General features: G+C 42.6%; 2 protein-coding genes across 11 annotated transcripts; both read right to left on the minus strand.

Annotated features, from left to right (window-relative positions):
- Positions 7,148–19,768, minus strand: LEPROT (leptin receptor overlapping transcript). The gene is given in 4 exon segments (NM_001145388.1): positions 7,148–8,916; positions 12,577–12,763; positions 14,360–14,435; positions 19,710–19,768. Coding segments are annotated over 4 exon segments (396 nt in total). The 5' UTR covers positions 19,726–19,768; the 3' UTR covers positions 7,148–8,799.
- DNAJC6 (DnaJ heat shock protein family (Hsp40) member C6) lies at positions 22,622–193,517 on the minus strand. Of its 10 annotated transcripts, none has more exons than XM_021093584.1 (20): positions 193,398–193,412; positions 136,725–136,802; positions 79,568–79,718; positions 77,811–77,860; positions 77,556–77,704; positions 66,416–66,538; positions 60,890–61,023; positions 59,890–60,084; positions 58,849–58,966; positions 55,179–55,258; positions 54,082–54,275; positions 53,895–53,975; positions 50,665–51,099; positions 46,097–46,231; positions 40,875–40,943; positions 39,749–39,868; positions 32,449–32,712; positions 28,968–29,110; positions 26,917–27,093; positions 22,622–25,075 (listed from the first exon to the last, which is right to left on the minus strand). In XM_021093584.1, exons 3-20 carry the CDS (start codon positions 79,699–79,701, stop codon positions 24,974–24,976), a joined length of 2,703 nt encoding a protein of 900 aa, XP_020949243.1. In that variant the 5' UTR covers positions 79,702–79,718; positions 136,725–136,802; positions 193,398–193,412; the 3' UTR covers positions 22,622–24,973.

Raw genomic sequence — 203,629 nt, forward strand, 5'->3', positions numbered from 1 at the left:
GCCTCTGTGATCTACTCACTTGCCTGTGCATGTGTCTCCTGTTATGGAGGTTTTCCGTCACTCTGAGACCATCTAGGCACAGGCTCTGAAACAGAGTCCCCACCAAACAATGGCATCAACACTTATCTCCTCTTTTTCTGTAGCTGAACAATAAGGGGAAGTTGAAGGTTGTGGAGGAGATACACTGGCTGTCTGAAGGTGGGACTTTTTTGACCTGTCTTTGAGGGATAAGTGCAAGGTGTCACATAAAACATATTTATGAGGGCTAATTAATGGCATAAGTAGCTATAGGATTAATATACTTACCATAAATTCAAAGTTTAGTTAACGGAAAATTATTTTAAATATGTATACATATATAAATTTATGTGTGTATATGTGTTGTATGTATATATGTATGTAAATAAAACATACATCAAAGAGTAAACTTTATTATTCAGCAAAATAAATGAATTTTCCTGTCCTGTGTCTACACTCACCTACTTGGTGATCTCATGCTGTCTCATGGTTTAATTACCTTTCGTAGGTAGCTGACTCACAAGTGTTAATCTCTAGCCTAGATTTCTCTAAATCCTGTCATCACCTCTCCACTTGGATGCCTAATAGGCATCTCAAACTTTGCATGTCCAAAGTCAAAGCCTCTGACGCTCCCTATTGTTCTCCGTTTCCCGGAACAAAAGACCTGGAGCATTTCAGAACTTCACATTACTGCACATCCCACAGGCGCTTCATCAGGGAATCCTGTTGCTTCTAGTTTCAGATTATATCCAGAATCAAAACACTACTCATACCTTTGCTGCACCAGTGGTTTAAGACATTATGGTCTTACTTGGGTCATTGCTCTAGCCTCCTAACTGGTCTCCCTGCTTTTGCCCATTTCCCCCTTCAGGCTAATTTCACCACAGCAGTAAGAGTAAGAGCCTGTAAAATATAAGTCAGATTATGTCACCTTGCTGCTCCATTGACTTCTCATCTCACGTCAATAGTAAAATGACAACCCACTTGAAAAATGTACGAAGGATATGAATAGGCATTTCTCCAAAGGTATACACGTGGCCAATAACATGCTCAACATCATTAGACATCAGGGAAGCACAAATCCAAACCAGTACAAACTGTCACTTCACATCCACTGGAAGGGCTCTACTCAAAAGGACAGACAAAAGAAGTGTGGGCAAGGATAGGAAAAAGTCAGAGCCCTGCAAAATTGCTTGTGGAAATATAAAATGGTGTAGCCAGCATTAGAAAATTTTGGGAGTTCCTCAAAACGTTAAATATTGAACTACCATATGACCCAACAAATCCATACCTAGGCATATACCCGAGAGAGATGAAAACATAGAACCACACAATAACTTGCATACAAATTTCATATCAGCACTATCCATAATAGCCCCAATGTGGAAACAATACAAATGTCTGTCAACTGATGAATGGATAATGTGGCCTATCCATACAATGGAATATTTTTCAGCCATAGAAAGAGATGAAATATCGATAAAGGCTACAACATGGATGGATGAACCTTGAAAACACCATGTCAAGTGGGAAAAAAAATCACAAAAGGCCATATATTGTAAAATTCTATTTATAGAAAATGTCCAGAATAAACAAATCTATAGAAATAGAGTGTAGATATGTAGTTGCCAGGGCCTGAGGGAAGGGGAAATGAGGAATGACTGCTCCTGAGTATGGGTTTCTTTTTGGGGTGATGAAAACAGCTCTGAAATTAATGGTGGTAGTTGGTGGTGATAGTTGCCCAGCTTTCGAATATACTACAAGCCATTGGACTGTACATTTTATTTATTTATTTTGGGCCACATCTATGGCATACGGAAGTTTCTGGGCCAGAAATCAAACACCCACCTCAGCTGCAGCAACCCTGGATCCTTATCCTGCTGCACTACATGGGAACTTCCTGGACTGTACATTTTCAAGGGGTGAATTGTGGAGAGGGGGAGGGGGTGAATTGTGGAGAGGGGGAGGAGGTGAATTGTGCAATAGGTAAATTTCATTTCACTAAAAACACAAAAAAAGAAACCAACTTGAAGTGGAAATAATCTGATTTTTTTTTTTTTTTCTGTGTAGGGCCACACCCCCGGCATATGGAGGTTCCCAGGCTAGGGGTCCAATTGGTGCTGTAACCTCCAGCCTGGGCCACAGCCACAGCAACTCAGGATCTGAGCCGCCTCTGCAACCTACACCACAGCTCACAGCAATGCCAGATACTTAAGGGATCAATCCTGCATCCTCATGGATGCTACTCAGATTTGTTTCCAGTGAGCCATGACGGGAACTGCACAACTTTTTGATTATGCTGAAAACTACTGACCTGCACATTATAAAGGGGTGAATATTATGGTATGTGAATTGTATTTCAATAAATCTGCAAATCATAATGAATGAATAAATTCTTTGACTACAAAAAAAGTTAAAAGTGTATCAGTTATTCCCAGGCTTATCTTTTGGAATACCTTGGGAATCCAGCCAATAACAAAATAATTTAAATTTTAGGGTTTAATTTACCAGCATTGTCATTTTTCTAGATGTTATTAATTATTTTAAAAGTTATTTTCTGATATTTTATTTATTAGATTTTTTTAAGTTTGAAATTTGGGGGGAGGAGTCCCCAGGGTGGCTCTAGTTGAGAACCTGACTAGTACCCATGAAGATGTCAGTTCGATCCCTGGTCTTGCTCAGTGGGCTAAGGATCTGGCATTGTGGTGAGCTGTAGTGTAGGTCACAGAAGTGGCTCAGATCTGGCATTGCTGTGGCTGGCAGCTGCAGCTCTGATTCGATCCCTAGCCTGGGAGCTTCCATATGGTGCAGGTACTGCCATAAAAAAATAAAATAATAAAAAAAAGAAATTGGAGGAGTTCCCGTTGTGGTACAGTGGAAACAAATCTGACTAGGATCCATGAGGTTGCAAGTTTGATCCCTGCCCTGGCTCAGTAGATTAAGCATCTGGGCGTTGCCGTGAGCTGTGGTGTAGGTTGCAGACAAGGCTCGGATCCTGCATTGCTCTGGCTGTGGCTTAGGCCAGTAGCTGTAGCCCCGAACCTGGGAACCTCCCAATGTCTCAGATGTGGCCCTAAAAAACAAAACAAAACAAAAAAAAAAAACAGGAGGGAAAACACTTCTTTTTTTAAGAACTCCTACATTGTGTGTAGAGACCCATAAAATGTAGAACTGTCCCTGATTACAGCAGTGATCAAAACATATAAAATACTTGCCACACAGAACATGTTTTGGGGTGAAAAGAAAAATTAAAACTAGACAAAAATAAACTACACGATCTATGACAGGTGCCACGGGGGGAAATACAAAAGGGAGGAGGAATAAGCAGGATGTGGTTCCTTTCGATTTTAGATTGTGTGGCATAGGCTTGGCTGTGAGAGAGATGTTTGCATTCTGACCAAAGAGAAATGAGAAGGAGAGCTGTGTGGATGTGAGGTATGAGTCAATCTCTCTGCACATCCTTAATTAGCTCTTTAAGATGTTTTCTAGAGGCGTAAATTTGGGTGGAAGAGGATGCAGCTTTTTCATGGTGCTAAAGCATCTTTCTGCTCACAGTAATGTATAGAATAGATGATTAACAAGAACCTCCTGTCTAGCTCAGGGAAGTCTACTCAATAGGGTGTAAAAACCTAAATAAGCTAGATGGGAAAAAAAGAGTGGAGATATAAATGTGCAGCTATATAGACAGCTGCTCTCATTGCTGTACATCTGACACTAAAACACCAAGTCAACTATATGCCAATAAAACTTTAAAAAAATTATTGAGACTGCTCTTTCCCCTTGAAAATATGTTTTCATCTTCTTTAAAATTGCTAATTTATTCAGAAAAAAAACACCCCAATCTCATTATTATTTTTAATCGAATGTATGTTTAAAAACTGATGATACTGGGCATTCCCATTGTGACTCAGTGGGTTATTTATATATTTTTTAAAACCGAATTTGTTTTCGCTTTTTTTTTCTTTTTTTGGTCACCCTTGGGGCATGCGAAAGTTCCCATGTCAGAGATCGAACCCACGCCACAGCTGTGACCAGAGCCACAGCAGTAACAAGGCCAGATCCTTAACCCACTGAGCCACCAGGGAACTCCTGACAAGGTTTATTTTAAAAGGAATCATTCTCTGGAAGCCTGGCTGGAGGAAGAAAATAAATAAATAAGAGAAATAGTTCCCATCATGGCTCAGTGGAAATGAATGACTTGTATCCATGAGGACGCATGTTCGATCCCTGGCCTCGCTCTGTGGGTTAAGGATCTGGCCTTGCCGTGAGCTATGATGCAGGTCGCAGATGTGGCTGGGATCTGGCATCGCTATGGCTGTGGTGTAGGATGGCAGCTACAGCTCCAATTGGACCCCTTGTCTGGGAACCTCCACATGCCATGGGTGTGGCCCTGACAAAAAAAAAAAAGGAAAAGAAATAAACTCATCCTCGTCATATACATATGACTGCATTCTAAAGCAGTCTGGGGCTCTTTCACACCATGCTTGGTGTGTGTCACTGCTCTACTGCAGGAGCATGACCACCTGAAAGCAGATTGTAACTCATGAGTTACACTGGAATTCTTGCAAATAAGGTACTTCATGAGGCAGAATGGCAAAAAGAAAATTTAAATGCACCACTTATATTCAACTACGGAAATAATATTCCCCAGTTGTGAACTAATTACTCTACTTCAAAATTACTAGCGGAGGTCCCACCATGGCTCAGTGGTTAGCAAACCCGACTAGCATCCATGAGGACTCGGGTTCGAGTTAAGGATCAGTGAGTTAAGGATCTGGTGTTGCCGTGAGCTGTGGTGTAGGTTGCAGACACAGCTCAGATTCTGAGTTGCTGTGGCTCTGGTGTAAGCTGGCGGCTGGCTACAGCTCTAGTTAGACCCCTAGCCTGGGAACCTCCATCATATGCTGCTGGTGTAGCCCTAAAAAAGACAAAAAAAGAAAAGAAAATGACTTAGCATGCTTATAAATATTTTGGTTAAATTATGGTGCAAAATCCGAATTTGTCCAACTTTGAAAAGGCAGATTTTTTGTGGTATCTCGTAAGTATTTCTCTGAGAGGCTAAGAATGCTATTAAGGTCATGAAACATTTCAGCCTCTAGAAGAGTCGTCATCCAGGGGATACTTCCGAGGCAAAGATTTCTTGAGGACTGTACGGAAAACTTGTGGGTTCTAAGTGAAGGGAAAGAAACAACTATGAAATGCGGGACCAGCCAAGAACACATCCTGCGTAAGAGGTGAGATGGGATGGGGTCGCCACTGGCCCAAAATATTACCATCCTTCTACAAAAGGCTGGAAGGCTTTTTTCGCTTTACTTTGAAACACTGCCTTTTGCCCTTGTAAAAATGCAGCTCTGCACGGTAACTGCTCCAGGCAGGCGCGGCTGTGCTCCAGACGTAGAGAAGACGTCATGGTCATTCATTCTTTCTGGGAGAGAGTACGATCAGCCTGCTTTCTCCTTAAACACCACAGATCAGCTGTAGTAAGACACGTGTAGTAGGGGGAGGAAAAAGGGTGAGCTGGGAATACGAAGAGCCTCGGGAGGAGGGTAAGGCTAGGAGGAGGCTTCCAAGTCAGGAGAGGAGGCCAGAAAGGAAACCTGGGCGCCAGGAGCAGTAGGGGATGGAAAGGGGTGCAAAAATTGGAGTAAGAAAGACCTTGGGGGAGTTGCCGTTGTGGCTCAGTGGAAACGAATCTGACTAGCATCCATGAGGGCGCAGGTTCGATCCCTGGCCTTGCTCAGTGGGTTAAGGATCCAGGGTTGTCATGAGCTGTGATGTAGGTCACAGATGCAGCTCAGATCTGGCATGGCTGTGGCTGTGGTGTAGGCCGGTGGCTGGAGCTCCAATTCAACCCCTAGCCTGGAAACGTCCATATGCCACAGGTGCAGCCCTAAAAAGACCAAAAAGAAAAAAAAGAAAGACCTTGATCTTAGGAAAGGAGGCAGACATTCACACTTTCCTTTCTTCAAACTGGGGTCACCCTACCCTGTGGCCAAGACCCAAAACTCAGGCAGGTACCTTGGGTGTTAAAGATCAGCTATGATAGGTTTAGCCTTCCTCGGAGGGCTTGGCCTGGTCATCCACTCGCCAATTCATGATAGTGTTTCTGCGGGAAAAAGTGTTTCAACGTGTAAGCCAGTCGTGTGGAATGTGAGAGAGAATCCTTTCATAGGATTACATGCTTGTGGGCAACTCTTTATGGGCGTTCTCAGTTTTAGAATGTAATCAATGTCCTTGGAATCGCCACAATACCTTCTGTGGTGCATAGGAAAAAAACAAACCCAACTTTTTTAAGGAAGAAAAATGCTATTTGTGTCACCAAGATGGACCTTCTGTATTGCTCACTCACATACAGCCATCATTCCTACTGACCTTGATTACACGTCAAGGATACTTAGGTGCTGCAGAATGAATGCCCCTTTCAGACACAGAGCAAATCCAATAGTCCATGGCTTCAATAAACCACTTCATGAGGAGGGAATATCTATGAATATCCTACATGCAAGTACTTTGTATCATTCTGGAAATTTTTTTTTTTTTTTTTTTTTGTCTTTTTGCCATTTTCTTGGGCTGCTCCCGTGGCACATGGAGGTTCCCAGGCTTGGGGTCCAATCGGAGCTACAGCTGCCGGCCTACGCCAGAGTCACAGTAATGCCAGATCTGAGCTGCATCTGCGACCTACACCACAGCTCACGGCAATGCTGGATCCTTAACCCACTGAGCAAGGCCAGGGATCGAACCGGCAAACTCATGGTTCCTAGTCGGACTCGTTAACCACTGAGCCACGACGGGAACTCCATCATTCTGGAAATCTAATCAAGAGACAGAGCTTTAAGACTACACATTAAGGTTACCGTGGTTATTTAAAATGTGTATAAGCAAAAAAAAACAGTTTTTGTAAAAGAGAGTATACATGAAAAAGTATTTCCATCTTAGGAAAAGAAAAGCTATCACAAGCCAACTACACATCCAAATGGGATCTTACAACTAACTTATTGCTATTATTCTAATGCAGGACAGATTATTGCTCAAAATGGCATGTTTCAGAACACGAAGACATTTTCGTTTTTTTGTTACCTTAAAGCAAGGCAACATCAGAAGAAAGACTTCTAAAATGAAACTTTTGTGTTAAAAGTGAAATTTATTACAATACAGCAAGTGCAAGTGTTGTTAAAAATGCTGGTTAAAATTATAAAGTGTCCATAGGATTTTTCTAATATAAATACCGGAAATGACAATGTCAACAATTTTACACATACATGGAATAGAGAAAAGATAAAATCATGCACAAGGCTAAAATACCACTTTGCACATTCTCCTTTCAGGTATCTCATCTATCGTCTCATCCCAGCATCATTCCAGAAAAGGAAGGGGTTACAAACGTCAAGGTTTCAGTGTTTTGAATGAATGTCAGTTTATACATTAACAACGGTTTGAAATCATTGCTATATTCTAATCAAGTGATGGTTCTATTTCCCACATTTCCCTTTCTCCATAGGTCTTAGACAAAAAGCTGAGCTAGAAAGACTGATTACAGGACTCAGCATGCCATGAATTCTCAATGATTCACTTAAAAGTGGCATCGAGTGTTGTATTTTTTAAAGCCACAGGACACAAAAGACAGTAAGTACATCAACATGTAAATAAAATTAAGCAGCTCACCCTCCGCTTGCTTACCTGGCTTCATGTCTGTAGAAAGGAGAAGCCAGAGCCACGAAGAAGTGAGGGCAGATCAAAACTGCTGGGAGAGTGTGTTTGGGTAGGGAGGGAGTTGGTGGGGTTGGTGGGTGAGTGGGGACCAGCATAGCCAACTGGGGAGAAATGTCAGATTATAAAGGGAAACTAAACAGTATCACTAATCCACTCTTCCCTGGCCTGCTAAAAAAGGGGGCTGGTTCCAGCCCAGTCTCCCTACCGTCTCCCAGTGGGGGCTCTGGGCCCCCAGCCACGTGAAGACAGCCACGGCCTTTCAGACAATGAGAAGCCACCGCTGCTCCCTCCCGAGAACACTTCACAAATTGAGGAACAGCGTATAGGTTATAGTTTGGACATTTCGTCACTGCCAAGGAGCCTGAATGAGGCCTCAGCCTAAGGGGCCGGGGGAAAACAGTTCTAACAGGCAGCTAACGACCAGAAAGGTTACGTGTTTAAGCCAAGGGGAAGGCCGTGCTTATTCCACCAAGACAGCGCTTCTCCAACTTCAACATGCATGTGATTCACTTGGGACTCATAGCAAAAGTGCAGTGGGTTGGGGGTGGGGCCTCAGATGCTACATTTGTACTAAGCTCCCAGGGACCACACTTCGAGATGCTGATGATCTTGGCCTATGGACCACACTCTGAGAAGCAAGAGCCTACGACACAAAGAGGGAGCCACCTCTGCCTCTGTGGGCCACAGGTATGTCTTGGGAGTCCCGAGCAGAGCTGAGAGGGCCCCAGTGTTACGTGCCTACTCAAGCACAACCCTGGGCAAAAGGCAAACAGGCATCACAGGACGTGAGCAGCTGTCTTTGAAACTGTGTTAACATATTCTCCGAGAGCACCTGTGGCTATGTGACTCGCTTAACAAAGAACATAATTCGACTTGAGTAAATGGAGAAGTCTATTGGCTAGGACTCAAAGTAACCTTTTCCCCTGGGAGTCCTTCTTCATGTGAACATGATTACAAAGGTATAAAAAACCCAGCATATTAAATTTCATAGTAAAAGGCCACATGTGCACACATATACATATAGTATAAATTCTAAGAAATTAAACGCATTTTATCAGAATAAAGCACGTGCTACCACTGCTCCCAGCTAAAATCATCTCCTCTTCCAAATACAAGGAAAAAACCTTGAATTGTAAGGAAAATGACTGCATTGCCCGCCAGCACAAGACCACAGGCTCCCCATTTGATCTGAAACACAAGAAAAGAGGATTAAGTCTTCACTTGCTTTATACTGTATTCTTTGCAAACCTGTTATTTACCGCATTAGAAACAGCCAATGAAATATTACATAAAACTGCTAAAAGGCTTAATAACATAATAGGCAGGCGACAGTGAACGGTTCGGTCATTAGTGAAATTATTTTGTGATGCTTGTTAATTAAGTCTGGAATCATCCTTAACATTTGCCCCATTAGATGTATTTCTTTACTTGTTTTCAGTAGACAATGACCGCCTTAAGTAAAATACACGAAGCAAGATTATAAAGAGTCCAATTATAATACTGGACACCGAAAGTTCTGCAGACATTGCCTTCTTTCATGAAAATAGGAATTGGAGAGTCATGGACTGACTTGTTGTTTTCTAGGCAAGGAAAGATTTTTAAATAACACTGTGGGCAAAGAAAGAGAGCCTTCCAGCCTGGCAGATGGTTTTTCCACAGGCACGGGAGGATGAGAGCACCCTCTAGCGGGCAATTTTTTAATTTAACCAATAGAAAACATCAATGAAAGTTTCTTCCTAAAAACCCTCTTTGGAAGGTAAAAATAGAAATCTTTAGAGCACAAATTAAGTACTAGTCTAAGGCACAAGGAGAATAAGATCACGACAGTCCTACATTCAAACACCTTCCATGCTTCCCTGCTATCTAGACAGTCCAAACCGGCCTGGCATTCCAGACCCTTCCCGACCAGGCTTTCCCAGCCTTTCCAACCTCAATCTCAACCACTCCCTTTTGGATCCATCATATTGGACTGCCCTTTATTCCATATATTGCATTCTCACAAACTGCACTTTCACACTTGGGTGCCATTCCATATAACAGGCCTCCCGACTTTAACCAAAACCCTAAGTATCCTCAGAGGCCACGTCAAATGACTGTTGTAATTTCTCTCTTCGTGGTGCTCCTATGGCTTTCTGATCACTTCCATTTCTTTTCTGGTCATGTTTTAATAACCACACATTACATATATCGTATACTTACCCATTGGGCTAGTTTCTGTGCTCTTTGAGAACAGAGAGAGTATCCGGTTCTTATGCCTAGTCGCCTAAAAATAGCATGTGTTCCAAAGATGTTGACTGTATGAGTAAATAACCCCAAATAAGAGTTTCATGAAAGTGAAAGAGCATGTAATTGGGGGAAATAAAAGCAAATAGTATGGAAGACAGTGAATGTCGAAGAACTGAATAAATTATACCCCTAATGTGTATTTTGGAGACAAACAGAACAATTTTATATTGGATATGGATGAAATAAAATGCTTATTTTAAGGCAAGACAAGAAAAAGTTAAACATAAAAACACATACCCCTAATGTGTATTTTGGAGACAAACAGAACAATTTTACATTGGATATGGATGAAATAAAATGCTTATTTTAAGGCAAGACGAGAAAAAACTAAACATAAGATTTTACTCCCCTTTAGAGTGTATGGTGCACTAATCATACCTTAGGCGATGACCTTCCTTCTTAATCTCTAAAGGGTCCCAAGTGCTTAGGAGATAACCTTCCTTCTTAATCCTGTAAGGGGCCACGAGGACCCATGACCCACTACTCCCTTTATACCTGCCAATCTGGAGTGTGTAAACTGTCAATAATACATCATTGGACATGTAATCCTTTGTCTCAAAAGTTTATGTAACTGTGCTCTGACCACTAACAGACTAGTCCTCAGAGCTTAATGCAAGACTGTCTCCCAGGTTGTAATCCTCAGGTCAGCTCAAATAAAATTTTCCATTTTCTTTCCTAGGCTAACTATTGCTCAATTTTTTTGGTCAACATTATGAAGATGTCATCTTTTTCTGGCTAAAACCTCTGGCCCACCAAAGTTCCCGGGCCAAGGATCAAACCCATGCCACAGAAGCAACCCGAGCTGCTGCAGGGACGACATCAGATACTTAATTCGCTGAACCACAAGAGAACTCCTAAAGATGTCACCTTATTCACTGTATCTTCTAAGAGCTATACAGTTGTTCCTCAATACATGCTTACTGCGTCAAGTTGGCCCCTGTGTCCAGGATCCTATTTGCAGAAGAATCTGGTATTATGCAGTGTGATGCTGTGATTTATAATAAGAAATATATATTTGGGGAGTTCCCTTCGTGTAGCAGTGGAAACGAATCCCACTAGCATCCATGAGGATGCAGGTTCACTCCCTGGCCTCACTCGTTGAGTTAAAGATCCAGCACTGCTGTGAGCTGTGGTGTAGGTCGCAGACACGGCTTGGATCCCGCAGTGCTGTGGCTGTGCTATAGGCTGGCAGCTGTAGCTCCAATTAGACCCCTAGTCCAGGAACTTCCATATACCATGGGTGCAGCCCTAGAAAAGAAAAATACATTTAGTCTTCATCTTCATTTCTTGCACAGAGCTTCTAAAACTCCTGGAATTTCCTAAGTGATGAGACTAATAAATAAAGGTGACTTTTTTTTAATCTGAACGAGGTGACTTTTGGAAAGCATCTAAGAATGGGAGTTCCCATTGTGGCTCAGTGGAAATGAATCTGACCAGTATCCATGAGGACGTAGGTTCGATCCCTGCCCTCGCTCAGTGGGTTAAGGATCCAGCATTGCTGTGAGCTGTGGTGTACGTCACAGATCCAGCTCGGATCCCACATTGCTGTGGCTGTGGTGTAAGCCAGCAGCTGCCCCTCTGATTCGACCCCTAGCCTGGGAACCTTTGTATGCTACAGTTGTGGCCCTAAAAAGACAAAAAAGAAAAGAAAGCACCTAAGAATGGAAACCAGTTTCATGAGGAACTTTCAGTCCCGCCCCCGCTAACTTCCAAGGGAGGGGAGGAGGGAGGAGGGAGGAGGGGGGAGGGGCAGCGGCTGGAAGGGGACCTAATCTCCACTGGCCAATGGTTTGATCCATCATACCTATGTAATGAAGCCTCTAGGTTGCTGATTTGGGGATTGGTGATTTCATGATCGTACACTTGGAGAGGACATGGAAACTCCACGGCCTTCCCCCCACACCTTGACCTCTGCATCACACTTCCTGGCTGGTTCGGAGTTATATCCCTTTATAATGAACTGGTAAGCTAGTGGGTAAATGGGTTTCCTGAGTTCTAGCAAATTTATTGAGCCCAAGGAGGGGGTCATGGGAACCTCTGCTGTGGAGCCAGGCAGTCAGAAGTATAGGTAACAACCTGGGCTTGCAACTGGCGTCTGAAGAGGCAGGCAGTCTTGTGGGACGGAGCTCTGACCGGTGGAATCTGCTGCTACCTCCAAGTAGTCAGAATTAAATGCAGTTGCAGGACACCCAGCCGGTAGAGAATTGCTCCTTTTGGTGTGGGGAATACCCTCGCCACACACACACACACACACACACACACACACACACCCACCCACACCCACACAGGCATTAGGTGATCAGGACAACGGCAGAACTATTGCAGCAAACAGCTTGAAGGAGAAAAAGCAAGAAATCACTTGGTCTGGCTAAAAATTGCACGAGGAAAAAAGAAAGCCTTCTGAAAACCTGGCCCAGATACTGACAGGTAGATGTAGAAAGGGAGAATAAAGAAACTAAAAATATGTCTGGCTCTGAGCATTAAGTCGAATAAGCAATGGAAATGAAACCGTGGTTCCAGACACAGGCAACAAGCGGGGCAAAAGCAATAAACAAAACTTACCACAGCCACACGAGCAAGAATAACGGGAAATCCAAAGGCAGACACAACAATTCCAGTAGTGAAAAAATAAGCCAGTTCCCGACAGGCACTACTTGTTGCATCGGAGTCATACGTTGCTCTTTTGGCAATGAAATGGGGGATGGGAGAGAGTGCGTGGAATACCAGGACAAACAAGGGCCAGTACACACTGTTGGTTGGACCCAGAAGAAACCCAAAAAGAAAAGTTACAGTTACATCATAATTAAAGATACACGACTGTTTCAAAGTTAAGATGGTTTTAAATGTCTAGGTCAAAAATTACGTCTTCAGGAGTTCCCGTCGTGGCACAGTGGTTAACGAATCCGACTAGGAACCATGAGGTTGCGGGTTCGGTCCCTGCCCTTGCTCAGTGGGTTAAGGATCCGGCGTTGATGTGAGCTGTGGTATAGGTTGCAGACGCGGCTCAGATCCTGCGTTGCTGTGGCTCTGGCATAGGCCGGTGGCTACAGCTCCGATTGGACCCCTAGCCTGGGAACCTCCATATGCCGAGGGAGTGGCCCAAGAAATGGCAAAAAGACAAAAAAGAAAAAAAAATTTCGTCTTCGGTTGTCAATATCAGTCAATGAAATGATTTCTACCAGGAACAGATAAGGCGTAGCGATAAATAAAAATGACTAGCCTATGAATACACGGATACTTTATGTTATGTTAAGAAAGCACTACATTATGTAAAATCGAGACTCTTTATCGTTTTCTGTATTACTGAGCTGTAATTTCTTTGGGGACAGAATCTTAACTTGGTCCTCTCTGCTGTCCCTGCTGAATATAAGCACAGTGCCTTGCACATGCTAAGCCCCCAGACACCTTCTGAGTGTGTGTAGGTTGAAAATCTTTCAAGTGCTTGGAATAACCCCTAGATTCCTTGCCCCCAGCGACAAAGTCTCACCGGATCTGCCCAACTTCTTCCATTCACTCTGCACCACCTTCTCTTCATTGAGTGAATCTGTAGCCACACCAGCCTTTCTGTTCCTTCTGCCTGCAATGCCCTCCCTCCCCTCATCAGCCTGAGAAACTTACTTATCCACTAAATCTCAGCTTAAAGACAACCTCTTCTATGCAACCCTCCCTGGCTCTCCTAGGAGAGCTCAGTTTCACTTTCTCCAAGCTTTCACTGTACTTTGCACATATCTCTACTAGAGCTGTCATTCTACGGAATGGACTGTCTGCCTGTCTCTGGCTCATAACTAGAACTGAAAGCCGCTTGACGACAGGACTGTGTCTCCCCATTCCTGTATCCCCCACTGGTCCAGAGGAGGTTTTCAATGAATGCCCATAGCAGTTTTAGTTTTATTTTTTTATTTTTTTGTCTTTTTGCCTGTTCCAGGGCTGCACCTGTGGCATATGGAAGTTCCCAGGCTAGGGGTCGAATTGGAGCTGTAGCCGCCAGTCTATGCCAGAGCCACAGCAACGCGGGATCCGAGCTGCGTCTGCCACCCACACCACAGCTCATGGCAACGCCAGATCCTTAACCCAGTGATCAAGGCCAGGGATCGAACCCGCAACCTCATGGTTCCTAGTTGGATTCGTTAACCACTAAGCCACAACGGGAACTCCTCATATCAGTTTTAAAAAGAGCTTTTCTCTGCACAAACACAACTGACCCAGGAAGGGACTGGGTTCAGAATGTGGGCTTCATTAATTCCTTGGTTAGAGCTGGTAGATAAACTGACCAAACTCTCTTAACATCCATACGAACAGTGACAAAGACACAGAAAGAATAGTTCTCTTTGAAATGATAACTTACCCATAATCCTCTAAGGCACATCCCAGCATAAGAAAAGTCAGCCCAATAGCCCCACTGAAGGATAAAGCCACAAGAGCTGTGAAAAACAAAACCAAGAGTTGTAGGTCCCAGGAGTTGTGAGGGGCTGGGGGGAGGGAGAGAGGAATTGGGAGTGATTCTTTTGGGGATGATGAAATATTCTGGAATTAGGAAGTAGTAATGGTTGCCCAATTTTGTGAATATGCTAAAAACCACAGAATTTTTCACTTCAAAAAGGTTACTGTTCTGGTATGTGAATTATATTGCAACTTTAAAAATGTTGATTAAAAAAATAAAAGAATGCCATGATTTCCTTATTTCATTAGGTGATGCTACATTTGCTTAGGAAATGACTGCCTATGTCCATCACTTTTAAACCATCAGGTGGAGGAAAAGCTCAAGCATCTCCCCTACTCAACCCCTAATGGATGAACCCCCTCAATATTTGTCCCAAGAGGCCAGCTAGCCAATGGATACAATTCCAAGGAAGGGAAAGTTACTATTACCTGAGGCAAATCATTTTATTTGGATAGTTTTTATTTTTTTAATTTATTTTTAATTAAAAATTTTTTTTTTTCTTTTTTAGGGCCAGACCTGCAGCATATGAAAGTTCTTGGGCTGGGGTTTAAATGGAGCTGCATCTTCGACCTATGCCACAACTTGTGGCCACAACGGATCCTTAACCCACTGAGCGAGGCCAGGGATCAAACCCGTATCCTCGTGGACGCTAAGTCGGGTTCTTAATCTGCTGAGCCACAACAGGAACTCCCAGACAGTTCTGAAATGCTGAAAACGCTTTCCTTCCATTGTAAACCAAACTGCCTCCCCAAACACAGTGCTGCAAGAATTTGAAGACTGCTTTCATGTCTTCACAGAAAATGCTTCCCAACTGGGATCCACTGGATATTTATTCCCTGCATCTACCGGACACTTTGAGGAGGTAGGGACGTGTTTGTTTTGTCATGGGGCTGAGTGGGAGATGGCATATCAGAATTGTTACATAATCTTGGGCTCTGAGTCACCAACATGGGTTCACATCTTAACTCTGCCACTGACCGGCTGTGTGACCTTAGGTAGAGGCCGAAGCGCTTTCAATCTAATTTTCCACCTGTAAAATGAGAATGATGGTGTCACTGTATTAGGGGGTTATAGGAATTAAATGAGATAATCTATGTAAAGTGCTTGACAAAAGGAAATGCTCAGAAAGCAAAGCTGATTGATGTAGGTATCTGCTTTTTTTTTTTTTTTTTTTTTTTTACTGTTAGGGCCACATCTGCAGCATACGGAAGTTCCCAGGCTAGGGGGCCAATCGAAGCTGCAGCTGGCGGCCTATACCACAGCCCCAGCAATACTGTGGGATCCAAGGTGCGTCTGTGACCTACACCACATCTCACGGCAACTGAGCGAGGCCAGGGATTGAACCTGCGTCCTCACGGATACTAGTCAGGTTCGTTATCACTAAGTCATGACAGGAACTCCTCTGCTCACTTTCACAACGCTCTTTGCTAAAGGTAGCAATCAAAAGCACAATACAATCTATTATCCAAATATCCTTCTGAAAAAAAAAATCCTTAATATTCAAAATTGATGAATTTTGATTGCTTCCTTTCACTTTAAGAGGCCATTTGGGGAGACTTCCTTTTTTTTTTTGGTGGTACTTATGGCATGTGGAAATTCCCGGGCCAGGGATCAAACCCATGCCACAGCAGTGACCCAAGTCGCTGCAATAACAACACTGGATCTTTGACTTCCTGTGCCACAAGAGAACTCCCTGGGGAGACTTTTATAGGACAACACCAGGGTGATTTTAAAAACATCTGGAAATATACAGACATCAGGGGAAAAGCAAGATTGTTATATTTTATATCTGTTTTCCATTTAGTACATGACATTTTCAGGGGAAAAATGTACAAAAGTAACTTTTCCCATAATATGTCACTACAGATGATCTCGTCCTCATTGGCTTTGTCACCTCCCTGTGCCTGACAACCTGTGCTGGTACCTCTTCTGGGAGACCATTCAAAGCTAGCAACCCTGGACCTCTTCCCTCTGTTTAAGGTCCCCAATCTCTCCAGGTCCACGATCGAATCTCCAGTTGAGCTATCTACCCCCTTTTTCTTTTCCAGGACTTGCATCCTTTGCCGTCCCTTAAACTTGTAGCTAGCCAGGAATCCAACTTCATCTCTTCTGTCACTCCACACTCTTTCTGGAACACCGCATTAAAACCAAAGCTCCCCAGTACCACGAGCGCCCAGCGACACTGATGCTGCAGCCCAGAGTAGGTCCTAAGAACTAGGGCTCTCCCTCCAACTCCAATCTGGACTTCTCTGTCTGGGTAGCCAACCAGGACCTCAACTTCAACATGTGCAACACTGAAACCTTCCCACCTTCTTCTCCCCACACATGCCTTTTCCTTGAAGGTTCTATCTTGAAAGACCAACATCAACCCTATACTCTATTTCCTAGAAAATCAGTAAGTCAAGGGCACTCAACCTCCGAGCCTCACTCAAACCCACTGCTAAACACTGAGTGATTGCGTCCCCTCCCCAACCCCACAAATTCATATATTAAATCCCAAGGCCCAGTGAGATGGTATCAGGAGGTGATGAGGTCAAGAGTGGGATTAGAACCCTTATAAGAGACTCTATAGAGTTTCCTTGCCCCTTCTGCCATGTGAGGACACAGCTAGTTCCTGTCTAGATAGTAGGAAGCCAGCCTTCACCAGACCACAAAGCTGCTGGTCCCATGATCTTGGAGATCCCAGCTTCTAGAACTAAGAAATACATGGGTGTTGGTTAAGGCACCCGGCTTATGGTATTTTTGTCATAGCAGCCCTAAAGCACTGAGACAACCACCTCTTCTTCTCTTAGACGCCCAGCTGCTGCCCCCGAGTAGACCTCTATCACCTCGTGCCTGCCTTCATCTCATGACTCTTCCAATCCACCCTCCACACGGCAGTGATCTCTCAAGTACATCAAGCTGGTGTCAACCCGCCACAGTTGCTTTCACAGCCCACGAGCTATTCTAGCACTCGAGGTGCACCTCGGCCCCATGTCACATGGGTTCTCCACTTAGAATAAACTCTGCCTTCCCTCCATCCTTTACCAGTTGAAGCCTCATTGGTCCTTTGAGATTCAGACCAAGGATGGCCTCTTTTGTGAAAGTGGTCCTCTTCCTCCCCGGAGCAGGGTTCAGGAATCCCATCTGTATTAGTTTCCTAGGGCTGCTATTAATAATGAACCACAAACTGGGTGGCTTTGAAGAACAGAAATTTATTCTCTTACAGTAATAGAGGCTTGATATCTGAAACCAAGGCGTTAGCAGGGCCATGCCCCCTCTGAAGACTCTAAGGGAAGTCTCCTTCCTTGCCTTATCCTAACTTCTGGTAGCTGTCTGCCTTCTTTGGTCCTCCCTGGCTTGTAGATGCATCATTCCAGTTTCTGCCTCTGTCTTCATATGGTGTTCTCCCCATATGTCTCCATGTTTAATTTTCCCTTTTCTTATAAGGATACTAGTCATTGAGTTAGAGCCCATCTAACCCAATGTCATCCTAAATTAATTACATTTGTAAAGACCCTATTTCCAAATAAGGTCAAGTTCACAGATCCAAGGCAATTAGAACTTGAACACATTTATGTAGGAGCATCGATCCACAGCTATTTGTGTTCTCATTGTACCCTAGCACACCTTAGCCATTTAAACAGGAGCACAATTACTTCCAGCTCTGTCACCCAACAATAATTTCTCATTTAACTCTTTATCCCAAGCCTCAGGCATAAAGGCATACAGTAGTCCTTCTTTAAAAGATGAACTGAATTACCTGCAAATGCTTCCTTTTCGCAGTCCTTTTTCATTTCATAGCCTATCTTCCTTTGTACCACATCACAATTTCTAACACATTCATAATAAGTAGTATTATTTGATAGTTTCCACGCATGACTAAACACAGTGTAGTCCTGATACTTGTCACTTGTCATCTGTTTTCTGCACTGGCTTACTCTTTTTTTTTTTTCTTTTTTTTTTGGGGGGGGGCTTTTCAGGGCACATGCCATACTAGTGGCATATGGAAGTTCCCAAGCTAGGGGCTGAATCAGAGCTACAGCTGCCAGCCTACGCCGCAGCCACAGCAATGAGGGATCCTTAACCCACTGAGCCAGGCCAGGGATGGAGCCCACATCCTCATGGATACTAGTTGAATTCATCTCCGCTGAGCCACAATGGAAACTCCCTGCACTAGCTTCAAATGGTTATATTACACAGAGGACAGTGTCCAAGTAAATTATGTTTACTAATTAATGCCACATGTAAAAGTCAGCCAGAAAATGCGTCTGCTGCTAACAGTTTACACACACAGATAAATTTCATCATAAACTCATGCCTGGGTACAAATACACCCGGACGAATGTTTAGGCACATGCCGATTAACTGGAGAGGGAAGATCTTTGGGTATAAATTTCAAGGCTAGAACGCCAACGTAGAAACAAGTTATGCTACTCTATTCAAAAGATCAGAAATCAAAAGGCGTCTTACCAAACCAAAAGGATGACTTCCGACCTCTCCCAGTCACATCCCCAGTCCCTCTGAAGGCACGTAGATGAGGGAACTGGTGTTTTTGGTACCCTCTTTTTTAAAATCAAATGCCCCATCCAAAAGCAAGTACAGCGCAAACACTATCTTCTTGTCTGTCCATAAATGAATAAACACTGATAAAAGGGGCGATCAACGTGCACCCATTCTCCACAGTTACGAGAAACAGCATTTCAGGGTGCTTTCTGCTGACACCCGCTTGAAGCCAACTCTGCCCAACTGGAAAAATCATTAGGAACAACATATTTCAGTGTCCCAATTCCGGGAACACTGGAGACAATGGCTCCTCTGGAAGAAATGGGAAACTCAGCGAAGTTGCAGGAAAAGGGAAGAGAGGCGTTAGGATGGACATGTCAGGAAGTGAAAACCTAGTTTAAAACTCGGCATAGGAGCGGGTGGGACGACGCTCCAAGGAACTGGGACGGAGCAGGGAGGTGATGCCTCCACGGCTAGCCAGGATCTCCCAGCGAGGGCTCCGCGTGGAGCGTCCCGGAGACGCGGGAGAAAGCACTCAGACTAGCAGTCTTGCAGAAAAAAGGGTGAGGTTGCCCGAAACACGCCTCCACCCGCACCCCAAGGGGCCAAGGGAGCAGGAGAGCTCCTTCCCACCCAGAGAGGCGAGCAGGGTGACGGGTCTGGGGGAAGCCGTTCCCCGCCCACGCGCTGAAGGCGCAGCTCCAGGCTTAGCCCGGAGCCGAGGCACAACCCCACCAAAGGACCAGCGAGCCGGGGACCTCCGGTGTACCTTTAACGCCAGCCATGTCTCCCGAGTTGGGGCCGCGGCTGCTTCCGGTTTCCTGCCGCGGCCGTGGCCCCCGCCCAGACCCGGCCCAGGGCCGTACCTTGGGTCCCAAGCCCGCCCCGCCACGCATAGCTCCACCCCTGCTGATCCTCCCTCGGCCCAACCACTCAGAGCCCCGCCCTTGATGGGCTCCACCCCCAGCCACTCAGAGGCCCTTCACTGCTGGTCCCGATCTCCTCCCGCCCGCCACTCAGGGCCTGCCCCTGCTGGTCCCTATCTCCTCCGGCCGCACTATTCAGAGCCCCGCCCTTAATGGTCTCCACCCCTCCGCCTCGCAAAGCCCCGCCCCCGCTGGACCTCGCTCCGTCCAATCAGAGCCCCACCCCTGCAGGTCCGGCTCTCCTCCCGCCCAGTCACTCAGAGCCCCGCCCCTGACAGTCCAGCTCTCCAACCTAGCCGCACAGAATCCGCCCCTGCTGGTACCTATCTCCTCCAGCCGTGCCACCCAGAGCCCCGTCCTGCTCTCTTAGGGTTACCCCGACCTTGATCCCCGAGCTCTCCCTCTAGGTCCTGAGCTTCTGCATAATTCCCGCCCTGGTTCATCCTTTTCAGAAGGAGGCTCAGAAAGGATAGGACTTGCCTGCTTCACACAACTCTTTGCAGGAGGTTGGATTATGGGCCACTTACCCCTCTTTCTAGCTGAGAACCCCTCCATTTTACGGTGCTGCTCCTCTTCGATTACTTTTTCTTAATTTTACACAGGATTGAAAGATCGAGGGGTTCGTGGAGAATCCGGCTCCCCTTGCTACATAAGTACAAATTTTCACCACCACCACCTTTCAGGCTCACTACTCTGCTTCCTTTCTCAAAACTGTACATTGAGCACATTATTGTCAACTTCTCTTTCCCTATGTTGAGTTAAAGCATTCAGGGAAAACTCTCCACGGCCCCAAACTGGAAGCCTGGATTTCTAGCTACCTTACTGAAACACAAAGCTGCCCTCAGGAGGAAGCCTCTTTCCCCTGATTGGTGAGAATTTCCTATGGGGTCAAATCTCCTGTTTCCCTTTTCATCCCCAAGCACCCAGCCGTGTCTAGGAAAACTATGTAAGGGTTTCTTGGGACCTTCCACGTCAGCCTGAGGCTAGTCTCAAGAAGGAGAAATGATTTTGAAGAAAAATGACCTTACTTCAGAGGCACAGCTTGGTCTGAATGCCTCAGGCTTAGAAGAAACTGAAAGATGGTGAGATGCAAAAAGATAAGGTGTTTGCTCCAGGGTAATGACGAGAATCAGAAAAATGCAGAGACAGTATTTGTCTCCAACTTTCCTTTTCAGTTTATGAAGCTCTTTAGAGAGAAAACCATCTTGCCAGAGGTTTTAGCCATCTCCTGAGAAAATCTGTTTTCCTCTCGCCAGATGATGTTCACTGAAAAATTGTTCTTCCACTTACCCATTTTATGTTTCCCCGAGAATGAGTCACCAAAAACAGAAAGTAAAGCCTTAGAAGCTGAGTCCTATCCCTTAACTTGCTGTTAGTACGTTACTTGGAAGAATAAGATCCATGTCCTCTGTCACACTGCCTAGGACTACAGAGGACTTTATGGGTAATTTTTTATTTATTTATTTAATTTAATTTTTTTAATTTTTAGGGCTGCACCCGTGGCATATGTAAGTTCCCAGGCTAGGGGTCTGATCAGAGCTACAGCTGACGGCCTATACCACAGCCACAGCAATGCAGGATCCGAGCCGCCTCTGCGACCTATACCACAGCTCACGGCAACGCTAGATCCTAACCCACTGAGCGAGGCCAGGGATCAAACCTGCGTCCTCATGGATACTAGTTGGATTCGTTTCCTCTACGCCACAACGGGAACTCCTGGATCAATTTTTATATTCCCTCCTTCCATCCAATTCTCTCACACTAGGAACCAGGTTTTACTATCTCCACTTTACAGATGGGAAAACTACAGCTCAAATAGTATCTCATCGGTAGGGAAGCTGAGCTCAAGCCTCCACATGTTAAATCTGAAGTCAGACAGGCCAGCACTTGAACGGTTCCCCATAGTAGATCTTAGGCACCAAGAAGCCAGGAACTGCCATAGTGATTAGAAATAATAGTCCTTAATGTTTAACAGGACAGTCAAATCCATTCAATCATTTATTTTCCCTTACATATCTATCAGTGTTTTGCATGCAGTATGTACAAAATGCTGGTCAAATTCACAAATACAGTTCACCTATGTCGTATAATCTTTCCTTAACCTTCAGAAAAGATCTAACTTCAAACCTTAGCTCTGGGTAAATCTCTCCAGGTTTCCATTTCCTGAGTGAGGATTTGTAAAACCTGCCTCTCAGAACGTTTTGAAAATTAAATGAGAAAAATTTATATAGGTAAGAGCACCTAGGGCAGTGCATGCAAGATAGAGGCAGTGGCTCCCAAGTCACTGCTTAAGTTAAATGCAAGTATGATGCGGCACTATCGAAATCAGTCAGTGTTGGTTTTCCTCCCTCTCAACCACCATTTCTTTACACACAGCCAACCACTCCCCTTACAGAACTTACAGTGGAAGTCTGCTGTTTTATGTATGCAGCTCTCTATCAGCCCAGGGAGAAGAAAAAAGGACCAAAGCTGGAGTTCCCGTTGTGGCTCAGCGGTAACAAACCCAACTAATATCCATGAGGACACAGGTTCGATCCCTGGCCTCACTCAGTGGGTTAAGGATCTGGCGTTGCCGTGAGCTGTGGTGTAGACCGCAGACACAGCTCAGACCCCGTGTTGCTGTGGCCGAGGCGTACACCAGCAGTCACAGCTCTGATTGGACCCCCTAGCCTGGGAACTTCCATAGGCCGCGGGTGTGGCCCTAAAAAGACAGAAAGAAAAAAAAAAAAAGCATAAACCAAGAAATCCTGTCAGATTATGTTTTGGTGCAAATGTATTATAGGTTTTTCATATTCTTTCCTCATAATTTTTCGTAAAAGTGAATCATGTCAGAAAGTATAATTCAAGCTTGTCATCATATTCCTGGGTGCAAAAATAACTTACATTTCTACAAATATTTTCGAGCCTTTTAATATACATTACAAATATTTTAGACCGATCACATTTTGAGTGTAACATATTTACAAAACAAAAAATATATTACAATAAATATGAATGAAACAGTGAATCTGATCAACAACAAGCTCTGTCACAACCAAGATATTTAAAAGGAATGCAAAAACCTGTTGGTCTGCACATGTTAAGAGTTTTGAGATAAATAGAGGTCCAGAATTATAATGTATCTGGAGAAGAGACAGGGAACATCCCAAATTTAAGTTAGGTAAGATTCTTTCTCATTGCTAATTATATAATGTTTAATGATGTTTTAAACTGTGAACATTGATGAATTATCCAAACATGATACAAAGCTAATATAGTTCTATCATTTCAAAATGTACGTGACATTCACATAGCCTTTTAATTATTATCATTATATACTGTAGTTCACACAATATCTACAAATGTGAATGAGAAAAAAAAGTCACAGCAACGTGTCTCACATTCCAGTTTTACATAAGACAAGCACATACTGCATCAAACATTATTTTATAATATGTTAATAAATAACACCTAGGGTTTTTTTTTATGGTTCCTTTGAACAGTTTGCAGCTGTATATTTAAAAAGAGAACATTTTCTGTGAGTTTCACATTGTCAGCAAACCATAACATAAATAATGAATCTTTTAATCAAAAAAAAAAAAGAATTAGAAGAAGAAAGGGACAAAGAAGAGAAAAAAAGCAGAGTTGTGTAGAGAACATAAAATATTTTTGACATGCTGCTTTTCCAGTAGAGTTTGCAATAAGAAAAATAGAAACAAAAATGATTGTCTTTGAAAAACAACCTTTGAAAGCTTTACACAATATTGAGCATGAACCTTTTCAGATTAGCATGGAAATCTTTTTGCCCACCTGCTTTGCATACATACCCCCTGCACCCCTGCATATACACACACCCAAAACGATCTACTAACGTCACGGGGAACAACTGCTTACCCCTCAAAATGAGAAACAGTCAGAGCACTGAACTGAAATCCAACCCGTGTGAAGTCTACAAAGGTTTCATTCTTGCTTTGCTTTCTGTGGATGTCCCTGTGTCAGCGATGTTCCAGTAGACCCCCAACAACTTTTAAATAAACGCCACTGTCATGACTTCAGGGGTCGAATTTCATCGGGTGAGAAGAGGAACCTGGCCCCTCAAAAAGGCCAATCCTGACAAGCCATCAGACATAAGATCAGCTCTCTGACTGCAACTGCCGAGTCTGGTGACCAATAGTCAGTGTTGTCATCTGTTCTCTTCCCACAACCGCTCACAAACCTGGAGGACCATGGGTTCCTATGAGACACCCCCCCACCCCGATCCATTGTGAACGTGCGGAACTGCTTTAAAACCTGCTCCCAGCGAAGAGCGTTTTCTCTGCTGAGCCAAAGGAAGAACGGAAGCCTTATGGCAAAATTAGAAGTAGAGTTGTTAGGGGATTAAAGACTTTTTCTTCAAGCGACCATGAGTTTTCTAAAGGGAAAAGAAGGCAGCAGTCCAACTTTCTGACCAGGAATACAGATTCCTACATCCTCAGGGTCCAGGTTTTCTTTAGTCAGCATTTTCACTACCTTTCAGCATATCCAAGAAGTGTGGGTAGGAATCCCTGGGTTGTAGGATAATCACGTCTCCCCATGCATGTTCTTTTACACCTGTCAGCCCTCATCTTGACCAAAACAAGCATACGATATTATGCTATAGGCCATGGGCAATTTCCACTAAAAAAAAATACTTAGTGGTAATGCTCCTGGAGTTATTTAAATTACATCTTTCCAAGAAAATCTAAAAACCATTAGTTAAAAATCCATCCCATAATCCTATCATTGCAACTTTTGCTCATTAATCCTATCCCAGACCACGAGATGGGTGTTATGCCTTTGGGGGCCTCTATTTTCCATCCCCCACCCCCCAATACTGATACTGAGCAGGCTCCTCGAAGGGCAGGCTGGAATGTGGCAAAACTCTGCAAGGTCATCTAACTAAAAGTTCTTCCCTGCTTTGGTCCTTTTATGTTGGGGACTTGAGAAAACAAACCTCCTTACCAATGAGGAATTAATTCGCAAGGAACTTAACAGTTTAGTATTACCTACACGTTGCTGGAGTTTTTGGTTCACCTGTGAAAAACCTCAGAACTGTGACACACACTAGGCATTAGCACAGATCTGCAGCAAAGATGGAAAAGCTCATAAACTAATACAAGGGCTTTTGGCCTTGATTTTCAAATTCGGACCAGGCATCATTGAGCTCCATGAAAATCATCTTCGCATATTGTTCATAGGGTTGCCCGGTAGCCTGTAGAAGAAAAACAAACACATGCAGTAGATACCAGACCAAAGGTTTGTTTATATTAAAATTTTCACTGCTAATACGTGGGCTCTATATAATTGAAATGTCTTTTTCTATTAGGCTATTTCTCTCTTTTTAAAAAAAAATGATTTTTATTTTTTTCATTAGAGCTGGTTTACAGTATTTTTTATTTTTCCATTACAGCTGGTTTACAATTTTCTACTGTACAGCAAAGAGACCCAGTCACGCATACATGTACACATTCTTTTTCTCACCGTATCTTCCATCATGCTCCATCATAAGTGACTAGATATAATTCCCAGTGCCATACAGCAGGATTTCATTGCTTATCCATACCAATGACAACAGTTTACAACTTTTTTTTTTTTTTTTTTTGTCTTTTGCCATTTCTTGAGCCGCTTCCCAAGGCATATGGAGGTTCCCAGGCTAGGGGTCGAATTGGAGCTGTAGCCACTGGCCTACACCAGAGCCACAGCAATGCAGGATCGGAGACTCGTCTGCAACCTACACCACAGCTCACAGCAACGCCGGATCCTTCACCCACTGAGCAAGGGCAGGGATCAAACCCGCAACCTCTTGGTTCCTAGTCAGATTCGTTAACCACTGCGCCATGACAGGAATTCCCAGTTTACAACTATTAACCCCAGATTCCCAGTCCATCCCACTCCCTTCCCCTTCCCCTCCCCCTGGGCAACCTCAGGACTCTCCTTCAAGTCCATTAGTGTCCTTTCTGTGGAAAGGTTCATTTGTGCTGTATATTAGATTCTGGATATAAGTGATACCATAGAGGCTCTTTCCCTTGTTATGGTCCAATCCACATGACCTTAATTACTACGGCCCCCCCAGAAAGCCCTCCCCCTAAAAATGCACAGATGGTAGGAGTAACCAGTCACCGAGTAGGTAACAAAGAACTTACTGGGCAGCCTAAGATGCATCTCCTTTCTCCAGAATTATCCCCCACATGACAGCCTATCTCCAAGTGATTAGCTGTATTCTAAAAAACCCATTTTCTCATTTCTAAAAAAAAGGTTTTGGTGACCCATCACAAAGGCATACAGTTTCTAGATTTTTCTGGGCTGTTTCTCTTGCTCTTTGATTCACCAAAACACATGGTCTCTTTAATTCTCTTCAGATTAGTCACACAAAAAGTGTGGAGAGATGAAAATCAAATACATCAAATTCAAGCATGTGTTCCCAAGTCACAGCCTCACACCATGGGACTGGTTATCATCCATAATGACAGCAAGTGACCCAATTCTGTCCAGGAGGTTTCTGGGTATCATGGTGACCTCACCTGGGCCGCCCGGTAGTTGAAATTTCTGATGATGTAGAGCCTGTGTATGTGTACATACTTCAATGAAAACATAAACTGGCCCTATCAACATGGTGATGAATTTAGTTCCATTCTGAGTATTCTGTTGCTTCTCGCCAATTTTCCCAACGACATTCTAAAGCTTTTTCACTGTCATCCTAGCTAACTACACTGCTGCATCTCTGCAGGAGGAAATTTTCCTCTGTCCAGCCCTTAGCTCATCCTTAAGTCAGGATACACTTCGTATCTGATCCTTAAAAATTAGTCCGTGGTGAATCTTATACCTAAGGAAATCCCCCACACCATTACGTGCAATACATAGTTTGATTTCTTTTCTTCTGCTTCATAAAGTTTAACTATCTGTTTAAATACCTGATTTGAGCCCACGGAATTTAATTTATATAAATGGCCTAAGAAGCGGTAAGTGTGATGGAAGTGTGATGTTTTGAGACGTGCTTATAACCTCACGACAGGAGCGCCAGACGAGCGATGTGGGGGGGCAGGTTCTACTCACTTTATCTGGGTGCACCACCAGCACAGCCCTCCTGTACACCTTCTTCACCTGCTCTGGCGTGACCAGGTCTGCCATGCCAACTGGTTTCCACTTCGTCTCCCCAGCCCACAGCACGGTGTGCATCGTGGACAGAAGGGCTCTGATATTTCTCTCTTTGCCTTCAATCCATTCCAAGATCTGTAAACAAGAAGAATAAAGAAATTCAAATGCTGGCATTCCCTTCGTGGCTCAGTGGTTAACGAACCCAAGGTTCAATCCCTGGCCATGCTCAGTGTTAAGGATCCAGCGTTGCCGTGAGCTATGGTATAGGTCACAGATGTGCCTTGGATCCCACGTTGCTGTGGCTGAGTGTAGGCTGGCAGCTGTAGCTGGGATTTGACCCATAGTCTGGGAACTTCCATATGCTGCAGGCACAGCCCTAAAAAGCAAAAGGAAAAAAAAATAGAAATTCAAATGGTTTTGAATCCAGAGGGTCTCCTCTCTGACTCTGAAAACCCCTCCTGCTGCAGCAAAATCTAGTACTTACATACTCCAACCTTCCCGCTACATGGAAGGCTTTTCCTCCTCTACCTCCATCCTGCCTCATCTTGCTGGTTAACTCCTCATTATCCTTCAAAATCCTACTCAGGAATTTCATATTCTCCAATCTTTCAGGGTTTGAATTCCTTCCTCTCTGGCCCCCGAGTTAATGACTCACTCCTAAAATATAAGCTCCATGAAGGCACATACCATGTCTGTTTGGGCCACTGCTATCTGCTCTGTCTAGCACAGTGTCTGACACTCTAAAAAAAAAAAATTCCTTGAGGAGTTCCCATTGTGGCTCAGTGGGCTAAGAACCTGACTAGTATCTATGAAGATGTGGGTTCAATCCCTGGCCTGGCTCAATGGGTTAAGGATCCAGCGTTGTCGCAAGCTGCAGTGTAGGTTACAGATGTGGCTCAGATCTGGAGTGGCTGTGGCTGTGGCATCGCCTGGCAGCTGCAGCTCTGATTTGACCCCTAGCCTGGGAACCTCCATACGCTGCAGGTATGGCCCTAATAAAAAGCAAACAAACAAACAAACAAAAACAGAAGCACAGGTAAATAGTAGCTAACTTGAAAACAATTAACTATCCCATACCAACTAAACAATTAAGCATGATTTAAAAGACATACCTGACTTTCTTCTATAGAAAACTATCAGAGTTCACCTAATGAACAAAGGTTCTTGAAATGGAGCACAATCTTTTAGAAGGAATATAAAACCTCTGTGATGCAATAAGAAGTAAAAAGCAAATGCAAACAAAGGATCCTATATTATATTCCACACAGTATCTGTTCATCTTCAACAAATGTTCAGATCTGCAGGAAAATTCTGGAGAAGCACAGTGGCATATTTTTTTCAAATGTGTAACACTGAGTGGATACGCCACTCCTGGTTTTGCAGAACAGATTCAACCCTCATCTTCCAGGCTGTTATAGTGTCAGCATATTTCAAAACATGGGAATTCAAGCCCTCTGACTGTGCAGCGCCCTCCAGTTCTCCTGCCCTTCACACACCCTTTCACCACCTCACGCCATTCAGAACCACCGCTCGGTTCCCAAATTAACCATCATCCACAGGCACATCCTCTTCTAAGAAGTAACGTCTCTATTTTCTCATCTGTGAAATAAGGGAGTCTCTGGTTTGCAAATTTTAATGGGGAAACATTCTTTTTCTCCCAATCAAATCTTAACCTAGACTCCTAGCATCAAAAACAGATAAAAGTATAAAAGCTGTGGTTGAAAGTAGAAGGAGTCAGTGGGGGAAGCCAGGAACCTCACCTCTCTCAGCCCTCCTCTCCTCTGCCTTCCCAAACCTCCAGGTCTAGCAGGAGCGAGTAATTCCCAGGCACATTAATATTTCTCTATCAGCAAAGAAAAGATCCTGGGGGCTTCAGCTCATCTGGTCTAAGCAGGGACCCAGTGAAATACTGTGGATGCTGGAAACCTCACACGGCCCCTTCTACAGGTTCATCCCACAGTGACAGCTCCGCACGCATAATAATCGCCCTGGGTCAGGGGCACACCCACCTTTAGTTTCTCAGGATCCATCTCCTTAGCCATTTCCTCCTTTCTCATCTCAGCTATTGTTCGAGGCCCCTTTTTGTCTTTGTGGGCATTAAAACCTTGACCAGAGAGTAGGTCTTCAAAGTCAGCTGCTTTTTGTTTCCCTTCTGCAACATAATAATTGAAAAAGTATTATAGCTTTTACATTTAAACATGATCTATCATTATGTTACCAGACACGGTGTCTTCAAGATGCTTTCACATCCATTAAGCACCTGAATCTTCTCACTGACCATGTGAGTAGGGCATGAGATTGTCATGTCCACTTTACAGATGAGGAAAGTGAAGTCTAGGGAACTTGAGATCTGTTCACAATCAATACCATGGTCATGGCAAAGCCAGGCCTCAAGGCTGGATTGTTAGTAGACTCGATCTCACTCCATAATGTCATGTCCACTGTTCCACGTTTTTATAGATGAGGACACTCTACCCCCGTCCCCACCCCCTGCCAGCACCAGTCATACAGCTAGTTAGTATCAGTGATGGGACCGAGACCTGCGTTTGGGTACCTAACATCCATGCATGCCACTGCTTTCCTGCCCACACTCAGATGACACTTTTAGTCTAACACGGTGCTGGGTTTTGCTAAGTCTAGTTTTGGCTTCACGATCTTTCTCAGTCTGTTAGGAAAAGAGGCCTAGGTGGCAGCAAAGAGCAAAGCCTCTGGAGACAGACGCCCCAGGTTTGAATTCCAGCTCTGCCACGTATTAGGGATGCGACTTTGGGGCAAGTTCCTTACCATCTCCGTATATACCTCGGTTTCCTCATCTGTAAACCAGGCATGGTGTTACTACTGCTACTACTTACCTCATGAGGTTGTTGTGAGAACTGATATGTTAATATTTTTAAAATTAATTTTTTTTTATTCAAGTATAGTTGACTTTCACTGTTGTGTCATATGAAATTTCTGCTGAAGAGCAAAGTGGGAGTTCCCGTCGTGGCGCAGTGGTTAACGAATCCGACTAGGAACCATGAGGTTGCGGGTTCAGTCCCTGCCCTTGCTCAGTGGGTTGACGATCCGGCGTTGCCGTGAGCTGTGGTGTAGGTTGCAGACGCGGCTCGGATCCTGCATTGCTGTGGCTCTGGCATAGGCTGGCAGCTACAGCTCCGATTAGACCCCTAGCCTGGGAACCTCCATATGCCGCGGCAGCGGCCCAAGAAATAACAAAAAAAGACAAAAAAAAAAAAAAGAGCAAAGTGACCCAGTCATACCTATACGTACGTTCCTTTTCTTATATTATCTTCCATGGTGGTCTATCCCAAGAGATTGGATATAGTTCCCTTTGTTATACAGTAGGACCTCATTGCTTATCCATGCTAAATGGAACAGTTTGCACCTACTCATCCCAGATTCCCCATCCATCCCACTCCCTTCCTCCTGCCCCCAGCAACCACAGGTCTGTTCTATATGTTTGTGATATATAGATAGATTTGTAGATAGATTCATTTGTGCCATATTTTAAATTCCACGTATAAGTGTTATCATATGGTATTTGTCATTCTTGTTCTCAGATAAGTTAATATTTTAAAGTGCTCAGAACAGTGCCTGGATATTTAAATGTTAAACAAAACCAAACTGAGGCAAAACACAGGAGTCCATGCAGTCCATACCCATCAGCCAAAGCTGTTCTCTGAATTGAAACCCACCTGCCATCTCTATACTATGAGGCATTCTGAACATAATTCTCACACACACACACTATAAGCTGAGTGCTCTGACTAGGGGTTTTGTCTGTCTTGTTCACTGCTATATCCCCAGTGTTCTCTACACTGTAGATGCTCCATAAATTTCTGCTGGTTGCAGATGCTCACCCCACATCTACTCAAAATAAAAATGGAGGGGAAGCCACATGACTCTATGGAGTTGTCCAGTAATATCCATTGCTAACCAAAAAACAATCATGATGTTACCTTGGAGTTCCCATCATGGCTCAGTGGTTAGTGAACCCAACTAGTATCCATGAGGACGAGGGTTCGGTCCCTGGCCTTGCTCAGTGGGTTAAGGATCTCGTGTTGCCATGAGCTGTGGTGTAGGTCGCAGACATGACTTGGATCCCGTGTGGCTGTGGCTGTGGCTGTGGCGTAGGCCAGAAGCTACAGCTCCAATTCGACCCCTAGCCTGGGAACCTCCACATGCCACAGGTTTGGCCTTAAAAAGTCAAAAAAAACCAAAAACAAACAAACAAACATGATGTCACCAAAAGGAATCCCAGTCATGTTAGTGTTGTGAGAAGCTGCCTGTGGCACATCCAGTAGAGTGTGGTGGTGAAGGGCAGGGGTTTGAGAGCCACAGTGCCCAGGTTCTGACCTTGGCTCTGTCACTGACCAGCTGTATGGACTTAAGAAATGACTTTGTTGGTCTCTGTCACAGATGCTTCAACCACAACGTGTTGGTTTTGAAGATCACATGGAATAATACATGACAATTGCCTAGAATAGTACCTAACTCAATAAATGTCAGCTACAGCTACTAGAAAAAGAAGTAGAATTTCCCTTTTCATGTCCCATGGAAAGGCCTGTTTCCTCTTGGGTCCCTAAACATTTCATTCCTGGGTATGATCAAACTAACTGAAAGCTAAACTATATCATAAATAGGGCTTTTAACAAACTCAAATTCAACCATCCCTGCTATGCAATGTATATTCTTTTTCACTCATTATCAAGAATCACATTTGAAAAAAAAAAAAAAAATCCCATCCAGAGTAGCCTCTAGCCTTGGATGTTGGGCCATTTTCGGTTCTTTTAACTTTCTTCTCAGAAGAGAGGGAAAAAAACCATCACAGGAAACCCAGTGATCTCAGGCACATCCCCCAACTACTGAATAATCAAGATCAAGTGTCTAAGACATGGCCACTCCTTTAATTGGGGTCCAAGGGCAAAGGTGAATTTTGTGCTTGAAGGGGTCCCAAACTTTTCCGTCTATGCCCTCCTCCAAAGGAGTGACAGCTTCAAGATTCATCCCTCCCTCCCTCTCATCCATTCAATTTTCATTCGGTGCCTACTCCACGCCAAGTACTATGCTAGGCACTAATGGGAACAAAGCAAAAAAAGACCCAGCGTCTGCCCACCATTTGCTCTCAGCCTGGAGAGAGACACGTGGACCAGCAGCACAAACCCAGGAGCTCCAGGCACAGCTGGTGGAGAGATCATGCTGTGTCTCTATGATGAAAAGACTGCCTTGGTGCCTGATTGCTGGTCCAGCACAGGTTCAACCCCTGGCCTGGGACCGTTTACATGTTACAGGCACGGACAAAATAATTATGTAAATAAATAAATAGAGTTAACATTTTAAATATACCTAGCAAATATTTATATTATAATAAATTTCCCATATTAAAAAAAAAAAAAAAAAAAAAAGACTGCCTTGGAATTGTTTTCAATCTCCTTCTTCAGACACACATACATCCGGGTACCCTACAGTCAGGCTCCCTGCTGTCATCCTTACCCACATTAGCTGATCCTTTCCCACGTTCGTTCTGGCCCCCAGGCATGGATGAGAAGCTCACGTTGTAGTTGGGCCGGTGCTGGGGAGAAGCGTGGGGCATGCTGGGCTGAGGCTTAGACTGTGTCTGCTGCCAGTTGTAGCCACCTCCCTGCTGCCACCCTCCACCCATAGGCTGGGGAGATGCTTTCTGTGGGGAGCTGAGGGGTGGAAAGCCTCCACCCAATCCAGTTGGTGTGGAGGGCTTGCTGGCAAATGAAGAACCACCTACAGAGAGGAGAGAGAGAGAGAGAGAAAGTCATGCTCTTTTGAGTCGCCTCTAACTCCTGTGTCCCGAGTTACTGTGTGCAACGACTTCAGTGGAACATCCCTTGACTGGTAGCACAATTAGCCTTCCTCTTTTTTCCTTCTGTCTTTTTAGGGCCACACCCACGGCACGTGGAAGTTCCCAGGCTCAGGGTCAAATCAGAACTGCAGCTGCCGGCCTACACCACAGCCCCAGCAATGCGGGATCCAAGCCACATCTGTGACCCACACCACAGCTCACAGCAATGCTGTATCCTTAACCCACTGAGTGAGACCAGGGATCAGACCCATGTCCTCATGGATCCTGGTCGGGTTCTTAATCCACTGAGCCACAACGGGCACTCCTAGCCTTCCTCTTAGTTAAAGAAATTGCAGGCATATATTTTCTTCATCCTCACAAAGACATTTTTAGGTATTAATAACCCCATTTTTTCTTCAGAGGAACAAACTGCAGCTCAGACCAGGTAAGTGATTTTCGCAACGTCACACAGCCAGAAAGTGGCAGGACTGGAACTTGAGTCTAAGTCTCTGACTGCCGAGCTGGAAGAGTCCTTCCCCTATGCCACTCCAACCCTCCCTCCCCCTCCCAGATTTTACTTCTTCACTGGAGTAAAGCTACCAAATGACAAGAACTAGGAGTAAAACAAAATACATTCACTCATGAAGGTGCGACTTAAACCGTCAATGATCAGGATTATTCACTGTCTGCTACAAACACAGACATGGTTAGTGCCCAAGAGTAAACAAAGATGTTTTGAAATGTCATCAATAGGTTTCAATTTCACACGACCTGCATTTCATTGCAGGAGAGTAAACACAGCCTACACTCTGACACCTTTGAACAAGGCAAAGAATCTTTAAAAAATGATACTACTTTGTGCTGGGAATTTAAGTAGAATCATGAGCCTGTAATGCCTAACCTTTAAGTACTCACTGAATATAGGCTGAGCTGTTTCCAAAATATGAAGACCAGTTTGGGCTCATGTTTAAGGAGATAAAATAAGAAACCGAAATGTGGTGACCTCTAGGAACCCTTTCAGGCACCAAGCCCAAAGGAACAGTGATAATAAAATAACATGCATGTAGCTCTTTAGAATTTAAAAAATATGTTTATGAATATTACTGCCTACAATCTACACAACACCGTAGGGAAGTAGGTAGTATTACTGGCCTCACTTTAGTTATGTATTTTTCTTTTTTTGTCAAAATTACCTTTTTTTTTTTTTTTTTTTTTTTGGCTGTGCACGTGGCACACAGAAGTTTCTGGACTAGAGATTGAGCCTGAGCCACAGCAGTGACACCGAATCCTTAATTGCTAGGACACCAGGGAACTCCTGAAATTACTGTTTTTTAAAAAAAAATATTTTAAAAAAGTTTATACAATTTTAAAGGTTACTTTCCATTTAGTTATTACTGGTTGTAATTACAAAATATTGGCTGTATTCCCCACATTATACATCACAAAGCCAATCTTACACCCAATAGTTTGTACCTCACTTCCCCCACTCCCCACTGGTGACCACCAATTTGTTCTCTATGAGTCTGCTTCCTTTGTAGTTATAGTCACTGGTTTGTTATATTTTTTAGATTCCACATAAAAGTGATATAATACAGTATTTATCTTTCTCTGTCTGACTTATTTCACCCAGCCTTTCAAGTCCATCCATGCTTCTACAAATGGCAAAAATCCATTCTTTTTTATGGCTGAGTAGTATTCCATTGCATACACCACATCTTCTTTATCCATTTATCTGTTGATAAACATTTAGCTTGCTCCCATATCTTGGCAACTGTAAATAATGCTGTTATGAACACTGGGTGCATGTATCTTTTCAAAGTAGTGTTTTTGTTTTTTTTCAGATATATACCCAGGAATGGAACTGCAAGGTCATATGGTATTTCTATTTTTGGTTGTTTGAGAAACCGCAATACTGTTTTCCATGTCTGGCCCCACTTTATTTTATTTATTTTGTATTCTTCTGTCTTTTGTCTTTTTAGGGCCACACCGGTGGCATATGGAGATTCCCAGGCTAGAGGAACTCTAATCAGAACTCTCTAATTGGAGCTACAGCTGCCGGCCACAGCCACAGCCACAGCCACGCCAGATCTGAGCCACGTCTATGACCTACACCACAGCCCACGGCAATGCTGGATCCTTAACCCACGGAGCAAAGTCAGGGATCGAACCTGCAACCTCATGGTTCCTAGTTGGATTTGCTTCCACTGTGCCACGATGGGAACTTCTGGCCCCACTTTAAAGATGAGAAAAATCAAGGCTCAGAGAGATATGCTGACATACTCATGATCACACAGCAAGTTTATGGTGATGGGACTGACTACAGGCTTCTTATTTCCAAATGTCATGTTTCATTTGCTGCGTCCATAATCTCTGACTCCTCCCCAAATCTCTGAGTCTTTCACTATAATTTATCCCTTCCTTACTGTGTCTTCTTTCTATAGGCACTGTTCTTCTGTTCTGATCTGGGTTCTTCTTTCCTTCCCCACTGGGAATGTGTGTTACAACCACAAGACTTGGAGCCAATGTGAGGTTGAGTCTCTGCTCTAACACTTACTCGTGCATTCTTGCACACATTAATTCATTCATTCGAATATTCATTCATCAGTATCTGTTGAGCATTACTCAGTACCAGATACTGTGCACTGGGATGATAGCTGAAAAAAGTCTATAAAGAACCTTCGCTCTTCTGAAGTTCAGTGAAAAATTTATCTCCTTGACCTCGGTTTTCTCACCTGTGAAATCAGAACTATGTCTGCATCACAGGTACACCATAAAGGTACACCATGGCTCTGTGAAAGTTCTTCCAATCCCTGAACTAGGAGAAGAAGAGGCATTAGTTTAAAGTAATGTAATTTCATATGCCCAGAATGCACCACTATACCATAAAGGATCTACAAATACTTAATAACAGAAAAGGATAATGACAGAGTTGTACTTCGGTTTTGCCTCCCATCAGTCTCTAACTTAGATCATGAAGCCCTTCTTTCTTGGCCCCCGGGCTCTTCTGCCAACAACCCATCAACCTATACCTTAGGCTGGGAACGCATTCTGCGTTGGGATTTCATGTTATATTTTAAGGTTGCTTATGATCTTCTTTCCAAATATATATATGTTTCTTATGTTAAGATTTAATAGTATAGCACTGGGAGATCTACTTAATAGTCTGTAATAACCTATATGGGAAAAGAATCTAAAAACAATGGATATATGTGTAACTGATTCACTTTGCTGTATGCCTGAAAACAACATACCATTGTAAGTCAGCTGCACACCAATAAATTTTAAAAATAAATAAATAAATAAAATTCAATATAAAAAAGACCCTAAGAACTTAAAAAATACTTCCATATTCCAACGACACTGTCATTTATTTGTTCATTTATGAACGACTACTGAGCATCTTCTACATGGCAGGCTGCAGATGAAAAGGCAGATGCTGACTCTGACCTCAAGCTGCTCATCAACACTGAGCCCTTCCAGGGAGTTCCCGCTGTGCCTGGAACGAATATGACTAATATCCATGAGGATGCAGATTCGATCCCTGGCCTCGCTCAGTGGGTCAGGTTTCCGGTGTTGCCACGAGCTATGGTGTAGGTTGCAGACATGGCTTGGATTTCTCATTCTATGGCTGTGGTGTAGGCCAGCAAGCTGTAGCTCCGATTCGGCCCCGAGCCTGGGAACTTCCATATGCCATGGGTGAGGCCCTGAAAAAAAGAAAAGAAAAAAGAAAACAAACAAAAATGTGCCCTTCCAGAAGAATATTTCCTACCCATGTCTAGAAATGCCAATTTTTAATGCCACTGAAACAGAGAACTGACAGAAGTACAAAACAGCAGCTAAACCCACAGGTCCCTGTTATTCTCATTAAAAGCAAAAGCAGGAGTTCCCGTCGTGGCGCAGTGGTTAACGAATCCGACTAGGAACCAGGAGGTTGCGGGTTCAATCCCTGCCCTTGCTCAGTGGGTTAATGATCCGGCGTTGCCGTGAGCTGTGGTGTAGGTTGCAGACGCGGCTCGGATCCCGCGTTGCTGTGGCTCTGGCGTAGGCCGGTAGCTACAGCTCCAATTGGACCCCTAGCCTGGGAACCTCCATATGCCGAGAGAGCGGCCCAAGAAATAGCAAAAAGACAAAAAAAAAAAAAAAAAATTAAATTAAAAAAAAAAAAAAAAGCAAAAGCAGCGGTGGTCAAATTTGGCTGTGCATTAGACTCACTGGGAATCTATAAAAACTCTCTACACCCAAGTCACAGCCAAACCAATTAAATCAGAATATCTATGAAAGAACTAAGCTGTCTGTATCAGAATTGTTCCTTGTGAAAATACCTTAAGGACAAGGATACTATCTTTTTGAATTGCAGCTAAGTTGGAAGTTTAATTTTTATTCTAAAGCAATTTCCCTGGGGTCAAAAATTCTAGCCTGCAGCCTTGCTTATATACCTATATTCTGTATGACTTGAGGAAAGTCACTTCTCTTTCCTAAACTGTGTGACTTGAAAAATGGGGAAAGTTAAGAAACTATTTTCGGAGTTCCCATCCTGGCTCAGCAGACAACCTGATGTTGTCTCTATGAGGATGCGGGTTTGATTCCCAGCCTTGCTCAGCAGCTTAAGGATCAAGAGTTGCTGCAAGCTTCGGCATAGGTCCCAGATGTGGCTCAGATCCGCTGTGGCTCTGGCTGTGCCTGAGGCATAGGCCTGCAGCTGCAGCTCCAATTCAACCCCTAGCCCAGGAACTTTCATATGCCATAGGTGCAGCCATAAAAAGAAAGGAAAAAAGTGGAAAAAAAAAGGGAACTAGTTTTCTCCAGTAGTTTTTAAGTTATTACATTTCAAAAACAACAAAGAACTCTTGAACTCCTCCTAGCAGGTTTGTTGTTGCAGTGATATGGATGCAGTTATTCTGAAACTATTTTTATTATCTCTTAATGCTGAGATCCAAGGAAATGGAAAATACACATATGGAACAGGGGAAAGCAAGAAAGAGCCCTGTGAAAGTGGATTTAATTCTCTTTTTTTGGTCTTTTTGCCTTTGCTAGGGCCGTTCCCGCAGCATATGGAGGTTCCCAGGCTAGGGGTCTAATCAGAGGTGTAGCTACCAGCCTATACCAGAGCCACAGCAATGAAGGATCCGAGCCATGTCTGCAACCTACACCACAGCTCATGGCAACGCCAGATCCTTAACCCACTGAGCAAGGCCAAGGATTGAACCTGCAACCTCATGGTTCCTAGTCAGATTTGTTAACCACTGTGCCATGACAGGAACTGCTGGATTGAATTCTATATATGTGTTTCTATCCACTCATCACCTACCTCCATTTCCTGAAAGGCAGAGGAATGGTACCCACCTCAGTACCAAGGAGTATACATTCTGGCTTCTAAATACCCACAAAAAGGGATGAGGATGCTTGGAAACGCCTGATTCTAGGACTGGTGTGTGAAAGTTCAAAACCAGCCTAGAACATCTTAGTGAACCATAAAGAAAGTTCTTAAAATGATAGAATCGACTATAAGCTTTCGGAAGGCAGGAATTTTGTTTTGGTTTGGTTAGTGTGGCGAATTGGTTTTTTCTCAAACAGTGTTCGTCCACAGAAGGCAGTTAATAAATAGCTATGGAATGTAGAAATGGGTAAAAAAATGAAGCATGAATGAGACTTTATTTGAAGGAGAACTTCATCTATTACATATGATGCTATTTTAAAATTTGAAATTTATATTACTATATTAAAAAGTGAAAATAATTCTGAGCGTTCTTAAAATAAAAAAAGATCTAAAGAGTATAAAAAGGACGGGTCATGACTCTGACACGATTCTGGCAAAAAATAAAATGGTAGCCACGTTCTCATTCCCTGCAGCTAAACTGGCTCTAAATGCCTCCAGAGGGCTGAGAAACTAAACCATTGACATGGCTAACTTAAACCTTTGTGTCAAAGCGATCCCATCCTTATTTAGCAACTCTGCACTGCCCAGAGCAGGAAAAGGAAGAAGGAAAGGTTTAGAACACGCTCGTTCTGGTTCCGTGAACTACTCCTTGGTGAAGTAGTGGTGAAACAGTTTGAGAACCTACATACTGCACCACGAACACTGATACTCAGAAGCGTTTGCAGTGTCTGAAGCCCAGGGAACCCAGTGTCTCTAAAATTACTGCTCTTGAAACATGTACCCTAAAACAACAATTCACATAGGATGAAAAATAGTTTGGATACACTATACAGAGAGCCCATTTTCTGTACTGGAATTTTACAAACTGAGCAGAGCGCACTGTTGTCAATGGGGGGGGGGGGGATACAGTGTGGGGATCTCACGGCGACTTCACCGTCAGGCGGTGCACGGCTGGCCCCAAGTGGCACAAATCTACCTGACCAGCCTCGTCTCTCCGCTTTTCCTGACACATTCGTTACTTCTGCTGCAGCCAAACTCTATCACCAGAGGCTGCTGGAAGTTCTAACTTTATTTATGCTACTTCTCCAAAAGTAGGCATTGAAGAAACAGATTATTAGGGGTGGATTCCAACCCAATATTTGAGGCCTGTTTGCTTTTCTTAAAAGTCAATCTCAGGTTTTAGAGTAGAGCGTAAGAATACATATGATTTTAGATCCCAGGTAGCAATACCAGGTTATTTTAACATCAAAGATTTAGATTTGAAGCTTTGGAGCCAGAAGTAAATGTTCTTTGGAGTTTCCATCGTGGCTCAGCGGTAATGAACCTGACAAGTATCCGTGAGGACTCGGGTTCGATCCCTGACCTCACTCAGTGGGTTAAGGATCCAGTGTTGCCATGAGCTGCAGTGTAGGTCACAGATGCAGGTCGGATTCTGAGTTGCTGTGGCTGTGGCGTAGGCTGGCAGCTGCAGCTTTGATTCAACCCCTAGGCTGGGAATTTCCATATGCCATGGGTGTGGCCCTAAAAAGAAGGAAAAAAAAAAAGAAAGAAAGAAAATAAAAGTAAATGTTTTTTTATATCTTAACTTGCTATGTTTATACCTAATGTCCCAAGGTCGGCAAAAGGATCCAGAGTCTGGGGTTTGTTCTGATGGGTGGGAGTACCATGCGACGAGCCAGTTGGGCTGGTGGCAGCTGACTTGCTTCCCATTCCAAAACCTCCTGAAAAAAATAATACGATCATTGAAAATGAGTTTGTCGTCTGAGGCTGAATTCTGAAGGTCAGAAATCCAGAGCTCTCGCTCAGCTTGTCTCTAAGGGCAAATTTGGACAGGGTTTGCAAAGACGTTAGACTTTGCTTCCCTCACTTAAGTGAATACTGGCCTGGAATGGGGACAGGGAACAGAGAAGGCATGTCATTTCCTGGCCACCCCTGTAAACTATTATGCTTAGTGTTTACTTTACATGTAATCTGACTTCATTCTTTCCCATGGGATTTGGAATCAGGTCTGAACTCAAGTTCGGCCACTTCCTAGCTGAGTGACCTTTGCATGTTGCTTAACTGCTCTGAGCTTCAATATCTTCTCATTGGTTAACTAAGGAAAGAGCAATTGCTTTAGAAAGTTGCTGTGATAAACATATTGTGTGTGTGTGTGTGTGTGTGTGTGTGTAACTTACACTGTGTCAGGAACACAATCACACTAGATGACTCTCAAGAAATACACTACTAGCCACGAGAAATATAATTTCATATTACAGACAAATCCAGCCCTAAAAAAAAGTCCTTGATGAAGAAGGAAAACAATTTAATTTATGTAGCACCTACTCTAGGCCAGAAAATTTCATATAAGTCATTTCACTTAAACTTGTACACCTGTGTGGGATAAGAACTATGAACCCCATTTCACAGATAAGAAAACTGAGGTTCAGACTTGTGAAAAAAATCTAAGAGTTCCTAAGTGGTTGAGTTAGACATATACCTAGATTTGCCTAACTCTATTGTCAAGGCAGACATTTATCAAATGAGACTTAGAAAAGCTAAATAACCTATAACATGCAGCATTATCATGGCATCAAGGCCAATGTGAAAAGCCCTTCCAGAATGTAAGCCTCTAGGAAATTTCTTGGAGGGGCTATTCCACTCTGTAAGTACTCACTTCACCTTGGGTGAGGGACTCTGCTTTAGCAACTGGTTAAATGTACACAAAATTAATCTGCTGACCTTTACCTGGTTTAGTATGCCAATCCCAACCTCCTGCGACATCTGGCTGAATGTTCACAGCAGGTGTACTCGAAGCTGCAAATGGGGAGAAAAAAAAGGATCAGGACAAGATAGCTCAGAATCCACTTTTCTAGTTCATGCAGGAAAATGCTCCCTCTCTCACGAGGCCTCACGACCTGTCAAGGTCCCAAGCGCTTCATCTCTGCCTCTGAGCTCTCCCCACCTCCTGCAACATGGACAGTTTGTGCCTTCATCTATAGTTACAGGGAGACCACACACTCTTTGTCTCTGTTGCTTCTTTGGTTTACCTTTATTTTGGTTTACCTTTATTTTGGTTTACCTTTATTTTGGTTTACCTTTATTTTACCTCCGTATCCACACTTTGAATTATAACAGTGCATATATCTGTCTCTAATACATTGTGAGTTTCTTTCTTTCTTTCTTTCTTTTTTTTTTTTTTTTTTTTGTCTTTTTGCCTTTTCTAGTGCTACTCCTGCAGCATATGGAGGTTCCTAGGCTAGGGGTCTAATCGGAGCCACAGCCACTGGCCTACACCACAGTTCACGGCAATGCCGGATCCTTAATCCACTGAGCAAGGCCAGGGATGGAACCTGCAACCTCATGGTTCCTAGTCGGATTCGTTAACCACTGAGCCACGACGGGAACTCCCGATTGTGAGTTTCTTGAAGGCAAGAAATAATCTTATTCATCTTTGTGTGTCCCACCTTTACACTTAACACAAATCAGTGGGCAAGTAAAAAAAAAAAAAAAAAGTGAAAGGGAACTTAAACTCAGTCGGCCTTAAGGTGGCATTAATAAGTGTATGAGAGGTACAACAACTGAGAACGGAAAGTTCGTTTTCTCCTCTGCTGTGACAAGAATGGAGAATGAGGAGTCAATCAGAACATGTACTGGGGACTGACTAGATACCACCCACCATGCTGGTGTCAGGGACGTATCCACTGTCACTCAAAACAAGCTCACAGCGGCTTCAAAATAGATCATTTGGACCCCTCTGAAAGTTCCACGTGTAGAATTTATTTAATTTTTTTTATTTTTTTTATTTTTTTATTTATTTATTTTTTTTGCTATTTCTTGGGCCACTCCTGCGGCATATGGAGGTTCCCAGGCTAGGGGTCTAATCGGAGCCATAGCCACCAGCCTACGCCAGAGCCACAGCAACGCAGGATCCGAGCCGCATCTGCGACCTACACCACAGCTCACGGCAACGCCGGATCGTTAACCCACTGAGCAAGGGCAGGGACCGAACCCGCAACCTCATGGTTCCTAGTCGGATTCCTTAACCACTGCGCCACGACGGGAACTCCCCACGTGTAGAATTTAAAAGAAATGTTCAGCTAAAGAGAATTAGTTGTGTTAGAGGAGTATACACTGGTAGAGTAAATTTTTTCTGCATCTAAAAAATCCAAAGAAGAAATAGGATGCCATGAGAAATAACCTCTTTCTAAGGCTCTTCTAGGTTCAGTTCATAAAATCAATGAGTACAAGGCAAATACTAAACTGACATTGTGAGTAGGATTTAAGATCCAATACACAACCCACTACCACCACCCAAAGGGTCACCAAAGGACCAAGATTCGCATGACCAAGCCTTACATTTTCCTGTTTTTTTTGCTTAGTACCAAGACATCGTGCGCCTTCTCATTACTGAGTTAGAACATGCCGCTGGCAGAAATAACAGTTCTTTCCCTTCTGTTTCTCCCTTCTCTTTTTTTCCCTGGTAGCCCATGAAAACTGAGGTGTACATTAGACAATTTTGCTAACATTTGCTGTTGGATTTCCTTTACACTCTGCCCTCAGTCTCATACCCAACTAGGATGCAGAACGACGAATCAGTACTTCAATCTAATTACTAATCCAAACCATAAACCCTTATGACCTCCTACCACATGCAAGGCACCACACCAGGAAACAGAGAACTAGAGGCCACGGTGCCTATCCTTAAGAAACTTAAAATCTGTTGGAGAGAAAGGAGTAAACAAATACAAGGGTAATTACCCAATATTTTCAACCTCTATTCTGCCTTTTATTATGGTTACTTATTTAGCTTTCTTCTCATTTGATGCCCCACATGAGTATTCTGCTCAGAGTAGATGTCCAATAAATATTTGTAGTCAATAAATATTTGTAGAACTCAAAGGCAATATTCCTTGATTGTCAGAAGAGATTGCTGTTGCCTTGTAGAAACTGGAGGTAGCCCACGTGACCACCCAATCCGACATCTGAGTCTCCCTTGTACATGGAGATGATGCAAGGGACCCACTAACAGTGGAATAAGTCCCTTCTCAGCAAGTGGAAAATTCTTTCACTCACTAGCATTTTCACTCAGATCAAAATAAAAAGTATACCACAAGGTAGTAAGTCAACCATACTCTCAATAAAATTGGAGAAAAAAAAAAGAAATGTAGCAACAAGATAAAGGAGCGCTAACTGGCTGAAACTGGATGCAAAACATCTTCTAACCCACTCACAAGAAAGAACCTCGTCCAGCACTGCCATGCCAATGTATGAACACTTAAACCCATGGGACATAAAAGGCGGTACTCATATTAAATCAGTAAATTCAAAGAATTAATGTCAGGAAAATAGATAACCTTATTCACAGCATCATTATGCATCAAAGAGACCTGAATAGAAAAAAAGGAGTTAATTTATTTTATATTTACTCATTATATGGAAAGACAGACAGATAAAACCTACTGCGTGCTGATAATTCTTCTAGGCACTAGGGAAGCATTCAGCAACAAAACCAAAACCCTGCCTTTGTGAGCTCATGTTCCAGTGAGAAGAGATAGACAACAAAAGAATAAAAGACACACAAGAAAATGAAGGATACTGGGAGCTGACAAGGACAATGGAAAAGAAAATGCAAAGTAAGGGCACAGGGGATGGGTTTCCATGTGAATGGAGCAGTCAGAGAAGGTGACAGCTGAGCGAAGATCAAAGAAGTGAAGGAATAAGCCATGCTGATGCCTGGGAAAGGGGACAGCCAGTGCAAGAGCGGAGAGACCAGTGTGTCTAGAAATGGAGAGAGCAAGAGTGAGAGAACAGCAAAGGAGTTCAAAGCTCTGGTCACAAAGGGCATACCCAGGCCATTTTGAGGACACTGGTTTCCATGTTGCACAAAACAGAGTCACTGTGAGCACAGCAATGATGTAACCTACATTTTAAATACTTTGTGAACAAAAACATCAGCTTTAGGGAGTTCCCACTGTAGCTCAGTGGGTTAGGAATCTGACTTTTATCCATGAGGATGCAGGTTCGATCCCAGGCCTCACTCAGTGGGTTAAGAATCCAGCATTGCTGTGCGCTGTGGTGTAGGTCACAGACATGGCTTGGATCTGGTGCTGCTGTGGCTGTGGTGTAGGCTGTTGGCAGCTGCAGCTCCGAGTTGACTCCTAGTCTGGGAACTTCCATATGCCACAGGTGTGCCCATAAAAAGGAAAAAACAAACAAACAAACAAAAACAAATACATGGGTTTTAACCCATCTCTCTGCATCTTTCCTCGCAGGGTAGTCAATTTCCAATCAGGAGATTCTTTTCAGTGGGCACTAGTCAAGAATCAGAGGTGAATTTCTTATATGCTGTCCTGTGAACCACTCCAAATAGTTTGAGATTTAAGACCAACAGGAAGTCAACCATAAAGGTTGTTCCTGGACTGCTTTCTCATTTTCAATCACTGCAGTTTGACCAGTGTTGCACAATTCATCTTCCTTTTGCATGTGCATGGCTTCCATGAAGTCACACTTATGACTGGACTGCATTCTCCAGGGTGGCTCAGGGTGCCTTCCCTAGTAAGTACATTGTCCTCAACATTGAGTGGAGGCCAATGAGGTTCAATATCCTTCCATATCAGGAATGAGCTTCGGTTCTCTAGCCTAAAGCCATCTGTCCTTCACTGAAGAGCTTCAGATTTTGTTTGTTTTTCTTTTCTGCAACCTACACCGCAGTTTGCAGCAACACTGGATCCTTAACCCACGGAGCACAGCCAGGGATCAAACATGCATCCTCATGGATACCATGTCGGGTTCTTATCCACTGAGCCACAACAGGAACTCTAAGAGCTTTAGTTTAAATCAGTGTTACCTAAGTGATAGCTTTTTGCTCTTACAAATTTTCTTTTTTTCTTAGGGGGGCACCTGAAGCACATGGAGTTTCCCAGGCTTGGGGGTTGAATTCAAGCTGTAGCCGAGGGCCTATACCACAGCCAGATCCAAGCTGCATCTGTGACCTACACCACAGCTCACAGCAACGCTGGATCTTTAACCCACTGAGTGAGGCTAGGGAGCAAACCTGCAACCTCATGGATGCTAGTCAGTTTCATTTCCGCTGAGCCACGATGGGAACTCCTGCTCTTACTAATGGATGTGACTATGATTCTTTCTATAAAACCCAATTCTCTAACATAGAAATATAACGTGGGCCATGTATAACTTAAAATTTTTCTAGGATTCATGTTAAAGTAAAAAGACACTGGTAAAATTAATTTTAATAAAATATTTTATTTAACTCAATATACTCAAAATAGTATATTAAGTGACCAATATAACAAATATTAATGAGATATTTTACACTCTTTTTTTGTATGAAGTTTTGAAATCTGGCATGTACTTTATGCTTAGAGTGCATTTCCAGTCAGAATGGCCACATTTCAGGTGCTCAATAGCCACATGTGGCTAGTGGCTTCATATTAGATAGAACTAGCGTAATATATCAGGATATTGTATTCTAAACTGTTCTGTGGAATATCAATTTTGTAGAATGCTCATCATATCAGATTTTATTAATTTATTAAGGCTTTTTCACTTTTCAAAGACTTCAATGAGTATGTATCATTCAATCAACTAAAAGTGGCAAGTTTTGTCTTTTTTCACTGTATATAAAATAAGGTAATGTCCTACAATCGGTGGTGCCCTATAATTCTGTGCATGCAGCTCTGATGCAAGAAAAAAAAAAATTCCATAGTCAAGTTAAATTTTAGGAAAGCTGCGTAAAACAAAATTAAGCAGGCTTCTTTACTATAGAACATCCCAGAAGTTTTAATACGTTAATGTGAATTTCCAAAAGAGAGACACATCATGTGGCTTTTCCAAAAAACAAACAAAAAAACCCCAAACCACCTACAGGATGCTTACATAGCTGAGCACCTACTGATATCTTGTGGAAAACCATGTAGCACTGAACACAACATAAAATACTTCCTTACCATGCACTGTAGGTGAAGGACTTCTCGTGGGCTGAAGAAATGGGTCACTGGATGCACTGCCTGTGTTCAGAAAAGAACCCAGCAAATCTTGACCGGATGGCTTAGAAGGTCCTCCAAAGGGGTCAAACGCTGCCCCTAAACAACAGGAAACAGGTGTTTCTTTGTCTTATAAGTTTGTTCATTCAATAAATATTGACAAGCTGTCACCTTTACAAGGCCCAAGGCCAAATACTTGAAATGTCAGGATGATGTCTGCCTTGCGGGGCTGCTCCATGGGCCCATCCTATCCTTTGTTTTTAGGGCCACACCTGCAGCATGTGGATGTTCCCAGGCTAGGGGTTGAACTGGAACTGCTGCTGCCAGCCTACACCACAGCGACAGCAATGCAGGATCCAAGCCACGTCTTCGACGTACTCCATAGCTTACAGCAACACCGGATCCTTAATCCACTGAGCAAAGCCAGGGATCAAACATCCTCATGGATACCAGTTGGGTTCATAACCTGCTGAGCCACAATGGGAACTCTACCTATCCTATCCTTAATAATTCCTCCAGGGTTAAAAATGGAGCCCAAGGATAATCTCTTTGTGGACAAAGGAGAACTCTGATTTCCCTGTTGGCTGAACCATAAACATAGGCCTTTGGCTATCTTAATAAACATGAAATAAGTCAGGCAAGCTTACGGACTAATAGATGAATGATGAAACCATGCCTGCACCGTGGGAGATGCTCAATGAATGAATTGAGCTCATATTCAGCGAATTAGTGAACAAATACCAGGCAGGGGACTCTGTTGTTAAGGCTAACAATAGAAAACCTTGCTGTCCAGATTTTGTTTAGTTTTGATTGTGTTTTTAGTGGTCTCTGGCTCATTGAAGTTAAAAAGAGAAGAAAACGAGTGTGACAAAGCCTGAGCTCTCATTACACTTTATGTCCTATGAAACCAAAATGTTTCCAAAACATTGCCTGTCAACCACTTGCTAGAAACTAGATGCAGATGTAGTGAAATGAGAAGTGTGTGCACGAACCAGACTAGAACAAAGTAGGCAGAGCTGAGGATTCCAGCAACAATTGCATAACATGAATATTGTATCATTTCTCTAGGGTTCACAGTGCCTTGCTCAAAGAATCAGCCGATCTTTAATATCTCTAACATCTTGCTGTCAGAGCTGTATTATCTTCATTCTGTAGACAACGAAACTGAGATTCAGAGAGCAAAGTTTCTTGGCCAATATTAAGTAAATAATAAGGCTGGACTCATGCTCAAATTTTCTGACACCAAATTCCAGGAATTACCCAAAGGCATCTTCCAGGCGTGGAATGAATGTGATGAAAATCACTCAGAGCAGCATGTATTTAACTGGCCTTTAATTTCTCATTATTGGACAAGAGACAAAATTCCCCTTAGCTCCCTGTAGTAAGATGTCAAGCTAATGGGCTGACTGCTTCCTGGAGTGGGAGTGACCTATTTTAGGATGAGATAACTAGAATCAAACAAGTTCATGAATAAATCCCATTATCAAAACCCAGGTAGGATATACAATTTAATACGTGTTTGGCATAATGCTATCCCAACTTCTGCTGGGCAGCAGATTAGCCTTATGTAGCAGCAATGAGTCATCATCTGTCAGGGACTCTGTTACATGATTTATATCCCTTACCTCATTTAATATTCACAAAACTTTATCTCTTCTATAAGATGAAAATACTGAGATTTATAGAGTAACTGTAAGAAGACACTGGGTAAATCCCTCTTTACCTAAGGCTTTTGTTTCATTTTGTTTGTTTAGGGCTGCACCTGCAGAATATGGACGTTTCCAGTCCAGGGGTCAAATGAGAGCTACAGCTGCCAGCCTATATCACAGCCACAGCAACGCCAGATCCAAGCCGTGTCTGCGACCCATATCACAGTTCACAGCAACACCAGATCCTTAACCCACTGAGCGAGGCCAGGAATCGAACCCGCATCCTCATGGATACTAGTCGGGTTCATTACCACTAAGCCATGACGGGAACTCCCTTATCTATACCTAAGTTTGAGGTCAACAGTAGAGGATGCTAAAACCTTCTATTACTTGGTACACTTTTAATAGCAACATGTGTTAAATTAGCAGCATTCTCCAATAACTGAAAGCAAACTTCCCAACACGAGAGCTCAAAGTGGAGTCTTTACAACAATGCTGATAGATAAGTATTACCCCAATTTTACGACTAAGAAGGCTGAGATTTTCCAATAAGGCTACACAGATGGGTAAGAGTTGGTCCTGGCATTCAAATCCAAGCCTTTAACTCTGGACTCAGTGTTCTTTCTACTTCTTCTTGGAGAACAGAATACTTGAGTTCCAGCTCTCAGGGGGCACTAAGCAGTTGTGTATCCTCGGACAAGTCAATCAGTATATCTAGGTCTCAGTTTCATCGCCTATAACTTGAAGCACAGATTGAACCAATGTCTGAAAGGCCACCACGAGCTCTGGCACTGGAACACAACCACCTGCCTGGGACTATGATGAGGTCACTGAAAGTTACACAAGGTGCATAGTTTTAAAATGTGACCATCAGAGTTCCCATTGTGGCGCAGCAGAAATGAATCTGACTAGGAACCATGAGGTTGTGGATTCACTCCCCGGCCTTATTCAGTGGGTTAAGGATCCAGCATTGCCATGAGCTGTGGTGTAGGTCGCAGACACGGCTTGGATCTGGCGTTGCTGTGGCTGTGGTGTAGGCCAGCAGCTGTAGCTCCGATTAGACCCCTAGCCTGGGAACCTCCATATGCTGTGGGTACAGCCCTAAAAGGACAAAAAGACGAAAAGAAAAGAAAAGAAAAGAAAAGGTGACCGTCAAATACTACACTATCTTGATCTTGGGGACTTTTTTTCCTCACAGAGCTTCTGTTCACTTTGGTGAGTAAGAACTGCTGAAGTATAAAGGAAACAGCCTGGGATTCAGGGTGCCATCACTCTGGCTCCATCAATGATCAGGGTAGCAGCCTGAGCCTTAGCACCTACAGTCCAGGATTCTGAAATTCATTCATATAAAGAATGTAAGCAGTAAGGTCCCACCATATAGCACAGGAAACTACATCTAATCTCTTGGGATACAACATGATGGAAGACAGCATGAGGAAAAGACTGTGTGTGTGTGTGTGTGTGTGTGTGTGTGTATATACGTGTGTGTGTGAATGACTGGGTCACTATGCTGTACAGCAGAAATTGGCAAAACACTGTAAATCAATGACACTTTAACAAACTAAAAAATGCCTCCAGTTGAACAACCATAATTCAAGACCATCCCCAAGCCTTCTGAGAACACCAAGGATGAGTCTGGGAAAGCAAGTTTCTAAAGGTTATCACATGCCTGGAGAGTTGAGACATTCCTCTTTCCTCTTCCTAAGAGGATGCCATTTTGGTTACTGGCGACAGTAACGAGGGCAGCTGGTTCTTCAGAGGCTGTAAGGGACCTCTGCTTTACCCAACTCCACTGTCTTGTAAATGTCAAAAAAAAAAAAAAAAACCTGTGGATGACAAGTCACAGAAAGGGTGACTTGTCTGTGGCAATGAGCAGAGTGAAGTGGACTGAACCTCTTGGGCTGAAACTCTTTAGCTGGCACTAACTGTTCTGCTCCACCAGCTGTGCTGCTGGCAAGAGTCCCTTAAATATACCGAGAAGTAACCACGTACTTCTCTGTTCAAAGTGTACTTGGAAAACTACAATTCCAGGAAGGCGTTACAGGAAAACCAAGAGCAAGTGCTGGAGTCAAATGGTCTAGTTTTGGACCCTGGCCCCATCAATTTCTAGCTGTATAAAAACATGCTACTAATTTGACCCTAAGCTTCTATTTCCTCAGCTATCAAATGGAGATAATAACAACTCATATTTATTGTGTTTTTATAAAGATTAAATTCATGGCTCCAGTTAAATTCTAGGTTTGGCAAACAGTGAGTACCCTACAAATAGTAGCCACTTTTATTAATAATAACTCATCGACCTGAACCTCCAAGCAGAAATAACTGAAGCAGTGCAGGGATTAAAGCCCTGAAAAAAAAATTAAAATAAAGTAAGGGTGAGGCACTCCAGTATTCTCTCTCAGACTGGCCTATCAAAATGGACAATATTTCTATTTCCTCTTGGGGTCCCTATTTATTTATTTATTTATTTATTTTGTCTTTCTGCCATTTCTTGGGCCGCTCCCACGGCATATGGAGGTTCCCAGGCTAGGGGTCGAATCGGACCTGTAGCCGCCAGCCTACACCTGAGCCACAGCAACGCGGGATCCGAGCCACGTCTGCAACCTACACCACAGCTCACGGCAACGCCAGATCCTTAACCCACTGAGCAAGGGCAGGGACCGAACCTCCAACCTCATGGTTCCTAGTCGGATTCATTAACCACTGCACCACGACGGGAACTCCCCTTGGGGTCCCTATTTAAATGAAGATATAGACCTTTCGGGGACTTTCAGGGAGATCAGGACAAAATCCAGATTATTATTAGGAAAATTCGATTCCACCTGCTTGGCCCCAAAGCTATAACGCAACCCTGAGAGGTAAGCGCAACAGGGAAAAAATTACCTTCTCCGGCTCTTAGCGTTGGAGATGCGGAGGTGGAGGTGGCCGACCGGCGTGGGGTCGACTGGGTGGACGTCGGTCCGCTCGGATGAAACACGTCTTCCACCCCCGACTGGCCCGCCTGTGCGGGGCCGGCCGCGCCTCCACCCCCAAACAGGTCACTGAGAAGTTCGGAGTTGGTGGGCGGAGCCGCCGGCGAAGAGAAGTTCTTACTCACTGCAGACCCTTCCAGACCCAGAAGGTCCACATCCTCAGGGGGCGGAGGGGCTGCTGGCTCCTGCTGCTTTTTGCTGGGCTTTCTGGCTCCGTGAGCTTTGTCGCCGTTGGCATTGCCATGCGGACTGGACAGCGTCAGAAGTTCATCATCCGACTGCTCACTTTCCTGATTCACTAGGGCAGCATGGTCCTCCTCGCAGAAGGATTTCTCTGATTTCTGATCTAAGGAAGACCAATATGCCAGGACACAGTTAGTGAGAAGCCAAAAACATCTGCCTTTTGTTAGCATCTATGCACATAACTTCAGAAAGAGAGAAGGAGCAGCCTGAAAAAAAAAAAAAAAAATCAGTGCTTTTAGACCCTTAGCAATGAAACACGGGAGGTATTTCACCTCACACGGCCACTACCGTCTGTCAAGCATCTGAGAGGCAGTGTAGTGTGGGGTGAACAGCAAGACCTCTAGAAGCAGCCGGAGTTTGAATCCCTTCTCTGCTACTTACTGGCTCCGTCACACAGAGAAAGTTACTTTATTTCTCTGTGCCTTGGTTTTCTCCACAGCGAGATGGGAAAAAAAATCAACAGCACCTAGCTCACATGACTATTGCAAAAATTACATAAGATGATAGATGGAACGTGCTCATATCAACAGTAAGTAGACTTAAGTGGTTTTTCTTTTATTCTTTTTTCTTTCACAGCCGCCCCTGCGGCATTTAGAGGTTCCCAGGCTAGGGGTCAAATCAGAGCCGCATCTGCCAGCCTATGCCACAGCCACAGCAATGCCAGATCCGAGCTGTGTCTGTGACCTACACTGCACATTGAGGCAACACAGGATCCTCATGCCACTGATCGAGGCCAGGAATCGAACTTAAATTGTCACAGAGACAATGTCAGGTTCTTAACCCCCTGAGCTGCAAGGGAATTCTTTTTTTTTTTTTTTTTTTTTAATCTTCTTTTTCCCAGCACTACACGAGGTGCTTTGGGAAAAAAACCCATTATTTCCTAGTCCTTTGCTGCCTTCCTTCACTGTCTTTTTCTTCTCCATATGCCCTGCAGCCAAAAGCAAGGCCTTTCTCCCATAGTCTAGAGCAGCAGCAAACTCCACACCTAATAAGGGAATAGAGGAATGGCTCTGCTTAGCCTGGTCCTTACGCCAACCAGGGAGGAGATACTTTCTGCATAAAATGGGCAGCAAGAAAGAGGCCTCATCTGGTCCAGGAGTAGAGAGGCTGGTGAGTGAGTTTCCAGGCCCTCTCAGAGAGAGGTCTTAATATGGAACTTGGTTATTTACTGTCAAGGAGACCCACATTCCAAACCGAATGCAGATCCGCATCCTTCATCCCCAACTCCGAAAGGCAAAAAGCTACAAAGAGCAAAGGTTTCCCCAAGCGTGGCACAAACTCAGTGGGAAAAAAAAATCCGACTGGAAATGATGAGAAAGTATTTAGATTTCATTGATTTCACTCGAGGTTGTTTCACTGCAGACATTCTAACATGTTTGATTAGATGTTTCCGGGGGGGGGGGGGCTAAGTGATACGCAGTTTATGCACCAATTTGCCTTTCTAACGTGCAAAAAAAAAATCTGCACTCCTAAACCCATCTGGGTCCGTGTGGTTTATCTGAATAAAAAACTGTGCAGTTGTGCCAAAAACCTATTTCTTAGCCTAAAAAGAATGATTTCTAAATTATTCACTAAAACAGCAATGGAAAGTAAAAGTGAAGTTCGATTAAAAGTTATGTGAGGGACTTCCCATTGTGGCACAGAGGAAATGAATCCAACTGGGAACCATGAGGTTGTGGGTTTGATCCCTGGCCTCACTCAGTGGGTGAAGGATCTGGTGCTGCTGTGAGCTGTAGTGTAGGTAGCAGACGTGGCTCAGATCCTGTGTTGCTGTGGCTGTGGCGGAGGCTGGCAGCTGTAGCTCCGATTCAACCTCTAGCCTGGGAACCTCTATATGCCATGAGTACAGCCCTAAAAAGAAAAAAAAAAAAAAGTTACATAAGGAAGAAAGATAGATGAAGGGGAAGCCAAGAGGGGGCTGGGAAATCCAGAATTCACTGGGTTTTCCAATATTCTTAAATGTTTTTGATCCCATTTCTCAGTAGATGATTCTGAAAATAAGTCTATCAATTCAAAGGAATTCCATGAACAATTTTTCTACCAAACACGGAAAACGCCGAGTAGGCAATGGGAACACTGTCTTATGTTTATACAGCAAAGGAGGATCAAGCAAGAGGATTTTAAGCACACCATCACCCCAGCCAGTTTCCTACTCCCTTCTTAGAGGAAGTCCTTACTATGGAAGTCTACAATGAACCTTGCAGTTAACCTCAGCAAACTCTAAAGCAAGGATGGCAAATGGGTACCGATCAGGACACCAGTGCCAGCTACTGATGGGAGCAGTCTGAAGTGTCATGTGGGGAAAGATTCTAAACGCAGCTCCAGGTTTGGCAGAAAAGGATACTGTGTTTGAGCCCTATTGCTGCCACAGCAGTCAAAGCAAGTAGCAGATGTGGCGTAGGCTTGTAGCTACAGCTCCGATTCGACTCTTAGCCTGGGAACTTCCATATGCCATGAGTGCGGCCCTAAAAAGACAAAAAAAAAAAAAATTAAGTAGCAGAGATATGCAGACAAAGTGTTTGCCTTCCCTGCACCAGGGAGAGCTCAGCTCTTCCTTGCTAATGGTTAAAGCCCTGCTGAAGGAGGGGAATGCCAGGTTTTCTATTTTTAGAGTATTTAGTTAATGGCAGGAAATTGAGTCCTTTGTTAATTTCTTTGTGCACCAACAGTGTAAAGGGAGATCCTAGAAAATACCACAATTATTCATAAACCCAGGAAAGCTGTGATCCAAAACACTGCCTAGACAGGAAAGGTTGGGTTAACCTAAAGATGACTCAGTCTAAGAGCATCCATGAAGCTGAAAGTACTTCAGGTGGCGCCAAGGAATAATCATCTTTAGAAAAGAATCATGCAACTTAACCATCAACCATGCAACTTAAAAAAAATGCTTGGAAGTACCTTGCCAACACAGAGTGGAAAAGAAGCCACCCTGCCCAAAATGTCTGGGGTTGTCTGGAGGAATATCTATTGGAGCCTGTCCTGCAAAAGACAAAAGACATCAATGAAACACAGGAAAGAAACAAGTCAATGTTATAAATAACACAGAGGCTTCATCCTGGAAACAAAACCACCAGGTTACTCATACCTCCTAAGACCAGAGTATCTTGGTGCTCCTGGTGAGAAGAGAAGAGGATGCTGGGGTTGACATCTTTCGTGCAGTAATGTTCCCACGGTGGGGTTAAGTCTATCATTTTGTCGTGGGGCTGTAGTTCTACATCCAGAGTCACCTGAAATAGCTGAGGATATTTTTCTGGCACATCACACGCATCCAACTCAGGCCTAAACAGGGATTGAAAAGAATAAGATCAGTGAAAAACAGTGGAATGGGTCCAATGTTCAGCACGGAAATGGTTGTAGGCTGGTTTCTGGGTTAACTCTCAAACTCATTTCTATGGAAAAAGCAACCATTCGCCTGATATGAGACTTTACTTTTCTGAGCCTTGGTTTCCTTATCTAGAGAAAACAGAATAATGCCAACTCCCAGAATTTAGATACTACTGCATGTGAATGTGTTCTAGCCAGCAGGGAGGAGAGATTCAGCAGATGCACCAGCACAGCCAAGGCAGTTGTTAAAATAGTGAAATAGGTCCATAGCCACCACTGTGAGCTCTTGAACTTGCATCTCTCACCTGACCCCAGCAACTCCCACCTAGGACGCCAGCTTCAGCCACTCCCTTGAGTTCCCTAGACTGCAACATAGTGTAGTAGAGCTAATGTCTGGTACACGGGGTGCCCCAGGACCCCACTTCAGTGCTATGGCGGTCATTCTGATGGGTCACTGCTCATATCACATGGCTGACTTCCCTGCCTTCCCTACTGCAGAACACAAAGGGATGTGCAGACGCAAAGCATCTCAGCAGTGAAACTTTGTTCCCTCTTTGTTCACTCTTGTTCCCTCACATTGTGTTTCACATATTTTACACCTTTCCATAAGAAGTCTGATCCACTTTTGTTTAAGACAAACCACACCCAACTGAAAGTTATATAAAGCGCAACCAGCCTCTGTAAGTTGCTAAACCACTCTTCACAATCCTGGACCACAGGATTTGGGCAGGGGGTGGGGGGGGGTGGCAGTTGGCGGATAGGGAGCTGCAACACAGTACTAATGAGCCTTGGACACTTGACTCCCAATATTCATAGCTGTTTGGATTGAAAAGGGGTTTGGGCCCACGGAGAACTCACTTGGTGAACTTTAAAACTGTTGTGTCCAGTGGAATAAACCCAGTATGAAACTGAAGCTGGAATATCTGAGTGTTGGTCACCTAAAAATAGGAGAGAAGCTCATTACAATCAATCAGTGAAAAGGGAGTCAGACCAAAAGATTTTACTTTGGGGAGTCATACACCCTCAAGTGCTTCCACATCCAAATCTTTGTTTACTATGAATATTAAACAACCTCCTCATCTGGAACTGGTCCAGCTGCATTTCCAGCCTCTCCTCTCCATGAACTCTGCCTTGGCAAGACCTGTCCTCATCTGCTAGTGCCCTATGTTCCTGCACGTTGCCAAACCTGGACTCATTCCATTTCTTCTGTCCAGAATGCCCCTGCTCCAAGCTGATGAAGTCATCCTTAGAGGCCCACCTTGAACGGTCATAGCCTCTGAGGCCTTTCTGAGGCACTTGCTGGATGAAACGAACTGCTCCCATGATGGCAACTCCTCCTACCTCTACAATGGAAATGGATATTTTACATTTGTGAATTTCCTCTGCTACGCTAGGCTCCTTAAAGGCAGGGATGCAGTCTTATTCTCATCAATCCTCACTCCTAGACAGTGACTGGCACAGAGCATGCACTTTGCAAAAATTTGATAAATTAAAACACAGTGACTTGCTATTAACATAGGGGGCTTATATCTTTTCAAATTAGTGTTTTGATTTTATTCAGATAGATATCCAGGAGTGAAAGTGCAGGATCATAGGACAGTTCTACTTTTAATTCGGGTGGGGCACAGGGTGGGGGAGTGGGGGTGGGGGGTGGACACCATATCAGTGTAGCAATTTGCATTCCCACCGATAGTGTAGTAGGGTTGCCTTTTTTCCACATCCTTACCAACACCTGTTATTTCTTGTTTTTTTGACAAAAGCCATTCTGACAGGCGTGAGGTGATTTCTCATTGTGGGGGTTTTGTTTTTGTATCTTTAATTTTTTTGGCCGCACCCATGGCATGTGCAAGTTCCCAAGCCATGAATCAAATCCGAGCCACAGCTGCAACCTACACCACAGCTGCAGCAATGCTGGATCTTAACCCACTGTGCCAGGCTGGGGATGGAACCCCAGTGCCTCCATAGAGACAAGCCAGATGATTATCCCACTGCTCCACAGCAGGAACTCCCTCACTGTGGTTCTGATTTGCATTTCCTGATGATTAGTGATGTTGAGCATCTTTTCATGTGTCTGCTAACTATCTATATTTTCTTTGGAAAAAAAATGCCTCTTTAGGTCTTCTGCCCATTTTTAAATTGGGTTGTTTGGTTTTTTGATATTGAATTCATAGCAGCATCATTCACAACAGCCAAGATATGGAAGCAACTTAATTGCCCAGATGAATGGATAAGGAAGATATGATATATATGTGTGTGTGTGTGTGTGTATACACATATATATGAATATGAATATCATCCAGCAATAAAAAGAATGCAATCTTGCCATTTGCAACACCAAAGATGGACTTATGCTTAGTGAAATAAGTCAGATAAAGATAAATATTGTCTGTTTTCACTTACATGTGGAATATAAAAAACAAAACAAATGAACAAATATAACAAAACAGAAACAGACTCATAGGTACAGGGAACAAACTAGTTTCCACAGGTGAGAGGGGTGAAATAGGTGAATGGGAATTAAGAGGTAATTATATAAAATTACCTCTGCCAATTATAAAATAAGTTAACAAAGATATAAAGTACAGCACAGGGAATATAGCCAATATTTATAAACTGTGAAATGCTACATAATCTGTAAAAATAACAAATCGCTATTTTGTACATTCAAAACTAATATAACATCTTAAATCAACTGTACTTTGATAAACTTTTTTAATGCAAATACTTGTAGCATTATTTGTACTATCCGAACAGTGGCAATAACTCAAATGTCCGTCAACTGATGAAGAGATTAAGAAAAGATGTATAACCATACAATGGAATATTATCTAGTCATATAAAGAAGTACCGATATATGCTACCACATGTTTGAACCTCAACAAATTAAGCCAAGTGAAAGAAGCCAGTCACAAAAGACCACATATTATATGATTCCATTTATATGAAATGTCCAAAACAGGCAAATTCACACAGACAGAAAGGAGATTCCTAGTTGCCCAGGGGATGGAGGAGGAATGGAAAGCAGCTGCTAATAGGGTAGAGTTTCTTTAGTAGGTAATGAAAATGTTTGGGAATTAGGTGGCAGTGCTGTACCTAATTGAAAATACTGTAACTTTCTGAAAATATTAAAAACAACCACGTCGTACACTTCAAAAAGGTGAATTTTATGTTATGTGAATTTTATCTCAATTTAAAAATTAAAAAAATATAATTATCTCATCCCATATCCTTAATAGAAATATTTCCTCTCATATGGTAGTTCTATTTTTAGTTTTTTGAGGAATCTCCATACTGTTTTCCACAGTGGTTGCACCAGTTTACATTCCCACCAACAGTGTAAGAGGGTTCCCTTTTCTCCACACCCTTGCCAGCATTTACTGTTTGTAGACTTTTTGATAATGGCCATCCTGACTGGTATAAGGTGGTACCTCAGAGTAGTTTTGATCTCAAATAATTAGCAATTTTGAGCATCTTTGCATGGTTTTTTTTTTTTTTTTTTTTTTTTTGGCCATCTGTATGTCTTCTTTAGAGAAATGTCTATTTAGATAGTCTTTCCATTTTTTGATTGAGTTTTTTTTGATATGGAGCTGCAGGAGATGTTTGTATATTTTGGAAATTCATCCCTTGTACTCCTGGGCATCTATTCAAAGAAAACCGTAATTCAAAAAGATACAAGCACCCCATGTTCACTGCAGGACTATTTACAATAGCCAAGACATGGAAGCAACCTAAATGTTCATCAAGAGAGGAACAGATAAAGAAGATGTGGTACTTATATACAATGGAATATTAATCAACCATAAAAAGATGAAATCATGCCATTTGCAGCAACACGGATGGACCTAGAGATGCTCATGTTAAGTGCAGTTAGTCAGACAATGAAAGACAAACATCATATATCACTTATATGTGGAATCTTTAAAAAGGATACAAATGAACTTATTTGTAGAGCAGAAACTGATTCACAGACTTTGAAAACCTTAAGGTTGCCAAGTGGTTGGGGGAGGGATGGCTGGGAGGTTGGGATTGGCATGTGCACACGAGGTATATGGAATGACTGGCCAGTGGGAACCTGCTGTGTAGCACAGAGAACTCTACCCAGTATCCTGTGATCATCTATGTGGGACAAGAATCGGAAAGAGAATGCATGTGTGCACATGTATAACTGAATCACTTCGCTGTACAGCAGAAATGATCACAACACTCTAAGTCAACTCTACTTCAATGAAACTATAAAACTGAAAAAAAAAAATCTCTCTTCTCACACGGGTCCAAATGGCACACTATTAAAAAGGCACGGTTTTCTAAAGAGCAAGCTTTGTTCTTTAGTTGTATGGCTGCTAATCTTCTGGCAAAATCATCCGAGGAAGGCAAAGCCTCTGAGTCTTAGGTTCCTCCCCTATAAAATGCTTTTTCAGATTCTAAAACAGAAGTCACTCAAGCCCAAAGTGATGTAAAGAAAAGACTCTGAAATACTCCTATTAAAGGATCAGCTTCGCTTATGTCATGACTCTTTCTGAAACCGTACCTTAGCCTGCAGCCGGCTTCCAATGGTTGACCTCAAGTGATACATGGAAACGACCACATCTCCTTGCACAGTGATGCTCAAGGGAATAAAGATTTTCCCATCTTGGACACGGTATTCTCTTTAAACAGAGACAAAAACACATACTGAAAGTCTGATTTAGCACAATAACACAGGTAAACAGGTGCAGTCCTCTGTGGCTCTAGCCAAGGCACCTATCTGCCCAGGTCCGACCCAGGAACCATTTCCATCTTAAACAAAGTCACGAGCACAGCCAGTGCCGCTGGGTGCAAACTCATTCTGTCTCAGGATGCTCCTGGGCTTATTAGGCCAGCTCCTCCCTCTCCATCCTATCCCGAATTCCAGTTAAATCAACTGCCCATCTGCAGGAATCATTTTTCTTAAATACATGTAGTCCTGATGTACTTGCCTTTTCCAAACTTTTAATTTATAGTGAAATCAGCAAGAGAACAAAAAAATCCTGCCAAGATCAGTATAGAAATAGCAATGAAATGCTCTGTGAGGGTCTTAGCTACCAATCCTGAAATTCAATCTATTCCAAACTAATTTCATTTTCTGTTATTACCCACTCCCTTCTCTCCACACCCCCTACCACCCCACTGGCACCTGCTTTATTATAGATTCTATCACTTCTTTAATTAAATCACCATCTACCTAGCTGCTCACTTAGAAACCTCACTTATTTCTAATTCTCCCATTACCCTCACCAATTCTTATCAAGGGAGTCTCCTTCTTAAATGTCCAGTCTTCCACCCCACACCACTGTCTGAACCTTCAATATAGCTCATGTTAGTCCTTTAGTTGATCTCACCATTTGAAGTGGGGGCTATGGCATCCCTTCATTTAATTGTGCTTTTCTATGATTAACACCCATGTTGAGGGTTTTTTGTTTGTTTTGTTTTGCTTTGTTTTTTTATATCAGCCATTTCACAGGATGTAGTCCTCAAAGCAGAACAGGATCCAAGTTAAACAGGAACTGAACAGTTCACAAGAGTAAGTGAAAAAAAATGTATCATGACTTACTTCATTCGTTCAAAATCGGCACAGGTTGTATATATTTTGGTTTCTCCAATCAGTACATCACAGTAAGGGCGACATCCATTTCTCTGTTTGTTGAAGAAAGGAACTGGACTGACAGTGATCGACTTAATTGTGAGAGGCTTGAAGTGCGGACGGTAAGGTTTGTCCGCCAGAAGGTCACACATGTAGCCCAGGTACCTAAAACAGAAGACGGACATTCTCTTGGTGTTGACACACTAGAAGAAATAAGCCATCAATTTGATATCAAGTTTGTTCTCATATATTATTAACCTACCATGAAAAATTTACTGTGTTAACTTCTCTAGCATTAACTGGCAAAAGAGAAAGCTGCCAATAATTTAAGAAAGCTTTTATCTAGTGACACTGTTGCACTTACCACCCCCACCCCACCCCCCGCCAAGAGCTAATAAAGAGGTGTTTATTAAATGGAAAAGCTTATGGGAGGTTTATACTAGTTCAATATTTTAACATCTATTTCTATTTGATCTAGCAGATTAAATTTACGTTAACTGGCTTTGGAGAAAAAAAATCAGAATTTATCATCACAATCCTTTCTTAACCCAAAAGGAAATAAGGAGATGCAATTTAAATAAGAGAAAGAAGAAACCTGGACTAAAGAGAAGATATTACGCCAATTATCTTAAAAAGTTTATTTTTTCCTTTTTTAAGATACACGATGCCTAGTAGATGCAAACTATTGCATTTGAAGTGGATAAGCAATGAGGTCCTGCTGCGTAGCACAGGGAGCTATAGCCAATCACTTGTGATGGAATATGATGGAAAACATTATGAGAAAAAGAATGTATATATGTACGTGTGTGTGTGTGTGTGTGTGTGTGTGTGTGTGTGTAACTGGGTCATTTTGCTGTACAGCAGTAATTGACAGAACATTGTAAATCAACTATAATAAAAAATCATTTTTTAAAGATACATGATACCAATTAGACCACATCTGCACCTACCCTGAATCTAGGTACTTTACCTCCTGTGGGATGGCGAAAGTCCGATTCCTGGTCGCTTTGCGTAGAGCAGTCGAACAGCTGGGCCAGGAGTAGAGTACAGATTACAGAAAATGAACATAGCACCAACCAGAATTGATGATGCTGCCCGTCCATCCTATCAAAGAAAATGTATAAACGTGTCATAAACAAGGACCAGTCAGCCACTCGACACTGAGAAGGCTGTCCTTGCAATTAAAAAAGAAGATTAAGGGCAGGGAGTGGGGAGGCTGGTGTGAAGGAGAGACATCTTCATAACTGGAGGTGCTGTGAATTCAAAACTGTTCATTGGAAAACCATAATCTGTCCCAGCTATTCAAATCCCAAAGCAGCAAGGGAAGACTGACTCTCTACTAACTTAAGAAGCCCAGCAGTATAAATTTGATTTGTACATGTTTACTAAAAAACAATCTAGTAACTAACAGTTGAGATCTCGGGAATTCTGGTTGAGGTCTCCGAAATTCCATCATGGCTCGGCAGAAACGAATCTGACTAGTATCCATGAGGGCGCAGGTTCAATCCCTGGCCCTACTCAGTGGCTTAAGGATCCAGCATTGCTGTGAGCTGCGGTGTGGGTTGCAGACATAGCTCAGATCTGGCGTTGCTGTGGCTGTGGTATAGGCTGGCAGCTAAAGCTCCAATTCAACTCCTAGCCTGGGAATTTCCATAGGCCGCGGATACAGCCTGAAAAACAAAGAAAAAAAAATTTAAAGAAAACACAAACAGTTGAGAGCTCTAGGTTTAGGGCAAAGGTAAAGAGTTCAGGAGTTCCCAATGTGGCTCAGTGGGTTAAGAACCTGACATAGTGTCTGTGAGGATGCAGGTTCAATCCCTGGCCTCACTCAGTGGGTTAAGGATCTGGCATTGCCACAAGCTGTGGCGTAGGTTGCAGATGCGGCTCAGATCTGATGTTACTGTGGCTGTGGTAGAGCCCTGCAGCTGCAGCTCCAGCTCCTATTCAACCCCTGGCCCAGGAATTTTCACATACCACAGGTGTGGCCATAAAAAGAAAAAAAAAGGCAAAGAGTTCTCAAGTTAGGCAAAGAGTGAAATATGCTGTGTGTATATTTTACCCAAAGAATGCTCCTAGATTGATATAAAATAAAGAAGCCTCACCTGACTCAACCACATTCAATAAAGAAATACATGCAATACCATTCCTGGGAATTTGGGGTTAATAGATGCAAACTATTGCCTTTGGAATGGATAAGCAATGGGATCCTGCTGTATAGCACTGGGAACTACGTCTGGTCACTTGTGATGGAGCATGATAATGTGAGAAAAAAGAATGTATCCATTGTATGTGTGACTGGGTCACCTTGCTGTGCAGTAGAAAATTGACAGAACACTGTAAATCAGCTATGATGGAAAAAATAAAAATCATTATTAAAACAAAAAAACACACATACACAAAAACCATTCCTAACCAATGATGAGCCAACTTCTAAAATATTTTATTTTTGGCCATGCCTGTGGCATGCAGAGGTTCCAGGGCCAGGGATCAATCTTGCACCATAGGAGCGACCTGAGCTACAGCAGTGATGATGCTGGAGCCTTAACCCACTGAGCCACCAGGGAACTCCCTAGAATACTGTAAGTGACAGGGAGCTTCCTGCTACTTGAAGGAGCCCAGCCCCATTCACAAAGTTCTTTCTTATACCCATGTTGAGTGGCCGTCTATCCTACTCAACGATCCTCATTCTTCCGTCTATCGGCACAAAGAGTAAACCTAGTCCCTTCTCCCCGGGACAACCTGTCACATAGTTGAAATACTCTCCCCTTCCATCAACTTTGCTGTTTTTCAAATTGAAAACACATCTGATCTGTGCTGGTTAATTTTATGTGTCCACTTGATTGGGCTAAGAGATGCCCAGAAAACTGTAAACCATTATTTCTGGGAGGGTGTTTTTGGAAGAGATTAGCATTTGAATCAGCAGCCTGAGGAAAGAAAGCCAACCTGTTGAAGCCCAAACAGAACAAAAAGGCCAATAAGGGGCACATTCTCTTTGTCTTCTTAAGATGGGACCTCCATCCTCTCCTGTCTTTGGACGTCAGAGCTCTTGGCCTTGATGCCTACACCAGCAGCCTCTTGGTTCTCAGGCCTTCAGACATGGACAAAATATTACCACTGGCTTTCCTGGTTCTCCATCTTGCAGGAGGCAGAATGAGGGATTTCTAAGCCTCTGGAATCACTTGAGCCAATTCCTATAAGAAATCACCTCCTATATACATATGTCTCTACACCTACCCTATTTGCTCTGTTTCTCTAGAGAACCCTAAAACTCAATCTCTTCAATTATTCCTCATCTGATGTTTCATTTTCAGAGACATCATCATGTGGTGCACTTCCTCTGAACAGACTTGTTTTACGACAGTAGCTTAAATGTGCTGCCCAGATGGGACATGTAAGATATAAGATGTGTTCTGAAAAAAAACTAGAGGGGAAATATCATCGTCCTTAATGTGGTCAGAACACTATGCTTTTATTAACATATCTCCAGGCCAAACTAGTTTAAATGCAATCTAAACCACACCATCAGCTCTTATTGATCTTTCTATCCACTTAAACTGTTAGTTCTTTGTTTTGTTTTTGTTTTTGGGCTGCACGTGTGGCGTATGGAAGTTTCCAGGCCAGGGGTCCACTTGGAGCTGCAGCTGCCAGCCTACACCACAGCCACAGCAACGCCAGATCCAAGCCATGTCTGCAACCTACACAGAGCTCACAGCAATGCCAGGTACTTAACCCACTGAGAGAGGCCAGGGATAGAACCCACATCCTCATGGATACTAGTTGGGTTCATTACCGCTGAGCCCAATGAAACTCCTAAACTGTTAGTTCTTATTCAGATGATGTGTTAACAGACAAATATACTTCATCTTTTAGAAGCAGAATTCAGGACTCTACATTTATCTTGTATTCAATTTCATTGGTGGTTTCTAGGAAATGACCAACCCGCAAACATGTTTAAAATCAAGATTCACTATGTGACCCTCCCAGTCTGAGAAAGCTGCTAACTTTGATCTTCACATTTTCATCAAAGTTGTTAATTAAAGGGGCAACCAAAAGCAATCTTTTCCTGGGAGGATGCTGATCCATTAATCACTTATTTTTGGAAGCAATATTCAGCCAAAATTTGATTAAATATATTACAAACTGGCTCAAATTTCTCCATCTTAATTATCAGAAATTGGGAAATATCTGCCAGGAATCCAATAACTCTCTCTACTAATCTATTAGTCATGTTCTAAAAGTTCAGTTGGTTTGATCTAGGTGTTCATAATGAACTGATGTGGATTCCTTTTTTCTAAGAGTTTAAAATCATCTGTGCAAAAATTGTATTAGAATTTCCCTTTGAATTGCCATCAGCCTGTAACTTTCTGGGATAAATCTCCACCAGAAGAAATTCTCCTTCTTCTGGGGAAAATTCCTCTCCTTGCTTATCTGGCATCTTCTTCCTGTTTCCTTATATGACATAAGGAACCCATAATCACTTTTCCGTGCTTTTAGCATTCTGCCACATAATTTAAGCCTAGAGAGTGGATTATTTTTAAGTACTGTGACACTCTTTTACCATCTCACTACCTCTCAGCTTGGTCTTAATTTCATTGTCACTCCCTTTCTATTGACATTTGATCCCCCAGTGAAGGAGCAAAGTACAGGATTTAAGCCTCAAGCTTTGCTGTTGTCTTTATTCCAAAGACACTTTTTTAAAAAAGACATTTTTCTCAATCTTAATTCTTTTTTAGAATTTAGCCTTTCAACACTTTTTTTTTTCCCTTTTCTTTTCTTTTTTTTTTTTTTAAAGGGCAGCACCCAGAGCATATGGAACTTTCCAGGCTAGAGGTAGAATCGGAGCTACAGCTGCCAGCCTATACCACTTCCACAGCAATGCCACATCCAAGCCTCATCTGCAACCTATACCACAGCTCACGGCAACACCAGATCCTTAACCCACTGAGCAAGGCCAGGGATCAACCCAATGTCTTCATGGATACTAGTCAGGTTCATTACTGCTGAGCCACGATGGGAACTCCTCAACACTCTTAACAGGTTTCGTGGCTCTTGGATATGTATTCCTTACTTTTTTCTGTCATACAGCTCTTTTTTAAAGTTGCATTAGTTTTTTGAAATTAAAAGATGAATATATGCTGTATTTTTCATAAAGCAGCAGTATATATAGGATAAAAATAAAACCTCCTACCTCCAGCTACAATTCCATTTCCAAAGACTTGGTGCAAACTTCCAACTCATGCATGTTCTTTCTCAGCAAGCCCAGAGAGGAGGTTATAATGTCTTAACCCTTTGTCTGCCTCTCCTTTTTTCTTCTTCATTGAGTTTTTATTTGCTGTGATTGTAGCATTAGAAATGGGAGTCTCTGGTCTCTCTTAAGCCATCTTCCCTTACAAAGACTTTTAGGAAGTTCTTGCGTGAAGAGAAAAATCACCCAAGTGCCTAAAGGCTGCTTAGTCTCTAAAAATAATCCATCCTATTATACAGTCTGTCTGCCTCCGAAAGGAAAGCCTTTTGGCCTTTCATATTAAACTTCGACAAATACCAAGTGTTTTTCCTTTATTGCAAGAGTGTGGGGATGTGAAATGGAAAGAAGAAAAAAATGTTCCGCTTTCATCCCTCTTTTAGCCAACTGGCTCTCAAGAAAGCGGGGGGAAATCAGCAGCAAAGACTATAGCAAAAAATACACACTAACATTTACAGAAGTAATAAATAGCTCTAATATTTATGCTCCACTTCCATTCCTATATTTATTTGTTCATGTATTCAATCACTTATTTAAATCTTTCATATCTGGGATATAAAGGTAAAAAGGCATGGTTCTTGCCCCCAGGATACTCATAGTTTTTTGGGAAAATAGACACGTCCCCGGATTATGATGATGAGGTATATTAAATGCCACCAAAGACATTTAGCTAGACAGAGGGAATGATCATACTCTGAAAACACTTGAAAAAGTTAGAAAGATTTTTCCTAAAGTTGATTTTTAAATAACAGGCAAGAGGCCTCCAGAGGAAGGGTTGGGGAAAGGGACTCTAGGAAGTCAGTGGTCAGAAAAATCATCAGTCCCACCGCGCAATGCTGGAAAACACAGTCAATCTATGTGACTACTTATAAGGCATAGATGCCTTTTCATTTTTATTCAAACACAAAGGGAAGGAAAAAATATGCCCATGTGTTTACGTCAATTCTACTCATCCAAAGCTCAATGGCATTGTTGCCTGGGCACCCACAGCTCTTGTTTCTACCTCTTTTATGACAGCTAATACATTCCAGAGCCCTGTATTATGTGGGTTGTATAGAGTGCTGCCTCTCCCTTGTAGTCAAGCTTTAAGGCAAGAATAATTAAGTTTTCCCCTCATTTTTATATCTCTCACCTAATCCCTAAGTAAAGTCTTGATAAATGCTTATTCAACTTAAGCATTATGTGCCCACCAGTCTATGAAAGGTCATTTGTGACAAATGACAGCCACAACCGCTGCAACCAAAGGTTACTCACCAAGCAGTGGACAACACAGACGTTTTTGGGATTCTGTAGTAGCCAGTTATACATATTCCGACACACAGCAAAGAGGTTGTGCAGACTGGGGGCCTGCCTGATGGGCCAGCTGCATTCTGAGACCTAAAGGAACACAGCAGAAGGAAGTTAATTCCCCTTGTGACTTCCTCTGCACGAGCAGGTATCATACCAAACAACTTCTGTTACTGATACTACATTCCCCTCCAAGAGAGCCAGGAAGAGTTGGGAACAGGGTTCAAACACCAAGGAAGAAGTGTTTAATCCAGTACTTTTTAAAAACTCAATGAATTTTATTACATGTATAGTTGTACAATGATCATCACAACCCAGTTTTGTAGCATTTCCGTCCCAAACCCTCCAGCCCATCCTCCCCACCCCCCAATCAGTCTCCTTTGGAAGCCTTAAGTTTTTCAAACTCTGTCAGTCAGTATCTGTTTTTCAAAGTTCACTGTATCCTTTTTTTAGATTCCACATTTAAGTGATAGCATATGACGTTGGTGTCTCACTGTCTAATTTCACTTAGCATGATAATTTCTAGGCCCATCCATGTTGCTACAAATGCCATTATTTCTTTCCTTTCTATGGCTGAGTAACATTCCACTGTGTATATGGAATCCAGGTTTCTTTTCAATTAAAAATTATTTTTCACTAAATGTGTGAAAACACATTTTTGAAAGACGCTTTAAATTAAGCTAGATAATTAAACTACATACTTGGATTTTCAAAAATTCAGCCAGGTTACGCTGAGTTTAATTTCTACTTAGTATAAAATGTTATGACCTGCCCACTAGATGCTTCATTATAGGGTTATATTATAAACCCTGCACTATCCCTAATTTTATCCCAGCTGATAAAAGTGAAGACATGAAAAGTACTGCTGAGTGAGTCAAAGATATGCTTTTCCAGGAGTCTTTATTTCTTTCTCTTTTAATTAAGGAATACACAACTGCATGGGGGCAACCTTCAGCATTTTCATTCATCTAACATATGTGTTCATATTAATACATTATAGGACATCATCTATGTTCCCAGAATTTTGCTAGGATCTGAGCTGTACAACTATCATATAAGACAGGTACTAATACGATCCCCATTTTGCAGATGAGAAAACTGACTCTTTGAAGTTGTCTAAAATCACACTGCTGGTCAGTACCAGCATTGCAACCCCTGTCTTCTGAATATAAGTCTCTCTGCTCCAAGAGTATGCCAATTAAGATTATTATTTGTCCACAAATAACAAATGCTGGAGAGGGTGTGGAGAAAAGCGAACCCTCCTGCACTGTTGGTGAGAATGTCAATTGGTACAACCACTATGGAAAACAGTATGGAGGTACCTCAGAAAACTATACATAGAATTACCATATGACCCAGCTAGCCCACTCTTTGTCATATATCCAGACAAAACGTTCCTTGATAAAGACACACGCACCCACATGTTCATTGTAGCACTAGTCACAAGAGCCAAGATATGGAGACAACCTAAATGTCCATCAGCAGATGAATGGATTAAGAAGATGTGGTATATATATGCAATGGAATATGACAGCCATAAAAAAGAACAAAATAATGCCATTTGCAGCAACATGGATGGAACCAGAGACTCTCATACTAAATGAAGTAAGTCAGAAAGAGAAAGACAAATACCATATGATATCACTTACATCTGGACTCTAACATATGGCACAAATGAACCTTTCCAAAGAAGTGAAAATCATGGACTTGGAGAACAGATTTGTGGTTGCCAAGGGAGAGGGGGAAGGAGTGGGATGGACTAGGAATTTGGGGTTAACAGATGCAAACTATTGCCTTTGGAATGGACAAGCAATGAGATCCTGCTGTATAGCACTGGGAACTATATCTAGTCACTTATGATGGAGCATAATGTGAGAAAGAGAATGTATACATGTATGTGTGACTGGGTCACCTTGCTGTATAGTAGAAAATTGACAGAACACTGTAAACCAGCCATAACGGAAAAAATAAAAATTATTTTAAAAAGATTATCATTTGTCTCAAAATATCATTGAGGATGAGCCTCAATTAGATATTTCCTAATTTAACAATAAGGAGAAATTTAGATTTATGCAAACTTCATGACTTCTCTAAGCATTTCTCCATAAAATGTTGTGAATGAACCCACCTAGCTCACAGGGTTGTAGCCATTACATAAGAATGTATTTCAGGGAGTTCCCGTTACGGCGCAGCAGAAACAAATCCAACTAGTATCCATGAGAATGTGGGTTCGATCCCTGGCCTCGCTCAGTGGGTTGGGGATCCTGTGCTGCCATGTGCTGCCAGTGTAGGTCGCAGACTCAGCTCAGATCCCATTTTGCTGGGGTATAAGCCAGCAGCTATAGCTCTGATTGGACCCCTAGCCTGGGAACTTCCATATGCCACAGGTCCAGCCCTAAAGAGCAAAAAAAAACAAAAATGAAAACAAAAAAACCCAAGAATGTATTTTAGGGACTTAGCTGCTTAGCTTAGTATCTGACATACACAGAGTGATCAATCAATATTGGCTATCATTACTACTATTATTTTATCAGGTGACTGTTGAAAGCCTTAAGGTCAGATAGAAGTAGCTATGTTTGGAAAAATGAATGTAACTCTATATGGCAATGGTGTAGACGGAAGGGTCAGATCATACTAGGCCTTGTTAAGAACGGAGAGAAGTATTTAAGGAGAGTGACTGCCAGAGTGCATTTTCCAAAGACCTATCAGGTCCAGTATGGAGAATGGATGTGGATGATAGAAGATGAAGGTCAGAGAGAAGAGTCAGGTGGCTACTGAGGAATCTAGGTAAGAAAGGACCGTAGCTTAGGCTAGAGGAGTAGCGATGGGACTCATGAAGACTTGAGAGATTCAAGAAACAGAGAGGAAGTAGAAGACTTGAACACAAGACTCGGTGATCTCTGGGGGACAAGTGTAGGGGTATGCTTAAGAAAGAGATGGGAGGAGTTCCCACTGTGGCTCAGCAGTAACGAACCCAACTAGTATCCATGAGGATGCGGGCTGGATCCCTGGCCTTGCTCAGTGGGTTAAGGATCTGGCATTGCCATGAGCTGTGGTGTTGGTCACAGACACAACTCAGATCTGGCGTTGCTGTGGCTATGGTGTAGGCCCGAGGCTACAGCCCCGATTCGAACCCTAGCCTTGGAATTTCCATATGCTGTAGATGCAGCGCTAAAAAGACAAAAAAAACAAAAACAAAAAAGAGAGAGAGAGAAGAGGAGGAGTCAAGGATGACTCCCAAGTTTCAGGCTTGAATGGCTGGACAAAAGGATGGCAGGTCCCACTGACGGATGTAGGGAATTCTGGAGAAAAAAACAGGTTTTGTATGGATGGTGTCATCAGAAAATGCTCTAGAACACCAACACCACTGGCCTAAGAAAACCCAAAAGTCACAATGGTTTTTTTTCCATTTAATAGTGGGTAAAGAGAGGCACTGACAATCTGTATGGTTCACTCCTTTCTAGTAACCAGATAATAATTCATCAAAATATAAATGAGCTGTGGCTGTGGTGTAGGCTGGGAGCTGCAGCTCCAATTTGACCCCTAGCCTGGGAACTTCCACATGCCATGGTGCGGCCCCAAACACCCCCTGCCTCAACCAAAAAAAATATAAATGGGGAATTATCTGTGGTCTCTGTAGAGCTGACATCTGAAAGTAAACAAATGGAGTGTCTCTCTCTCTTTGTGGTTGCCAAATGGGAGAATGAGGCTCCCATTCTTTTTTGGTTAGTTGGTAACTTTTTTCCTACAAATCGATTGTGGGTAGTATCAGGGGACATTCCAGGTTACTAATTTTTCCAGACCTATGAGAATGACAAGGTATAGTTTGTTAAACAAAGTAGCTGAAATGCCTACCAAAGCCAGCAAACAATCCAGGGTGATCCAGTATTGGGCCTCTGTTGATTTAAACTCCAAAACTGTGCTCCTTTCATCCAACAGGATTTAGGGCTGTTTCTGACCCATTCTTTACCCTCAAGTAGATTCCCCCTTGATGTGTTCTCAAAGAATGGAAATAATCTATTGATTAAAAATAGAGTAACTACGAAGATACATTTTGCCAATCAGGAGAATTGCAAAACATACATTTATACAAGCTGTTTCCTGCCTTTGATGTTCTTTCTTCCCTTGGTAAATTTCTCCCATGCACCAAATCCCAAGTTCACGTGTTTCTTGTCTCTGACAGTTTCTCTAACACCCACAGGTAGAAATGCCTAGTCAACTTAGTCATCTTTGTCCATTTTCCTCTATTATAGCTTTTATCAGTAGAGCAGCATGGTTAAACCCACAGGTTGGATTTTCACCTCAGCTTTACCACTTACTACCTGATTAATTCTGGACAAGTTACTAACCTCTCCAAGCCTCAATTCCCTGTGAGTAAAGTATAGACAGCCATTACGAGGTAGGAAATAGGCGTTCCCGTCATGGCGCAGCGGAAACTAATCCGACTAGGAACCACGAGGTTGCAGGTTTGATCCCTGGCCTTGCTCCATGGGCTAAGGATCCGGCGTTGCCGTGAGCTGTGGTGTAGGTCACAGATGTGGCTTGGATCCCACGCTGCTGTGACTGTGGTGTAGACTGGCGGCTACAGCTGTGATTAAACCCCTAGCCTGGGAATTCCATACGCTGCGGGTGCGGCCCTAAAAAGACACAAAGGACAAAAAAAAAAAACCCAAAAACCAAAAAACAAGGTAGGAAATAAGGAGCACAATGGAAACACACTAAGTCCCAGCTTATTGTCAAGCTCCACTCAAATTAACTGTTTATGTCCCGTCTCCCCCTCCAGATGCTAAGCTCCAAGAGAAGAGAAGCCATTTTCCATTTTTGTAACCCAAGCCCAGTGTCTACGTGCCAGTCCAATGGCAAGCAGGTGTTTGCTGAGTGAATGAATGAGTGAGAGAATGAAGGAACGAACTCTAACTGGCAATTGCATAGGAAGATTTGCCTTTGTCTACATGTACAATATTTTGAGGAAGGAATATCTTGAGAATCAATGTTGTTTTTTTAGATTGCAGCCATGTAAAAGTGTAGGAAATTTGTTTCCCCAGGCAGCATTGTGCAACCTTTTAGAGACTGTGTGTCACCCATACAAGCACTAAATGTCAATATTTATCACGAGTCTCAGCTAAAAGCTGGCTAAATTGTTCTTAGTACAATAGGCTAATTGTTCAGAATCATTAAATCAATCAAGTAAATAATATTAATTTAAAGTACTCCATAATTACATATTTACTTGATATATAATTATACACCATTAAGCAAACATACAATTAGAATTTTTTTTTAAAGCATGCGCTCTGTCTAAAGGGGAAAAACATTAAAGCATAAATATCGGCAAAAAAAAATTTTTTAAGGAATTCAATCCCTGCAAGCTACTTTTGTAGCTCTGTGAGGTTCGTGGCTTTGTGAAATAAGCACAGTCCTTGGGCAGGTGACACTTATGATGCTGCCTCCAGTCTCTCTGAACCCCTCCTGGAGCTGCAGAGCATCAGAAACGCCATATGGATTACAAGCTGCCATGAAACCACCCAGTGGGAAAAGAGGCCAAAGCAGCACGAGGGCCGGCTGCCATTCGATTTTCATCTTTCTGTCTCCCAAGCAAGAGAGGAGAGGACTGAAGCATCCCATTGGCTGAGCAGAAGAAGAAAAGGTGCTGTGGAGAATCAAGCTGAAGAGTCACAGCCGGTGTTCTAAGAATCTGACACCTTTTCGGGAGGACAGGGGTACTTCAGACAATCATTTATTTGTCACTGTATTACTAAGAATGTCATCATAGCTTCCCTTTACTGAATGCTTACTCTAAGCCAGACACTGCTATCAGATGTATTTCTTACAGCAAACCCACAGAAAAATGCTCTAAGGATTTGTGAGATAGACATGAGGATTGTCACATCATACCGGAGGAAACTGAGTTTCCAAAGAGGTAAAGTGACTTACCCAGGAAGAGAAAGAGCTGAGGTGTGAATCTAGGGTCATATTTAAAATTCGAAATGTGTGCATATTATATGAATTTCACCTCGATAAAAAAAACAATAAAAATTTGTATACTGTTTGATGATGATTAATTACAATTCCACCTTACATTTGTGAGATGGTTATGGTATCAAGTGATGGCTTTTTTTTTTTTTAACCAAGGTTAAGATATTCAATTCACTGAAGCCTACAGAACTAGAATGGAGGTGATTTCTGAACCTCTGGCCCCCACGCCAGGGATTTTTTTTTTTCCTCCTCCATTATTTTCTGTCCTTATACTGCTGCAAAGTAGCAGAGGAGAGATGAATATAATCTATAAAATCACTCCTCTATGGCCGATTCCCTTCACCAACCAGTGACCCAAAGCAGAAACAACAGGGAGCTATGGTGACCTCTGAAAGAAAAAAGAAAAAAAAAAAAAGGTGACCTTCAATCAATCGTAACCCCTTTTAAGACACCCAAGTTGACCATATATTTTCCTAAAATTAAGTTGTTTGCAAAAGAGAAAAAAAAATCCCACAAGATTATACCATTTAGAGCTAGTCAAAAATGAAAGAAGATTCTAACAGAGCCAGCTGAATTCTCTTTTCTGTGCTATGAACAGGGCTCCCTCAGCATTCTTTCCTCCTGGTTGGGGAGAGGGAGAAGGAGGCTCCAAGTGGCACTGGAATAGCATTACTCAGAAAGGAAGAACTTTAGGGCAGGCTAGACTTGCTGGTCATTCCTCCACTTTCCATTTACTGCCAATAGCAAAACTAGGAAATGTGTAAAGAAATAGTTCCTGACATTCTAGGATGTCACTATTACAAGCCTTCTGTGCAGAAACAGAATTAGTGCTCGTGCACATACACACACTCGAATGAATGGGTACAGTGTTTATTTGGGGGATGATGAAAAAGATTTGGGTGTAGATACTGGTGATGATTATACAACACCATGAGGGTATTTAATGCTGCCGAAGTGTACACGTACAAATGCTTTAAATGATATGTTTATGTTATGTGTGTTTTATCATAATAAGGAAAAAAACGGGAGTAGAAGAAGAGGGCTAAACTCTCTGAAGCCCATGCATGGACCTAACTATACCGTGCTTCCATGGCTTTTGAACTCAGATTCAGAACATCTGGTTTAGATGATACATCTCCATTGGTCTCCAGGACTTGACTGTCAACATCAGGACTTTTATTTCCTCAGGGTGGCTACTGGCTAAGAAGAAGCAAAGCCCCCCTGATATTCTGTGCCTCCTGGGCAGTCCAGAATAGGTATGCTAGCCCTCTGAATGCAAGGCTACCTGCCAGGTTTTGTTTTGAGTCAAATCTTTTCCTAAAACTGAAAATAAACACAGAGTCCTATTTTAACATTCTGTTACATATGCAAATATTGAAAAAAACTGCTACTAAATTATTTCGTGAGTCCTGTCAACTCATGTGGCTTCTCAGCATAAAAACTAATCAAAATACAGAATGATGCCGCTCAGCAAAGTAGAATCTTCCTGGAAACAGCCTGTCTTCGTTACCACCACCCATGTCTCCAAACACACATAACATAATACAAAGGTAAAGTGAGGAGTTCCCATGGTGGCTCAGCAGAAAGGAATCTGGCTAGCATCCATAAGGATACAGGGTCAATCCCTGGCCTCGCTCAGTAGGTTAAGGATCTGGCATTGCCATGAGATGTGGTGTAGGTTGCAGGCCTGGCTCGGATCTCACATTACTCAGTGGCTGTGCCATAGGCCAGTGGATACAGCTCCAATTTGACCCCTAGCCTGGGAACCTCCATATGTCACAGGTACAGCCCTTAAAAAAAAAAAAAAAAAGACCAAAAAAAAAAATTAAAAAGGTAAAATGACTGAGTTCAGGATTTAAGGCAGAGAGATATATAGACAGAGCTGGACTCCTGCCAGTCTTGTGTTTGGTGTTTTCAACACTGGTATTTACAGAAGCCTTGGCCATCTATATTATTAAAATAAGATTTAACTACAGACCTAGCACTCCCGTGGTCTGGAAGGAAGAGAAAATGGTTTCAGTGCTTATACTCTGAAAGATGAGAATCAAGAAAACTTTTCTACATCATGCAACAAGAGGCAAATCAATTTGCAGTGTGAGTGCTGAGGAGAGAAAGGATTAGGTGCTTGAAAAGAGATGGAATCACCTCAAAAACAGAGCTAGATGAAAATACTAATACTAAGGCTGTGGGACTATCTTCCTGAGATGCAACTGAGGATTGAGGGTGCTAGTTCAGAGGGTCCAGTTCCATCCTGCAGAGTTCGAGGACTATCTGGCTAGAGGTGTGGTGCAATCCTGCATTTTGGAGGAAGAAACTGGAAAAGTCTATGGCACGTGGCAGTCCTCCCCTTAGCAAAGTTAGGCAAACAGAGAAGCGGTAGGAGGTGTGGCATGGGTGGCCTTTCAGGGAGTGGGCGCAGCTCATGCCAGGAGACTATGTGTCTCCTCTGGTGAGAACATGGGTTCTTGGGCAATGGAGAACAGTGAACGATGAAGCCAGAGAGGCTCAGAGGCCAGATCGTGAAGAGCCTGGTAAGACCAGGTCTACAACTCGCACGGAGAAGAAATAACCCTACTCCTTTCACCTAGACAAGACTTACTCGTGCTTCAAGGTCCAGCCCTCACTACTGTCTCCCTTCACTAAACTCCCTCAGTAGGTACTGTGAATATTATTTGCACCTGTCTCTAGAACATCCTGGCTTCTCTCTCCAACTAGGCTTAAATACCTTGAGAATAAGAACCAAATATTTATTTGATATCTATGTGCTCAACAAATTCTTGGCACATTCGTTCTTCTGAGAACCATTTCTTAGCCATGCCAGGCTCCATTCTAGATAGAAAAGAAAAGAAATGTGCTCCTGCTCATCTAGCGCAGGTGAGAACAGTCCAGGGCAGGTGTTCAATATGCAATTCCTCATCCCTTAGGTCTGGTCACAAAATATGTCGTTATACTAATAGATGGCTTTCTTCAAATGTCTTTATTGAGATTGCAATCTCTTTATAGAGATTGCTTTTATAAGCAATCTCATCTAAATAATATATGAGACATCTTTATATGCATGGATGCTTCTATCATGATATTAAGTTTTCTTTACTTTCAGAGGGAAAATTTTCCAGACTATCACAAATATCTCAAGATTAAATGAAATTTCTATGAAATATGGTGCAAGATGTTCCACAGCCCTTCAGTTATGAAAAATGATGGTGCTGAGTCTCCAAACAGGACAAAAAAAAAAAATCAATTCAAAAGATTTGCATCCGAGTTAGAAATAGAACATCTACCCACATCTTTGTTTGATGTTAATTCACTTGCTCTGAATTAGGTGCTAGATGGAAAGAGTGGGGAGGGCAGTTAATTACAGGGAATTTTAAAGAGCTGCATTTAAAATCTCCATTATAGAGTAGGAATTTAAACCAAACCACTTCAGAATGGTTTTACCAAAGCTTCTCAGAGAATGGCCCCCAGGGAACAGCAGGAGCGGCACTCAGGAAGTGGTTAGGAATGCAGCTTCTCTCCTCATCCTGGGCTGCTGAATCTTTCCCAAGTGCTGGGCCCCGGTGTTTCCAAGCCCTCCAGAGGATTCTGATGTACACTGACGCTTGAGAACCCCTGGCTTACCTCTTGCCTCTTCTGGGAAAACGCCGAGAAAAGAGAGTCCTTCACAAAACTCTCCCTTATCCATTGAACATGAGGGTAGGAAGCAGTCCTAGAGAACCTACAGACGAACCTCCTTATAGTTTTTACAGATCAGGAAACTGGGGCCCAGAGATGAGCAATGGCAACTGACGTTGGGGGCAAAATGTGTTCTGGCATCAAGGCTGAGATCCTAGATACACGGTATGTATGCAGAACCAGCTACCATTTTGCATATTTGAAGTCAGGCCCCACTTTTAAAGGTTCTAATGTGTAGAAAACCCTTTCTACTTATCAATAAATCCAGATGTAGCTGCAGAATCAGTCATATCTGAAAGCTAAGTCAAAATATTTGAGAATGTTCTTGAGAGAGAAAAAGCCTTCTTTTACAGAGTAAATCAACAATTCAATGGCCAGGAGTTCCCAATGTGGCTCAGCAGAAACGAATCAGACTAGTAACCATGAGGGCATGGGTTCGATCCCTGGCCTTGCTCAGTGAGTTAAGGTTGCCGTGAACTGTGGTATAGGTCACAGACGCAGCTCGGATCCCATAGGCCAGGGGCTGCAGCTCCAATTCAACCCCTAGGCTGAGAACCTCCATATGCCTTGGGTGCAGTCCTAAAAAAAAAAAAATAATAATAATAATAATAATTCAATGGCCAGAAATAATCAGGCTCGATGTCAAATTCTAATCAAAGCCAGCTCTCATAACTCCTTAACTAGCCTGGAACTAGAACTATGTCTCTGCTGTAGTTCCAAAAGCTCCTTCAGAGAATAACCCAGGTTTCCAGGTAATACTGTCAGCCCAGAATAATGGCTACGAATACAAGCCTGTGGTCTTGGGCAAGTCACATTACCTTTCTGTGTCTCGGATTCTTCATCTACTGCAGAGAGCTGTTGAGAGTTAAGGAGATGCGACGCTACGTGTAAAGTTCCTGGCATGGTGCAAATGTCTAAGAATGTTGCTGCTGCTCTCACCGCTATAAATATCAGCAATAGTATCACCAAACATACAGTGTGGACTGTGTATGTGCTAAGCCTCACTTACGAAAGATATACCTTTACCAAGTGGCAGGAAGCTGTGTCCACCAATACTGGGGTGTCTCTACTAGTCTAGCCCCACTGCCTCACTGTCATGCCTAATCAGCAGTAAAGAAAGGTTAAAGGCACTGTGCTCCAGAACAGATGCGGCCATCTGCCCTACAGAGCAGTTCAATCTCCATCTGAGCCTCGTGGCAACCAGCCCTAACGGAGCAACCAGCCACCACTGATTTGAGGCCCCCAAGAAGACAGTATCTCCTTGACAGAGAAAATATCCTTACAACCAAGGAAAAGCTTCAGAACACCTCATCGTAGACTAATAAAATGTTGTGGACAGAAAAGGGTCCAGCATTCACAGTGCTTCACTCCATGTGTCTAAGGACAGAGGCTCTGAGCTCTTAAGGGGGAAAAACACCTTGGTATGTCTTCAACCTGGTGATCAGGGCTGATTCCTTACCCTGCTGTGAAACTTGGCTGTTCGATAAGACTTGGGCGACAGGTTGTACACCGTGTAGTGGTCAAGATGTCTGGAATCCAAAAAGCTTCGAATGTCATCAACCTGATTCCTGAATCCTATGTCAACACTGTCCAGAGGAAAGGACATCACTGGGGAGGGTCACACAGAAAGAAATTGGTTAAATGAGTCTGCTGTCACCATGGGCAGCCACTGAACGCTGAGCTATGGAGCAGGTAATAGACATGAGAAACTTACCAATAATTCTGGAGGTAACATAAGTGAAGTCTAAATCTCCCTTCGTGTAGCTAAAAGCAAGACAGGAAAGGACACTGGTTAACATGATCCAAATGGGCCAAGATTTCTCTCTCAGTCACTTGCGCACCGTGACCTGGGACATTTCCATCCAGGAGGCGTATCCTGACTTCCCTCAAGGCCTCCTCTCTGATGAGGGGGCACTGTTGACAGAAGACAAACCACACTCCAAGCAAGGCAGCCCAAGACCCCTTGCAGATGCCACTTTACGAAGTAATCCTTCTTGGAACAGAAAACGCTGCTCATTTATTAACACGGATTGTACCGGCCACTTTGCCTACAGGAAAAGTTCCCATAAATGTCAGTAGCTACAGGGTGGGGGAACGTGATGGAAAAAGAACAAAAGGCCCTTTTGGGGTCTATTCAGCCCTAGATGGGGATGGACGGTAAGGGATAAAATTACCTTTGAATAAAGACTAAAATAGTGATTAATATATCAGACTTTCACATTTGAACTTAGGATTTAAAACCGCAAAGAATATCTATGACTTAAAAAATGAGTTCAGAGTTCCCATTGTGGCTCAGCGGGTTAAGGAACTAACACTGTCTCCATCAGGATGCAGGTTTAATCCCTGGCCTCTCTCAGTGGGTTAGATGCAGCCACGGCTACAGCTCCAATTCCACCCCTGGCCTGGGAACTTCCATACGCCAGAGATGGGGCTGTAAAAAGAAAAAATATTAATTCGTATGGTCTGCTTGTAAAGTTTTATACAGTAGAAGAGTAGAAAACCTCTTGCAATAAATAAATGTTAAAGGGCTATTAAGATACAAAAACAAAATTCTGTTTTGATTACAATCCTTAAGTCTTGCTTATTTGGATTGCACGTGCATGATTACCTCATTTAATTCTCAAACCACTTAAAGACATAAATCTGACTAGGGTTAAAAGGCAAGCTCAGGAGTTCCCATCATGGTGCAGCAGAAAAGAATCTGACTAGGGACCATGGGGTGGTAAGTTTGATCCCTGGCCTCGCTCAGTGGGTTAAGGATCTGGCGTTGCTATGGGTCTGGCGTAGGCTGGCAGTGGCAGCTCCGATTCGACCCCTCCCCTGGGAGCCTCCATATGCCAAGGGTTTGGCCCTACAAAGACAAAAGACAAAAAAAAGAAAAAGGCAAGCTCAGCGTTCCCATCGTGGCTCAACGGTGATGAACCCGACTAGTACCCATGAGGACTTGGGTTCAATCCCTGGCCTCGCTCAGTAACATGGTGATGCCATGAGCTGTGGTGTAGGTTGCAGACATGGTTCAGATCTGGCATTGCTGTGGCTGAGGTATAAGCAAACAGCTGTAGCTCTGATTCGACCCCTAGTCTGGGAACCTCCATATGCTACAAGTATGGCCCTAAAAGACAAACACACACACACACACACACACACACACACAGAGGCAAGCTCAGTGAGGGTAATTCATTTGCCTTAGGTCACATGGTTAATAATGGCAGATACTGCATAAGAATCCAGGTTGCTAGATTCAAAGGCCAGGGATGGACGACTGTCCTTTAATGTACCAATAAGCTGCGTCCTCCAACCTGTGCTTCTGAAGGACTCAACTTTTTGGCTTCAGTGGCGATCCTCAGTCAGTCAGATCCCATGCAATTACATCACAAAATTGACAGTCTGAGCCAGAAAAGCAGTGGGCAGGTAACCAGATCCTTTAGGGGCGGGGAGGTCCATTAACTTACCAGGGAAGGATGCACATACCTGGTAACAGACTGTATAACTCTGGAAGAGGTGTCTTTGAGGGTGTCTTTCAGGTTGTCCTTTAGGTTACTAAAGAGCCTCCCTGCTCCGCCCTTCACCATGTCAAAGAGACCTCCCCCATAGCTGGGCTCCATGTCTGGAGACGAGGCACCTGCAACAGAAATTGGAAAAAGAGGTAATGGCACAGACTACACAGGAGGCCAATCCCTCTTTGTTCCTAAAACACATGCAGACCGTCTTCGGGAGTCTGGGTCAGATCTTCCTGGAAGCTCTGTCATGCTCCCAGAACTGGTGGACTCTGGGTTACAGCAGTGTTGCTGGTCCTCAGAGGAGACCAAGGAGAGTCCCAGGCACAGAAACCTCCAGAGCTGCACGTACAATTGCCTATGTGCCAGCTGAGCACTGAAAATGTGGCTAGTTCGAATTGAGACATGCGGCGAGTATAAAATACATACCCAGTGCAAAGACAGTGCAAATGCAAAATATCTCATGACTATTTTAACAATGATTAGATGTTAAAATGATAATATTTTGGATAGGTGGAATTAAATTGATTCTACTATCACATTAATTTCACCTGTTCCTTTTTACTTTTTTCACATGGATACCAGAACATTTTAAATGGCATACGTGGTCTGCATTATGCTCCTTTCAGGCAGTGCTGATCCAGAGCTTCTGCAGACAAAAACCAGTGGTCAGCTGAAAAGTGAGTCCAGGGGCCTCCCCTGCCCCTTGACGATGTTAAGTGTGTTGGAAGACTCCTTCCACAGCTGTCCCGCAAAGTAATAATTCACTTCCATCCTGGGAAAATATCTTCTGAAAAGCCTTTACAACAGCTTTTAGGCTGGATGATGCATGGTGGTTACTGGTGTTATTTGTCAAGGATGTCAGGGTTGTCCTCCCTGAAAATTTCATAAAATTGCACTTTCTGGCTCTTTGTAATTGGCTCTAATCCAGAGTTTCTCAACCTCGGCACTATTGACAGTGAGGCCACATACTTCTTTGCTGTGTGTGTGTGTGTGTGTGTGTGTGTGTGTGTGTGTGTGTGTTGGGGGGTATGGGAGGGCAGCAGGGTGGGTCCTGTGCATTGTAGGATGTTTAGCAGCATCCCTGACCTCTAGTCACTAGACAGCTCCAATAGCATCCCCCATTCTCCCAGCTGTGATAGCCAAAAATGTCTCTAGACATTGGTAAGATGAGCCATTTGAAAACCAGCACTCTAGCCTGGGACATGAGTGCAAGTGTTGTGAGTCACTTTCAGGATGGAGCACTTACCTGTTAGTAAGAGATTCTCCACTGCTCATATCCTCTCTCTCTCCCCCCCTCCCTCTCTCCACAGCAACCAGCAAATCTTGAGATTGTGGCTGCTCTGTCCAGGACTCCTAGGTCCCAGAGTAAGGAGCCTGTGGCAGAGCTCTCAGCTGCTCTTTGATGAACAGGTTGCCTGAGTAAGGAATACCCCTTTACCATTAGAAGCTCCCCCGTTCCCATTTTGAGACTGTTACCATAGGATAACTTCGCTTGTCAAGACTGATACAAGAAGGGGAGGTCCCGTCATGGCTCAGTGGAAATGAATCCGACTAGGAATCATGAGGTTGCGGGTTCGATCCCTAGCCTCGCTCAGTGCGTTAAGGATCCGGCGTTGCCGTGAGCTGTGGTGTAGGTTGCAGACGCGGCTCAGATCCCGCGTTGCTGTGGCTCTAGTGTAGGCTGGCAGCTGCAGCTCTCCGATTAGACCCCTAGCCTAGGAAGCTCCACATGCTGTGGGTGCAGTCCTAAAAAAGACCAAAAAAAAAAAAAAAAAAAAAGGTTGATACAAGAAGGAAGCAGGAATCTGTGAGCAGAAGCAAATGTAAACAACAGCCAGGCAGGCTGCACAGACCAGTAGTCAAGGGCATGAGTTGCTCTGACTTGGGTTCTGGCCCAGTCTTGCTACTCCTAACTGTAAGGTCTTGGGAAGTCACAGTCTTTCTAAGCCTTTTGCTTCTTGTCTGTAAAATAGGGATAAAAATGGTGCCTACTCCACAGGGAAACATTAAAGGAGTTCATCTTAAGCTATTAGCATAGGATCTACCACATTTAGGGGTCACTAGATTGCTGCTATGCTATTACTCTGCCACAACCTGAAATTCCTATGTTGATGATATTTTTCATCTTTGTTCACTTTTCAACTCTATGACGACAAAGGGCAAGAGGACATCTCTTCTTAAAAAGTTGTGATGTTTGTAGTATATATACTTTGAAATATGCTCTGGGTCTCAGGTACGGTGGAACACAGGAAGTTACTGAGCTCCCAAGAGCACACCTCTATGACTTTGACCCTTGCTGAATGTGGTTCCCGTGGACAAGGAGGATGCGTAACTATCTTCAAAGGCGATCGGTTATTTTGAGCTCCAGCTAGATGCATGCATGTGGACACTGGTTAAATGCGTTTGTGAACAATCTAGAGAAAATTTAAAAACAAACACAAAAAGATGGATCTTGGAGTTCCCAATGTGGTGCAGTGGGTTAAGAATCCAACAGCAAACGCACCCTCACACAATACATAAAAATAAACTTAAAATGGCTTAAAGGCAAATGTAAGACAAAATACTATCAAACTCCTAGAAGAGAACATAGGCAAAACATTCTCTGACATCAACCATACAAATGTTTTCTTAGGTCAGTCTCCCAAGGCAACAGAAATAAAAGCAAAAATAAACCAATGGGACCTAATCAAACTGACAAATTTTGCACAACAAAGGAAACCATAAAAAAAAAAAAAGACAACCTATGGAATGGGAGAAAATAGCTTCAAATGATAAAACTGACAAGGGCTTAATCTCTAAAATATACCAACAACTTATACAACTCAACAGCAAAAAAACCAACAACCCAATTGAAAAATGGACAAAAGACCTGAATAGAAATTTCTCCAAAGAAGATATACAGATGGCCAACGAGCACACGAAAAAATGCTTAACATCACTAATTACTAGAGAAATGCAAATCAAAACTACTATGAGGTACCACCTCACACCTGTCAGAAGGGCCATCATTAACAAGTCAACAAATAACAAATGTTGGAGAGGGTTTGGAGAAAAGGTTACCCTCCTACACTATTGGTGGGAATGTAAATTGGCACAACCATTATGGAAAACAGTACAGAGGTACCTCAGAAAACTAAATAAAGAACTGTCATATGATCCAGAAATCCCACTCTTGGGCATATATCTGGACAACACTTTCCTTGAAAAAGACACAGGCACCCGTATGTTCATTAGAGCACTATGCACAAGAGCCAAGACATGGAAACAACCTAAATGTCCACACGGATGGATTAAGAAGATATGGTATTTATGCACAATGGAATACTACTCAGCCATAAAAAAGAACAAAATAACGCCACGTGCAACAACATGGTTCTCATACTAAGTGAGTCAGAAAGAGAAAGACAAATACCACATGATATCACTTATATCTGGAGTCTAATATACGGCACAAATGAACCTTTCCACAGAAAAGAAACTCATGGACTTAGAGAACAGACTTGTGGTTGCCAAAGGGGAGGGGGGAGTGGGATGGACTGAGAATCAGGGATTAATAGATACAAACTATTGCCTTTGGAGTGCATAAGCAATGAGATCTTGCTGCATAGCACACGGAACTATATCTAGTCACTTATGATGGAGCATGATGAAGGATAATGTGACAAAAAAGAATGTATATATGTGTGTGACTGGGTCACTTTGCTGTACAGTAGAAATTGACAGAACACTGTAAACCACTGTAATGGAAAAAATAAAAATCATTAAAAAAAAAAAAAAAGAAGAAGAAGAAGACTAACAGCAGCGGCTTGGGTCACTGCCGAGGCACAGGTTCAATCCCAGCCCAGCACAGGATCTGGCATGGGTTGCAGCTGTAGCTTGGATTCAATCCCTAGCTCAGGAACTTCCATATGCCACAAGTTCCACCAAAAGAAAGAAAGAAAGAAAAGAAAGAAGGAAAGAAAGAAAGAAAGAAAGAAAGAAAGAAAGAAAGAAAGAAAGAAAGAAAGAAAAGAAGGAAGGAAGAAAGAAAGAAAGGAAGAAAAGGAAAGATAGATCCAATGTTAAGTATTCTTACAAAACAAAAGAACACAAGAAAAATTTTGGAGGTTGTGGTGACAGCATCACAAGTATACATATGTCTAAACTCATCGGATATATACATTTCAGTATGCGATTTTTTAATATTAGTCGTACCTTAATAAAACTAAAAAATTAATTGCAAGAGAAGGGAAAGTTGGAGGAGGAATCTATAGGTTAAGATGTCTTGAAAGACAAATCAACCAAGGACAATGCATGGACCTTAATCCAAACAAACTATAAAAAGTTTGTAACATTTATGGGCAATCAGAATTTCAACAATTAACTGGGTATTCAATATTAGGGAGTTATTGTAAATTTTTAGGTGTAATAATGATATTGTAATCATCATATTGCTACATGTACCTTTTGTTCACTCAAAGTATGCATTCATTACCCCATGGGGTGGGTAGTGGCTACTAAGGTTGTTTTCTCTAACAAACAAGACGGTTCTGAACACATTGGCTTGATTCCATGTGAGAGATCTCCCTAGGTGACACCTAGGAGCGGAAATCTGCTAGTAGGTAGGATATGCACATTTTCAAACTTCTGGACATTAACCCATCATTTTCCAAGGTAGCTGTATCAGTTTATACCCCTGCTAGCGGTGCATAGGAGCTCCCCTCATTCTACGTTCTCTTAAAATATTCAGTATGTCGGACTTTAACATTTTTATCAGTCCGGTGAGTATGAAAATATCTTCTTTTGAGATTTCCCCAACTTCCAGTGAGGTAACTTTTATTGTGTTTACTGGCCAGGCAGCGCTTCTTTAAATCATACTTCAAATATCTACAAAACCCCTACAAGTCATTTAGAGGTTCAAACATATACCTATAAATATATGTTGACAGCTAGGTATTTACATCCTGATCACAAGTGCTTACGATGCCTAAGTCACCACGAGGCATCTATTTGAAAATGAGGCTGTATTAGAAATTGCAAAGAACAATCAATGCTGGTGAATAAACAAATGAACGATACATGGACAAACACTGATAATGTCTACACTTACAGAGCTCGCCCATGCTTGGAAGGAATGGAGGTTCGAAGAAGAAAAGCCACTCACCTAAGATCTCAGCTAATGAGCAGGAGAGCCAGGGATTCAAACTCGGGTCTGTACAATTCCAAAGCCTAAGCCGCTTCTACCACTGCACAGCCTTCCCCGGCTCCGTGTCAGCCTGCAATTCTCCCTGCTGGACTCAGGATGATCCTTACCTGCCTCACACGCAGCCACCCCTCTCCTATTCCTCACTCTCCTCCACCTCCCACATGTACGCCCTTCATCTGGCTGCTCCCAGCAGATGTCCTCTCAACAAGCTCTCTCATAAATCATTGCATCTGTCAGACCAACCAAAGCAACCTCATTACGCAGGCAGCCGAGCCTCGGTCACCCCAACCGCTTCACAGCCCTAACTAATTGCTAGGAGCTAGTTTGATGAGCAGCTCCACAGGCTTGGGCTAGAGCTACAGATCTGAGAATGTTCTCTGGTCTTCTGCTTTCCTATGACATAGGGCATATTATTTCTCTTTAAACACATCCATGTATAACAATGTGTATTGTCTTCATTTTAAATATCGCAAGGAAAGAGCAGCATCAATGCCTGTAATTCTTCACGTCCATCTCGTCACCCCTCAAGCCTGAACACCCTTCTTATATATTATTGTTCTCAGATATTACACCAAATTGATTGTCTAGACCGCTCCCTGACTCTCAACTTCATGCTGGAACAGAACTCCTAGGCCCTAACCTATTAAAAGATATAAATATCCTGATTATCTGAAAATCAGACTCTCACCATCACTCAGGCTGCATGCTCTGTTCATTAGAGCCTTGGAACCCTGCAGAAACCAGAATCATTTGCCAGAGTTACAAAGCCTGTAACCTCCATATACCCAAATTATATGTCAAACTAGTCAGGACCCAAAAAAAAAGAGAAGAGGGACGCAGTCTGATTTTGCCCTAACCGTTCTCTTAGGTGGGTATTCTGCCTCTCCCTAATGAGGTGCGTGCGTGTCGGAAGCACAGATTCTCAAAAGGATACTGGAGCTCAGCTAGTTGAGGGAAAGGACAGAAAGGCTTCCAAAAAAATGACACAACAAAGAAGGAAACAGAGGAGTCAGAGAGTGATATGCAGGAGAAAAATAATGAATAGTAGATCAGGAGTCGACAAACTAGGGCCCATGAGCTAAATCCAGTCCACTGCTTATTTTTATACAGTCTATGAAATAAGAAGGGCTTTTACATTTTTAAATCATTGAAGAAAGTCAAAAGAAGGGTAATATTTAATAAGGTGAAAAGTATATCAAGAGCAAATTTGAATGTCTATAATTAAAGCTTTAGTAGAATACAACTACATACATTTACATATTGTCTGTGGCTTCTTTCTTGCTATGATGGCTGAGCTGAGTAGCTGTGCAGAGACCTGATGGGCCACAAAATCTAAAGGACTTACTATCTGGCCCTTTACAGCAAAAGTTTTCTAGCCCTTGCACTAGATGGTTGAAAGATTTGCATTCTTAGGAATCCCAATCTTGTCACCTCTGACACTTTTCTAAATGCTCCAGCTAAAATGGCCTCTAATAGGAAGAAGACACGCTGCACATATAAAGGGTCTTTGGGGACTTGAAGGCCTAAGAGGGTGGGAGTTGAGAGGTCAGAGTTGAGAGAGCATGAGAATGCCACCCAAAGACTGAAAGTCCAGGTCTGTGCCTGTAAGGCTCCGGGTGTTCTTGTTCTGTGATGTCATTTAAAAATCGAAGCCCATCAAAGACAAGCACCACAAAACCACACTCTGCCCCATGTGTCTTTTCTACGGATGTGATACACAAAGTTTTTTGTTGGGATTCCTAATGTTTAGCACACTAGAAGCGACATCCCATGTCTTCCAAGTCATGGGAACTCACCTGCTAGGACCCAACCTGTTCTCACTCACAGAGTGACATGAAATTTCTGTCTCCTGGGAGAGAATCTGTTTCCCACTGAACTGTTAGTTAGTTGTTCGCTCATTTACTTATAAGCTTGATCCCCAAAAAAAGATCTGAGATGATTCCATGGTTATTTGGAATAAAAAAATAAATACGTATTTTAAGAAGACTAGCAAAATGTTAAGGCTGGTCTTACCTGCCTTAATGTAGCTAGAAATATAAGAAGAGTGCATCTGGCCACTTTTCATGAACATCTTACTGATTTGTTGGCTGTGGGCAAAACACCATGAGAAGGACTGTGAAAGAGGAAGAAAGATGTAGACAAAGTTCTTACCCTGGAAAAGTCCATGATGCCCAGTGCTCATTGCCCACACACACTCCCACTGCTCATGCCACATATATGCTTGTGACACCCTAGGCTGCGTATAATTTCCCTTGGGGACCCTACGAAACGATGCACCATCATGAGCTGCCATTAAGAGAAAAAGAAGGGATGCAACAATTTATCAAGAAAGATGTTCACTGGAGTTCCCGTAGTGGCTCAGTGGTGAACGAATCCGACTAGGAACCATGAGGTTGAAGGTTCGATCCCTGCCCTTGCTCAGTGGGTTAAGGATCCGGTGTTGCCGTGAGCGCTGGTGTAGGTTGCAGACGTGGTTCAGATCCTGCGTTGCTGTGGCTCTGGCATAGGCCGGCAGCTGCAGCTCCGATTAGACCCCTAGCTGGGGAATCTCCATATGCCACAGGAACAGACAAAAAAAAAAAGAAAAAGAAAAAAAGAAAGAAAGATGTTCATTGTTGCTTACAATGCAAGAGACATTTAAGGAAATACTCTCCCAAAGTAAGAGAATTAGTTAAGCATCTCTAACAATGCCATATAATTCGCTTTTAAAATCACTTTGTAGAAAAGTACAGATGCTCACGAGAAAAGGCAAAGTGAAAGGTAAATAGGTTACAAAACATGCAGAGTACAATCTAATTTTTGCAAAAGAAAAATATTTCAGTTTGGAGAAAGAATTCAGATGATTTGATACACATAAAATAAAAACAATAGCAATTCAAACTTACTGAATGCCTACTATGTGCCAGACACTAGTCTAAATTCTCTACAGGTAGTATTTAATCTTCACCGCCACCCTATGAAGGTGATACCATGGCTACTTCTAATTTCCACATGAGGAAACTGAAGCAAAGACACATCAGCGACGCACCCCGGGTCCAACAGGTAGAAGCCAGGATGTGTACCCAGGTCAGCTGCTCCAGAGACCAGGCTATCAGCTACTGCACTTTCAAAATGGTTACAGCAAGTATATCTAAGTGGGAGAATGATAGCGATTTTTGTTGCTGGATTTGTGATGCCCAGAGGCCTTGAGTAGCCCCAATGCAGATCTTTAACTCTAAGCAGGCTGCGAATTTGCCAGGAACACCTTTCCACTTGTGACTCTTTATCTAAGACCTGAGACCCTGCTTTGTCATGGTAGTAAGTGCCTCAGCTCTGGTGTAACTACTCAAGAGAATCCAGCACCTTAAGAGCAGGGAAAAGACGGCAAAGGACCCTTGGCAATGATTTCAGTTCTTGGGACCCTTGGCGGGGCCTCGGGGCCTCCACAAAGACAACTGCACAGAGCATCACCCTTCCCATTCCCAGGAAGTCTCTGTCATCTAGTTCTAGCAACTGTCAGTCATTACTCCATAGTGTTCAGGATCAGCCTGTACAGGGATAACTGACACTCTGAATTTTGGCACGATGGTCACACTCAAGCTCATTCACAACAAAGAGGCACGTTCCTCAGTAGTGATTTAAGTGTCATAAAGCTACACGCGTCCTTTCCTGGCTTCTCCAAAGTTGGCAATTACGGGATGGAAATTCCCAAAACTGGAGTTCCCATTGTGGCTCAGTGGGTTACAAACCCAACTAGTATCCATGACGATTCTGATTCGATCCCTGGCCCTGCTCAGTGGGTTAAGAATCTAGCACTGCCTTGAGCTGCGGTGTAGGTCGCAGCTGCAGCTCGGATTCCACGCTGCTGTGGCTGTGGCTGTGGCATAGGCCGCCAGCTGTACCTCCAATTTGACCCCTAGTCTGGGAACCTCCATATGCTGCAGGTGCGGCCCTAAAAACAAAACAAAAAATTCCCCAAACTAAAGAGGGACCTACAGAGATGCACCATTAGCCCCTTTGCTAGGAAAATACTATTTCTCCTCAACAGCACTTGGCAAGGGTCAAAGAACCAGTGTCGTCACCACAGAAGGCTTCTTCATCCCTGTTTAGAGCAGATTCTTCAGCTCGTGGCTTCCCACAATTCAAGAAATGGATCGCATGGGGATAATCACCAGATACATCACAGAAAAGCCCACTAACTTGGCTTATAAAATCCAAGACTGTTCAGGAGTTCCCATTGTGGCTCAGAGGAAATGAATCTGACTAGCATCCATGAGGATGCGGGTTCAGTCCCTGGCCTCACTTGGAGGGTCAAGGATCTGGTGTTGCCGTGAGCTGGGGTGTAGGTCGCAGACACAGTTTGGATCTTGCATTGCTGTGGCTGTGGCATAGGCTGGCAGCTGTAGCTCTGATTCAACCCCTAGCCTGGGAACCTCCATATGCCGAAGGTGTGGCTCTAAAAATAAAATAAAAATAAAACAGGGGAGTTCCTGTCATGGCTCAGTGGTTAATGAATCCGACTAAGAACCATGAGGTTGCAGGTTCAATCCCTGGCATCACTCAGTGGGTTGGGGATCTGGCATTGCCATGAGCTGTAGTGTAAGTGGAAGACACAGCTCGGATCCCGAATTGCTGTGGCTCTGGCGTGGGCTGGCAGCTACAGCTCCAATTGGACCCCTGGCCTGGGAACCTCCATGTGCCTAGGGTGTGACCCTAGAAAAGACAAATAAATAAATATCAAATCAAATCAAAGACTGTTTAAATCTCTAGATTCCACATATAAGTGATATAATATGATGTTTATCTTTTACCGTCTAACTTCACATAGTATGATCATCTCTAGGTCCACCCATGTTGCTGCAAATGGCCTTATTTCAATCTTTCTTTCTTCCTAGTTGAAGGAAGCTTAGAGAAAAGAGTATGGACTTTGGGGAGAGAGGTCTTTGATCAGAGACTTAGTTTTTCCACTTCAAATCTGTGGGAACTGAAGCATGAAATTTTACTCCTTTAAGGCTTCTTATCAATTTATAAATTGGAACAAATTAAGAAAAAAAAAACTTTTCCACATGTCTCATGGCATCAAAAGGACTAAATGAGATCATGTATGTCAACATGATTTTTAAGTAGTGAGATTTTCTAAAACAATCAGGAATTTTTATTTTAATTCTTAGAAATTCAGCTCTCATGTAAATGAGTCCTCGGACTGGATTAGAGATAATAATTTCACGGAAAAAAACTAAGTGAAAAAATCCAAATAACAAATGCTGGAGAGGGTGTGGAAAAAGGGGAACACTCCTACACTGTTGGTGGGAATGTAAATTGGTACAACCATTATGGAAAACAGTATGGAGGAACCCCAGAAAACTAGATATAGAACTGCCATATGATCCGGAAATCCCACTCTTGGGCATATATCTGGACAACACTTTCCTTGAAAAAGACACAGGCACCCACATGTTCATTGCAGCACTATTCACAAGAGCCAAGACATGGAAACAAACTAAATGTCCACTGACAGATGGATGGATTAAGAAGATGTGGTTTATATACACAATGGAATACTACTCAGCTATAAAAAAAGAACAAAATAATGCCATTTGCAGCAACATGGATAGAACTAGAGACTCTCATACTAAGTGAAGTAAGTCAGAAAGAGAAAGACAAATACCATAATATATCACTTATATCTGGAATCTAATATACGGCACAAACGAACCTTTCCATAGAAAAGAAACTCATGGACTTAGAGAACAGACTCGTGGTTGCCAAGGGAGAGGGGAGGAAGTGGGATGGACTGGGAATCTGGGGTTAATAAATGCAAACTACTGCCTTTGGAATGGATAAGCAATGAGATCCTGCTGTATGGCACTGGGAACTATATCTAGTCACTTATGATGGAGCATGATGGAGGATAATGTGAGAAAAAGAATATATATATGTATGTGTGACTGGGTCACTTTGCTGTACAGTAGAAAATTGACAGAACACTGTAAACTAGCTATAACAGAAGAAATAAAAATCATTAAAAAAAAAAACAGAACTCTAAAAAAAGAAAAAAAATTAAGTGAAAAAATAAACATTTGTGGTGCCAAACAAGAGGTCAGGCATAGGACAAAGCCACCACAGTCCAAATATGGGGTTCAACCCAAAATATGGGGTTTGGCTTCAACTTCTGCTACTCGCTGGATATCTAGAGCCCAGCAAAGTTAAGTAACTGATCAGGTCTTGATTTCCTTATCTGTAAACTGGAAGCTTTAATAGAATCTCACATAGGGTTTCAGCAAGGAATATATAAGACAAAGTTCTATGAACTCTTAGCACATTCATGGTATGCTGTGCACACTTTCAAAATGATAACTACAAGGTAGCTCAGGGGAATGAAAGAACAAAGCCATGAAAATGCTGTCTCCGGCAGTTAGGCAGCCTCGGGGGGGAAAAAAAAAAGCCATGCTGCTCAGTTTCAGGGTTGAAGAAGACAGACAATAGGAATGTGTGTGACAAGGACAGAATCTCTTTCTGGAGCTTCTGCTACAGCACAAGTAAATTCACTTTTAATAGTTCAGAATCATGAGTGTTTCACAGGGCTGAACCTCTTTATAGCTCTGGGGTTTCCTCTTCCCATCTTGAAGTGACTCGGTACTTAACACAGGGAATAATTATGTTCTGTTTGTATGACTAATATTCAGGTTTGCACGAATGCTGGGTTTTGAAATACTGAAATACCTCTACGTTATTTGGCACATAATATGACCTATGAAAACTACAAGTCACTTGATGACATTTTGCACAGCAGTGGCCTTAGACATGGAGCGGTCTCATAGCTGCTCAACAGACCATGGAGGCAGAGGCCTGGGTGTGTGAGATGTCCACCCAGAGGCTCCGGAGGAACTCAGCACAGGCCACAAAGCAAGTGGCATCAATGATTTGGCTTCGAGGGTCCAAACTACATAGGACCCTCAAAGTGCATCACAGTCCTGACAAGTCAACAGCATGCTCAGTACTCCTTGGGATGGAATAAGGTGCCAGGGCCTTTGTGACAGCCAATTTAACAGAGATACTGGAGTTCCTGTCGTGGCTCAGTGGTTAACAAATCTGACTAGGAACCATGAGGTTGTGAGTTCGATCCCTGGCCTCGCTCAGTGGGTTAAGGATCCAGCATTGCTGTGAGCTGTGGTGTAGGTCGCAGGCATGGCTTGGATCCAGCATTGCTGTGGCTGTGGTATAGGCCTGCAGCTGTAGCTCCATTTTAACCCCTAGCCAAGCCAGGGAACTTCCATATGACACAGGTGCAGCCCTAAAAAAAAAAAAAGAAAAAAAAAAAGGATATTGTTAGTTTGGTTCAACAAATATGAGGGACTCATGGCATGCCAGGGGAACAGATTTATCTTGAGAGAGCTTTACTCTCCAACACTTGGGACAAATAAAGAGGTTCATCCTTATGAAATCAAAATGATCAAATCTATTTACTGAGATTAGAATTCTTGATGGAATTCTGAAGAAATAGAAAAGGTTCTGCCCAGCACATGGCCTCTCAACTCCAGGAAGTGAGGGACCAGAAAAATTTTTCCCTTCTTTCTTTAACCAAAAGGTCAGGGCTTAAATTGCATTAGATGGACTATGACATTTCCCTCTAATGACTTAGTCTTGTTGCCTGGAACAGAGAAAATGTCCTCATTGTTATCTGACCCTGGCCGTGATGGAGGAGACGGAGACAGCCAAGGACTGATGGCCTACTTAACGAATACCCCAAAGAAAAAAACCAGGAATACCCCAAAATCTTCCTTTCACCATTATGGGTCCACTTAACAGGGAGAGGGGAGGCCATGGAGATCTCAAAGGGTGACGGAGACCTCTGACAGTCCTTCCAAATACCTCCGAGGTACGCAGAGCATCTTAGGAAAGTACTGCTTGTTGTACAAATGCAGTCCTAAGCGGAGTCTGTCAACCTGCCTCTTTCCAACAAGACTGCCCTATCTTAGTTCCTCCTTGGTGGAAACTCTAGAGCTGCCACTGGAAGTAGACTCCTGAGGCAAAGATCCCACCATTGCTCTCCAAAGAAGCAGCAGGTCTCACGGACGGATACTGTCTGTTGTTTACAAGGTGAGAGAAGATGTCTACATACTGCACACAACACACACACGTGCTGTGCATACGCCAGAGGAGCCTCACGACAGGCAGAGTGTTATGGCAGGAATGTACAGTATCCCACATAATAAAAATGAAAGATACTTTTACTCTTAATTTCAGATTAGGCAAATAGGTCTCAAAAAGGCAGATTCATTCAAAGTTTCTTAGCTGGGATATACAAATGCCTGTTTGATGCCAAGACCTGTGCTTTTTTCATTTCATTGGTTACAGTCAGGTTCATTCAACCACAGAGGTGGAAGTTCTACTTGAACCATGAGAGGAAGCAATCCAGATTCATAACATTTCAAAACTTGGTGGGATATGAGTAACCCATTCCCATGCCTCACAGGGACATACCAGGAGGATACAATTATTCTCCACAAAGCATACCTGTGATTCACTTTTTAAGAGAACAGCTTTATTGACACATACAAAATTCAGACATAATAAACTACACATATTGAAATTGTAAACATCCAGTATGTATTGATATACTATGTGTAGGGGTGGACAGGCACATGCTCACACTTGCACACACAGCACTACCTCCAAAGCCTGAACCCCTCTTGCCATGCCCATGAATAGAGGCCAGACTGGGAGAAGATAAGACATAATGCAGGATTCACTGCAAATTACCTTCCTTGGTCCCATGATGCTGGCCACCTTGGAGTTTCCGTGGTGGCACAGTGGTTAATGAATCCAACTAGGAACCATGAGGTGGTGGGTTCGATCCCTGGCCTTGCTCAGTGGGTTAAGGATCCAGTGTTGCCGTGAGCTGTGGTGTGGGTCAAAGACGTGGCTCAGATCCCAAGTTGCTGTGGCTGTGGCGTAGGCCAGCGGCTACAGCTCCGATTCGACCCCTAGCCTGGGAACCTCCATGTGCCGCAGGAGTGGCCCTAGAAAAGGCAAAAAAAAAAAAGGCTGGCCACCTTGCCATGGCCACTCTCTGCTAGAGCTCTGTGCTGTGCTAAGTAGGAGCCTCGCTCAGTTACTTGGGATATTTCAGAGAAAACACCATGCAAGCCACGCATCACAGAACTCAAGGGAGGGATCAACCAACAGATGCCATAAAGAACCCTGGAATTCTGGAGATGAAAGTACAACTGGTCAAGAAACCTTCCTGGTTTCTCCTTTCTAAAAAAGTTTCTGTTCAGATTAAAATAATGTCTGCATAAATGTGTATGTGTGTAATATACACTATTTTTATATCATATTTTACTACATAATATTGAAGACTATATGTTTTATTATGGAATAAAATATATGACAGAGGTCATTCATATTCAACATGGAAAATTTGGGCACATTTAAGGACATCTATCAAGTGCGTTAGGAAGAAAGCAAAGGTAAAGATGATAGGATGGGGGATGAAAGGAGGAAAAAACATCTAGATTAGAAGCAGGAGGGGCCTGCGCAGCATAAGCGACCACAGATTAGGATGATTAAGTCACTTCTCCGCACTTGGGGTCCCCTAAAACCAAAGCAAGTGGAATGAAAACAGAGACGAAAATAAAACAAGAAAACAAACAAAGGTGGCCACTGTTGACATCTTGGAGAAATCCTCACGTTTCTAGTTCTGTGTTTGGGGGACATGCACATGTATATATTATGCACACGTATATATTACGTGTTCTATGCACACGTACACAGAAGTAAGGTCATACTGTATACAGTCCGGACCCACCATTTTTTCTTAAAACCCTGAGAAGGAGTCTTCAAAGTCACGACTTTTTTCTCGAACATCTCTCACAGCGCTGCACTATGACTGTCAACTGCTTGTCTCTTGCTCAGACTTGCCGGGTATTAACTACATACATACATGCATCAAAAATGAACAGCAGTCCAGGAGCCTTATTTCCAGTTTGAGGAGAGGGATGCAGGTTGCTGGAAGTAGGAAAAAGCGAGGCTTGATGGAAAAGGCAGTTTTTTGGTTTCGTTTTTTGGTTTCTGGGTTTTTTGTTTAGGGTCATACCCTCGACATACGGAGGCTCACAGGCTAGGGGTCAAGTCCATGAGCATGGCAAGAGCCACGTCTGCGACCTACACCACTGCTCACGGCAACACCGGATCCTTAACCTAATGAGCGAGGCCAGGGATCCAACCGACATCTTCGTGGATACTCGTCAGGTTCTTCACCCGCTGAGCCAAAGAGGAACTGTGACAAGGTAGTATGTGAATTGCAGTTTGAATAGAAACAGGCTGGAGTTCCCATCGTGGCGCAGCGGCTAACGAATCTGACTAGGAACCATGAGGTTTCCGGTTTGATCTCTGGCCTTGCTCAGTGGGTTTAGGATCCGGCATTGCCGTGACCTGTGGTGTAGCTTGCAGACTTGGCTCGGATCCTGCGTTGCTGTGGCTCTGCTGTAGGCCTGTGGCTACAGCTCCAATTCGACCCCTAGCCTGGGAACCTCCATATGCCATGGGAGCAGCCCAAGAAATGGCAAAAAGACAAAAAAATTGGAAAATAAATAAATAAATAAAAGGGAGAGGGAGGAGGGGGACTCGGAGATGGTTTGTTAATACATCTAGGGCACCAACTACAGTGCATACTGCAACCAGGATATCACACTGTCTCCTCAGGGCACTAGCTGGCAGGATGTAGAAGGTGTGTTCGAGAAAGGGGGGGGGTGAGACTGGGAAGGTGAGGGGTCCTCCGATCTCAGAAGGACTAAAGGTCAAGCAAGAGTGAGAACGTTCGCCTGCTCTCTGAGTACCTGCCTGTGGGATTTGGTCCTCACACTGACATAACCAATGACAAAAAAAAAAAAAAAAAAAAAAAAACCACGGCTGTCAGCACATTTCCAAGAAGCTGTTCACAGAGCAGAGCAGATTCATGCTGCCTTAGACAAGCGGAATTCCCCAGGGATAGCACACATTTGAGGACACATTTCAAAAGCCAGCAATCCCATCCAAAGGCACCTGAAGGAAATTTCAAGGCAGTACCTTCAGCATCTAATCATCAGATAAATGTCTTAGGCACCTCTGATGGGCAGTCTCTGGAGTAGGTCGTGCCAAGCATAAAAATGCTCTATGAGGCTCAGTGAACTCGATACAAGGATATCCCTAAAAGCTAACGAAACGGGGAATGCGGAAACACTCTGAAGGTGAATCCTGGGACAAAAACCACAGCACAACAAAACAAAAACCCACAGCAAGCAATCGGAGGAAAATCTGCTACCTGACGGCAAAGAGAACTTACAACTCCTCATGTCACTGGTCTCAGGACAAAGATTCAGGCGTGGACTGGTCTGGGAGACATTCTCACAAAGGTCTTACCACTGCCCTCTCTCAGAAGAAAACCCAACACTGAGCAAGTTCGATCAAAGTCAACGATAGGGGTTGACTTGGCCAGAAGTGGGAGACCACCTGAATCTGGCCTCGGCACACAGCAGATGTGAGCTAAAGCTCAAGGGCACCCTTTTACCTACTGGATGGTAGGTTGGTTTCTACCTTCCCTTCAGACCCCCTCCACTCAATAAGTGCCCCTGCATGTGTCACTTGCTCCAAAGAGTCTCAACTCAACAATTAAGTACTCCTGGAGAACTAGGAAAAGAGAAGCACTTGGGACCAGCAATGATGTAATTGAGAGGACCTAGGCTCTGCACAGAAGCAGACCGAGATTCATGCCAGCCACCCTCCTGCTTTATACTAGCTGTGCAACGAGGGGAAGGCTAATGAATCTAAGCCTTGGTTTCCTAATTATAAAGCGGGGGCAGATAATATCTTCCTTTCATGTGTACAATGAGGTTTAAAGATACTAACAGATACACATCTGTCACCTGGAAGGCATCCTAAACAGTCTTTTCCTAAGCACGCCTATCTTCTCGTTCCCCTGTGGGAAAGTGGAGGAGGTGCTCCTGCGCAGAACCACCACAGACAGGGAGAGAAACAGGCGCTTGGAAATAATCTGCATCTGGAAACTGCCACGTTCTGCCGTCAATTCAGTGGAAAGGCTCCTTACCATCTATATAACCTTATGCAAAAGCCTATAATCCCTTCCTCAAAGAATCCTCACAAAGTTCCCATTGTGGCTCAGCGGTAACAAACCTAAGATCCATGAGGATGTGGGTTCGATCTCTGGCCTCGCTCAGTAGGTTAAGGATCAGGCACTGCGCTGAGCTGTGGTGTAAGTGGCAGACGCAGCTTGGATCTGGCATTGCTGTGGCTGTGGCGCAGGCTGGCAGCTGCAGCTCTGAATGGACCCCTAGCCTGGGAACTTTCATACACCGCATGCGTAGCCCTAAAAAGAAAAAAAAAAAAATCCTGACAAAGATGAAATCCACCATCTATAAGGCACACTGCCTGTTACACTTACAACCTAGTAGATGGTAACTGGAGGTGGAGGTGTATGTGGTGGCATCGAGTGAACTAGAACACTGTTCACAATGAGCCACCAACTGGGACTCTGAAATCCTTTCCTGGTCTGGAGGCTTTTTTTATTTTATCATATAAGGATCTGCACTGCACAGAGATCAGACATGCAGGAAATGGTTCTCCGATAAAAATCCTCCCAGGTGGGTCCCATGCTGCCTGGGGCAGGCTTACCAAGCAAAGGAAAGAGGTCCTTCCCTGGCTCCCACGTTAACCAGCTATTCTGGCTGTCTTTCTGGCTTAATTATGCTCCAGTAATCCTGACAAGACTGGCTGGGCTGCACTGTAAATCATGACAGTGGAAATCCTAAAATAAAAGCAAGATTAATGATATGACCTCAATCTTGGTATGAGGGCCAATTAATTGGAAATCACGGATTTAATTGAATTCTGGGCATAGCGCAGCCAGCTGGATTTCATTTTCTGAAACTTGCTTCTTCGCCCACATGAAGATAACTCAAAAGCACCAAGGACAACTAAGCCGAACATTGGGTGTTGCTAAGGAGACAGATAATTGATTATTTTCCTGGCATACTCATTCCCCAACCATCAGCAATGCTTTGGAGGGGCCATCGCCTTCATTTCAGCCAACTCCCTCTCTTCTACATGCTCGACAGTGCTCTGTAACCACTCTGAGCCTCAGTTTTGAGATAATTTTTAACTAAATACATATATATATACACATATATGTATGTATATATATTTTTAACACATACAAAGTGCTCAAGAAGAAGTAGCCATTATCATCTTCCCACATTTGCCATCATCTACTATTATAAGGAGCTTGGAGGCAGGGAGGGGAACAGGAAAGAGCTGTGTGACTTTTCTTCTGCAAGCTGTAGAAATGGCACCACAAATGGCACAGAAGAATCACTATACCCAGAGCCTCCCCAATTTCAAGGCAGCGTTTGCCTCTCCTTGGCATTTGACAGATGCCAATTCCAGTAAGTCTCTTCTGTTTCCTCTAGTCTGGTCTGTGTGAGGCTACCTCGTGAGACAAAAATTTACAGGCATGAACCCTCACCCAACACCGAGATGGGTATCATAGTCTCTCCACTAGGGAGGAGGAAGGAGGAGACGCTTGAGATGGTGAGTAACGAGTCTAAGGCACTGCCTATAGAATATACTAGAGCCAGGATAGCAAGCTGTTTCCCCAGGAATTAGGAGGATGTGGAGAGTGTGTTAGAGAGGATGGGAGATAAGACCAGCAAGGTGAGTGGTCTTTAAAGCCCAAAAGGCTTGAAGGTCAAACTAACCTTCAACAGAACAGACAGAGTGACATAGTTATTGGGAAGGGTAAGGGAATGCTTTTGTGGGAAGCTGCAAATAGACAAATTAATGTGCAAGAAAAACTTAGGGAGAAGAGAGACAGTGCTTAATTTATGTCTGTACCAAGCACTCAGCAGGATGCCTCCCAGGGTGAATAGTCCAAAATAGGACACTGAATCAAACAGAATTGAATCTGTCAAGAAACCAAGACAGCCACTTCAGTCTTAAACCAACTGCAATTGCTTTGAAGTGCGGCATGGTAATACTGGCAATGGGTAGTATCTGTTCTCGCCTTGTGATTGCTAGGAACCAGAACTGTAAGATTTATGCTCATTCTCTCACTTAATCCTCATGATCATGCTGCCAAGTAAGCTCTATCATCCCCCTTTTACAGATGAGCACACTGAGGACCCAAGACACAAATATAGTCCCACAGCCAGGGCTCTTCCCCAGATCTGTCTCCCTCCAAAGTTGGTATTCTTCTCATGACAGTGTATGTATTAGTTAAAAGCTTAAAACATAAAGGAAAACAGTCAAACCAGCGAGCACTGCAGAAACAGAGAAGCCAGGTCCCATGACATGTGCTCTGTATAGGATCCAAGGATACTCTTGACTAGATGCTAAGGAAGGGAAACTGCTCAACATCAGTTGCTGAGAAGGCACAAACGAATGAAAACCATATTCCCAGACTTTAGCAGGAAGGAAAGCCGAGGCCCGGCTATGCTCATGACGAGGTGGTCACACACCAGGATGCGGGCAGTACTTTTAGAGGCTCTTTCCTCATAAGTGGAACCTAAAAAAACCGGACTTATAAAACCAGAGTGAACTGATGGTTACCGGGGTCTGCAGCGTTGGGGAGTGTGACGGAGGTTGAAGGGTACAGACTGCAACGAGTGGTAAACAGGTCCTATGTACATAATAAGTCTAACTCATAGCGTAGTGAACAAGAACTACACTCCTGGTAATCATCAAATCTGCTAAGAGACTAGATCTTAATTATTTCAACCACAAAAAAAAGAAGTAGGACAGAAACAGGAGTTCTCTTTTGGTGCAGCAGGTTAAAGACCCATTGGTGTCTACAGCAGCTGGGGCCACTGCTATGGTGTGGGTTCGATCCCTAGCCTGGGAATTCCCAAATGCTGCAGGTGCAGCCAAAAAAAAAAAAAAATTATAATTACGTGACGTGATCGAGGTGCTAACTAACGCTATAAGGGCAATCACATTACAATATAGGCATATAAATGTATCAAATCAGCACATACATTTACATAACATTCCATATCCAATATATTTCAATTAAAAAAGAAGATGCTCTTTCCTAAATTGGCCTCTTCTCGTTGCCCAGTCCCACCCACACTGTAGGCACAGGCAATCTTGTGGGTCAGTAGCGTCCCAGACGTTGGTTCTCCTGTTCACCAGTCACGTGGACAAGCACCCCAGCGATGGCAGCAGAGGTCACATGTCTCACAAACAGCAGGGTAAGACATGAAGCAGGTGTGGGCTCTAAATTCCACACCTTCGCCATCACATTCTTCATCTCCCCGTTAGCCAGACAGACCCCGTTAGGGGTCTCCGTGCACTTGCCAACAGTGCAAGGGTGGATGTACCTCTGAAGGAGCCCCATGAAAATCTTGCCCAGTGTAAATCAGACATGAGAAATGCCTATCTCCAATGGGAGTTCCCGTTGTGGCTCAGTGGGTTACAAATCCGACTAGGATCCATGAGGATGCGGGTTCCATCCCTGCTCTTGCTCAGTGGGTTAAGGATCTGGCGTTGCTATGAGCTGTGCTGTAGGTCACAGATGTGGCTTGGATCCTGCATTGCTGTGGCTGTGATGTAGGCCAGCAGCTACAGCTCCGATTGGACACCTGGGAACTTCCATACGCCACAGGGATGGCCACAAAAATGTCTACATCTGAGATACCCAATTCTTTCCTCAGCAGCCACGGTCACTGTGCTTCTCACAAGAGCAGAAGCCTGGACTCACCAAGGACAGAGGAGGCAGCACTGAGTGGAGCTGCCATCTCTCCTCCCCCACTTACACACCTACACACTTGAGTCCGCTCCCTCCCAGGCAGGAGTCCAGGCATTCGGGAATCTGCATTATCTGACTCATGAGAGTAACCAAAAGAGTTCAGTTCCAAACACCAGTGTGCCCTGAAGCAGATGGCTTTCCCACTGACAGAGCCTCTTCCTCTGTAAAGTGAAGATGTGGAATTAGCTATTCCCTAAGGTCCTATAACACCGGGTGACTCCATGTTTCACAGACTCTATAAAACGTGAGTGTTAAACTGTGATTTATGCAGTTTGCTCCAGGGCAAGGAAGGCACTGGTCGGAGCCTCACGAAACTGGATATGGAGCTGAAGTCTTCAGTGCCACTAAAGGACGGCATTGGTCAAACGAAAAGCATCCCAGTCTCCATCATGGCTTGTTTTCTATTTCTGTCCGGGAAGCCCTGGTGAGGGCTGTTATGTAATAGGCTGGCCAGCTGTGAGCTCCTTCTGTCCTCTTTCTCTGCACTTGGTATTAATCTCAAAGGGACAGACCTCTCCCTGGCTGCCCTTTCTGGTAACCTTTAAACATCTGCATCTTGCCTTTGTAACTTTAAGGCAGACTGGGTGGGTCAGACGAGACTGCATCCCCAGTCCTGAGCACCGAGCTGTAGCAAGAGTATTCTAGGATACCACACTGCTACTGAAAGTAATAAACAATAGGAATTTCCTGGTGGTTCAGTGGGTTAAGGATCCGGCATTGTCACTGCTGTGGCACGATTCGAACTCTGGCACAGGAACTTCTGCAAGCTGCAGGTACAGCCAAAAACAACAACAACAACAACAAACCCCAATAACTTAAATCAGCTAACATTTGAGAGGCTTCTCTGTACCAGGCATTGTTCTAAACACTTTACAGCTCTGTGAGGCATGTACTATTGCTTTCCTCTCTTTTGTGGGTGGGGAAACAGATATAGTGAGGCTCTTTTACCTGCTGAGGTCACAGTTAATAAAGGAAAAATGCAGACAGTCTCCCACAACCATTTTTTTTTTTTTTTGTCTTTTTGCTATTTCTTTGGCCGCTCCCGCGGCATATGGAGGTTCCCAGGCTAGGGGTCTAATCGGAGCTGTGGCCACCAGCCTATGCCAGAGCCACAGCAACGCGGGATCCGAGCAGTGTCTGCAACCTACACCACAGCTCACGGCAACGCCAGATCGTTAACCCACTGAGCAAGGGCAGGGATCGAACCCGCAACCTCATGGTTCCTAGTCGGATTCGTTAACCACTGCGCCATGACGGGAACTCCCCACAACCATTTTTTGAATGAAATTACCTAAAGCACAATTAGGAGCACAGTGTTCCTTTGGCATCAGACAGACCTGCATCCAAACTCTAGCTCAGCAACTAGCTATTTCTTTTGATAAGCCACTTAGACCTTTCTGAACCTCAGTTTCATCTATAAAATGAGATAACAGCATCTACTTTATGGGGTTATCCTGAAAATTAGAGATAAATGCCTGTAAAAGAACCTGGTGTAGTCCTGGTCCAGTCATTTACTCAGGTGTTGGAAAAGGCTCTGGGGCAGGTGGTGGGAAAACAGAAGAAACCACAATCCCTGACCTCAAGCTACACAGTCTATGGCAGGCAAACATGAGCAAAAAAGTACAGATCATGAGGGAAGGACAAAGTTATGCAAGAGCCATCACTGGATGAAGTTACGCAGCGGGTAGCACAGACAGCTCCCAAGGGCAAGGAAAGCTGAAGGGTCTGCAAGGAGGAGTGAGGGGGAGCCCAGCCCACCTGGGCAGAGTAGTCCATTCCCAGCTGAAAAGGCTGTACCCCAGGATTCTGACCTTGACCCTGTTCTCATATTTCACGTTCAGTCTTTCAGAAAATAGTGTCTGTGCTGCCCTCAAACTTTGTCCAGAATGTGTTTAGAGCTTCCACTTACCTAAGAGAAAATGGAGTAGCCATGGGTGGGAGCGGGGATATATTTTATATACACACACACTTATATTTACTAAGAGAAAAGATAAACCCGAAACTACCTATGAGGAAGGAAACAGGGTATGGGGAACAGCAACAGAAGTTGAATGTCTTGGAATACTACTTATCTTATAGATTTGAATTTGGAATTGTGTTAACATTCTACACAATTAGAAATATAAAAGTAACCCATAAAATGTGAAAGATTAAGGAAGCAAGTTAACCAAAGTACCAAATTTTTGATATAACCAAACAGTGAGAAGCTATCTCAAGTGACTTTCAAACACAAAATCATTGACTTTAAAACACAAAATCAAGTGAAATCTATCCAAACCCTGCCCCCTCCCCCACAAAATTTTTAAAACCCAACAACTTTGCAACCTTAAACCATTTGGGAAGTAATGTTGGTATTGTTAATCTATGGTTGTTTATTGTGGCATAAAGCAAATAAGAAATTATATTGGTGTCATTGAGCATGGGATCTTGGGTATGGGAGAAAAGGAGATACGGTTATAAGAGGTACTGATATTAAAAAAAAATATATGAAATTAAGTAAAAACCCCATGTTCCTGAATATGACTTGTAATTATCATTATGAATCCATGATTTTTTTTTGTTTTGTTTTCACTTTTTAGGGCCTCAACTGCCGCATATGGAAGTTCCCTGGCTAGGGGCTGAAATGGAGCTACAGCCACCGGCCTACACCACAGCCACAGCAACACCAGATCCTTTAACCCACTGAGCGAGGCCAGGGATCAAACCCTCATCCTCATGGATACTTGTTGGATTTGTTTCAGCTGAGCCACAACAGGAACTCCGAATCCATGAGATATTTTAATTAAAAAAAAAAAATGTTTCTAGTCCTGTCTACTGAAAAGGGCTAGACACAGAGACCAACCCAGTATCAGTGAGCACCCACCATATCAAGATTGTTGTCTTGAAACACCTACTGCCCTCTTAAAACAACTAGGGCCCTTTGCAAAGTGGCTGATTTTAAGGTTAGGCAGAAAACATACAAGGTGAGCCTGGTCTGTGATACCAGAAACCAAGGAAAAAGCAAATGACTATCGCATATGCGAAAAGGACTCAGACACCAACTTAAGAGGCTCCCACTGGTCAAAGACAGGACCATGTGAACATCAATAAAAATGGTAATTGCAATGGACTGAAACATGTTTACCAACATGCGTACATAATAAGAAAAGGAGTTCCCTGGTGGCCTAGCAATTTAGGGAGCCAGCATTGTCACTACTGTGGCACAAGTTCAATCCCTTGCCCAGAATTTTCACATGCCATAGGCGCAGCCAAAAATAACAGCAATGATAATAACAATAACAAAATAACAAGGAAAACAGAAACTTCATTAGTCATTTTTGGAAAAGGCTATGGAATCTATATTTTATTTTTGAAAATTAATAAATGAAAGGAAAAAAATCAAGCCTTTCCTGTCTTTGCTATATGAATTATACTTCAGGGTAAGTAAATTGATGAGGGAGGTTTTCTTTTCATGGAACTATTTCCAGCTAACAAAGAAAGAATGATAAAATTCACTACTTGCAATTCCCAATAAAATAATGAGGCTAGGTAGGGATCACAAAAACAGAAACAACCAGGCATTATGTACCCACAGTGTAAATATAAAACACGATCTATGAGACGGTTTGGCAAAAGTCTAATCTGAATCTAAATCTGATCAAGCTTCTAGATCAAACGACCAGGGAACATGGAACAGAGGAACAGGTTAATTACCACCACAGGGATGCAGTCAGCAACATACTGACTTTGGGAAAAACCCACATTGCAAATTACCCAATGTAGTCAACAAAGACATGCAAGGGGACAAAACAGAGATGGAAAGGAAATGCTGGAGAAGAAGAAGAATTAAGAGACATGACAGCCAACTTCTGTGCGTGGATCCTTGGTCAAACAAACTGTACAAAGGAAAAGAATAAGACTCTCACTTTTAAAATTCAGACATTTGAACAGAATGGATATTTGATGATATTAAGGAATTACTATCAATATTCTAGATAAAATGAGGATATCACGATAATGTTTTCCAAAGAAGCCCTTCTATTTTAGAGACACATTGGAGAAAATGGTTATTATGGCTGAGATTTATTTCACAAGAATCCAGAAGGTCAGATATAGATATAGAAGAAATGACACTGATCATGGGTAGATAACTGTTGAAGCAAGGTGACAGGAACACATGGATTCCACTTTCTACTTCCTATTTCTTGGGGTTTTTTGTTTTTATTATTTCCCCTTCATGTACAGTGTATACACACACATGTATATATCACATATATGAAATCAGAAAGTTATATATAGTTATATATTATACACATTATATGCTACAATACATAATGTGTATATATATATATATGTGTGTGTGGGTTTTTTTGTCTTTTTTTTTTTTTTTTTTTTTGCTATTTCTTGGAGCACTCCTGCGGCATATGGAGGTTCCCAGGCTAGGGGTCTAATTGGAGCTGTAGCTGCCGGCCTAGACCAGAGCCACAGCAACACAGGATCCGAGCAGTGTCTGCAACCTACACCACAGCTCACAGCAACACCAGATCCTTTAACCCACTGAGCGAGGCCAGGGATCAAACCCTCATCCTCATGGATACTTGTTGGATTCGTTAACCACTGAGCCACGACGGGAACTCCTAATGTATATATTTTTATACTCACACGTATACGGAGATAATTTACCCTTTCTCACTACCTATACTGCTACCTGAATTATTGCTACAGCCTCTTAGCTGTGGTCTTTGCCTCCACCCTTGCCTCTCTGCAGTCTGGTAAATAAAGAACAACAGATGTGTTCTTTTAAGAACAAAGGCAAATCATGTTACTCTTCTGCTTAAAATCTTCCAGTGGATTCCCATCCCACTTAGAGTAAAAATTAAAGTCCTCACGAGGGCCCAAAGGCTCTCTAGGAGCTGACCTCTGCATACCTCTCCAGTCTTACCTCTCATCCCTGTCTCTATGCTGTAGCCAAACTATTCCTCATTCAACAAACACCTGCCTCAGGTCCTTGGCATTTACTATCTGTTCCCACAGATAACCACATGGCTAGATTCCTCACTTCTTGCAAGTCTCTGCTTAAATGCTTCTTTGTTAGAGAATTTTTCAGATCACCCTATATAAAGTAACACCCCCAATCTTCTTATTTTAGTTTATTTTTCTTCGTGGTACTTTTTTTTTTTTTTTTTTGGCTGCACCCACGGCATGCTGCAGTTCCCAGGCCAGGGTTCAAACCCACACCACAGCAGTGACCCAAGCCATAGCAGTGACAATACCAGATCCTGAACCCCCTGAGCCACCAGGGAACTCCTCTTCATGGTACTTTTTAATCCTGATTTTTTTTTGTATCTGTCTTCTAGAAAAGGAGCTCTATAAGAATACCTGTAGTTTAATTTGAGCACTGCTATTTCCCATATTGTTGATTTTGACCTTAACTTTTGAACTATAAATTAGTCAGCAACTCTGCAGAGGGAGTGTTGAGCAAGGGTGGTAAAGTAGGTAGGAACTGCATTGTGGAGGGCTGTGTGCCCCTTTCAGACATTGCATTCTATCTTGCAGGTGATGGGGAATTTGTGTATACAACAGTACACAACAGGCCTGCAAATTTTAGTTACAGAATTCTTAGCACCATCAGTATTATATTAAAGGAAACACGTGTGTTTTTGGTGTTTATATGGTATATGCATTACAAGGGTTATCACCTTCTATTTGAAGAAGCTGAATCACTTCTAGCTTGCCACTTAAAACAGTTGTTTCCTCCTGGATGAGAATAAAATGTCCCTGAATAGAGAGATGGGCAATCATTCGCCCACAAGATCCTTCTAATAAAAAAGCCCCAAGGATGTTAGCAACTTGGGGTGAGAGAAGTTATTAGGAAGAAAGCTATTCAAAACCCAACAAATCTCTCTTGTTGATTGGCCGCAAAAACTTTAGTGCCCACAATGATTTTACAGCACAGGAGGTTATGGGGTAAGAATGGGTGGATACAAAGAAATATGAGTCGCTTTGTCTCCTCCTCTGCTGGGTTTCACAGAGAAGCCCAGGTCTATCCCTCCTTTCTAGGTACCCACTACCAGCACCTTAGTACAGGACACTTTCATCTCTAGTCTCCTGATTATCCTGCTAACCCATGTTCCTACCACCTGCCTTGGACCCTTCCATTCTTTCAGAGGGATGCTGTTAAAATGCAAATGTGATCTCATCACTCCTCTCCTAAGAAACTCAGGTGCTGGGGGATAACAGGGTCGACCAGCCCGAATGACGGACATGGGAGCTGCCTGCTTCCCACGTCTCACCTCCCTGCAGTCTCACCTCCTGCATTCTTTCCGGATCCTCTGGCTTCTTGTTCCAGTCCCAGGGAACCACCTGCAGTTCTCCCAACAGCCCATGCTCTCACTTTCTGGAACTTTGCACGTGCTTTCCTAGGTATCCTTTTCTGTCTCACAAGTATTTTTGCTGTCTTCGCTCCAGCAACAATTCTGCATGTGTTGTATGTATTACATTTTGTGTTCCATCTCCAAAAAAGCTATTCTAAAAGACCTCACATTATTTATCACCTTGCCAGAGGCTGCCAGGCTTAAGGATTTTGTAGTCTATGTTCTCCTAGTTCTTGTGTCAAAAATGATTACATCTTATACTTGCAGGTTTCATGTCAGCCTAGAAAATTTTGCAGGCATAATCTCATCTGGGAGTCCTCTTTTTCTTTTGCTACAGTTTTGTTATTGCCCCCTCCCAAAGCAGGGAAGTTAAATTCACAACAAAATTGCTCTTTGTCTCCATTATCTAGCCTAGGAGATTCAAAATATATCTTCAGAAGACTTTCTTATATTGACTGAATCAGATATGAACATGGCTGAAGCATGGGTTAATTGCAAAATAGTTTTATTTATTTATATTCTTATTTATGCTTCCATTTTAAAAAAAAAAAGGTCATTTAAACAACCTACAAATCCTTAAAAATGATTCTCAATGCTTTGCCTTCAACACAATTAAAATCAAACACAAGGTGACATTAAAGACTGAAGCTTGGGGAGTTCCCGCTGTGGCTCAGCAGTGACAAACCCAACCTGTATCCGTTAGGATGCCAGTTTGGTCCCTGTCCTCACTCAGTGGGTTAAAGATCCAGCATTTCCGTGAGCTTTGGTGTAGGTCGCAGACTGGGCTCAAATCTGGCATTGCTGTGGCTGTGGGGTAGGCCGGCAGCTAGAGCTCTGATTTGAGCCCTAGCCTGGGAACTTCCATATGCTATATGGGCGCCCTAAAAAAAAAAAAGACTGAAGCTTGGGAAAAGGTCCGATAGTCCTGAAGGATTCTGAACTCAGGGATATTACAGAATACATTATTAGGGTTAGTATAGAACAGTATTTGCAGTTATTTCTTTAAAATATTTTAAATAATAATCATGGAGGAAAAAAATCTCTAAGTCATTATCCTAAAGATGGCAGCAATGCCTTCCAAAATTTTAAAGCTACTATGTTTTTCAGGAGTTATGACCTCAGGCGCAACAACATCTGGTTTGGAGTCCTGATTCTGCCACCTGCCAGTTATGCTATGATCTTGGGCAAGTCACTTATTCCTTTTGAGCCTCAGGCTCCTCAGCCATAAAATGGAGATAATTATACTCAGCTCATAAGGCAGTTGTAAAAATGGAATAAAACAGTGTGCATGGAAGCACTCTATAAACTAAAAATAAGGCATTGATGGTGGGTACCGATGGCCAATGCCAAAGAGCACTCTGATTAAAATCTAAGGCTCTTTCCAGAACTTCAGTTCTCCACCTAAGAGTCTGCTCTTTTCTCCAAGCTGTTATTTTTATTGTTATTGGAAGAACATCAAAAGGATCTCTGCTGGGCCTGAGCAATACCAAACAAGTCCAGAATGTACTATTAAATGCCCACAATTAATTACTGGGCTTGTGTTCTTTTTGCTTTTTTCTTTTTTTACAAGAACCTCTTAGCATGTCACAAACCTTAATCTGAATAGCTGAATTAACCTTAGATTAGGAACCCAAGTGCCCAAAGTGGAACCATGTGTTGATCTGCTAGTGATGGATGGCCTGTGGCCAGTGGCTGCACATCTGTGAGGCTCTAGTCACTGTAAATAAAAGAAGCTGCCCTTGTTTTCAGAGCAGCTCAGCCCCTCTGCCAACAGAACACCCTTTGAGCACCCTCCGATTTTCTATAAATCTCGGGTTTGAGATTCTGATGTAATCATATGATTTCCAAACCTTTAAGTGCTTGAATGGATTTTAAGACGAAAAGGTGGCCTAGGAGTTCCTGTCGTGGAACAGCAGAAATGAACCCAACTAGGAACCATGAGGTTGCAGGTTCAATCCCTGGCCTCGCTCAGTGGGTTAAGGATCTGGCTGTGAGCTGTGGTATAGGTCGCAGATGCAGCTCGGATTTGGCGTTGCTGTGGCTGTGGCATAGGCTGGCAGCTGTAGCTTGGCTTAGACCCCTAGCCTGGAAACCTCCATGTGCCACGGGTGTGACCCTAAAAACAAACAAACCAAAAACAGCAAAAGGGTGGCTTGAATATTTTTACCAACCACTGCTAATATCAAAAACATCACACTCCTTTCTTACATTCAAATCCCCTGGGAGATCTTAAAAAATTTCTGAAAGGAATGTTGTCAATGGAACCACTTCAAAAGGTGCGCTTAATGAAACCAAAAAACCCTTCATCAAGGAAGTTGTGGATCACTCTCCCAAAGATACCTAGGCAAAGTAGAAATTGACAAACATGAAGGCATTTGCCCCAGCATCATCGAGGCTTGTCCAAAAATTGCCTCTGATTCTCCATGAGGAGGTGGGATGAGCAATGCTGACAATGAACTTCTGACTTCCCTTCTGTAACAAACTTGAGAACACAGAAGGCTCAAACACATTAGTTTATTTCTTGCCTCTTTTCCATTCCCCACTCAGAGCATTTGCCTTTGCCATTCCTTCTACTAGGAAACTCTTCTTGGCTCTCTGCATGATTGATTTCTTCTCATTCTCCAGACCACCCCACTGTAAACATTACCCATTCAGAAAGGTGTCCCCTCCCACCAGCTCTAAAGCAGCCACCATCACCACCGCACAATTCACCACATATTTGTTATTCTGAAATATCCGGGTTTCAAGTGCCCCTCCTGTTGTCTACACATGCTGATTTAGGGTTGAGAAAGAGACTCGGCCATAGAGACATGGTTTCCTCATAGAGCACCTCACTGTTAATACTGGTGTGTATAAACCATGCGCCGTATTGATAAGAGGAAAAAAAACCAAATGATAAAAAGTAAGGCTATCCACAAATGGGGGCCTAGACATGTCTGTGATAAATCAGTGCCTACAATCTCTAACCAATTACAGCAAAGCTAGCGAACAGAGGCTTGGGACCAGGTCCAGGATATACTAAGAGATCAGAATATGAGGAAACAGTTCAGGCCCACCAAGGAACATGAGGCAGCAGGCAAATCAGGATTTCCAGCTTGGCATCAGACCCACGTGGAATCAAATCCCAACTCTACCACATGGCATAAGCCCTGTGGTATCTCTGCGCATCTGTTTCCCCCAGCAAAATATCCCAAGCAACCCTGCTGATGGCAAGATGGAACCCAAGAACAACAGCTTTTGCCAATTTGGTCACCGAATTTTTTTTTGACCTGAGGTCATACTCAGCTAACACGATGTAAGACCTGTCCTTTCAACGTGGGGCTCATAACCTACTTAAAACAACACTTCTTGCTCAGGTTATAATTAGGAGTGATTATGAGGAACGTGAGAGGGCTTTATGAGTGTTCATGACCAGCTCTGATTTGTCTGGCATTAGAGTGGAGAGTGGCCTCAGGCTACCAGTGCAGTAAGATAAACAGGCAGCAATTTGATTATGTATCTGCCATGTGACCTTGGGGAAGTTACTTTATCTCTCTGGAAATTCTCATCTGTAAATTGGAGAGTCATAACAGTACTTGCCTGCTAGGACTCTTCTCAGAATTAAATAATTTATGTTAAATATTCAACACACACATGGCAGATAAATAGTAAGACCCAAATGACAGGTTTTGTTTGTTTGTTTGTGGTGGGTTTTTTTTGTCTTTTTGCCTTTTCTAGGTCCACTCCCACGGCATATGGAGGTTCCCAGGCCAGGGGTCTAATAGGAGCCGTAGCCACCGGCCTACACCAGAGCACAGCAATGCGGGATCCGAGCTTCATCTGCCACCTACACCACAGCTCATGGCAATGCCAGATCCTCAACCCATTGAGTGAGGCCAGTTATTGAACCCGCAACCTCATGGTTCCTAGTCGGATTCGTTGACCATTGAGCCATGACAGGAACTCCAAATGACAGTCATTTTTGACAGGGTGACCTCATCATCAAAGACTCTGAATTTCAGTCTTTCATGAAATTCTGAGAATTTCTCTTGGCCACCCTGAGAGGTCTCTTGCTTTGCCATCTTTCCTAGAAATGCAACTCCACAAGCCCAGGAGGCTGGTAGCTACTGAGTGTCAACCGGGTCCATTTTCTTGGAGCTGAAACACTAGGAGGGATGTGGCAGGGACTGCTATTTGTCAAACTAATGTCTATTATCCCCTTCATGTTCCTTAGGAATATTTTTTATCCAGGAAAAAAAAAAGGACTACATCTCCCAGGCGCCCCTTCAGTGAGATGTGACCGTGTGATTAAATTCTGACCAATGAGGTGTGAGTGGCAGTGAGCATGCAGCTTCCAGGGTGCTTCTTAGAGGGGAGAGGAATGCTAGAAAACAAACGTGTTAGTTGGCCACCTTAAACAATGTGGAAGAGGGTAACACCCTAAGGAGCATAAATCAAACAGACAGAAGGAGCCTGGGACCCTAGTTATTCCATAGAGCAAAGCTGCCATTGTAGGTCAAGCCTTTACATGAGCAAGAAATAAGCTTCCATCTGTTTAAGCCATAGTCACGATGGCCTTGTTACCTGCAGCCAAACCTATAATCTCACAAATATTGCAGACAATGTGGAGAAAGGAAGAAGAAAGGCAGAATGTGATGGAGGGTTGCAAGAGGTCCCTGGTACAACAGTAGGCTCTCATATGTACTTGCAGAATTAAACATTCTCTCCAGAACTTCAGACAATCAAGCCACATTTGGAATATTGAGGTCAGCTCCAAAAACAAGAGGGACAGTGGCCAGCTGGAGAGTAATCGTAGGGGAATGACCAGGGCAATGGAAGGTTGAAAAACTTGTCTCACAATGAAAGACTATAAGAGCGAGAAGGAGAAAGGTAAACCAAAGAATCAATCACTCAAAGGTAGTAAATTGAACAGGGCTCCTCTCTTTGCACTCCACTTTCCCCATCTATGGTAGACAAGACCAGAAAATTATTAAAACCCCTTCTGGCTATACCATGAAGGATCTACAGATTTAGAGGACTTTATGTTGAACCAAAGGACAGAACTACCATCCACCTAGATATAACACGGAGAGAGTGAAGGGCAGAATTCCACTGAAAAAGACAAAAGATACCTCCCAAGCAATACTGGCTGTCCAGCAATAGAACAGCTGCCTTCCTAAGCCTAGAGTTATCTATGGGAAGAGTTTAGTCAGAGGCTAGACAGTTTTTCAGAGGAAGTACTAAGTTCTGGAGGACGATGAGTTAAGACAGCTTCTTCTTATAGAACAGTCAGGAGTGTGGACTTGACAGCAGACAGTCCTGGATTTCAAACCCAATTCTGCCACTTACTTGGCTACATGATGCTAAACAAGTTATTCACTTTTTTTTTTTTTCCATCTCAGTTTCCTCATTTTAAAAATGGGGAAGATAGGAGTTTCCATCGTGGCACAGCTGAAAGAAATCCGACTAGGAACCATGAGGTTGCGAGTTCGATCCCCAGCCTCAATCAGCGGGTTCAGGATCCAGCATTGCCATGAGTTGTAGTGTAGGTCGCAGATGCGGCTCAGATCTGGCGTTGCTGTGGCTCTGGTGTAGGCCAGTGGCTACAGCCCTAATTAGACTTCTAGCCTAGGAACCTCCATATGCTGCGGGTGCAGCCCTAAAAGGACAAAAAGACAAAAAATAAAAATAAAAATAAATAAAAATGGGGGAAGATAAAACATAATTTGAAGTATGCTGTGTTAAAAGAGGATAATACATATCAAACACATAGCACAGTGCTAAGCTCAAAGTTGCTTATAAAGGTCATCCACATCATATTAACTTTGTTTTTCTTTTGTCTTTTTGTCTTTTTAGGGCTGCACCTGAGGCATATGGAGGTTCCCAGGCTAGGGATCTAATGACAGCTACAGCTGCCAGCCACAGTCACAGCAACACCAGATCCGAGCCATGTCTGCAACCTACACCACAGCTCACAGCAACGCCAGTTCCCCAACCCACCGAGTGAGGCCAGGGATTGAACACACGACCTCATGGTTCCTAGTCGGATTTGTTTCCACTACACCACGATGGGAACGTCAACATCATAACTTTAGAAATGGAGAAGGCAAAGAGAAAAATATGAGGAACTCAGAAGATGAAAGTTATTCATCCTGGTGGCAGCATTAGCAGGTAGAAGGCTGGAATTTGTGGAACAGGCAAGTAGTTGCAAAGCCAGAATGAACTAGGGCTTGCCATCTGAATGCTGTGAAGTTCAAGCTGGATTAAAAACCACTCCAAGGGTAGGAGAGGCAGAAGAACTGGCAGTTGGAATCCCACCCCCCCCGGGGGGGGTACTTTTAGCCAGACATTATCTACCCTTCCAGCATTGATTGATTATCCATGAGCAATTACAAAATGAGAAAAATGCTACAATGAGCAAAATACAGAGTATAATCAGGGCACAGAGGAGAAGCAAAAAGACCCAGAGCTAGAGGGTCAGATGAGGGTTCCCAGAGAAAATGAGAGCTAACTTAAGACCTGCAACACTGAGGCAAAGGTGTCTGGAGTGAAGGGTAGGGACAGAGCTCAAGCTGATAATGTGTTTGAAGGAGGCCGGATAATCAGAAACCTCTTTTCTACCCCTTGAAAATGCCCACATTCTGAGTGACCAATCAGATGGCTAAGTCCTTTCCACCTCTAAGGTTCTAAGATCACAGCTTCAAATAAAAAACCAAAATTAAGTAAATGCCCTACACAACAGAGCTGACTACATTCTTGAAGAATAATGGCAGTGGTGGCTCAGCGGAAACAAATCTGGCTAGCAACCATGAGCACGCAGGTTCGATCCCTGGCCTCACTCAGCAGGTTAAGGATCCAGCATTGCCGTGAGCTGTGGTGTAGGCTGCAGACATTGCTGTGCCTGTGGTGTAGGCCAGCGGCCACAGCCCCAGTGTGACCCCTAGACAGGGCACCTCCATGTGCCGCGAGTGCAGCCCTAAGGAAAAAAAAAAAAAAAAGAAGAATAATGGTAGGTGTGGATATGGCCATAAAAAGTCAACATGAGGGTCCTTGTGGTGTGCTGAACTGTTCCCTATCTTGCTGTGGTGGTGGATTCATGAACCCACAATGTAGGTTACAAACAGCAGAGAGCACACGCATGCCATGCACACGCACAAACACAAATAAAACCAGGGTAACGTGAGGTGGAAAGTATCAGTGTTAATACACTGGCTGTGATATCACACTATAGTTTTATAAAACATTAGCACTGAGAGAAACGGGCAACGTTTACAAGAATCTCTATTGTTTCTTACAACTGCGTGTGAATCTATAATTATTTAAATAAAAAGTTTAGCTACAAAAGTACTCCAGAAAAACATACAGTTGTATAAACCTGCAGTTGTGAAATGTAAAGTCATTGTTGAAACAAGCAAAACACATAAAAACGACTATGTGTCCTGGAAGTTCCATTGTGCCGCAGCGGGTTAAGGATCCGGCACTGCCACAGCTATGGTGCAGGTTGCAACTGTGGTACAGATTCGATCCTTGGCCCAGGAACTCCCACATGCCTGCCAAGAGAGGGACCCAGTCGGCATCATCATCATCATCACCACATCATCATCATCACATCATCATCATCACCACATCATCACCACCACATCATCATCATCATCATCACCACATCATCATCATCATTATCACCACATCATCACCACCACATCATCATCATCATCATCACCACATCATCATCATCATTATCACCACATCATCATCATCATCACATCATCGTCATCACATCATCACATCATCATCATTATCACCACATCATCATCATCACATCATCATCATCATCACATCATCATCATTATCATCACTGGTGCCCTATTATCCAAATATCATTTTATACTATTTTGATTTCGTTCCTTCATCTTTAAACTATTATATATCTTTACAACGATTTTCCTGTGTGTATATACAAACATATGTGTGTTTTTATACAGTTTAATTCAGCACTTAGTTTTTTCCTTTTTCCATGAATTTTTTATTTTAAACATCTTCCCATTACATTAGAAATTCCTTGAACAATTACGTTTGTTTATTTTGGCCACACCCACAGCATGCAGATTCCAGGCAGGGATCAAACCCAAGCCATGGCAGTGACAATGCCAGATCCTTAACCCTCTGACCCACATGGGAACTCCACTGAATAATTACATTTAGTGGCTATTTCGTAATACCATTAGGCATACCATAATTATCTGAACCAATCATTTATTTTGGCACATTTGAGGTAGCTTTAACTTTTTTTTCTATGCTAAGCAATTCTACAATAAATTAAATCTAGCTGGTTGGGATGAAAGAGAACAAGTCCCTGAATACCAAAATGTTAGAGTTAAGAAAGATCTTAGAAATCACCTGTCTAAACAATCCCCCTAAAAACAAACATACATCAGCACAGAAGTCATTTCATAGTTATGGAAACTGTGTGTCTATTTCTACTTCAGGAAGTAAGGACAATCACAATTTCAACAGCTATTAAAAAAAAAAAAAAAAAAAAAAAAAAAAGCCTGAGCCGCCAACCTTGCTCTAAGTCATTTTTGACCTTGTAGAATCAAGTGAAAGCATAAATGAACACTATAGAGAAAAAAAATTTTTAAGACGAAAACATTCTAGATATGGTTCATATTCTCCTTCTCTGTGACATTGAGGAAGTGATTTATTTCAATTTTGTTTTTCATCCATTAACATACCCTCCTCCTAGTAAGCCCTCAGGAACTATTTATTATCCAAGTGAATGACTGAAGCTACTGACACATACAGGTGCTCAACGCTTGCTATTACCCAAACCTCCCAGGTTCAACCACCTTTCTAGTTGGCTCCGACGTGGAACAGCCCCTCTCAGTCCCTTCTCCACTTGAGGAGATCTTGCCTGCACTTCAGAGCCCACACCTGTCCTCCTTAGAGAAGCCATCATCCACCTACAGCTTACGTCTTTCCCATTTTCTTTACCTCATACTTTGTGATAGATACACAGATGCCACTGATGGTAAAGGAGCAACCTGAGGGTCAGGCCATTCCTTCTTTAAGTGTGAGGAGAGCTTTTCCAACCAGGATGATACAACAAGAGAGTCTCCTCACCTCCCCGATTTTGTCTACAGCTCCTGATGAGAGGTACCCAAGTAACACCCATTACGATGCCAATTGGATTCTCGCTTGGAATTTAGAGGGTGGGATTCAGAGACAGATGATCAGGAAATACCGAATGTCTGAATTAATCACACGTAAACTGGAAATGTGGGCGATGCCACAGACACAGAGAAGACAAGAAAGCTGGTCCATAGAGAGGGAGAGTGAAGGATAAAGCGAAGGCCCAGAGGAAGCAAAGTAAGAACCATGAAGCACTAGAGAGAGGGCAGCCAGGAGGCTCTCAGCTTTGGAACTCTGAACCCAGGACTCAGCCTGTGACTTTATAACAACTCTTGTCCTTTGGTTTTCAATTAAGATGTTTGGAAACGGGCTTTTTTTCATTTGCAACCAAAGAAAATTTACTAAGATGTGTTGTCTTCACTAAAAACTCCAGTGATTTTTTTTTCCTCCATCCCATTACCTCCTATTTCTTCCTCTGAAAATATTCTTTCCAACTTTATCTGAAATGTTAAATTCTACCCATCCTTCGAGAGCACCAGCCCTAAATACAACCTAATCAAGGAGAAGTCTGCCACTCTTTCTGTGCTTGGCACGGGCACATCACAGCGATCAGGGTACTTGCCTTACACCCCCGCCCCCGCCCCCACCCCACCTTTAAATCACTTCCTCTCTCCAGGCCTCAGTTTCCTCACTTTTTTTTTTTTTTTTTTTGTCTTTTTGCTATTTCTTGGGCCGCTCCCGCGGCATATGGAGGTTCCCAGGCTAGGGATCAAATTGGAGCTGTAGCCACCAGCCTACACCAGAGCCACAGCAACGCGGGATCCGAGCCGCATCTGCAACCTACACCACAGCTCACGGCAATGCCGGATCCTTAACCCACTGAGCAAGGCCAGGGAACGAACCCGCAACCTCATGGTTCCTAGTCGGATTCGTTAACCACAGCGCCATGACAGGAACTCCTAGGCCTGGTTTAATGTGTAGCACTGACCAGCACCATGAGCTGATGGGTCCATGGATACATACGTCACCACATTCCCCACCTTTAAACTCATAATCAACATATTCACTCCATTAATATCAGACTTTCTCAGCCTTCAAACTATTAACATTTGGGGCCAGATAATTCTTCACGGTGTGGAACTGTCTTGGGTGTTTTAGGATGTTTGGCAGCACCCTGGCCTTTAGCCACTAGATGCCAGTAACAACCCTTCACCCACATTGTGACAACAAAACAGTCTGCAGACATTGCCAAATGTTGAGGTGGGAGTTGCAGTACATAGCGTCGTCCTTCATTGAGAACCACTGCTTTACATGAACTAGCTTCTGTAGCCACACTGCGAAAAAGTAAAGAAAAATAAGCAATGCCTAATCATGCTTAGAACACAAATAATTGTTTCCTTTCATCCTTGGGAAGTTCCTGGGTTTCATCCTCCACCCTGAAAATTCTCCTTAAACCAGGCTGTCCTGAACATCCCATAATGTATCAAGCCTGTTGACCATCTCGACCAAGAATTCTGGTGATAACGCCTTGCACATGTATGAGGACTACATGGTGACATCCGTACACTGTCTTAAAGCTTATGAACAATCCTGGAATGAATAGAACAAAGAATGCTCAGAACCTTGTAAAAGGAAAAAGAGTAAACTAATCTACACTGAATAAAACTCAGGATAATATAATATTCCCAACATGGACTCACTTAGCTTCAAACTCTTGATGCAGCCATCACTTATCAAGCATCTACTATAGGGAATACACCAGGCCCTTTTCTATACCTTATCTCATTTGACCTTCCTCACAATTTGACAAGAAAGGCATTGCCCAAGGCCACAAAGCTGGTCCATGATGTCAAAACTTGAATCTAGAACAACCCCTAGCTCCAACTCCAGGACTCTCTCCACTGATATACTGCAATATTTTCTAGAAAAACTAGTGGCCACAATTAATGGGAAGCAAAGAAGTTAACAGAAGGAGTTCCATCATGGCTCAGCAGAAATGAATCTGACTGGTATCCGTGAGGATGCAGGTTCAATCCCTGGCCTCGCTCAGTGGGTTAAGGATCCGGTGTTGCTCAGAGCTGTGGTGTAGGTTGCAGACATGGCTCGGATCCTGCGTTGCTGTGGCTGTGGCACAGGCCGGCAGCTGCAGCTCCATTCAACCCCTAGCCTGGGAACCTCCATATGGCTCAGGTGCTTCCCTAAAAAGACAAAAGACAAAAAAAGAAGTTAATAGAAAACCTTTTCATTCATACTGTTACAAGTAGATAGGACAAAAGGATAAACTCCAAAATGTTAACAATGGTCATTCACTAAAAACAAGTTTATTGGTTACTCTCTCTGTGTGTGTGTGTGTGTGTGTGTGTGTGTGTGTGTGTGTGTGTGTGTGTGTGCGCGCGTGCGCGCGCGTGTGTGCTTTTCTGCATTTTCTAAATTGTTTCCCCCAAATATGTATTACCTAAGTAATTAAAACCCATTTCCAAAACCAAAATAACTCATGGCAATATCGACATGTAATTCCAGTTAAATAAACCATTATTAACCATTTCTCACTTATGAGTCTGCCAAAAATTTAAAAGTTTGGTAATACTCAGCCTTGACAAGGATGTGGGAAAATAAGTAATCTCATACACTGTTCACAGAAATCAAAATTGGCACAAGGTTCTTAGAAAGCACTTTGGAAAGATCTATCAATGTGAAATGAATATGTTCTTTCTCCTAGCAATTCCATTTCTAAGAATTTATCCCACAGGTCTACCACATATGCAACATACAAAAATATATGCTCAAAGATATGTACTGCCTATTGATAGAGGACCTGGGACAGTGGAATTCAAAGCAAATGGATAGTGAGTTACATCCCTAGGTACGAATGCAGGACGTTATCCAAAGAGCAGCACTTGAGTAAAAATCAAGTTATATAACAGAACGTACAGCAGGATTCCAGGATATCCAAGTATACATTCCATATGAAGTGTGCATGTGTATGTGTGGGTGTTCAGGAATATGCATGTGTCTTTGTGGTTATGTAGAAGCTTGCATATGCTTGCATATTCTGTAAGTATATACAAGAAACCATGAATATTAATTACATCTGGAGAATAAGACTGCAAGCTGGGGGAAAAGAAATGGACTTTTCCTTTTTATATCACTCTCTGAATTGTTTTAAATTTTCTTTTCATAAACATGTAGCACTGCTATAAACAAAAGCAGGGGCTTTGGGTTTGGTTTGAGTTTTGGTTTTTAAGAGACAAGAAGCCCAGCTCTCACGCAAAGGCTTGAAAACAAAGCAACATATGAAATAGAACTGTCTTCTGTTACGACTGCAAATGCTCACAAAACAAGACAGTGTGAAAGCCTGCCAGTCTGTGTGTGCCAATGAGAAGCATAATGGAGACAGTTCTCCCCTGGCACACTGAGAGACAAAGCCAGCCACCTGCCCTGGGAGGGCACCGAATGGCTGGATTTGAAGACCAATAATTAAAGTGAAATCCTGCTATACTTTTTTGAGGCGACCTAAGCCAATTTCCCTAACAGCTAAAACCCAATTCTTCCTGTTTTGTTTCCCCGGCTTGTCTTCTCCTAAAGCAGCTGATACATCTTGTCTATCGGGTACCCAAGATCTCACTCTCCTTCTTTGCAATCTCTGCCACACTCCAACATGTCAAAAGACCTGGGCCCTGATGCTGGCTTAGCTGCGAATCAGCTCAACGAACTTAGCAGAACTTCTCATCTCTAAAACATTTTATGAATGCTACCCCCTCCAATGGATAATTGTAAGAACTAAATATGACAGGGTATAAAACATGTTGCCAACACTATGATGCTATGAAAATGTCACTTGAACTTGGGGGTGGGAGTGGAGGAGGCTGACTATTAATATTGAATAGTATACTTGCTAACCTCACCCATGGTGTACAAATCCCGCTACAATCTGGAACACTTAAGAAGCCACCTCAAATTCTTTCTCAGCACAAGAAGCCAAGTGATCTCTTAAAAACACAGCTCTGACTTCATTTGTTGTCACTCCCTCCTGGCTCACTAAGTGCCAGTTATAGCCCTGCTCCTTTCTGCAAAGCTTTGTCCCTCTTCCAGGTCTTTGCATGTGTTGTATGATGTACTTAAAAGCTCCATATCCAGCTCTTCTCCTTTTCTTTCCTTTTTTTTTGTTTGTTTTTTTTTTTGTTTGTTTTTTTCTAGGGCCAAACCTACGGCATATGGAGGTTCCCAGGCTAGGGGTCGAATTGGAGCTGTAGCCACTGGCCTATGCCAGAGCCACAGCAACGCGGGATCCAAGCGGCGTCTGCAACCTACACGACAGCTCACAGCAAGCCCGGATCCTTAACCCACTGAGCAAGGCCAGGGATCGAACCCGCAACCTCATGGTTCCTAGTCGGATTCGTTAACCACTATGCCATGACAGGAACTCCATGTTCTTCTTTTCTGCTTGCTTCCGTTTCTTCAGGTGTCAGCTCCAATGTTATCTCCTCAGAAAGGCATTGCTGACCGTGCGCTTTAAAACAGGTCCATCACCTTGTTACTCTCTTCTCACTCCGTGGCATTGAACACACCGTATGATACCTAATCTTTGCTTCCTGGTTTGTGGTATGTCTTCTGCCCTATAATGTAAGCTCATTTGTGCCGAGGTCTTAGCACTCTCATCCTGCAGTGTATTCCTGTGCCTAGAGCAGTGCCAGCACATAGCAGGCAGTCCAGAGAGATTTGTGAAATGAGGAGATGAAGAGTTACTCACTACACAGTGCTTTCATCCCCATTCTCACATTTCACCTGGCCTGTGAAAGAGGCAGGGTCAATATGATTTTTCTCACTTGAATTACCTGCTCAAGATCACAGCTTGTAAACAGAGCCAGAGCTTCTATCTGGGTTTCCGACGCATGATTCCTTACTATCCCCGCTGCTCAACAGCATGGACAAATCAAACTTGGAAAGACTGAAAATAGAGCAATTTTTCTAGGCCCCAGGAATAGGAGAGGGGAAGAGAAAGATCTGCTTTGCTGCAGGGATGAGGCAGGAGAGACCGAGATGGAATGGTGAGCTGTCACTTTGTACTCCCTAGTTGTGAAGTAGGAGGTAAAGTTCTTTTCTTCATCTGAATGAAAAACAATTACCTCTGGAACAGAGGCTGATGAACCTCTCACTGCCAAGTTGCAACATGGTACCCTTCGCTAATTGAAACAGCAAGTGCAATTTTAGGCAGGTCAGACGCAATTACCCAAACTGGGAAGTGACACCACTGCTCATACCTATTGGACCACATGCGGCAGGCTGGGATCTAAGTGTCTCTCTCTCTCACTCTCTCTCTCTCTCTCTCTCTCTCTCTCTCTCTCTCTCTCTCTCTCACACACACACACACACACACACACACCCCAAAACTACAGTCATCCACACATACTCCTATAGCATGAGGTTCCAAGTCTCCCAAACATGCTGACTCAGGGACTGGGTAGAAGGGAGGAGATCCAGACAGGAAATGGGAAGAAAGAAAGAAGAAGGGAGCAGAAGAGAAGCAGAGGTCAAGGAGAGAGGGGAATGGGAAGCTGACGATGGAAGGGAAGGATGCAGAGAAAGAAAGAAGTGAAAAGAGGGAAGGAGGACTGTGGAGGAGTAAAGAACAGAAAAATGAGGGCTGCTCTCCTGCCAGGACTTGTGCTGCAATGCTCCCTGGCCCAATGCTGATACAAGGCAAGCCTGGAGCATTCCTAGGGTCAGGGTTTTTTTCAGGCACTTGTTTGTTTCCATAGAAACCAAGAATTCCTGCTGCAGTGGTCACCTGCCAAGTTTTGCTGGTGTTTGAGCTTTCTTCCTGTGCCTCTATTACCAGGCAAGGAACCGGAGCTCACCCAGTGAGAATGAGCATCGTGGCACGCTGGCTACCCTACACCATCCTGGCCTCTGGCCTTGGTCCAGGACTCAGCACAGTATCAGCTTTGGTTCAAGCATTTCCACTGATGACCTTACTCCTCCTCCAGGCAAACACAGGTTCTGCTCCTGCCTCCTACCCGCTCCACAGCACTCTCCTAGAGACCTGCTCAGCCTAACCGGCAGCCTACCAAAAAGCTGAAAGCCTGGTAAAACCTTGTGCCAAGCAGACAGTATATTCAGCCTTTCCACAACCACGCCCATGGTGCATCTGTGGCAGGAAAAAACAGTGGGTCATATTTTCCACTTCTGGCCAAGTCCAGAGATCCTACCTCCTTTCCTCCTGCCACCTAAGCTAAGCATCTCTAGCTTTCCCTATGCTCCCATCCCACATCCGGTCAGCTGTCAATCTGCCCATTCTTCAATGCAAGGCTTTTGGGAGTGGCCTCTTCCTTCCAGTCTCACTGGCACTTCCCCGGCTTGGGCCCTAGTTATTTCTCAGGTCATCAACTAAACTGCCATGTAATTGTTGTCCCAGTCCTCCAGGGCTATGCCCGCTCTTTCAGTACACTTCCTTCCTTCCGACTAAATCAGAAATTCCGGGAGCCTCTATGTTTTTAACCAGCACTTTAGGAAAATGTGATGCAGCCCGGTCATAGGTGGGAACTACAGATGGAATCCATCCCTTACACAGCTGCAGGAGTCACACATCACCCTCTTCTCTGGAGCTGCAGGAGACTTGGTGGGCTCCAGGCACTTCTGCTTTCCTATGCCCATTTCCCATTAAAAAAAAAAAAATTTACCTGTGTTTTTACTGCATCTCTCTTACTGATATGCTCATTTATTTTACCCTGGTTTTTAAAAGAAATCTGAATTTAAAATTTTGTGGGCCTTAAAGTTATTGTGGTCCCTAGGTGTCATGCCTGTTGGATAAGCGGGTCTTGCCTCACCCCCACTCCCCAAATCATCCCAAATCATCAGCACCCTCCCTCAGCCTAAAGCGTAAAGTTCAACCTCCTCAGCAGGCTCACCCTGATATATCTTCCATTGCCATCCACTAGAGCACTTCCCACTCATCCGGGCTCCAGCTTCCAGGTCTTTAGACATGCCTGGTCTCTCCACATACCATGCATGATGATGCCACCATGTGTTAACCTTCAGTCCAAAACAATTTTCCTTTCCTTCTCCATCTATGGACTTCTGGCTCAAGCATCACTTTCCATCATGGCCTTCTCTAATCCTCCTGGTTCAAATTATGGCTCCTTCTTCTGTACCTCCATAGCCCTTCCCCTGTCTCTTATTTTACTTAGATGCCCAAAGCCAACACACATTTCTTTTTAAATTTTTTTAATTAACATATAGTTTATTTACAATGTTGTGCCCATTTTTGCTGTACAGCAAAGTGACCGAGTCATATTTACATATACATTCTCTTTCTTATGTTATCTTTCATTGTGGTCAATCCCAAGAAACTGGATAGAGTTCCCTGCACTGTATAGCAGGATCTCATTGCTTATCCATTCTAAATGTAATAGTTTGCCTCTACTAACCCCAAACTCCCAGTCCCTCCCACTCTCTCCCCCGTCCCCCTTGGCAACCACACGTCTGTTCTCTATGTCTGTGAATCTGTTTCTCTTTTATAGATAGATTCGGTTGTGCATTTTTTAGATTCTACATATACGCGATATCATATGGTATTTGTCTTTCTCTTTCTGACTTACTTCGCTTAGTACCAACATGCACTTCTTGCACAGCATAACATTTCTAAAATCAGGAAGCAGCTCACAACGTGTGCCAAAACAAACTTGCCAGCAACCAGGTAGAGTACTAGTTGCAACACGCCAACAGTAAGTTCCTGCACATGCAAACCCAACACTGCACAGAAGGTACTGCTCATCTGATTGCTTCCACGGTGGGGTTATTTGCATTTTAATACCATACACTGTTGAATTTTAATTTCTATCCCCGATACCTATGAACATTATGTTTTGATGCATTATTGAAATAAGACGATATCTGGATCTAGACTAGCCTGTGACATTTCGGGTAAAGCAATGAAAGGTAGTAAAAACTGCCAGATCTCTTAGCAAACATCATGAAATTTCCTAATTCCTTGAACCGTGAAGACTAACTCTTAGACACTGAACTGCTCAGTCAAAAAGCTTCCAAGTAGATTTCAAGAAAAATTGTTTAATATACAATAACTGTAATTAAGGGTTTTTTCCCTGAGTTTCAAGATTTGCCAACAGGGAAATGCACAATCTAAACTGCAGGATTCTTCAATGCACCTCAAAATTATCAATTCTTTCCAAAAAGAATTCAAGTGCTTTTTATAATTACAGATTATAAAAAGCACTAAGTCACCATATAACTATGCATGGCCAAAGGTGATACAAAAATGTTCAACACTAAACCTGAAAACGGCTAAGATTCAAATCTTGTGATACTGGTGAAGAAAGACACTGTAACACAGATCTACAGATCTCCTGTTAGTCTACTTTAAAAATTGTATATATTTAGTGTTTCAGTTACCTTAGTGCATCATACAATAGACTTCATTTTTTTGGTCAAGAAAGCACAGTCCTTCGTTAAGCTAATTACTTCTGCGTTAGAAAATTCTTGGGAGTCTGGAATTATGTATTAATCATCCTCTCTCCTCTCTGGTATCCTTGCATGTGAAAAATGCTCGTCATTGAATCGGTCTAGCTTTTTGCCAACAGTTTCATTTCTTTCAAGTCTGGCCTCATTTCTATGAAAATCTAGCTGTATGTTTATTTTTAGGTTTAGATGGGCATATTTCATTATAAATGCCCTTTTTACAAATTCAAAATCTATTCACGCTTTCCTTCATTCAAAGAGTATTTATCAGGCTCCTAATAAATGCCAAGCAGTGACAAGAATACAAAGGTGAATAAGACACAGGCTTGCTCTGAACTTTATTTACTCTCTAGAGGTAGAGACAGGCCAGACAACCTATCACAACTCAGTGTGATGAGAGCTATGACAGGGACGTGAGGGCCACTGGAGGAGCACAGAGAACAGCTATCTCAGGCAGCCTATGGGGTTTAAGAACATCGAAGCCACGTTCTGAAGAATAAATAGGAGATAACCTGAAAAGTGGACATCTTGAGGCTATGGGATAAGTTGGCCTAAGCTGAGGAAACAGTGTATGCAGAAGCATAGAGATGGAGGTGGGAGGTAGGGGACCAACCAGTAGAGAGGACAAGTTCTACTGGGTTGACTTTCAGAGGTCCTACCTAGGCTTCTGACATCCAATTATGAAGACTCTGGACCTAATTCCCAGAGCAGTAGGGACCCATTCTCATTAGCAAGGTATCGTTCCATAAATTTATGAAGCTGCACCAATTATACTCTTTTTCTCAGTGTCATATCAGGTTGCACCATGCCTTATCCAGTACTTGTTTTGCTCTTTCTCCTTTGCTTCCAGCATTTAAAAATTATTCATGTTATAGTTAATACAAGAGGCGATATCCACCTTGTTTCATGAGATTCAACGTGAAAAACAACTACATGCATTTCAGCTCCCTCGGACACTCTTATTTCTTCTTGCCTCAGGGAAAGAAGCAGAGAGAAACATCACTACTAAATTCTTCACTCACAATTTTATAATCATTTCTCTATGGAATTTTACTTATGAGTAGAGCCTGTGTCACCTCAGGCAACTTGCTTAACCCCCCTGTGCCTCAGTTTATTCAACTATAGAAAGAAAATAACTATCCCTTACCTTAGAGAATTCTTATGAAGGTTAAATAAGATACCATATGTACAATGCCTAGCACAATGCTTGGATCGTAGTCATTAAATTGCAGCTTTTTTTTTTTTTTTTTTTTTTTTAGCATTTCTTGGACCGCTTCTGCAGCATGTGGAGGTTCCCAGGCTAGGGGTCGAACTGGAGCTGTAGCCGCCGGCCTATGCCACAGCCACAGCAACGTGGGATCCAAGCTGCATCTGCGACCTACACCACAGCCCACAGCAACACCAGATCCTTAACCAAGTGAGCAAGGCCAGGGATCAAACCCGCAACCTCATGGTTCCTAGTTGGATTCGTTAACCACTGAGCCATGCCGGGAACTCCAAATTGTAGCTATTTTTATCATTAAACATTATTGAACAATGTAGATAAAGGTACATAGTTACAACTGTGAATTTGTATTTTATTACAATTTTAATCGTATATATGCACACGTGTTTACTCATACTTTCAATAGAGGTTATCTCTGCAACAAGGGCCTGAAAAAATCAGAGAGGGGAGAAAATACATTTCTCCATTTTTCATTATGTTCCCTTCTGAAATCTTTTATTCTTTTTTAAGCAAAAGCATGGAAAACCTTTACAATAAAAACTGATAAAAAACCTTGCTACATAAAATAAATTGTTAAAGTTATTCTCAAAGCTTAGCATAGTTAAATGGAAATCAATGTACAGAAAAAAGTAAAGAACCAGGTTTGTTAGCACAGAAAAGAAGAGAATTGGGCTAAGAGGAGAAGAAGTATCTTTACTCAAAATTGATAAGGGTTGCCATGTGGAAGGGGATTGGATTTATTTTCTACCTAGAGGGCGGAAAGGCTGATTTTTGTCTAAATAAAAGAAGGGGCTCTATACCAATTAGAGCAGTCCAAAGGTACCACCTCAGAAGGCAATGAAGGGTCCCTGAAGGCTGCATGGACTTCCCTTCTACGTCTATGAAGCATAGCTGTCTCCAGGCATTTGAAATTTAACATGAATTAGATGAACCATCCTTGCCTTCAACTTTCAATACCCTTAAGTGGGCAGATATTTCTAAGTAATACCAGTGCATATATGCTGATGATATTTCAATGAATTATGAATTTATCCAAGTAAATAATTCATAAGGTTAAAGCCAGATTCAAATGCGGACGCTGTGTTTAAACACTACCAAGATGGTATTTGTTAAGGACAGTTTTTGTTTTCAATCAGATTCATATAAGGCAGGAAAACATTTTAACATTCATTATTTGTATACTTTCTAAAAAGCATTTTAGCACTCTTCATTATCCTTATACTTTTATATTTCTGCTGCTTTATGGCTTGTCATTATGAACTTGGTAAGTAAAGCCTAATGTTATAACACTTTAGTGACTCAAGATTGGGCCTTTTAGTTTTGTGGATTCTACTTTCCATGGAAGGTGAAATGCACACAGGAGGAATGTGGAGGCTCTGTGCTAATGAATCAGGATAGCTGCAGTGTCATTTGGGATGTGAGAGGATGACCTTCAAATGACAATCTTCTAGAGAATAATTTGAATGAAGAGGAAGTGAGACAGGACAGGCAGAGAGCCCTGCAAGATAAGTTCAGCAAGGGGGCTGCTCTGGAATTTACCTTGAGTTTGTTGACTTAGGAAGTCATAACACTTCCTCTGAACATCTGCCACTCATCTAAGAACAGAGGGGAAAATCAAAGTAGATAATATTGTTTCTATTTCCACGATGATGTTACACTTAGTTGGGGGGGGGGTACTTAGACCTTAGAGTCAGAAGACTCAAATCTGGCTGTCACTAATTTGCTATTTTACCTTGAACAAGTCTCCTGCCATCTGTAAGAATGTTTCCTCATCTCATAAACTGGAAGGGCACAGACAGCAAAATGTAGAAAAAGTGTAAATGCATTCTCATGTTGTTTTGAGCCTCAAACTTAAAAACTTAGGCTCTATGGTAAGAACAACTATGATGAGTCTCCTTTCTTAAATGTGGAACAGGCTTGAAACATTTCTAGGTTTTCCAGCTAGTAACAATAGTGCAGAGGTGGGATTCTAAGTCTTTGAGTACAGACACATGCTCCCTATCCAGCTAAGAGAATTCGGGGGAAATGAAATAAGAGAGACGTCCAAGTGTTCTATCTATCATAAATAGCAATAGAAATATAAGGTATTTTTAAGACTAAGCTTTAAATTCTCTAAGGGACTTTGACATAGTTTTTCCATTCTTAAACATTTCTGTTAGAGCAAAAGCCCCATGAACCACCTACCCTATTCAGCAAGTCATAGTACCATAGCTGAATACATGGGCAGAACAACTGCGGGTTTAGAAGTGATCCATGAGTTTAATTAACTATCTTAAATAAATGGAAATATTTACACTGCACAAAGCCACTCTTTGAAACTCTTATAAGAACTATAATGAGACAAGACAGATAAAGTTGCCTAGTAAATGAAAACCTGCTAAGCACTACAAAAAAGCCCACTCTGAGGACCCAATTCCTTATCCAAACAGCATTCTTCCAAAATGCAAGCTGAAACCAAGCCACAATATTCTCCCAGCCTAAAGGGGTTGGGTGGTGAATCCTGCAACCTCTTCATGGAATCGTCATTTGATCACTGGAAGAATCAGCTCCTAGCAACAGCACTTTAGAGATAACAGTATTCTTAATAAAAATGCTTTTTCATTACAACAATTTATCAAAGCAATTCATTCTTTTCTCTAAACCTATTGTAAAAGTCTGATTGCATTTCAAAAAATTCTCAAAAAGCTAGGACTTGGCATAAACTGCTCTGTGTTCAAGTTACCGCCCCTATTGTATGATGCTCCCCTCAAGGTCACAAGTGTCTCATTTACTACTGTATCCCCTACATGTTGAATTTATTCTAGAATGTAACATACTTTAAAAACAAATTCCAATTCTCAAAATGAAAATCTGTATGAAAATGAAAATATACAAAATTTAATACTTCATTTCCCTGAAGTGAAGCTCCTCTATACTCACTTGGAAATATTCGTTTTCACTTCAGTTACTTGTTTATATGCACACTATGTTCCAAAAAAGATTATAGTGGTATCATTTAGAGTACATGAAATTTTTTTACGATTTAAAGCGTAGCGCATTCAGTCAAAAGATGGTTTGTACTTTTATATATCACATATTTGTAAAAACATAAATCAAATAACCATGTACAACACCAATACCAAAGCCCCTGAAACCATCAGTCCCTTGGAGATAATTTTAGCTTTTAATTCAAAATGGTCTGGAGAAAACATCCCACAAATACTTTATTTAAATTCAATAAGAGCTTGTACAGGTAAAATTACTTTTCAGCCTGGATAACTTCACATTTGTGGACAATATTTCATCCCACTTATGGAATGAGGAAAACAGAAAATAGTAACCCAGAAAAAGTCATTACACAATTAAAAGAAATAAAAATTTGCTTGCAAAGTGCAGACATTAAATTCAGTTTGATTTCATTACTGCCCAAACAACTCAACGTGAATCTTTCCTCTGGAGTCCTCAGTTGCCCAGTACTAAAGTGACCAATAGAGAACAAACCACTGAGCACCTCAATTATAAATTAATCCTCCTGTTCTAGTTCCTTGAAAAGGTAAGCAAACAGCTATAATAACATTCCTGGTTCAACATGGATATATTAAATAACTGTTTTGCTATGGAAATCGCCAAAAGAGCATTTTCAAGAGAAAATCCAACTTGCTAAAACGCTTTCTAAAAAAGACAGTTGCGAGCCCAGATGCAAAGTTTAGAGGCATCTCCATTTTCCTTACAGGTAGAGGTTTATGAAATATTAATGCACTCGGTGGAAAAGTATAAAGATAAACGAAATAAAAGCCAACAACAGAGGAAATAAATTTCATTGTGCAAATCATAAACACAGTGTAAAAGAGCTCTAGATCCCAGGTAAAATGTGCTCAAGAAAGGTAACAGCATTAACCCTAGCAGACAGCAGGGAGACAAGAGGCAGAGCTTTACAGAATTGCAAATAACATCATCATTATGAGAATAATTATTGCAATAAATACCGTCAGCAGGCTGCAAAAGCAATCAACACACTTGGTCCTTCACCTCTCTCCCTCCTCCAGCTGGGTAGTGAAAGCAGCTGCCTCTCCCCGCCCCCTTCCCAGCCGCTCCTCGCGCCACTCCCTCCCCATCCGGTCCACACCTCCCCTCCCCTTTCCCCTCCTCTCCCCGCCCCCAGCTGGTGTATTCAGCAGCCTAGCGAGATTAAGAGGCGCTCTCTACGGCCACTGGGCCTCCGGACTGATCTAACGTTTCCTAGCTCCCTTGACTAGAGAAATTAGAGACGCAAACCCTGGTGGTGTTAGGTGCCTTCGCCTTCATCCTGTCCTCTCCTAAGCTGGGACTGGGGTGGGAGCTAGTGGACTGGGCCGCAACTGGAGGGCCCAGCAGAGTTCCGCTGGGCAATGCCCGCCGCCGCGCTACCTGAGCTGTCCATGGTGCTGGCGCGGTCCTGAGGCTGCCGGGCGGGACTCCGCGCCGCCGCTGCCGCCACCCCGGCGTTCACTCTCGGCTTGCCGCCTCCCCCGCCGCTCCCTGCACTTAAGTCCCCGTTACTGTCCACCAGCTGCAAGGATTCATAACCATCGTTGCTAGTCTTTTTCCGGTAGCTTCCGAGGAGGCTCATGGACAAGCCCAAAAAAGAAGGGGAAAAAAAAAAAAAAAAAAAACAATCTGGGGAGATGAAGGGGGAGGTGGAAGGTGGAAAAGGCTAAAGGAGAAAAAAAAATTTTAAGGGGGGGAAAAAAAAATCAAGTGCCCCACATGACGCAAAGAGGAGGGAAAGAGGGAGCGGCCAACGGAGAGGAGCTTTGCCGGCGCGGCGAAGCCACCGCCCTGGGCAGAGCGCAGCTCTGGGCACCCGGCGCTAGGGCGCGAGGGAGGGAGGACGCGGGTGGGCGGGTGTGCGCGTCCCCGGGGCTGCCGTCGTGGAACCGCCGGCCGTGCTGAGCTCCGGACCCCGGGCCAGCCGCCCTCTGGCTGGGGAGTGCCCGGAAGCAATCCTATAGGTGTCGCCGCGTCGCCCCGCCGCGCAGCAGGGCAGCTCCAAGCGTGGCTGGCCCGCGGGGAGGGAAGGAAAGAGGGAGTAGGGAGCGGAGATTCTCGGGGAGGGGGGCTGAAGGCAGAAAACGGGGCGGGGTGGGAAGGGGAGGGGACTACTACGGCTAGAGTAGAGGGTGTTTTCGCGCAAGGGAGGTGAAGAAGAAAGGGGCTCGGTGTCTGCCTGGTAAGCTTTAGGGACGAGGGGGGTCTCTTGGTAAGATCCAGACACGCCCATTTTGTATACCTTAGCCTATATTTACTGGAAGATTCGGCGAGTCAAGCCACCCCTGCAGTTGCCCTCCTGCAGGACTGACTTGCAACTCAGCTGAACAGAAAAAGAACGCATGTTCTGCCAGGCTATATGTATGCCAAGAAAGAAAGAAACAGCATTGTCGTGCACATTTCTCAGAATGAGTAAGATCGCTGAGAGATCAAAGGCCTGGCTAGTTTAACGCTAGGAGGCAGTTAGAGTCCATTCCACCTAGTGAGTAAAAGTGACTGTTTAATAACTATTTGTTGAACGAAAAAAATTGGCGGAGTGGGGGAGCAAGGTTGAATCAGGAGCGATTTCAGTTCTGACATCATTTACCTTGGGACCTGGAGAAATGTCAATACCACTCAGCTGGCTTGAGGGGACTGGTGGGAAGCCAGCTAGACAAGGATTTTCCTTCTAGTCTCTGGCCCTTCCCTCTTTTCTTTCACAATTCTGAGCACAGAGAGCAGCCACTCATTAATCAGAGAAGAATTTATCAACAAGTTAATGAAACATAAGAGTGAGGACCCCGTTTTTGAAGAAGCCCCTTTCAAAGCTGTGCATCTAATTTTATATTCATGGTTTTGTATTCTTAAAGAGGAGCCCAACATTGTTATCAGTTTCAAGCCTTATGAAACCTGGTTTAACTCTGTTAAGTCTCCAAATACAATTACCAAATGTTCCTTTTCACCTCAAACAATAAGAGTACAGAAGTATCCTGCATTCTCATCATTTCAGGTGAAGACCAGGTGAAAGCCTTGGTTTAAAATGACCTTTTTCAGAGTTCCTGTCGTGGCACAGTTCCTAACGAATCTGACCAGGAACCATGAGGTTGCAGGTTCGATCCCTGCCCTTGCTCAGTGGGTTAAGGATCCGGTGTTGCCGTGAGCTGTGGTGTAGGTCGCAGACGCAGCTCAGATCCCGCGTTGCTGTGGCTCTGGCGTAGGCCGGTGGCTACAGCTCCGATTGGACCCCTAGCCTGGGAACCTCCATATGCCGTGGGAAGTGGCCCTAGAAAAGGCAAAAAGACAAAAAATAAATAAATAAATAAAATGATCTTTTTCCCTATTAAGATTTGGAACAACTAAGTGAGATGCTTTTCAAGTCATCTGACAAGAGTTTCATCACCAAAACAATAAAAGTACATGCGCGTAACATTTGCTTAAACCCATGCACAAAGCTAGATTTGTCACCTCACCTTTCATGAATTTCTCTTGTTCTTATTTTGGTCTCTTTAAGGACACAAAATCAAACTATAGCATCTAAGAATCTTCAGTCTAAATTATCTGGGACCCAAGGAGTATCTACACAGGTCTACAGAAAATGGATTAAGAGTCATTTTCCTGTTCAAAGATCACTCAAATGCAAATTCTTTTCAGAAGGGGATAAATCAGTAGAGGTCTAGAGTTCTTGCTGTCTTCTAGATCCCTCCAGTCCCTCGGAGAAGAGGTAAATTATCTGACCAGCTGTTTTCCTAACTGCATTATCTGATGAACATGTGGTCTGACCCAAATCACAATTAATGTTCATTTACAAGATCAAACAACTTGAGTGGTAGCAGCTAAAACTGTAATAAAATGTACACACAAATTTTACACTTTCAATTTTCCAAATCTGTCAGTTTGAACTACTTCAGAAACTTGAATAACACACTGTAAAGTCTAACAAATAAATCTTCTCCAGTAACATTTTAAATAACCTTTTCCCACACCTTTCCTTCTTTAATTCATTACTGACCCACAGGGAGAGGAAATACTTAGTATCTATCATGTGCCTTGACCAACTATGGATTTATACACTGGATTAAAACAATTTAGAAAAAAACCATTTCTGAAAAGTAAACATGGTTATTTTCCAAAAAGGCACTCTCAGTTATTTTGCTCAGCTGTTTTCAGAGTTGCAGACATACTACTGGAATAAATTATAGATTAAACATATGCCCTTGTATTTTGGGATATCTATTTCCCCAGTTTGCAGATTTAAAGGAAAATATGAATGGGATACAGGGACCATTTTACTTTTTATCGTTACACTTAATTTAACAAACATAATCAATCAGAATAACTATTAATACTACAGAACTAAGGATATAAAGAACATAAGGCAGGAAAATACAGTTACTGGATTAAACAGTCTAAAACCAAGTTTGGGGCTTAAATTGTAATATACACCAATTTCAACACTAACATTTTCTTTCTTACCCTAAAGGTCAAACTCATAGAGTTCACAAATCCATGAAGATCTCACTGTTGTACTCTATAAAACAGAGCAACAGTAAGAGTACCATCATTATGTAGCTGAAGCAAGAATTAAATTAGCACCTAACACATATAGACTAAGTACTTAATAAATATTCTCTACTGTTACTACCAGTACTCTGGCTAGGGCACAGCCCTAGCCTCTGTCTGGCAGTTCCTCTTCCTCCCATGAAAGGAGCTCAATAAAGGCTGAGGACTATGCTAATGGAAGCTTGTCTTTGTGATTCTGCTTATGAACTTGGGCTTAAGGAAGAGAAGTGCCCATGGTAAAATCCAAGGTGAATATTTAGGTCAAATTCTGTTTTTATCAAGATCGAGCTTTTTCCCTGATTTATTTTATCTCAAGAAGATCAATCTCATAAGGGAAAGAGCCAAAGGATTAGATGACTTCTTTGGGAAAGAGTTCTTTGCCTTTTCTATTGCTGACTTCAGTCACTTTTATGAACTTGGTGAAGATTATCTGCGCTGAGGAATGGTTGAGAGCCAGGCTCCATTCCTCCCCATTCTCTCCACCCCCAAAATGCTCTCCTGTCATAGCAGATGTCGCTGCTGGAATGAATTATATTTATTATAAATTTTTGTGGTGTTGCTAGAAGATGAACATATAGCACAACCTACCTCGGATTGTGGTCTGTGCTTTTTTTGTTTCCAGGAACTTAAAAACATTGGCTATAACTGAGATTCTAGAACCATACTGCCTGGACCGAATCCTAATTCCATGGACTATTAGCTTTATGAACTTGGGCAAATTACTTACCCTCTCTGCTTCACCTTTCTCCTCTATAAAATGAGAATAATAGTGTCATAATAAGGTTGTAGTGAGAATTAAATTCGTACCCAACACACAGTAAGTGCTTAACAAATGCTATTATCATTATTATTGTTCTGGTTTTATACTTAGAAGTCATTTTTTCAAAAACATAGCTTCCTATCTGTAAAATCAGGCTAAAATCTGTCTTATGGACCTAGATTCATTGTCATTATGATGTATGATAATATAAAAGCCTTATGTATAGTGTGAAGGGATTATTCAGCCTTGAGTTTTTCAGCATTTTAATCCATGTCTCTCCTGTAAGATTTGGGACTCCTTAAAGACAAAGATGTATATTTTGCTCATGTCTATACCCCCATGACACCAAGAAGAGCATCTCGCATCACTAGATATCAATTATCTGCTGAATTAAAAAATTAATGAGGGGGGAGTTCCCGTCGTGGCGCAGTGGTTAACGAATCCGACTAGGAACCATGAGGTTGCGGGTTCGGTCCCTGCCCTTGCTCAGTGGGTTAACGATCCGGCGTTGCCGTGAGCTGTGGTGTAGGTTGCAGACGCGGCTCGGATCTCGCGTTGCTGTGGCTCTGGCGTAGGCTGGTGGCTACAGCTCCGATTCGACCCCTAGCCTGGGAACCTCCATATGCCGCGGGAGCGGCCCAAGAAATAGCAACAACAACAACAAAAAAAAAGACAAAAGACAAAAGACAAAAAAAAAAAAAAAAAAAAAAAAAAAATTAATGAGGGGGAGCAAAACAAAAATTTCACTCACAGGATTCAGAAGAATATATATTTAAAAGCTTCCTCTAAATTGGTAACAATTTTTTTTCTACTTTTGATTTTTGTAAATAAATTTCCATGGGTCCCCCCCAAAAAACATACTTTTATAAGAAAAGCTACTCTGTTATGATTGTTCTAATTATATATTAATTTTTTAAAATCTACCCTAAAAAAAAATTAATGAGGGGGAGTTCCCTTAGTGGCTCAGCAGTTAACAAACCTGACTAGGATCCATGAGGATGCAGGTTCAATCCCTGGCCTCGATCAGTGGGTTAAGGATCTGGTGTTGCCATGAGCTGTGGTGTAGTTCACAGACGCAGCTCAGATACCTTGCTGCTGTGGCTGTTGCACAGATGTACTCCCGATTCGACCCCCAGCCTGGGAACTTCCATATGCTGTGAGTGTGGCCCTAAAAAGCAAAAAAAAAAAAAATTATAAGGAGTTCCCACTGTGGCACAGTGGGTTAAGGATCCAGTGTTGCCACAGCCGCAGTGTAGGTTATAGCTGCGACTCAGATTTGATCCCTGGCCAGGGAACTTCCACAGCCATGGGTGCAGCTGAAAAAGACAAAAAAGTAATGAATAAATAAATAAACAAAAATGTATTGGCATCACCTAGCCTAGTGATTCCTTTACATGCTGTGGTCTATAGTGGACTATAAGATAAATTTAGCAATCCATGACTATTATTTTCATAAAAATAAAGCAGATCAGAAAACATCAGTTTTTAGCACATGGCTAAATGTTTCTTGAAATATTGCTTTGGGCTTGTAGGACAAAACCTCCAGTACTGAGACTGAATTCCCAACAGTGAATGTCCTACACACTGTGACATCTGAATTCACCCGGATACCTGGACAACAAAGAATTCCAGCTAACCAGACAGTAAAGGACTACAGAGCTTCTGGCCTCTGTTGCAAAATGTATTATGAACTGGTTTCTAAAATAAACTCCTTCAATTTTCTGCTTCAACTAATATAAATCAATGAATCGCATTAAAACTTTCTTTGGCAACATGCCTCAGGGACATGATTCGATTATCTTCTTACTGAACGTGACTGTAGATACAGATGGTGCAAGGCATTCAAATTGGAAACCAGCAGGCCACATGCGGCCCCAGATATGTTTTCTTTGTCCTGAACTTTCTAAATATTTTTCAGCTTAGACGACTTTGCAAAAGGTACGCAGGCTCCAGTGTGAATCCTGAAGTTCACTTCCCAGAGTATGATCCCCAGCCCACCCCACGCTTCCCCACTATGTCAGCCCTGCAAGTGTATGAATTTGACACCTGTCAGGCAGTGACAAACCTGGAAGATTAACAATATAGAGATGCCAAAGCCACGACTTCAAGCCACAGTCCAGAAGAAGGAGTAACAGACTGGAAATTCTCTTCTGACTCTATTATTACCTGACTCAGTAGTGAATCAGAAGAGTGGCCTTGATTGCTTCTCCTTCTCTTAGCAGTAAAATCGAGGGTGATGCTTATCCGCAGCCCTATTTTTCACTCCCAAAACTATAAAACCACCTCCCAATCTCTCCTAAGGGGAGCACAGTCTTTAAGGCTTTAGCCTGCTGTGACCCTCCTTTACCTGGCAAAGCAATAAAGCTGTTTTTTTACTCCTTTGCACCTTCCCCCCCAAAAAAAACTGAGGGTGATGAATGACAAGATTCTCTCTAGTTCTTAAATTTTCCTATTTTTTTCTCAACACTTGAGTTGTCATTTCCTTCTTTCTCCTCTAAATGAAGCCCACAGAGAAAAACCATGGCCGTTGAGGGGTTCCAGTTGCTACAGCCCATTTAATCAAAGTTTTACCATCGAACACATGCATAGTGGGAGCTGTCAAGTTACACATAGAGAAATACACAAGAGAGGAGAGGAAATATGTGGGGGGGGCACTGAGTTAATACTTAATGGAAGAAAATCTCAATTATTCTTACCATATTTCTCAGGAATGAGGTGGTTTGTTCTTGGTGCTTGGTGGAGTGCTGAGTCTCTCAGAAGATGGGCCACATTTTCTAGGAAGGGCATATTTTTAAAGATAGCTTAATAATCTGAAGCCTGTGCCTCCTTGAAACTCTGGTCTAATAGTAATAAAAATAACTGCCATTGACTATTTACCATTTGCCAGTTACCTTACCCAACTTAACTCTCACCTTCCCAACGACCCTGAAAAGATGTTATCTTTCTTTGGAGGCAAACCTGGAGGGGGCAAATTACCTGATGAAGCTCACACAGCTAGCTAGCGGCAAACTCCCATCTAGAAAGATCATGCTTTGGCCCCTGCACCAGTCCAAAGAAGCAATTCCAGCAGTCAAAGTGAAAGCTGGGGGACATTCGGATCATTCCTGGCTCTGACCTACCTACTAAGTCTGGTCAGTGAAAATGGTTTGGGCATCTTATGGGAGTTGCCCTTGCTTTACTGCCCCTACAGCAGGTTCTGCTCAGTGAAACCTGAAAGTTTTTAATTAATACAGCTCCCCAACAGGCAATCTTGTTTGGTAACATCTGAGTTAGAAGATTTTTTATGTTGTGCTCCTGAAAACAGATATGTGGCTATTGTTTGGCCTAATTTTAAACCACTGGAAGAAAAAAAAAAATCTTTGTTTTCATTTAAAGCAAGCTGCCTGCTTTAAAAAGAAGCTTGACCTTCATTGTGTTCACACATGCGTATGTGTGTAAGTATGTGTAGGAGTTCCCGTTGTGGCGCAGCAGAAACGAATCTGACTAGTAACCAAGAGGTTGTAGGTTCGATCCCTGGCCTCGCTCAGTGAGTCGGGGATCTGGTGTCGCCGTGAGCTGGGGTGTGGGTTGCAGATGCAGCTCGGATCTGGCGTTGCTGTGGCTGTGGCCGGCAGCCGTAGCTCTGATTCGACCCCTAGCCTAGGAACCTCCATATGCCGCAGGTGTGCCCCTTAAAAAAAAAAAAAAAAGACAAAAAGAAACTGTGTTAGAAAGGACTAAACAAATGTTATTATTTGACTATATGTTTACCTGAGAATAATTGTCAATTTATAAGTCAGGTATTTTGAGCAGCTCTGGTAAGTAAAGTCAACATTCACCATGTTTGGACAAGCCTGGCACAGTACCTGCCAAGTAGTGGGTGCTCAGTAAGTATCTGCTAATCGGATGAAAATGCCAAAAAAAAAAAAAAATTATTTGGAAGGCCACCTTTAGCTTACAGGGAAATTCACCAGGGGGTTCCTGAGTGAGAGCACTGAAAACACGGTTCCGTTTGCTAACATTCAACTTACCCTTGACTTTTCAAGGACATGCTGGTGGTATAACAACGTTATACATGCATTACCATTTCAAGAGTAACTCGGGGAAGCACCGATCCCTTTTATCTGTCATCTTACAAGCCGGGAAACTTGAGCTTTCTGGACCAACACCGACAGACTACCATGAGCTGTCCCTATGCTCAATTACTCTCGTTCTCAGGGAAAACAGGCCGAAAAAATTCTGTGGTAAATAATTCCCCAAAGTTAGGTGAAAATCTACACTGAAGTGAAAGTTTCTCTAAATGCTGGATATTCCCATGTTTGGCTCTGAGCTCATTATGTATGATTGTATGCTCAAGGTCATTAAAACATGGATGGATGCTTATTCTCTGTAGCCCGACTGTACCCAAAGGTTCCAGGCCCTCGAGCATGCAGCAGATCCTGCAGAGTGGGGAAGAGGAAGGCCGTGAGCACCTTCGACACCAAATAAGGCCAGGCATCTGGGTGTTGAGTTTCCAGGCAGAGGTTCCCGGGTACCCAACCACATCTGCTACGCACTTGACCACATTTGCTTGGAGGGAAGGAAGTAACATGTCCTAAGCTCTGAATTAATGCCTGGGTTTTTTTCATGTATTTACTCATTTAAGTGTGAAAGGTCTTTGGAGAAAAATGACCATGTCCATCTCACGCCCTAGGAGACCAGACCTCTGAACTGCAGCTGAGTATGGGTTAAGCAGGAATTGCTATTAAGCCCCAATATTCATTATCATCTCCTATGCTGATAGAACCCCTGATTTTTAGCTGAGCACAGGGCCACATAATTTTATAAAAAATATACTTCTGGAGTTTCCTAGTGATATGGCATGGGTTTGATCACTGGCCTGGGATCTTGCACATGCTGCAGGAACAGCCAAAAAAAAAAAAAAAAAAAACTGGAGTTCCTGTCGCGGCACAGTGGAAACAAATCTGACTAGGAACCATGAGGTTTAGGGTTCGATTCCTGGTCTCACTCAATGGGTTAAGGATCTGGCATTGCAGTGAGCTGTGGTGTAGGTCGCAGACGCGGCTCTGATTTCGGGTTGCTGTGGCTGTGATGTATGTAGCTCTGATTAGACCCCTAGCCTGGGAATCTCCATATGCTGCGAGTGCAGCCCTAAAAAGACAACAACAAAAAAAAAAATTGTAAGAGTGTAAATATATGTATAACTGAGTCACTTTGCTGTACTGCAGAGATTGGCACAACATTGTAAATCAACTATAATTTCAAAAAAATTTTTACAGAGATAATTGGTTATCATGGAGAAATATATACATATTTTTCAGTCTTCATTCATGTCTTGGATCTGTCACATGCAAGTTTCCTACAAGCTACTAGGTACATACATGGGGTTAAGTAAAGGTCATCATAATATAAGCAGAAATGATGTGTGCAATTTCTGGCATGCATCCTGAAAAGGGAAAATGGGTAGTATGCCCTTCTTCCATTCCTTTTCCCTTTCTTCTGGTTGGAATATGGAGCCCCAGCAGGTATCTTGGACCATGAGGCACCCCTGAGGATGGAAGACTTTCCCAGTGAAGCAATAGCATAGAAGGACCCTGATCCCCAGAGAATCAGGGCAGCCTTGGACTTGTTATCTCCAGACTTCCAAACAGTGACAAGGAAACTACTTTGTTTTAGCCATTGTTATTCTGCTTTTTTCTGTTATATGCATCCAAACCTAATCCTCACTGGGATACAAAGTGCAACCTAACTGCTGGATTTCCATTATTTATCCCATTTACTGGGAACTGCATAAAACAACCTATATAACCTCTCCATGTCTCAGTTTCCTAATTTGTAAAACAGTGCATTGAATTAATAGATAAAAAGCTATTAGAAACGCATGATATAAAGTACACACAGAGCTTAATACAGTGCCTGCCATACAGTGAGAGTTCAATGAACATTACCTATTTTGTGATTTCTTGTCATTGTCTGTGAACTGATAACATAGCAGAGCCTATCATGCCTGGCTAGAGCCAGTGATCCCTCCACCTCACCCTGCCATCCAAAGACTACTTTCCTGGGTGAATCAAGCCCAGAGCTGCAGAGGCCTTGCCTATGGCATCAACAAAGTCCCTAGAAAAGCTGCCCTTTCCCAGAGTGTAACTCTCTTTCTCTGATCTACCTGCATAATCTCAATGCTGTCTGGAATATTTCAAGCCACCAAAGTTGATACAAACTGTAAAGCAATGTGCCAGTGTTTATGACACAGTGGTTCTGAGTCCTCTTATTTCAATATGGCCAAATGAGGGAGTCTGACTCTTTCTTCATTTGTGCCAAAAGTAGATAAAGAACTTGAACAATAGCTGGAGCATTTTTATATTATTATTCTATATTTTTATCACCTATTATGAAAATTTTCAAGCATATACAAAAGTAGGGAAAATTATATAATGGACCCATCATTGAGCTTCTATGATTACGAAGTCATAGCCAATCATGTTTTATATGTATAAACTCCTAACTACTTTTAAGCAAATCCAGGCTTCATCAGCAAATATCAATTCATCAATAAATATCTCAGTAGGTACACTCCAATTTTTAGAGAACAACTATCAGACTTCCTCTGTACTAGAAGTGGGGCAAGGTGCCATTCCAGCTGTCTGCTGAGAAGCTAAAGCCATCCACCAGTTCCCTTTCAGGAGAATGTTAGAGGAACCTGTATAACCTTTCCATTTCCCGGTGGAAATGATAAAAGTATCCATTCACCTTCCTGTCCCCACTCTTACCGACCCCCTTCTTCACAAAAATCACCTCTTTGGGCACTAGTTGTAATCATAGGCCTTGCTACCCAAGAGATCTGGAAATCAGCATTACGATTTAAGAATTGAGTTTTTCTAGGATAGCAGCAATTCGTGGAATATTAAAGTCAGAAGGAGTTATAAAGGGTAGACTATCCATTTAAATTTTAGAGATTAGAAAACTGAGACAGAGAAGTGAGCAAATTGATTCATGCATTTGAGCTTTCTAAAATGCAGATCCAGTTATGTAGCTCAGCTGCAAAACCATCCAAAGGTTTCCCATTGTCCTCTGTCTAAGGTATTCAACACGATGAACCCTTCACAGTCTAAGACCGGCTACTTCCCTCTGGAGACAGCTCTCACCACTTCTGCTTTCCCCATCCTCTTTCTAAGACCAGACACAGAGCCTCTTTAAAACCCCTGCCTGGAGAACCCTGCTTGCCCTTCAGATCCCTACATAGAAAGTACTTCCCGCAGGACAACAACCAAGTTCTCAAAACCAAGTTAGATATAATTCCATGTGGTCCCATAGAACACGACATGTCTCCTACCATAGCACTTACAACACATGACACTGAAGTTCCTGTTACATGTACAGCTTCCTGCATCAGACTGTAAGCTCCGTGATGGCAGGACCATGTCTGGTACCTAACTGCACGCTTGACCCAATGCAGACACCTGATAAATACTTGTTAAATAAATGAATGACTACAGTCACTGGGAAGAGTCCATGAAAAACCTAAGGGGGGAGTTCCCATCGTGGCGCAGCGGTTAACGAATCCGACTAGGAACCATGAGGTTGCAGGTTCGATCCCTACCCCTGCTCAGTGGGTTAAGGATCCGGCGTTGCTGTGAGCTGTGGTGTAGGTCACAGATGCTGTGGCTCTGGCGTAGGCCGGCGGCTACAGCTCCAATTAGACCCCTAGCCTGGGAACCTCCATATGCCACGGGAGTGGCCCAAAAAAATAGCAAAAAGCCAAAAACAAAAAACAAAAAAAAAACCTAAGGGGAAGGTGCTCTATATATTGTTTGGCACCCAACCAAGTTTGGTCATTGCATTTATTACTGCTTATTACATACTTGGGACTGGTTTTCTGTCCAGTCCAGGTCAGAGCTCTTAGCATTCCATCACACTGCATCAATACGAATTCAGCCAGTAAAGCTGTCACTTACCTCTCTTTTCCTATGGTACCACTCTTACCATTTCTATTGGGCTAAGAAAAGGACACGTAGACTTGTAAGCCTTTTGAAGTCACTGTTTGAAAGTATTTACTTTTGACCTGATTTACATACTCTAGATCATTTTTTTCTGAAAGACTTGCATGTGATTTTTTTTTTTTTCTTTTTAGAGCCACATGTATGGTATATGGAAGTTACCAGGCTAGGTGTCGAATCAGAGCTGTAGCTGCCGGCCAATACCACAGCCACAGCAACCTAGGATCCGAGCCACATCTGCAACCTACACCACAGTTCATGGCAACTCTGGATACTTAACGACTGAGTGAGGCCAGGGATCGAACCCAAGTCCTCATGGAGGGTTCATTACCAATGAACAACAACGGAAAGTCCCCAGATGATCATTTTTAAAGAATATTACCTTTGGGACAAATATTGTTTATGGATCACAGCAAATGACTTTCATCTTTGCCTCTGAAATCACTACACCCATGTGGTACAGAATATAGGGAACCATGTGCTGGTGAAAATTGGGATGGGAAAGTTTTATGAAGAGGGAGACAGGAGTTCCCTGTTGGCCTAGAGGTTAAAGATTCAGCTTTGTCACTGCTGTGGCTCAAGTTCAATCTCTGGCCCAAGAATTTCCACATGCTGCAGGCTCAGCCCCTCCCCATCTCACCTCCCCCCCAAAAAAAAGGTAGATGATCACCAATTAAAATTACAGAAATAAAAATGCCTAAGTGATGGGAAGTATGTTTTAAGCTTATTGCTACTACAATAATAATTGTAGTAGAGCTCTTTTATGACCTAAAGCTTTGACTACTTTAGGTTTGGGTTTTCAATGCAAAGAAGATTTATTGGGTGTTACCATAGGGCCAGTTTCCTTATACTCATTCCCATCATAAGTTTCAACGGGAAAGAATCTAGTACAGGGAAAAAATAGCAAATTGTATAATTCAGTAAAACTTAAGTCAACACAACCCAATTTACCAGAACTCTCTCAGTGCAGTGTGAAGAACAGGGCTTGAAAATAGACCTGTGCTTCCAGCTCGATGTTTTTATTTGGACAAAATATGTAAGTTCTTTTTAGTTTCCTTATTTCTAAATTGGGGTATTACCCGCACAGGATGGCTACACTTATTAAATTAGTTAGGGTAGCTACAGGGTATATTTATTCTCTTATCAGCCAAGAGCAGCACTCCCTTTTCCTGGGAAATCCTCGTCCACTGTGGTTGAAATCAGAGCTATCATGGTCCAGAGGTGGGTACCTGAAACCAAGCTAGGTCAACCATGGCTCTTTTCACAGGATTTTTCAATTTAAAACCAGAGAGCAAGGAAGGCTGAGTCCTTCCCTAGAGCAAGGCTGACAGGCTGGGGTTGTAGGAGACATGTTTTCTGACATGTGGAGATAAGTGATCTAAGAGAACAGAATTGCCAAGGAGGGAGAAGCAAATTTGAGAGAGGAAGGAAGTGACAGCGAGAGAAAACAGCATTTACATCCCAGGAATTCAGGCGGCTCAGATGCACTCCTATCCTTTCCATGGTAACAAGATCCCCCAGTTTCAATTCAGTTAATTCAAATTGGTTCTCTGTCATGTGCAACCAAGAGAATCCTACCTGGTGCAGGACTTAGCGCAATCCCTACATCATCTTAGCTCAATGCACTGAGGTTATTGTTATTTGCTCACATAGTTGGATTCTTACTTCCCGCCTCGACATCCCTACGACACATAAAGAGGAAATATTACGATGCCTAAATAAAAGCTTGCTTAGAAACCCAGTTAAAATAATAAGTTTCCTGCTATCATCCTGCTAGGGATAGAATCCCCGTCCATTCAATTAAAACTTCTACACTTTTTGGCTGTAACTAACATATATTCTGCATGCTCTGTTCTGCAGAGAACCTCCATGTAGTGTAGCACTGTCCAATAAAAATATAATGCAATGGAATTCCCTTTGTGGCTCAGCGGTTAAGGAACCCGACTAGGATCCATGAGGATGCAGGTTCAATCCCTGGCCTCACTCAGTGGATTAAGGATCCAGTGTTGCCGGGAGCTGTGGAATAGGTCAGCTGTGGTGTGGATGGACTGGATCCTGAGTTGCTGTGGCTCTGGCGTAGATCAGCTGCTACAGCTCCTATTTGACCCCTAGCCTGGGTACCTCCATATGCCATGGGTGCGGCCCTACAATAGCAAAAAACGAAACAAAAAAAAACATAGCGCAAGCCGCAAATATAAGTCACATACGTAACTTCAAAATTTCTAGTAGCCACATTTTTAGGAAGCTAAAAAACGAATTAATTTTGATAATACACTTAAATTCAGTGAGCATAAAACACTGCCATTTCAACATGCAGTCAACATAAAAAGTAATCAGTGAAATATTTTATATTTTCTTCATACTAAGCCTTCAAAGTTCAGTGTATATTTTAAACTTACAGCCCATGTCAATTTGAACCAGCCACACTTCAAGTACTCAAAGGCTACATCCAGCTGGCTACTTCATCGGTGCAGATATAAAATGTCTCCATCTTCACAACCTCCCTAAAAAGATGGAAGCTTGAAGTGCCTGCTGTGATGCATCAGGTTAAGGATGCAACCACAGCAGCTCAGGTAGTGGAAAAGGTTCATGTTAGCTCCCGGGCCCGCCGCTGTGGCTTAGGGATCAGGCGTTGCCACAGCTGCAGCTCAGACTTGACCCCTGGCCCAGGAACTTCCATGTGCTGCAAGTGCAGCCATACGTTTAAAAATAAATAAATAAAAATTTAAGGAATCATAAGATCAAAGCATTTGTAACTGAAACTCAAAGAAATTAAGTACCATTGACCCTTCAACAACTCAAGGGTGAGGAGCACCCACCCTCCACTTAGTCAAAAACCCACATATAACTTTCCAGAAAGCCCTCCACATATGCAGCCCCTGGATATCCACGGATTCAGCCGAACACAAATCCTACAGTACTGTAGTATATATTTATTTTTTAAAACCCATGTATAAGTGGACCTGCCCAGTTCAAACCTGTGTTCTTCATGGGTCAGCTGTAATTAGTTCATAGTTAACAGCAATGCAAAACCAGATAGTGCAAAACCAGGCTCAAACTTTGGACTCTGGTGTCCTTTTTTTTTTTTTTTTTTGTCTTTTTACCTTTTCTAGGGCCACTCCCTCGGCACATGGAGGTACCCAGGCCAGGGGTCCAGTCAGAGCTGTAGCTGCCTGCCTACGACAGAGCCACAGCAACGTGGAATCCGAACTACATCTTCGACCTACACCACAGCTCACAGCAACGCCAGATCCTTAACCCACTAAGCAAGTGCAGGGATCGAACCCACAACCTCATGGTTCCTAGTGGGATTCGTTAACCACTGAGCCACGACGGGAACTCCTTTTTTTTTTTTTTTTGGCTCTTTAGGGGTGCACCCACGGCAAATGGAGGTTCCCAGGCTAGGGGTTGATTCAGAGCTGTAGCTACCACCCTGCGCCACAGCCATAGCAACATCAGATCCCAGCTGCGTCTGCGATCTACACCACAGTTCTCAGCAATGCTGGATAATAACCCACCGAGCAAGGCCAAGGATGGAACCCGCGTCCTCATGGATACTAGCCAGATTCATTTCTGCTGAGCCACGACGGGAACTCCTGGCCTCCATATTTTTTGCTCCTTATCACGTTATGCTGATTGTACAATAACTGGTGTTCAACATAATCCATTTTGAAATACAGCCAAATCAATTAAATACATTTAAAATGATGTGGCTTCACCTATAAAAAGAACGGTTTGGACAGGTGGTCTCTACATATAAGGACTGTATTTTCTGATTGACCACTCAGGACAAAGAAGCTGCCCGTGAGACAAGGGAGCTCAAATAGAAATGATGCTCTAAATCACACTTCTTCTTATCTATTGGTTCATGAGACTCTTACTGTCACGAATCAATGTGTTCCCTCCATCACACCCTAATAAGCTGTTACTCTAGTCACAGAATCAAAATCAAAGTCTTTGCAAATAATATTATTCATCAAAACACTCTGTTATGGCCATTAGCACAGCTTTAACATGTGAGCTTGTGCAGCAATTTAAATCGTTTCTTTAAGCAACAGGGAGAAACGAAAAGCACACAGCCTCATCTATTGCCAATGGCCCAATCCTCCCACCTTTTACCACAGGGAGACAGCCCTTTCCTAAACAGCTCTAGCTGACAGGTTAGGCTTTCAAGACAAAAACAAGCATTGGTGATCTATCTTAATCATTATAATTTTATCTAGATCTTTTCACACAAAACAGATTGTTTTTTTCTCTGCAGCCACAAATGAATTCTTCGTTTGGTGGCAGGATGTCAACTCTGCAAATTAGCAAGAAACTTGTTTTATAGTCAAAATAACTGTGTGGAAGTGCTTAGCATACTGCCTGGAACACAGCCACTTATGTTGGTTCCCTTTGCATCACAAAGCAAACCACGTTGTCAAGGAAAATGAATGCCTAAGAAATACCTACAATATAATATTAAGCAACATGAACAGAACACAAACCTGATTTTAAAATGTGAACACATGCTTTAAAAGAAAGAAAGAGAAAGTCTACCTTTATATGTGCATAGTCCAAGGTAGGAAATACACCAGCATATTAAGAGTGGCTATCTCTTGATGGTGGTATTAGGAATGATTTAAAGAATGTTTATTCTTGTATGTTCTGGAAGATTGTGAGAATGGCTACAGCCCTTCGCCCCCTACCTCCCACCCCCACTCCTTGCCATCCACAGGGCTTTGTAGTGTTACCTCCTATTTCCTCTCACCACGAAGTAGTGCTTACTTCCACATTCCTAGACTCTGGGTTGGCCTTGGAACTTGCTTTGAACAACAGAGGGTGTTATAGACTGAATGTTTGTGCTGCTGGCCCCCCAATTTATATGTGTTGCCCTAAACCCTAACGTGATGGTATTTGGAGGTGGGGGATTGGGGAGATAACTAGGTGTAAGTGAGGTCATGAGGGTGGGGCCCCCATGTTGGGACTAAGTCCTTGTAAGAAGAGGGAGACTAGAGCTCACTCGCTCTCGGTCATGAAAAGATACGGCAAGGTGGTGGCCATGTGCAAGCCAGGAAAAGAGCCCTCCCCAGGAATCAATCTGCAGGCACCTTGGTCTTACAATTCCCAGCCTCAAGAACTGTGTTAAGAAAATGTCTGTTGTTTAAGCCACTCACCCAATCTATGGTATGGACTAAGATAGAGGGGAAGTGACACTGTACCAGCTCTGAGCCCAAGCCCAAGAGACCTGGTGGGATTCTGCTTGTCCTCTTGGCTTCCCTTCTCCTTCCCTAGGAGAAGAACCCAGAGCTAGTCTGCCACAGGATGGGCAATGGCCAGGAGGAGTTGGCTCAGTCATCCTGGACATGCGAACAAGCCTCACTGACAACAGGGGATTCTGGCCCAGATCAGACCTGCCCAGCCAAGCCCACCTTGGACAAATGAAGAAACATGAGCTGAATAAATGTATACTATCTTAAGCCACTAAGTTTTGGGGAGGGTTGTTATGCAGCAAACCTAACTGATAGCTATACCTCTTCCAGAGTTTCTACAATGAAAAGCATAACACTCCTTTAAAATAAAAACCAATTTTCTTTGTAAAGAAGAAAAGGAGAGAAGGAAGTAAAGACAAAACAAAGATGTGAGCTCAAATCCTGACTCCATTATCCCACAACTACGTCAGCCAAGTTATCTAAAACATATTGAGCTTTTCTAACATTACCTACCACCTAGAGTTGCTTTTTAATTTTATTTTATTTTTGGCTCCACCTACGGCATGCAGAAGTTCCCTGGCCAGGAAGTAAACTCGCTCACAGCAGTGACAATACCAGATCCTTAACCACTAGGCCACCAGGGAACTCCGAGAGTTGCTTTTTAAATTAAAGGTGACAATATGTACAGCAGCTAGCACAGTAGCTCAGTGGGCTCTCAGTACACTGCAGGTCCTTCCCTTACCACCTCCTTTATATTCCCAGCAATGCCTTAATTTTTATGGAAATAGTTTAGCTTTATCTCACCCAAGCAGGCAATACTATAGTTCAGTTTTTGTTTTTTGTTTTTTGTCTTTTTGCCATTTCTTGGGTCGCTCCCACGGCATATGGAGGTTCCCAGGCTAGGGGTCCAATCGGAGCTGTAGCCACCAGCCCACGCCACAGCCACAGCAATGCATGATATGAGCTGAGTCTACAACCTACACCACAGCTCACAGCAACGCCGGATCCTTAACCCACTGAGCAAGGCCAGGGATCAAACCCATAACCTCATGGTTCTTAGTCGGATTCGTTAACCACTGTGCCACGACGGGAACTCCTATAGTTCAGTTTTTATTAACTCATTGTCATCTCATTTCCCAGATCTAACAAGCCAAGTTACTCAAGATCCATTTAAGTATGTCTTTATGCTTACCTAACTTTGGAGAAAATGTTAAATAATGGAATGCTTAACTTCATTAATAGCCAACTTGTCCCTGAATTTTATTACAAAAATTTCAAACACACCAAGAAGTTGAAAGAATTTCACAATACCCACATAATCTAATACCCAGATTCAGCAACTGAAAACGTTTTACCAGTCTGCTCTATCTATATTTTTGAGGGTTTTTTTCTTTTTGCTGAACTTATTTCCAATGAACTGAAACATTATATTACCTTATCACTCATTTCATCACCATACATCTCCCAAGAAGGACATTCTGCTACACAACCACAAAACTAATAATTCCTTAATATCATCTAATATCCAGTCTGTATTTAAATATCCTAAATTGTCCCCAAAGTTTATTTTATAATCACAAACTTTTAATAATAGTTTACATTTAGATAGATGTGATGCTTACAATACTTTTAGGTAGATATTATTTTTTTCCATTTATAGTTGAGGAACTTAAATTCAGAATATCAATTTGCCTTGCTAAAAATCATCAGTAGGGAGTATGTGGAAAAGTTATTATTTTAAATTATTTAATATTTAAATACTTTCAAAAGATCAATGTAACATGTGGACAAATGCATTTAAATTTTTTTAAAATCAATACACTCTAAAGTAACATAGCTTTTAAAAGAAAGCATAAGACAGTATCTTTATGGCATGGGGCAAGCAAAATTTCTAGACAGAGCTCAAAAGTAGTAACTTAACATCAAAAACAAATGAAGTATATTATATTAAAGAATTTCTGTTCATCAAAAGACATCAAGAGGGTGAAAGGGCAAGCCACATGCGTGAGAAGATTTTTGCAGTACATTCATCCAAAGGACTCATCCAGAAAGTATAAATTAACAAGAAATATTCAAATCAATTATTAAAAAAACACAGACAACTCACCAGGAAATCTGACAAGAGCCATGATCAGGCCTTTCACACAAAAAGCTACATACAAATGGCCAATAAACTTGTGGAAAGATGTTTAACCTCGGATTCATTGTAGAACTTCAAGTTACAACCAAAGTTATCAGGCACTACCCATAAACCAGAATTATTAAAATCTAAAAGACTGACAGTACCAAATGTTGATAAAGATGTAGAGCAACTAGGAATTTCACAGCCTGCTGATGGGAGTAAAACTTGCTTCAATTACTTTGTAAAACTGGCAGTATCAACTAAAGTTTAATACATATGCTACACATGCTATGACCTAGTAATTTCACTCTTAGTGTATAACCAACAAAGATATGTACAGACGTATACCCAAAGGCACATAAGAGGATGTTCATAGCAGTACTTTTTGTAATATGCCAAAACTACAAATTACTCAAATGTCTGTCAAAATTAAAAAAAAAGTAAAGTGGTGTATTCATTACGTAGATGGAATACTGTGTAGCAATGAGAATGAATGAGCCAGAGATACCACACAACACGGATATATCTCACAAATATAGCACAGAGCAAAAGAAACAAACAAAAAATATATATACTGAATATTTCCATTTACATAAAATTCATAAACAAGCGAAACTAACCTACCATGATAGACCTCAGACTGACTAGCAGTTACTCTTAGCAGTAGTGGGAGTGGAGGCAGTGTCCAGGACTTCCGGATTGCTAACAATAACCTACCACGTGATTTAGACACTCGTTTCACAAGTGTGGTAACTATAAAAACTCATCAACCTGTACACTTAGGAGTTGTGTATATTTTTCCATATACTTAAAAGTTTGCTTTAAAATTCAATGTTTTCAGGGCATAATCATACTCAAAAATCAACATGAAGAATTCTGGCACCGAAGTTTACCGGTTCATCTCCTGAAAAGACTCTAAATTACCTCTTTATGTAATTTCTTATTTAGTTTTATATACTACCAATTTGGCCTTTTCCCAGTGCTGTCATTGGTTATAAATCTCTCATGTTAGAGTTAAGCTTCTTTTTTTAATTTTCAGGTGTACATTATAATTTGATATCTATCTACACTACCTAGTGATCACCCTCAAAGGTCCAGTTACCATCCACCGTCATATAGCTGACCCTCTTCACCCCCTTCACCCACACCTCAGCCACCCTCCGCTCTGGTAACCACCAATCTGTTCTCTGAATTTATGAGTTTGTTTTCATTTGGTTTTTTTGTTTTGTTTTGTTTTTTGTTTTGGGCTCTTTTTTTGGCTTTTTGTAAGGCCACTCCCACGGCATATGGAGGTTCCCAGGCTAGGGGTTGATTCAGAGCTGTAGCCACCAGCCTACACCACAGCCACAGCAATGCGGGATCCGAGCCGAGTCTGTGACCTACACCACAGCTCACAGCAACGCCAAATCCTTAACCCACTGAGCAAGGCCAGGGATCAAACCCGAAACCTCATGGTTCCTAGTCAGATTTGTTAACTACTGAGCCACGACGGAAACTCCTGTCTTCATTTGTTTGTACATGTGTTTTTGATTTTGGCTCCAAATATGAGTGAAATCATATGCTATTTGTCTTTTTTCTTTTGACTCATCTCAGTATAATACCCATTAAGTCCCTCCACAGTGTCACAAATGGCAAGATTTTACCCTTTTTTAATTATTTCATTTTGTGTCTGTATGTACACACACACACACACACACACACACATGCATACACTATATTTTCTTTACCCAATCTATCCATGGATGGACACTTAGGTTGTTTATATATCTTGGCTATAGTAAATAATGCTGCAACGAGCATAGAGACACAAATATCTCACTGAATTAGTGTTTCATATTCTTTGAAAAAATACTCAGAAGTGGATTAGCTAGATCATACAGTAGTTCTACTCTTGATTTTTTGAGCAATCGCCATACTATTTTCCATAGTAGCTGCACCAATTTATAATCCCACAAGTATAAAAAAGTTCCCTTTTCTCCACATACTCTCCAATATTTGCTACTTATTGCTTTTTGATAATAGCCATTCTAACAGGTGTGAAGATATCTCCTTGTGGTTTTGATTAGAATTTCACTAACATTTAGGGACAGTGAATATATTTCCATGTGCTTACTGGCCATTGCTATGTCTTCTTCAGAAAAATGTCTATATAGATCTTATGGTAGCACTTTTAATTGGGTTGTTTGGTTCTTCATTATCCAGTTATATGAATTCTTTATATATATATTAGATATTAAGCACTTACTGGATATATGATTTGCAAGTATATTCTCCCACTCAATAGGCTGTCTTTTCATTTTGATGATTTGATATCAGATTTCTGCATATTAATTTTATATCCTACAACTTTCTGAATTCATTGATGAGTTCCAACTTTTTTTTTCTTTTGGTGGAGTCTTTAAGGTTTCCTATGTATAGTATCATGCCATTTGCAAATAGTGACAGTTTTACTTCTTTTCTGATTTGGATGTCTTCTATTTCTTTTACTTTCCTAACTGCTATGGCTAGTCTTCCAATATTAGATTGAATAAAAGTGGTGAAGGTGAGCATGCTTGCCTTGTTCCTGATCTTAAAGGAAATGCTTTCAGCTTTTCACTGCTGAATATGATGTTAGCTGTGGGTTTCTCATGATATGGGCTTTATTATGTTGAAGTACTCTATAACTACTTTGTTGAGAATTTTTATCATCAATAGGTATTGAATTTTATCAAATGCTTTTGAGATACTCATACGATTTTTTTTTCCTGTCTTTTTGCCATTTCTTGGGCTGCTCCCGCAGCATATGGAGGTTCCCAGGTTAGGGGTCCAATCGGAGCTGTAGCTGCCGGCCTACGCCAGAGCCACAGCAACGCAGGATCCGAGCCGCATCTGCAACCTACACCACAGCTCACAGCAACGCTAATAGGATCGTTAACCCACTGAGCAAAGGCAGGGATTGAACCTGCAACCTCAGGGTTCCTAGTAGGATTCATTAACCACTGCGCCCTGACGGGAACTCCTCATATGATTTTTTTAATCCTTAATTTTGTTAATAAGGTGCATCACATTGATTGGTTTGCAAATATTGAACCATCCTTGCATCCCTGAAATAAATCCCATTTGATGTGGTATATGATACTTTCAATGTATCATTGAATTCGTTTTGCCAATATTTTATTGAAGCTTTCAGATCTATGTTCATCAGGAATACTGACCTATAATTTTCTTTTTTGTGGCGTTCTTGTCTGGTCTTTGTATCAGAATAATGCTGACCATTTCTTTGAACTTGTTATCATGTAGATTGCTTATCTTCCTTTTTGTAGATGCAGTTTCCCTTTTGTTTGGCCATCAGTCTGCAGTCCCTTTGGGTCTGCTAGTTCAGTCCTTTCCCAGTCCCTAGTTTGTTGATTACTGCTGCTGTGTTAATATACACATGAGGTAAAGGCAATTGCTATTGGGGATCTCAAAATCAAAAAAATGCAAAATTGGTGGGTAAAGATTAAGCATTTGAAAGCTGCTGTGGAACACACATCCTAACCCAAAGACTCCTATACAAGGAGAAGTTGGTCATGAAATGGCTTAGATGGACACTAGGTCACTCTCCAATCTCAGTAAGATTTCTGTGTCACACAATCCCTGACCACATGGCACATCCCTCTCAGGTATTTATTTGGCTCCAAGAGACCCAAAGATTTAGCTAAAACAAATGGGATCCTTAAAATCCAAAGAGTTAAGCCTATCACCTTCCAGCACACCTGCTTATTTTATTTCTAATAATTACATGGTCCCAGAAGCTGTCAATAACAACAAAAATGGCAAAATCTTACTAAAAACAACCCAGAATTATAATAGCCATTGTGAGGAATGTTCCATTTAGACAGGATCATTCAAGATGTGCACTTGAAAGTGAGAGTTCCCACATAAGCAAACAGAATGGAATTCCCTTTTTTTGTTGTTTTTTGGTTTGTTTGGTTTTTTTAGGGCCAAACCCACAGCATATAGAGGTTCCCATGCTTGGGGAACTATAGCTGCCGGCCAACGTCACAGCCACAGCAATGCAGAATCAAAGCCACATCCGTGACCTACACCACATCGCATGGCAATGCCAGATCCTTAATCACTGAGTGAGGCCAGGGATCGAACCTGCAACCTCATGGTTCCTAGTCCAATTCTTTTCCACTGCACCATGAAGGGAACTCCAGAATTCCCTTTATTTTTTGGCTGGGCTTGTGGCATGCAGAAGTTCCAGGACAAGGATTGAACCGCATCAAAACAGTGGCCCAGGCCACAGAAGTGACAATACTGAATCCTTTAACTCACTGAGCTACTAGGGAACTCCTAGAATTCCTATCTTTTAATTGGTATGTACAAGTTTCCAAAAAGCTTCAAGATTGCAAAATAGCTTCACTGAGGGAGTTCCCATGTGGCACAGCAGGTTGAAGATCCAATATTATCACCACAGCAGCTCAGTTCCTGACCTGGGAACTTCCACATGCCACCAGTGTGGCCAAAAACAAACAAACAAACAAAAAATTTAAATCACTGAAAGATGTGTTGCAAAATGCTAATGAAAAATTAAAGATGTAAGAGGTACCCAAAGCAAGAGTCTAAGACTGATGTAAACGCCTACTGCTCCCTTCTTTCCTTTTTTGTCTGAGTACCCATTCTAGTAATCCTTTGACTGAGTTGACTTTTCACTCTAAAGAGACCATAAAACAGTCACCTTTTAACAGAAAACCACCCAAGGCTAAAGGTGATTCTCTTCAGGTATCTTTCCCTCCTTGGTCAAAACCAAACTCAGGGCCAGAGTTAAAGAATTTCTAAAACCCAAGGAGGATACTCAAAATTTTTTTTGTAAATGGATTATATTCAGAGCCAAAAAAAAAAAAAAATTAGGCTCTCTTCCTTAAGCTAAAATAAAAACTAGTACCCAGGAGTTCCCGTCGTGGTGCAGTGGTTAACGAATCCGACTAGGAATCATGAGGTTGCAGGTTCGGTCCCTGCCCTTGCTCAGTGGGTAGAGGATCCGGCGTTGCCGTGAGCTGTAGTGTAGGTTGCAGATGCGGCTTGGATCCCGCGTTGCTGTGGCTCTGGCGTAGGCTGGCGGCTACAGCTCCGATTCGACCCCTAGCCTGGGAACCTCCATATGCCGAGGGAGCGGCCCAAAGAAATAGCAAAAAAAAAAAAAAAAAAAAAAAAAAAAAAAAAAAAAAAAAAAAAAAACTAGTACCCAAAGGAAAAAATGTTCCTAAAGCCCTCGTAAAAGAATTTATGAGTAAACTAACCTATGATGTCATTCAAGTTGCAACCCATTCCTTCAAGACATTAAAAACAACTGTCCTGGAGTTCCCGCCGTGGCGCAGTGGTTAACGAATCCGACTAGGAACCATGAGGTTGCGGGTTCGATCCCTGCCCTTGCTCAATGGGTAAAGGATCCGGCATTGCCGTGAGCTGTGGTGTAGGTTGCAGACAAGGCTCGGATCCCACGTTGCTGTGGCTCTGGCGTAGGCCGGTGGCTAAGCTCCGATTGGACCCCTAGCCTGGGAACCTCCATATGCCGCGGGAGCGGCCCAAAGAAATAGCAAAAAGACCAAAAAAAACAAAAAACAAACAAACAAAAAAAAAAACAACTGTCCTTGTTTTACAAATTGAGTTTCTATGGGACCAGAGGTGGGGCTCCAGAAACAATTCAAAACTCCCCAAACTTCCCATATTTTGCTCAAAAGGCTACCTTAGTAAGTAACGTAAAAATTCTGGTCTTAGGAAATAAAAGTGCTTTTTGAAGGCGCTTGCATTCTTTCCCTGTGCCTGTGAGATATAAAGGTTCTACTCTGCCTTCTCAGGAAACTCTTACATTTTTATCTAGGTTATCTGTTTAAAATGCAAACTTCAGGAAAGAAATTCTTTTTTTTTTTTTTTTTTTTTTTTTTTTTTTTTTTTTGTCTTTTGTCTTTTTTGTTGTTGTTGTTGTTGCTATTTCTTGGGCCGCTCCCGCGGCATATGGAGGTTCCCAGGCTAGGGGTCCAATCGGAGCTGTAGCCACCAGCCTACGCCAGAGCCACAGCAACTCTGGATCCGAGCCGCGTCTGCAACCTACACCACAGCTCACGGCAACGCCGGATCCTTAACCCACTGAGCAAGGGCAGGGACCGAACCCGCAACCTCATGGTTCCTAGTCGGATTCGTTAACCACTGCGCCACGATGGGAACTCCCAGGAAAGAAATTCTTATCAGAAGAAAAACAAAAGCGGGAAAGGTTATGTGGAACTTGGACAAATGAAAAATCTTTAATGTCCACTCTACAAATATTGGTAAAAAGCTGTAGCTCTGAGCAAGCGAACTTAACTTATTCCAACTGCCAGAACACAATCTGGATCTAAGTGCTCTTTTATAAACTAGTAAATTTTGCATTATCATACCCATTTCCTGTCTAAACCTTTTTTTTATGACCGCATCCACAACATATTAAAGTTCCCAGGCCAGGGATTAAATCTGAGCTGCAGTTGGTAAAGGTCAGATCCTTTAACCCACTGCACTGGGCTGGGGATCAAACCCACACCTCCACAGCGACCAGATCTGCTGCAGTCAGATTCTTAACCCACAGAGTCACAGCAGGAACTCCTCTTGCCTAAAATTTTAAAACAAAGCTATATGACTGGCATCTGTCCGTACGTTTATGTGTGTCTATATACATATTTGTGTGTGCTGTGGATATGCGATATTTTTCTACCTCTGAATGGCATTACCAAAATTAATCTACAAAAAAGCTTTATTTAGCTTTGTTGAAGGGCAAGCGCTGGTAAGGACTGGGTATTCCAAAACGCTCAGAAATACAGAAACTAACCCAAATGTTTTTCAAGTTCACATTATCTGGGAAAATCTTTTGTAAATAAAAACTAGTATAAGCTTGTCGGATTAATTAAAATAGGTCTGTCTTTAGAATTATCAGCATTAAAAATAATGTAGATGGGAGTTCACATTGTGGCCCAGCAGATTAAGAACACGATATAGTGTCTGTGAGGATGCAGGTTTGGTCCCTGACCTCGCTCGGTGGGCTAAGGATCTGACGTTGCCGCAAGCTGGGGAGTAGGCTGTAGATGCGGCTAGGATCTGGTGTTGCCATGGCTGTGGTACAGGACTGAAGCTACAGCTCTGATTCAACCTCTAGCCTGGGAATATCCATTTGCCGTAGGTGCAGCCATCAAAAAAATAATAATAATAATGCAGATGTACAACTTTATTCCACCTGAGTTTATTAGGCAAATAAGTTTATGTCATCTCTGCTACAAAATTTATCAGCAAGAAAAACTAGCTTGGAATGATGGCTGAGTTTGTCATGAAGTTTTTGTGGGTAGCCTACACATAATTAAAGAGAGCAAGTGAATTAAATAGATGGAAGCAGGACAAAGGTTTTAAGCTGAACTTTTTAGTTTAAATATTTTTGGTAACTTGAAACTTTAGAGTTTTGCTAAGTTAAGATAAATGATGGAAATTTATTAACTATCTAGATAATTTCCAAATAAGATAAAATAATAAAAAACCAACTACTGAACACAGATCCATCTTTTGGCTTCCTATGGAAAGAAACCAAAAATAAATTTGAGTTTATTGATAAAATTGCCCGGTGCCACATTAAAAGATTGTATATGAGAAGGCATATGTTTCCAGAAATTATGAAATGTATTCATAAATTTGCCACTCCAAATAATGCTGGTATAGCATACAGTTTATAACTGTTTACTTCATTTTCAACAAAAATTAAGGTTTATAAGGGTTAAAAATTCTAGTATGTATAAGCTGCTAAAAGTAATAAGAAAATCCACGACCATATACAAGGAAGTAGAAAGTGTGTTTTTGGTAGAAGACAGCATAAGGACTAGAGATGCATTTTTTGTTAAGGAAAAAAAAGGTTAAGAAAATCTTTTAAGCCATCTATGACTTACTGTAATTTAGTAAAGTATATCTTTGTACACAAAGATGAAACATTTCCCATTTCTCTCTACCTGATCCCTCCAGAATTCAGAAACTCTTAAGTATACTTTTCATGGCAATATGATTATTTATTTGCGTAAGTTCAATAAGAATCTATCCTCCTCGTAACAGGACACAATTGGAAACATTGGTTATATTAGCAAGGCTTTCTTTGACTAGATTGTTATATTTGAGAGAAGTGTGCATAGACTCAGACATGACCAGACAGCTTTAAGGAACTAAGATAGACTTTAACCGAGTCAATAAAACCCCTCTGAAAAATTGACCTGTTACCCTGCTTACAAGATTCCCAGCAGCTTTACCGGGTCCTTGGCTTGGCTTCCTGGCTTCAAGAGGCTTTTTAATAGTTCATTTCCTTGGAGTTCCCATCATGGCGCAGCAGAAACGAATTGGACTAAGAACCATGAGGTTGTGGGTTCGACGATCCCTGTCCACTCAGTGGGTTAAGGATCTGCCATTGCTGTGGCTGTGGCGTAGGCCAGAAGCTGTGGCTCTGGTTAGACCTCTAGCCTGGGAGCCTCCATATGCCAAGGGTGAGGCCCTAAAAAGCAAAGGGATCAATTCCTTATGAAAGGTTCCAGCAAAGCAGATTTAAAAGAACCTATAAGGTCAACTTCTATTCTTGCAGCTTTTATGTAAATAATCAAGCCAATCTGATACAATTACATTAGTTTTACTGTGATAATCTTTGGGGAAAAACGGGGGTAATCATAGAGAGAAAAATTATGTTTGCACCTTTGTAAATATTAAATTCTAATTGTCTTAGAGGTTTTGCTAGATACTTATAAAGTGGACTGATCCTGCATTCTTCTAGTTTCTTCAAATACCTGGCTGCAACTTTATGCAACTAACATTCCCAATTTTCTCCCACGCTTCTGATTTGGACTCACTAACAGCAAAGACTGCCCGTGAGCCTCCTTCGAAGGGACTATACCAGGTCCTCCTCATTACCCGTATGACAGCCACATTTCAAGGACTTGAACTTTGGATGCATGTCTCACAGCTGAGGCAGCCTCCACCTATGCAAATGCTGGAGACCTCCCAATCAAATTAAGGACGAAAAGAAGTAGCTGACATTGCCGTAAACTGCTTCCACCCAAGACAATGGATCAAAACATCATTACTTTAACCAAATAGGAAATTCTTTCTTCTCTTTCTTTCCCGTACTCTGGCACTGGCCTGGAAATAGAACAGCATCATCCATATCTCCCAGGGCATTGTGAAGGGAGACTGCTGAATTCATCATCAAAACTCCAATTTGCCCAATTCCCCTTTAGCGGAGGTGATTCAGGCCCTGATGGGATGTATCTCTGTGGTGGTTATCATTCCGCTTTGGCCTATGAATGCCTAGAGAGCAGGTGCATAATGGGCAATGCCTCTTGGGTTATCTAACTGTGCTCCCTAAGAATTCACAAACTGGGACACCTCACTGGTCAACTCCCCTGATTTGCATTATTGAGTTAGAAAGGACCTCCCCGGAGGCTTTTATGATTCAGGATTAGCTTCCTTTTGCAGGGCCCTACTTCCAAGGTTAGGAGTGAATGCAAATGAGGCTGTCATTAGGAATAGGTCCTGAACTCTTGAAACCATTGCAGAATCCCCTGCTAAAGCAATACCTGCCCTACAAAAATCCTTAGGCTCTCTGGCCAAAGTTATTCTTGATCATAGAATAGCCCTTGATTATCATTTAGCTGAGCAAAGAGGTGTCTGTGCTGTTGATCAAAACCACCTGCTACACTTGGATTAACACTTCTGAGGAAGTTGTAACTCAATTACTAAACATCACTCAGCAAGCCTCTTGGCTGAAAAAGGTAACTCCTTCAACAGGGTCGACTTATTTGATTTTGATTGGTTTGGGTCAAGTGCATCCAGACATTGGGAATTGCCCTGCTCATAAGAGTCACAGCGGTCTCCCGGCTGTGCTGTATTCTCTCAAAAGCTTTAAAGGCATGTTTGTAGCTGCTCATCACCAAGAAAATGATCTCTGTAAAACCAGAACATCAGAAAAGGAACAAAGAGTTCCTGCTGTGGCACTGGAACAAAGATGCCAACTGCAGCGGCTCAGGTCACTGCAGAGGTGTGGGTTTGATTCTAGGCCCAGCACAGGGATTAAGGATCCAGTATTCCCATCAGTGCCGTGTAGGTCACAGCTGTGGCTCAGATTTAATCCATGGCCAGGGAGCTGCCATATACTGTGGGTGTGCCCAAAAAAGAAAAAAGAAAAATAAAGTCAAAACAAAATTCTAAAAAAATAATAAAACATGGAAAACAATATGCATATAAAATACATTTTTACGAATATGACCAAGAACCATGAGGTTGTAGGTTTGATCCCTGCCCTCTTTCAGTGGGTTAAGGATCTGGCATTGTTGTGAGCTGTGGCGTAGGTCACGGATGAGGATCAGATCCTGCCTTGCTGTGGCTGTGGCATGAACCAGCAGCTGTAGCTCCAATTAGACCCCTAGCCTGGGAACCTCCACATGCTGCAGGTGCGGCCCTAAAAAGCAAAATTGCCCTATTTTTTTTTTAATAAAAGAAACAAAGAAAATGATTGACTTTAAAAATATAAGCCAGAAGTCATGACCTGTGAATATCACACAGAAGATCAATAAAAGCTGAAGTAACTTAGAATTACAGAGCAGTAGCTAAGAATGGTGCTAATCCCTTAAATTTTGATCACATCTCTGTTTGGCTAAGAGTCTGATCAAAAGGGTAGAATTATTAAAAAAGAAACAATAGAGTCACCTGTGCTAAGCCCCATGTCAACAAACCATGATTGCGTCTAACCTACCTGCAGTTTCAGCCTCTCCCAAGAAAGTGACCTCTAACCAGTCAATCTGGAGTTAACTGGTTGGCACCAGTGAGGTAATCTGCCCAGCAGAGCCCCACCTTTCCCCAAAGGGAGATGACCCTGCCTGAAATAATCCACTCTAGAAACTTCTTTTTTCCACCCCTTTCTGCCTAGAAAAGGCTTGCTTGCTTTTATTTATTTATTTATTTATTTTTTTGTCTTTTTAGGGCTGCACCCATGGTATATGGAGGTTCCCAGGCTAGGGGTCCAATCAGAGCTGTAGCTGCTGGCCTACACCACAGCCACAGCAACTCAGGACCCAAGCCGAGTCTGCAACCTACACTACAGCTCACATCAACGCCGGATCCCCAATCCACTGAGCAAGGCCAGGGGATCAAACCCACATCCTCATGGATGCTAGTCGGGTTCGTTAATCACTGAGCCACAACAGGAACTCTGAAAGGGCATTCATTTTGTACAGCTCCTGGGAGCTCCTTTCTAATTGTTAGATGGAATTCTACCTGATTCATGAATTATTGAGTAAAGCCAAATAGACATTTGAATTTACTCAGCTGAGTTTTTTTTTTAACAAAATCAATTTGTACTCTAACTACTATATTATTTATTTGCCCTGGAATTTGAATTATCCTCCTAAATCATAAACATTGCCCCTGCTAAAAGTAGAGTTTTGGTTAAAGGACCAGTTTCTAGGTCTTCTTTTAAGAGCCAAAGACCTGGTTATTATTACAAAATATGACTATAACAGTTATTTTGCAGACACTAAAATGTGGAAAATTGGCAGTCACATGAAAAAAAAAGAAACTATGATCTCAACAAGGTAAACCACATATATGGACATATAAGATATGCACAGAAAGGGGATATACTTTCAATGGAGATACAACTGTTTTAACATAAATTAGCTCTAAGCATGTATTAATAGACAGTTTTATAGATTTCCAGTGTAAAGCACTGAATTTTCATAATTTCTTTTGGGGAATATATATTCTTTTTAATTACATTGTATTGAGTACCTACTATGTGCAGCATGATACTAGGTGCTTTTTACATATTATTTCTAATCTTACAATAACCCTTTGAGTTGGGTATAGGCATACTTGAGAGATGCCACAGGTTTGGCTGCAGGACCAGTGCAATAAAGCAAATATTATAATAAGAAGGTCACATGACTTGCATACAAAAATTGTTTAAACTATACTGTAGTCTATTAAGTATGCAATAGCATTACATCTTAAAAAAAACAATTGATAGGAGTTCCCTGGTGATTCAGCACACTGTGGATCCAGCATTGTCACTGCTGTGGCATGGGATCAATCCCTGGCACAGGAGCTTTCACAAACTGAGGGCACAGTCAGGAAAAAAAAAAGTCTACATACTTAAAAGACACTTTATTGCTAAAAAATACTAACCACTGTCTAAGCCTTCAGCCTTCAGGGAGTTGCCATCTTTTTGCAATAGTAACATCACAGATCACAAACCACAGATCACCATAACAAATATCATAAAAATGGAAAAGTTTGGAATATTGCAAGAATTACCAAAATATGACACCAAAACACAAAGTGAACAAATGATTCTAGAAAAATGAGACCAACAGACTTGCTTCAATGAAGGGTTGCCATAAACCTTAAATATGTAAAACATAAAATCTGCAAAGTTGAATAAAATGAAGTAGACCTGTACTACTATTTCCATTTTGAAAATGAGGAAACTGAGGCTTAGAGACCAACTTGTCCACCTTGTTAGTCTAAGAGGAGGGATCCAAACGTGCCTTTCTTTTTTTTCCCTCCCTCCCTCCCTCCTTCTCTTCTTTCCTTTTTTCCCCCTTCCTCTGTTTTACAGTGTATATGGAGGGCCTATCACGTGCCAGAATTTAATCTAGTACTTAAAAGTATGGGAAGTGACATGAAAAGAAAAACATAAGATGCTTTGGGGGCATGTTATAAGGCAGATAGGGAGGGCGCCTGGAGTCACAGATGTCTTTCAGAGGAAGCTGCCATTTGAAAGAGGAGCAGAACGGAAAGCCATGCAAAAAGGAAAGTAAATACATTCCAGGCTTAAGGACAACATGTTGGTAATTCAAAATCTAGCCTTAGGAGGAATGTGTCCAGGATGACTTAATGACCTACTACCAATTCCAAGCTATACGCATGTGCGCACGCACACGTACATATATCAGTGTGTGTGTGTGTGTGTGTGTGTGTGTGTGTGTGTGTGTACACATAAAATACCTTCACCACATCCTCAGTAAGCCAACTCTTGCAGAAGCAGGAGGGAAAACGGAGATACCACCCACTGTTTCTTCTTACAGCCCCCATCCAAATTAAGACAAGTCCCCTCCCCTGCCACCCCCTCTCTTGAGAGCCCTCTTTTTTTAACATTGGTTCCCAGATTTCCCCATTTATTTCACAGCAGCAGACGTCACAGCTGGGTTCAAACTCTGCACCACCACTCCCAGTTTGAAATAAGTATTCTAAATTTAAACCACACAGCACCAAACTAAAAATGGCTTAGAAAGGGAAACAAAAGTACCTTGTGCTGGGCTCCTGTTAGATTTCACAGGCACGAATTACCCTTTTTTCTAAGCATACACCGTCAAGTGATTCTTAGGTGATAAAAAAAAAACCAAGCCCAAATTCGAAGGCTTGGTTTCGAACAGATAAAAGTATCTGTTCGAAAAAAAAGTATCTGTTTTTAAATCACCAGGGAAGGGGCCGAAGAGGGCAGAAAAACAGTAGGGAGTTAAGTGCTGACTCACACAAGATGTTTGGGGTTCTGAGAATGTCATCCAGCTCCAACGTTAGTGCACGCTGCACTTTTCCCCATTGCTCATTTCCCGAACCAACCAGTAAGAAAAGACAGAACTAAAAGTCAAAAAGCCTGAGCGCCAGTTCTTATTATCTGAGAAACACTCCACCAAGCAACCATCAAGTAATTTCCCCTTGCCAAGCTTCAGTCTTCTCATCCTTCATCATCTTACGTACTGGAAGCTGAACTTGATCAAAGGTTCTCAAGCTTTCTTGTCCTATGCACCTTTTTTTGCATTTAACATTAAAACACTAGTTCTTTTTAAAAGTGTTATTGAAGTGCAATAGCCATACTAAAAAGTGATCAAATCCTGTGTTCAGCTCAATGAATTTTCACAAACTAAATGTACCTTAAAAAAAAAAAAAAAAAACAACAGCCAGCTCTAGGAAAAGAAGGTTATCAGCACTGGAACAGGGAAACACATCCACAAAGACTGAAAAATAAGCACTAGTTTGTTTCACTTTAAAAGAAAGTTTGGAACAACACATACTAAAGGAACTTCTCTAGGCAGAAAAGAAAAGACGCAACAGGAAACAAAAATTTCACAAATGACAAGGCTCACCAGTAAAGGTATATATACAACAAAGATACGAAATCATCCATGCACAATTATACCACCAAAATCAGAAATCATGAAAAGAGGTGGGTACAAATGCAGGACACTGGAGATGAACTTGCAACTAAGAGAACAACAACTTAAAACAATCTCATCTACATATAGACTCTTACATCAAAACTTCAGAATAACTGCAAACCAAAAATCTACAATTGATACACAAACAAGGACTCTCTGGAGAAGAAATATACCTCATAGTAAATAAATGCATAATCCACCATGAAGGGGGTCATTTGACATCATTCTTGGAATGCTGAAGTCTTCTTAGATCTGATTCTGATTTCCTCCCCATCAAAGAATTTATGATAATTATAATTAAATAATGCAAATGCACAATTAAATAATACAGTTCTACAATTGTATCATTAATAACCATTTCTCTCCATGGTACAATGTAAGGTCTATAATGTCTTGTTTATCACATCATCTAGAATGGTGTAATGCCTATACTGAAGAATCAATAAGATGTAACAAATTGTGAGGACATATTTATATAGTTACACTGTTTTTTAACCAATTTATGCATTTTATATTTTACTTATTTTCAGAGGATGTATTATTTTTGCTATTCTTACCAGTTAAATTATTCTTTTTATTATGCTATATAAAATATTTAATTGTACATAAGGCTTTCTTCTTTATAATTTTTAGTTGCATAATATACACAATTTTAATATAATGCTAATTTTTAAAGAAAAAATTGAAATGTAATAGATAATACTAAATAGTAAAGATGAAAGCCATACAAAATGGGATAAAGTATAGAATAAATTTCCTGTTTGTCTCAGTATATTTTCCATTCCATTTCTCCAAAGGGAGTCACTTAATCTGTTTCTTAAGATCCATGATATAATAATCTGTGTGAATGTAATTGTGTTTAAATATATGTATTTTATTCTGTAAAAAATATAAAAATAAAACTTCAAAAAAAAAATAAATAAAAGAAAGTTTGGAAACACATAAAAAACATTTTCACAAGTGGGTAATGCACCAATCATTTGCCACCTTCCAGTGTTATGTCACAACTGAATAGAGCTATCTATTGCCCTCGCCTAATTCCTAGAACTAACCTAGAGTATATCTGGAAAAGAAAAATCTAGTGCATACATGCTCAAAAAACAGGAAATGAACAAGTGGATGAACTGAACTTGCATTTGGAGGACATGGGCAGTGAAATGAAGGTCATGGGTGCAGCTAGTACCATATACAGCCCTGCATCCTGGGAAAGATGTTGGGGAAAAAAAAAAAAACATACTCAACTATGGTAAAAGGTTTGAATCAAGTGTTCTAAACTCAAATACTCAAATTATTTTGTAAATTTTAGAATCATATTTGAACTTGGGAAGTGAGAGGTGTCAATTCCAAATCATACAATCACAAAAGTATTAAACAGTTGGATGGAGGACCAGACTTAGAAAAATGACAAAGGCATTTAGTATACATATTCTCTGGAAGAAAGCAACACAAATGTTATATGCATTTCAGAGAAAATATGGGAAAAGAAGATATTCACAAGCTTTTAATAAGCAAGAAATAGAACTAGAAACCAACTGCACATAACTTTTATAATTTATATAAGATGTTTAAAATGCCATTGATATCTGGGAGACTTTGCTCTTTAAAAAAAAAATATAGTCCACATTAAAAACAAACAAAAACTATAGTCTGGTTTAACTTCAGCTATATGAGAGTGGAATGTAACAGACCAACATTTCTGTTGAAAGCAATCAGAAAAGCCAGATAAAATCCAAAAACATCTGTTGAAGTAACAGGAGAGTTACTGACCCATCAGTATTGAAGAAGCCAGATCTTGAGGAGACAGAAGGTTCACTGAGTAAGCCCAACTTTCTGAAAGCCTGTTTCTCCCTCTAAGATATTTGCTGATTCTTGGCATGGGGCAAGAAGTTTAAAAGCAAAGCAGAGAACAGCTGTGAAGAGGCAGAGAAGCCTGCAGAACTTTAGTTACTCTTACAGGGCTGTAAAGACTCAAAGTGGAGTTCAGGACTGAAAAAGCACATTTTGGAGGGGCTCAGAGAAGTGAGGCTGATGTGAGCTTCTTCCTTGAAGTATTGCTAACTCATCTGCATGGGCCAAGGGCTTCAAAAGCCAAAGAGAAAGGAGATTAAAAGCAGAATAAGCTTTTCTTGGAGAGTTTTTAGCTGACTCACCATTTAGGAAGATAAAAACTGGAGTTTAGAACCCACTAAGCTTCTCACCACAGTCTCTGAATCAGCACTACTGGGGATCTAGGGTTGGAGAAACCCAAAAATGGACCAAACCTTAAATGTCTATAAAACAGCTTTAATCCTGATTGGATTGAGGTGATCTGCTTTCTATTGTGGGCAAAGAATGGGGTAAACACTCTCATGAGAAAGATGACATCATTCAGAGCATCTTCATAAACAATGCTGGACACTTAGTAAAAAACTGTCAGGAATATGAAGAAAGAAGCCAAGAAGAAAAACAGAAAAGGTGGAGTTCCCTTTGTGGCTTAGTAGTTAAGGAATCCAACTAGGATCCATGAGGATTCGTGGTGGACCCTGGGCCTCACTCAGTGGGTTAAGGATCCAGCGTCACCATAAGATGTGGCATAGGTTGCAGCTACTGCTCAGATCCTGCATTGCTGTGGCTGTGGCATAGGCTGGCAACTGCAGCTCCAATTCAATTTCTAGCCTGGGAACTTCCATATGCCACAGGTTCAGCCCTAAAAAGAAGAAAAAACAGAAAAGGTAAACATACAAGTGACCCATATATTGGAGTTATTAGACATAGTCTTTAAAATTATTGTGATGAATATATTTGAGGAAATAGATGACAATGGTGAATCTATTTTTTAATAGTATAATAAAAATTATATTATACAAAATACAAAATGAAATTGAGAAATTAATAGAGTGTGTGATAATAAATTAGACACAGCAAAGAGAGCTAGTGAACCCTAAAACAGCAAAAATTAATCAAACTGAAAAAGAGAAATAAAGAGTAGAGATAATAAAGTAAGGGATACATGGAAGAGAGTAAAAAGTTCGAGCATATAAAAGATCCAAAAAGAGAAAAGAGACTAGAGTAAAAACAATATTTGAAAATATAATGACAGAGAATTATGAAAATTACAAGAAACATCAAATCTCACAGATTCAAGAAGGACTGAAAACCCCAAGCAGGATAAACACAAGGAAAAATAACACCTAGAAAAACTGAAGATCAAATACATAAAGAAAAGTCTTTAAAGTAGCCAAAGAAAAAAGACAACATCAAATAGCAACAATAAGACTGACAGCCAACTTTTCCAGGAAAGGGTAAAAGCCATAGACAATGGAATGGCATCTTTAAAATGTGTGTGTGCTGGGGAGGGTTGGGGGGAGGGGGCTGCCTCCCCAGAATTCTATTCATCCAACATTCAAAATTATCTTCAAAAGAATAGGCAAAGATAATTCATTTCAGACCAAAAAACTAAAAATACTGTTTTATAGAAAATATACACTACAAGAAATACAAAGAATGTCTTTTTGTTTTGTTTTGTTTTGTTTAATTCAGAAGGAAAAGATCTCAGATGGAAAACACAGAAATTCAGGAAGTAATGAAAAGCAATGGATAGGGTAAATCTGTGAGTAAACCTAAGTGAAAATTGATTGTAAAAACAATGATGTTAGCGTGTCATGGGGTTTAAATATAATTAAAATGAACTATAATAATGACACTAGGCAGAAGGTAGGGGAGGGAGGATTGATAAGGAGCTGCCACGGGGTAAAGGGAGTTAGTGTTCTCAAAGCCTAACACTGTGTGAAATGTGATAAGTAAAATTAACACTGGGGTAATCATACATACATAAAATGAAAAGTAAAATGGGAACAAATGTATAACATGCCATTAGAAAGAAAAAGGGGAAAGTTGAAAATAATGCTTGATTAGTTCATAAGAAAACAAAAAAAAAAAAAAAGAAGAAGAAAGTGGTGCATAAAACAGGAGAGACACAAATAGGAAACATGGTATAGCTACAGACCTTAATATATGAATAACTATAGGAAATCCACTAAATACTCAAACTACAACTGCCAGACTGGATTTTTAAAAACTCCTTTATAGGCTGCTTAAGAAGATTTAGATTAACCATGAGGGCATAGAAAAACTGAAGTGTATATGTGGAAAAAGATATGCTATGTACATATTAGCCCAAAGAAAGCCAGTATGAGCCTATTAACATTAGAAAGGTAGATTTTAAGGCAGGAAGCATTACTAGAGAAAACGAGAGATACTTCACAATAAAGAATACCAACTTTGAATTTATATGGTATGTAACTCAAAACAGAGCCACAAAGTTTAATAAAAGTTAGCGAATATAAAAAGAGAAACAGACAATTCTAAAACCATAATTGGAGCATTGAACCCTCTCTCAGTAGATGAGGAAAAGAAATTAGTGAAGGTATAGAAGACTAGTACTACAAGATTTTAGAAACTGAAATAATTGGCATATATAGAGTGTGGAACCAAACCACCTCAGTATGCATATTCTTTTTTTTTTTTTTTTTCTGTCTTTTTAGGGCCGTGCCTGTGTCTTATGGAAGTTCCCAGGCTAGGGGTTGAATCAGAGCTCCAGCTGCCAGCCTACACCACAGCCACAGCAACACCGGATCCTTAATCCACTGAGTGAGGCCAGGGATTGAACCCAAGTCTTCATGAGTACTATTCCAGTTCGTTACTGCTTAGCCATGAAGGGAACTCCAGTATGTATATTCTCTTAAAGTAGACATGCAACATTCATACATAAAAATTGATAATATGCAGAACCCTAAAGCAAGTAGGAATAAATTTTAAACAACTAAAATCATCCAAAATATATTCTCTGACCACAGTAAAAATATGCAAGAAATAGAGGAAAAAGATAACTAGAAACTCCCCAACTGCTTAGACATTAAGTACATTTCTACATGGCTCTGTGTCAAAAAAAAAAAAAAAATCACAATGAAATTATAATTTAAATTAAATGACAATAAAAAATATGATATATGCTGTTCCCATCGTGGCTCAGTGGAAACGAATCTGACTAGTATGCATGAGGATACAGGTTCAATCCCTGGCCTCACTCAGTGGGTTAATGATCTGGCATTGCTGTGAGCTGTGATGTGGGTCTCAGACGTGGCTCACATCCTGCACTGCTGAGGCTGTGGTGTAGGCCGGCAGCTACAGCTCCAATTAGACCCCTAGCCTGGGACCCTCCATATGCTTCGGATGTGGCCCTAAAAGACATATATATATGACATACTAAAACATGCAGGAGGCAGCTAAAGCATGCTTAGAGGAAAACTGATAGCCTTAAATGATAAAATTTTTTAAAGAAAATTGAAAATCAAAGATATAAGCTTCCATCTCAAAAGTAGAAAAAATTTCAAAACTGAACTCAAGCATATAAAAGTAAATAATAATGAGAAAGAACTCATGAGAAAAAAAATGTATAATACAAAAAAAAAACAAATCAAAAAATCTAGCACTTTGTAAAGATTAATAAAATTTATAAAACCTTGGCAATATGCATCCAAAAAATGAGAATTACTAGTATAAAAAAGAGATATATCAATATCAGGAATAAAAAGTAGAGACAATACCACACAACCTACAGATGTTAAAAAGAATATTAAGAAGACATAAAGAAAATCCTGGAGTTCCCGTCGTGGCTCAGTGGTTAACAAACCTGACTAACATCCATGAGGATGCAGGTTCTATCCCTGGCCTCACTCAGTGGGTTAAGGATCAGGCGTTGCCGTGAGCTGTGGTGGCTGCAGATGCAGCAAGGACATTTGTGGTGTAGGCTGGTGGCTACAGCTCCGATTCGACCCCTAGCCTGGGAACCTCCATATGCCGCAGGTGTGGCCTGATAAAGAACAAAAAAAAAACAAAACAAAACAAAAAATAGAAAATCTTACACCAATAAATTTGAACATTCACATGAAATAGACAAATTCTTAGAAAAACACAACATACTAAAACAAAAATAGGAACAGAAAATATGAATACATCTATACCTATTAAAATTAATGAATCCATGTATAAAATAGATGATTAGCAAGAACCTACTGCATAGCACAGGAAAATCTATTCGATGCTTTGTAATAACCTATGTGGGAAAATGAATGGATATATTTATATGTATGACTAATTCATTTTGCTGTTACACCTAAAACTAATAGAACATTGTAAGTCAACTACACTTCAATAAAATTAAATTTAAAATTAAAATTAATGAATCCATATTTTTAATTTTCCCACAACAAAATTTCCAGGCCCAAATGGTTTTACCAGCAAATTCTTCCAAGCATTTAAAGAATAATTCCAATCTTACAGAACTCTTCAGGAGAACAGAATAAAGAAGAATTACTTCCTAACTTATTTTGTAAGTTCACCAAAACCTCCATGTCTAAACCCGAGAAGTGCACCACAACAGAAAATCACAGGTTAATCTCTCTCATGAACAAAAACAATCCTCTACAAAATATTAGCAAGTCAAATCCAGCAAATATATGTAAAGGATGACATTTCACAACCAAGTTGAGTTTATTCAATAATTCAAAGTTAGTTTAGGAGTTCCCGCCGTGGCACAGTGGTTAACGAATCCAACTAGGAACCATGAGGTTACAGGTTTGATCCCTGGCCTCACTTACTGGGTTAAGGATCTGGCATTGCCATGAGCTGTGGTGTGGGTCGCAGATGTGGCTTGGATCCCACGTTGCTGTGGCTCTGGTGTAGGCTGGTGGCTACAGCTCCGATTCGACCCCTAGCCTGGGAACCTCCATACGCCTCGGGAGCGGCTCAAGAAAAAGGCAAAAAGACAAAAAACAAAGTTAGTTTAAGACTCAAAAAATCAGTGGAAGAATAAAACAAATAAATATAATGAAAGAGACTCACAGATACAGAGAATATACTAGTAGTTACCAGCAAAAGGAGTTGAAGCAAGATAGGAATAGAGAATTAAGAGGTACAAACTACTATGTATAAAATAAATAGGCTCTATTGTACACTGTACAGCACAGGGAATATAACCAATATTTTCTTTTTTATGGCCCACCCACAGCATTTGGAAGTTCCCAGGTCAAGGACTGAATCCAAGCTGTAGCTGCAGCAATGCCAGATTCTCTAACCCATTGTGCAGGGCCAGGGATTGAACCCATGCCTCTGCAGCGACCTGAGCCACTGCAGTCAGATTCTTTTTTTTTGGCTTTTTTGGCTTTTTTGCCTTTTCTAGGGCCGCTCCCTTGGCATGGGGAGGTTCCCAGGTGAGGGGTCTAATCGGAGCTATAGCTACCAGCCTATGCCAGAGCCACAGCAACTCGGGATCCAAGCCGCATCTTCAACCTACACCACAGCTCACGGCAACGCCGGATCCTTAACCCACTGAGCAAGGCCAGGGATCAAACCCTCAACCTCATGGTTCCTAGTCGGATTCGTTAACCACTGCACCACGACGGAAACTCCTACAGTCAGATTCTTAATCCACTGCACCACAGCAGGAACTTCCCTCAGCCAACATTTTATAACAACTTTAAATGGAGAATGATCCATAAAAATTTTGAATCACTATGTTGTACACCTGAAACTTACATAATATTGTAAATGAGCTATCCCAATTTTTTAAAAAGCTCATTTGAAAAGAAAAAAAAAATCAGTGTAATTCACTATGTTACTAGAAGAAAGTAGAACAGTCATATGATCATCACAAAACAGGAAAACATTTGATAAAACGCAGCACCAATTCATGATAAAAAACTTGGCACACAAGGAATAGAAGCTAAATGTCTTAATCTGTTAAGAATTATCTATGTAAATCCTACTTCAAAGATTGTGGTTAATGGGGTTAGATGGATAGCTTTTCCTCTCAGATGAGGAACCAGATAAGGATACTCACCATCACCACTTCTAGTCAACACTGTGAGAGAGATCAGAGCCAATGCATAGTACAAGGGATAAAAGGTAAAAACGGCTTTATTCATAGAAAGTCAACGCCTACAAAAATCTAAAACCTATTGAAATTAATAAGTGAATTCAGCAAGGTGACTGAAATAAGGTCAACAGATAAAAAGCAACTATATTTCCATATATCCTAACAGCAAACAATTAGAAAAGGAAATTTTAAACTGCCAGCTAAAGTAGCATTAAAAATGACCAGACATCAGAGTTCCTGTCGTGGCGCAGTGGTTAACGAATCCGACTAGGAACCATGAGGTTGAGGGTTCGGTCCCTGCCCTTGCTCAGTGGGTTAACGATCCGGCATTGCCATGAGCTGTGGTGTAGGTTGCAGACGCGGCTTGGATCCTGCGTTGCTGTGGCTCTGGCGTAAGCTGGCAGCTACAGCTCCGATTCAACCCCTAGCCTGGGAACCTCCATATGCCGTGGGAGCGGCCCAAGAAATAGCAAAAAAAACACAAACAAACAAAACAACAACAAAATGACCAGACATCACTTTTTAGAGAATTTATAACATCTATATCTCAGTATTTCTGCCCTTGAAAAAGGCAGTTTATGCTCAGCTTAATCTCCTTGTTACAGATTGTTCTAATTTCTTTTAAAGGAACTAGAAATATAGAATTGAATATATAATCTCCAAAAGTTTTACTGTTGGCTGAAATTCTTTTAAATTATTAAAGAGATCAATGTCGCTTTGTACACTCTAACACAAGTATATACAAATATAAAAATTTCCTTGTTCAGTATCTCAAGATGAAATTTAAAGACAAAATAATCTACCTATCACAATTAAACATATATATAATAAACCAACAATAATGTAATAAAGGGAAAAATTTAACTATAAATAATAAAACTATGGATTTCAATATGCAAATACTCAAGAAAGACCATATTAGATGACATAATAAGTAGTCAGATAACTTTACCTGTACATAGAATGAATGAGACAGGTGTGTCATATTGATGTTTCAAACCAACTGGTGCTTTGGGGTAAGTGATTTTTTCCAAACAAAATTAAGTATAATCTTTCCTGAATTTACACAGCATTTTCTTTTTGGCCACGCCCACAGCCTATGGCCATGCCCACAGATCCCTAGGCCAGGGATTGAACCTGCACCACAGCGGTAATCAAAGACAGCAGTAACAACACTGTATCCTTAACCCCAGAGCTACCAGGGAACTCCTGCACAGCACTTTTAATCCTGGAAATGTCAACATATACGTAAAACCAACTTACATTCTAGGCTCAGAAAAGTATAGAGGGTTTTCACTTACCTGTTCAGCAAACCATTTGGAAGTCGCACAGGACACAAAATAATTCATCATTGAATGGAACAGTCCAGAATACTGCCGGACATCTAGCATTGCTGGTTCTGCCCAGTGAAGGCTTCTAGAGCCCCTTGCATATTTCCAGTATGTTCCATAGGAAGCAGTATTATGCCTATTTGAGAGCAACTGGCATAGTCCAGGCTCTAAAGCTAGCTCTATCACGTCAGTCCTGAAAACTGAGAACTCACTCAGCCATTTACAGATCACCCCAATCAATACACATCATTTCCCCAGTCCCAGGTAGCAATGACAAAACTCTTGAAAGAATCTGAGTTTTCTCTAAAAGTATCACTCTCTCTAAAACTAGTCATGGTTGTTTAAAAAAAAAATTTTTTTTTTTTAATTTCCTTGTCCTCATTTCACTTTGAATTACAGATTAGAGGGATAGTCTTTTAAGTATTTAGGGCTTAAAAGTCTAGATCTGACCATATTCAAATTCCCAATCAAATTTTATAATAATTTTCAGTAAAAAAAAAAAAAATCAAGTTCTTTTCAGGAGTCAGTAAGCTACACAATGCTCTAACCCTAGTTTTACCATGTTAAAAATGTTATGCCTAATTTCATTTGTTCACAGGATGTTATGTTTGTTATTTTGAGATAAAATATAGAAAAATAACAGAAAACTTGAAAAGACAACTATTTGCTCTCAACTCCTGCAGGGAAAAAAAATGTTTCCACCCAAATTTTCAAGTTCTCCACTCCTCTTCTTTCTTATCTCTGCTTCTAAAATCTTGCTGCATAAAATACTCAGAGAACTTACTAAATAAAAGGAAAATGTGCAGCTGAACTTAACACGACTATTTTCCAAATAAACACGATCTAGAAAAATACACAAAAGCCATCGTTTTCTATGGTTCACATTTCCCTTTTTAAAAGAAGTAAATTAATTCTAGCAATAAATGATGTTGAAAATTTTGTTACAAATTCTGCAGTTTTCCCATGCTTATTCTCAAGCCCTTGCCCACAGTATGAATGGTCTGGGAGATAAAATGACCTGGGTTTTCATCCCAGCTCACCCTCACACTAGCTATGTGTCCCTACACAAAATTCTTAATCCATTTCTTTAAGTGTAAAATACCCCCAACTTTGTAGTGTTGTGACAATGTGCAAAGCACCTTGAAGAGAGCTTTTCACATACTACTTGTTCATTAAATAGGAGCTATGGTTGTTACTATAATTAGCTGTCATGTTTGCCAATACCTACTTATTAACTCATTCAACTATTTTTTTCTCTGTTGCCCCATGCAAAATTTCTTTTCAAACTTGCAAAGCATTTTAAGATGTGCTGGGTACACATTAAACAATATATTTGTGTTTAAAAGCCTCACTGGACTGTCTTAAGATAAGATGTACTGAAAAGAGGAAAAATAAAGGCATTTATTAAACCACAGCTCAATATTTACGGAACACTAGTCATGTGATGTGAACTAGTAAAAATTCAGTTCCTGCCTACTAACATCTTGATTTATTTGTCCCTGTTAACCTCTTAAAATTGTACCTGATTCTTATTTTCAGTCTTTTCAAGGAGAGCTGACTTTCAAATAATGTAAAAAAAAAAACTTTTTTTTTTTTTGTCTTTTGTCTTTTACCCTTTTAGGGCTGCTCCCGTGGCATATGGAGGTTCCCAGGCTATTGGTCTAATCAGAGCTGTAGCTGCCAGCCTATGCCAGAGCCAAAGCAATGTGGGATCCAAGCCTCATCTGCGACCTACAGCTCACAACAATGCCGGATCCCCCAACCCACTGAGCGAGGCCAGGGATGGAACCCACAACCTCACGGTTCCTAGTCGGATTCATTTCCACTGCACCACGACCGGAACTCCAATGTACAATATGTTAATGGCTTTTCTGTTGTACTTTTCAGCACAAAGACTCTAAATTTTAGATATTTATGTTTCATATTCAGGTCAGCAACTGGCACTCTGGAACCTACAAATAGCTTTCAGGGTCTGGTTACCATGGTCACAACTTCTCCTCAACATCCACACACACACACACACACACACACACACACACACTCCATCTCACATCTCACACTCTGCTTGTTGTGGTCAACACAAACCCATCTCCAAGCCCTGAAAGGATTCTTTGATCTCTAAGTAAAGTTAGCTTGGAACAGCCTTGGGGGAAAACACAATAGTTCATATCCTGTTTGAGGTCTTAGACCGCTTTGAAATTTTGAGGACAACTACTGACATCCTCATCGTATTAAAAAAGGATGTTCATCTAAAACTGCATTTCATCGATGCCTTGACAAACTAAGAAGCTATGATTGATTTCAGTGTTCCTCAAAGTCTTCTGATTGGGATTCACAGTGAGAAACAGACCTGACAGCCATAGAGCCCATATCCACATACAAAAACATAAATGTCTAAAACGGAAATTACAGGAAAGAATTATTTATGTGTCCCATAGGCAGTGGTTTCTGACATGTTCTATTCTATTTCATCTTTCTAAAATACTGCTTGAGTCTCACTAAACTGCTTTCTTACCACCTTCAAGCTGAAGAACAGTGATCTCGTCTAACGTGTGTCCATTTTAGAGATAAGGAAACAGATCCAAAGATATAAAGGGCCTGTGCTGGGTCACTAATGAGTTAGTGGCAAAACAAGCCAGAAGCTGACCATCCTGACTTCCAACCAAAGGCTCCTTCCAAATGGAAGTGAAACAAAAATTCTAAATCCCACCCCCTCTCAAAAAAGCAGCTGGGATTGGAAGCTTAAAGCATTGTGATCCACTGAGAAACAGTGTTCAATTCCAAATCATGGTGAATATTAACCTCAACCTGGGCCTCCAGTTAAGGCATTCTTCACTTTTTCTAAACCCTGCCCCTGGCTTAGCCTGATATGGCACATAAGCACATTTTTTCTTTGGAGAAACCCTTTCTCCGGTGGCTTAAAAAAACAGGAAAAGCCAACATTCTCTGCGTTCATTTAAAATATTTTGATTACACACACAGTTTTATTTGTCCATGAGAGCCTGTCTTAGCAACAGCAGTGGATAAGCCCTCTTGGCCATTACCAGGGCCATGCAAATCTGTTTCCCTCTCTGCTAAGGCTGCTTAATTAAAATTTAAACATCAAAACCACAAAGATCGATACGTGGATGTGAATGATCCAGAGCCTGTTCCATGTTAAAACTACCGACACCGGCTACCACGGCCGCTTTTAAAACCTCAAAGTGGGATTGCTTCCTTACAAACAGTTTGGCAGATTAAAATACCAGTCTTCCTACGGACATCTGGCTGTGTGGCTATGATTTGTTTGCTTGGCTGCTTTTTGTTTCTAATATGGAATAAATACAAGGCGAGAATCTTATAACACGCCAGAGTGCGTGGCTGGGGACTGGGCTGCAGAAGGCCCTGCTGGCTACCCTGCGTGCAGTGAGGACAAGGCGGGGGACCTGTGCGGTCTCACCAAGCTTCCGAGCAGCTTAGCTCCAGCGTTGGGGAGGCTCGGAGGGCGCCGGTAACCTGCCCGCTGCTGCGTGCCACCTCCACCCGAGCACCCAAGTCTGGCGGCCAAGGGCAAAGTGCTGAGGCCTCCTCAACCCACTGAGAGGAGAGGCTCCGTAGTCAGATCAGTGACCGCCCGCTGGGGAGAAGGGGAGGGGGGTAGGACAAGCCTAAAATTAGCGCAGGGGAAGCAGAGGCTGGGCCAGGAGGCGCTGAGATGGCGTCCTCTGCCGCAGCGGCTGCCCCGGAGCTTTCGCCCGGAGCCCGGCCGCTCTGCGCCCTCCTCCTGCACCCGGACCAGGAGCAGCCCCTACGCGGCACCAAGGAAGAGCTCCCTCCGGGAAACAGGATCCGGGAACACGTGCAGCCTCCTGAGACCTTGGGATTTATCGCTCCTCCCCCAACTGCGGCAGAAAATGTAAGGCGCCTCGGAACTTAAAACCCCAGAATCCTCCAGAACCCTTGTCGTTGAACTTAACATTTGGCTGGCTAATTTTAGAGAACTCTGTTCTTTGCTGAGTTTTCCTTTAAATCTGTTTCTCGCCTTCCCCTTGCCTCAAGCAGAATTAAGGATGAGGGGAGGATTGGGGGTGGGGTGGGGGGAGATGCCAAGGATCTAGGGGATGGAGGCTTGCAAAGTGGGGGAGTTGGCATCTGATTATCTCTGTAAGATCAACAGTTTTTGAAGGTCAGTGACGTCTTCCCTTTGGATCCACCTGAAAAGGTTAATGTTCATGAAAGGATTCTTGGGTCAGCGTTTTTCTCGAGAACCCAAAATGTAAAAAGTCCTAAGTATTTCAGATGTTGCAGTTCTAATAATGCATTAAAAGTCTACATATCAATGAACTATTGTGAACACTCCCCAAATAAAAGGGAGCTATTATAAGGAAATCTATGAAATGTAAATAGTGTTACTCAGCCAAGACTAAATGAAGGATGCAAAGATGTTATATTTAGTAGCACAAAAATGGAAAACTGAATGACACAATACTTGGAAAGCAGAGCTGGTTATTTTTAAAAGTCATGTTTATTATATAACTAGAATTTTTAAATAATATCTGCACGGTAATTTTAAATCAGCCATATAACACCTACTACACATGTCTGTAGAGTGACATCTTATCTCTAGCATCTTTTAGCCTCCCTTCTGCAGTCAGCCCCTTACCTTTATTTTCAGAATCTTTCATTCTCTGCTTCCTCCCTCTGCTGCAAAGGAGCGGGAAAGTCCGGCTGATTCTGCAACCCTGACTTTTGATTTGTTATTCACATACAGTCAGCGGTCTCGGGGGCGAAGTCCCTCAACGGAGGAGCACCAGGGCTCTGATAATTGCCTGCAAGTCAGTGTGCGGGGTTATAATTTTGCTTATGCTAGAGCGGAAAGGATGGGGATGAAGGCAGACGTAAACACAAATTCCAAAACATGGCATGGAACTGGATCTGGAGCCTAGGTTTGCCTTTCCTTGCAGTGGGTTAGGACACCAGTTATTTAGTGCCTCCTTATCTCTGGAGAGATTTGATTTTAGTTGAAAGAGTAATGTGTTTGCCATGAACCAAGCTTCTTCTCAAATGGAGACCTTAGCTTTGAGGGGGATTAAGAGCCCTGTGCTTGTTTCCTCTATATATTCATTCATTCAGCAAACATGTCTTTTACCTCTCTGAGGGCCAGGCTCTATGATAAATAAGTACTTGGGACTGAACAGTGAAGGAGACCAGCCCCAGGCCTCAAGCTGCTCCCAGGCCAATTCAATGCAGAGGCACACAGTGCAATACAACGACCTATGTCTGCTGCATGGACCTGGGTTATTGAACCCATTTCACCCAGGTATGAATTGGTACTCAAGGCTTTAGTGATTGGTTTTAAGCCACTGGATGGCTGACACAGAAATGGATCTGTGAAAGCCAGACCAAGACCCCTCTGTTAGACAGCAAGGAACACTCAAGCAGATTTTTTTCAATCATCCAAATATCAAGCTTACTTTCAATCATTACACAGCTCAGATTCACTTCTTTGTTCTTTCACTCAGCAAATGGTTGTTTGTGCCTGGCACGGTTCCAACCTGTTAGCGATTCAGGGGTGCAGGAAAACCAAATCCCTGCTCTCAAGGCTATCACATTTGGGTGGGAGGATTCAGACATGCCATAAACAAACAAATATATAATAAATGGCAGTGGATGCTGTGAAGAAACAGGATGCAGGATAATGAAGTAACAGAGATGCCATTTTAGCGTGACCAGGGAAGGTACCATTTAATTCATTTTATGGAAAATGAATCAGAGACATCAAAGTCCCTTCCAAACATCTTCCCTCAGAAATTGTTTTTGAAGTTCTGAATGCTCACAACCTCCTCTGCTCTAAGTGCACTCACTGATGGGTGGTGTTTACATCCCATTACACAGATTGGTAAACTGATGTCAAAAAAAGATTCACTCACTGATGGGTGGTGTTTACATCCCATTACACAGATTGGTAAACTGATGTCAAAAAAAGACTAACTCACCCAATCCAGGACCTCACCCGATTGGAAAAGGAGCAACAACAACAACAACAAAAATACATCCACTGGTTGTGCTCATCCCCGGAAACTGCTGGGTTAAGTACAATCCAGACATGGAAAATTTGCTGGATAAGATAAGAGATAAGAGGGTTAAAGTCCTATCCCTACCACTGTTACCTGAGGGATGTAGCACAGGTGATTTAACCACTATGGCACCAGTTTCCTCATCTGCAAAGTGGGGCTAATCATACCTGCCCTGCGTATGTTCAGAAGATCAATAGAGAGAAGAGATGCGGCTCTTTGTAAACTAAGTTCTGTATACGTGTAAAGTATAATTATCAACATATTTGGCACATTTAAGAGAACTAATTGCTAGTGTCTACCTGTTCATTACTGCAGCCCAAGAGTCAAATACAGCTATAGAATAAAAGCTTGTGGCCATTACGGGTCCTGTTGTTAATTTCTAGTTGCCACAATTTAAAGACTCCCTGAAAGTACGGCAAAATGTTAAGTATTTGGTTTTTGTTCCCATTTTTTCCTTGCCAGTGGATACTACTTTTATGCTTGTCTTTGACAATTTAAGGCCAATGAGGAAAACACGCCTTGACTGGAACTCCTCCCTGGCCACCAAATGAGCCATGTTGGCCCATAACCATATGGAAGAAATGGGCATGTCCATCTCCAAGGACCGAGGCCAGGGCAGCCAAAAGATGGCCAGTTAGGGAAGTTCGGAGCACGGTGAGGGGCAGATGGGGTGAAGAAAGAAGTGATGAGAAGCCACCATTCATGTACGCTTTCATCCAATTAATAGTCATTGTTCCAGACACTGCTCTGAACACTGAGAATGACGGTGCTGAACGAACCATTGTCTTCAAAGAGCTTGTGGTCTCAGAACAAGAGGTTTCCACAAAGTATGCTGATTTACTAATTAGGCCAAGGCCTGGGTTTGAGTAGTAGGGCCAGGACTCTAAAGCAGACCAGGTTCAAACATGGGCTCTGCCATTTTCTGGCTTCTAGAGGAAAGAGGGATGCAGTCTGGCACTTCTCTGTGTCTCCATTTCCTGGTCTGTAAGATGAAGATGATGGCACCTACCTCCTTGGGTTTGGTGAGGCTCAAATGAGTTGATGCATGTAAAGTACATGGCACAAAGCCTGACACATCAAGTAAGGGCTCCATAAATGCTGTAAGACTAAGATTATTACCTGCTGACTTGGATCAAGTTTTTCCCTCTGCACCTCAGTTTCCTCATAAAATGCAGAAAATAATAACTAGCGTATATGACTATTGCGAAAATTACCTATCAGGAAGAATACAAAGCCCTGGCATAAAGCATTAGCTCACCCCATGCCAAGCTCACTCCAGATCCTTTTTAATCAAATGGCTTCCCAGGAAGAAAGACTAAAGCTAGGAGGAGTAAGGAAGTGGGAGAGGGGCTGCTATTTATATTAACAAGGGAGTAATTTTTTTTCCCAGGAGTATGGTCATCTCTAGGATTACTTGCATTTTACCCAGAATTTTATATATATATATATATATTTTTTTTTTTTGGCCATGTCCACAGCATATGGAAGTTTCCGGGGCAGGGATCAAACACAAGCCACTGCAGTGACAACACCAGATCCTTAACCTGCTGCACCACAAGGGAACACCTACCCAAAATTGTATTTTGAAAAGTTTCAAATGTATAAAAAGTTGGAAGAATTGCCCAGCAACTGCCTTTAAGTACATTTTGCTAAATCTGCTTTATCACATATATGTTCATCTTTTTATCCATCATTAATTGATTTTTTTTTGTCTTTTTGTCCTTTTTAGGGCCACACCCACAGCATATGGAGATTCCCAGGCTAGGGGTCTAATTGGAGCTGTAGCCACCAGCCTATGCCAAAGCCACAGCAATGCCAGATCCAGCCACATCTGTGACCTACACCACAGCTCACGGCAATGCCGGATCCTTAACCCACTGAGTGAGGCCAGGGATCGAACCCGAAACCTCATGGTTCCTAATCAGATTCGTTTCCGCTTCACCACAATGGGAGCTCCATTAATAGATTTTTTTTTTTTTTCGTTTACTTTTCTAGGGCCGTTCCTGTGGCATATGGAGGTTCCCAGACCAGGGGTCCAATCGGAGCTGTAGCCACCAGCTTCGCCACAACCACAGCAACGCCAGATCCGAGCCATGTTTGTGACCTCCACCACAGCTCACGGCAATGCCGGATCCCCAACCCACTGAGCGAGGCCAGGGATCAAACCCGCAGCCCCACGGTTCCCAGTCAGATTCATTAACCACTGCGCCACGACAGGAACTCCATTAATTGATTTTTTAAATTAAGTTGAAAGAGATCTGAAGTCCTCCGCAGATAAAAAGAGCTTTTATTTTCCCTGATGAAACAAATTTTACACAAGCCTTAGACTGCCTGGTTCTGTGGCAATTCCGAGCAGAGGTAGGTAAATTCTTAGAAATCTTGTCTTGCCCCCAGTAAACCTCAAAGCCACACCCAGTTGAGGGTCAAGGGTAGACTCAAGTCTTAGAACTTTCCAGAACAAGGCAGTGCCTCTGGCAGACCCCATGCTTCCAATAATCACCTATTAATGGAAATGATGCTCTATCTCAATAACTGGGTTTAGGAAAAGCTTCCAGCAGGCTCCACTGTCCACAAGTCCCTTCACAGCTCTGCACAGTCCTTGTCTTGTTAGATGCCACTTCTGAGTCACTACCCTGGTGAGTCATGCCCAGCAAGGGAGGCCATCTTGAGAGCAAAACTAAGGAGAATTTTCAAGAACAATGAGTAAAAGAGAATAAGGCTTTTCATTGTCCTAGCAAAACAAAAATGAAAGAAAAAAATGCTGCTGTTAACACTGTGGGTTCGACTTCTGAGCTGTAAATTTCACTCTGCAGAAAAACTCAGCCCCCAAAAAAGAAAAAAAGCTTTTACAGTCCCTTGGAAATTTGAGAGCAAGAGATGTGAAGGATATGTCTCAAATGAGGCAGACCTAATGATCTTTCGGTAACTTGCCTGGACACTCTTTGGCTTAATCATTAATTTCAAGAACATGCCAGGATGGGGAGAGCGACTTTACCTGCACCACTACATTCCACCTTCCTCCAGCCAAGCCTCTGTTTGGTTTGCTCAGAGCATCCAAGAGGCCCTAAGAGAGATGAACCGAGTAAGAATACTGCAGACTGGGGTGGGGGACAGGATTAGGGTCACCGCAGAGGAGGGCAGCGTGACCACAAGAAAAGCTGCGTTATTGGAGTTCCCGCTGTGGTGCAGTGGGTTAATGATCTGGCTTGTTTCTGTGGAGGCACTGGTTCTATCAGTGGGTGAAAGGATCTGGTGTTGCTGTCCCTGGCCCAGGAACTTCCACATGCCAGGGGCAGACCAAAAAGAAGAGGGGGAAAAAAAAAAAAAAAAAAAAAAGCTGGGTTGGCTCCCAGGAGGGCAAGCTACAAGGCAAGGAGAAGAGAATTAATACACGGAGTTCCTACTGTGTGCCAGGCAATCTTCTGATCATTACCATCCGTTCACAGAGAATTCATTAGCGGTCGAGCACTGCCTTTACAGTGAGGACGTTCACGGCACCGGGTCTGGGTTTGATTCTCTGCTTATTAGTTGTATAACTTTGGAAACATTACTTATCCTCTTTGTGCTTCAGTTTTCTATTCATAAAATAGAGATCGTAAAACAGGGTTACTGCAGAAATGAAGTTAAAATATTCACAGGTGTAGGACAGTGGCTGGCACATGGTAAGCAGTACATGCATGCTAATGTTTGCTGGTCCTTCTTTTTTAGATGAGAAAAATGAGGCAAAGAAAGGAGACTTGCCACAGGACACATAGCTACAAAGTAGCAGAGCTGGGATACTGCCTCTTATTTACTTCTTATGACACCTCTGTGAGAGAAGTGACATCACCTTCCTCTTATGGATGAGAGCTTGGAAGCCCAAAAGGGGTCCAGTAACCTGCTTATAGCATATGGTGGCAAAAGGGGAGTTAGGTTTGAAGCATCCACATTTGCTGTCATGAAGGCCTTTGCACATCCCACCAGGCCAGTGGTCCTCAAACGTTAGTTCACAGCAGAATTACTGCAGGACTTGGTAAAGCACCTCTGGAGTTTCTGGTTCAGTAGCTCTGAGGTGGTTGCCAAGAATTTGCATTTTTCTCTAACAAGTTCCAGGAGACACTGTTGCTGCTGATCTGGAGACCACACTTGGAGAACTACTGCTTTACAATCAGGCACCTGTATGCCAAACAGAGGGCAGGGGAAGAGATGGGACCTAAGGGTTATAGGTCCCACATCGGCAAAGAGCTACCTACTTCACAGAGCCTAGCAAAGATCCTTTGCATTTATATGCTCATTTCATAGTTAGGACCTCATTTGATCTCTCCGAAAGCCCTAGGCAGTGATCATTACCTGCATTCCATGTGATCTGTTTGTAGAGACATGGCTAGAGCAATGGCAGTGAGAGAGTAAAGCACAGATCATCTGACAAGTGTTCTATCCTTTTTTCCAAGTATCTGGTCCTGGAAAGCACTATGCTGATGGAAACTGAGTCCAGTTCCAATCTGTGTCTCCCCAGGAAATAACTGCAATTCAAGAAAGGGCACTTGGGCCCACCAGGGTTTGGAGAAGGTCATTACTGGTGAGAAGAGCACAGGACCAGTTTTTTACCATCATTTCAAGGATTAGGAATGTTGACTGCTCACAAAAGGTTCCACCAACTATTCGCCCCCTTCTCTATAACCTAGAAGCTTTACAATTTGACTAAAATGTAGTTCTCTGTGAAAGAGGGAAGCAGTTGGGGGGTAAATTTCTACTGGGCACAGCTTGCTCATTTAGGACAGCTTGCATGGCTAGGTAAATTTTTTTAAGTTCTTTGGACATATAAGCCAAAAAATCATTAGTACCCAGAAGATTTCAAGAATTCCTGGAGTTCCCTTCGTGGCTCAGCGGTTAACGAACCCGACTAGGATCCACAAAGATGCGGGTTTGACCCCTGGCCTCAATCAATGGGTTAAGGATCTGGCGTTGCCATGAGCTGTGGTGTAGGTCGCAGATGCGGCTCGGATCCCAAGTGGCTCTGGCTGTGGCTGTGGTGTAGGCCAGTGGCTACAGCTCCGATTGGACCCCTAGCCTGGGAACCTCCATATGCCGCGGGTGCGGCCCTAAAAAGACCAAAAAAAAAAAAAAGAATAAGAAGAAGAAGGAGAAGGATACTGATGTGGAAGGCTTCTGGTTGGTCCAGCAGGGATTGCTGCCCCTAAGGAGCTTCCAGCCATATTTTATTCCCATAGCTCACTGAACTTTCCGTATTTGGGGTGTGATCATATGATGGAATATCTGGACTAATATTAATAAAAATAAAAACCAGCACTTTGTGAGCTACTATGTACCAGGCACCCTTCATACATTATACACCTTTTAGACCTATTTAATCATCACGGTTTAAATCATCCCTTTTTTATACAGCATCTATAACTGAGTTTTAGAGAGATTTAGCACCCGTCCAAGTTCACACAGCTCATTAGTGTGCGTCTTATTAGTAGCAGATTCCAATCACAGTCTGTCTGGCACCAAAGCATATGACTGTAGATGTCCAAAGTGATGTTGACATCGTCATGAAAAAATTCAGGCCACCTTTTAAGAAAAATCAAATAAAGCTGGGATATCGATTTCTTACCTGGCATATATTTATTAATTTTACTTCTTCCCTTCATGAGTACAGATGTTGCAACATGTTTATTTTGGGCCGATGTGTGGCAGAAAGGATGCTGTGTGGGTAGTCAGTCCTGAGTTTGCCACCCACTGGTCACATGACCGCCTGCAAATTACTCTGTCTTCTTCACTTTCCTCATCTATAAAATGGGGGAAATAAATGCCATCTGTCCTTCCTCCTTCCAAGGCGTTGTTAAGATCTAAATAAGATCGTCTAGTTGACCTATTCTATAAAGTGTAAAGCATCATATAACATAAGACATTGTAACGGCCTCATCTCCAGGTTGTACAAGGGAAAGGGAAGTAGGGAAATGTAGTGATCAGCCAAGATCCTGCTGCGAAGAGAGGTGTCGCATGACAATGAGCCCCAGAAGCCATGGATGAACCCTAGATGGGAACAAAGAAGAATAAGAGGATGGCTGTGTACACCGTACATGCCTGATTTTAAAAATTATAAAACTTGTGGTGCCGCACGTTAAGGATCCAGCATTGTCACTGCTGTGGCTTGCTGTGGCACAGGGTTGATCCCTGGCCCGGGAACTTCCACATGCCACAGGTGCAGCAAAAAAAATAACAATTTTTTTTTTTGGTCTTTTTTGTCCTTTTAGGGCCGCACCCATGGCATGTGGAGGATCCCAGGCTAGGGGTCTAATCAGAGCTGTAGCTGCCCGCGTGCACCACAGCAACACCAGATCTGAGCTGAGTCTGCGACCTACACCACAGCTCATGGTAACGCTGGATCCTTAACCCACTGAGTGAGGCCAGGGATCGAACCTGCAACCTCATGGTTCCTAGTCGGATTCGTTAACCACTGCACCACGACAGGAACTCCAAGTAATAATTTTTTAAACTAGAAAACTTATTCTAACCCAATTTACTGCAGTGGGAATACCCATTTATTCCTCTTTGGTAAAACATTCACACAACATCTGGAATAACACTATGCATGTAATTATCACTCAAGGAAGACTTGTTGCAATTTCCAATCTATTCAGCTGCACAGGCAAGCGAAGGAAAAGGGGCGGTCAGCCTTCAGACCTACTAAGTTGCAGCAGCGGTTCTTGATGCAGTGGAAAAAAGAACTGAATTGGCACATGACTAAAAGTAAGAGCACCGTCTTTGGAAGCCAGTAAGATGACAATGCCAAGCCACAGGGTCTCCCTAACTGTCAACGACAGAAAAGCTTGTTTCTAACATAATAAATATTTGAAAGATAATTGCTGCTCCTTGTCAAATTTATCTTTAGAATGCTTGCTCTGTGCCAGCATTTTACAAATTATAAACTCATTTAATTCCTTAATTCATTTACTCATCAAAACAACCCTGGGGTGGGGGTGGAGGTGCCGACAACGTCAGTGCCAGGGCCCTAGTGCAGGCTAGCTTCTGCCCTGGCTCAGGTCGGCCATTTTAGAACTCAAGGCATGTCAGCCTCCCAGGAAAAACCCTCAGATGATGGAAACAGAAGGAAAGGACAAGACGGGACACACATACACACACACACACAGCAAACAGGTATCTGCAAAGTACCAAGCCCGGACTTCGCCTGACTTAGCCTGGTGGGTCAAGTGGATGAGACTCTGCCCCCATGAAATCTGTAAGAGTAGGTGAAGAGTGACACATCCCCTAAGGATGGCCAAATACCAAAAGAGAGGTTACAGGTGGCAGGAACGCCAGAAAAGGCTTCACAGAGGAGATGGCATTTGTGCTAATCCTGATGGATAGGCAGGAATCAGCCAGCCGAGAGACGAAGGCATGGCCATTGCAGATAGAGAGCAGGCAGAGAGCCAGCCGATCATGTCATGTCCCTGCTCAGAAAACGTTAGTGGCTTCCCAGCTCACTTGGAATAAAATCCAAACTCCCCCTCATGTCCTACCCAGACCTTGACCCGGCCCCTGCCTCCCTCACCATCCCCCTGCTAAGCTCAGGCACACCGGGAACATTTCCACCTGTTATTGCCTCTGGCAGGAAGCTCCCCCCTGGCTTCATGCTGGAGTAACTCTGAATCAGTCGTGAGGTTCAGCTTCAATTACATGGCCTCTAAGAGGCCTTTCCCGTCCAACGGCCTTGTAAGCTTGGGTCTCTCTACCTTTTCCCCTCTCTGAACAGGCGATCTGATTTGTTCCAAGCACACACAGCCATCTGTAACGGGAATGTGTACCTGTTTTATGTGTGTAATATGTTCCCCTCTCTCGAAGTAGTTCTGTGAGCTGCAGCCTTGCCTATCTGTTCACGTCCAGCCCTGGCACACAGGGGAGCTCGATAAAAAAGTGTGCAATGAATGCATGCAGTGAGTCAGTGATTGAACAAATGTGAGTTAAGGCCCTAGTGAGGACAGGGCGCAATGCGTTTGGGAAATAGTTGAGTGTGACTAGAGCTTACGAGGTAATAAAGGACTCACCCAAACGGGTTGGAAAGGGGATAGGTCCAGATGGGGAGGACCTCGAAAGGTGACTTGGGTCCGGATTAATTCCCCCAACGGGTACTGCATTGCAGGTGCCGGCCAGGTGATGGGGGAGGGGGATACAAATCTGAGTAAGACTGTGTCCCCAAAGCTCCCTGAATTCCCTCCGTCCAGACCCAAAAGGACAGACAGGGACTTTTGCTGCAACCACCTGCGCCAAGGGAAGATGCTTAGAAAGGTGGAGAAGGGACTGTCGAGCGGCTCCGCAGGAGCTCGGGGACTGGTGAGTCCCCGCAGCCCAGGGTCGGGATGGAGGGGCGCCCAGGAAAGGCCAGACTTCAGGCCGCGCCGCCACTGCCCACGGGCCAGGGGTGGGGCGGTGAACCCAGCGGGAGATGCCGCCTCGGCGCGGGAGCCACCGCGGCCCCTCCGCAGCCAGAGGCCGGCGCCCGCGGCGCGCGGTAACACGTCCCGCGGCCGCGCCCACACTCACCCTGAGCCGCCTTGGAAGCCGAACGCGTCCGCCACAGCCGCCGGGTCGTCTTCCACGGCCGCAGCGAAGAAAACAGCCTCCGGCTCTTCTTGCCGCCCTTCTCAGTTGCTCCCATCTGTGCTCCCGCGCCCCTCCCCCGCCGCCCGCCTGCCGCCGCCGCCGCCGCCGCCGCCCGAGGGTAGCCGCCCGCTTCCTCTGCCTCCGTGCGACTGCCAGGTGCCCGGCCGTCGCCGGGGAGGACGCGGCCGCGGGAGGAGGAGCTTGAGGGCCGCGGGGGGCGGGGGCAGCGCGGGGGGTACCGCGCTCGCGCCGAGCCTGCGGGGTGCGGCCTGCGGAGGCGGGGACGCTGCTGCGATGCGCTGGCTGGAGAGGCACTTCGCGCCCGGGAGCCCCCAGGTGAATGCTTTAGTCATTCGTGCATCCTTCCGGCGACGTGGATGGAGTGCCCAACTGCTGCTGGGCATCATTAATTAACACAAAAATCTCCCCCGGGATGTACGCTGATTTTTATCCCCAAATTCCACATGATAAAATTGAAGCTGCGAAAGGTTAAGTAATCGTCCCAGAGATCACGCAGCGGCTAAATCATGACGATTCCCAAGTCCTGGGCTCCAGCTACATTTTTTTCATTTCTTTGTACTGCCTAAGAATGACTGTACATTATGTTAGAATTAAAAAAAAAAATGTCTGAGAGCGGTTTCTGTTCTCGTCATTCAACAGATTAAGCATCACCCTTTTATTCTTTCTTTCTTTTTTTTTTTTAAGAACCCATTTTATGTCCAGGCACTTTTGCATACATGCCATTAAAGCTCACAGCACCACAGTGGGATGGGAAGCATCTCCCCCTTTGCCAGATGAGGAAGCTGAAATGTCAGAGCTGAAGCTGCCCAGCCCCACAACTCTGTCTCTTGTGATTATGCTCTTAGTTGGAAGAGTCTAAGAGGGAGAGCAAAATCAAGATCATTTAACACTGCCTGGCTACAGTATTAATAATTAATATTTATGGAGTGCTTTTTGTGTGTAGGATTTTACATGCATTACCTAATTTAACTCTCCCAGTGATACTCATAGGAGAAAAATCTTAATATCCTTGCTTAACAGATGGGGGAAATACAAGTTAAACCCCAAATGAGGACTTTACTATTAAAACCGGGGTGCCGGGAGTTCCCTTTGTGGCTCAGTGGTTAATGAACCCGACTAGGATCCATGAGAATGTGGGTTCCATCCCTGGCCTTGCTCAGGGGGCTAAGGATCCGGTGTTGCAGTGAGCTGTGATGTAGGTCACAGATGAGGCTCGGATCCTATGTTGCTGTTGCTGTGGCTGTGGCACAGGCCAGCAGATGCAGCTCTGATTCCACCCCTAGACTGGAAACTTCCATGTGCTGTGGGTGCAGCCCTAAAAAGCAAAAACAAAAAACAAAAAACCTGGGGTGCCAGAGTGCAGGTGGAGGCAGGGATGTTATATTCTTTAAAAGTGTCAGTGGCATAAAAGATAAGAAAAATTGTGGATATGTTCTAGATTAAAGGAGGCTAAAGCGATATGACAACTAACTGGAATTCCTGAGTCTAGAATGAACTGTATTGGAGTGTTTTTTTTTTTTTGGCTTTTTTTTTTTTTTTTTTTTTTTTTGCTATTTCTTTGGACCGCTCCCGCGGCATATGGAGGTTCCCAGGCTAGGGGTCGAATCGGAGCTGTGGCCCCCGGCCTATGCCAGAGCCACAGCAACGCGGGATCCGAGCCGCGTCTGCAACCTACACCACAGCTCACGGCAACGCCGGATCCTTAACCCACTAAGCGAGGCCAGGGATCGAACCCGCAACCTCATGTTTCCTAGTCGGATTCGTTAACCACTGCGCCACAATGGGAACTCCCTGTATTGGAGTTTTGAAGAAAAACCCTAAGGGACATTACTCGGTCAATTTTTAAAATACATATAGGGATTCACTTTGCTGTACACCTGAAATTAATACAACATTGTAAGTCAACTATATCCCAATAAATTAAATATATATACATATAGAGATAGTGGATTAAATGAGAGTGTTTGGGAGTTCCTGTTGTGGCTCAGCAGTAATGAACCCAACTAGTATCCATGAGGATGTGGGTTCCATCCCCGGCTTTGCTCAGTGGATTAAGGATCTGGTGTTGTGGTGGCTGTGGCATAGGCCAGCAGCTGCAGCTACAATTCAACCCTTGGCCTGAGAACTTCCAATATGCAGCAGGTGCAGCCCCAAAAAGCAAAAACAAAACCAACCAAACAAAAACCGTGTTTGTCAATGATAAACTATTGGCGTTGTTAACCATGTTACCAAACTCATGTTCGACTGCTTGACGCTCCAAAGCCAGTAATTCAAGGGGTGTCGATAGAAAGGAAAGGTGCTTTAATCAGAAAAGCTGGCAATCTGGGAAAAAGGTGGACTCATGTCCTGAGACCAACGCTGAAGATTCTGCTCATTCATGACAGTTTTTAAAGGGGGAAAGAGAGAAAGGATCTCAGTGAATCATCAAGGCAGCAGACTGGATTCTACATCATTCTCCATTGCCTCCAGACTGGCTACATCTTTCTTTAGATGTTACCTTACCTGCATGATCTGCCTATGAGATTGCCAATGCTAAGGGAGCTGTTGGGGGTAGAGAGCTAGTTTTGTTTTTGTTTTTGTTTTTGTTTTGCTTTTTAGGGCCGCACCAGCCTCATATGAAAGTTCCCTAGCTAGGGATTGAATTGGGAGCTCTAGCTGCCAGCCTATGCCACAGCCACAGCAACTCAGGATCCTTAAACCACTGAGTGAGGCCAGGAATCAAACCCACGTCTTCATGGATACTAGTTGGGTTCGTTACCCCTGAGCCACAATAGGAACTTCCAGCGAGCTGAATCTGCAACCTACACCACAGCTCACAGCAACTCGGGATCCTCAACCCACTGAGCAAGGCCAGGGATCGAACCCGCAACCTCATGGCTCCTAGTCAGATTCGTTAGCCACTGAGCCACGACGGGTACTCCATCAACTATATTGTAATAAAAAATAATTAATTACTTTTTTAAAAAATGATGCTGGAGCAACTGGACAGGCATTGGCAAAAACGAAAAAAATTAACCTTGACCTAAACCTCACACCTTATACAAAAATCAAGAAAAAATGGAGTTCCTATCATGGCTCAGTGGAAATGAATCTGACTAACATCCATGAGGACGCAGGTTTGATCCCTGGCCTTGCTCAGTGGGTTAAGGATCTGGGATTGCTGTGAGCTGTGGTGTAGATCTATGATGTGGCTCGGATCCTGTGTTCCTGTGGTGTAGGCCAGCAGCTACAGCTCCAATTCGACCCCTAGCCCAGGAACCTCCATATGCCTCAAATTCGGCCCCAAAAAGATAAAAGACAAAAAAAAAAAACAAAAACAAAAATTGACTATAGGCTTAAATGTAAAATTATAAAACTTCTAGAGAAATAAAAAGAGAAAATCCTCTGGGATCTGGAGCTATGCAAAGAGTTCTTATTTTTAGACTTGTCACCAAGAGTATAATCCATAAGAGAAAAAAATTGATAAATTGGACTTTATCAAAATTAAATATTTTTGTTATGTGAGAGAACAGACTCTGTTAAGAGAATAAAAATACAAGCTACAAAATGGGCAACAACAAAATCCAACAAAGGACGAGTATTTATAATATAAAAAGAATTCTCCAAACTCAACATTTAAAAAAATCCAGTAGAAAATGTGCAAAAGATGTGAGCAGATATATCACTAAAGAGTATGTCCATACCGAGTGTGTCAACTGACTATGTCCATTGTGAAATAAGCACATGAAAAGATATTCAGCATCAGTAGCTATTAAGGAAATAAAAGTTAAAACCACAATGAGCCATCACTGTATATCTATCAAATGACAACACCAAAAGCGGGTGAGCGTGCAAATGAAGAAACTGGGTCATTCCTACATTGCCGGTAGGAATGTAAATGGTATAGCTACTCTGGAAAAAATTTGGCAATTTCTTCTAAAACTAGACACAGCTACTGTTAAGACCCAAGCAATTGCACTCTTGGGTACTTATGCCAGAAAAAAATGAAAACTTACGTTTGTGCAAAAACCTATACACCAATGTTTATAGCCGCTTTATTTGTAATAACCCCCAAACTGGAAATACCCCAGATGTCCTTTAATGGGTGAATGTTTAAACAAGGTGTGGTACTTCCTTATCATGGAACACTACTGAGCAATAAAAAGTAACAAAGCTATTGCTATAAGCAACAAATTATATGAATCTTCAGGGAATTATGCTGAGTGAAAAAAGCCAATCCCCAATGGTTACATACTATACGATTCCATTTATATAATATTCTTTTTTCTTTTTTTTCCTTTCTTTTTTTTTTTTTTTTTTTTTTTTTTTGGTCTTTTTAAGGCTGCACCTGGGGCATATGAAAAATCTCCAGCCTAGGGGTCGAATTGGAACTGTAGCTGTCAGCCTACACCAGTTCCACATATGCAACCTATGCTGCAGCTTGTGGTAACGCTGGATCCTTAACCCACTGAGCAAGGCTAGGGATCGAACCCACATCCTCATGGATACTAGTCAGGTTCTTAACCTGCTGAGCCACAATGCAAACTCTCTCCATTTATATAATATCCTTCAAATGGTGAAATTATAGAAATCAAAGACAGGTAGTGGTTGCCAGGGAGGAGACAAATGGGTGTGTCTGTAAAAGTGCAGCTGGAGATATCCATGATGGTGAAACTGTTCTGTACCTGTCTGTTATCAATGTCTACATAATGATTGTGACATTAGACTCTGGTTTTACACAATGTTCCGATTGCAGGGAAAAGGTAAAACTGTACCTAGAATCTCCGTAGTGTTTTTTTACAACTCCATGCAAATCTACAATTATTTTCAAATTAAAAGTTTATGTTTTTAAGCTCTACACCTGCAATTGCATACAGTTCACTGCAATATCTAAAACGTGTTTCAGCCAAAATTCAGCCTAAGCCCATGCCTTCACGGCTACACTCAACTTTCTCACGACCACTGGTTCACTAAGGGAGGCCGAGGACCATTTGCTAGGCCTCAGGGAGGAGGCATGGAGGATTCAGAAAAGTCACAGGGGTGTGGAGACCCAGATCAGTCAGGGAGTGCAAGGTTTCTCTCCTGTTGGGAATGAGCCCCTTAGGGGTCTAGACAAGTGACACTTTTTTTTTTTTTTTTTTTTTTTTTAGGGCCACTCCTGCAGCATATGGAGGTTCCCAGACTAGGGGTCCAATCAGAGCTGTAGCTGCCGGCCTACGCCACAGCCACAGCAAGGCCAGATCCGAGCCACGTCTTCGACCTACACCACAGCTCATGACAATGCCGGACCCTTAACCCACTGAGCAAGGCCAGGGATCAAACCTGCAACCTCATGGTTCCTAGTCGGATCGTCAACCACTGAGTCACGATGGGAACTCCAAGACAAGTGACATTCTTAAAGTAATTATGGACCAGACTTTTTTGATTCTTTCACTAACCCGAGAAGGCTAGGAAGATATAAATATGAAATGAAGAAGGGAAATGGGAGAGACTAGAAAGGGGGTAGAAACGGAGGGGTGTCCTCTCTACAAGCAATCAGCTATGTTTTCTTCTAATCCAGCCTTCATGCTCCGTGGCATCCAGACTAAAGTCTAAAGAAATAGATTCTTAGAAGAAATAATCGAATTAACAAAGTTACTCCGAAATAGAGGCCACATGCCAGCAGCAAATGCCCTAGACAAGGGTTGTCCTCTGCTACCTGGGCTTGGGGTTAAGACACCTAAAATCTAGTCCTGGTTCCCTGGACCATCTGTGAAATATTGGTCATGTCTCTTCCCTTCCTGCTTTACTATTTCCATCACCGCCACCACTGCAATTCCCATTCATGAATGGAGTTTAGCCAGATGACCCAGAAGTCTCCTTCCAGGGTCTCCCGCCTTCCTTCTTTGCATGTCCTCACCCCCACTAACTGGTTTTGGAATACTGCCAAGCATCAGTATCCCAGGGGGCCTGGCTTGAAGACTCACCTTTTCTCCTGTTGTTCTGGCACATGCAGTGGATCACAGTAGCGCCTTGGAAGGGCCCATTTGCTCACTGCTCAGATGTCACTGGTCAAGGCAGGATGAGAGAGACACTCTTCAGCTTACCCTTTTAGTCCAAACATCATGTGATTTCACGGCACTCCTCTAGCTTGGAGCTGAAACCAGGCCAGATGTCTCTGGCTCTCACAGTCACAGGCGGTTCCAGTGGGATCCTGCTCCAGGCAGATCTAGTGGGAAGCCTTCTCTGCAGTCCCTGGAGTCCATGGGAAAAGAATGCAGCCTGAGAGATCTTCCACTCAAGTAGAAACACCCATGTGCCCTGAGGCACATTCGTGAGCCTAGCAACATGGAATTTCTTTTCAAAAATGCAAATAGAGGGCATGACAAAGAGAAAAAGGAGAAAACAAACACACACACAAAACCTGAATTCCATTCATGTCATTGTGTTTACAAAGCTAAGTCTAGAAATTCAAAAATGGCAGGGCTTAACGTCAATGGGATACAAGATTTTGTATGAGCGTATGTGTGTGTGTGTGTGTCTGCGTGCGCACACTTAGTATTCAAGGGGAAAAGGGGCTAATATAAAGGACAGCTAGGCAGAGCCGTGTGCATCCTGGCTCTGCCACTTACTGTGTGACCTTATCCAACCTGCCTAACATCCCTAAGTCTCAGTTTCCCCATCTGTAAAATGGATATAGTGAATGGTACCTACCTCACAGAGCTGTGACCTCTTACTATCATATGTAAAAAATCAAATAACCTCAATTAAATAAAGGAGCTTATTATAGAACTATGTCCATTTAGAGATATCACTGTATAGATAAAAAGAATGGCATCTTCTTTTGCAAGGAATAAATAAATGTGTGTGTGTGTGTGTGTGTGTGTGTGTGCGCGCGCGCGCGCGTGCACATGTGTCTTAAGAGAGAGAAATGGAGGAGTTCCCGTCATGGTGCAGTGGTTAACGAATCCGACTAGGAACCATGAGGTTGAGGGTTCGGTCCCTGCCCTTGCTCAGTGGGTTAACGATCCGGCGTTGCCGTGAGCTGTGGTGTAGGTTGCAGACGCGGCTCGGATCCCGCGTTGCTGTGGTTCTGGCGTAGGCAGGTGGCTACAGCTCCGATTCGACCCCTAGCCTGGGAACCTCCATATGCCGAGGGAGTGGCCCAAGAAATAGCAACAACAACAACAACAACAACAAAAGACAAAAAAAGACAAAAAGACAAAAAAAAAAAAAAAAAAGAGAGAGAGAGAAATGGAAAGGTTGATTCTTGGTGAAAGTGTCATCCTTCAAGTTTCATGATTTAATTCTGTGTCTGTCATCTATTATGCCCGAGGTATCCTGTTACTCACCCTTCCAGACAGTAAGTTCCAGGGTATAAACTAAACTACATAACCTAAGGCGTCTCAGGTGCTGTTGGAACCTTTGGAACCAATGATGCTGTTGCTTTTTCATGCTACCCCAGTGGCAATGCCAACAGGACTGCTATTCATGCAGGAAACAACTCAGGGAAATCACCACTTTAAACTTATTTTTCAGGAGTTCCCATCATGGCTCAGAGGTTAATGAATCCGACTAGGAACCATGAGGTTGCGGGTTCAATCCCTGGCCTCGCTCAGTGGGTTAAGGATCCGGCGTTGCCATGAGCTGCTGTGTGGGTCACAGATGCAGCTCGGATCTGGTGTCGCTGAGGCTGTGGCATAGGCTGGAGGCTACAGCTCCGTGATTAGACCCCTAGCCTGGGAACCTCCACACACCGAGGGTGCAGTCCTAGAAAAGACAGAAAGACAAAAAAAGAAAATACGTGTTTAAAAAAATCTGTCTTTCCTCCGTAGAATAGAGCTCCCATGTTTACACCTGGTCCCTGGTTTCTTATTAATCACAGGGTTCTCCATACTCAGCCCAGACTTGGCCAAGTGGAGTTTGCATTAAATATCTATTTATTCTGTTTTTGGTTTACATCAGAACAAAGGGACTTTATTGCAAGGGAGTAGTGATCATGAGGTGATCCAGAAAAAAAAAAAAAAAAAAAAGCCACAGTAAAAGCTCACTACCAGTCTAGGCTGGAAGGGCAGAAGGAGAAGGTGTTACAGCAGCCCCAGGGTTGGGGTCACCAGGCAGAAGCTGGAAGCAAGGTGATGCCTAGGAGAAGAAACAGCCCCAGCAGAGATGCGCAGAAAATGTTTTCTGATCTGTATGGTGACATGCAGCCTCGCCTAGCCTAGACATCCCTCACTTCCAAGGAGCTTTTCCAAAAATCCTTCCAGAACCTGGGGTTTAGGAGCAGTGGAGAAGAGTAATTAAAGTCACAGACTTGATCACTTCTGGTTGGCAAGTCACCAGCCTCTTGCACCTTTGTTTTCTCCTCCAGAACAGTGGAAAGGTAATATCTGTCTCAGATGCGTACGTTGAAGATGAAACGTGAGATTGCATTGACCAAGCATCTAGGCTTGTCTGGCATAAAGCAAATGTCCAAATTACACTAATCCCCCCCTCCCCTTTTAAATGACACAGAACATACTGTAACAAAAGGTTTTTGTATTCAATGCTTTTCTATGAGAGAAGAACTTTTGTGTGGAGACTGGAAAATCTATTAAAGGGCCAGGGACCTTTCTGGAAATGTTGGCCCATGACTCAGAGTTTAATTGTAGGCCTTGGCAGGTAGGAAATGAAATACCGGCTGAGGGGTTATCTCTAGACACTGAGTTGAAAAGCCTTCAAGGTAGAGAAGGACAGGACCAAGAGAATGGCTAACGGGGACAGAGGAAGGGTGATAGGGGGTGATGGGGGGGTCCCTCTCCTTCTTTCTTCAGTCTCCTTGTCAGAGACCTTTTTGAAAATGACAACCTAATTGTGTAATGATAAATGAGTTTTTTCATGTCTTCTTTTTTAAGCTTTCTTTCTTTCTTTTTTTTTTTCCGAGGGCCACCCCCGAGACTTATGGATGCTAGGGGTCGAATCAGAGCTACCGCTGCTGACCTACACCACAACCACAGCAACGCCAGATCGGAGCTGCATCTGTGACCTACACCACAGCTCATGGCAACGCCGGATCCTTAACCCTCTGAGGCCAGGGATGGAACCCACAACCTCATGGTTCCTAGTCGGATTTGTTTCCACTGTAACACGATGGGAACTCCTTAAAAAGCTTTCTATGTGTGACTCTTACTGGATCATGAGAAAGAAAAAAATCAGCATCAAGTTTTAGGCCAACTGAAAAAGCTGACTCTGTGGATGGGGTTCTAGAATGGGTGGTATGGAGTGCCTGCTGTGGCGCAGCAGGTTAAGGATCCAGTGTGGTCACAGCTGTCGTGTAGGTCGAGGCTGCTGCTCAGATTCGATTCCTGGCCCGGGAACTCCCATAGGCTGATGGAGCGGCCAAAATAAATAAATAAAATAAAAATAAAATTGGGTGGTGGAAAATGAAAATAAGGTGGGCTCGACGGGGGACTCAGAAGCAGCTGCATGGATCACAGTGGCCGTTTCAAACCAGTCTCAGGAGTCTGCAACCTCACATCCTTTATTCTCCAGAAGGATACCTTCGCAATACTTGGAATTGCGGTGTAATTCCTTCAGGGAAAGCCCAGAGGGTTCTGAATCTTCGAATGTGTACATACGCCTCTTTTTTTGGTTAAGATATAATTATAGTTAAAATTGGAGGTTTCACCTCTCTTTTCGTTGCTGTGCGTCTTTGGCATCATAGTGTTCATCTGCCTTTGGACAGAGATGGCTGGTGGGCACCAATATCCGTGTTTCTCTTCCTCCTGGGCACACAGATGACTGCTTTCCCAGCCTAACCTGCAGTGCGTCCTGGCTGTGTGACTGAGTCTGGCCGAGCGAGTGGAGAGTAATGACGTGTACCACTCAGAAGCCTGGCCTCAGAGACTTTCCACGTAGCCCTCCAAGCTCTGGTTCTTCACACATCAGCTGGAAACTGAAGATCCAGTGGCTGATTTCAATACCCAAAAGGATGGCAGATGGAGGGAGCCTGAGTCCCTGAATGACTGCATGAAACACATTCCTCCTGGTCCTCCATCAGTCTCACTGGGAAGTTCCCATTGTGGCTCAGCAGGTTACCAAGCGGACTTGCATCCGAGAGAATGCAGGTTCAATTCAATCCCTTGCCTTGCTCAGTGGGTTAAGGATCCGCATTGCCGTGAGCTATGGCGTAGGTCACAGATGTGGCTCAGATCTGGTGTGGCTGTGGCTGTGGTATAGGCCAACAGCTGCAGCTCCAGCTCTGATTCGACCCCTAGCCCAGGAACTTGCATATGCCACAGGTCAGGTCATAAAATATATATATATATATATATATATATATATATATATATATATATATATATATATATATATACATATATATCTCGTATTGGACTGCAGTGTGATCAAGAAAACAGCTTTGCCATGTCTGGCATTGATATTCTGCAGTTGTTTGTTACAGCAGTCAGAATGCTCTTACTAATACACCTATAGAGACTGCATACGGGGGGAGAAATACCTGACTCTGAGTCATAGCCCAGGCAACATGAAGCCAGATGGACACGTCCAAGGAAGATTAACTGGAGCTGTGTATCCACAGCTCCCAGGGGGCCACAAAAAGCAAATGAGGTCATTGGCTATAACCTCTAAGGACAAATTCTCTCAGTGACATTTGCTGGTTTACGATTCTCTCTTCGATGAGTATCTCCCTCTGCTTCTTATTTTCAACTGTGGGTTGTTTATGATGATGGCGAGAGCTGAACCAGTAAAAGGTGAGAGAAAATGGAGAAGGCTTTTGATAGTATAAGAGAGAGTTTGCTTCTGTGAGCTTGGCTTGAAATATTAGATTGCCTATCTCCTGTGATACTAACACGCCTCCATCAATTTCTTATTTCATTAAACAACTACTTTGAATAGACATCTCGCTAGTCCCTTAGGATATAACTCTGAACAACTGAACCACTATGGTTTTTTTACTCAAGGACATTTAATAACCAACCAACTAAACAGATAATCATGCCAGGGGAGCAGGTGCTATGAAGGAAAAGCCCAGTGTACCTGCACATTGTCCAGAGGAGAGATATATAAGGTATAGGAAGCAAATCTTTTTTTTTTTTTTTGGCTGCACCCACAGCTTGCAAAAGTTCCTGGGCCAGGGGACTGAACCCAAGCCACAATGCCAAATCCTTAATCACTAGGCCACCAGGGAACTCCCAGGAAGCAAATCTTAATGTAGGGAGACTACTATTACTAATAATATTAACCAATATTTTATAACACTTATTACATATCAGGTAGTGATCTTAGCACTTTACATATACTTATTCATTGAACCTTTTCAGGTACCTATGAAGTACTATTATTATTTTCATTTTACAAATGAAAAAACTGAGGTACAGAAATGTTAATAAGTTACTAGTAAATAGCAAAGAGAGTGGAGTTCCTGGTGGCTCAGCCACCTAAGGATCCGGTGTTGTCCCTGCTGTGGTGCAGGTCACGACTACTGTGGCTCAGGTCGCTGCTATGGTGCAGGTTCAGACCCTGGTCCCGGAACTTCTGGATGCTGTGGGCATGGCCAAAAAACCCCACAAAAAACAGCAAAGAAAGGATCTGCACTCCAGCAATCTGGCTCCCGAGTTTGTATTCTTAGTCACAATGGTCTACTAAAATTTGGTGCATTCTTGGCAGGAACAGAGACCTGTATGGCTGAAGCTTGGTGAGCAATGGAGAAAGCAGCACAAAGTAAAACAGGAAAAACACAAATTCGAGATGCCTTTGGGGTTGGGGGAAGCTATGGCAGGCTCTATAAGGTAAATAAATTCCCCTAAAATTCCATACGTCTTCTGGTCTTTGTTTTCTCCGCATGAATTTGGTGGCACATGAACTTTGGGGGCCATGAGCATGGGGCGATAGGGAGGTGGTCCTGCCCTGTTAGCAGCTGGCACAACCTATCAGCCGTGAGTCCTTCCTTCACTATGGAGCTTAATCATTCCCCTCTGGCTGATCTGCCTGAAGGCTACCTGGACATCCTACCAATAGGCTCAAAGTTCCTGCTGCTTGGAGTTCCCGTCATGGCTCAGCAGTTAATGAACCCAACTAGCATCCATGAGAACACAAGTTCGATCCCTGGCCTCACTCAGTGGGTTAAGGATCCAGCATTGCTGTGAGCTGTGGTGTAGATCGAAGACGCAGCTTGGATCCTGAGTTGCTGTGGCTGTGGCATAGGCTGGCAGCTGTAGCTCCAATTCAACCTCTAGCCTGGGAACTTCCATATGTCACGGGTATGGCCCTACAAAGACAAAAAGACAAAAAAAAGTTCCTGCTGCTCTGAGAAGTGTTTTTCTGATGCTGCCTGTGACTCCTCAGGCAGCCTGATACACCTCCCAGGTGAGCCCAGGGCAAACTGACTACATCTCATTCAGTGCAATCATTACCCTTATGTGACCTTCTCTCCCAGTTCACCACTCTTGCAGTCAAGTGCAGAAAATACAAAAAAATCAAAGCTTCTCAAGCTATGCTAGTCAATAGAGTATCCAGTAGACTAATGTGGCTATTTGCATTTTAATTTAAGGAATACAATTTAATTGAAAATTTTAAAAGTTAGTTCCTCAGTTGAAGTAGTCACATTCAAGAGTTCAATCATCACACGTGGCTAGTGGCTATTATATTGAAAGAATAGTTAAAGAATATTTCTAGGATTTCCCATCATGGCTCAGTGGAAACGAATCTGACTAGTAACCATGAGGACGCAGGTTTAATCCCCGGTCTTGCTCAGTGGGTTAAGGATCTGGAGTTGCTGCTTCTTCTTTTCATTCTTTTCTGAATGTTTTCTTCTTGCACAACATTTTTCTTAAAAGTAGAACCCAGAGTCTCCCCAAGTACTTCAGGTATTGCGCAAACACTAAACATTCGATGTCTACCAAGATACATGGCCATGTAGAAGGAGTCATTTAAAAATGTTTTGACATTGGAGTTCCTTTGTGGGTTAAGGATCTATATTGCGACAGCTGTGGCTCTGGTTACAGCTGTGGGGCAGGTTTGATCCCTAGCCCAGGAACTTCTGCAAGCCATGGGTGTGGCCAAAAAATTTTTAACATTTAAAAAAATAATTTTGAAGGTTTACTCCTAGAATTGAGTTTTGAAAGTTAAATATAAGACTTAGTTCCTATCCACTGCACACATACACAAACACACATTTTTTTTTTTTTTTACATAAAGGGTATCATAGTCTATGTATTGCTCTTATTTTTCATTAACAATATATCTGGAAATATTTCCAATGCCGAGCAATGATAGAACAACTCTACTGATCTGAACACAAAACTACATTTCTATAATAGGAGCTAAGATCATGTTAGTTGCTTTTTAGAGAGCAGGGGATTTTTTAACATTATATTAGTTTGTGTATCGTCATCTAAAATCTCAGGATTTTTTATATAAAATTGTAATAAAGCCAAGTTCCTCCCCTCCTGCACTTCTGCAACTGAATTTTTCAAACCTAAATGTAGGACTTGGCATTCATTTCCATTAAATTGCATTTTGCTGTTTTGACCTAGACTCAAGGTCTTATGAAATCTTGAGGTTTTCTTATCCAAAAGGCAATCTCTTGCAGCTATAAATCTAATTAATGTAATGTTACTTCCACCTAAATCACCAAAGTATCCAAGGCCAAGAACAGAGGCTTGTATATAATAAAGCAGGTGTGACCTTGTTCCAGATACAGGTATCTGCTTCCCCTTCCACTGATCTTTGCAGGCGTCTTGTCCTGGTTCTACGTGTTACTGGACCCTGACCCTTTGCCTACCTCCTCCCTCCATTTCAGGTCTTCCTCTTTATTTATTCGTTTTGTTGTTGTTGTTGTTTTGCTTTTTAGGGCCACACCCACAGCATATGGAAGTTCCCAGACTAGGGGTTGAATTAGACCGCAACGCTGGATACTTAACCCACTAATGGAGGCCAGAGATTGAACTCATATTCTCATGGATATTAGTTGGGTTTGTTACCACGGAGCCACAACGGAAACTCCATGATTTCTTTTTGTCTTTTTTTTGTCCTTTTTAGGGCCGCACCCTCGGGAGGCTCCCAGGCTAGGGGTTGAATTGGAGCTGTAGCCGTTGGCCTACACCACAACCACAGCAACGCCAGATCTGAGCCACATCTGTGACCTACACCACTGCTCATGGCAACGTGGGATCCTTAACCCACTAAGCGAGATCAGCAATCGAACCCATCCTCGTGGATGCTAGTTGGGTTCGTTAAGTGCTGAGCCACCATGGTAACTCTAACTCTGTGAATTTTTAATTTTGATGTGTACTAAATTTCCCATTACTCTGTAACCACACAATCCTGAATACTATTAGCGTTTTTACTTTTTGAGGGTTTGGCATTTTACAATGTTTTTCATTATTTTTAACTGAAATATATTGACTTACAATATTTAATATTAGTTTCAGGTATACAATTTAACGATTAGATTTTTTTTTTAATGGCCATACCCACAGCATAATTCCCAGGCCAAAGACTGAATCCGAGCTGCAGCTGTGGCAACAGATCCTTTAACCTATTGTGCTGGGCTGGGGATCAAACCTTCCCCTCTGCTCAGCAACCCAAACCACTACAGTAGGATTCTTAATCCACTGTGCCATGGTGGGAACTCTTAATTAGTTGTTTTTTTTTGTTTGTTTGTTTGTTTTAATGGCCATGCTTGCAGCCTGTGGAAGTTCCGAGACTCAGAGTTGTAGCCTATGTCACAGCCATAGCAACGCCAGATCCTAGCTTCATCTGTGACCTACATCGCAGCTTGTGGCAACACTGGATGCTTACCCCACTGAGCAAGGCCAGAGATCGAACCTACATCCTCATGTTACTAGTCAGATTCTTAACCCGCCAAGCCACAATGGGAATTCCCCCCATATTAGACATTTTTGTCAGTTACATACCACACAAATTTACAATATTATTGACTATATTCCCTGTGCTGTACAATCTATCACTGTGAGTTTTTTATAACTTGTAGTTTGTACCTCTTAATCTCCTTCATTTATTTCACTAAGTGAAAATCCCCTCATCCCTCTCCCCTCTGGCAACCAAAAGTTTGTTCCATATATCTATGAGTTGTTATATTTGTTCATTTGCTTCATTTTTTACATTCTACATATAAATGAAAACATGCACTATTTGTCTTTCTCTGTCTGACTTATTTCACTTAACACAACATCCTCCATGTCCATCCATGTTGTTGCAAATGGCAAGGTTTCATCCTTTTTTGTGGTTGAGTAATATTCCATTATGTAGATATACCGCATTTTGTTCTCCATTCATCTGTTAATAGGCATGTGGGTTGCTTCCATATACTGGCTATTGTAAATAATGCTGCAATGAACCTTGGAGTACATGTCTTTTTGAATTAGTTGTTTTCTTCAGGAATGGAAATTCAGAATCATATGTCAGTGCTATTTTCATTTTTTGAGGAAACTCCATGTTGTTTTCCATAGTGGCTGTACTAGTTTACATTCCCACTAACAGTACATGAGGGTACCCTGAGTACATCCTCATCAATACTTGTTATTTCATCTTTTTGATGGTAGCCATTCTGACAGGTGTGAGGCAATCATTGTGATTTTGATTTGCATGCCTTGATGATGAGTGATATTGAGCATCTTCTCATGTGCCTATTGGCCATCTATATTTCTTCTTAGGAAAAATACCTATTCAGGTTCTCTGCCCATTTTTATTTTTATTTTATTTATTTATTTTTTTTTTTTGTCTTTTTGCTATTTCTTGGGCCGCTCCTGCAGCATATGGAGGTTCCCAGGCTAGGGGTCTAATTGGAGCTGTAGCCGCCGGCCTGCGCCGGAGCCACAGCAACGCAGGATCCGAGCCGAGTCTGCGACCTACACCACAGCTCATGGCAACGCCGGATCATTAACCCACTGAGCAAGGGCGGGGACCGAACCCACAACCTCATGGTTCCTAGTTGGATTCGTTAACCACTGCGCCACGACGGGAACTCCCCTCTCTGCCCATTTTTAAATGATATCTTCATACCATTGTTCTTTTTAATTTCTTTTTTCTTTTTTTCTTTTTTTTTTTTTTTTTGCAGGGGGTAGGGAGGGGGTCATGCCTGCAGCATGCATAAGTTCCCAGGCTAGGGACAGAACCAGCAACCTGGGCCTCTGAAGTAACAACGCTGGATACTTAACACACGGCACCATGCAGAACGCATTACTTTAATTTCTTT

Source organism: Sus scrofa, chromosome 6 (genome assembly GCF_000003025.6).
Source record: "Sus scrofa isolate TJ Tabasco breed Duroc chromosome 6, Sscrofa11.1, whole genome shotgun sequence".
Lineage (NCBI taxonomy): Eukaryota > Metazoa > Chordata > Mammalia > Artiodactyla > Suidae > Sus > Sus scrofa.

What these genes read in the sequence shown, in the direction of transcription:
- DNAJC6 (XM_005656148.3), bottom strand. Translation starts at nt 130,311, where the DNA reads ATGAGCCTCCTCGGAAGCTACCGGAAAAAGACTAGCAACGATGGTTAT. An exon ending in GCCGATTTTGAACGAATGAA is followed by an intron (nt 58,967 to 59,889) that starts GTAAGTCATGAT and finishes CTCTGTTTAAAG; the next exon opens with AGAATACCGTGTCCAAGATG. An exon ending in AACGCTAAGAGCCGGAGAAG is followed by an intron (nt 46,232 to 50,664) that starts GTAATTTTTTCC and finishes CCTGTTGTTTAG; the next exon opens with GGGCAGCGTTTGACCCCTTT.